General features: G+C 40.3%; 1 protein-coding gene across 1 annotated transcript; it reads right to left on the reverse strand.

Annotated features, from left to right (window-relative positions):
* Nucleotides 1-21834: 21834 nt before the first annotated feature.
* FBXL7 (F-box and leucine rich repeat protein 7) lies at nucleotides 21835-192894 on the reverse strand. The gene is made up of 4 exons (XM_059854488.1): nucleotides 192658-192894; nucleotides 153785-153874; nucleotides 29466-30077; nucleotides 21835-24888 (listed from the first exon to the last, which is right to left on the reverse strand). Exons 1-4 carry the CDS (start codon nucleotides 192692-192694, stop codon nucleotides 24152-24154), a joined length of 1476 nt encoding a protein of 491 aa, XP_059710471.1. The 5' UTR covers nucleotides 192695-192894; the 3' UTR covers nucleotides 21835-24151.
* Nucleotides 192895-283320: the final 90426 nt, after the last annotated feature.

Consider the following 283320-nt stretch of genomic DNA (forward strand, 5'->3'; position numbering starts at 1 on the left):
GGATATCAATAAGAAGTCTGATAGAAACCAAAAAAATATGCATCTTAAAGTGTTTTTTGACAACACAAAGCTAATATGATGGGAGCTCTGCAAAATATCTTCTCAAATAGACAGCTGAACAGATCCTCATATCTGTCCTTTGGAACTGTGTTTAAAATTCAATTTATTGTTAAAACAAATAATGCAATATTTAAAGCAAAACTTTCCACATATTCTCCTCTTGCAGCTGGGCATCATCAGTATTAACCTGCTCTGGTGTGTAAATCAAATTCAGTAATTCAAACAGCACTGCAAAGATATAGGCAGGCCATTTACTGAGCTCTGCCTGTCTGATTATACTCCAGACAAAGCCACAGTGGTTTGACAGGAATTTTTTGACTCCATTCATATGGTACCATGGAACACATCCTGAATGCAAAGCAAACTGCTGGTGGCTCCTCAGGAATTAATTTGCAACTTGGACTCCACTGCAACAGAAACTTGGAAGAAAGGGTATATTTTATTTTGTGGTTGACTTTTCATACTGGTTGCTTCATAATATTTGGGTGCTTTTTAACTACAGAATGTCTTAGTTTATTGCATTTCTATCCTGTAAATGACACAACAATGGAATGATTACCAGTACTGAAATCTAACTGCAGTCTGTGTTCAGCAGAGTTCAGGACAATACAAGTGGATGCTATACTGTAAAGCATAGCTCTCCCTCTGAAAACTTAACCAGTGTTTTCAAAAGAACTGAAGATTTCTAGTGGATTGAATTTGATCATTTATTTTATGTCAGATTTGCAAATCTGTAAATTATGCACCAAGTAACATGCACATTTTCTAATGATTGAAAAATATGAACCGTTAGCAGGTTTTGTGAAAAGAAATGAAGGCACTCTTTAAAACATTTCATCTTTCTGGTTTGCCTTAAGTAAGAAAAAAAAATTAATAAGCCTCACAACACTTTCAAAAAACCCTAGTGAGTTATCAATTCCTAGAAATCCCTCTTGTATAAGAGGAGATAAAATAGTGCTGAGGACTGAATTGACTACCTTAAAAAAGACACCAAAAATACATTTAAAAACCAGTAATGTTTGGATTTTATGTATCAAAATTAGCAAAGAAGTTTTGGTTGTTTACACATTCAGAAATTTGTCAGGTGGGTAATAACATTCTCCCTAGATTTAAGGAGAGATTTTTATAATGCACAGTAGAGTGCAACCACAGTCTGTGTTAAAGGTGATGCATACATTAAAAGCAGTCACATGGCAAAAAAATAAAAAGGAAACACTAGGAAACAGGGCCCTGAGAAGCATAACACCTTTCAAAGGTCACCTACAGATAACAGGAAAAAAGGAATCATTAGCATAATTTCCTCCTGCTGTGGCCAGCCAGCTCTCCTGCAGGCTTGTAGAAACCCATGAACATCCTCCTGCTTAATGAGTTCCCTCCTGACAGACCAAAGCTGTCCTTTCCCCTGGAGCCTCCTCGTGTACAAACTCCAGCTGAATCTGACCCTGACAAGTCACTATTTGCTCCCTTACTTTAGAAGCAGTGGGCTTCAGGGCGTGTCCTCTGAACAACAGAAGACTTCTCAGCTGGCCAAAAATTCATAAAAGCCTCATAAAATGACATTTTCAGCAGGAAGCAGCTAGCTGGAGCCAACCACAGAGCTTGTTTTAACCCCAGACCAAGCAAACTGTACTGACCTAGATCCATGTTTGCAAGTCTGTCCGAATGCCAGAATTTGGGATCAGTCATGGGCAGAGACCAGAAATGGCACCAAGGTCACCAGAGGAGGAAGAGCTAAGGTGAATGAAAGGGACTTGGACAATGGTGGCATACTGACCCAAAAGGCTTTCTTCAGTGTCCCCTGCCCCTTCCTAGCCCAAAACCTCGCTTTGTCTTACACATGAAGCTGGAAAAGGATCGGCCAAACTTCTGAAAGAAAAAAATTATGTTGAATAATTTATCCAAAGGTCCTGTTTTTCAGGCCTGATCAGCACTAATTCTTGAGGAAAGAGTCCTTCTCCCCTGTTACAACCTGCCACCAGAAGAACTCAAGTTCTTGTTAATGGATCTCTTGGGACAGATTAGTGCGACGTGACACTGAGTGCTCAGTGTTTTTAACTAACTAACTAACTAATTAACTAACTAACTAACTATAAATAAATAAATACACACACACACACACACACACACACATATATATATATATATATAGCTTTTTTAGAGCAATTTGGTTGCAATGGAAAAAGGTATTTAGCCCTTTTGGTTGTTATTATCTGTAGTAATATAGCATATAAAAGCCCAGACACCACACAGAAACCCGAGCAAGAAAGACAGTTTTACCATTGGGCACAAATGTACAAACTCCTCTGTGTAGGTGCACAGACACACTTGGATTTGTTTTTCTAATGCAACTGGTCAAAAAAAATAGTAGCTTGAGTCTGGTTCAAGGACAAAAAACTCAGTGCCAGCTGCATTTCTCCTGTCCAGAAGCATCCCTGAATAAAACTCTTCCATGTCTCCAATAAAGAAGGCAATTAAATCCAGAAAAGGCACGAATAATTTTAGTATAATATGTTTTATGCCCCTGATCTACTGGACAAGGACATCTATCATCCAGGCACAGACTGGCTCCAGCTGGGTTGTGTAATTTGTTAGACTTTGCTATCTCTTGTCCCAGGCAGATTCAGCTCGTATTCATGAACTTCAGAAAGAGCTTTTACACTTGAAATGGAAGATCTTCAATACCTGGGCTGACATTAGCAATACATTTCAAGCTAAATTCAGTGCACACTGTGGTGGGACATTTGTTCCCACTGAACACATCTGGGCTATTACTCACTCCCAGACATTAAGGTAATTTATCCACATCCCACTTTGCCACTGATGACAGCTTGGCATTTGTCCATGAAACAAGAGCATCTGAGAGGCCTGTTCAACATTTACCCTCACATCAAGTGTTTATCACATTTGTAGGATATTAATTTGGGTATTACATATTTAATAAACCCCCATTTACACCAGCAGGAAAAAGAGTACTTCATTTTATTTATCAATTAAAACACTTCTTAAAAAATGCAAACAGTCTCTGTAAGTAACAGCCCCTAATGACCTATCCAGCATTTCTAGTCAATCATAAGGATAAATTAGTTTTCCTGTTCTCTTCCCAAATTCTCATGCTTTCTGCCACAGTTTCTAACCTGTCACTGAAGCAAAGCCCTGGACACCTCATGCCTCACACACTGCAAGGTGCCTTCTCCACATGACAGGACAGCCCTAAACTCACCCTTTAGGTCAAACTAGCATTCAGCTCTGCTCTGTCCCCCTGCCAGGGGAAATGGTAGGAGTCAGTCTCTTCCCAAGCACGCCCTGGATTAGATGCTGTGGTTAGGGAGCTGTGTGTCACCATTTGCCTGCTTCCCCAGCTGACATGACTCAGCTCATGCCACAGCAACCTGAGAGCTGAGACACATCATGCTCTACAAAAGCCATCAGAGGCCAGCAGCTGTCCCCTCATGTGCCCTGAAAGCACAGACACTCACTGCACAGTTCAGCTGGCTGGCCTCATTCTTTTGCTACATCTCTGTTCTGTGTTTACCTTCTGATCAGCACACCTTGCTCATCCTGGCCCAGGCGTGGACAAACGTAGCGTCTCCACCGGAAGGGAAAAGGGAAGTTACCTGTGACCAGATTTGCTGGAGACAGGAGCTGCACTCTCCTTTGCCCAGGCCCCTTGCCTTGTGGGAGCTGCGATGGCTGCAGGGCTGCATCCTCTCACTGCTGCTCTCTGCGAACTCAAAGCCAGCCCTCCCTCCCCTCGCGAGAGGCACTGCATGCAAAGCCCAGTCCTCTGGGTGCTGCTGGATCTGACTGAACCCCAGCCACCAGCCAGGGACAGGCACACTCTGCAAGGAAGGACAGACTGAGCTCCTGGCAGTGGGCAGACAGATTTCTTACCCCATGAGAGACTTCCAGCCTAAGGATGCCCAAATATTCCCTCACTCCCTCCTTGCTCAGGCCAACAAGCCGACAGTGTGAATCAGCTGGCTGAAAAATCCCAGGTAAAGGCCAAAGGCTCTTCAGTCGAGTTGGTAAGTGGCCAAGGTAGTGGAGAGAAAACAAAGTTATTGATGGAAGGGGACAGAGACAGGAACTTCAGCTTTCACCCTGGCGCTAGTGAGGACTTTTCACTCACTTTGCTCCTCTGTGCCTGGATTCCCCTCACTCTTTATTTAGTTAGATTAGACTTTAGACTCTTAGATCTTTTTATTTTTATATTCATCTGCCTCTTTCTGCATACAGAGCATATGACAAGGAGCCTCTGCTCTTCAGCAGGGCCTTTTAAAGCCTACCTAAAAAGGACATAATGTAACATGGCAGCATCCTCACTCAAAACCATCTGGATAATACAAAACTTGTACTAAATATGAATCCAGAATTTTATGCTGGCCTGAATACAACTAATTTGATAAATAAAGTTATGGTGTAGAAAAAATATGTGCAGTTTCAGTAATACAGATTTTCAGTAATACAGATTTACAGTTTGAAGGGAAATATATACAGTAACACATGCATCTTTTGAAGCTCTGGTTCTAATGCATGGATTCAACTGCTATCATTTTGATTGAAAGGGAATTTAAAAAGAAAATATAAAGCCAGTGATTGAGATTTTGGGGATTGATTTAGTAAGGAGAAAACCCCAACTATTTCTTTAGAGCCTTTCTTTATAAGAGTAAGGCATTTTTCTGAAAAAAAAGGTCATCCAGGTCTTACAAAGAAACTTTAGACCCTGTAGCATTTTAGCTTAGACTAGCTTGGGCCTCTTTGCTTATAGGAAGTCTTTTTCAAACTGAGCTGCCATTAGCTCTTTCTGATTTTTGTTTTTTCCTTTTGTCCAGTTCAATGCCAATTCTCAAGTGGTTTCACCATGACGGAACAGTTCTGCTCAGCCAAAGTGGAAGACAGCCAAAATACCCAGATGAAGAGATTTTCAGATGAGCTGGGGGAAAGTCATTATGCTGAAGGTACATCATTATTTTCAGTAGCATTTGGTAAAGTGGAAGAGGCAGTAGGTAATTATTAATCATAGAAACATTTGTCTCTTCTATGCAACCTTTCTTGCTCTGCTCTGGTTTCTCTGAAGTCACACTTGCTCTGGGCTATAAGTCTTGGACTAATGTTGTACCTGGTGTCTCAGCATCTGCAGTGATGGAGGAGTTTCCTCTGCAAAGTTAAAGCCAGAGATGCTGCTGTTATACAAAAGCAATCAATAATGCTATTTAACCCAGAACACTGAGACTGCTACAGCACCCACAGCAAAAGCATGCCATGAGTACATTTTTTTTCCCACTCATATTAAAAAAAATTATAGACTAGCTTAGGAAGGGGCTAATATATAGACTGTAGGGTTGGAAGGGACCTTAAAGGTCATCTAGTTCTAATCCCACTGCCACAGACAGGGACACCCTTCATTAGGTTGCTCAGAGCCCCATCCAACCTGGCCTTGAATGCTCCTGGGGACAGGGCGTCCACAGTTTTTCTGGGAATCCATTGACACTTGCAGTCCAACTTTCCTTGGTCTCATCTGCAAGTTAGATAAGTCAGCCTTGATGGCAGCTGGAAAAATAAATACAGAAGCCCAGCTCCAGGACCCTGAGGTCAGAGCCAGAGCCTGATTATGAGAAAAGAAGAGCAAAAGCGTGTAGTGAAAATTTCCCTATGTGCATACTGCAGATCCACCAGCTGGCTGTTGTTTTGAAGGAAGCTGAAAGATTGACAAACCTAAATGGTGGCATGTACCAAAAAGGCAAAAAGTGAATTTCAGTAGTGACAGACAGGGCACAACTCAGGCTTATTTAACCCAGATAAGGATCCTGAGAGGCTTACTTAGAAAAAAAAAACAAACGTGTAAATGTCAGAGAGGGCATCAGTTGAACTTGCTGCAATGAGCTTGGATCTTAACAACATTTACCAAGCATTTAATAGCTGCAAAAAATCCAATCACCCATATACCAGATACTTTAGGACAGTGAAATACTTGTGCTACATCAACTATGCTATGCTTTTCAGGTTGTTTGAACTTACCTACATTCAGTCTATAGAAGTCAACACGACTAGACATAGATTGTAATTGATGTTCTGTTACTGAAATTCTATTCTTTTTTCATGCACAGTGGTCAGAGACTGATTCATCCTGATGGAGCTCACATTTCAGTAGAGGGAGAGACAAACTATCAGGCAGCAATGGATGACAATGTGATAAGAGATGTGCTGTGGCCTTCCTTCCCTGTTGCTGTAAACTGTTTCATACAGACCTGTGAACTCCAGGTGGTGCAGGGAGGAGTTTTGCTGCAGATGACAGGAGAATGACAGGAGCAAACAGGAGCTCCATTCAGTAATGTTGTTGCTGAATCAAAGCTCAAGTTTTGCAGTCTGCAAGCAGATCAAGTTACCTGATGACTAAGGGGCTCCTCATGAAATCTGGACTGGGTTCCCAGTGTACATGCCCTCATCTGTTTATTCCTGAAATCTGAAAAAGGAGCTAATCTCAATAAACCACAGTACTGAGACATATGCCACAGCCATTGTGTCTGAAAAGAAGAATTCTCTCATTGTTGGCAGTGACAAAAACCATAGAAGCAGCATAGAGAAGCAGCACCAGGTGAGGTGGTTCACAAAGTAAAGGAAAGCATATGTGTGCCAAGCTGCTGCACAATACAAGGGCTGGAACTGAATGTAGATTTAGACTCTGTCAAATCACAGCAGGATTGTCTCAGTTAAATCATAGAATTAATTCCCCATAATCAAGAGGAGAGCAGGATAAGTCTTATATTTTTCCCAGGCAATGCTTCTGGATGGCAGCAGTGTCTGCTCTCTTCACTGTAAGAATGAAGCAATAAATAATGATGCAAAGGCAGCTCCCCTCTCCCCTGCATTCCCAATTTCTGTTGCAGTTCAGTAGTAGGCAACACGATATCCAATTTGTCCAATAGTTGTTTTCTCCTATAGAGCTGTCCAATAGTTGTTTTCTCCTATAGAGCTTCTATATTTCTCCTATAAATGAATTTGGATGCATAAGAAGGCCCACTGTCTAAATTGCACACAGTTTGTTCTTTAAAAAAAAAAAGAAATTGAATTATGATGTTGTGCAATGCCCTCTTCAGATTAGGTTAATTAAGCCAGTACCATTAGTCGCATGGGGATGAGATATTTTGTGCCCTGAATTAGCAGGGCTGGAAGACTTGGGCCTTGTATCTTCTTGGGATGATCAGTTAGAGATGAAAAATGAAAAAGCACCAAGGCAGTGAGTGCTTGTCTGCTGTGACTGAGCTCAGCTTGACAGCTGGCCAGCCTAATGCTAAATGTGCTAATCACGATAAAAGCAGGGTAATTAATCAGAGCACAGCAAGGACATGCCCCTTAACAGAGCTGAAAGCAAGCAGAGGAAACCTTCCCACGTTACAATACATACTTTTCTTCCCTAGAGAGCTTTTGGGATACCTATTATGGAAATGTTTACCTCAGTAAGGCTGAGGGGGAAATGGTGCAGTGACGCTGCTGATGGTGATAGCCTTGAGGTTTTACAAGGGAAGCCAGCAGTTATCTCTGCAGAGGGACACCAGCAAAAGGATTTCCTACCTTCTCTGTGATGGGGCTCATAAGCAAACTTACACCAGAAAAGAATACACAGTATAATTCAGAAACTGACCTGCTCTAGCAGGGGAAGACCTTCTCCTGTTACAGTCAGAGTGAATTGCATGTGATTAATAATTAGGAGACACCTTTTGGTCAGATGCAATAATCCATGGAGTTAAAAAGAATTGCTCTTAAGGCACAAGAGATTCCAGCTAATATTTCAGGTAAAAAGCTACCACATTTTTACATCGACCAAGGCTGCTTGCCAGGACTTCATTTTTATTTTTGGTAGAAATACAGTATCTACTTTAAGGAATAAAAAACCTGTTGAAACAAAGGCCTGGAAATCCTCTCTTCAGCATCCATCTCTTGAGTAAGTCACCAAATGCGCTCAGAGGAATATCTGGGTGAAAACTGAAGGTGTGCTGCAGCCCTTCACACAGCCCCCAGAGCAAACCCTGCCTTGGTCCCTCCATGGATGTGTGGAGCTCTGCCCCAAGCACTGGATGAGTAGGAGGACAGCATGGCTTTCTAGAAAAGGGACAGGGAGTCTGTCTGAGTGTGGAGGGCTGGCTCAACTCAGCTGGCACAGCACTGGCTAGGAGAGGCGTGGTTTGAAAACCGGACGCTCCGTGTGCAAACAGTTGTGCTGGCTCTGGGTTTTGCTGCCCGGGGCTGTGTGGACTCCAACATGATAGGTAGGTTTGTTGTTTTTCTGACAAAAAAGTTACACGACTGAGACAGAGGAAATGACAGGACTGTTTCATGTTCCACCCAGAGCCAGTACACCTTGGGCTCCTACTAAACCATTTGCCAAGCTATAGGAGGATTTCCATGTGAAGAATCACTGGATTCATAGTCTCTAAGGTCCAAAGGAATCATTTTCACAAGCCAGGTGGGTATCCTGTAAAGCCTAGACTGCAAAATGCAGGACATGTGTGGGGACCTTGAACAAAATGTTCTCTCTTTTATCAATAAGGAACTGAGCTTGGATCTTCTACAGAAAAAATAAATCCCATTAAGACCATGCAACAATGATGGTAATGGATGGGATGTTCATTAGCTGATGAGAGAAATAGCAGGTAACAGCTATGGAATGGAAGTCTCTGTCCCCAGAAATAAAACAACATTGTTTGCATATTGGCAGAAGATACCCCAGCTACCAGTGAGCTGAATTTCTCCTTTTCTGAACAGAGGGTTTGCACTTAGCCATATGTTAACTCAGAAGATGACAACTCACAGAAAAATTGCATGAGGTAGTAAAAAAAAAAACAGTAACAGGGAACTGCCTGCTGAATTGTTATGGAGAATTGCAGTGAGAAAATGTTCATTCTGCTAGGCATTTCCAAGAGCATCAGCATTCAGCTGCTCTCCCATTGGAAAACTCTCTAGGAATGGCAGCTGCCACCTTTGCTGAGTGGTGTTGGAACAGATTCAGCCATGGCAGGGGTCATGCACAGAAAGCATGTTCCTTCTCTCAGGTACGACCCCAAATGCCTGTGATTTGCATATATGGCAACAGCAAACTTAAAAAAAAAAATAGAAAAGTGGGAATGCAGTTGGAAAGGAAGAGCAGAATCATTCTGATGCATCATACTTAGGCAGGTTATCTGAGTATTTCACACATGAAATGCTCAGATAACCTGCATAAGTACTGGCCCCAGGCAAGCCCTAAAGATGTAGTTACTTAACATCGTGGAAAAGAAAATCCTTACCCCAGCAGCCTCACTGCTGCTGTCAGGCTGGCTCTGCTCACCACTGGAGCATGCACTCAGAGTTTTCCTGGGTGGGATTTGTAGGCAATACGTCTTAGCCCAATAGTAATTCGCAGCGCGTTTGGAGAGGAGAAGCCTTGAGGGCTTTCCTCTTTGCTCCAGAAGGGAAGATGCCCTGGGCAGGGATGGATGCGGGTCCTTTCCCGCAGATGGAGCCCTTGCCCCAGTGAGCAGCCGCTCCTTGGCTGAGCCCCAGTCCGGGGAATTCCGGGCTGCAGCACAGGCGGGTTTCAGCTGCTCCTTCTCTCGGTTTTATCAGACTCAGATTTTATGTTCACTCCGGGATATTTGCATCAAATGAGCTGGTTTTATTAGCCAGCTCCAGGAGAAGCCAGGGTGGTGGGGAACTGTAGAGAGGGCAGCTCAGTACCAGGCTAACAGGGGATCAGGATCACAGGGGGAGTTGAAAAGAAGTATGAAAGCAGAGTTGTCAAGTAACTCTGTTTGTTGGGGCTTTTTGTTTGTTTTTTTCCCCCAGAAAAAAAGTTCCATTCTGCAGGAATTGTAAAATCTGACGGTGGTTTGATCCCTTTTCCTACCGTTGCCTGTAATTAGCCCCTAACCATCCTGCAAGACTCATTCATGGATAACGCTGTACTTGCCCAGGTCAGAGGAGCGGGGTGTGTATGCCATTCATGCAAGAGGGAAAACTGAGTGCTTGAGCCCAGCAAGCCACGATTCCTGGAAAAACCCAACACAAATCTGTGAATCAATTTTTCCCTAAAACACTTAAGGTTTCAAATTTTGTTTTACCCTCAATTAGGAAAAAACAATTTTTAAAAGTGCTCACAGAGTAGAGCTATACATCCAAATGAATCACACTAAAGCCAGTAAAGTGATTCATGCTGATGAACTCCAAATGTTTTATTTGGAAGCTGATATCATTTCACTGAATTGTTTTTAAGTGGTTTTGTCCAAAGAGTGAATGGAGACATTTTTTGGAGGGAAGTTGGTCAGGCTGGTCAGGAGACAGGTCAGACTTGGAAGGAAGGGAACATAATACAGGTTTTATCCAAGCCAAAATAAAAGCTTCAGCATTTAAAAAAAAGTTTTAAAATAAATTTGAAAATATTTGGGTTCTGTGTCAGTGACACTGATCTAATTTCACAATTCACAGGGAATTAAATAGCTTCATCTGAAAAAAATTTTTTTCAAGAACAAACCCAGCAATATTTTTGATCCCAAAACACCACATTTCTTAGCTGCCAGTGCAGCAGAGAGCTAGATTATAGTACTGAGACAGATGTTATCAATAATAGTAGGCCAAGAAGGAACTACATGTCTCAGTACAGGAGAGTCCTCAGTATCCTGAATCTCGTCAGGCCATGAGGAAATGCAAGAACATTCCAGGGATATCCAGAGCGGTGACATTAGGTAATGTCACTACTCAGAGAACATGATGAAGTTAAATGCATGTACTGAATGCACCGGTTTCACACTGGGTGAGCAATGAGCCCCCACCACTGTAAAACTTTGTATGATGCATTAAAAATGTTTGTTTGTGTTATAGAGCTACAAACTTCATCAGTTTGGAACTGAGCATCTCAGATTCTCACCCAAACCTTGTCTTGAGCGAATCTGACAAAACCCAGGCACTCCTTTCCTTGAAAAGCCAAAGAGTTCCAGCCAACCACTGTATGCCCTCTGCAGCAGAGTAAAGTTGTTCAGACTGCAAGGATCTGCTCAGGGCCCACTGTCTCCAGACAGCAGGTCTTTGGAAGAAGTCTTCCTTGACCGCAGAGGCACTGCTTTTCTCAGGAAGACACAGCTGGCAGAAGGTCCTCAAACCAATTTTGCAAGATAAAAGAAATATGAAGAGTCTAATTGTCAAAATTGCTGTAAACACTTAGGTGCCATGCAACCAGAATAGTTCTAATATCTATTACATTTGCTATTTGGCACTTGTATAAATCAGTATTTTAAATATAAAGAATCTTTTCATGGCTGATATTTTTTTTTCCCTAGTGATTTATGAGAATGGACTCTTATATGCACCACAGCTTTTACCTAACACTGTTGGGACAATATGTGGCTTTATTTAGGGTAATATCTACTACTTAAGTGAAATATAAATTTAATCATATTGTTCATTGAGATAATTTAATCTTATTAGAAAGGATGAAGAAGGAAAGATGGGGAATTTGCTCTGCAGAGCAAATAAACCCATTAACACCTTATTCTTACAAAATACTTCAGGATAATCTTTCAGCATGGTATGAAGATGGAAAAGGCATTCCTAACCTCTTATTTTAATAGGCAGTGTTGTTAGCAATGAGAGCTGATACTGCCTTCAATGAGTATCCCAAACACTGCAAGTCAGCAGAAACATTTATCATTTTCACATGACTCGTTCAACTTGGGTAATGATCCAGGATGACTCTTCTGCAGTAAAACATTCATGCACAAAAGTAAATTAAGTTAATGCTGTCATCAGCTGCCAGATTTCTTCACACAAACTAGCCTTTACTTGCAAAGGATCTATCAACTGTTTTAGCTACCAGGAAAAAAAAAAAATCATTTGGGAGATAACATTTTGGGGATAGCTTTCAGCATTTACTAGTCTGAAATCATGGAAAGCAAGCTCCTCTTTTATATATGCAATTAATACTTTATAGTAAAATCTTCCTAGTTAGGCATTTTGAGTCAAAAATAAAATTTAAAAAATTTTTAAAAGGGACAAGAAAAAAGGAAGGATTACTGAGAGACCTTCAGGGTATCTCAGATTTTAAATCAAAATGAAGCAGGTAGGGTGTAAAAGCCACCACAGAAGCAGGGAAAATGAGGTAGGAAAAAGCCCAACAAAGCAAAAATATCTAGGGAACAAACAACAGACAGAACAAAGAAACCATTTAATGGCAAATTCTTTAGGACAGAAAAACAGGCAGCAGTGTAAATTGCCATTACCTTGTAAAACATCATGCAGGAATAGAAACCCAGCATAACACTTGCAACCCCTTAAAGGTAAGCTTATGTCAGAGTGAGCTGCAAACAGATGTTATGCAGCTGCTGGAACCTGCACTGCAGTCCCTAGTTCAAGAACTCAGCTGGGCTTCAGGTTTTCATCCCTCCCTCCCTCTGGTTGCCACTCACCTGGGATGTGCAGAAAAAGAAAGAGAGGAAGGAGGGGACACAAAGACCTCCCGCATTTTGCCATGTGGATGTCCCCAGCTATGGGACCAGTTGGGGCTGTCCCACAGCAGGCTCTGGGACAAGCCCTGCAGGTGTTCCCTGACTCCCCTCGCTCCCAGCACCTGTGGCAAGGCTCACCAAGCTGTACACCATCCCCTGCACGGGGCTGGGGAGGAGCCTGGCTGTAACCACCAAGTGCGGCTGGTTCCCTGCTGCTTCCTGCAGCCCTCGGGCCCAACATCAGGGGCTGTTTCTTCAGCAGCTAAAGGGCAGAACCAAAAGAAGTGCAGGGTTATATCCTCCCAACTATTTCAGGTATTAGGATGTTCTCAGTGATTTCTAGACTGTGACTCTACATCTGTGCTCCTTCAGCTGGGGATGAAACAAGTGCCACAGCTTGAGATGACTTCACCTTTCAAATCCCAGACACCTTCAGCAAAGCCCAGGCAGTAAGAGCTAAGATGTCTCAATTTTTTCCTTTTTTTTATTTTCCTTTTAAACATCAGAAACATTTTGGTTTTGAAAAGGAAGCCCAAACTGTCCTTTCTTCAAGAATAAATATTTGCACAAAAATTGTGGCAGGCAGCAATACAAAATGATCATATCCTCACATGACAGTCATTTCTACGCTTGCCTGCATAGTCAATCATTTGTGGTTCCTTTTTTGTGTGTTTGTGGCCCAGCCACTGTCTGGCCTTAACCACAGACATTTTCCCCATAAGTTTTGGAAGCATCTTTGCTCAAGGAAGGGCAACTAAAGGCATTTGAGATGCCTGATGGCATTGCCTGGCCTCCCTCTGCCAGTGCAAACAGGCACAAATCTTCCTCAGGGATCATCATCCCAACCAGCCTTCCATGGACATCTCAGACACCCTTGTGCATCTCTAATGGCATCCAGCACCTCTGTTTTGTCAAGCAAATTGAGCCTTCGGTGTAAAACTCATCCCAAAACTCTGGTCTTCATTAATGTAAATAAGGAATGAATGTAAACCTGCAAATGTGTCACGGATCCAAAAATGTGTAGATTGCTTCACGGCAACAAGTCTCCCTGCAAACAGCTGCTCTGCACGGATATGGTTTTCCCCAATATAAGTCTAAATTTACATTAATCTTAAGGGTATTACTGGCAGAACACGTAATTAAAAAAAGAAAGGCAGGCTGAGATTACACAACAAGAAGTAACTATCAATGACCCTAGAGAAGAATCAGAATATAGCTAAATGTTACTGGTATTTTTTCTACCTTTTCTTCATGCACTAAATGGGCAAATTAAACAAAGTTCCTAAACACATGAAATATTGCCACCCTGTAGGCAAATTCTGTGGAGAAAATTAAGTGAAGCCCAGGAGTGTTTCAAATAGTGTCTCAGTACTCCAAAGTCAGTACAGTAATTCTGTATGCACTTTTTTAATTTTCTTGGTATACCATGGGTGACTTCAGTCCTTGTTCAAAGCAAGGACTTGATCATCTCATACTGCCATAATTTCCTATTTTTCTCCATGTTTCCCTAAAAAAAGCTATTAAGGAAAGGGTTAAGTTCTTCCACACTCAGGTCTTGGTTCAGTTGTGCATTTACATGGGCACATTTGGGGCATTTGTCTGAAAACCTGAGTGTACCTTGACATTCAGCCATGAGGAGAACGGACTAATTTTTTCCAATCTTGGCAAGACGAGCACACTTAAATCAAAACAACTTAGTCATATTATGAAAGCTGAGACCCTTGCAAATTTATATTCCTCGCTATGTTTGGGTATTTGTGTGGGCCCAGGGCCAGAAGGAGGCAAAGGGCTTGAATGAGCAGAGAAGGGACTGTGTGTTGCTGATTTGGAGATAATTTCTGCCTCCTCCAGATGAGTCTGGGAAACATATGAGCTGGCACTTGGGGACAGCACAGTTTCTGTCAAGTGTGTATTCACTGGTTGTGTCCTGCCTTCTAGGCATCTAAGGGAGACTTAACTCTGGTGCCAAACATCACAGCCAGTATGACCTGACGGAGTGGTCAACTGTGCTGATACAGCTGCTTGTGTCTGACACATGGCAGGCCTTGCTAAAATTAATAAAGGGAAGCAGAGATGCTTAAACTTCTTAGATTGAGCAGAGGCTCTGGGCAAATTCTGGTCTTAATTACAAAGATGCAGTCTTACAGAAATCAAGAGGCATCTTGATTTCCAGAATTCTCCCTGAAGATGAGAGGAGTGAGAGAGACCTGGAATATCAGTGTCTCTGTGACCAGCTTCCTAAATTACAGAGGTGGAAAGAGCATGAGATGCTCTTCTTCCCCTGCTCTCTTCAAAATACAGACATGCTCTCGCTGCAGCCTGCAGCAAAAGAGTTTAAATATGCAGAGTACCAAGCCCTCAGCAAAATATCAAGTGCCTACTTCCACGAGAATCAATAGATGAGAATCTTAGCTCCTGAGTGGATCGGGTTTTCCAGTCTGAAGCAAAAGGATTTCAGAAAAGAGGGTGACGAAAATATTTTATTTGGAGAACCTTGAGCAACTCTGAATAAGGGCATTGCAAACAACAAATGAATATGTGTTCTGTGTCATGGATCTGCTGAGACAGCTGCTGACAAAAAGGTCCATGTAGCTGCACAGTCTGGCTGACTGTAGCCAAAAACCGATGCCTAGAGAAGCACAAGAACAGAGCAAGCGTATTTTCCCGGCACAGCCTGCCAGGCTCCAAGACTTGGTGCCTCAGGCATTTCCTGAGCCAGAGGTTGTCTGTTGTATTTAATAGCTGCACACACACTTTTCCGCCACTAACTCGTCCAGCCTCTTCTTAAATGACATGAACATTTAGCACCCACAGTACCCCACGGCAGGGGTCTAAGGCTTTAACAAATGGCAAACAAACAACTACTCTAATTTGCTATGGATCTCTTACCTATGCTTTCACTGGATGCCCCAAACTTCTTTTTTCTCCCACTATTACTCATGGTAAACATTCGGTCCCTTCATCCATTCAGCCATCCATGATTACATGACCTTTGTCACGTGTGTCTCTTCTTGCCATAGTTAACTCTTTTCCAGACAAAGCACCCTAGCCCACACTGGGATGCCAGACACAGAAACCATTCCCAAAACTTTTTTGGTGCCCCTAGCTCCACAGCCTGACAGGTCCCCCTTGTATTTATTAACCCTTTGGATTTCTTGTAGAAAAGCTATGTTGGTTCTTCCCTACAGCCTCATTTATCCATGTGCTCACTTCATGTAATCTTCATGATAATTTCAATTTACCCTTCAGCTTCACCGGACCACATTTGACTCCTACAGGAGAAAATTTCTTATAAGCAAGAGATTACACACTACCACTTGCAATTCAGCTTTCAGCCCTGAATTCCTTTGCTCTCGTTATTGGGGATTTTGATGCAATTTTTCTTCTTTTTTTTCTTTTTTTGGCAAGGAAAGGGGCTGCTTTGTCATGCTCTCAAATCTAACCTGCCAGAGATTTATGAACTCCAAAGTTCAGACTGAAAGGCCATCTTGTGTCTTTGTCAATTTGTCTTACAAAAAAAGTAGACCAGTTCTAAGAAATCAGACACCCCTCAGACATGAAGATAAGCCAGTCTCAGTGATTTTGGATGAGGTTCCCCTACAAAGGGTAAATACCAAGCAACGTTAAAGGCCACTACTTAAAAAAACCCAAACCAACAAAAACCACCCTTCCCTTCTCATTTTACAAAAGTAAATTTAAGAGCTTGGAGTCTCACTTAACACGTCTCCGTGTTGCATCTTCAACAACCTCTCCTTAGCTTATCAGAACGTGGTCACCTTGGCCTTGTCACTGCTCCCTTTGCTGCTTCTGAGCAGTCCCTGCTCTGTGCAAACTCTTTGGAGAAAAATCTGTCCAGGTTGGATGCCAGGAAAGCTCCTTCTGCAAAATGCACATTTCTAGAAGGAGCTCCTGACCCCTTTGCCCTGTTTCTGTCCTGGGTTTATGACAGGGCTCCAACAGTCCCTGCAGTATGGATGCTCCACCAAGGAGACTTTCCTGTTGTAACTCCAGCATCTAAGGAATGGCATTGGAGTGACCCATGTGCCAAACCCCTGACATAAGCCTGGCACGCCCTAGTGCACTCCAGAGTCCCTCCTGACTGACCAGAGCTTCCCTACATCTCCAGCTTGGATCCACAGGGAAGGATGGCATTTCTTTGTCCTTTCCACGTGTGGGATCTTGACAGTGGTGTTACTGCTTTAAAACTGCAGGTTCCCCTGCACACACGACCGTGCAAGTGCTGAGAATGCCCCAGCAGCAAGAATGTACTGCTGCTAAACATTTGCCAGTTTTCCATTGCATGGCAGGCTGTTTCAAGCAGATATATTTCTGGGATATTCTTCTCTGTCCTGAGAGATCAAGTGACCCTGTGTGGCTCTGTGATTACTGCCATTTTCCAGGCACTTGCTTGTTTGAACTTTCCTTCTGGTTCTCTGGAAAATGCAGCAGGTCCCACCACGGTGGCACCACAGCTCTCCTGCCTGCATGAAGGGAGAGCTATTTGTGGTGAGCAAATCTCAAGGAATTGAAAAGGGAGAAGCAACCACATCTCAGAGGGAACAACAGCAGGGATTCAGGTTTCAGCACTGAGAGAAGCTGTCAGCCCAGCTGGGGAGGTGGCAGCACCAGAGATGATGCTCTTGGCCAGTTCCCACTAAGATGTAGCTGTTGGGATGGATCTCCAGCATACCAGCTGCTGAGAGAGAGAGGGAAGACAGGAAGTTGTTGGAGATTAAAAAGCAAAACACCAGAAGTTCACAGTCACTTGAGGCACAGATACAGAAAGCCTGGATAATTTCTCTGCTGTTCAGGTACAGGAATACAATGCCAGAGAGAAAAAAACCTCAAAGGTGCTGCCCCAGCAGTATCCCCGAGGTATGACCTGACCATACACATCATGGTAGATGTATACCTAATTTTCTACTACACTAGTTTAACAAAGCAGATTTTAATGGCTTGATTATGCAGATCACTTTCCCCCAGATGATTCACCTTGTAGTTCCACATTATGTCCTTAAGAAAAAGCATCAGAAAGCATCATATTTACTGGCATTTGTGCATGGACTTCCCACCTCCACTGAGAAACATTAGTAAGATTTGGCCACTGAGTAACTTGTAGTCAATCCCCTCAGTTAATCACCTGGATTGCCTGCCAAGTAAATGGCCTTACTCATCCTATTAATACTGAGACATCCATCATTTGAACTACCCAGGACTGTGGAGATGGAACACCTCACTGTCACAGGAACCTATGCAACTCTATGAGGGCAGAAGAAAAAAGGAAAGGACAGCATGGAGGGAAGGTCTTGACTCTATTACCTTGCCCAAAGCTGGTGTCATAGTGCCACTTTGGTCCTGTCATTGATGCCAAATAAAACAGAAGGTGCTTCATGTAGTCAAGGAATAAGTCACTACAAAAGCACCGACACTGCTATGGGATGGGTATTTTAAGACCCACAGCAGCCACCACCCATGAAAATGCAGGCTCTGACAACTGCCATGTCACATACTCCGTGTGTTAGTCCATTCTATTCCCAAGCTGAAATGCAGGTAGTCACTCTGCAGGGCCATGCCACAAAAGACCCATCAACAATTGTGATACCACATGAGATACATGATCATAGAGCAATCAAATAGAATGTAACTCAAGTCCAGAAATAAGCCCTGTTCTTGAAAGTATTTTCACAGCATACAACTAACCAGGAACAGAGAAATAGGGCAAAATTGGGGTGTCAGAAAAATAGAATTAGTTCTAAATATTTAGAAATATTTTTTGTAGTTGTCCTGATAAAGGCTTGGGATATATCCTTTATAGGACAAGTGATTAGGATGTAAAAAAACTTGATAAGGCTTAAATTAAATTAAATTATAAAGTGTACATTAGCTACACTTATTTTTCATAGCTAGAATTTCAATTTTTCCAAAGCTCTGATGTGCGTCTGCTGAGGCAACTGTGTGAATGGAGCATATTGAAGAAGTAACAAAACATCTAAATAATGGCCATTACTTGTTTAAAAAAAACTATTTTAAGACCCATCAAAGATAGACAATGAAACACAAAACTGTTAAAATATTGATTCCTTTTGGCACAGATCCCTCTCAGCATTCTTTCTGCACTTTGCAAGATGACTTTTTCCATTTCTACCATTTGTGTGAGCTTGAGGCTACAGCATGCAATGTTTCCTTAAAAAACCAAAGGAAAACGAATCTATTCTAACCCAAAGAACACAGTAGCTTTAGTGCTAGAAGGAATGGCTCAGATTTCTGTTCTGCATTGGAAGTACCAGAGTAATTTATAAAAGCCTGGGGGGGTTATTTGTTTTAAAAGATCCATCCTTCTGGTTCCTCTGGTTTTTCCTCCAATGCCTGTTTAGTAACTTTTATATCAGCTTACTATGACATATCTATGGCAAACTGGATTGTTGCATTAATATTATTTTTAAATTTTGCATTAGCAGACCCTACTTGGAAAAGATTTCTATTGACTAGTTTAAATCTCAGTTGTGCCCCTGTGATCATCCAGAGGACAAGGGAATAATGACCTGATGCTTCTATCCAGTTTTCACAGAAGACAAAGACAGAGGAAAAACCTGCTCTGAATCTGTGCAGCAGCGTGCATGAAAATAAACATCCCTCAGCTATTTCATGGAGAAAATTGATTTAATCTGTTTAATAGCATGCAGTAATGCTGTTCAGTCAAATGTCTGTTTGTTAGGCTAAGGTTGAATTGTGATGTCTGCTGCCTGGCAGTAACTTGAACCCATGATTATTATGCCCTGTAACAGTCTGCAGAAATGGCATGAGTCTGGGTTCACCTTAGCAAAGCTGAGCAGCTGGTGCTGCTGAAATGCAGCTCCACGGAAGAACAGACCTCCCAAACCTGCCTTCCTTGTTCCTCTCACCAAGCTACTTCACACAAAGGTGTAAAGGCAGGAAAAAGACACTGATGCTGGCAATCTCCCAAACCTTCATATACTGGTAAAAGCTATATACTTCTGCTGGTAAAGACTTTCTGGCCTCACAGTATATACATATGTAAATAAAGGTAAGTATTGGATGCAGTAGATGCAAAATTACTACTTTATTTTTGGTTTCAAACTTGAGGCACCCTCACTGAAACAGTCTGTAAGCTTTCATCAGAGCCTGTGCAGAGGGAGTGTACTGTATTTAAATGAAGTTCAGTTAGTTTTCTTCATGTTTCTCTTCCTACCCCAAACTTTATTCTTCATTATTTACTTCCTCTGGCCCAACCCTCCCTGCTCAACCAGTCATACAAACCCACTTCTCTTAACCCCAGTCCCAGTTTCTCTGCTGCAAAGCATTCAGTCTCTTGTCATCTCAGTCCCAGTCCCTCTTGCCCAGGAAATCTCCTTCATCCTCCTTATCCCAGTTCTCAAAACCCAATCTCCAACCCTGTCCTGACTTTCCAGGCAGCTTCCATATAATTCAGGTCATTTCCTCCTTCACACTGCCAGAGTGAAAAATGCCTCTTAGCTTTGCCAAAACTCGGCCTTGCCAGACTACAAGCTCCTAAAGATCTGAGCATGTCCCTCTTCTCCCTGGTTACAGAGTTGGAGAAGCTCAAAGACATGCAATGCAGCTAAATTTAGGTGAAACTTACTGGGACATCAGGAAGACACATCCTTATCCCAAAGTTGACCCCCTGGCAAGGCTCACACTTTCACTCTGAAGGCCTTAGAGGAGATGCAGAGCAATGGACCATTTTCAAAGGAAAGGTCACCTGGAGTTTAACATGAGCAAAATGACATTTCCTCCAGCTTTATTTACAGAACCAGATGAACCATTTCAACTAACATTTTCAAAGCCCAGCATGGGAAGTTTCAGCATGAATAGCTAAAATGACAAAATTACAAAAAACTGAGGGTAGGTTACTTTCCTGGGGAACCCTGGGGGAAGAGGAGCCATGCACCGCCAGAGAACTTTTCCCCTCTAAACTAACACTGGCAGCTGAGGGGCAGCCAGCCTGCAGTCCAAATAATCACCGTGTTTCTTTTTAATAAGAGTTTGGACCTGCTTCAAGCCTAGTGCTAAAATTAGATATTTTACTAGCTTTTTAATTTTTCAGTTCAAAGTCCAGAAATTTTGAGAAACCACATAAACCACTACTGAAGGTTTCCGTCTGGACCACGGTTCTGAGTTCAAGACATCCAACAGAAGCTGTTTTGCATTCTGCAGGAAGCCAGATGAGCACAGCTCAAAGAGGCAAAAGTGTTGCACTTCCCATCAGTTTCAAGCTGCTAATATGAAAAATACAGTTCTACTTTTTACAAAAGCCAAGGGAAGGATGAATACCTAGACACAGAGTTTTGGCTATAATCACAGTGCATGGTAGTTTAGATGTGCCTTTTCTAAGACACCCCTCTCCAGAGGACAAAAATGATTCCAAAGACATAAACAACATGCCAGCCTGACTGATGTGATTCATTGCTGCCTTTCTTTGATGAGATCACCATATGCTGTTGCAGAGCAGAAGAAGCCTCGGTGCCTGAGCCTGAATTTTATGGTTCAAGAATCACCTCTGTTTTCACTCAGGAAATTTATAGTCTTTGCTAACCCTAAACTAGAAGACACATCAGTCACACATTGCAACTTTTCCAGCAAACTCAGCTCCACATGCACTACTTCAGTCTTTTCCAGTGCAGTTTTTTTCCAGTATTTTCTGGTTCTGTCATTTTGGAAGTAGACATAGGAAAAAGGTTAAAAGTCAAATCAGGCAAGCTGCATCAGTAAGTTAAGTTCAAATTTTCTTGAAATAAGTAGCAGTCCCAGAGTACCAACTGAGATCCTGTAAGACTATGTACTTAAAAACATTTGGCTTAGAAAATGTACCTTTATTAACTTTCCACCAGTGCCCCCCGAGAAGGGTTTCTAGAGCATGCAAAAGGCAACACTGCTCCAGTAAGTGCTCTACCCTTTCAGTCATTCCATTTTACTTTTCTCATCAAATATGTTAACATGCCTTTAAACCAATGCAGAGGCCCTCCTGAAATTTTTATACATTTTATTAATATTGTTGTTTTTTTTATTTTACTTATACTTCCAGTTTCTGATTATGTTTCAGGGTTGAGAAGAACCACATGAGGAAAATCAAATTTTAAAGAGAGAGACAGGCGAGGTCATAATCCATAATAATTTTTTTCCTCTTTTAATAGTCATTTACCTACCTGATGGGTTGATATGCTCAATCACTCACTTACTTTTTAAGGTTTATAAGTATTAAATCTTTTCTTTTTCACTAGCAATTAATCACTTAGTGCAAATGACATTGCATGCTCATCAGTTACCAATATATTGTTTTATTTCTTGGTAGCAAATTAAGGCTTTATAGTGAGATTTGTACAGTACAGGCCAAATTTAAACATTAGAAACTTTAAAAACCATGTAGCACTATTCACTCAATTCAACATAGCCAGAAAAGTAGCCCCTTTTTTTTTTTTAATAAACAATTAAATGTTACTTGTGAGGCCTTATATTTCATGAGTGCAAATGGCTCAAAATCCCACCATGCTCAGGGCTCAACATTTAAATTCCTTGAGGCCATTTTTAGATAAAGGATAAACAGAGAGTATAGCTGGCTCAGATAAAATATACTGTATTGCTTGCTGGAGAAGAATCTCTTATTTTAGAAATATGGAAAGGAAAACCAAAATGAAATTAACTGTCCAAGGGATGGGATCACCTCATATTTGTCACTGACCAGTAACAGTAGCAATGACAAATTCATTTTCCATCGCCTTCTTTGCCTTAGTACAACTTAATTTATAATTCAGAGCTGATGCCATCCTGTATATTAAAAAATCCAAAATTGGAGGAACATACATAAGTTACAGGATTTTTTTGCAGCAGTAGGACAAGTTCCCTCTCCAGGGACATGTCCAAACCATTGCCTTTTTTTTTTTTTTTTTTTTTTTTTTTTTTGGAGAGCATTGTTATAATTCTTTCCTCAGCAGTTATGTGTTTTTCTTGGGCATATTGACTTTCACTTCATAGCACTGATTTTATTAGTGTTGTCTGGAGATGATGGAACTACTGCTTATGAAAACCAGACACAGCGCTTCCCTTCTTATGAGACACTTACAGTGTTTGAGCTGAACATATGAATTCACCTGTCAGTCAGGCACAGGGGGCCTGCCTGAAAATATCATCACCCTTCACGTGTCTGGCTTTCAGATCTGAGCATTACATGTGAAAATGCAGAGGAACAGCTGCCCAAAAACTGTGAAGAAAATAACCATGAATCAACCACACGCTCTGGGGAAGGAGCCAATGAGATGGGGGACTTCCAAAACACTCCTGCTCATGCAAGAGCAAGAGTGACCATGAGAGTACCAGGAGCTCCCAGTGTCACAGGGCAACTCTGCTGTTTAATTCTTAGTTGAATGCAGCTGTTTCTCCAGCCTAAGGGAACACACAGAGCCAAAGTCTCAAAGAATCTAAATCTAATGTGAATAACACTTCAAGCCCCTCTGTCCCCAGGGGTGTTATCTAACATCAGACTCATGTCTTTGAAGTCTTGAGATCAGCCATCTATCCTTTGAACTGGAAGGCCACAGAAAAGGGTCAGGTTTCCAAGTGCATTAAGGCACATACTAACTTGACCTAAACACAAGTCCCTGGTTTGCTCAGGGAACATCCACTGCAGTGGTGCCACAACTGCTGAAAAAATACAGCAAAGGGACAACGCCAGACTTTCTGGTGACTGCCCCGCAGCACAGCAATTGGGACAGGCCCATCAAGCTGCTCCACAATGCCTCAGAGCCTCTCTGCTGTCCTACAGCACTGTTTCAGCTTGTTGCAGAATTACAGCAGCTTGTCAGGCTGGTTTGCTGGCTTTTCCTTTAGCCAGGCCAGCAGTGCCTCATTTATTCTCCTTCACTCAGGTGAATTCATCATTGCTTATCAGAGCCAGAAGTCCCTATCTACTACCAGAGGATGGTACTACACACGCTGGAGAGGACAAATTTAGAAATGAAGGCAAGTAGCGATAATGCACGAGTGACCTGGAGGTGGGCTTCCCAAGAGAATCCATGCATGGGCACAATCTCCAGGTTCACTGCACAGAAGTGCTCAGCAATGGCCAGCAGGTCTTACTCTGCTTTGAATAAGTATGTTTAAGAACACTACCCAGTATTTCCTGAGGGATTACAATGGATGGCTATCAGCCATATTGGAAAAAGTTGGGGAACACAGACACAGTATTGCATAGTCAGCTTCATAAGCACAGCTAGACTTCAGATGTATTTGACACAGCTTAGTAGCATTTCCGAAGGAGGGATTATGTGCTATTTCCTTTGGAGGCAGCTACTGTAGCCTGGGACAAGGTCATGGCTCTTATGGAAATGACGCCCCACCAGGGACGCTGAGCTCTCACTGCTTTTGCATTAAGGCAACCTCTCCGCAGAGACCCACGGCACCTTAAAAAGTGATCATACAAAAAGCAAACAAAATAGTCTTCTAGAAAACCCCTCACCCATTAAGTAGAAGAAAAACTGACTCCCGTGAGCGACAGAAAAGACAGCATTACTGAATATGGGAGCGTGTGTTTATACATCAGTGTTTTTAATACTGCATTGCAACGACAGGTGTGGGGTGTCCCTTCAGAAGAAAGCAGGGTTGGTGTGCTCTATAATACAGCGCTTGCAATGTCGTTTAACGAATCGCAGAGCATCCACAGAGACTTCGCAGTCCTGCACGTTCAACATCTGCAGGTCAAAACAGTTGGCAGCTACAATCTGCAGGCCCTGCCCAGTGATGCTCTCGCAGGATTTCAGGCTCAGGCGCTTTAGGTTGAAGCAGTTGAGGGCTAGAAACTCCAGGCCGGTGTCTGAGACCAGAGGGCACTTGCCGATGTCTAGCGATTTGAGTTTTGTGCAATTTTTGGCGAGGTACTCCACGCCGTGGTCCGTGATGCCCTCGCAGCCCCGCGCGTTGAGGTAGCGCAGCTTGCTGCAGTACTTGGCTATGTATCGGATGCCCACGTCCGTGATGCGGCCGCAGTGAGCGATGCTCAGGTAGCGGAGACGCGACTCCAGCTTGGCGATCTCGCGCATGCCGAAGTCGCTGACGAAGCGGCAGTCGCTCACGCTCAGTTCCTTGATGGATGTGCAGTAAATCATCAGGTAGCGCAGACCCTCGTCGGTGATGCGCACGCAGCGGCGCAGGTACAGGTGGGTCAGCTGAGTGCAGTGGGCGGCAATGGTGTGCAGTCCTTCGTCCTCCAGGACGAAGCAGTCTGTCATGTCCAAGTAGCGGATGGAGATTTGCTTCCCGTGCAAGGGAGACAGCTTGATGGAGGCTTCGCGAGTCAGACTGATGCACGTTACTTTGGAGCAGCCTAGGTGGAAAAACACAGTGAGTTTAAGCAAGCAGTAAAACAAAGCGCACAGCAGGACCAGAAAGGCGGGTGTGGAGTGTTGCACTGGACATGATGAAAGTATCCTCATGTTGCAAGAGCAGAATCACCCTGACCAACTGCTCTGATTTGTTGGGCTGAGTCCCCACACCAGAGGAAACAGTAAACTCCACCAGAGACAGTGAGGTTACTTTGAGATTGTGAGCCCTGGAAAGCAGCTGACTGACTTTGTCCATATCCCACATGTAAAATGGTGCTCCTGGATCTATCTGGGGACAGCCTATGATCTGTTAGTGCAATATAAACCCAGTGACAGTTAGAGAAAAGGATACTACGTGACAACCAATGCAGTTTTTTGATCAGTCTCATTGCTGACTGGCTGAATTTGCAAACCAACATCAGAGGCTCTTTCACCATCCAAACTCATTATAGAAAACACAACCCCACTCCCTTTCCCCTCCTTTCCTGCCCCAAGCATTTGGAGAACAGATGTGAATCCAGCCCCAAGCCTGCAATGCGGGAAGGATGCAAACTATGGCTCAACCGTATGCTTGCAGAAGGGTGGAGATTTGGATAACCTAAGGAGAATGGAGAGAACTGGTAGGAGCCAGCAGACTAATAAGGGCATGCGAGGACACGGACAGACAAAGAAAAGCATTGTGTCCAATGAGAAAGTCTGGCCATGAATGGAGGTAACTAGACTGGAGGAGAAACACCAGACCTTGCAAGGAAAGACAAAGAACTAGATTAAAAGGAAAAATACACACAGACTTTCCCCATTTTTAGCCTCCACTCATTGCATGGTGGAGAGTGAAAGCTTTTTTTGGAAAGTGTGGCTTCTACTGCACTGCAAACTGGCAGTCTTAGGCTTCTTAGGGAAATTCTTAAACTGTGCCAAGTTCAGCTGGGCACTTTGCATTAGCATAGCTAGAAACAGCTGCAAGAACTGAGAGTCTACTCATTAGTGATTAAGGCCCAACAGTTTAAGCCATAAATGGCTACTCAGAATTTCTGCAGGTTATGCTCAAAGAGGTGCCCCCAGATAGAAATAAAAAGACCTTTTCTGTATTGCTGGAACACTGGCCAAGCAGTATGTAGTGACTCATAAAAAGTGATGACCTTAGAGCTCCATGCATCAGAAACTCTGCAAAAATACTGTAGTGTGGAATTAAGGAGCATGATGATGTATGGAGACTGCCTCAAAAACTTACATGACCCAAAGCTATACCACTTGCTATTAGAGGTTGTCATTCGAAGGCTTAGTGGAAGGTATGAGTATACTTTAGTTCTTAAAAGCAAAAGGGAAAAATATGACTTGAGATAGCTGCATGGACTCACACAAATGCTGTAAGAAATGTGGGATATGGACTTGAAACACTTTGTCACCTTCAACTAGATTTCTACATTCGTCATTTAAATTTATGCTGGATCTTTACATTGGATTTCAAATTTACTTGAAGAGATACAGTTTACCCTAGGCCTCACACAATTAAATGGGCAAATTGCCCAGAGATCATGAAGAAGAAAGACCTTGAAGTAGAACACTCTGTTCAACAAACATCTTAAAATTGGTTGATATTTTCCCTTTAGACTGTTTCAGATCCGTCTATGCTCTGGAGCAATCTCTGGAAATACTTTTGCCTTCAGGTAAGTACTATATACACACACTCAGTAACACAAAGGACTTTTTCAAAGAGAAGCAGAACAATACTAATGGTGTAAAAAATTCACCTCTAGTATATTATTCGAAGTAGATGACACAAAATGGATAAAAGGAGTTTCACAGAAGAAGCTGGCACTTAGGCAGAGTTCTGCTGCACCTGATGTATCTGCTGCTGTTGGATTTGGCTCAAGAGGTTGCTGGATTAAGAAGTCAGTCTGGATATTTTATATTCTGACCAGAATTCAAATTTAAATCCAGCTTAATGAGAATGATGCATCCACAAGGCCAAGGAGAACAGTCTGTCTGCTGAGAGTCCAAGAAGGTTTAATGACCGCAATTAGGAAGCGAATGGCTCGGAAGTCTCTCAGCAAGGCTGGAGTCACACGCATCAGTTGTGCGATCACGGTTTTGTCAAGCTCAGCACTGCCATGTCTAGTTACTTGGGCTACGCTGTAAAACATGTCATGGGAAGGATATTCAAAATGGTTTCCCTAGAAAAATGAGTCCATGCTGATGCAGAACTGACTGATTTTTAGGCAAAATGACAGGTTCCTGGGTCCGCAACAATTTTTCTGTCCTAAATAACACAAACTGTAAAAATAAAGCTCTTGTGACAGGATTTTCCATAAAGTACAACTGATTTCTAAAAGGGAGCAGAAACGTCCAAACAGACTGAAAAACATATTGGCTAGAGTGTTAAATAATAACTTGCAGTCAAGGTCAACCAACTTCTAGCAATATCTCAGACCTGCCCACAAAGCGGATGCTGACAGTGACAGAACTTACACTGAGGAAAGCTCCTAAAGTTAATACAAACATCTGGTTTTGACATTAAAGATTTTGGTAAGTTTTTGCTGTCAAGTAGCCAACCAAAGGGGAAAAGGATTCAACTAGATGTACAACTGTGAACTGGGATTTAACTAACTAGCAGCTAGCATCACTCCCCAACACACACCCCCACGTCCTCTTGCTCAGTATGGAACCAAACCAGTGAAACACTTCTGTCCTGAGAATTTCTTGAGGATGTAGGTGCAAGCCTTGTCCTCGTAACTACAGAGAGAAGAACTGGAAAATGGAATCCTCTTTCCGAAACATCCTCCAAAATGACCCACATCAGAATGAAAAAAGTGTACTCAAAACAAGAACTTGGAGACCGATTATCCTCAATTCATAATGTACATACAGCAACAGCTATATCCAAACCCCAACATCCTGACTTCTGAGCATGTTCAAAGGTAGCATTTCTCCCTCACATGCTCCAAATGGAAAGAACAACTTAGGAGAAAAAGAAATTAAAATTACTTTCCTATCTCATTGATGAGACAAAATTGAAGGAAGACAGGAATTTATTTGACCCCTCCACGCTTTATACCAAACTGATGAGCTCTAGGGACAGACTCTACCTTCTGGGTGTGAGAGTAAGACAGTTGGGAAAACCACAAATGAAGACAGACCCCAAAAAAACCTATTTCAAGCCCTGATATCATCTTTCCCTTTTCCCTGTCTTTGTTCTATAGCACATCCATAAATAAGAGCTGTGGACCAAAGCATTTTCAACCGCCTACAAGCCCCCAGGTACACTCAGGCTGTGAGCTTCAAAGCTCTAGGTCTAAATCACACAGTTGCATACATTTTTTCTTGGCACTAGAGATGCTTCAACCTGAATGTGTCATTAGCAATCCAGAACTAATGTCAGGGTGTACCAACAACAAGTAATTCATATTCAAGGTCACTGTGAATAGACTCCTGTGGAGTTCCATGGATTCCTTATTGCCTTGTGGTTTCAGAAAGCAATCACAAAAAGGGCATAATTCTGATTTATTGATATTTGTTTTGATTCCTTCCTGTCATCCTAGGAATGGGGTGAGAGAGTTGAGTAAATCAGCTTAAAAAAAAAAAAAAAGGCAGAGAAAGGAATACAAATCAGTGTACACCAGATAGGTAGCCTTGGAAAAAGCATCTGGTACCAATGACTCGATAGCATCACTTTCTATCCTCTGCTGTTTAATCCTGCCTTCATCTTTCTTGTTGCCACTGGTAGCTCTGCAATGGCAAATCTGGTTCAGCTCATTTATGATGGCATTAGACTGATAACAGATGAGATCACAAAGTAAATGTTGAGCAGCAAATTTACTTCAGTGCTCTGCTTGGCTGCATCCTTTCCATTAAGTGCCAACCTATTTGCAGAGAGGAAATTCTGTGCAGCTGACCTTGGGAAAAAAACATCTTGTTTCCCCAGAGCAGGCTTAAAGAAAATAGTCTAAAACATTTCTGCTGATCTAAACAGCTGCAATGACAGATTTAAAAACAAAACAAGAAAAAAAAAACAAAAAAAAAAAGGGAAGAAAAGAGAAAAAAAGTTCAAGCTGGCTAAGTCTTGTTAAAATAGCAGTGGAAACAAGGGGACCTTGAAGTTTAGCTAGAGATGACAACAGATAGTAATACTCAGAAAAAAAGCTTAGCACTTATTCTGAGCTCTTCCTCAAGTCACTTACCAGATTACAGATGTATTCATTACCTATATATAATCTACATATACATGTGTAGGAAAAAGATAAAACAAATTTTGCTGAAGTGACTAGGCTTCACAACATGACATAGCACTGACCCTTCTATGGGTGGGCCCTTCTATGGATGCTTTGTGCAAAAATCTGTAAGAACTCCTCATGCCATTGGAACAGGCCATCTCTGCTAGCTCACTTCCTTTGGAAGAGGCCTGGCCACTCCAGAGGTGTGGCTGGCATTAGGGGGACTGAGATTTTAGTGCTGCTTTTCTCACAGGTGCTCTGTTAGGAGACAGGCATTCCTACTTTGAAAGGCAACACAGAAAGGATAAGCGTGCAGTTATGGAGTTTGACAAACATCAAAAAACCTGTATTGGAACATTCCCTGTTACCTGACACATCCAGGTGTTCCAGGTTTGGGCACAGTGACACGACATCAAAGACTGCCTCATTGGAGATGTTGTAACAGCCAGACACCTCCAGCCTCCGCAGTTCAGGACAGCACTGGGCAATGGTGTAGAGTCCTCTGTCTGTGAGCCGCCTGCAGCCACTAACAATTACCGTCTCCAACATGAGACAGACGTTGGGAGTATCCTGACAAAGCCTCCGGGTCAGCACTTTGAGAGCCCTGTCTACGTTGATTGTCTCGCCAGTGAGGCGAATTGTCCTCCAGAGCCGCGGGTCCCAGGCCAGGTTGTACCAGCGGCGGCACACGCGGGCGCAGCGGCACAGCTGGTTGGTGGGCAGGAAGGAGAAGATCTGGATCATGGCGTGGTCGGGCAGCCGGTCTATGTTGGCCTGCTCCTTCTGGTGCTTGGATGCCAGCCGGATGAGAGGATGGGTGAGGCGGGTGGGAGGCGGTGAATGGACCATGGCAACGGTTTCCCCAGTGACTGAGGACGAGGACGTCGACGAGCCTCTGCCATTTTGGAACCCAGGGGAATTCGGCGGAAATATCAATGCTGGACTGGGTGTGCTGAGCGTTCGCATGCTCAGGTCGGAATCTGGAAGACAGAACACAAAATTTCAATGAGCACTGGACAAAGACAGAGCTCTCTGCGCAGCACAGCACCCTGCCAGCCCATTTGCTACTGGAGTACAATGGACTTTGGGGTTTGTTGGGGATTAAGCAGCCACTTCTACCAGTCAGAGTGAGAAAAGGTATTTCAAAAGCCATGTGAGCAAAGGAGATGATGCAATTCTGAGTCCTGATGAGGAGACAGCAGTGGAAGGATTTTTTTAAAATCTAAGGATTTTTATTCTTTATACTCTTAATTAGACACTGAATTGAATTATTGTATTTGAGTCACATTTTTTTTTTTTTTGGCAGAAAGTAACTGTCCATAACCTTGACACAGCTGTGAGCTCTTAGGGGCAGAGAATGCTGTGGTCCTTCATCTCTCAGCTCCTTCAGCCATTCAGCAGGAGGCCAAAAAAGAGCTCACGAGGCAAATGCTGCTTCCTTCCCCAGATCTGGGAAAATGGGAAAAGCTCAACTCCATACACTTATTTTCACTGTGTCATCAGAGAAGTTAATTTCTCAGTCGTGCAAACTGAAACTCAGAAGTTCATCCAAAAGCCCAGTGACTAGTTCTTCATGTGCACACAGAAAACACTTCTTTCCAATGGACTAAAGTGAACTTCAATCGGGGAAAAAAAAAAATGTAACTGATAAAGAAACAGCATGCCTGGAAACTTGTTGGAGAATTGTTATACAATATTTACATACTTAGTGCTAGGGCAATACACACTGGAAGCAGTCAACTCAACTCCCCAAAACAATTTGCTATTTCTTTACCTTCTTTAGTCCATTTTAGTTGCCAAAATCAGGCACAAAAATTGAGATTTTTTACTACTAAGAAAGGTTACTTTTGCTGTAAGTTTATTTCTGTGTGCTGACATTGCCTACAAGTGATTTCCACTCCTGCTCCCAGTTTCTCCAAGCAAATCAAGTAAGGGACTGCAAGACAACTAAGATATAACCTTGATAGTCAAGCAAATGCCATGGGCAATACATTTAGAGACTCTGAGGATATTTTAGCCCTATGCTACACATGAGAGATGTGGATGAGAGATGTATGCTGCTGCTGAGCACACTGTCTCCACTTCGGTGCTGATCTCAACAGAAATTCTTTATAAAGGAAAGCACCAGCCAGAAATGAACACAGTAACCACAATTTAGTGACCAGCAGAATAACAAGTTTTAAAGACAGACAATGTTTTTAGAGGTCCAAGCTTTTCTCCACATCACATCTCCTGCTGCCTCATCAATGTTCAGGCCTTTCAGGGAACTGTACAAAGGCAGCCCCTTAAGTAACACTGACTCTGCCGCTGTGTGGCTGTGACAGCACAGATAAGCTTAAGCAAGATATAGCCAGAAATGCATTCAACAAACACATCCACACCTGGATTTGGGCAGGGTTTTTAAATTAAGTACATTTTTGGTGAATTTGATCATTACACATAACCTTCCCCATGAAGCTTTTACTTAGCCCAGCACAGACCTGCTCTGGTCTCACTACCTACAACAACAGTAACCACAGGCCTGTATTTCCACAGTGTGTCTGCAAGGGAAAGAGGCACAAATATTTAGCTGAGGAATCCAAGACACAAAGTCCAATGGCTTGCTCAAGATCACCTAGTTGAGTTACAGAGAGATCAAAATCATCTTCTCACACCGTGGAGGAAAAACCTGTACTACCCAGCTCCTTCCCTCTTCCTCTTACACATCTTGTTTTACTTAGAAATTCACTGTTTCAGCAAATGAAAGAACATTTTCCCCAAGGCTTCTGAGTCCGTGCTATGGCTATGTGGTCCTAACAGGGATTTGTGTATTTATGAGCAAGAACAGTATCTTCATGCTGAGTGGGTTTTGCAGACACCCTGCTCCCTTTGAGACCTCCTAAAACCCCCCTGGCAGCTTTTGCAAATAATTGCATCGAAGAGTGTTATTTGGTAAGCATCTGGTATATGCTGGTATTTTAAAAATGGGATTTACAGCTGGAGAGAAAAATCCAACCAGCAGCAGCCAGGCTCCTGCAGACAAGCACTGACTCCACAGGCCTCTTAGGCAACAGTCCCTGAGATTAATTTTTTCAAGGACTCACCATATGTTTGACCTCCCTCACATTATCACCAAAACCAGTGACAGTGCCTGAAGCTAAACATGTGCAGAATATGTGGCAAAGCCTTTACTTTTTGCTCCTTTTTTGAGATTTTAATACAAGAATGTTTCTAATATAAAAGAATATCCACTTTTTTCCAAGTGCTGGATGTATCTTCCACTATTACATGTATTTGATATGTCAATTCCTCTCATTTTACTTTTTTATTTGCTTTGGGCCTTCTCCTTGGTTGACTGTTGGTTGCTCTTTTTACACAAACCAGAATGAAAAGGAAAACAAAATTATATAAATAAAAAAACACAGAAGAAACACTTGTTTCTATTCCTCAAAATAGTACTAAAATTAAAAGCAAAAAGTTGAAATTATTAACATCTGCTTTAAACAATTTTTAGTCCTCTGGGAATGAGTACCTTCTGTAAGATACAGCGTATTTGGAAAACGTACATTTTTTTGTCAGTTATCACTAAAAACACCTTAAAATTTCCGTAGGGTCTTCGTTAGTTTTACAGTGTTCATTAGTTTCCATTTCTACTTAAGCACAAAAAAGCTTTTCATAGTCTACGATTCTCCCCCCCTTCCCCTGGTGAGCAATGCTCCAAGCTAATACGGCTAATCTCCACTGCTTTTGGATCAGAAGTGGCATTCCTTCATCACTCCTGGGCACCGTGAATAATCAATACCTTAGACATTCTGGGTGTGTAATGAATTACTAATATGTGGTTTTTAACTTAGACTTTGAGCTAAAAAAGGCCTGACCTTCTGTTTTATGTGTATGCTCTGTACTTTGTGCTCTCTTAATTCTCTCATTAGTATAGCAGTTCCAGATGTGCATCCTGTATTTCCTTTTCCTTCAGTCCTGAAGGTGCATCATGTAAAACTTGCTCCCTTCATCCTCAGGGCACGGAGGGACAGACAGACAGACACACACACATGCACCTTGTCTCCCCAACATAAAGCATTGTGGAAAAAGACCATAGTGTTGTCAATGTGTTTAAAAAAGGGAGTTGTGAGCACATTCCTGCTCTGCTGAGCCCATAATGCAATATGCTCTCAGACAGGAATTTTGCTGGTAGCTCAGCTGAACTCCACACAGAGGTATTCCTGCTTACTGTTCACTGTACACCCCTAAGGGGAAACGAAAAATAAAAAAAATAGCAGGTGAGTCCAGGAGCCTTATTGCCAGGAAAAACTTGGAAAGCTTTTTGCTAGCATTTAAAACTTCAGCAAAACACTTGGTCTACTGCACATTTTCCAGACTTTTCTAATGTTGTTGGGAGGGGCTTCCTGTAGCACTATCTCAACCTCTAGGAGTTTCCTTAGAATTTTGTTCTTTACCATTTACTGAGTGCTAGCCAACAGGCCGGGGCAGTCTGAGAAAGGACAAATTAATGACCATGTAACATTAATAAACACAACCCTGCAAGGGCAAATGAAGTTGCTGATTACAGTTCTCAATACATGTCTTTATACACACACATACCCTATACAAGCATTTCTTTTGTAAACTCAATTGTTTACAAGCCTGAAATGTGACTTTAATTTTGATCTTAGAAAGTAAAAGCGAATTAGAAAGCAGCCTTGCACTTCCCTCCCCAAAACCTCTTTAGCCCCTTTGCCTCCAATCTTCTGCGAAGATACCTTTTATTAAAGCCTTGATCAAGCTCTGAAAGTTGTTTGTTGATGTAAGTCAAAATTTCTTAACAATCTTTAAAGAAATCTCAAAAGATGCATTCCAGAAACAGAACCATAAAAGCTGACACAGAGGGAGAAAATGCACTAGAGGGAGTTTTCTTATTCCACTAGGAATCTGGTTTATTTCAAAGGATTTTTTCCCCCCAGTTTGTTTCCCAATTAATAGATACATATGGGAACAAAACCCCTTTAAATATATAAGAATTAAGCCAAGATCTAACCTCCTCAACTCCTTCTGGCATCGACAATAATATGCAGTCTGATTTCAGAACCAGAGAGAGAAAACAGCGTTGTATTTCCATTACTCCAGCAACACACACTAACACGGGACACTCGATGTCCAGATCCCAGCATGGACTCCTTAAGACTGAACATTTTCCACACTTAAGGCATGACTCCATTCATTCTCACCTTTCACTACAGTATTGGGAATGAGTCTTTTTTGAAATGAATACTATACTGAGTTCTTCAAGCTAACAAAATTAAAATGAAAATTTTGCAACTCTCAAACAAACTTGAGATTCTTATCTGAGGTCCTCTGTGTTGATCTCCTGTCCCCACTGATGTTTTTAGCAAAACTAAGGCAAGAAATAAATAAAATTGTGTTCAAGTTCTGAAAAAGTCAGTATAGCTGAGAAAAATAAAAAGCAATTGTCATTTTTGTAAACACTAGCTGCAGAGTAATGTGCACAAGAAGCATTTACACAGCTTGCCAAAACCTCACTGACTTAGCATCTCTTCAATAAGTGTTGTGTAGATATTACATAGTTTATTAAGTGCAGTGTGGGTACAGACTTCACATTTTTACCACAATACCATCAACCTCAGACATGCCAAGTAAGTACTCCTTTTACAGAGACTGGGGAAAACGGGAACTTAATGGTTGTAGCAGCTACAATCAACAGTGCAAAGGGGAACAGAGACTTCTACATGGGATATGAGGGCTGATTCAAGGAGAGACGTGAATTTGACAGACAGATTTCAAATATGGCTGTGTGCCCTTGGATTAGAGTAGGAAAAGGAGTTAGCTAGGACAGCAGGCTACAACCCAGCCATTTTCTTTCCAAGGCCCTGGGTATGGACAAAGTTCCAGAAAAAGTGCTACCTGCAAAAAATAAAGAGCGTCTTCCACATCGCAAACATCCTCAGGCATTTCTCTCAGGATAAGTTACCCTACTGACCTTGGTTCCTCCCAGTCCCAGGAGGCTGGGAGGAACTGGAGACTCTGAGATAGCAAAGAGGCAGCTGGAACAAAACTCACATGCAAACTTGTGTGGGGCTGCAGCAGTCAAGAATGCCAGAAGGAAAGGGTTGCCCAGTGGAGATAGCCACATGATTTTGCAGTATTTTACAATGAAGAACATGCAGAATAAGTTGGATGAGCTCTCTCATCTCTCTCCAAGAACACTAAGTACACCTAAACCATCTCTGATGTGCATGTCTGCCCTGGTTTTAACTGCTAGGGGCAGTTATTACTCAGCTCACTGGGGCGCCTGTTCCAGTGTTGTCACTGTATCAAGTTTCTAAGTTTTTCCCCTTATTTGGCTCTATAAGAAGCTGTTTCTTGCCCCTCTCCTTGTGCTTGTGAAGATTGAGAGGTCTTCACTCTTCCTGTAAGGATTTCTTACATGCATTTGCTTTTCTTTTTATTAGTCATGTTACTAATATTCCCACTTTCCTCAGTCTTTTCCTTTACATTTTCTCCCATCTGTGTGTTTTTCTCTTAAAACGCAATGCTCTGAACTAAGCACTATGCACCACCAACCTCACCAGCATTGGTGAAAGTGGAGTCCTTTGCACCCATATTCCATGGAAACCACATTTTCAACCTTCCAGATTTCAACAGTCCCAAAAGGCTGATGTATTTTCACTATGTGACTCAAGATATTGCTGGGATTCCCATGTGCCATACAGCACCTAGATATTTATTTTCCTCATCTGCGTTTATAGAATCCATTCATCTTCCCTACACATGTCTCCTTGGAGAATACTATGTTTTCTCTCTCCTTAATCTACTTTTTCAAGAGTATTTTGAGCATTGAGCAACCTTCTCAGAGTGTGTTAATTTTCAGTTTTCCAAATACTTTGCTGCTCCAGGGCCATAAATTTTAACCCCTTTCTCTAGATATTGGAAATTTTGTGTCTCAATTTAATTGAAAAAGATGGTTCCTAGAGAGAAATGGAAGGTCTGGCAACCTGCTCACAAATACAGTAAGCCATTGCAGATGAGACCAGCTCAGCTGGTCAGAGCATGGTGCTGGTAACACCAAGGTTGTGGGTTTAATCCCTCTATGGGCCATTCACTCAAGAGCTGGACTCAATGGTCCCTTCCAAATCAGCATATTCTGTGATTTCTAAAGGGTTCTTCCTGAAACATCATCACAGCTGACAAATACTCAGAGTGATACTCCCCTTCAGTGCCCACCTTATCACAATTTTGTTTGTATTTCACCAAGTTTGTTTCCAATACACACATGCAAAAGTCTGAATAACCCTGAGATGGCTTACAGCTACTGCTTCCCTCTCATCAGACAATTTATTTTTGCTAAAACAGAAAATTACATGGAAAACTGAGATCAAAGGTACAACAACGCTTTGGCAAAGGTAAAAACTAATTTTTATCCTGTGAGATCTTGTCAGTCATGCAGTTCTCATTTTAAGAGCAAAGACCTGCAGCAGAGCTTGATTTGTCAGTGTAAGAATAAGCAACCTTGGAGCTCACAAAGTAATCACATCCACATGGTGTTGGAAGGAAGAGTTCCACAGAACTTGAAATAACCTTTTATGGTTTTTAAAAACCTCCTTTAGAATGTAATAAGAAACTGTACCTATTGTACAAGACTGGAGGCATTGTGGAAGAAGGGTATGTTAACTAAAATCTGTAGCCATTTCACAGTAGCTTCTGTGTGACACTTTACACCTTGGATTGCAGTGGTGTAGCTTCCCTGTGATGCTGAGCTCCAGTTTTCTTTAGCCAATAAACTCCTCTACACACATTTGGAGACCTGATCTTGCATTCCTGGCATACTCACAATAGATGCTTAAAGTCAAAGAGCATTGCAAGTGAAGTAATCATTATCGTTTTATTAAGCAAATAATTCTTCCTTACAATGTATTTATGGAAAACTGGAACTAATTTCCCCCCTACTGACTTTGTCCCCTGCCACTTGGCAGGAATTAATTTTATCCCTGTATTTTTGAACAAAGCTAAAACTACAAAGACTGAGGTGGAGGAAAAGTAAAAAAGTAATTCACCATAAGTTTAGGTAGTCAAAGCATCATAACTTAGTTTTCAATACCACTGACGATACCAGCACATCAGCTCTGAGAAAAGGGTTTCACAGTGCAGCATTGTGGGGAATTACATAGAGATGGATTGGAAGGTGCATTTTTTCCATGTTCTGTAAATATGTATCCCAAAATGAATTCCACACATGCTTAAGTAAAAGCTCTGCTTAAATCCTTCAGTCAGATGCTCTCCCAACTCTTTTTGGTATGCCAGGGAGCTTCTCCAGCTGAGCTAGTTTATATTTACATTAGTGAGGAGTGCAGCCCAGAAAGAGGAGATCTGTGGAGCAAAACTAATATTGCTGAAAGCCCAACATCCACAGGCCTGGGAAGTGGGTGTTATTTTTTTGCCAATATTTAATTTAATCCCCAACCCTGAATGCTCAGTAGGGGTTGCCTTTGGTGCTTTAGGTGTACTGCCAGAACATATTTTTTGGCTTTAGTTTTGCCTGAGTGTAACTGGGTTCATATCCTTGTGGTGGTTACTAAAACAGAGTTAGAAGGAGAGGCATTTCAAAAGCAAGCTTTGGACTGGAACAAAAATGCTAACCTAGATAAACCCACTGGTCAGAAGAAGCCCCTGTCTACCTCCTCCAAGCCATGAGTTATCATCTCCCATCCTACTCCATACCACTCTGAGGAGAGGCATCCTGTGCCCTGCTGGATTTTCAAGGCTGGATTATCAATGGACCAGACACACTGAACTTCACCAGCCCCCATTTCCAGTATTATCACATCTATGAGGATCCATGCTGCTCAATGCATTGCTCTGAAATGTGCAAACCAAATGTAGTTAAAAAAAAATAATAATTTTATGAGATGCTTATAAATAAGCACCTTCAACATACTTCAATATAAAAGTTTAAATATGACAACAAAAAGATAGCAAGTTCTCTTAATTTTAAATTTTACTAAAAATCCTGCCATCATCTCTCTCTCACAGTTTGACAGCCTTAATTAACCCAGAAATCCCATCCTGGTGCATACAAAAAAACTTCCCAATTTACCCAGAGAATGACTTGCTTCAGTGAAACAGGCTTATAACTATAACCTGCCTTTTCATTGAGTTACTCTAACATGCTCCAAGGTCAAAATTTTGACAGGTAAAACATTTTTAAGCCTGACTAGACAACATCTACATTACTGTGTTCCACTTTTTAAATCCCCTGTTCTTTATTTTTCATTTAACACCAAGTTTAAATAAATGTAGAGAGGATGAGTGCACACTGCTTGACAGTGGTTCTCAAGCTACACACACAGGGCCAGAATCAGTCACTTAGAATAATACTGAGATGGGACAAACAGATCCTACTCTATCCTTGAATGATAAACACTCAATTTGTGTTGATGCAAATGTATCTTTGCAATTTATATAGAAAACTGGAACAACTGCTTAATGGCTCCCAGCTTCGAAATGCAGAAATCCAATCAGCTGCTCCAGACAATTTTAGCTGTCCTACTATTTTACCTTCCAAAAATGGGAGAATTTGGAATAAAATATGTATCAGTTTATATTATTACAAAACTTCAAGACAAGTTGCAGGAATATATTTAGAGAATAATATAAGAGAAATATTTTCAAAATCCCCAGTTCACATAGATAAAAACCATGGGGACCTACAGAACTCTGAAACATAGGTCTGGTAGATGTGCGTGACTCTAAGTGGAAAATAATATACAAAGCAGAGGAATGTTTACCGCTGGGAAAAGCTGACAATATAATCACTTTGTTGTGTAATCAAGAGGACTTGGATCCAGTTGGTAGCAAATGCTGCAGTAGACAAATAATTCCCCCAAGAACGGCTGTTTCCAGCATATTCACCATAAACAAATTATTTGTGTAAAAGAACATCGTCTCATAATCAACTGTTGGCATTTTAAAAGCACGCAGCTCTCAGAAATTACTGACTTTCAAATTAACAGGGGATCCAGGATTTGACCTTCAAAATTGGAGAAACAAATGGTAAGCAGTAGGCTAAACAGAAGAATAAACGGTAATGAGAGATTTAAAGCCATAAAATTGGGCTTCTCTCCTATCATCAAGTTTAGAACACAGAGTCATAGAAGGTTGATGGGTTGAAAGAGACTTTAAAGATTGTCTAGATCCAATCCTCTGGCTGTGGGAGTGACAACTTCTACTAGAATAAATTGCTCAGAGCTCCATCCAACCTGTCTTTGAACACTTCCAGGGATGGGACATCTACAACTTCTCTGGGTAACCTGTATCATTGCCTCACTACACTGACAGCAAGAATTTCTTCCATATATGTAATCTAAACTACTCTTTTTTCACTTTGAAGCCATTTCCCCCTGACCTGTCTCTACACACTCTTGTAAATAGTCTCTTCTCCAGATGCTAATGATGCATTAAATCAATGTAATTTAGAATAGTACAAATATGTATCCTAAAATAAATTCAGGCTTTGAAAATATAGTCTTTGCTGATAACTTGGAACAGATAAACCTGCAAATTATGGGACAGAGTTATACGCAGCACAGGAAAAGTCCTCTAGATTAAAAATGAGAAAACAAACTCAAAACCCAATTGGTAAAGCCAATCCTAACTCAGCTTGGTTCAGCCCAGCTTGTTATGGATTGTCCATGAGAGACCTGCAAGTGCCCACTTGGTGTCCTAGCTGATGAGTGATGTGCCAGAGCAGTAGACACACCCCTCTGCCAGCTAAACTACCAGAAAGGGAGTGATAATGAAACAGCAACAAAAAACTCTGCCAACAGACAAGAGAACATAACCTTCATCTTAAAAAACTGCATAAGTTACCATGTTACTGCTCACTCCAGGGTGACTGGGGTGAGCTCTTTTCAGTCCCCTAGGAGAATTACACCGAGGCAGCAACAGTTTTCCTGACTTTAGAAAGGAGATGTGTTTACTTCCAGACTAATGCTTTTGCAGACTAGGAGCCCTGCCTGCATCCATCTGTAGGATGCCCACAAATTACAGAAATTCAGTGGAACTGTGCAAAGTGTAACTAAAGGCTGACCTGCAACACCTGCTCCTGGATCAGCTCAGATCCATTTACACCTCAGTTCTGAAAGTTTATTTTCTTTTCCAGGAATGAGATTCCTTCAAAAGCACCTGCTAGTATCCTAGCAAGCGCTCTCATGTTTTGAGGGCAAATACCTTGTTTCTAGGGCTGCATCCCCCTCCCTTCTGACACATGGCCAAATGGAGAAAAACAAAGCTGGTCTCCAGGGCTTTTTGAAGGAATGGTAGAAAACGTCCCTTAATCCACATTTTTGCATTTCTTACAAACCCACAGTGTTGCCACTACATGTACAGACAAAGAAATGCATTCAGCAAAGAGCTGGCCAAAACTAATTCCCCAACAAATCCCCTCTGGGACCTGGGCGAGAGGAACGCTCTGAAGAGGATGAAAGCAAAGAAACTTGGGCCTCCAAAGCAGAAACCCACCACACCAGCTCAATGTAACTTATCCAGCATCTCTTCAACAAAGATACATAAACCGAGGCTTTCTCATAATAAACACGTCACGTTATGAGAGCCTGGAGTGACAGTGAGCCGTCCCCTCTTGTTACAAACACACACAATACACACACACAACAACGTACTGAGCAAGCACTCAGTGCTTACTCAGAACCACAAGGATTAAAATTTTGTTTATGGGAAATTTGGGAGTTAAGCTGGGAAAGAGACATGGCCATTGGCAGCTTTCTTCTACTAGAAAAATGTAACTGGCTCAAGCCCAACTGCACTAAGTTACATGGATTCCTGACCACCAGTGTGAAGCAGCCCCAGACTGTGTCAAAACAGATGGCACTTATGACTGCAGAAGCATTCAGAGGGCATTAGCCACCCTCTGAAACCCAGCCCTGCCTTCTGAGGTCCCAATTGCTGTGTCTGTGACTCGTGCTGTATAAATTGCAGATCGCTATTTATATGCAACTGCATATGGTACTCTGACATTTGAGGAGTATCAGATTTACATACATGCAAGTAAATCAAGAATTCAGCACTCAGTATTGATGGCAACTTCAATAACTTCCCAGCCTACTGAACACCACAATAAATAACTGCTTTAATGTGCAGAAAATATGAACTGACTGTAATTATTCTTTTTCAATTCATTGTGATTTCAATTTACTGAAATGAGATAAACAAAATTATTCACTGACTCTTTCAATGTCACTTTGATTTCATTACCTCAAAATCAATGTGTAAAAAGGAAAATGTGATATTTATGTCTACACAATTGCTGAGGTATTATTTAAAGCAAGAACTCTGGCACTATCTAAATCTTTAAGTCTGTTTCGTGCTAACCTAAGCCAAATATTTAAAACATCATCACAAGCTCTATATTGAATTTTATATTTATCCTCAGATTTATTATCACCAGCTTATGGCAGTACCTCAGGCAGTAGACTTAAATACAGGACAGCAGCAAAAGCAGCATTTGGAATCAAGAAATACTAGACATCTTGACAAAGTAAGAGGAAGGTGAAGAGAAAGGCCCTTATCTTCACAAAGTCCAAGGAAAATGGGAACCTGACAGGGGGTCTAATGAATATGTATATACACCTGACAGGAAAGTGTACACGAGTCCCTTCTCTATATAATTATTCTGTGTTTACCAATTCAGTTCAACTTAACAATGATCCTCTTTTTGAGGCCTTGCACAGAATAACAAAACTCGCCTAATTAAAGCAAATCAAACCCTTGTGAAGATGTCATAATAAATGTTCTACTTCCCAAACTCTCAGTGGAGAAGTTAAGTGATCTTGACCTATACAGCTGAAGATCAAAAAGGATATGCTAATATGTGCCATGACCTCCAATGTATGCAGTTAGAGGAGGGAGGTGATGGGAAGGTCACTGTACTCGCAGAGCCACCCAAGAAGGAGCAGTAGCCCAGTTTGACTAAGAGACTACATAGTAGCTGAGGGTTAAAAATTTTGACACAGTACACAAATAGATGGAAGGCATAGGCTGAGTGGATTAGGCCTGACATCTAGAGTTTACTAGGAAACAGCAAAATTTTTAAAAAACCAAAACACAACAACAGAGGAATTAATCTATGAAAAAAAAATGTGTTTTAAGCTGTTGTTTACACAGGATGGCCCAAGAGCTTCCCCATGCTTTATCATGAACAAGCCCTGATTTGTTAGCCATCCTGATCTTTCTAAAACAGAGAAGCAAAACTCTTACTGAAAGAATTTGTAAGGGAGGTGAAAAATAAAGGAGTAACTGATGCTTATTTTCATCATTGGCATGGATATACATTTGGGGCTGAGAAGCAATGCCCTTGCTACAGCACACACTTTTACAGATTTTTTACTCTGTTCATAAAATACAGACCATTCTCCATTTTGAGAGGAAAGAGGATGAAGTTCACTGCAGTGCACAAGATCTACAGGAGCATATTAATCCCTACGCATTCAGACTCTGACAAGTGTCCTGAACTTCAGTGAAATTCCTCAAGATTTGCTTTTCTCTCACAATACAGTAAATATACCAAAGATCCTTGTAACTTACAACTTGAGTTTGAGACTCAAAATTCACTGGCCTCAGTTCTGAGACTCCTGAGCAGCACACTCCACTGCTAGTCTTCCTCCTTGCTGTAGAAAAATTAGCATGTCCTCTTCTTTTGATAGAGTGGAGGCTACAGATTTCTTGGTGGGATGCACTAAGCTTGGAGACAAGGACTACCAGAACTACTAAATTGGTACTGAAATCCTAGTGAATCCACCCGCAGACCACCTCCAGTTGAAATGATCTTTATCCTTTTAAGAGCTGCTTCAGAAGTGAAGCTGATGTACACAAAGCACAGGGGAAAGTTATAATCTTTAAGAGAGAGAAAAGCACTGTCCAACTGCTGTACTACCATTATTTTTAAGGAGTGATGACAACATTGTGTTTACAGGATGTGTGATGTAAATTAAGGTAGATGTAATGAGGCTCTGGTTCTAGAAAAGACATTTAACACTCTGCTATAGTTCCACTAGGTACTGAGGCTTCAGGTGGAGAAATTATAGTAATCACTTTATCATCTCCCTCCTAATTGCACATAACTTCAAGCAGAACACTACTGCAAACAAAAAAAAAAAATTATAAAAATGTATTCCTAGCATTCTTTAGTATAATTTGGAAACATGGGACACGGCCAATAAAGAGAGATCACAAAGTTGCACTTAGAAGCTTTTAATGAGAAGGTAAGAAGAATTTTTATTAGGAAACATTTAGAAGCACATAGTGACTTCACATTTTCCAGCTCACTGAACTTACAAGCAAAGAGGCTGATGCTGTAGTACCTGGATCTAGTTCCTAGGATGTGCAGAGTACCAGAGGCTACTGTAAGCTCAGATCAGCCATCATCTCACAGGATCACAACTCCCCTCACTACACACCAAAACTGAAACGCTGCCAAGTTAGTTCACTCTCTCCTCTTCTATTTGGGGCAAAGAGACGTTTATAACATCAGTAACTGGCTGGAAAGCATTGCCCTCATTTCATCATACAAAGTTATACTCCACTCCTGCCGTATTCATGACTATTTACAGCATGAACCAAGTATAGGAACATGACACTGCAAAAGTGTCACTATGAGAAATGCTAAAGTAAGAAGTGAGATGAGATTACAAACCCTGGGCCACTAATCTCCTATAATCCAGTTATGCATTTACTTGCTTCATCATTTTAATTCCATTTACAGAACACATGAACCATATGCAAGGCACTGATACTACTGGTATTACACACAGTTCAGAAAAATACTTCTGTAGCCCTAAGGGTAATTAAAAAACTAGTAAAAAATGTTACAGTTTTCACTATTAAAATATTATCCAGCCTGGGAGACAAAAATCTGTTGCCAATTCCTGATCACCCTGTAGTCTGTGTCTATCAAAAGACATCCCTCTTGTTCAGTTTGGACTGACTGTTCTGACATGACATAGGGAAGGAAACAGAGGTGGCAAAAGCACTGAAGTAGAACATTTTCAATGACATAAGTGCATGTGGCTGCTTATGTCTACAGAGGTATCCCTGTACAAGGGCACTGAAGTCCTTCTATTTCAATCTCAGGAATCAAAATCCTCCCTAGGACCATCTCCATAACACATGATACGGGTCTTTTGTTCACTACCTGCCAAAATGGGGTGTCTGTACATCAACCTGGAGATGGAAAACAAACTCTCCACCAACCTGCTTCTCAGGTGACTTTTGCAGCACTTGAATTCTGCCACTGCAGAGTCAGGCTGTGATGTAACTCATCAAATCCTGGCACAAAAGTATACCTGGCACATACCTTTCAGAAAGCTGTCTGTTCACAAGGGCCAAAGAGCAGAGCACAAGGACAGACTGTACAGCTCACACAGAGCATCACCTCTTATTGAACAAACCCCCTTCACCATCCCCCCTTTTTAAGGAAAGCCCTTACAAAGCTTTGAGTTTACTGAAATGGTGTAACAAAAACAGATGCTGCTGAAGTGATATTTGACTCGCAAGGCTTTTATGTTGAATGGCCTCTGTTGATTCAGCAATTTCTATTTCATAAGTTTTGGAAGGCAACAATACATTCCCAAGTAATCTGCTATGTTATAAACCATTTGAACACCACAAGAAGAAAAGGCTTCAGAGAGGCCACAATGCCTCCAGCCACAAGGGGTGACCATTAGGCATGGACATCCAGCTCTTCCTTGCTCCAAAACACAGGCAGGATGCCTGCCTTGGGACTGAGCCATGGCTCCTGCACACCTCAGTGAAGCAGTCACTTCATTACCTTCTATATCTACAGCACTCACCAGTGATGTTACTGAGATGCTAATGAAACTCATTATAGAGTTTCAGGCAAGTGAAGCCATAGCTGGAGAACAATTCAGGCAGAATAAGTTATTTTAGCCAAGACTACCACTGGCAGAGCCTGCCCCTAAGGCAAATTGCCTTGTAACACAACAAAGCTTCATCTTGCTTCATTGCAGCAAGCTTGCAAGCCTTTCTCTGAACAGATATTTGCTCTTTGAAGGGATTTCAGATTCTTGTTTATAGAAAAACTCCAAACTCTAAAGAGCAAAAAGCAATCTCATCACACTCAAACTGCATTTAGCAGCCTTTCTGTACACAAAGGTATGGGTGCAGGGTGTGCTTCTATGCCCTGCCAATGCAGCAGAAGATTACTGAGGATAACAAAGTGAGATGCAGGAACAGATGGTGATGGCATGGCCTAACCTTGGCAAATGGTCTGGGGCACAAGCTTTTAAGACAGAAATGTGAGTGAATCATTGGTGGTGTGCAGGTGTAAAAAACACATAAAATCAGCGTGTGCTTCCCAACACTGATCATGTTAAAATACACAAACTTGTCATCTCTAACCGGACACCTTAAGAATGAAGAAAATCTTCATCACCACACAGAGCAGCTTCCTAGTCAGAGGCCAGGAGCTGCTTTCAGGCAGGCTGCTGCAGGCAAAGACCCACAGCTCATGGGGTGCAGCCGAGCTCATGGGTGCTGCCTCACCAGCTGCAGGGAGCAGCACTGGCTCCCAGGAGGTGGGAGCACCCACTTCTCCTGCAGGATATGGGTGCACTTCAGATGGGGAAAGGGGGGAGACTGTAACCCACACGTGCTGGCAGAGTATGTGAGTGTACTTGTGAAAGAGAGTCTATAACTTTTGGGGATTAGTTAATTCTGTTTTCTGTAAGTGCTTATTAACATCAATTCAGTGTTCAGGGTTGTAATTTATCTGTGGCATTACTGGTACTGATCCCAAATGAGCAGTTCATTGACTGCTGATTAAATTCATACCAGTATTAAACTGCTTTGATCCTAATTTTAGTTTAGGCTATCTGAACTGAATAGCACTCCACTGCAGCACATGTGATTCATCACTCGCTGCTGTTTGTTTCTGTTATGCTTTTAAGGATGAGAAAACTGATTTATATCAGGCGTTGACAAGAATTTCAAAATAAAGCTAGGGATTAAAGAGTGTTGTTTAACCAGCTGCAACAAGCCATTGCTTAGAAAAGGTGTGGACAAACTCCAAAAGCAACCTAGGTATCACTGTGGATTTGTGGAGCACTGTAGCCCTACATAGTGAAGCAACAGGGAGATGCTAAACACCTGCACTGAGGGATCATGTTCTGCCTTGGCAAGGACTGCAGCTGATTCAGACTCTGGTTTCTCCTGCAGGGAATCACAACCTTGGTATAATCTAATTATCTCTCCATACATATATGTGCATTATTTCCATTCAGAGCTACATTTGGCTGTACCTATAGGCAGTTTACAATAATTACAGATGGCCAGAAATGAAACAGCGGCTTTGAATTTTCTTACTAAGTATGGAAAGTAATGGAAACCACAGAGGTGCTACAACTGAATAAAAAGCTCACCTTTCATTTATAAAAGTGTGTGCCAGGGAAAACTTAATAATATACACCTAATATAATTAGGAAACCAAATTAAAGGCAATTAAAAAATTTAAAACATTTTTTCTAGGAAAAGGTATCAAATTCCTTATGAGCAATATTCTAATCACACAATTAAACCATAATGATTTTACCCTGTTAACTTTCTCTCTTTTCTTCTTTTTTTTCTTGAAGTATGTAAGATCAGCAAGTGGCACATTACAATGGAGGAGTATGAAAAAAGCCAAGCACTCAGTGGCCCAGTGGTAAGGACTATTTTTAAGCTGGGTTGAATTTAGCTTATTATGTTAAAAATAATTAAAAATTAATCAGGCAAGCCACAGAATATAGCTTTAAAATAAGGGGAATAAGGGGCACTTGCAGAGGCTTCATCTGCTTTGTTTAAAATGGAGACACTTCATGATGGCACTGCTCAGAAAACAGATGGACACGAGCTGTAAACTTTAAGATAAGCTACCAAGATATTGTAGCTTCAAGTCAAGTTTACACTGCAAGGAAAACAGCTTTTAGTGTGTGTCCAGCACATCCTTGGAACTCAACCACAAAATGGCCCTTCTCACTTCCCTGGGAGTAATGCTACCTTGAACTGCAGTAACTTATGAGAGACAAAACTGCAGTACTATAGCATTTTTCAGACTTGTACCTATTTTTTAATCAAATTCTCCCTTATTAAATGCTCTCCTCTTTCAGCAGAGTGGCAAAAGAACAGACACGATAAACCGTGAGAATGACTTTGGGCTGCACCAGGCCTTCAGGTGAGCTCCAGTGCAGCCCATGAGATGATGCATCCTGGGGATGCACCAATGCTGGAGCAGATGTCCTGACTGTGGGAAACATGGAGCATGGCCCAGAGCTGGGGACAGCTGCAGCTGTGGGATTAATGCTGGGGAAATGGGACCCTTTCCCAAATCATGGGAAGCACCATGGTTTCAGAGGATATGAGCACTGAGCTGTTGTCAGCTAAGATGGTGTAAAAAGTGCTGCTGTTTCACTCTTTTCCCTTTTTTGCACCCTCTGTTAAAACCCATAATTCCACTGCACAACACAATGTCAAAAATGTCATACAGATAATGATGAGTGGAGCCAGAGGATGAAGCCAAACGTTTATTCTTATGTTATAACCAATATAAACTGGATTAGGAAATTCAGTTTATATTTAATTGCATCTTTTAAAATAAGCCATAATAACCATTGCACTAACATACAAGGAATTCAGAAGCTGTTGGATGTTTTGGCAGCCTTGATGTGAATTCATAGTCTGCTTCTTTTAAAAGACTGTATCCAAAAGAAACACTGCATCAAATGTATTGTTGAGACTTTCCTCAGCACATGTTTTGACATCTAGGCAAATTTTATGAGTCAGGGTGGTTGAGAAGCTCAAGGAACAGACCTGATGCTGCTGCATCCGACAGGTTCACCACTGGGGGAAAGTAAAGTGCCTGTCTTCTTTTGACAGCTGCACAGGAGATCTCAGCCACGTGGCTTCATGCTCCCCATCAGTCCCCTCCAAGCTCTCCAGCTTCAGCATGTGGCCAGCCAGGCATGCAGCAGGGCTGAGCACCTACTCTGCAGCTGGCACTGTGGTATTCCTGGTGACATGGACAGAGCTCCGAAGGAGCTTCAGGGCACTTTGAGACACTCATCATTTCAAAGCAGCTGACAGGCACCTAAAGTTCCTCAGTCAACTGTGAGCACGCCACAGTATTACCTGCTCCCTGTGCTCCTCAACAAAGCACTGGCAGCTTACTTCTGTCACATCTAATTAGTCACCAGGAGCCTGAGAGCAAGCCCAGCCTGGTCACAGAACAGGTCTGCTTCCTTGCAACTGCCCATTTTGGTACCCGAGCATTAAAGGCAAGTGAGGTTCGCAGAAAGGCAGAAAAATTTCTTTTTTCACAGGAATATTTCACACTGCCATGACCACAAGGTGCCACCAACCTGTGCTAGGTGTCCCATGAGGATCACGCAGAATACGACATACTGCAACACATCTAATATTTGTGCCCACCCAGCCATGCATCTTTCTTTGCTCTGAGATCCCTCTACTACTCTGAGCATTCAGATACAGTTGCTGAAATGCAACTGCTGTTGTTTGTTTCCCAGTACCAGTAGTAAAGCCCATGCAGCCAGTGCCAGGTGTAACTTCTTCACCATCACAGGCAGCAGTTGCAGCAGACAAAATCTGAATACACAGATACAAAGTGCTCTAGTTTAATGGGGAAAAAAGAGAAGCAAAAGCAAGCAGACTACAGGTGCTCGTGAAAGAAGCTAATGTATCATACAACAAAAACTTTATTAACACCTCAAGTTAGAGGTGGTAGCAGACTTGAAATACAGCCCTCTGGACACACCACCATGCACAGTGTGGAATCACCAGATTCCTGCATGCAAGCATGAGAAACCTGGGAATCCTAAGGTTCATTATTTGAAACGGTTTAGATTGTCAGTTCAAGTTTTGTTTACCTAGAACTGAATTACAGAATATACCCAAGCTGAGACATGCTGTGAGGATTCTCCTAGCAAGCCAATAACCACAACAAAAGTCTGTTTAACAGGAATACTGTTTCACATTCATTCATTAACTGTTTTGAAATCTTATTTAAAGATGGAAAAAAAAAAAATAAAAAAAAGAGAGAGAGAAATCAAAGCAGGTAAATTAATCAGCCTTCCTTAAGCCATGGAGTCAACTACTGTTAGAGGCTGTGGTGAGGTTAAAGCCTTTATCATTGGTTTCAACCACCTGACAAATACATGACACATTTAAATTTCCTACATACTGTACTGTAAACAGACTCTAGATTTAGGCTTTTTAGATGAACCTTCTACCTGCCAACCCCACAATATCATGTTGCCCACCACAACAGAGAGCTGCCATCTGCAGGATGGTTTGGTTTTGCCTCTAACTGCTCCCAGTCACGGCACCCTCCCACTCCCAGGACAGAGCAGAGGAACTCCCAGAGCTTGCTCCTCTGTGCACATATCAGCACTCAGCACAGCCCTGCTAGCAAGAAAACTTGGCAGAGGCTCACAAAATACGCAACTTAACAATCAAGGGCCTTGTTGAGTTGGACCTTTATTGAACACAACTCTGGCCCTTGTCTCCTCTCTCTGTTTATAAGGCTTACCAAGTATATAAACTATTGCTCTTAAATTATGAGGACCCACATTTATGAGAGCAATTATCCTTTGTTTGTTTAGAAAGGCTATTTGTCTTTCTCCTGTCTTTTACATGCCTCCCTGCCTCCTTTTCCCAAAATAAAGCAAAATGTTTGGATTTTTATTTGAGGGTGGGCTCCATCTGAAGTTGACTTAATGAGAGGAAATCTCTGCTATAACTATTGGATGGAGGAAGGAGCTGGAGGAGGAGATCAAGCCTTGCTTCAATTCAAATGAAAGGCAAGGGAATTGTCTGGAGGAATAGATAAAGTTCCTGCTTTTATACATCTATAAAACCATTCATGAAGTTGAGGTGGCTTGGCTTTAAAAAAATAATTTAAGAATCACAATCCACCTCAGGTAGTGGACTGTGACTTGCTGTCAGTGTGCACTCTAGAGCCAGGTCAGGTTTGAACATTGGACTGGCCCTTCTGCAGTCTGTTCAGATGTGATGGAAAGCAAAATCCCACTGCTGGGGCTTTAAGAAGACCATGCCATATCTGGGAAATGGATTAAACTATATCTTCCAAAAGACTAAAATGTCTTTGTAAGACTGCTGTATTCAGAATCAATACTGCCAACATAAGACACATCAGAGCTCTGCAAGCGAGCACACTTGGCTGTCTGACAGTGCTTCCCAGAGAGGTGTCAAGTACCAAGCATAGATGGACTTCCTTTACAGTTTCAGAAAAATGATCCCCCATATCAGCTCTGTCATTCCTGTAACTCCAACAAGAATCTAAGACCTGAACTGTCCTGGGGCCTGCAGCCAGGCAGCTATTACCCTGAGGACCTTCCTCTCCAGATTTTGCAACACATGCCCTCTGCTACCAAAGGCAACACCCAGACTGAGCCTTTGAAATCATGGAAAATAAACCTTTCTTGCCTGGAACACCACAGCAGCACTAGGGAAAGGAAACAGGCACCTCCTCCTTTCCTCAGGCACACACCTCCTCACTGTGAGAAACACTGTTGTAAGAAATGTCCCAGGTAGGGAAAATCCTCCAGGGTCCTTTCAAGTGTGAAACCACACAGGTCCTACAGGAGGGGACAGTTCTAGAGTAGCTGAGCTTCATCTTGGAAAATAATTTAAAAAAAAATTGAAAAAGAAAACATTTTTGAAAGAAGTGCTGAAGAACTGTCAACAGAAGGCAGGGCTGGCAGGTGCAAGGAAGGATGCAGGTGGGCACAGTCTTTGCACAGCCAATCAACCACTACAGAAGACAAGTGCAGCACAGAAAAACCTTCCAGGAAAGTGGTTGTTGTTTTGTCCAACAGATGTGATCAGAAGATGCCTCAGAAATGAAGTGCATTTTCTAAATTAGGGATTCTTAACTCTCTGACAGGAAAAGCACTTTGACTAAAGTTCAGTGGTTGTTCTGCTCTCCAGGTACAAGGCACCCATTCCCTTAGGTAATTGAAATTCAACGTTTAAGTGCAGAAAGCAGAAACACCAGACACCTGCAGGCTGAAAATACATTTTCCTGTTTATAAGCCAAAGTCACTAACACTCCCTAACACAGCTTCCATATCCAGATATGATGAGAAGGGATCTTTTAATGGGACTCATTGACACTTACAAAGTGATAATAGGAGTTTATCTTTCATGTTGCAGGATGTATTACACTCTCAACAATGCAGCCCTGAAATAAAATCAGCAGCCCTGAAATAAAATCACAAGTTTCCCTTCCTGTAGAACCTGATTTCATGCTTAAATGAACACAGTTATCTTTAGGCAGAAATATGAAGTACCTATAGAATCACAGAACTATTTAGGTTGGAAAAGACCTCCAGGGTCATCAAGTTCAAGCACAAACCTAACACTGTCGAGTCCACTCCTAAACCATGTCTCAAAGTACCACATCTACATGTCTTTTAAATCCTCCAGGGATGGGGACTCCACTTCCCTGCTCAGCCTGTTCCAGTGCCTGACAACCCTTTTGATGAAGAAATTTTTTCTAAGCCTCCTCTGGTGCAACTTCAGACCATTTCCTTTTGTCCATTCACTGGTTGCCTGAGAGAAAGAGACTGATCCCCACCTGGCTACAACCTCCTTTCAGGCAGCTGTAGAGAGCAATAAGAGAGCAATAAGACTCCCTTTCTCCAGGCTAAACACCCTCAGCTCCCTCAGCCACTCCTAAGTCTCATTCTCTTAATTAATTATAAAAGGCATAAATATGAGCTCGTGCAAGGGTGAAATGCCATTCTACATTCCAGAAGCAGATTTTTTTCTCTCAAAATTTTTTTAAAATTTTTATTGTTGTTGTTTCAAACCATCAACAGCCATTCTTAGTACGTTTACGCCATGTCCTAAATATGAATTTTACAGAAAGCTTTTTCTGTAAAAGAGTTGTCTGGTTTGATTAATAGTTATCTTGAACAGGAAATATTTGCATAATGTGAATACATCTTGGATACAGATCTGGCTCACAGTAGGCCTTTTGTGCTGCAGACTAACCTGGAACTGTTCCCACTGATACTGCTTTAAACAATCCTGCTGGACTGCAAAGTGTGGATACCAGAATCTCCTTCTGCAGGTTTTAAGCTATCCAGCTGGAGAGGGGAATTTACCCAAGTTCCACCAGCTACAGATGAAGAGGAGAAACCACCTGATTTCTGAGCTGTATAACTTGCCCTTTCAGTCAGAAAGCCTCTAAATCCTATTAGATGGCTCAGACTGCACACTTAGAGAGCTCAGAATAGAGGGCCAAAATATGGAAAAAACTAAGGTTACTTGTTAGCTGGCAAACAAAGCCACTGCAAGCAGCAGTCTCAACCAAAGAGAAAAGTACCAAAGGACAGAGGAGGATCTGGTGGCTATAGTTCACTCATGTTTCCAAAAGATACTCAGTTAATGTCTACACTGAAGGTCTTGAAAGAAACCCTGCAGCCAGAACAAGTGGGAAAGTCTCAAAGATGAACTCCTTATTTTTCAGAACAGGAAACAAAGTAGGAGTTATCAGTCACTTGTCATCCAGGGAAGGATCCAGACAGTCTGATAGGCTCACACATAATCTAGACAATGTGTTTAGTAGGAAAACAATAAGTATGATGGTTGATAGATAAAATTACTCAAGGAGGTGAAGATGAGGGCTTGCTCTGGAGAACTGCGGAAAAGTCTTAATTACACTCTGCTATTGGACATTACATTGTCAAATAATTTAATGTAGGTACAAATAAAACTCATTTGGATAAACTTTTCACAAAGATAGGCATTTTTCCACATAAAGAGAAAGAGTTTAAGCTGAACATTGACAAGTAAGATCTTGGGATTGCAACAGACAGTTACACACCATAGTTCCAAGTATACATAGTCTCAAACAAACAAACAAAGAAGGGCAAAATCAAAACTCTCACGAAGGAATAAAGAACAGGAAAAGAGCAATCATCACCACAGAGGAAAAAAACCAACTCAAGTTCTGCATGCACTCCTGGTCTTCTCCTCTCAAAACACTTTAGTATAAGCAGAAGCAATTCAGTGGAGTATGTTGAGGACAAGCAAAAATAAGAAACAGCTTTTAAATCACAAACATTCTTCAGTCAAAAGAAGAGACAATTGAAAAAGAATATGATGGAGACCTGTACAGTCACTAGAGGCATTAAAAAAAGCTATACCTCACTTATTTTCTTGCACTAGAGAACAGATGATAGAAATTAAACTAACCATTGACAGGCTCAAACCAAACAGACACAAGAGGGCAATGATCTCTAGCTGGAGGACAGCAGCATTTGCAGAAATCACCTCCTATCATATTCATAATACTTATAGTTCTTATCCAGCTCCATCAGCATTTAAAATCGCACTCCTTCCTCTCCCATGTGGATTTTTAAATCCTGTAAGAATGCCGTATAAGCACTTCCAATAAATAGAGGGCTGAAAACACATTATACTGCAAAGCGTTAAGAGCCGCCGTCTCTTCCATATAGAGCATTGCAAACATGATTGAAACTGATGAGTGTTTTCAAGCCCTAAGGCTGACTGGAAGGTGAAATTAAATGCCTCCTTTTATAAGAACAGCTGGAGCCAAATGGTGGTTAAAAACTGGTGAGGGCCAGAAGTCAAGAAAGTAAGCTGTGAACCAGGTCAAGAAAAGGTTAAGTTGCAAACAGGCAATCTGGCACTAAGAGCTAAAAAAATTAATGTGCGGCCAATTGCTGGAGCATGTAAATATTAGGCTTCCAAATAAACATGTCTGAATATATGGGAAGGAAAAACATAGCAGGAGATGAGCATTTTCTGTCAACAGCCTTGCACAGGTAAGATAGACCTAGGTAACTCACATGGAAGCAGCAATTTAACTCAAAAGACTGGTAGGTGCAGTGCCTAAGCAAGCCCCTCAGCTTGCTAATACCATAACACCCTGCAAGTCTCTCTACAACTCCCCAGTAAGACCTGAGATCATTCTAAGTGATTCTGTGATAACTGCCTTCTTGAAGTTCAGAGAACCGTGAAAATAATTCTTAGATTTTTGAAATTTCGAAAACAACCTTCCCAGCTCCCATACAATGGACAATGGCTCAAGCTAGCATTACTGCAAGTAAATTTTGACTTTTGCAAAGCTTGACAGCGTTTTCTCATCAGTTTTTTTTTTATATTTCAGTCAAATACCACCTGTAAAAACTCATAAGAGAAGAGCTGTGATCAACATCTGACCACCTGCAGTATTATTCGTGAATTCTGGTTATAAAAAGAAAAAATTTATTTCTCCAGAAGGTCCTGCAGGACAAAAACATCCAGAAAATGGTTGGTATTTGGCAATACTTCTAGTAAAATCTAGTCAAGGAAGAAAGGAGAAGACTTTCCCAGCTATCTAAATCTCAAGATGAGTAAACAGAACCATAGTAGGTATATGGCAAGAAAAGATGTTTAATACTATCAGGATTTAAAAGTTATTGCTTGTTTTTTTCAGAGATAAAAAAAGTAGTACACAAGAAATAGCTCCCCTCTTCAGGGAGCTATTTTTGCCTCTCATCCCCTCTCTCAGGGCATTAGAGACAACAGAAGCTGAGGAACAGGCTCACACAAGTAGCTCATTTACAGAAATCCCACCCTGGGGATGACTGATGTGGATAAAGCAGTTCATTTCCAGTGGATGAAGCAGCAAAAGCTGCTGTTGTCTCCTAAAGGAAAGGGAACAGGGTACCAGTGTGGGAAGGAAGAGTGATCCTCAGTGTTTTGGCGCAATTTACAGATAACCATGCAGTGGCATTTTCCCAAATATATTTTTCCCCCTTCAGCATCTCTCCCCTCATGCACACACCTGAGCTTCTGCAGTAATTAGAGACACCCCTGCAGGGCCCAGAATACCACGGAAAGGCTCCCAGGCCATTCTGTGGCTTGAAGAGATCTGAATTACACACACCAAACAGCGTCCAGCCAAAGCATGATTAATCTTCCTCGAGTATTCTTCTGCCACTGGGTCCTTTATTCACACGCAGTTGTGACATCAAGCAGCCCTAAGCAGGGCCCAAGTGCAGCAGCAAGCAGCTTTTTCTGCTTCACAGCTGTGAGTGCTGCTTTGGATCAGAGCTGGGTTGCTAAAAAAGCAGCATAAGCAGCTGAGGGTGTGCCGAGAGCCAGGGGAGTGCACGCCTGCACAAATGCTTTCATGCTTCCTGGAAGGAAGAAGTCAACTTCAAGTGGAGCTTCAGTGAATTGTTCCTGCTGACCTTCCAGACTGCCCTAATTTTGCCAGTGCAGAAAGGTCACCTTTGCAACAACGAGCAACTCTATCAAAAGCTTTCTTTTAACAGCAGTGCTGAGAACACAGCGGGGCTGTAATTAATAAAACAAGGAAACTCCACCAAGGTGTTTTTAAAGGGTTTGGTTAGAGGAAGAAGGTAAGAAAGCAACTTAATGAAAAAGCAGCAAAACAAAAGACATAATGCAGAGAGTTCACTGGAGTTCAGTTTTCATATATTGAATATATTTTTTTCAACACTATTGCTGTTTCTAAAATAGTCTGCTGCACTTCAGGAACAATGAAAGGGCATATAAATAAGCTAAGAGCTAGGTTCTCTTGGGATATTTGAAAAGGAACAGGTATCATCTGACAACTTTATTACAGGTTTTTAAGTGTAATAAACACCTGTAGGGAGCAGCAACAGCATTAAGAAACAGGGAAGTGAACTAAGCAGGAACAAAGACATTCATGTCAGTATCAGGACAGGAATTAAAAATGTATTTCAATGCTCAGTCTGAATTACTAGATACCCAGTATCTGTAGTAAGGGGGCACTTTGCCACAACATGGAAAAAATATCACCTTCAAGCACCAAATCCCTTCAATGATTTCTATAATAAATTATCAGTGAGGCAAATCACCATGGTTGGGCTGACAATTGCAGTATTACCAACACTCAAAGAACAGCTGTACATTGAAGAAAGACCCAGGCTGCTGTCAGGGGAGGTATATTGAGCATGAAAATATTAATCAAATTTGCTGCAGTAAAAAATAAAAGTAGCTTTACTGAATCTTCATTTTTTCTAATGCAAACCTGCTGAAGAAAAGGTTCTGCACCATGATTTTAAGAGCTGCCAGCTATGATTTTAGGTGGTGGCCAGCCTGCAGAGGCATTCAGCTGCCTAGGAGAGCAGGCAGAACCTGGCCAGCCCCATCCTGTAGGTCGGCCCTTCTCAGTTTCAAGGGTGGATATACCCCTGCAGTCCTACATGGGATAGCAAAGATCACTGCCAACACACCAGGAGCATAAGCACAGATGGATGATCTAGGATATATCTTTATCTACCTCAGGGAAGAATGTCACAAGTTTACCTGCCATTAATTAATTACAGAAAAAAAATCAATGCTGAGAAGTTTCCTCTCATCTCTGAGTCACTCTTTTCCTTTAGCCTCATCCCTTCAGTTTAAGGCACTGGTCATCTTTATTCTGTATAGCTATTTATAAACAGTTCCCCATTTAGTCTGTTCATCATGGCTTGCTTCATTGGACTAGTTTCATCTTTGGAGCTTCATGTTGCTTCTTCTGGCAGTTCTGAAAGACTGCTGGCCACTTGACCATCCAGTTTAAATTCCTGTGCAAGAGAGTGCCCTAATGGTGTGTTTATTAATAAAACTCTGGTCAGTACTATTTGATTTCCATCCCTGCTTCTCCATGATGATCCCTTCTTCTTCAGTACATCTTTTGAAAGATCTCACACAAAGCACTTCTTGCCTATTGTCTTAAACTTCTGTAGTGTTTTCCCCAATATTCCTCACTTTTCAGAGCACCACTAAGACCTCTGCTTCAGAACATTTATGTGAGATTCTTACCATACCCTTAGGTCCTGGCTGGGAGTGGATTATGGAATAGTAAACAACACTGTCTAATTTCTTTTGAGGGTTACAGATGCTGAATGCCATTGTTACTGCTGTAGTCTTATCACTGACACATCTGTTTTTTTTTCTCTGCAGCAGGTAAGTCATCAAGCTTCTCTCACGGCCTCCCCCAATTTCTGAGGTAGTTTCTCATACCTCATGCAAAATCCTGTCATCTCTTTTATAATTTTGATTCTTCTCTGAACCCAGACCTCCTAGCTCACAGAGACTAACCAATTCACAATTCAGGGTAACATGTTACTCTCCATCCTTAGCAATCCCTCAGATCAAAAGGAGATCTGTACTGCTGCTTTATATTCCCCCTTCTTTACACCTTAATAGGCTTGTTATAGCCTCCATCACCTTTGCACGTTCAGGAAGGAAACAGTACATAACAGATTGGAGAAACAAAATTAGTGAAGAAAAAAGCAGATGTTTCCCCAACTTACGTAGTAAACATTTTTAACAGCTCTATGAACCCTGGAATGGCTTGAGTGAAATTATGAACCAGTTTTAAATGAATGAAAAATGAAAAAAATTATAAAAAAAGCCACCCTAAAACATTCTCAGTCTGGAAAGCATTTTCCTTGTCAGACAAAAAAAGAAGGAAAACAAAGACAAAAGGTGTGTGACTGAAGTGCTGGATTCAAAATCAAAAGCTGTATTTAACCAAGACACTGCACACAATGCCATGGCAGCTCTTGGAGTCTAACTCTTCTGCATACCTCTTAGCAGTAAGGATGGTGGCATACAGCAGTTCTGGTCAGCTCTATTCTTATTAAAATAATGTCTGTAAAGAGGCATGCTTAGAGTTTTAGTTGCCAGCATCACAAGATTTTTTTTAACAAGCCATATTATATTAAAGAAGGAAAATATGGAAGAATCAAGAGTTTGAGGTTGAGAAGAGCTAATTTTTTTTTTTTTTTTTAAGAACAAAACTCAGGAACTTAGAAGCTCACAAACTTATCAACAGCTCAAATTTAGACATTGTCTTGCTTTATGTGATGTATCTTCAAATAATTCAGACTCAAGCTTTATGTAATAAACTAAAAGAAGTATTTATATAGAAATATTTAATAAGTTTTTAAAATTTTTATATATTTGCACAAGAGCCACCCAATGCAAATGCAAACATGTTTAATCTGGATCTCAATATTTATATTTGCAAATTCTTCAAATTCTGTAATTTACATTCATACTGCAGATCATTCTGAAAGCATTGCTTGTACTAAAGAGTGGCAAAACTATCCCATTTTCACTCTGTTTTGATGTGACTATGACGTTTTCCTGAACTTAGGCCTTTGCTCCAATACAGGAACTTTTCATCTTCATAAAAACGCAATTGAGGAGAGGAAAGGACTCTAACACATAACTGCCTTAATCCAGCCAGACCAGCATTTAACATCTTATATATTTTACTTAAGCAAAATGTAAGTGACTCTAGGGAAAGCAACATTAATAAACATGATCATATAAACTTTGCAGTGAAAATTCAATTTTACCTTTAATAGCGTCTCTCAAACAGTAAACTTTATTATAAGACCAACAACTTAATCAGATCCTAGCACCACAATCAGGTGTTTCATTTTCAATTTTTAATGTTTGTTCAATTGCTTCTTGGAATATTTTATGCCCTAAATAAGATAGAAAATGCCAATGAAAATGTCAGATTCTGCTGGAAACTGGACTTATGCCTTCACTCTTCTCAGTTCCAGGAAAATTCTTCTTGACCAAGGAAAGCATTCCTCTTTGGTTACTGCAAGATTCCATATCTGAATGTAAGAGATGAAATACTAAAATTTGTCCAGAATGCTGTTCTAAAACTTGGGTTAGTGGCAATTTCAGAGTCACACTGCTCTGAGATGATGGCGCAAACTACATCCAATGGCGAAAAGAAGACAACTGTGATACAACCTGATGATAGATCTTTACATTTCTTTGGTTGCTTTAAATCTCCAGAATGCTCTACACTTTTCTCCTACACACTATCACACTCAGCACTTATTCCTAGTATTTCCATTGATATTTCCAGAAATGCTCTGAGGCATTTTCCTCCCTGCCCTCATCACAGAATTTGCAGCACACAAATAAGCACAGCCTGGCTTGTCCCTTAAGTATACTTTCTTTTTAAAGACACCATTGTTCTTTACATGCAAACATATAATTTGCCAGACACTAATTTCTTTCTCAAGCCATAATGTCTTTAGCATATTTAAAGGCAACTCCACAAACTTTATATGCGAGGCTAGCGCATCATTAACTTTTTCAGGGATGCTATTTACATCCCTTTCCCAAGAACACATGGAAGAGCTTTTGCCCATTTGGAAATTCTGTGTGAAGCCAAGCTTTCCACACTTAGTGGAAGCTCTCAGGTTTCTGGGAGCCTCCAGTTCTGCATGCTCAGTTTGAGTGATTACACCCAGACTTGCCATAAACAGTTGCTTCAGCTTCTGCAGTGGGGCACGGGGAAGAGAATGACGGTGCATCCAAAACCCGCTCTGACATTGTAACGTTTCCACCAACGCGTGAAAAATAAGAAATCTAGACTTTCAACTGCAACTTTGTGTGGCTGAAGAGTGTAATGAAAGACAACTTTGCTGCAAAAGCAAAAAGAAATCCCCTGCCCCTGCAGAGTCCAGGCTGATCACGAGCACTCTGTATAAAGGACAAGAAAGAAGAGGTGCTCCTGTTCTGCATGGTTAAGATTTTGCCAAAATCCATAAATATTGGGAGGGAAGTAAAAGCTGATGTTTATACGCAAGGTTAATCTTCACAGTTCTATGGACTGTCATTAAATAACGGTGGATAGAAATTCACAGGAAACATAATTTTGTTACTGAATCTTTTGTCGCACTATTTGTTCTAAAAGTGTTGAAAAAGAGTCTTACAGACTGACATCGGTGCAGCTGCACCCATCAGCCTGCCCTAAACTCCATACCTATCCTATGGAAAATCTAATTTATGTGCAAAGATGCATGGTGGCTATAAAATATGTACATTTTTGTAATGCTATAAAATTATCCTTTCATGTACATTTCACCCAAGCACAACTGTTGAAAATTTTTAATGACTACAATGAATTTTGTACTTATAAAGGGGAAAAATGCAAATCAACAGCATCCTCCTTCTCTAAAAGCTAAACAGCTCTAAAAGCAGACAAAACTTGTGCACAAAGCATTGTATTGATGGGCTGATCTTGCAAGTATACTGCACAGGCACAAACCAACTCTGTGCACATCCTCTGGAAAGAAAAACATGAAATTCCTCCACTCCATTACCTGGGTTTTTGGATGACTCAGACATATGTTTCCAGTGCTTCCAATAACTTGACAGGCTTGCATTCTTTTAAGATTAGGGAAACCATATGACAAGTTGAAGGAACTGCAACAGCATTGCTTTGGCACACATGGGGACAGAAAGGCTCTCCAGAAACAGGAGCATTAAGGAACGGAAAGACATTACTCTTAGAGAAAGCAACTCTGCAGGATTCAACACAAGCTCCAAGGGACAGACGAGGTAAAACATTCCAGGGGATTTCTCGCTATTTGCAGAACACTTAATTGCTTCAAGGACAGCTTGTTTTTGCTCTTCTGGATGCCGCAAACCTGCCACACCACAGCTCAGATTTACAAGACCTATTTCCTTCAGTGCCCAGCCGGATGCAGGAGGTTCCACCCTGTCAGCTGGGTTCATTTGCCTCCACATGTGAGCCCACCTTCCCCTGGATTGCTGAAATGCTGTGGTTGCTGGAGCCTCCCACTGTGTCCCAGCGCTGCACGGCTCGCACAGCTGCGCCCGGGCTCTGCGCAGCCTGGCTCTGCTCACGCCTGGGGAAGGCAGGCAGCGCCACAGCCCCTGCTCTTGCGTGCCAGAAGAAATGGATCAGGGAACCCCAGGTGGGATGTGCTGTGCAGCAGCCAAAATGAGGCCAGCTTTAAGAGGCCAAAAGCAGCCCTTTGAAGCGTCAAGAGATGTAATGCTCTGCATCATGTCACAGTTTTCTGCCACGGATCACAAGGAAACCCAAGGTTTGCTGCAGAAAGATGCAATCCATAACTCTGCTGTCACGAGCTCAAGCAAGCTATGACAGCCATTGTGCCTTCCTCACTAGTGAGACACGCTGCAGTTGGGATATATGAAGGAAGAACAAGGCAGGACACAAGACACAAATCAAGTACCTAAAGAGACCTTTGGAAAGCCAACTTATGACAATGAAACTGTTAACATGAGGGTACTTACGGACATCTGGCAAAGGATTTCCAGTGCTTAACCTCTGCTTTCAAAAACAGAATATGCAGACACTGGGAAAGAGATGAAGGTATAGGTTTTGAACCACTCAGCCTCTGCAGGCCTGTTAGATATATGAAATAATATATTTTGCTCCCCAGCAAATGTCTTTTAAATGAATAGTGTAGAACCACTGCAAACTATCCACAGGGAGAAATACCTAAGTAGTCATTCTGTTGCCATGTATCTACTCCAGACTCCTTGCTACTCACAGAAAAATTCAATTGTTTAGTGAGTTTAGATGACTGTTAGAAGGAATAATTTCTGCCATCTTTTTCTTAATCTTAATAAAGTCTTTTCCCTCTTGCCTCCTTCTCATTTTAGCATAAAATATGCTCCCATGTGAAATGTGACTGCAAAGAAAATTACATGATTTACAACAGAATTCAAGTTACACTCATAATCTTTAAATTCTGTTTCTTGAAACTTGGTACATAAAATCCCAATTGCTTCTGAGAATTAAGAGAAAATGTACATAAAAAAGCTTAGTACAAAATGCTTAAATCCAACCTTATTTAGCAAGCACATGTTCCACACTGTTGAATGGGTTCCAGAATGAAGCTTCACATTATTTCCAAATAATCTTTACTGTCCTATAAAGCAGTCCATTGTATGAACTTTTTGGATTGGACACGTAAGCAGACAACACAGACACATTTATTTAATGCTGTAACTGAAACCAGGCCTATACTCAGTATAAAACTTACCCCAAGGATCAAGGATTGACAAATGCCTAGGTCAATGAAATGAGAAAATGGGGCAAAATATTGGGAAGGCTGGGTAAACTAGACCTAAAGGCTCCCACCCCACAAGGCACGGGATGTACCAAACTATAACTCTGTAACTCTTCCAACTCTGAGTGGAGCTTCAAGACATGAAATCATATTTTGTCCTGCTACTGACAGGTCAATCTCATCAGCCTTTCCTAAAGAAGCTGCAGAATAACACAGGACCTGTTCCAAACAGTTCTCCATGTTTGACGCTGTGAAGAAGGCTCTGTTGCACACATTGTCTTTCTCTTGATCAATAGGATCCACTAACTTTATGTACAGCATCATCAGGTCAAAAAGAAGAAAGCAAAGAAAAAAGTGGATGTGCCACCCTCAAGTCCATCAAACAACTGAACTACTTGTGTGCAAAAATGGGGGCTATGACCCTGTCATCCAAGTGCTCAATCAGTCTTGTGCCTAGAGCGTGGTGCGAGGCACAACCCTCCTGGCTCAGATCAGTTCCCATTTTTTATGAGAGGTAGGTCACATGCTTGATCACTGCTAAGGGGTACCTGAAATGGTACTTCATAAATCAAAGTACCTAGCTTGCTTATTTATCACAGAGTGACACTTTACCTTCCTGTTCCACAGAAGAAGACAGAAAAGCACCTATGTGTGTTGTATTGCTAAAAAATGGCTTAAATTTGCTCATCAAAGCACTGGCACAGTCCCTGCAACCCAAAGGAGGTGGTGGCCAAGCAGAAGCAGATTGGACATTTGACCCCTGACTGGCAAACTAGTGATGTACCACCAGTTCACTTCAGCTAAGTCCAACCACAACAAACAATCCTGGCCTCAGGCCTTTCCCCATCTCTAACAACACTTTGAATCAAGCCTTTGGTTTGCTACATTCATACAACATCAGAAATGTATTAATGCTTTTAAACTCCACGTGTCAAAAAGGAACTAAGCACCTCTTGGGCTAACATTTTTTCTGAAACACTTTCACAACCATGACAGTAAATCCCACTTGCAACACAATCAGAAACACGACAGGAGCAGAGCCTTGCACCTCCCAATAAGCAGTACATGTCATCTGGTAGGCAAAATGCCCTCTGGGAAACTGGGGTAGGAAACCCCAGCCAGTAGATGCCTGAATGAACACATAGTTGAAAAAGGACAAAAATATCCAGTTACCAGAGGGGAAGAAAACCCAAACAACCTAGTGATTGCTTAGTCTGGAGAAAAGCTGGAAAAAAAAAAATCATATATGTTCTACTGGACACCAAAACAAAAAGCAAAAATAAACCCTACAGACTGAACAGGAATAATGATCTTAAGGTGTTTCCAACTCCTCCTCCCTCTCCCAGAAAGCCTCTCCACAATCCACAGGCAGTATAAATTTCAGGTCATGCTGTTTTCCAAACAGCCCTGAATTTGTCCACCTCTCCTCCTACTTTAGTCACTCATCACTCCTGCTGTCAGGTGGCTGGACCAACAAGCTCTATCTACACTCCACACAGTTGCTAAACTGTTAATGAACTGTGAAGATTGCTACAGGCTATTTTGGATCTACAGAACAGCTTGTACATCTAGAAACATGTATTCCTCCCACCCATTAATATTATTTGCTCCAAAAAATAAAATACCTCTCCTCACAAATCCCTCCTGTGAAGCTTCAAGCACACTGCCCACAGAAATGTGGGTGCTGCAAAGCTGCATCAGGAAGACACTGCTCAGTGTTGCCCTCCAAGCCAGCAGCAGCCTCACCTCCATTTGCTGGCAGTGACTTCTAATTGTTTTCCATCCCTGACTACTTAATGCTGCCAGGCAGGCTCTCCTCAACTCCGTGTAATTTACTTAAGCACTGCTATGATTCATCCTGCACAAGGTCTTTAGGCAATGTGGGTTATTTTCCATGCTTGTATTGACATAAAAAATTTCTCAATTGTTCTTCCTTTCGCAGACCTCAGACTGTTTATTAAGGCATCAGGTATCATCAGTGTCCTCCAGGCTGGTGGTGCTCTTGGCTAACCATACTGGTCAGACCATAGCCAAATGTGACTGAACTGTCAAATAAGTCAGTGGTAAGAAAGATTATAAATCCTGTTGGGAGATACGGCTTATCCAGAAAATGCAATAAATATGGGTTTTATTTTTATTTTTTAAAAATATATTATGTGGTTGCTTAGTTTCACTTAAACTTTTAAAAAAACTATTTGGTGGTTTAAGGAAAGAAAACCTGATGTATTCTGCCAATTCTCTCTCATTCATCTATTTCCTTGCTCTTTTGTGCTCCAAGTGTCTGTTTCACTTGTTAACAAGTCAGCTCAGAATTTCTATGTTTTTGGATGCCTATGCACTGAGGTAGCATTCACATACACCAGGAGAGAGTGATTTGTACTGTGACAGCAACTGAGGCAGTTCCCACGTGGCAAAGCTCACAGAGGCCATTTCTCAGATGCTGCAAATCCTTCAAGGCCCAAATGAGGTAAAGCTGAGGTGCTGCCCCTGATCCAGCTCAGGAACTTGTGATCTGATCTTTCCTCACCTCTGTCCTGGAGTCTGTGCAGTGCAGATGCAACTGAGTGCAACTGTCTGTTCCAGCTGGTCAAAACCAAAAGTGTTTCTAAAAGGTGTAAATGAAATTAAGTGCTGCCTGCAGTTGCCCTCACATGGAATAGGAAAACATGACATACAGCATACTCTCGGATGTGTAGGAAAAACCACTGATTTTAATTCTGAAAGTTCCCTGTCTCAGTCATCACACAAGGTAGCAGGTGTTGGAAGCAGCCTCATAAGGATTCAAGATCCATTACCTCTCATATGTTGTAACACTCTTCTGGGGATGCCCATGGAATATAATCCAGTAAGGAAGCCCTACAAATACCCTTACATGACACAGACAAGACAAGCATCTCTTACATACACAAATTCAGAGTATGTGTTGTTCAACCAGAAGGCAATTGCAAAGGTACTAGGTTTTTATCCCTGTTTCATGGGGGGAAAAGTATATAGCCCAATATTATCATCTTCCATGAATAACTGCAACAGAGCTGTGGTTTGGTATGTGGATAAGGAAACACCAGGCAGGAAGAAAACACTGTCTCTATTGGCACTAACATAAGTTCAGCTAGCACACCACTCTGTTCTGCAGTGCACAACACAAAACTGGAGAGAAATCAATAACAGCCACAAGAATGACTAAAACATATTTCAGCAGACTAGGAAATTCAAGCAGCTGAGGATATTTATCTTACAGAGGAGGTCCAGGATAGCTGTTTGTAAGTGCCAGTAGGAAAAGATAGATTTGATAGAGGACCACTCAACTTTGGATATAAAACATATAATTATGTATAACATTTGGAAATTGCAGTAGACATTCTTATTGGAAAAAAAAATTATTTTTATAAAAAAACCCATAAAATCCAATGACGCTCTGGAACAATTTATGAGATTGATTCCCTCTACTCATTTCTTTTAGCTGATTTTGAGAGTTCTAAAAAGTGTTAGAACTCTAAAACTGTTTAGAACTCTAAAACAGTCATATGCTGTTACATAAGGAAGTAAAGGTGTGTGCTTCCTGTCCATGCAACAGGTAATATGCACTCATTACAGACCCTTCTGCAGTGAGAAATTACTAAATTCGTAGAAATTTGAAAGATATTTTGCAACCTCTTCAAAGAGTTATTCTTCTTTTAGAATTACTACCAGTTAGCCCTGGAAGTAATTAACATTACACTGATATTTTGTTTCAACTTTTTAAGAAAAATTATTCTGCCACCATCTTTCCGACCACTTAAGCAATGTCCCTGAGTAACTACAAAGAATGAAAGAGGAATGACAGAGAGGGGAAAAGAAAACAGTATATTACCTTATTATTCAACTGCCAAATGCAAGAGCTAGCATACAATGAGGGCATCTCCCATTTAAGCATTTCATTTGCTAGCTTTTAAAGAGAAAGGAATGAGTGCTATTTAATTTGCATTGCAGTTCAGCAATTTGGTTGCAGGAACCAAAACGTTCTCAAAAGAGATCACAGACTCATAGAATCATTTAGGTGGGAAAAGTTCTCCAAGATCATCAAAAGTCCAACCTTTGACCTGATACCACCCTGCCCACTAAACCATATCATGGAATGCAATGTCTGTCTGCTTTTTGAACACTTCCAGGGATGGTGACTTCATGACTTCCTGGGCAGCTTGTTCCACTGCTTAACCACACTTTCAGTGAAGGAATTTTTCAGAATACTCAATCTAAACCTCCCCTGGCACAGTCTGAGGCCATTTCCCCTTGTCCTATTACTTAGCTGCTTGGGAGAAGAGACTGACCCTCACCTCACCACAGCATCTATTCAGGTGCTTGTGGAGGGCAATAATGCCTCCCCTGAGCCTCCTTTCTGCAGACAGAACAACCCTACTACCTTCAAATGCTCCCCATAGGACTTATGTTCCAGACCCTTCCCCTGCTCTGTTGCCCTTCTCTGGACAGGCTCCAGCACCTCAAGGTCTGTCTTGTAGTGAGGAGCCCAGAAATGAGCAGAGGATTTGAGGTGTGACTTCACCAGTGCCAAGTACAGAGGGACAATCATTGCTGGTCCAGGCCAGGATGCCACTGGCCTTCTTGGCCACCTGGGCACACTCTGGCTCATGTTCAGCTGCTGCCAACCAGCACCCCCAGGTCCTTTGCCACTGGGCCACTTTCCAGCCACTCATCTCCCAGCCTGAAGTGCTGCCTGGGGTTGCTGCAACAGAAACCAAATTAGCTTGTTCAACCTCATACTACTGGCCTCTGCCCATCACTCCAGCCTGTTCAGAACTCCCTGCAGGGCCTTCCTGCCTTCCAGCCGATCAACACTCCCATCCAACTTGGTGTTGTCTATGAACTTACTGAAGGTGCAACTCGATCCCCTTGTCCAGATCATGGATAAAGGTATTAGACAGGACGGGCACCAACAGTGGAAAACACCCTGACCACCAACTGGATATAATTCCATTAACCCCAACTCTCTGAGCTCAGCCATCCAGCCAGTTTTTTACCCAGCAAAGAATATGCCAGATGCTCTTCAGCCAACATGCATCCTCTCACCTCATGGTGCAGAGCTCTGCCTTCCCCTCTGTGAGTGCAGGGCTGCCATTCTGGAGTATCTGAAGAGCTGTGGCTGCTCACACACCCTGCACTCGCCCAGGGCCATAACTCCCGCACAGAAAAGGAGGCTGCACTTCTGGACTGTCCTCCTTCAACCACACCACAGCCTGCCAAGGGGCCTCCTTCATCCATGGCTGAGATGTCACTGCGTGTGTGGCACAGAAGCCAGCTCACCACAGCCTCCGGCAGGGAGGGGAATCACACCATTGCTAAAAGAGGTTTCCTAGGGGCTGGGGGGCTGTGAGCCAGCCCCTCCCAACAGGCAGCCTGCTGCCCCTGCCACAGCACAAATGCCTGAGCAAATGCAGCAACTGCAGCCCCTACAGCTAGTGACCGCCGAAAGGAAGCTGTTGTCATATGGCACCTCATCAGCCTCGTGTCAGAGCTCAACAGAATATCCTGGCAAAACCCAGAGGGGTCACCAACAGCCCAGAGAGCTGATCTTCATTATATTTATTTATATGTATTTATATTGTTAAACTATTAATTATATAAATACATTACTACATAACTGTAAAACACATTTCATTAATTGTTGTCACAAAAGTTACTGAAATGGAATAGACAAATACCTAATTACCTCCTAGTTCCTGAACTAGTTGGCCTTTAAATCTAGTTTGCATGAGGATTTGCTGGCTTTTTAATCAAGAGTGAAGTTTGATTATAAATTATATTTATAACATATAATGCATAATAAAATTATCTATAATAAACATACTAAATATTATAGTTACAGTATTATATAAATATTCCTTATAAAAAATAAAAATAATATCCATGGGACTTCCTTTACAGCAACAAATTTATTAATTACAGTACCCAAGATACCAAATTAACCTAATGAAAATTTTGAAATTTAATTATGACAGAAAGGAGTATGGGGAAGAAAAGTGAAAATGCTCTGCACTATGCACATTCCCTGACAGGCTGCAGCTGCTACCTCCATTCTTCCCAACACCTGGGGCAAGCACCCAGCTTGGGACCCCTTTCCACCCTGGGGAGCTTTGCTGAGGCACAAGAAAGGACAGCATCACTCAGCAAGGCTGGGCTGTGTCTGAAGGCACTCACAGTTCTAGGAACTAAAAGGAGACTCCACTCACGCCGTGCAAAGCCAGAAGGAACCATGTGGAGCCAGCTCCCTGCCAGCACAACGTGGAGCACAACCCAGCACCACTGACTGAGCAAAGCAGGAGTCTGGAAGAGACTAGAGAGGCTGAGCATACTGCTGGCTAGTCACTGGCTTATAGTTCCACTTGTTAATTTGCTTGTAGGAATCCAGAGGGGAAAAGCAGGCTCATGTATAAAGGCATGAACCATCTGCATGTGGAAATTACTTCACCTATTCAGAATCCAGCGGACACATTGAAGAATCCAAACTTTAAAAAAAAGAAAAAAAAAAAAAGACTATGAAATAATCTGGCAACTTTATTTTCAGGAAAGAGCTGAGGGAAACATATTCCTGCTGATTATGTGTCTAATAGTTCCAAAAGCTGTGTTCTGTATCAAACAAATCTGTACAGCACAATCCTGTTTGCAAAAGGGAGGGCAGGTCTTTAATTGACCGCTTTCAGAATGATGTAAGAGTTTGACAAAGGAGCAAGAAAAAAGAAAAAAACACACAGCCCGATTCATGAAATTAAGACATTGCAGCTCAATAATATAAATATATACATGCTGTTAGAGCCTAGGCCTGTTCCTGTACCACAGAACCTACATGTGCCAAAGTCTGAGACAGTATGTGATACTGTGGAGCCAAGTAAGGAAAAAAAAATGGTGCCACCAAACCCAAAAATATGACAAGAACAATGGATGTTTCCCTATTACTGCCCAAGAGACTGCTGCATTAAGGAAATTACTGACCAAGGTTAAAGGCATCAGAATTTACTTTGATAGGATAATCAGCAAAAAGCCAGAAACATTTATTCTAATCCCAAATCTGACAGAGCCCACTTTATAACTTGGCTTGACATTTAAATGGCTTGTCTAGCATTACACCATCTAAAGCCTGGGTGATGAATCTATTATATATATGTATATCTAGATTTGCCTTAGAAGTCAGGCAGAAACACCTAGCCTTTGAAGATATAAGAGGTTAATTTTTTTCCCACTGCCTTTTAAAATACTATAAAATACAGAAAATCAACATCTCTAAGAAGCATGCGGTGCAAGAAAGACAAGTTTTTACGAGTTTAAACTTCCCCTTTTTTCATATTTTAACAAGATGTAAAAATATTCTCTAAATATTGTGGTCTGAAAAGAGTTTTTTATATTTTCTAATTCGGATAATGTATTAGAGCAGAGAGCAACAAAAGCCATATAGATTTTTCAGAAGAAAGCAAATTTTGTGTGCTGTAAGTATTGTTAAAATTTTTTCTCTAGTGTGGTTAGAAACTTATTTACATTTGCTTCCCAAGTTGAAGTGAGACGTGGGGAAGCATCAGCACTTTGTGCTGCCCCTCGGTTCAAAAGGAGCAGCATTTTCCAACAGAGAAGGGGTCTATCGGTGGGGGCAGAACTTTAGAGGAACATGTGCTTTGCTCCTGGGCAGGATAAGGAGGCCTCAGGGCTCATGAAGAAGAAGAAAAAGGCAAAGAAGATGAAGCAGTCCTGCTCACCTCAGTGGGTTGCTCACACTCACACCACACTGACAGTGATTTGCACATCAGCAGTGCAAATATACCTGACTAGGCATATTTTTTATAGGGGAGAAGCAACTGGGCCGTTTGCACACAAAGGCACACCCAAAATCCTTTAAAATCAATAAACAGTTGTCTCCTACAGCCCCTGCAGTATCAGTAAGTTGCCAAAGTCAGTCGATCAACAGACCTGCAGTTCTGCTCCAGGCGGATTCTGGTCAGCTGAAACAAGATGGAAGATTTTCATCTGGAGCCCTAAATCAGCTGGCAGGGAAGCACAACCCAAAGTGTTAAACTGAGGTGATATTCTTTCCTTGGTGCTGCTATTGAGTTGAAAAAAAAGAAAAATCCAAAAATAGAAGGAAAAGCTGTATTTTTGTGCCCTGCTGCTGATGTGCACTTTTTGGGGTTGGTAACTACAGACTTGACCCAGGGGCTGTCCAAGCCTCATGGTGTAATGGTGCATTTGGTACAGAGCAGCAGTATTGCCAAGCAGGTAAGAGGAGTAAATGTCTACTCCCGGCTCCCCTCACCTCTGTGGGTCCCACCAGTTTTGGGTGTGTTGTGAGAGACCAGGTACTTCAAACAAATGTCAGAATCAGTCTGTGAGGAGCAGACAGCAGCTGGATCAAATGTAACCATCTACCTGTGTGTGAGCACTGCTGCAGAGAAAGGCTGCTCTGATGGAACGAAACAAAGGAGCTTCAGCAGGAAGGCTCCAGACTAAAACTGAAATAATGAGCAGCCCTAAGAAATATTTGTATGTCTGTTCATCATCAGATCTTTGATGAATGAGGACCAAGATCTCCATGTTTTCAATATTTCCACAATCAAGCCTGCAGTTAAACTATGCTAAATGAAGTGACCCCAGTAAAGAGTTCTATTAAATATTTTTTGTCTACTGTATTTTAAGCAAGTCCTGAAGACAACAGGAAAGATCCTGTTCTTTTCATACTTAACATTAAATACATTTTAAATGGCATCCAGAAAAAAAGTTAAAAGCCTTGTAACAACCAGCACAACTTTTCATTTAACAACTTTCTGTAGTCTTGGGGACAACTGTTTCTAAAAGCAGATGAACAAAGGGGGATTAATCCTTTATTTTAAGAACAAAGGCAGTGTAATCTGGTCATTAAATATCTGATGATGTAGTTTAATGACATGTGAAGAAGTGCCTTGGCACAGGCTGGGGAACATGTGCTAGCAAGAGCACAGATTCCCATGTTGCTGTGATAGAAATAAAAGCCGTGCCAGGCCACTAAGGCACTTGAAAAAATTAAGCCTTCAGCAACAGATCAGATAGCTGGAGATCAGATAGCTGGATATCCTAAATTACAAAATCTGCTTTAGCAATAATAACATTTGTGATAAGTTTCTAGAGAGAAAAAAGAAAAAACAAGGCAAAGATACATCATAAATGCACAGCAATCTCATAGATTTTTCCCTCCAATTTAGGGTTATCTGAAGTTAATTAAAATGGGGGATTTATGGGAAAAAAAAAGTTATTGTCAGTCTAATGCACAGAGTGGTACCTAGAGGCTCAATTTTGCATCAATGTATTATGTATCACTTGAAATGCTAGTATTTGGATAGTAAAAAATGTGAGCAAGAAAACAAAGAAAGTAGGTAATGGCCACTGAACCAGAGGTGAAGCTTCTATTTCATTAAAAAAATCTGAAGAAAATCTTTTAATCACTGACCATGAGGTTGTACTTTCTGTTACAGTTGAGTGGGTGTGGAAGAAAAAATTTTGGTGAGGTACTAAAAACATGATCAGAAATGTAAGCAGCTGCCTTGAATAACTCTGTACATGTGTGAACACAGAGATTTTTATGTTTAGTAAATGTAAAAACACTGAAATGCCGAAATATTTTGATGATGAAGCAGGGGCAAGAACTATTTACTTGCTAAAAGCCAGCATTCCCCAGAAGACTAATTTCCTGCATTGAAACCTACTAAGCACAAATGACGGCCTGTACCTGAAATAACCTGTTACTGTCTAATTGCAGTCTTTTATTTTATTCTGCTTCCCTTCTCCGTGTTAAATATTTAAAGGACATCCAAAGGAAGCACTTAGAAAGGTTTTAGATACAGAAAAATCACTGCATTTGACAGGCATTTAAACATGACAGTAAAATTAACCCCCAATACTAGAACTATCACTGATGTAGCTTTTACTTTGTTTTTTTAAGTTAGCCACAAGAGGGAGTCAATAGTACTCGAATGCCAACACCACACCCTCCCCCACAACAGAACCAAGACATGGTGTTTAAAAAAAGAGTTTAAATAAAACACATTCTAAAGAGCCCAGTGAGATATTTGGTATGCACTTCAGGGAAATTAGGAGCACTAGCTCGAGGGTAAATGGGAAGCCTCAGTTTCTTTGTATGTGAACTCATATTCACTTATTTGTACATGGATTTGAGGGGGAAAAGGATGTCTACAATGCATAACACAATGATCCAGACAGCACTTGATGGGATGTTTCAGGCACTTCACAGCACCATCCCACTCACAGCCTTCAGCAGGGTACCAATGGTTTGAATTACCCCGCTCTGAGCCCTCGTGGCCTTTTCCACTGACTCCCAGGACCTGTGCAACACCGAGAACCTGGCACAGAGAAATGCACTTTTGCTCAGCCCCTGAGATGCAAAAGCTGTGTGTGCTTGTCTGGGCATGACCAGGCAGGCAGGCCCAAGCAGAAAATTCTGCTTTTTGAATTGTATAAAGAGCAGGGGGCCTCTCTAAAAGGCAGGCTGATACGCCTCAAAAAACTCCACAGTTCAATCTCTCCACACCTTCACAGCCAGAGCAACCTGGAAACTGACTACAAGCTGTAGATCCAGTATCCACCTCTATAAAATAGCAATATGTTGGAAGAAATGAAAATAAAATTAATTGAAGAGTCTGAATGAAAATCAGATCTGTTCCTTTTTTGCAGGTAAGGTCAGGACAGAAGTACTTGACATTTTAGCCTCTTTGTCACATCTTTTTGTTGTATTTCGCCTTACAAATCATTCCTAGTTAGTTGCAATTGGCCTTATTAAAACAATTTTAATCCTCACTAAAAAGAATTTAATTCTGTGGATAGCTGCTTTAAGCTGGAAAACCACACTCAAACAAAGCTCAAAGATATAGCATATTCTTCTCTTCCTAATTTGCATACATAAACAAAGATTTGTTCTGTCCATTCCTACATTTACTTAGGAGCTCATAAAAGAGAGAACTAAATTAGAAATACCAGTCTTTGTTTCAGCATCCATTCATTTCCTACACTTTGCTTTTCCTATGTCCCATCTCCCCCACTACATTTGTGAGACAGGTAAAAAAACCCCACCACTCTTATTATGAAGTGGATTTCTATCCATTTGATAAAAAGCACTACTTTCTCAGGATGTCTTGTAATCTCACTTCATGTTCATGTTCTGCATTTCTATTCAGATGTTCATTTTGTCCTATGAGTATGCAAATGACTACTACTGGCACAAGCACTGAAGATGAGTTTGCTTTAAATGTACCAAAAAAAAAACCCCAAATGGAGAAACTAAACCTCTCTCTCATGCACACAAAATAAACAAAAAACCTGTTGAGAGTTTCTGCTGGCTGAAGCAACAGAGGAATTTCATCACTATTACTGTTCACAGTACCCAAAATATTCTGGACATAATTGGTACTTTGAATTGTCTACTAGCCTGGTGATTTATGATATTGGATGCTTTTAAGTCCAGATCCCAGCCTTCCAGATTGAAGGACTGCTTTCATAATCATGATTTTTGTTGTGAAACTTCCTAAGTTCTCCCAGCTACAATGAGGCTACAATAGAAGCCTTGAAAAAGTAAAGATTTATCATCACTGAGAAATTGCCACAGAAGATCATCTCTCTTCACAGAAGGCCACACGACAAAGCCTTCAACAAGCCTTTGGAGGCCAGTGAAGAGAGAAGAGCTGGATACCCACACTGGAGCATCCACTGTATGTAGAAAGTCAGTGACATCCTATTCAAACAGGAGAGGACCATACAGGTATGAGGCAAGGTGCAGGTAGCACCCTTTCCACCTACATTTTTCCCACTAGGCTTGGTTCAGATCTGATCAGCATTTGAACTAGGAAACGAGCTACCAGCACTAAAGGGGCTCTCAATCACCACAGTTTAACCCTTCTGGGAACGAACTTACCTACCCATTATTGCATTCCTAACACTTAAAGATGAAGACTACAAGAAATACTACCAAGTCTTACGCTTGATGACATCAAATGTTCCACTACCTCAGCTAGGAACAGCTTTTGCCCCAGATCACAGCCAGGTATACACACTGGGCACATTCTCCTTCTCTTCCTCAGAGCCACTGGAACACCTCAAGGCTGGGGATAAACAAGCATTCCTTGCCGGGAACAGAAAATCCTTTCACTCATGTGCCTGGAAAGTGCTCTCTGCTCATACAGTCATTACGGCTCAAAGACAATTCCAGTTCCCTATCCTGTGATCCTGGAGAGTACATACTGCAACACACAGCACAACCAGTGGAGAGTCAACTCACTGACCTCTCCTGGAAAATCTGCCCTTACTTCTCTCTCCTATTTTCCCTGTTATCTGAAATAATGCCCCAAAAGACTACAACTACAGATGTCTTTGTGTGCCATATAGAAGAAAAGTGATGAGCATTGTCCTCTTCTTCAGGGACCCATTGCAAGGCAGTAGAACCTAAATCAACTTAGACAAGGGGTAAGACCATGAAGGCACAATGCAGAAAGCAGGCCGCTCATTTTAGCTACCCAGCTCCCTTGGAGCCCAATGCAACTTTGAATTTTTGCATGGCTAAGAAGCTGAAACCACATAAACCCATCAAGTTTTACATGTTTCCATCCACAAAGAAAAAACTGACCTAGATTCTCTCATTCTTAGATTCCCTCACAGTTCTGGCCAGGTTTTCAGAGGGTTACTAACCTTGGCTGAGTTAAGGGTTTATAATGAAACACTAAAACACAAGTACATTTGAGTTGGTTTGGATTTTCTTATGGATGTTTTGGATGGCTGTAATGCTAGAGTCAACTCAGACATTCTGGGCACTTTTCATCCAAAAATTGCTGTAAAATCCCATGATTACAATAAATTAAAATCAATCATTATTTTGGGCTCGATTCTCTACTTCACCATTCCAGCACAGCATCTGGTTTAAAACCAGGCTCCTGACCTTGCAGTGGATGCACCTTGGTTTTATATCCTCTTACTACAATAGTGAAAATAAACCATTTGTGAAAAAATTGACTTGCAACTTCAAAAGAAGCAAAAATATAAGGTGACCGATGTGACGATGAGTAAATAAGTAAAACAGTAAGAGAAAAGTCAGAAAAAATAAAGCCAGAAATTCAAAATACATCAAAAGTAGTGAAACAAGACTCTAACAGTATGAAAGGCAGCATCTTTGAGCTTGTGAGACAATCCATTGCCTTGAGACACATTTGAAGATACACCATTAAGGTGAGGCTCGATGACTTCCTAATTAATTTGGTAGTTTAGCTAAGAACTTCATCCTCAAAAAGTGTAAGCAGTGACCTCCACTGCCAATCCACAGCTCTGGCAGAAGTGGGAACACTTACCTGAGGTACTGACAATGCAAAGCAGCACCTTTACCATGCTGCTGAAGCAGTACAGGCCCTTCCCAGAGGCTCAGAATTATTGACATTGAGAGTAGGGAGGCAAATGGAAACTGCCATGGAGACACTGTGCCGCAGGCTAAGTAACGACGGAAGTATTTTGAACACTTCAAGTTTTTTCATACTTCCTTTGATGGGCTGTCAGTTCTGTCAGCATGTAGCAGAGACTGATTTTTGCCCTTCAGCCAGAAGGATGCAGTAGGACAGAGGGAGAGAAAAAATAAGGGGTGAATGATGCTGACGAAACACTTTAACTCTGGAGTTCTTCAGAAATCAGACTGATGTCTGATACTATCTTCAAAGTCTTTTTGCACTTACTTTAATTCTTCTTAAGAAAGCAATATTCTTTCTCCTAAAAAACCCTAAACCCAGTTTTCCACTTTAATCTCCCCCAGAATGAGGTTGCAAAAAGTAGCTCTACAACAGGAAAATAATATTCTATACTATGCAAATACTGTGCATACCTTAACAATAGAGAGTTCAGAGATGCCTGTTTTCACTTACAAACAGGGACAGGGTGATTCTTTGTTAATTTTGTCTGCACTTTATTGAAATAGTTATGAAAGGAGGAAGAAGAAACATGCCTCAAGCTTTGCCAATATCCAAACAAAACAAACAGCAGCAGGGTTTGTTTTCACTTAAATTTCATTATAGCTCATATATAGAGAATTAGTGCAACTTAAAACTGGTTTGTATTTAAACCCATGTGTATGGCAAGACTAGCCAACATGCTCATTTTCTAGTGGAAAAGTTTTATTCCTGCCATTGTTTCCTCGTGTAACGTGTTTTCATATATTCTGGGAATCTTTTTCCTAAAGCAAAAGTATATCTTAACAAATTAGCAGAGCTGAACCAAAAGCCCAGTCAAGAAATCTGAACTTCCAGGAGCTTGCAACAGCCTTTACAATTCTATGGCTAATTCCTGCACTTTGATAACTGAACATGGATAAGGGTGGCAAGAGAACATCAGCCACCCAATGACCAAGCAAAACAACCTTGGCAAGGCTTTGGCAACACTGAGAGCCAAAGACACAGCCAGGAGGGAGCTATTTTCCCCCAAGTTTTCCCCAAGTCAGTAGAGGTGACTCAACTGACAGCTCTTGCTATTCCTCATGCTTCTTGTGCAGTTTGGCAGCTGAGCAATTTCCTTAATTCGTGTTAAGGCTCACAGCAGACCACCAACATACACAACCCTAATGACAACCAGCAAGAGAAAATCTTTAAATTCAGCAAAAGACACTAAATGTAGGTTTCTCAGATGCAAACAACTCCCAGCCAATACATGACTGGTGCATTATGTAACACACCTTTGTGAGCTTCGAAAATATCTAGGAAACACACCCAGGCAGAGAGATAAACTTTGTAACTCTTAGTCCTACGTGAGGATTCAAGGTGTTCAGTCATTTAGGGGTGGTGTTCTGCACTTTAAAAAAGCAGCTTGGAAAGAAATAGCATTACATCTAGCAGCTAATTAACATATTTCAGACAATTCATGATGGAAAATGCATGCTCAAACACTATGTTTCAACTCTTTGTTACCTGCTCTAGTCGCATGATCATTCCAGTTTTACTTTATCCAGAGGAAAAATGCTACGGTGTATGGAAGGGCAATTAGGCTTCCAATTAGCAGAGGGAGTGACAGATTTTCTTAGAGAAGTGGAAAATAGAAGAGAGCTCTCCTGAGTCAGTTTTCTATGTGCATATGTTGTGGTTTAGGAATGATAATCCCCAATTTAGTGTTCCCACTGAAACACTCTGAAGCACTTGCTGTTTGCTTGTTTCTTGCTTCCCTTCCCACTCCTACTATGGCAGGATGGAGAGGAGAATTGGAGGCACAAAAGGTGAAGATCATGGGTTGAGATAAGAACAATTTTCTGGAAACAGCAGTGAGATAAGAAATGTACACTAACAGCAACAACTTTAATAACAGAGAAGACAAGAGAAAAAAAGACAGTATATTCAAATTACTCAAGAACTTTTAACACCAAATCAGTCAAGAAGCCTCTATAAATCAACCATTACCTCAGGTAATCTGACTTAGCAATGAGTCAGAGAACAGCTCACAACAGTTTAACTTAAAAATGTTCAATGGTATTTATACTATAAATTCATTATTGAGCCATCCAACAAATATTAGATCTCTGTCCCCATGGCTTTCATGCCAATTTTCAAAGCAAGCAAAATATTCCCCCATCTTTTTCAAGACTCTGGTCATCTTTCCACCAGAAACCAGACAGGAGACAGCACAGCCAACTAATAGAGTAGGCAACATGTGACATTAATTGTCACCTGCTGGTTGTGATGAAAGTTGTGACTCCCGGCCTAAAATGCAAAAGGCTCCATGGTTCAACAGTATTCCTACAGCAGTTTCTTCCTGCCTGACTGATGAGCTTGAAAAGAGAAACAGCAGCAATCTGGGAAGGACCTTCCATTGCAGAGTTGACCATGAAATTTCCACCACACACATGCTTCAAAAAGAGGCCTTCCAGTTGGGAAGCAACAGATATGCTATGAAGTGGATGGATATCAGAACAGACATGAAAGTGGCAAAGTGTAAACACGAAAGAATCTATCAAAATTGCCAGAATGCAATGCTTTCACAATGCTTTTCAGAGATGGGATATTAAAAAAAAGAAAATTAGAAGGAGTCTTAAGGACAACTGGAAGCAAAACACTGTGAAAAACATTGCTTAGAGCCCTGACACTTAAAACATTAAAAACAAAACAATCAGTTTCAAGATACTAATAAACCCTTAAGAGAAAGCAAACTCCAATTAAAGAAACATGCAGGTGATATTCTCTAGATCAGCATGTGCCATTACAGCCTGTAAACATTTGGGAAAAGCAATTTGGTCAAATTTGTTCCAGCTCATTTAATCTCTAAACAGAGAACCTTATCTTTTCAAGACAAGACTAATGAAAAAAGAATGTCTTCAACCTAATAGGTCAAATGTAAACAGGTTTAAAATTCAACCACTTCTAAGGTATTAGAAATTACACTATCCACATGACTCCTCACACTGCTCTTCCTCATCTGGAAGAGGAAGTCCAGACCTGCCTCTAAGTCTCCTGCCCTAGTTTTGTTCCTACCCAAAGCAACCACTGCTTAACTGAGTACATGGAATCAATTTACTTGGCAGGGTTAATAACACTCAGTGCTATCACTGTGACTGAAAAAAAAGCTGAGGACTGTGTGTTGTTTGGAGAGCCTTAGACAGCAAGATTCTTTCTTGGGAACTGAATGATCAGTCTGCTGCTAATACTGTATCCAGCCCTACTCCAGCTGCTCCTTTAACATTCAATTCTTCTCTACAAGTTTCTGCAGTTTTACTAATGTCTGGATAAAAAGCTGTCCTGCTTGAAGTTCCTCCAAATATTTGAATTTATATGTTGTTTCTTGCCCCCGTCTCCTTCATTAAAATCTAGAAAACCCCCACCCCAGTCCACCCCAAACCCTAAACCAAACAAATACAACCCCTCCAACCAAAAATCTCACAAGCCCTTCCCTCTCTCCTGCCACCTGCTCAGACAGTTACTGCAATAAATACTGAATGAGAATCAAAGCACATAAGCTATTGTGCTTTTGAACTAAAAAAATATTTCACAACAAAATTTACTGATCTGAATGACAGCAGAGACAAGCTAGTTTTTGGATTAAATTTTAGGCAGAAGCTTTCTCTCTGTAATTTTGTACAGCCTGATATACAAATACTTGGGTCATACTATTGCTCCCAGAGATTCAAGGCCTGCAATTTCATGGCCACTGAGCTCATTGAACAGCACAAGCCTTGAGATGCCAAATCCCTTCTGTAAAGCAATGAAGGATCTCAGATTTTTCCTGAATGGTCACTGTACCCTCAGTGTATTGCTGGATAAGACCTTCTATTCCCCCTTCATTAACAAATGGTTAACCTGGCATCCCAGCAAATCTGCTGGCTTCAGCTGAGCTACAAGAATGCAAGCTGTATGCAAATAGCCCAATTATTTCCCTCTATCCATTAAATCTAACCTAACCTGAATAAGGACTGATCAATTACAATTTATTTCAGTGTTCTCTGAAAATTTTGTTTCAGAGGACTCCTTCTGTTTCCAATCAAGGTTTTACGTTAGAGCTATCCTTTCATTCCACAAATACAGACGTGTAAAACTTTTTCTCACTTATCTTCAAAGAGTCGAAAGCTTACTAGGAATTCTCTAGACCATCAACTGAATCTGCAAACATCCATTTGAATTGTGGGAAAATATCAGATGATGTTAAACTGCTTCTATTTTTATGACTATCACTGAATGCGCCTTTTGGCGGAGCTCAAAGCCCTTCTGGAGTAGTCAGTACTACACAAGTATTGGAAATAGTGATGGAAAGTTGGGCAGTAGGACTTCACTTCTGCTACTGAGGAAGCAGTAGCAGGGCCCAGCATGCTCATCAAACAGCCAGTTCAAAGGCACAAACTGAGGTTAACCCACCTCACTCAGTATGGCCAGAAGAATCCATCTCTATCTCATCCCTGCCCTTCCATTAAAGCAGCTGTAGGCAGCAGACTGTTCCACAAGCAAAACAAGCCCTGTGCTCTCAGCCTTTGCTTGGAGTCCTCGACCTTCTTTGAGGATGTTTCATTGGACTGACTTCATTAGGCCAATGTGTTTCATGCTCTGGAGAGCTCAAACCGAACACAGTAGAGCGGGTGTGGCTTCCCAGATGCCAAAAGAAAAAGGACTACTTCCCTCAGTGTATTGACTAATACAGCCCAGCCTCAGGCCATTTTTTCCAGCCAGCTGATATTCGCCCTACCATCAAGTAGATCAGTCATTTCATTTAGTTTGGTATTATCCATAAAGTTGCTGAGAACACACTCCATACCATCCACCTGCGTTATTAATTTGGATTTTAAACAGTGTTGGCCCAGTATCAGTGCCCGAGGGATACCAGTGGTAATTGGCTGCTAGGTGAAATTTGTGCAGCTGTTAACCTGCTGATTCATATTGTGACCAATAATCTCACTTCTGAAATGCATTTTATAGTGTGAAAAAATAATTTTTAAAAAGTTAATTAAAAACCTTCTTTATGAAAACGCTTCCCAGCCTTTATCCTCAGAGGCTTGTTTCCTTGAAGTACAAGTCCATGTGGCACAAGTTCAGGACTTCATGTTGCTGTACCAGGAAGCACCCTATCCTCTTAGTGATGCCACAGTTCAAGGAAATATTTACACCAAGAGCGGCTTGGAGCTGCTTTGCCAGAAGTGCAAGCTTAGGATTGTGTGTCAAGCTTTCCACAGAGAGATGGACAGCTTGCCCTAGCTTCAGCTGGGATAGAATTCATTTTTTTCCAGGTAGCTGATAAAATGATGTTTTTTGGATTAAGGATGAGAAAAATCTGATAACACACTGATGTTTCAGTTGTTGCTGAGTTCTCCTTACCCCATTTCAAAGACTTCTCAGTGTCAGGCCCTGCCAGCAAGAAGGTGCACATGAACCTAGGAGGGAGCGAGGCCAGAACAGCTGAACTGAACTGGTCAAAGGGATATTCATACCATAGAACATTGTGGCCTGCGTATAAACTGGGGGAATTTGGCCTGCTATGGGATGATGGGAATATGTCATTGGGTGGTGAGCACAGTATTCTGCATTACTTGTCTTTCTTTGGTTTTACTACTTTCTTCTTCTTTTTTTTTTTTTTTTTTTACTTCAGTTATTAAACTGTTCTTAACCCACAGGTTTTATCTTTTCCCAATTCTCCTCCCCAGTCCACCAGGGAGGAGGGGGAGCATTGAGAAGAGCTGTGTGGTACTTAGCTCCAGTCTGGAGTTAAACCAGACAATGGCTTCACAGTCATCCCTCAAATTCATGGCAGCACATAAGATGGGATCCTGACTGTCCAGATTGCCAGCTGAAGCTTGCTTTTTCTCCACAAGAAGAATGCTGCATATGCAGAATTTCTGCTCTCAGTTCCATTTGTCATGGAACATTGCTTGGGAGACCTGTAAGTGATGTCAAGTATGAGAGTTCTTCCTGAGAATAAACTGATTTAATAATGCTTGAGTTTTTAATCTTCAAAAATTGACAGACCAGGCCTGAAGGGAGTGGAAAGAGCTTATGAATTTCCTGGTTAGAATGCAAAGCCATTCCACTTCAGCATTAAATTAAATTTCCTAATCTAACCCCTCATATACTTATCCTGCTTGAGAGCTTCTTGACAGGATCAAAAGCTATTAACTTTGATTATTATTTGTAGTGGATGTTTCTACAGAGATATGCTTCTACCATGTACAAACCACTTCAGTTTCAGAATTTGTGCTATTAGCAAACACCACCTCAAAGGGCAAAGAACAACTTCTTTGCAGGCCTTCTTTAAGAAGCTAGTGCCTCTAGCAGCAGGAGAACATGAAATGTGTTTGTCTTCGTGGTTCTGAGGGCTATGAAACAGCAGAAGGAAGCTGCAAGGAAGACAGCTGTCCCTGGAGAGTCTGTCACCTTTCAGCAGTCAGCAACCATGGTTCTGATCTGTAAAATGGATGTGGGTATCACCAAAGCTCATGGTGGCACTGAAACAGCTCGAGGCCCAGCTTTGCTGAGCAGTGCTGCAGCTCCTGGGCACTGCAGAGCATGATGGCTCAGCTCCACTGTGGCTCTGTGTCTGCAGCCCCACTGCAGCCCCCTGAATGTCAAACACACACATGCCCCTGCTGAGGCACTTAGAGGTGTCTTTCCTGCAAACTGCTCCTTCTGTTCTGGATACTCAATGGTCACAGAAAACTTGTTTAATCAGCAGAATATTCTTCTTCTTTACACTGGGAGAAAAACATCTCTTCAAAGAAGTTTTCCTGAAAACCGAGACTGGCCTTACTCCAGGAGAGACTGGATTTGGGTTCATGTCTCCCATGTCTCAGTCAAACTTTAGGAACTGAACTTCTGGCCATGTCAAAAACAGATGCTCTGCTGTACCTCTGCTTCCCCAGACACACACATACCTGTTAAAAGTTTTGTTTCCAACAAGTCAGCATTTTCAAAGAAAAAAAGCTCTGATCAGAAAGATGCTCAGTTTCAACAGACAGAATAGTGCCTTTGACATCCATCTCTGAAAATATTAGGCTGTTAAGTGCACTATCATCCCTCATGAAACTTCAAGTGATTAAAGGGAATGGAAAAACTAGAACCTGGTCCAGCTTGCTGACATGTCTCTCCAGACATCCTCTCTGGAATCAAGATGCTCAGCTTTATCTTCATCCATGCCTTTGAGTTAAGCCCTAGGATCAAGTACCATAACTTTGCATCCAAATCTTGTAATGTTAATGCCCAGACGGCAAGTGTCATTTCAGTGTGAACCACCTGCTCTCTCTCATCTCCAGTTGCACAGTATATCACTGACAAGTCTTACTGATGAAATTTCATTGCATAGGCAATGAACATATAAAACCTGTGTGCACGTAGTATTTCCTTTAAACGAACATACATGTTTGCACACAGTTTAAAAAAATCACTGCAGGAACAGGAAGAGAGGAAAACATAATACACAACATTTTTAAAGGTCATGGACACAAGCAGTGTGAGACTGGATTATCCAGAAGACTTTGAATTCATTACCTTTGTCAGTCTGTGCCATGTCAGTTGTGGAGATGGACTGTGGCAACCACCTGACTTCCATGAAAATAGTGCTTGACAGAAAAATAGAACTTAGAAAAAAATTAAAACAAAGTTAAAAATAAAAAAGCCCAACACCTCTGAAGCACTATAGGAAGACCTGGGCCAAGCAGAAGCACCAGCCCAAACCTCCCAGAGAACTCAAGCAAACTGGAAACCTTCATCTGCTTCTGTAGGAGCAGATGCATTACATGCTTTGTGAAGCCAGAGGGAACACAGAGCAATACATGCTTCTCACCAGCAGTGCCCAAAATGCTTAATGCAAGCACTAAGGATCAGTTTTAGATATAGTCCTACTTTCTCTTCTCACTCCTGACTATCTTATAGGCAAGTGCTCTTACACTCACCTAACACTACACTAAGTTCATATCTTTCACCACAAACAATTTTTATTTGTTCCTTTTTTTTCACCCTACCTGCTGGTAGCTGACACTTAAAATACACTAAGCTGATAAACCTATTTACTGCACTTTTAGCTAACAGAAGCTTGCAAGCTCTCAAGGAGATATGACCGTATTTCTGCACTCACAGGAAAATACAGAATCTGTAATATGTCATCAACTGCTTCTATGGCCTCAACTGTCCCTTTCACTGTATGGGAGATTTAACTACCAGACTTATTTAATTAATAAGTCACACTAACAGCACATCTTGCTGCTTCTCAATGGAAGAACCTTAGCTCCCTTGTGTACCAGATTTCTAATTAAAGCGAATCAATTTTCTGCTTTGCTTAAAATATGCATTTAGCGTGCAACAGTCACACTGTTACATGTTAACACTGTTAACTGACTTAATAAGCACACCAGTGCCTCATTCCCTCATCTCCTCAGATCCTTATTGTCTCCTGCAAGCAAGCAACACCTGCCACAACTCCCCACGACTTCCACGGCAATGCACAGCATCAGACATCACACAGACTCGAGCCTCTTAAAGAGCTTAACAAGGTTTTATATAATGAGGTTATTGAGGAATGCTCTTTCCATGGAGAGAAGTCATTCCTCATCTGAAAACAGCTTTGTGTTGTTAATTAATGTTTTCTTGCCTCTGAGGGTCATCTCATGTTCTTTTCTATTCATTCACATGAGAGAAGGAGCTGCAGTAGTTCTGAATGCCAAGATGTCTAGACCTGAGGTGGGGAAAAGACCCTGTGAGGATCCAAGAATGGAAAGGGCACTTCCAGCACCAGTAGCAGAAGGACACTGCAGTGAGAAACTACATGTGGCTTTTCTACATGTCTGCACATGGGTGCAAATTATGGCCACACAGAACACACACCCCTATGTGCTACCTAAGATCAGTCATCCAGTAAAGAAGATGATGACACCACAGGCAAATTCAGAGGTGACTGCACCCCAGGGAATGCAGCATAGGAACAGCACACCATGCCCACAAAATTAAGAGACATGGCAAGCAAGGGGTCAGGGTGCCTTGCTTTCATTTCGGGATGTTGAAGATTTTTCTTAGAAGCTATTGACAGAAGTTGCAGAAGAGAAGCAGGATCCTGTAACAGACTTTACAGAAGATTAGAAGGAAAGAACAATAGCTTAGGGAGAACAGAAGAACTGTTTTGTCTGATGCTGTGCCAAGCTTGTGTTAAATAACATAACAGTGTCCTAAAAGAATTTGTTAATATGGCAATGAGTCTCTCCTGGACTGATGAAAGATAAGGCTATGCACAGCATTGCTAATCTATTTGAGCACCAGTTTCTGCTACTCGAGTTAAAGCTATAGATCTTGGCTGTTGCAAGACCTGCTCGTTTGCTAGTGAGCTGGCAGTAGTCCTTGCTATGCTGTAAGTTCAGCCAAGCAACTTTCATATCTTTTCAGAGGACCAGATCTTTCTAAAATCACAAATAATTATTTCCAGTAGTTTCAGCCTCCCAAACAAAGAAACAAAAAAATTACTTGTTACCTACAGAAGTCAAGATATATCTTATTAAGATCACACATTTTTTTCAGAAGAACTCTCAACTTCTAATCTCACTAAATCCCAAGTAAGCAATTAAAACACATTTCTTTATTGAAGTTCCCTTTGTCCCATAAGTCATCCATCCATTCCTACCCTTCAGGTATTTATGTTACTTTATGGCACCTCTTAGTGCAATAGATTAACGCGGACTCTGGCCCAGAGAATTTATCCTCTTATTTTATCCAAGACACAATGAAGGGAGAGGGGGAAGAATAACTGGGAATGTGAAAATGAAGCTATATGATTATGAAAAGCAGTAAGGTCATGAATGGTAGAAGACTGCCAAAGAATTTGAAGAAGAATGCTGCTTTACACAGCTTATTGTGGTATTCCAGATTGAAAAGATGAACACCATTTGGGTATGCCACAGATGAGAAATAGGCATGGATTACTTAGCTGGATTACAGTGACTTCACTTTACGGATAAAAACAAAGAGAAAATCCTAGCTTGAGTGAAGATATACAGTTAAATCAGTGCCATGCAAAGATGCATTCTAAGTTTCCACGAACTGTCAAGAAAATGGATTAAATACAACTTCAGAACAGTGCCTAATGAAAGATTTTTGCATGCTATTGCTTTCCATGATCTTCAACATATGGTTATTGAAAATCAGATTGCTTTGTTCCTCTCCTATAACACAGATTTATGATTATGTTTGTTTTCCTTTTTCTTCTAGAGCAAAACTTTCAATGCAAAAAGTCATGAAAAAAGAATCTTGCCATTAGAGTGTTACATGGTCCAAGCAGCAACTCCCTCCTCTCCTGCAAGCATCCCAGGACAGCTTGTACTTATCTCAATCACCAGTGTACATATGCAGCTCAAACCAAGGCTGTGAGGAACTTGGCAGCATTTACCTTCACAGACTTGTCACTCCCAGAATTTTGTTGCTTTCTGACCTGCATTACAACATAAAAGAAGCAGCCAGAAATGCCTAATTTTGACTTAAGTGTCACAAAGATGTGAAAATCACAAGTTTGTATGGTTAAGGTGGAGCCCAGAACCTGACTGAAGCACAGATCCTGCAAAATCATTTTGGAGAAATAGGGATCTTCTGTTCCTAGGCCAAGTTTCAGGTTAGGATTGGATACCAGACTGAAGTTTGTATTTAGTCCCCTGACTGCAGCTCCTTTCCAGTGCAAGTAGAGACAAAAACCCAGTAGTATCACATTTAAGTAAGCTTAGCAGACTTTGGGTCTTTAGTGTTTATAGCTTATGAAATAAAGCTAGAAACTAAAAGTTTTTTTATTTTTATTCTTTTTTCCCCCATCACATTTAATTTTCTGATTTCACAGAACTGTTTAGTCTTTCACAGAGTATTCTGAGTTGGAATAGACTCAGGACAAAGATAAATATAGGATTTCAGTTCTTACACTTGTAAACTTTCAGTGCTGTTGCATGACCTTCAAAACTTTACCAAACCAAAGAAATTAAATAAAGAAAAAGGAATATAAAATTGCAGTCAGCATTTTACAGAACCACTCCTATCACAGGTCACTAAATGCTCTTAAAACTTTCCAAGAAATGAGAGATTCTGGGAAAACATTAAGAAATAACAAACCTGGCCCGCACATAAAAACAATAGTACTTGATTAAGATTAATCAGAGCAGATAACTCAATGTTTGTCATCTGCATGCAAAGGAACAGGGAACTATAAACAGGGCTAGGAAGGGAATACGATAGGATGAAAAGAACCATTAAACCAAGGAGCTCCTATCCTAAACTGTCCCTCTATGAAAAGAGAGAAAGTGCTTTCAGGCAGAAGTGAGTGTATGAGAATTCTTGCTACATCTGCTGCTGTGTGCTGCAGTGTACAGACACTTGGGGATCTGCCATCAAAAATAAAATGAGCAGTTTGCCAGCAACATACCGAACATTAGTGGTCTTTGACATAGCTACAGGTTTTGCTCACAACAGCGCTGCCAAATGACAGCAGGGTTTTGTTCAAACACTTGCTTCACTTTCACATTGCAGAACAACTGCCTGCTGAGCTATTGAAAATCACTCTGATAAATATCTGATAAATACGTCTGTTATAGGCACACAGAAAACCCACAGGCTTTCAGTCATCAGTATGTCACTCACTATAGGGCCTTTAATCGCACACTCACTTGTCAAAACCTTTACTGTGTCAAAAGTAGAAAGAAAACGCAATGGTTTCATGCAGCCTAATACTTACCAACCCAGAACTGGAGTAAAGAGTTCCACAGTAACGCTCAAAGTGTGCTAAAAAAGGAAACTTCCAATCTAGAAGGTCATCACCTTCATTGCCTTGCTTTGGTTTTCATTTTACAAGCCACGAACTCTCAGATTAAGTGCGGTCTGTTTGTTTCCGTGTGGTTGAGCTTTACAGGATCACTTGAAAATACTAAAAATTGGAAAAGTAAAATGCCTGGAGCTACTGCTAGCTTAAGAGGAACAAAATATCACCCCTCACCTATCCATGACTGTATCACAGTTCAAGTGAAAGCAGATGAACTTTTCTATCAATATACACAAAGCAGAACAACAGGTGCCTTCTGCAGCCAGCTAAACAACACTAGAACCTTGTTAAATTGGTGATTAGGAGCACGATATGGTCAGAAGAGGGGAAAGAAGATCAGCACCCATGTGCAATGACCATTCAATCAAAAAATGTTAATGGTCTTCTGAAAATCACTAACAAAGAAAACTCAAGGCCAGTTCAGCCTACAGACAAGGTTCATTAGTTCACATCCAAACTAAAAGAAGTTGGCAGGACAAAATATCAGCATCTTGCCCTTGTCATTTTTAAGACAGTTAGAAGTAAAACCTTTGCCATATAGCAATGTAAAATGATCCAAAAAACTATACTTTCCAAGTACTGCTCAGACTAGTCAGTTGTCAAAAACTGAACCAAATAAAATCAGCAACAAAGCCCCTCCCAAGAAACTCAGCTGTAGGAGATTCTCTTTCAGAACTACTAGAAAGTGTACAAAGTGTTTGCTTGTGTTATAACAACTTTTTTCTCTTACCTAAACAAGGCTGCAACTGCTTATCACATCTGAATTTCAGTAGGTAACATAACTTCTGATGAGTCACCAAATTTTGCTATCCTTGAAAAGAAATTTAACTGTGGCTGGAGAAGAAAATGATCAAAAAGTGGAAGTTAAAAGAAAAATAACAACTTTGAAAACTTGGAAACAAATAGCAGTGATATTTGAGAGTTGGTTCACTGCTCTTTGACTAGGTTGGGTTTTTTGGACTGTGTCCTGAGGACCATTCTCTTCTCTCTCTGTGCATCTCTTGTAGACATCTGGATCTCTCATGAAAAGGACAATGCTTGTCTGTGCTGGAGTTGAATTCACGTGGGCCTATGACCACCCTGTCAAGTCTCAGTCACTTCCCTTGCTTTTGCCAAAACAGCAGCCACTTACATGGCACAGCTGAGGGAGCTGTTCAGAGCATCACTTTTCCCACCAGCCACTTCAGGAGAACATACACATGGTGCAGCACTGGCCTCGTCTCCCATTGCACAGTCCATGCCGGAGGTGTTTCTGGACCAGATTAAAATATTAATGTTGGAAAACCTTGATCCCTCCTGGCCAACCTCCCAGTTTATATACTGGGCATAATGTTCTGTGGTATGGAATGTCTGTTCAGCCAGTTTGGGTCAGCTGTCCTGGCCAAGCTCTCTCACAGCTTTTTGTCTGCTCAAGGGTAGAGCCTGAGACACTGACACGTCCTTGATTTAGAGTAAAAACTGCTCAGCAACAACTAAAACATCAGCAATCTTAGTGATAACATTGATCTTATCACTGATAAGATCAGTGTTATCAACATATTTCTCATTCTAAATCTGAAACACAACACTGTACCAGCTACTAAGAAAAAATGGACTCTACCCCAGCCGAAACTAGGACAATGTCAAATTAAGTCACCTAAATTCACATTCCTGTTTCAATCAGGAATTCAGCGTTGCTGAAGGGTTGCCCAGTCTCCCCGGACAGTAACAGAGCCAGACAAGGGGAGGACTGTCCTGTTGTCTCCTCCAGTCTCTAGGGAACTGCCAAGAACTCTAACCACAAAGTGACTTTGCCTCTCTTGAACAGTCGGCAGGGCCGATGGCATGGACCAGCCACTCTTAAGCTAACAGGGGAAGTGACATCAGACCTTTCTATTTAGCTGCATCTCCAGCAGTCCAGCAAAGCAACAGCTGGCACATGAAGATATCAGACAACTGGGCTTCCCGCTTTTGAAGGGAAGTTAATCGATACCTCATGACTTCTGCTTCCAGAAAACAGCACCAAACAGGTATATCCATCATCTCTGGCTCATCACAACCCAGGAGGGACTGACAAGGACTCTCTGGCAGTCTGGGCAAAAGCCAGCCACATAAGCCCCTTCAGTTGCCTCTACAGTGGTTGCTGCTTGCCAGCTGGGCTGCAGATTACATCTCAGCAGGATGAGAAGCCATCCTTCTTCCTACTCTTCCTTCTGATATATGTTTTAGGTCAGAAGACCTTTTCTTTTCTCACTCCACTATCCCAAGGATAGATTTGTGAATCTCCACCTCAAATTCCTTTTGGGGGAAAAAAAAAAAATCCTTTTGTGTTTTCAGACTACTTCCTAGAAGGGGTCCAACTCTTCTGTTTACAGATTTACAGTGTTTAAATATAAATTTCATCATAAATTTTCTTCCTGTCTTGGCTACCTTTTCTCCTTCTGAAGCCTGCCATCAGTTACCTAAAAAGACTCCCAGCTTTATTGCATTTGCCAGAAATATTCAGGTAAGGCAGCATGTGAAGATTAGGGAGTCCAAGCTCACTTCTCCAAAACCTAGGAAGAAGAGTTTACCTAAATTCATAGTGGGAGGGAGGAAAGAGAAAATTGAATTCAGGGGAATTGCAACATTGGAAAAATTGTTCTGAAAGGTTTCACATTTAAAAAAGATAATTTTTTTTAATGCAGCAGGCATGTCAAGCAATGCAACTCTATTTCAAGGCATAGCACTGATCAGCTGCAGCTTCTATAAAATACAGTGCTGCCAAAAGTCATTCTCTAGTTACTGTTTCAATTTCCAAAGACCTTCTCCCTCTGCAATGGTAGGAACTGTTTGTGACACTAGAACGGGTAAAACTTTTTTACATAAAATGGGCTAAGTTATTGATGCTCTCAGTAAAGTTCTTCTTTGAATACTTCTTTGATGAGGTACAGCATCATTGGGTGCAATGAGGCATATCCTTTCGGCCGGTTTTTCTCTGGAAATTCAAATGTCTCCATTATCATGCCATTATAACATTGACTCTACTATGTCCATTATGCCCATTTCTGGGTCTTGTGGATATAATTCTCATTTAACCACCATCAAAATGAATATTTTCTGTTTTCACTGTTAGAGAAACCAACAAGGGAAAACAACCATGTTTCTAGCTTGGCAATGCAAAACCACTTGCAATATTCAGTATGTTTGATAATATTTACAAGGAAAAAAAGTCCCCCCTATTTCCTAAACCTATTAAAGCAATATTTTCTATCTGGTAATTAAATATTCCTCATTTTTCTCACTGTAGAAGTGGTAAAGTCCAGTTTCACTAAGAAAAAACTGATGACTGCAGGCTGCCCATAAAGTTGTTATCATTCCCCATGAAATAATATTTTTCTTATGCTTTCAGTGTAGTACATCTCCAGGAACAAGACACCTCTTACCAAGCTATGCAAACCATTCAATAAAATCTAGTTTGTGTCAGAAGGCAGACTCCTAACAGCCTTGAAACACAGGCTCTGCTGAAGATCGTATTACCTGCTGGGCAGTGGATTAAAGCCACCAGTGATCTCATCTAGAAGGGGAAGTGTCTATATGCAAATAATACAAGTGTTTGCACAAGAAACTGCAGAACAATTCTTTCATCATTTATATCATATGATATATATTTGTGTGCATGTACCTATCAATATGCATATTAAGAGTAATATAGATTTACATTTTGCTAATACAAGCTCTGGCTCAATACCAGGCAATGCTACTGACAGCAGAATAAGGCACAGTAAGAGTCCAAACTGGTAATGGTAGAAGGTAGTCTCTGTAAATGCTTCCTCCAACACGTAGGTCAATACTGAAGTTGCAGCCTCACTGCCTGGAGGTGATCCTAGAAGTCACCATAACACAAATTACCTCTCTCCACACACAGCACTGCTCAAGCCTGCTACAGAGCCCTTTAAACAGAGATGGGGTAAGGAGCATATGCTAACTCTGATATGAAGTGGAGGGGGAGAAAAAAAAAAAAAAAAAAAGGTGTCTAGCCACTCCTTTTCTGAGTTGTGCTGACCCAATAAAACTAGATTTGACATTTGAGGTATTTTGTTCCATCAATACCTTTCAAGAGTGGATCTTCCAAGAAAAGGCTTCATAACTTAATTTACCTAAGCAGAGCCTGCCTCCCAGAAAGGACAACCGTGTATTATTTAGTCTACTTTGGCAAGTCATTAAGTATTTTCCAACAATGTATTCTGTTCCTAACAAGTGACTAAAGGGCTCTCAGTCTGCCAGAGGAATGTCCACACACAAAGACATGGTTCCTCCTCTGCTAGGATTTAATGGTTCTAAAAACTGAACTGTAACACAGCCTGAAAAAAACAAAGCAGTTTACAGTGCTAGATTACTCTATCATCAGCTTCCAGTCGGATGTCTACACCAACTGATTTTGCAGCTTTAGCATAAGTATCTTTTCCAACCATCAGTAAAACAAGATGAAACAAAAATGCAAACTGTAGAAGCCATTTCCAGCAAATAAACTCCTTGCTAGCTCTCTCCTGCCTGCTGCTAAGTCAGCCTTCTATCTAGAGGAAAGACCTTTGTGATTTTTTCCTGCCTGAGTATTATGCTGGAAACAATGGCCTTTTTGTTCTACGGCAAGACGACAGGAGCCGAAGCTCCGTGCACAATTGTGTGATCATCGCGCAGCCCCGTGTCCCAACCTTTGCGAAACACGGCAGGCACAAAGCTATCCAGCTGACTAATGAGAGGATCCAAGGGAAACAATGAGCAAGACTGTCACTTCCAACAATGCAGAAGGCCACTTCAGTATTCCCACAACCTCTTGCCAATTTCTCTTTCCTTGTACGATTTCCTACATCAAATAACTACTGTCAGTTTTGACCGCTTAAATGATTAATTATTCTGATAAATATTCTTAAGAGAAATGAGAACAGTGACCTAGACCTGGAACATTTATTTGCCATAAAAATCATAACTTTATGTCCCTGAACATGAAGGAGGGTCTGAGACACTGAGTAGTTTATTCCCAAGGCTCCAAAACCCAGATGCTGCCCTGCTTGGCATCTCTGAGGTAGGTCCAACATACAAAAGCCCAGCTCCTGGTCATGTAGTCCCCATGGAGGACACCTGTGTAACAAAGCTAATCTACAAGCCAGGGCAGAAGTATAATTCCAGAAGTAGAAACACTTTTCTGGAAGTCTTTTTGCCTGGTTAAATTACAACTAGAGCCTTCTGGGTGCACAGCAGTAGAGGCTGTGCAGATTTTCAAGTGGTTTACAGCTGTGCCTCTTGTCTGCAGCATCAAAGAACTTCAGTTCGCTGTCTCACTCCGCCACACCAGCAGATATAATGGTTATGTGCTGTGCTTGTGTTTTGTGTTTTCAGTGGGTCAGAGACACACAAGCAAGTAGGAAATTTTCATTGTGCTCATTCATAAGAGTGAATTGTTCCACTTGGAAAACAGGGAGGAGCAGATGATGCCCACCCTTAGACAGCTTTTCACTATCTCCGCAATTCTGCAGTTAACTGAGCAAATGTAGGAGCAGGGCAGCAAAGAGCTGCTAGGAGCCCTACTCCTTCACTTTGCAAGAGTAACCTCCTCACCACACTTAGTGGTAAAACTCTTCACCACAATTACAAGCCTTATCCAAAAAGTGCATCTGTTACTTAGAGATAATTCCATTATCTAGTCATGGTCTGTTTTGCACATTGCTACCAATCATGCTAAACCCTGCATATTGCATTCAGCAAAGCCATACATTTCTCATTAAATGGCCAATGAGAAACCCAAATATACTATGAATAGAAGTGGCTTGCTTCAACTCACCCTGCTCAGATTTGATGGCTCAGGTCATTAGGATTCAAAGTAGTCTCTATATTGAATGCTGGGAAAGAGAAGATTCATCCTAAACTGAGTGCAGCTGTCACCCAACCTCAGTCTCACTGTCCTTTGAACTCCACACTGTATTCATCATTTCTGGGGGGGCTGAGGGTGGTTGGCATGTCTCTTCTATCATTCTTGGGGAAAAAAAAAAAAAAAAAAAAAGGAAGCAGCTAGTATTCTAAGTATTTCCTTCAGTACTCCTGCCCTGCAAGACATTGGCAGAATTTTTTGAGGTAATAAAAACTCATACCATATTCAGGAGGAGTTCCTTAATTTTCCTCAAATTATAATAAAATAATAGTAGGTGTCCTGTTATGCATTTACTCAGCTAAAATTATACTTTGACCCATCTGGCAAAACTAACAAACAACAAACGGAAAAAACACGCCCAAATATTGTTAAAGAAAAAATGGTAATAGAATATATTCCAAGTTATTCTAGAATACTACACAATATTTTTTAATGAGTTAGAATAATAGATATTGTGATAATATGGTGATATATCATGATGATAACGAAATTGTAAAATACTTTGGTTTTAAAATTTAACATCCAGTTATTCTGCAGAGCCCCATCCAACCTGACCTTTAATGTTTCCAGGGATGGGGAATCCACCACCTCTTTGGGAAACCTATGACAGTGTTTCACCACCCTCACAGTAAACAACTTCTTCCTTCTACCTAGTCAAAATCTACCCACCTTTAGTTTGAAACCATTACCCCTTGTCCTAAGAGAACAGGCCCCTCTAAAAAGTCTGTTCCCATCAGAGAGAAGATGCACACGTGGATGTAGAGATGGATGTGACACGAAGCAGGAGGCGGCCGCATGAACTGAATCCTGAGTCTAAGGATGCTGGTTTGCAGTCCTTCACCCACCATGCAGGTATCACATCTTTCTTTTGTGTCAGTATTTTAATGAAGTCTAAACACAGCACATGACTGTCGGAGTTGGCAGTGGAAGCTGCAGTGTCCTTTGTACAAGGACTATTAAGTCAGTTTAACTGCTGTCTGCTACAGAAAAAAATTAGATTCTTTATATCTTCCCATGTAAGTCAAATGTCAACATGTCAAAAAAAGCTAGAAAGGCTTTCCAGTTTCTCCAAAACTTCATGTTCCACACTCGCATGCAAGGACGACCGAAAGGTTTACCAAAACCCAAAAGTTGTATGGTTAGAGAAGGAACAGATGAAAAAAAAAAAAAATGGAGCATACTAAACATGATCTTTCACTTCAGGGTCTTCTCCCCATCTGACTACCCCTGGGTTACAGCATTCATTTTATGAGGCTGTGACTGTTAGAGATGTGCTGCAAAGTATTTGTAGTGCTGGTGAAGTCAGCCTGTACTGATACCAAGGGATACACCATCATCTTCCAAACAGCATAAAGCAGTTCTGACAACTCATGAGATATTTTCATTTGTACTGTCCAATTGCAAGGGTTTCTCTCAGGCTTATCAGCCTAAAAGTTAGTGGTTTAACTATTCTGCATTGGATCCCTGAGCACACCAGCTGTAGCACTTAACCACTGCAGTCTAATAGACAAAGCAATGGAAGGGAGTTGGCAGGCAAAAACAAAAATGTGATTTTATGGGCTAGCATATACCCACAAAAACAGTGGTGGAACACAAGCCCAATCAATATAGGACCATGGGGACCCCTGTTTATGTAACGTGAAGCCAGAACACATTAAACTCTTAAGTTCTTTCCAGTGTTAGAGGTTTGCAGCATGCTTTGCACAGACTTTGGAACAGTATCTCATCTACTTTGCCAGCAAAAACATTACAGATGGAACTGTCAGATCTTCTTGTTTAGTGGCGCCTGCTTTTCTAACACGTGACTTTTTTAAATAACAACTGTCACTCATCAGATAAGCTCAATGTGTTTTCCAGCACCTGCAAAAATGCTTTGAGGACAAAGAATAGATTTCAACAACTGACAAACTACAAAGTGCCCTTCAAAAAGCCGTTCAAGGCTGTTTTAAACTTCATGTTTTTCGCTACTATAATTCTGGTTTATTGTATATTTGTAGGATCTGCCACTGCAAAGATCTGTTGTAGATTTGCTGATGACTTAGACCTATTTTGCTATTTCTTCTTTTTCATATTTTTACAGTTGAGCAAACAGTGGGCATGTAGGTAAGCTCATCCTAGAGTAAAATTTGGTAGGTACATGGTGTAAAAATGGCTAACAGCAAGCTTAAGACTCCTGTCCTACAAGTCTCATTCATATTTTATTTCCTCCTACCAATCAGGATTCAGAGACGGCTTAAGGATACTTTCAGTCTTGTCAGTGGGAATAGAAGAAAGCCAGCAGCACAAGGTGTATTTGAAAGGCAGCCTTGGAAGCAGGACAACATGAATTTTCACTGGGATCAAATCCCAAAACCAAATGCTGAAAAAGAGTTCAAACTCAGAGTCTGGCTCCTGCTACTTTTCTCACTTGTCCTTCGGAGTGATGACTAAAAATCATTACTACAGAGTATTGCATAAAGCAATAATAATACTTTGTTTAAGTACAATGTTATTTTAAAAACCCCCAAAACAAAAAAAAAAAAAAAAAACCAACTAATTTCATCAAAAAGAACACTTTATTATTTCATAATAAAGAAACCATAAAAGAACGCTGCAGCCACACATGCAGAGAAGGAGTTAATAAATGCAGCACAACCAAGTTTTTGGGGGTCTCCCAAAATTGCCTGGGAAGTTGCAGAAAATCACTGCTACCAAATAAAATCAGCTAACAATTAATTTTAGATCATAAAGTTTCCATTACAAAAACATCAGTAACAAATGCTATAAAAAAATTCCTCTCAAGAAAACTTAGCAAAGCTGTAGTTAATCAGAATACCAGGAAGGAAAAAAGCAAACTTGGAAGACTGACACTGGCACAACCCTTGCTGATAAAAAGGAAGAAGCAGGAAGCAGACAGCTCATGTGATATGGCTTAAGCCACATATACAAAGACTTAAAGATCTACAAGCAGAAAAGTTAGTATGAAGAAGATACATCACACAAGCAAAAGAGTAGCATTTATAGAAGGGCTTGGTCATAACAAGAATTTTGGGGGTTTTGTGATTTAGTTGGTTGTTCCTGTGGAAGGCATGCTTTTTGCTAATTTTGTCTGGTTGAACTACAAGAAAGTATTTCACAGCTCCTGCTTCACTACAGGTGCAGAATCAAGATGGGAAACTGTATTTTTCTTGTAAACCTAGAAGCCTTTAAAGAAGGCCATTTAAAAAGCTAAGTATTACAAGGTAATTATTTCAAAAAGCTTTTCTAATGCCAAGCTACATTGACTGTCCATACTAAATTTAGGGACGGATATTAAAAAGATGATGTTACTTGCCCAGGCATTTCAATCTCTCCATGCTCAGTCTAGACTTTGATGCATTAGGAAAAATATTACCATTTGCCAAAACCCCCAATGGCAATCACTACAGCCATAATTAGAAGCAACTAAAACAAGTTCAATGTCTTCCACTTCTCTCAAAAGAGGGAGTGCTTAGCAACATAGACCTGAATGTAGTTTTCCTACATCTATTCTAATTCTAGTATTGAAAGAAAACTATATCAACATGTTTCTGTAACAGATAATGATTTAATAGGAAGCAACTGCTGACAGGGTTCATTAGATGCTTACATCTAATTAACTACACACACTAGTCAACACTTTGCTCAAGCACTCAGTATTAATCTGAGTTGCTGGCTAATAAGGTCCTATATGCATATATATCCACATTTACATAAACATGTGGTGTTAAATATGATACTGTCATTCTCCTTTAAGAGAAGAGTTTAAGTTTGTCAGTTCACTCCATGTTTCTTGCAGATGTCTTTGAATAAGAGGTTTTTACCATATTGTTGGGGGGACCTTCTTTCCTAGGGGTGGTTGTTGGTTTTGTTTAAGACTGTTCATTCCATCAAGATAATGTTGAGATACTTTGTTCTGTGGAAAATACGCATGACAACCTAAACAGAAAGAGACTGCTCTCCCCTCTACTCTACAGCAAAAAGGCAGCAACAGCTAATTCACAAATCACCTGTTACTCACCCTGAATGATGGTTTTCTATCCTAATCTTTAACCAGCAACACAAAAGTATTTGCTTTCTTGCAATAGTGCATTGTATGAACTCTTAGAGCATCCTTGCTTCCCCTGAGATTAAATGTAACATGTACCTGGTTGGCAAAAGATATTCAGAGGGGATTCCCATAAGATTTCCAGTTCAACTAATGAATTTAAAATGTTAAACTATGCTGCCTTTACTTTTTGAAATGGAGGTTGGAAAGTTTTAGTAACCCACAAAGCATTTCCTGAAGGCTCAAAACACTGAAGCTTTATCAATTATGAGATCTGTCAGATCTAAAATGTTCATGAACACTGCAGTTTGACAGTGTGGCAAGTGAGTGATTACATGTCCAAGAAGGCACTAAAGCAGCTGCTCTGCCAAGTCCTAAGGTCCTAAAAGTATTATTCACAATGCCATGGCAAAGTGATGCTCTTAGGCAACCAAGTGCCCATTTTGCTCCAAGGACACAAACACAGGGCCAGGTCACAGAAGAGGAAGGAAGGACAGCACAAACCCATTCCTTCAGCTGCACAAAAGGCAGCAGAGGCAGTGAAAATGGGGAAAACACTCAAAGCCTTGGCTGAAATCTGTCAACCAAGAGACTCAGAGTTATCTTGCTGACGATCAGAGCAGGAATTACCCATGAATGTTGGCTGGCTTCTGCAATTGCCTTTCTTAAAGAACACTAGATTTCTAACCTGCTCCTGTGCCAATGTTTCTCTGATAAAAGTATGGGTTTGAGGGTGGGCTTTATTGTGGGTTTTTTGCTCATTTGGATTGGGGATTTTTCAGGGAGAGGGGGACTTTTTGTTTGTTTTCAGCTCATTTAGTAGGTTTAGTGGGGATTTCTTTGTTGTTGTTTTGAGTCTTGGAAGACAGATTTATAGCCAGGAAGTAAAGTAAGGAGTCTTAGGGTCAGTCTAGATAATACTTCATAAAAAAAATACTGAGAAAGCCCCATTCTTTTGTGAGAAAACAGAAATTAAAGTGTGTTTGCAAATTGTCATCACAGCACACATTTCTGTGGGTATGAACAAAGCCTAACATCCTATGACAGATTTAATTTTTCATCCTCTTTCCTGTGTGAAAGGCAGTAGCAAAGTTATCCCTTTAAGTACAGAGGTTAAGGGGTATGGGTATGTTTTCCTATATGCAAATAACATATTTTTCACCTGTGAAAAAGGACACATGTAAAATTCAATTTTTGCTTCATTAGTTTTTCCTTCTTTTCTCCTGTTCTCATATGAATCAGTTCCTGACTGCCTCCACTCAGTCAAAGGAAGACAAGCAGATATGTTAATCATCTGACTACCAGAAAACTAACTCAGTGGAATGTTTGGTTTTGGTTTTTTTTTTCCTTTATAAATGGTTTGAGAATCATTGAATCACTGATACCTGGGTTACCTGTTCTGTGTCAAAGGAAGGACAGAAAATTGTCTTTTCAGCACGTGTGTTTACATGAGACATTGGCAAGACAGAGATGCTCTAATTCCTCTCCCCTCCCTTTCTGGTCTCAAGTCTTGCCCACTGCCTGATAAAAAACATATGAAAGAAGCAATGCAACAAGAAAAAAAAAAAATCACATTCCAAGCATTAACATCACATATGCTCAGCACCAGACTCAATTATAGTTTTAAAATTCATTACAGATGTAGCTTAAACCAAATGGGTGTAAGATGTACAGTCAGATAGGAATTTACAGACAAGTGTTAGGAAATAGCTGGCAGAGGACAGGCAATGTTGCTTGCATTTTGCCAACCCAAATCTTCTCCCCTTTCTCTCCACCCCTCTCTCCCTTTAGGAGTTTTGGCAGCTGTGTCTCAATTTCTCCAAATTACTCTTCGAATTGGGTGTTTCCATGGAAACAGACTAGAAGACACAGTACCTCTCCATTAAAGAACTATAAAAACAATAGGTGTACCATGAAAAAACAAAAAGGATGAAGAAGAATAATATAATGGAAAAAGTTCTTACCAACAATAAGGAACAGTACAGCCTTTAAACAGTTTAACAGCCCAAGGCAAACCAGGACCACACTGATGCTGCCAAGTTACCACACAACCAGCCGTGACTGTGCGAGGATGGCTTTTGTCTGGAGCAGCAAGCATTGCGCTGCTTTTCTCATAAAATCTCTCCAGGCCTCAAGTGCCTGTGCCAGTGGCCTGATATAGTCTGTGTCTGATCATATTTCTCTATAACCCAAGATCAAATTCTCTTGCAACTTCATCCTCTGCAACCACATAGTTTGACAGCCAGTGCGTTTAGCATGATCTCAGAAGGGAGATTTCCTGATACAGTAGAGCATTGCAAGGGGAGGAGCAGAGAATGCCAGTGCACCTAGACTGTGCACCATTCCTCAATAGATTAGCTCTCTGATTGGCATATTTTGTACACTCATGTGGGTTTTGTAAATTGTTGGGAAAGCTGAATTCAGCCCCCAACCAGAACTGGCTGAATACACTCTGGTGACAACCAAGAAGCTGCAGCACCACCCCAAGAAAACAGGAGGTGGTGATACCCAACAAGGGAGTAAAAGATGGACCATTTGTGCTCCACCCTATGCCTGCCTTCTGCAGGGCAAGACCTGGCATTGTTCAACCTCTTAAGGAATGCAGTGAGTTGACCCTGGCTGTGTGCCAGGTGCTCACTAAAGCCACTCCATCACTTGTCCTTAACAGGGCAAGGGAGAGAAAATCTAATCAAAGGCTCATGGATTGAGATAAGGGCAGGGAGAAGAGCTCACTCACCAACTACTGTCATGGGCAAAACAGACTTGACTAGGAGAAACTAGTTTAAGTAATTACCAATCAGAGTAGGATAATGAGATATGAGATCAAATCTTAAAAAACACCTTCCTCCCAAGCTCCTGGGCCCAACTTCACCCCTGATTTTTCTGCCTCTAGATCTCCAGCAGCACAGGGGGATGGGTAATGTGGATTTCAGTCATTTCATCATCCATTGTCTCTGTCATTGTTTTCTCCTCAGGGAGAGGACTCCTCACACTCCTCTGCTTCACTATGGGCTCCCTTCCATGGGAAACATCCTCCACAAACTTTTGGAACACCTTCTCCCTTTCCTTTACTGGTGTCTGCAGGGCTGTTTCTCTCTCATCTTCTCATTCCTCTCTCCTGGCTGATGTTGTGCTGTAACTTTTTCCTCTTTGTAAAGATGTTATCCCAGAGGTGCTTCCACTGCCACTGATGGCCAGTGGTGGGTCTGTTTTGAAGCTGGCTGGCACTGGCTCTGTTGGACATGGGGAAAGCTTCTGGGGGTTCTCAAAGAAGCCACCCCAATAGCCACTGGCTACCAAAACCTGACACAAAAACCCAGTACAGGGAGTAATCTCTTCACAGAATTTAGAATTAATTTAGTACTATCCTGTCCTTGATATTGAAAAAAAAAAATTAAGTCTATTACAAAAGCCTACATCTCAGCAATGTCAGGTCACTGAGTCTGATCACTCAGCCCACCCCTTTAGCCCATGATGAGTGGGGGAAATCAGCGACATCACTTCAGATGCTGAGTCTATTGTGAAGCAGTTAAAAGGTACTGCCTACTAGTAAAGGAATTTCATAGCAGCCTCAACTGCAAAAGAAAGTACATTGAAGATTTTATTAATATAAAGTTAGCTGTAGACTAACTTTTTCACAAGTACTGCTAGAAACAGGGGGCAGCACCAGCAGCTGCTACTCAGCTGTGTGAGGCAACAGAACCCTGAAACTGCACTGGAGCAACAAAGCAGAATTTGTCAATTTATTTAGGGAGGGTTGATGAAGAATTCCTCTTGTATTGGAAGCAAGTGATTTATGGTACCTTCTTAAAAAGGAACATATTTATTTCCAGCAATCAACAAATAAAGATAGAATGTACTAAATCCTTGACATTAACAAGTGGTGCTTAGCACTAATCAGAGATTTTTAACCTCGAAACATAAATCTGAAATCCAGTGATAGTTTTATGCTATGGTAGCAGTGAGGAGTGAAACAATGAAGTACTTTTGTTCAAGATCATGTTTCAGGTTGGTTTTTGGTAAAAAATCTTGTTAGATTTGACTAATTGAAGACTGCTGTACTTATCAGTCTACTGGTTTTTAAACAATATAATAGTTAACCTAATCTGATCTCTCTGTTGCCAGGGCCTAAGAGCTGAAACACAGGTCAGGGCAGACAACAATAGGTCATGAAGGAAATAAAACATTAAAAAAGGCGGCCAGCTGCCAACTGTTCCTTGGCATGAGGAGTTTATTCTTCACCCCCATGCTACTCCACCTTTCCCAAATAATTCCCTTAAAGAGGATAGTGAAATTTGACATGTGATCAGTTGATAAGCTACCCCATAATTACACTGCTGTCCACACCACTTTTCCTCTAAACCATAAACTACACCTCCTTCCACCCCACAAAGTTTCTCTACTAGATTCAAAAATATAGCAACAGGGGTATTTGGTAGTTTTTCTGGGATCCCCATACTTAGATGAGCACCAGTTTGTCTCCCTGAAGGGACACTTATCCTTGTCTGCCTGAGATATAGAGTATTGTGAGAGTTGCCCTGGCAGCAGAAAGCAGCATCCTTTAGATGCATCTGGCAAGCAGAAATCCAACATGAGAGGTATGTGACCCTAGGAAGATGGGAAAGAACAACAATTTTTTTTTTTAATCTCCTTTTGGAGCACATATGATCATAAATCCATGCATAAACAGAGGTATTTATAAGAACACTAACTTGACACCTCAGCCCTTCAGCCACTCTTGCTTGGGAAGAGGCTTACTTATATGATAGCCTTTTGATGAAGAAACGCAGAGAGTGATTAAGGGAACAAAAATAACTTAAGTGATCTTTTACAGAGGCCTGCATACTCACCAGTCATGTTAAGGAAAAGATTCACCAAATTTCAAGACAGAGAGAACTTTCAAAATTAGGAAAGACTTCTTTTATTCCCCAAGTAAATACATTATGTGTGCCTAGACAAGTTCATCTTCCATTACAGTGCTACAAGGAGCTCTTATTTTCATCAGTTTCTTGATCACTCGTCCTAATTTCCCCAGTGTACTGAGAACTCAAGTTCCTAACATCTGGAGTTCTTGCCTTCATACAGCAATCTATTTGGAAAGAAAAAAGCTGAAAACAAAACCCCAAATAACACATCTAATTATTTGTTTTTAAAGTAACTATATTATTCCTTTAGGTCTGATAATATTCTCCTTCAATGCTCAGGAAAATCAGTGGCAAAAAAACAGTATGTATCAAGGAAAAATCTTCTGGTTCTCATTAACACGAGGGAAAACACCTGGAATTTCAATAGAATTAAGAAAAATATCCATTTCCTTTAAACAGATATGAAAAAAACATGTTACTTGAGAAGAGGAGAGTGATGCAGACTGATTCCTTACTTGAACTGACTTTTAATAGCCTGTAAGCTTTCTGTTGAGTAGGGCAACATGATTTCATGGAGCTTTGTGCAGCCTCACTAAGATGAGAGAAACAACAGGAGCTCACAATGCTCAGAGCACACATAAAGTGAAGCCTTCCAGGACTCCCACTCAGGCAGAGGGCCAGAGTCATACCTAGATACAACACTGAGTAGGCTACTGATTTACTACAAAGTCAACTGGGTTCACTGTCTAGAAAAATGAATGTTTGCATGCACGTTCCAGAAAATATGAGCTATTTCCAATGTAGAAAACAGTTCCCTTTATTACCCAAGTCTCATTTACACACAATAGAAGTAATTTTTGCTGCCCCCATGCTGGACAGCTGCAGTATATCATTGCCATTTTCCATCTCAACCCTAGACAGAAAGCAGAAATACTTCTCATGTGCGCCCTGTTACAATTATTTTAAAAGGAGAGAAAAGAAAATTACCTACATAATAAATTAATGCTGCACACTACTCAGCAGCACACTGGAACAAAGGAGAGGAAATTGAAGAATCATGTTCCTTCCAACACTGCTGCAAAATGCTACCTGTCATAACATTCCCTCCATGTGCACCTTCTGCTGTTCCTGCCCAGAACAATATAGGACAGTTTTCAATTCCATAATTTTGAAGGAGATCTATAGCTACACACAGACTGACTTTATTTCCCTGCTTACATAATTTGCGGTTATGGACTTTACATTTTCTTGACACCTTTGCACATCTTCTCACTTCCTTGGAAAAAAAAATGAATGGGGGAACAAGTAAAAGAATGGAAAAAGTTCCATTTGTCCAGGTTACTTCTCATTAAGCCAACAATAGGCAGCCCCTTGGACAATGCCAAATCTGGAATAGGATTTGAGACCACTTGGTGCATCTTCATAATATTCCCAAACAAGGAATTAATTCTGGTCTATTGTTTAAGACACAGTTAATATTCTTAGACATCTTGCAACAGGTGAGATGTTTTTTAGCAAATATTTAACAAGTTAACAGGGAAATCAAATGAATACATGCAAATTTTAAACACTGAACTTTACTGTGTATTGAAGATTGTTTGATTCATCAGGTCTAGCAAATCATCAGGGCTGCTTTTAAACTGCAACAAAATTTGACAGCCCCTGCCTTGCTAAGTGCCAGAAGTCATTTGCTTAACAGCTCTTGTGCACTGAGTTTTATTATATTTATGCAAGAGGATTGAAGAGTACTGGATGTGCTACACAGTACATGTATTTGTTCCTAAAATGCATTGATGACATACTGTGTGCATTCCAAGCCCTGTATAATTATCATTCAGAGCAGTGTGATAATCCAGCCAGGCTAAAATCAAAAGAATTTGGGCTTTATAGTAAGGTGTGGCCATTGCTGAGACAATGCAAATGAAGAAAAATTAATACCATGTGATACCAACTCAGATTTCAGGTCCCATATGTACCATTGCATTTCTTTTACACCAATTGATGTAATTATCAATAACAAACTTTTAAGTAAGCTTTTTTTAATCACGTAAAATTGCAGCTAAGGTGGTATTAAAAAATAGTAAAAATCTCACTGTAATTGTTCCATGGGTTTATTATGCCTGGAAGTATTGTGGACTCATCAAACCAGACAGAGTACCTTCCATGGACAGTTTTTCCATCACTACAAATGCAGGCATATTCTCACTGAGATATGGCAATCTACACTCCTGAAATCACATACCTGAGCAATCCTGGATACATGCAAGTAAAATCTACCTACAGTTCTACTCATTTAGTATTTCCCTCTGGATAAAAGAATCCTTTGCTCTCCTAAACTGTATAGGAATTGCTTTTCATATTTTGATAATCTCAGGAGCAGAATGATAAAAAACAAGGTATTGGTGAAGAAGTAAACAAAACCCATTGTTACCTCCAGGATTTCTATCAACTCCTTTGCTTTTTGTTATTTCCTTTCATTGCTGATCATTTGATTCCTTCCTTTCTGGCCAGCCCATGACAGTTTAAGCCATACACTTATCCCACTCTTCTGTTAAGCTAAAAATACAAATTAGTACTTCATCACAGTGCCAAGAATAGGGAACAAAACAAAACACCTGTACATAAGCAGGTTAAGCAGAGTCTGCCATTTAAAAATTAACTCCCAGTTTCATTTACATTTCCTTTGCTGGTGGCAAAACTCGCCCACAAGAATGGGTGAACAGTTGGGCAGTTATTTTATCTTGGGCTCCAATAGGCATGACCACCAGTGCTGGCAATGCTACAAAGTTTACTCAGCACAGGGTTGTTTGGTGGCATTTAATAATTATTTGCTTTACAGGAAGAAAACAATGCCCCATCACCAGGGGACAACATACCAAAACCTTAGATAGGCCACAAACGCTCACTGAACTCATCTAGTTTATCCTAAATCACAACAAAATTGCTTAGATTTCACTAGGATTTTTACATTTTGTAGGCAGAATGGGCATTGAGGTTGGACAGGGCTTAACCAGCAGCATCCCCGGGGGAAAGGTTGTGAGAACAGCTGCAGCTGCATTCGTGTCCAAAGCTAAATATCAAGCTTGAAGCTTGAAGTATAAATAATTGATGGAAATGGGTGGAGGGATTTCCTATTAGGGAATTTTACGGAGAACCAGGGTATTTTCTTAAAACAATTGCACTTTTAAAACCTGCAATTATTGTGTGTGTTTAGAACAGTGTCATTTCAATCCTCTAAGCAACTTTGAATGACTCAGCCTGGTACCTTATGCAAGAAGTTGCTGCCAAACATCTGAAAGGACTATGTGCTTTCCAAGAGAAAGAAAAATGGCTGGGCAGGGTGGGGATGAACAGAGTCCTTCATTTCCCCAGAAGGAACTGAAGAACAACCTCAAGCACATGGTGCCTTATCAAATCCAATTTCACGTTTCTCTAGTAAGGAAGGTGTCCATTCATCTGACATAACAGCAAATATAAAACAGCACCAGCCATACTTTGATTCCTCTAAGCCTTGCTTAGGCAGAAGAATATTTTATTCACTCCTTATAAAAAATCCAATTATTTTTGTAATGTCACAGAAAATGTCATATTTTGGAAGCCAGTTGGCTCTGACTGATGACATCATAGTTTAGTTGCTGAATTTATATTTATCTCATGTTTCATCTTTTCTTACTTACTTACAATCAATTTCTCATATTAAACCAGCTACAGAATTTCAGATTAAAACTCTCAAGGGCTAATACTAAGAGCAATACTGTTCAACATCTTCACTAAGGACTTGGGTGATGGGAGTGAGTCTGCCTGATGGTAGTGCTGGTCAAGGCCCAACTTTAGCCAAGTCTGGAAGAACTGAACATCTGTAAATATGACTATAATTCAGTCACCTTTCTCCATAAATACTGGACACCCTCTGGCCAGCTGAGCTTGAAACTCATGGCCAGTCTATGTATGGTAAGACTCTGCTGAAAACCCCAGTGAATCTGCACGTGCTCACAAAGCTCTCTGGCAGTATAGACACTTTTAAGCTCTTCAGCTGTATTAAAAATAAAAAGGAAAAAATAGCATCACAAGTAAGTAGTAGAGGCATTATCCAGAAATAAAGGTAGATGAAGATCATTTGGGAGTGACAGAGTATTGCTGAAGAACAAATAGGCATTTTGGCCTCGAATACTTTCAGGCTTCAACTGAAAGAAATATTCTGCATCCTTAGAGAAATAAAGCTTCGAAATTATTTCCCACAGAAATGAGGGGAAGGGGACAAAGTGCTTACAAAAGGGCTCAGCAAGTTAATGAAAAGGATTGCATGAGGCACTTGCTCCCAGAGCAGAGCAGCTGGTCCCAGTATCCTGAGACATCCCTTCAATTCTTTTGCTGTCCTTCAGGAAAAGTCAGTCAAATCCTTGGCCATCTTTATTACAAGAGTCAGTATAACAGTTACACACTGTAATAATTTGCAAACCTTTTAAGTGTCATTTCATCACTAAGTGAAAAAAAAAAATCCAGCTGAAGAAATCAGTGTTGGTCCTAAAGAACAAAAGCCTTACAGCATTGTTCTACAAAGACTTTTCTCTTCCAAATATAGTTAATCCATCTCCAAAAATGGACTGAGCTGTATGGGAATAAATCTAGGTTCTAAAATCCCAAATTACTATACAAGAGAAGAGACACTGAAAGCATTTCCTCCATCCCAAATGACTTTGGTTCCAGTTCTGAGATGTGATCAGGGCACACTTTGTTCAAGTGTATCAATGTTAAGACAGTTTTAGAGAAAAATGGCTGGAAAAGCTTCAGTGTAAGTACTTTATCAATTAAAATGAGTGTCTTTGAGATAACTGTATAGTGGCCAATCATTTGCCCAGTTTTAGAAGTCAGCACAATAGTTGAGGATTTTCAGAAATACATGTCACTTTTTTTCACTGCGAAATGAATGCTTTCTCTTGCATCATATATTAGGAAAACAGTATTAAAAGTGAAAACAAAGTTTCAAATCACAGGAAACAACTGAAAATTCTGACTAGCAAATGAAAATATTTTCCTGTTTGGAGTAGTCTTATAATGTAAACTATCTTTTTATTTACAGCAAATGTTGATCTCTGTCTTACTTTATCATCCATATTTCCAGACTTAATAAAATCCCACATGTTTCTAAACTTGTATTATGCCTCATCTCCTTGCAAAAAAGTTAAAAGTTTGCTTTTATAAAAAAGCTTATTAGATGTATTAGAATGGGAATATAAGCCAAACAAAGGGAAGATCTCTCCTCTCAGTTAAAGAACAAATTTGAGCGTTAGTCAGTTAGACACAGACTTAAATTAGTAAACTCAATATAGAATTTAGAAAAAAAAAGCAGAAATTGAGTAAGTCTTCAGGAATGTATCACTTTTTCTATGCTACAGGGTATATGTAGTATGATGCAAGTTTAGGGGCAGGAAAAGCCAGGTTTAGGGATTTGCAGCATATATGTACAGGGTTTTCTTTTCAACTGCTGGGGTGTCAAGTAACCAAAACGGAACAATGTAACTGAAGCCTCCATAAATTAAACACTATTCTAAACTGCAATTAAATTGTTCCCTGCTACCAGTTTAACAGTCCCTCCTTGGTTTCATCTTCAGCTTTCTGTGGCTTACATTCCTTGCAGGAATACGTCAATCTGTATAAACCACAGCAAGAATTGTTAAAGCTGTGGTGTCTAGGCAGCTGCATATACCCAGCCAACAGTAATCAAAAGCATAGAAAAAACAATTAAATTTTCTTCTGCATGTATGTTCTAAAAGAACAACAGACTTTACAAGTCCTGAAGAGGAGTCAAATTAAGTAAATCAGTCTGCTGGAACTATTAAGTCTGACTTTGGGCACATGAGCACTGTGGTATAAACTGCCATCAGCCTTGAGTTCTGATCGACCGAGCAGATGGGAAAGAAGCAGGAACACTGTTGTGTTCCTCCTGGGACATTGGCATCGGGGGAGGGTAAAGCTCTTGAAGAGCTGCCAGGTGCCACAGCTGAATGGGGATGGCACCCCACGATGGCACAAAGTTAATGCACAGGCAACTGGGGAGAAGGGCTGTGAGGGATGAGCTTCTGAGCAGCCAAAATCTATTGCTTCCAGGACCTTGTGCTGCTTTTAAAATGCAAGGATAGCAACTGCAGGGTGAATACTGCCCCCTTTTAACTGCTGCTGGGGCAAAACCATAGGAGACTGTTGAGAGAGGTCTTTGGCAGAAGCTGCAGTGAGCCTGGATGCCTTTGCAGAAAAGCAGGCAAGCGTTGGGGTTAGGCCTAGAAGGGGTCAACAAAGCTGACAAAGCCAAGCACTGACTTTCAGTAATATGAACGGAGTGATTGCTGAGGAAATTCTTCATGCTTCCTAAACTACAGGAGAAGCATGTCCCCCAGATATTTAACACCTACGTACCTGCTAGGGAAGCACAAGGCAATGCAATGTTTGTTGTGAAAGTTCATCAAAAGATCATTTCCTGAGCCACACAAAGCATCTTCTTGTGGGAGGAGACCCTAGGGACAGTGGGGTGGAGATGCCTTGGGAGGGCACTCCCCTGTAGGTGTCCGTCAACTATGGCTCCCTCCCAAAGAGCTAGAAAGTTCTGTGATTCCCCCTTCCCCATTGGCCTGTATGTTGGTGCCACCCTCTTCCCCTCATTTCATTCGTACACCCCCAGTCACCCCACTCCTGCTCCTCCCCTGGTCCCCTATCCCATTGGTTCCTTGTACCCTAGCCCCTCCTACTTGTTACAATGTTATAAACCCTGTTCCCGCCCAGCTCTTTGCTTCTTGCCACCTGCTCTCCTTCGGCCTGGTTGTGTCCCTGCTTCTCTCCTACCCACCCTGCCTAAGATCCTCCACTGCTCCTTCAATAAACCCGGTTGGACCCTTCGCAGAGTGTGCAGAGTCCTCCTTCTTCGTCTGGTTGGACCTTCTTGAGCTATCTGGGATTGTGTGCGTGTGAGGTGAATCGAGGAGACAGCTCCCCTGGGAGTTGGACCACCTGCCCAGGATTCCCTCCAGCGGGAGAAACCTGAGACGGTCATCTCATCCCCTCTACAGCAGCCACAGATCCCGCATCTTCTCATGTGTCACTCCACTGAACTCCTCCATCAGCCCGGGGTCTGGTACTGGAAGGATGCTTTGTGTCAAAACCAATTGCCTGTTCACTATTCAGTCCTACTGTGCTGTTAATCTGTATTAGCTATGGGAAGCAGGAAAATTCATGGAGTTTTCAGCCCTGTTGATGCATATGAAAGTCGACATGGCAAAGTCCTTCGTATGAGAAACTGTAGCAGAATAATTATCCTGTAATTAACAACTTCTTGAACTGGGCTCATTCAAATCCTATTGAAGCTACCTCTACCATCTGAAACATGACTCAGGTTTCAGAGTTCATGTGGGTCCAGTCTTGGAACCCATTTCTGGCCACACATGAGAATGAGATTTAAATCAGCAAAGCTTAACCAAGAGGAAATAATGCCTGACTCATCTGATGGCCTTCAGTGATTCAGTGACATTGACTTTTTTAAGCCTTTTTTGCTATCTTCAATATTTTTGCAACCAAATTGGTATGCCATGGTCTGGATGACTGGAAAACCAAAGTGGCAAAAAAACGTTGGATGGTTTGTCCATTCCTAAAGTGTGGTGATTGCTCTGTAGTACTCTACCCAGGCTAGAAACAAGCACCAGAAGGGTCAGTCCTGGAGATTCATGTGACCACATCTCCCTCACTTCCAAGTTCTGGACTCCCTGATACCAGACTGACATTGAAAAATTGGAATAAGTCCATCAGGAAGGTCCCAAGTTCATCAGGTTACTGGAGCACTGACCCGTGAGCATAGGCTGAGGGACCTGGACTTCATCCTGGACAAGAAACAACTGAGGAAGAGGCAGGAGAAAAGGGCTAACAGCAGTTTCCCAATCCTACAAGAAGGTTATCAAGAAAAGAGAAGTAGGTTCTTCACAGCAGTGAAGATGTGAGGACAAGAAGCAATGAATGCACGTTGAAATGAGGCATCCAGATGCTATGAAAGGGAAGGTCTTCTTTACTCTAAGGAAAGTCAGTGGAAGAGGATTCTCAGCCACTGGCCTTGGTTTACAAAACTCAACTGGATAAAGACCTGGGAATCTGGTGTGATACAGCAGGCAGCTGGACTTCTCCACCAAAGTTGTCTTCCAACCTGAATTATTCTATTGTTTTGGAAAATACTATTTATTTTCTTTTACAGGAAAACAACACTGTAGGACTTTATATTCATTGATGCAACAGATTTGCTAGTAGACCTTCATTATCATATACACACCAACTTTTCCAAAGCAGCCCTTCCTAGCATGGTAAACTGTATCAAACTCAATGAAAAAAACACCATCTAAATTTCCCAGAAGGAACTAGAAAGAAAACTCAAGCATGCCTCATGACATTAAATCATTCATACTATTACCCCATATAAAAAAAAGTTATTTCATTTGAAGAAAGCATCCCAATCATGCTGTGGGATCAAAAAAAAACATGACTAGGCCTGCATGACCCACTGGATTCTACTATTTATGCTGCATTAGTTAATTAATCCAAAAGCTTCTTATCAGCAGAGGTATTAATGAGAATATCACTCTCATCTGCTTTTATTAATAAGGTTAGGGAACTACCACCTCATGCATGCAGCACTAGACTCCACTTCTGCCCCTACTCACTACTGAGGTCCACAAGATATTCCCTGTAACAAACTTCATACTGCAAGGGATAAAGCATCCATTAATGAAACGTGCACACAAGATTTAGGTACAAAGTCATTAAGGACAAGTCTACACTCTGGACTTTAACAAGGAACACAAAGTGTTGACCAAATGCATCTGGATTCATTCTTACTGTCACAATGAAAATGTTGTCTTTTGGGGACAGAACAATATTTTACTGCATATGAGGGAGGGAAGAAGATTCAAACCAAAGACTTTTAAAAGATTGCTAAATCCACAGATTTTCCATTTCCATCATTTGCAATGTTTGAGTAGCCACTGCAGTTTGGGAGCTATCTAGATAAATTACTCACTTCTGGAGTATTCCAGCTGTCACTGATCTCCCAGAAAGATGTCTGAACAAATGAAAATGCTTTAGCAAGTTTATCTGAGGCCAGAAAATCTTACACTAGTAATTCAACTTTATTGTAAGTGTCAAGATACTGCTAATGTAAATGGACTTTGTTCCTTGGCTCAAAGAATGAATATATCTTAATTTTTGAGAAGACTTCAACTTACCATACCTAAAAATATGAATTAATAGAAATTCAAACAGCTGTCATGGCCCAACATTACAGTGAGCACATTCCCACTGGTACTTTCTAGAACCCCAACAGCACTTTTGGAATCAGCGTTCTGAAAACCAGTATCCAGATTTTTATTTTGCAAAAGGACTGGAATTGCACTTCCAAGTGCAGATCTGAGTGGCAGAAACTTTTTCTGCCATGACTGCATTTGTGGAGTTTGATACTCTACTGCTGAAGGTCTAAAGTAACATTTAGCTATTTTGTAAGGTGACAACATGTCTTTATTTCAGAGCTGCCTACTCTATGCACAAAAACATTCAAAAAGCATTACTTCCATCACATGGGAGGGAGAAGGAAGCTTTCAATCATTTGCAGATTCAAGTTACTGCAGATAGTTAAATACCTGATTTATGTGTACAGGCGCTGTTTGCCCGTACACATTACAGTAGAAGGACTTCACATTTGTTTTTTGTGGCTCCAATTTTGCTTCAACAAGTCAATTGTGGGTGGAAGTAACCAAATAGCATGTAAGATGCCAAGTAGAGGCCTCTGCAAACTTGGCCCACAGTGTGCATACTTGCTAGTCTTAAGTTTGCTGTGCTCATTTTAATCTTCTGTGCTTCTCACATCTGCAAAGTGTTTAGCAAATTTAAGTTCTTCGTTTATCCACTTACAACCCAGTCTGCTTTCCTACAATATTTTATCATCAGATTTGTGGAGCTGCTGTTGTTTCATTTCAAATTTAAATTAAGTCAGATAGTAAATGATGCTGATCTTTAAGCAGTGGCCACCACGAAGGTGCAGGTATCAGTAGCAGCATGCTGCTCATTTAAAATACTGCTGCCAGAAGTGAGAGGGCAAATTTGAAAGTGAATTAAACGCAGATAGATATTTTAATTCCACCATATCTCAAGTCATACTATTTTATTATTTTATCCCTGCAGGTTACATCATGATGGGCACATCTTATGTGCTAGTGAGAAGTTAATTACCCAAATGATTTATGATACTAAATTTTCAGTTTTCTTTTCTAAAACAAAATTCATTACTTGGTATGTTTTGTACCAAATTTCCTGGGACACACAAGGTGTCTTTCTTTTCTTATGATTGTTTGACTGGCCCATTAGTAGATGGAATTACTAACACTTTGAAACACTAACAATACTTTTTTCCCCTGCAGAAAGGAGCAAAGGATAAGGGTATCACTTCACTAGAATATAGACAATCTTATTTTTCTGGAAAAAATAATAGAAAACTATGTAGTAAAAAGCCACAAAAAACATTAATTAAATTAAAGAGAAAAGTTTAGAAGCACCTCCCAACTTTACCTACCAAAACAGAAGATAAATAAAAAAAAAAATACAAAGGGTCTGATATGCAATGAAACAAAGAGAATCGTACCTCACTTCATATTTCAGCAAGTTGCACACTTCCAGACAGCTGTTCTGTTTCAAACAAACAGACAAGGGCTGCCTCAGGATATGAAAGCTTTCTATCAGTATTTTTTGACTAGATAGGGGTAATCTGGCATGGAGTACCTACATCTGTATATCCTAATGAACTGGGATTGTGTCTCCTATTATACTAGGGAAAAAAAAAAAAAAAAAAAGAAAAAAAGAGAAAAAAAAATCACCAAATCTACCAAAAAAACTTCCACCCCACAACAAATAAAAATAACCCTAACAACAAAGGAACTCCACACACAAAGGAACCAAAAAATGCCAAGTCACCAACCCTCAAACTTTTAGGAAATAAATTAATCTTTTAAATTAAAAAATGCTACAGGTAAATTTATTGGCACAGCATAGCATTGTTCTTAGAGAGTCTTGCCTTGCAATGGAAGTTTCTCTTGCCTTGCAGATTTGATTTCCAGCTCCTAGATGAATTTGGAAAATTTAGTCCCATGAGGTTCTGGGTAATTCACTTGGCTCCCACTGCGCTTCCAACCCTTCCAGGACTGCAGCCCATCCAAGGCAAGCAAAAAAACCCAAGCATATTTGCCATTTGATGTGCTATGTAAGCAAATAACATGCTTTTCTTCTGGAAAGAGATGCAAGTCTGACAACTTATTTCATGCTGCTTAATTTATTTCAGACCTGAACAGCTAAATGACTTAATCGGTCTCAGCAGCTGACCACTGTGATTTGATGGCCACATATGGTCAAACCCTCAGGGAAAAAGAATGCTGGAGTTAGCAGGGCAGCCACAACTTTTAAATGCACAAACAACAGGTGAGAACACAAAATCATCTGGTTACCCAAGACAGGCAGCTGCAGACACAGAAAACGTGGGACAGCTGTTTCCAGTTGGTACTGTTGACTGTTACAAAACTAGTTATCCTTAAAAATTTAACATATTTGCAATATATATCCCCAGGAATACATCTGGAAAGGCACAGAGGGATCTTAATTTCCCTTAGAAACCAAATTCCATCATAATTCAGCTTATCTGTAACAGATGCTCATTCTGGGAAAAAAAAAAAACCAAAAACAACAACAACAACAACAAAAAAAAAACCTAAAGCAGTCCACCATGGGATTCCCCATCAAAATTCAATTATAAGCTTTGAATAAAAAAGTGATAGTCATGTGTAATTCATAGCATCTTGGGACTAGATATTGGCCACTCAAACAATACAGAAGAACATGCTGCTCAACGCAGATGCCAGCTGAGCACTGCCACCAGACAAGGAACCTGGGAATTGGAATTCAGATTAAAAATCTGTGCTTTAAGGCTTAAATTCTGCATTTGTTTTGGACAACAGAGAACTCCTCTCTTTCCATGAAAAACACATGCTACTCATCAGAAAAATGTTCATATCTAACAAAAGGAACAGTAGCTGACTAGTGGAAGAGTTTGTAATTGATGTCTGAGAATGAGAAAGAAGTTTAGGTACAGAAACAAAATTGCTGCAAATTTACTATAAGACTTCTTATTCTATATTTGCTCAAACTAACTCTCCAATACTGAATTATAGATCTGTTTTTTTCTCCTGAAGAGTAAAAGAAAATACGAAACTGGAAAAAGATTTTAAAAGATTCACCAGCAGGGTTTAAAATAACCAATAATAGCAGAGAGTGAACAAATGGCTTAAATATGGCAACATGATGGAGAGATAATTTTTTGTCAACCGTGAAGTGTAGTTTGACATGAATGTTATTGCTGGCAATAGGCACCCATAAATAGGATCATCAAGAGCATGCTAGTGTGCCAGAAGGAGTCATTGCCAATTAAACAAATTCAGCCCTTGTTTCTTCCCCAGTTCTCTCACTACATTCAACAGCTCTGCAAGAAGAAGGACAGCCCTGAATTCCAGCTACAATGCACTTGGAGAGCACCTTCCTGCAACCTCCTCAAGCAGAAAGCAAGTAAAAAAGCTGATATCTGTCTTTTCAGCATGGAATTTATTTCAATTTCACCCATCCAGCTCCACAGTTCCATCCCTCATCAAGTACTGCATCATTAATATGGAACTTGGGATTTTATTTCAACTACAGCGCTGTGAAAGAGCAGTGTTTACCAGCTGCACACACCAGCCTCACCTGAGCTACATTTAAAATTACAGGCAACAGAACAGAACCAGAAAACCTCAAACAGAAATCAGACAAGCTCCCTTAAAGGCCATGAGGGTCAAAAACATGAGCGGGAATCCTTCCTTCCAGTTTCCGTCCTCTATTTCTATGATGTTCTGCTTGGATGTGCCAAATAGATTTAGCTTTTGATGGGTCAAAACAGAGGGAGTTTCTTCTAGGATAAATAAAAACAGGGGTACTGGGAGTTGGAACAAATCTGAGAACAGTAGGTGCTTTTTAAACCATGAGTTAATTCTGTACAGAAGCAACACAATTAGATAAGAATTTCCAAAGCAATCTAAAGTCATTAAACAACCAAATCCTGCAATGAAACAAGGCCTCAGGTGAATTACTGTCATCATCTGACCTTTAAGGAGACTAATTGCAAGCTTAACACTTGTAAAGATGTTTTTATAGCATTTAATAAGCAGGGGAAAAATTTGAAGTGATGCTTGAGTTTACAAATATATGTCGAGGACTGAACTTTTGGCACAGATAAGTGAACCAAGTACTTTGAAACTCAATGTCAAGACTAACAGCTGACCAATTTAGCTGTAAAGGCACTTTGGATTTCATTCACCTGAACTTATGGCTGAGTAGCTAATACTGAAGAGAAATATCTCAGCATAAGGAAACCATTGATCATAAAAATATTTCCTAGGTCATAAAAATATGATTATACTGACACAAGTCTGTTCTAAATCATCTCTAAGTGTTGGGGTTTAATACTATTTATGCAGCAAATACACTCACAGAGAATGATACAATTATGATCTACTTTGTTTATGCTCATTTTGAATGCTTTTCTCCTCAAATGATTTACAGTTTCATTTTTTTTCTTCTAAGGCTCAGTTCCTAGAATTCTCAAACTGCTCCAACTCAGCCACTTCAAGATCATCCATTAGTTGTTTCAATAAAGTTGTGGATTTACAATGCCCACTCAGCATTCCTATCACTGACTCACGTTCTCATTGGCAAGCAAGTTCTGACCAGTACCAATTTCACCCCAAAACTGAGCCCTGCCTTATCTGTACAAGGCACCTTGCCATCATGCACACCAGCACCAACTGGGCATCCAATTTTAACCCCCTTCCAGGAGCCCCTTGAAGACTTTTTTGGAGATTCCAACATTTGCACTCCTCAAGCGCCCAATCTCCTTGAAATCTCACATCAGTTGGACAATACCAGGAATGCAGGTAATACATCTGCCTTCCCACACATTTCCTCCTGCCTTACACAAAATATCTCCCACCTTAAGGCAGCTTTGCAAATTCCATTTCTCCTAGAGCCAGGAAGAACTGGGAAACACAAAATACACTCAATCTGAGAGAGATTAAATTAGGAAATGTTGGTTGCATCCATGTTAACTCTGGGAAACCATCCATTTTTCCCAATATAGAGCCAAGGCATACAGAAGGCTCCAGAACGCTGAGTATTGCTCTGCAGATCTTTGAATCTCCACAAACCAGAAAGACTGCTAACACTGATAAACAAACACAATCTGAAATATTGCCACCTTTAAATAGCACTGAAAAGGGACTCCATGGTACTGCTGTCTTGAGTGGCTAGCACAATGGAGCAGATTGAAACACCTAAACGTTGGTGTGTACATCACAGGTTCTATAGGGAACAAAAAAAAAAAAAACCCAAAAAACAACAACAACCCCACCAAAAACAACCCTGACAGAATCACTACTCTTTTTCATCCAATCTTTTTATGCTGTTTCCTATGGAGTTCTTCACTAATGTGTGCAGAATATCCAACTATTGCTATAAATTCAGGTGTTAGTTTGCTACCACTTAGTTTGCTAAAGACATGCTGCAGTTGGAATAATTGCTTTTAAATAAACTTTTGTAATTTACAATAATTTCTATTGCCTGTTTTCTTACATTTAAGCTTTATATCTAGTGTATGTATGTTATAGTAATATAAGAAATACTTAGGCTTGCACATAGGCTCCATCAGTTGAAGATGAGATTGGTGGATTTGAGCTATAACTACAAAAGTTCACTGATCACCCAATATTTCAAAGAGGGATCCCTCTTAAATCTTACATGGTTGGAATGATCACAAAATGTAAAGAAACACCAGGAAATAAAAATAGGAAAGTGTAGATTGGTGCCATTGCTCCCAGACATGAGCAAGCTATGCTGTTAACATATCCATTTAATTTGCTTGAATGTCTAAATCCCAATACAATCCTCCTCCAAGCACAGTGTGTGGTTAGCTTTTAAATGGACCAGTCTTTGCTTCTCATCTACATATCACTCATCTGATCATACATCTTAAATGTGAATTGGGCCATTTTTTTCCAAACAATTCCCTTGAGATTCATGCCATTCACATTACTAATAGGCATACTTATTTTACTCCTCAGTTTCTTTCTAGTATGTTAGGCCTAGTAGCTTCTAAAAAGTTAACTATAACAATACTTTCCAAAATTAAACTACTTCCAGTTCAGTCAATATTCGAGTCTTGAAAACAAACACTATCCAAAACCAAAAATAAAAAAGCAAACAAAAAAGGAGGGTCTTTTCCATTATTTTACTACCTCAGTGTGACTAAAGCAAGTATCCTCCATCATTATGTTTTATCCACTTTGTATAAATGCAAACAAGTTCCATTAGATAAAAGGCTTGTGTGTGTGTGAATGAAATCAGGCCCATCAGTCCCTACACAGCTTACACACACAGAAATATGCCGGCAATGCACTGCTCAGCCACTTCAAAACACAGCAAAACAAACTGCATCAGCTGCTAAACACAGACTGGTATCAGGGAAATTCCTGAGTTAAGAAAGCAATGCACAGAGTCTCCTCCTGCCTGTAATGCCTCTGAGAATAAGTTGTATATCATTGTTCAGTAAATCACAGCTCATTACCAAGTCAAATAATTTGCCTTCATGAGAAACAACAAAAATGTCATGTACTAGTAAGAATAATTCTCTGCCTAGCATTACCTTTCTTCTTACTTCTAGAGGTTCCCCTCTAATACTTATTTCATACACTCCTAGCAAATGCTCAGATACATCACATTTCATTACATTCCTAGCAAATGCTCAGATACATCTTAATTCCTGCAGAGTGAGTGCCACTCTCGGTGTAAAGGTCAAATTTTGCTGTCTCATCAAAGCAATGCCTTGGAAGCCCAGAGTTAAACTGAGATAAAATGAACAAAACTGAACCAAAGGGCATAATATATTGGTAATCAGCTAGTCTGCCAGCTGTGCTACTGGAGCAAATTAAGTTATCTGCCAATCCTTGAGAAAGTATGTGCTCTCCACATGAAGAACCAAGGCTCTTGAAGCCAGAGGATTATGCTTAGATAGCTTCTATACTCCTTACACTACAGAACATTTTCTCAGGCAGACTGTATATGGTCAGGGAGCACTATCTGGCTGATGCACATTTAGTAATGTAGGTCCCCACATTAAGACAAAAAGAGTTTTTTTTAGAAGCAGCACTAAGCAAAACTAATGAATTTAGGGGCACATTTCATTCCAAGCAGGACTGAACCCTACATCACAGGTTTTTGTGAGGTTAGTGCCTGATACAACAGTTTCTGCAAAACACTGAACATTGCTCTGCAGAGGGTGAGATAGGATTTCACAACTTCAGCTGATCTTAGAGAAAAAACAATAGCAAGGTTCACTGAACTTTTTGTTGTTTCCAGCTAACTCTGCCAAATCTATCCCAATTGTTTAAGATTGTTTTCTTCTTTATCCAAAATAAAACTTTATCTTATTAATACACAAAATCTTGAACTATTTAGTCTGCTCAAAGCACATGCAGATTTCATTTCTTAAAGACCTGTCACTGCTGTCATGTTCAGAAAACCCATCCATTGTGTTGTGCACCACAGGAGAGTGCATCAATGATAACAATCCAAACAGCATTTTTCCTACACACAAGTTGCTGCACACTTTTAGAAAACACATCCTGGTAACTTCCCACCAGAAAGGATAAAGATAGGTTCAAAGCTAAGCCACACAGGAAAAAATTTATATTAAGTCTTTTATCTACTAGAACAATATTGTTCATTTAAATAATTTACTAGTTGTACAACTAAGACTTCAAAACTTGTGCATAAACCCTGAGTCAGTTGAGAGCTTTCATCTACAAGGCCTGTTTTGAAATCTGGTATGAGATGAGTGCTGATGAATAAAATTTGTCACAAGGCTTTTTTGCCGTGTAGTTTTGCATGACTGAACTAATTTTTTCACCCTGCACTCACTGACAGTTGTGTTAAATCTGATGGACATGACCATTTCCACTACACTGTCAGATCCTAGCGAAACGTGAGTTTTCAGTGGTTCAAGAACTGCAGCTGTCAAAAATAATTTAAAACTGCACCCAAATAATGACACAACATTACTTCAGTATTTCAAAGATATCTTAAAAGACTCCTTAATAAAATATCCCCTCTTTGCATTTGCAAAGTCCCGTTAGAAACCCCCACTAATTAATAACTTATAATCTTAAAAGAATTTTAAAGAAGTTTCAGATTTCAGACTCTGAATTGAGCTAAAGCCCCAGAGGCAAACTGCAGGTTTAATTTAGTGTAAGAGATTCTCATAACTTTCATTAAGTATGTTATCTGGAGAGAGAACTGATGACTTACACACTACAAAGCCCTTGACTTCCAAGAACCTACTGTTTTGTCAAGTCTCTTGCTATCACCTAAGAAAAAGGCAAGAGCAGAATAGCTTATTGTTCCACGTCAAAGCTGCTCAAAATTTTTACTTCTCCTGCCGTGCATGTTTCCTCCTTACTGAATCTATTCTGGATAGGAAGCACAATTCATGTGGACAATGTAATTGCTTAATTATTGCAGCCTGCTTACCTTCCAAAGCAAACTAATCCAAAAGAAATCAGAGGAAAACAGAAAACAATTGATTGCATCTCATGAGCCAGAGCATTGAAAACAGTGGAAAAAACTAAATAGGATAACGATCAGAAGATGTTTTTCTAGTACCAGTGCCACAGAATTCATAAAATGTTTAAAGGAAACTTTCAGATTAGCATTTGGTAGTTTGTGCTCATGTCTTCTGCTCCCCTTCCTCCCCCGTCTTACTCTGTGGCAATGTCTGTCTGGTAAAACCTTGGCAAGCACAGATGTATAATCTTTAAAACTAACACTATGAATGAAAGTTTATCCCAGGCAACCTGAGTATGGCAATTATAGTCACTACTGGTCTTCTACAAGACTTTGACCACAGCAGGACATATTAGCATCTTTAGATCTTTAGTTGCATCCTCAAAGAGAATCTCCATTTGACCAATACTGGCCACTGAGGGCCGAATAGGAATACAATTCTTTTTTTCAAGGTGCTTCAGGGAGACCACACTCTACCCACACAGCATTTTTTGCCAGTAGCAGTCTGAACTGCTGTTTTAAAGACAGAGCTAAAACCACCCAAAATACAGATGAGTTTCCTTTTTCTTCAGTTCATGTTAAACAAGAAAGGTAGGCCCTGAACTCTGTGCTTTAATGTGCAGCATTACTCTGCACGTGTCACATTACTCTGCACGTGTGTCATGCTTGTACCTCCTCTCAGGATTTAGACAGAATTACTTACAGTAATATTCTTTACAAGTCCATCTGTTTGCAGACTCGTTGTCATTTAACAGCTAATCAAAGTTTCTAAAAAGAAGCAGCATGCTGAGTAATTCTCCATTCTCTTATCACACACACACAGGTTTAAGCATTTCAAAGAGTCAACTCTTCAAACTGAACTAGTCTGAACATGAAGCTCCATTTGCTTTTTATTGTACAACCTTCAGAAAAGGCTGAGTAAGTTAACATTATTCTCCAAGCAGTACTTGTGCAATTCCTTTGAAAGCCATTATCAGTGGCTGCCAATTAAATATATTTCTGCCAAAAATTCATTATTTCACTAGTATAATAAAAAAAATTGGTAGGACATGTCATATTAATACATCTTTCACACAATACTTTAACTCAGTGATACTTCAGCATGAGAATTAAATAACTTCTGAAAAACACTCTCCTCCCTCTTTAAAGCAGTGCTACCACCAACATGTGCATGGCATGATACCTACCTGTTCTGTGTTCTGTTTCAAAGCAGCCCCTACATCAAGACATTTCCATCTTTGCTACCTGAAAAAATTACAACAATGTAGCTCTGGACCTTCTCACTCCAAACTCCTTCCCCAAAATGGGACAAAGGAATTCCCCTCTTCAGTGTGAGGGACCACCAGGTAATACTGGTTTTGGAGCAAGGCTCTCAGTGGAAGTCTCAGTCTGAAATGGACCCACTTCTGTGAAGAGTGGGAGGATTTGAAGAAACCAGGCAAATGGTATTTGACCTTTGCTCTTAAAACAAGCAGAAAAAACCCAAACTCAGAAAAAAGCCTGAAACTCACTGGGTGGCACATGTAGACCCTTTATGCAAAGCTTTGTTTTTCTCCTTAATTAATGCTTGATCAGTCAGAGAAAGTAACATGCAAAAAGGAAGTTTTATTGTCCAGCTATCCGACACTGCATGCTCCCTGGAGGCTTCCTCTCAGATCATCTTGTTGTGCTTAGCTGGGTCACAGTATGTTTCTGTAAAATATTTCTCTATACTTGGAAAAAAAGCCTTAACAGCAGCCTCAGAGAAAATGACCATGAACAACTGTCAGGCTGCTTTTCCTAAAAAGTGGCAGATATGAACTTGATTGGCAGTGTTTGAAATACCCCATCCCCTGCTAGACTGGCAGCTCTTGAGTCAAACACAGCAAGTGCCTCCAAGCACTCTGCAGTTATCCAGCCCTGAGATAATTAGCACTGCTAGATTATGTCAGTGCAACCAATAAAATAAGTTTATTGGAAGCTTCTGTTTCCATACAACCCCTAAGGTACTCTCATTTTGAAAAGGCTGCTCAAAAATGGTGTCAGCACAGCTTCAGCATTAAGAGATACATCTTCAAGCAGGGCTTCTCTGACCTGACCCAATAAAATAACTTATCCACAAATGCAAGCAAATCTTTGTAGAATCCCTATGCGATCTTAAAACAAGAGTCATGATTTTTCCATACTTGCAAAAGAGAATTGATATTTATTTTAAATACTTAAATGCATCCTCCCTCTTTTTCTCTGCAGGAAAAGCCCATTATTTTCACAGCTGAAAGCAATAATTTCTAAATGGGAAAACATTTCCAAACAAGAAACTTCTGATTATCACCAAGCTGCTCAATTTTGTTTGGGTTTTTTTTGTTCCCTGCCTCCACAAACAACCATCTGCAAAAAGGGTGGAATTTAGGTGTGTGTAAGAACACACATTTACAGGCAATAAGCTCTTCAAGGCATGTAGAGTTCCTCCAAAAAGCACCAATGATAAAGTTCACATTTGGCACAAGTGTGCTTAGGACAGGAAAAGTCCTTTTCTCCTAGCATTTGGGAGAGGAATGTGAACATCTTTCAAAGTCTTACCTATTGGGTCATAGCAATGATCATATTCTTCTTCATCAAAGCACAAATCAGGGGCTAGTTTCTGCAAGAACCATCTTTCCCCTAAAAGCTCTAAAAGGCTGAATTCTGCTAACTGAAAATATTAGTGCTGTTTTCATACAGGCTCTTCTCCTCTGCCAGTCCCAAGGCTGCTCTTACAAGAACCACCAAGCAGTAATCATGCAGCCAAAGATAACCTAGAATAAGTCAAATCTCTTCTCACAATCTTGTGCCTACACAGATGTACATATTTGGAACCCCATTCATATCAGAGCAATAGCAAACAATTCCTGCACTAGTCTATTACCAAAATGCTTGAGAACTTGGACAAGATGTATCAGAGGCAAAGGCCTGAAGGATGGAAGCAAATTTGATATAACACAGAATGTCATAAAATATAGATCCATTAGCATCATGGCAAAACCAGAATACATGCAGCTGTCCAAAAAATTATCAGGAAGTTACACTAATTACAGCCCTTTTCTCTGCTTGACATTTCACCACAATACAATGACTACTTTTTCAGCTGCTGGTAAGACTTATAGCAGATTTTCCCAATTGGAACAGAATGATAGCAAAGTGAATTAAGAGACTTGTTTTTCCACCAGGTGTCAGAGAAGAACACAACTCCATTTTCACAAAAGACATTCCAGGCAGATTACAGATGTTTACAGATGCAGCCAGCTAGAAAAACAGAATGGGCTGGGCTGTAACCTCTTCATTTCCAGAAGGAAGAGATGAAAATAGTGGAAAGATTTCCCCCCCACCACCACCCCAAAAACATCATATCAAGTTGGTGGACTAGGTCCTTGTATTTTAAGTCCTAGAGGACATAATGTTCTCAAAAGTGGCAGAATTGACTGAGAAAAAATGCAGTAGCTGAATATGCAATTCACTATTTTTCTGTCAGCTCAATTTTATGACTAACACGAACACCTACAAGTCATGCCTGGTTGAAGTCTTTCAGTGTTTTTATCCCTTTTCCCTCACTGTCATAAAATGATTCTTATACAAGAGTAATTTTATATTAACAGTAGGAAAAGTGATGTCTCTGGACTAATATCTACAATACATTCCTTATCAGATAAGAAGTCCTTTCCTACAAATACAACTTTCACAGAGGAAACTGTCCAAAGAGAGTAGACAATAACTCAAGAGTTGCTATTATGGAGAAAGTCTCATTTCTCAGTTTTATGCAAAAAAAAAAAAAAAAAAAAAAAAATCCACCCAGAATGAAATTTCACAAACTGGATTCTCAAGACATCAGCACACACTTCCAGACCACATTAACTAGGTACATGGCTTCAATTCTACAGACAAAAGAAGGTATTTCAAAAGCTAAACCACAAGCAATTCTCAATACCTCTAACTACTAGTAAGAAAAGCCTGGTGACCTTCCATTCTTGAAGTACACCCATTTAAAATTCATATTCATGACAAGCTGTCACAAAGAAAAGAAACAGATTCACAGTGGATGTGAATTCTCTCTGCAGCTGGCACAAGGACACATCACCACTGGAGAGAGAACATTCCATTCTTCAACATCTACAGACATCTGGGGTTTCACTGTGGCCAGGAAAGTGCAAGTTTATGTGGAGTATGCTTAGATCTACCAGAAAAAATAAGAAAATAAACAAGAAAATAAAGTTATACTGTAGCACTTGGACAACTGAGACAATAGTTTAACCCAGAGATACCCCACAGAATTGGTACCTCCAAAAGAATCCAAGTAAAACCATGGTGTGAGGTAATGCTATGCTTGTGATTTCACCAAGAAATTTGGCTCTACATAGTTTCACAAACTCCTGCACAAAGAAAGATGGGTGAAGAAGGAGAGGCAAGGAGCAGGAACATCACAGAGGAAAGACTGGCTCTGATCCAGCAGTCTTGACTTTAAAAGTTAAAAAGTAATCTTTGTCCTAGAATGTTAGACCACAGTTTACTGTCTGCTCAAGGTGGCTGTTTTTCAGGGGTAGAGGGGGTTGGGTGATGGAGACTAACACAGGGATTAAAGCCCCTCTCTTTCATAAATTTTCTCAAACCTCACAACACAGGGTAATGAAAAAGAGCATAAACTTGCAGACTGGAGGCAGGAAAAATCATGGATGAGTTGAGTATGCACAAGAAATGAAATTAATTTCTGTAGGTCTAAGACGGAATGCAGACAAGAACAAATAAAGTTTGGAGTTTTAAGGATCCAAAAGGGTACAACTGAGTACAGTAAACATGTAAGATTTATGGGAGAGGAAAAACAGAGGCATGAAGATAGAAATAATAATGTTACATTCTAATTCTCAACCGAACCTAAATACCTGAAAGCAGGGATTTGCTTGCCAGAGAGAATGTTTAGTGGTGATGTGAATGGCAAGGGGAAGGCAATTCAACATGTGGAGCCAGCCACTCAATAGTTTTTACACAGTTACTGTCTCTCCCACCCTCAGTGCTCTGTGCAGAGCCCAGCAGAATTTATTTCAGCCCATTTACAAGCAGGTTACTAGCCAGAGGACACATCCCAACTGGGTTAGGATAAAAGATAGACTCTGGGAAAATTACATGTAAATGTCCTCCAGTACACCCTATAACAAATTCTCTGTAGGGTTTTGGAGCTCAGCAGAAGCAGCTCCATTCTCTTCAGCTTCATATTCCTGAGTCCTGAAGGTGATCATCACCCCTTTACTTTCCCTGCATACTAAGCAGGCAAAGAGGTTTTCCAGTGGGTACCTAGATATATCTTTTGTGGCACAATTATAGTGTACACTTACACACCAGCAAAGAAGCACCCTTCTGCAGACGAGGCTGCTGATGCACAACAGCCCACCCTGAGACATAACCATCAAATGGGATGCTCCCACACAAGGGTTGACCCATCAGCTGAGCAGGTTTGATTAAACCTATGACAGCAATTCCATACTTTAACTGAGCCAAGAGACCTGCACCTATCATAGAACCATAGAATATGCTGAGTTGGAAGGGACCATCAAAATCATTGAATTCAATTCCTGGCCCTGCACAGGACACCCCAAGAATCACACCATGTGCCTAACAGCATTGTCCAAATGCTTCTTGAACTCTGTGAACTCTGCCAGGCTTGGTGTTGTGACCATTTCCCTGGGAAGCCTGTCCCAGTGCTCAATCATCCGGTGGGTGAAATTTCTTTTCTAAGCCTCCCCTGACTCAGTTTCAGGCTATTTCTTTGAGTCCTCTCACTGGTCATCACAGAAGAGATCAATGTCTCCCCCTCCCCTTCCCTTTGTGAGAAGACCACAGTGAGTTCTCCCCTCAGCCTCCTTTTCTCCAGGCTAAACACACCAAGTGACCTCAACTGCTCCCTCTCCAGACCTTCCACCATCCTCATGATCCTCCTTTGGATGCTCCCTAATGGCTTTATACCCTTCTTATTGACTGCATTTCTCTCAACAGACAGCCCTGAAAATAAAAATGCAGAGAGCTAACTCACAGCAACAGATTTGAAGTACAAGTGTTAAGCTTTTAATTCCTTAGCAGTTTTTCATTTGAGGAGTGGAGGGCAGGAATTAAGGCAAGATGATTTTAATCATAGTTCGGGAATTGCATTTTCTGTTTTGCACCTTTACATACTCCCAGATTTGGACAAGACAACAGTGGTTTTGGCAGCTACATCCTTAGTCTCAAGTCTGACCTAATCCTACCTAAGGTTTGTCACTTGACAAAAGAAAGAAATTACTGTAAAGTAATTAACACTGGAGAAAAAGTTTTCACATTCCAGCTAGGAAATGAGAAACCAGAAGAAGAACACAGCAGACCAAACTCATGGTTTTACACAAGACACCCACAGCATAGTGAGAAGTAACTTAGTGTAACACACTGTGACTGCATGACCATCTTTTTCAAAGTAATTCTGAAGCACTGGAACAGGTTTCCCAGGAAAGTGGTGGAATCATCATCCCTGGAGGTACTTTAAAAGACTTAGGTGCCTAGGGACACAGTTTAGTGGTGGACTTGGCAGTGCTGGGTTAAATGGTTGGACTCAATGATTTTAAAAGTCTTTTTCAAACTAAACAATTCCATGATTTAAAGGTAAAATGAATAGTAGAGTTTTCCCACCACAACTTAATGACTGGGAGGGGAAAGGGGATGGACTTCAAAACCCAAACATAAAGGCACAGTTGTGCATTCCTCTCCCTAAGCCAATGTGTTGTTTGAAGTGAATGCACCTTCATTTAAGATCTGCAAACAAAAGGCCCAATACAGCACACAGGATATAGAGTGAGATTTCAGCCAACATACATCAACAGTGCACACACAGATGCTGGCAGGGTTAATCCCATCATATACAGCCATGGGATCCGAGATCTGCTTTGGATGTATCTTCAATTATGGATGTATGCAGCAACAAGTTTTGTTTTCAGTTTCCAAGAATCAATTTCCTCAATGGTTATCTAGCTGATCACATGCAAAAGCCAGTAATTAAACTCAGTCATCAATTAGTTAAGTCTTCAGTGTTAGTACAACTATTCAAATTTTTAATCTTTTTCTGCTTCTGGAATACCAAGAAAAACCAATTGCCTTGAAAATTTAACCTATTAAATACTCCTTTGAGACTGAGTGCACTGAATTCAATCACAATTTTTTTCTTGGTTAAAACCAGAATTGTATTCAGAGCCTACACAAAACAGCTTTTTCACGTTTAATAATTAACAACCAATTTTGTGTCTTTAGACTTAATTTTAAGTTTTGAAACCTCAAATTTCTAACAAGTAAATAATATGGGGAGGAAGGCTTTCTTTGTATTTCACTAAAGAAAACACATTCCAAATTCAACTCTGCATTCTGCATCTGTACCATAAACCTGATGTAAGCATATTTAGACACCAATAAAACTGTTACAGTGCAACAGTTCCTCACTGTATCATGGTACTAATGAACAACACATTATCTTCAGTGAAGAAAAAGAGAAACTAACTTTTCCTTGAGAGATTTTTAGCAATAATTTCTCACAAAGAGATTTTTATATTAATTGTAATATCAGAGAATATAAAAATTTTGCCTGTATGGATCCTCTCAGTTATTCTCTTAAATTAAGGAAATTTATTACTTAGCAGTTTGAAACTGTTGCTTATTGATCCATGAGTGAAAATACATAGAAAAGTAAGTTTTAAACCATTTTTTAAAGTTTATTGAGAAAATACCATTCAAGTCAAATTAATAGACAGTGTAATGTCATATTCAAGGTCTCTGCATTTATTTTTTGAACTTGTTAAAATAATGTTATTTTTGAAACATTTAGATGTCATGGAGAGTGACTTTGATTTGAAAAAAAACAAAAACAGTATCTTAAGATACCCAAGTTTATAGGTAGCTACACATTCTGTTATACTGGTGTCCCACAATCTTTGAGTTGCTTTCCAATTTAATGTAAAGAAAATAACTGGCATTAATAATTTAAGGTTTTTTAAGTATTCATTCTTAAGAGTTGTTTGTGAACTAACTGAAGTGGCAGTAGTACTATCATAATGCATTTAAACCAAAGGAAGGTGTCTTACATTTGCCTAATTCAGAGTTATAGATAATCCCAACATTTACTTTAATCTTAAATCATATGGTGCTATGCAAATAAGTCTCCCTTTCTTCTGCCTTTGACTGAGTCCTTCAAAAGAAACATCTGGCCTCAGATTTTAACAAGAACAGCTAAATCTTCACAGTCAACTTGATACTTCATTTTTCAGAAAGAAATTCCCATACCCTCTCTTCCACTTGCCTCCAGTGGAATCTTCACAAGGAATGACACTAGGCACCCAGAGATGCTACTGTGCTCCCCTTCCTCTGCTCCCCAAACTCTACTTGCCATGTTTGCTGACAAGTCATTTGCTCATAACCTTCTTGTTTAGAAAATTTAAACTCTGAGCTGCCATCCCTCCAGGGCTGGAAGCTAGGGAATAGTAAAGTGGGGAAAGGCTTTTGCCATCCACAAGTATGAATCTTTACAGGAATGACCACTGGAGCTTAAAGCTGACCAGTTTACCTTCCTGAGTAAAGCAGTAATATGCAGGTAGGGAAAGACCACAAAGGTTATATAACAAAACAGAATACTGGAATTAAGGAAAGGCATTAATCTTCTATCTACCTCGATGTCCTTAGGCAGCTTACTGTAAAAGCCTAGGTCCCCTCCAATCATCTAAAGGAACAATTATAAGGATAAATGTTGCTTAATTTTAGAGACCTCATGATGGATGGGCAAAGAACCAAAATTTAACATGTTCAGGTAACATGTAAAAATAATCCACATTCTCTCTTGAAAGATGTAATGTTTTCCAAACTAACTTGTATTCGCAGAACTCTAAGAGCAGGCATCCACGTTCTGCATGAAACAGCGCTGTTGCCGATGCTTAAACTCTTGTTAAATCTCTCCCATTTTATAGCTAATCACATTTTTATAGCAGGCATGAAGCACTCTACAAGGCCCTTGCTGAGCTGTTCTTGTAAATCAAAACCTTATTCCATCTTTCTGCTTGCTGGCAGCAGAGCAAGGTTACTTTTACCATTTATGGTTATAAAACACATCCAACTTTTCCCCCCCTTCAGTTGCTGCCTTTTTTCCACTATTCTTTCCTTCTCTGTCTCACTCCCAGAAAGATATTCCAAGTTCAGCTAAACAACTTCAGAACTCATCTATAACCTTTTCCTTGTCTCCCAGCACACTTACAACCTCATGAAAACATCTAATGAGAAGACAGTGAAACATTAGTACAGTATTTAGGTCAAGAGCCCGCTTCTGACCTCAAGTCACATGAAACAAACAAAAACCACACAAGAACAGCAGGAGCTCAGAAGCTCTTTATGATAAGTTATCACTATATGGCCCATACATATATCAGCTCTCAAAATAAGGTCCAGATCAGACTGGGGGTACTCAGAATGAGACTTTAACACTCTGATAGCAACATTCAGTTCAAGAGCTGAGAGCAAGAAGAACGAAGAAATAGAGTTAAATCTTACTATTTGACCCACCTATAAGCAGCCACCACATTCAGCAATAAAGCAAACTTGAGAATGGGAGAGGAAAATTCCTAGATTTAGATATGCTGTCCAATAACACCCACCCCTCCTGGCACATAGGGTATTAAACTGAAACAGCCTCTATTTACAATGACCACAGGCTGAAACACCAGATTCAGTTTCATGTCAGGTCTGGTTCCATTTTTTCCCCCTCCAACTTGGAGCCAGAGCATCCTGCCACAGAAATAGGACACTCTGCCCTTTCACACGCCTCCGCAGGGCACATTATCAACACAGCTCTGCAAGAAGCTATATTACATGGAAGAACAAGGATGTACATTGGAAACTCCTGAATTTTCAGCTAGAAAGGACTCCAGCCCACACTACATAGGGGAGCAGTCAGCACACATGAAAATCATTACAGGGATGTTATTACAGAACACATGTCCAGTTACAAAAGCAAAGCAACTCTGCTGCTTAGAAATGCTGTTTTTTCCAACGGACATGAAATCTACAATGCTTCAGAAAGATATAGATATGTTTATGGACTAAATGAGATTTATGTGAACATCAAGAACAGCCTCTGTTTGGTCTCAGATCACCCTTTAAGAGTGTCAGCCTATTGTTTAAAATTTTATGTTCAAAAGAAATTTAAGCATAGCACATTCTCACATATAATTCCTACAATCATCTAAACCAGGGATTTGCCACCACAGAGAAATCAGAACTGAAAAATGACTGACCTTTAAACTTAACATTTCCTGAATCTTATAGATGAAATGAACGAACTACAGAATTGGTGATGTGCATGTGAACAGACAAAGGCTTCCTAAAGAGATTATTCCCACATTAACTGGGTGGCTCATGACAACAAGCTGGTTTGTGGACCCACACAATTCTTTTTGTTCCATTCTGCCTCAAGCAGAAATCTGCAAGCAATCAGTAAAAATGATGCAACTACCTGCTTATCAAGGGGGTTTGGTTCTTCTGATTTCTGGAAGTATGCCTTAAATAATGCTGCTCACTTAAAAGATGTTTGATTTTGTGCATAATTTATGGTACATATTCTATGCAGATGTGAGCATAAACTGTTGTTACAATTTTCCACCTGGATATTCACAGTGACTGTACTGATTAATGGTTCCATAACTATTACATCATTCTTGACTTCATCCCTTGTAGTTAAGCATATTTCACGAACAATGGAACAGAGTGTAATCAAAGGAAATCAATTTTCAAGGTCCTAAGTTTTTGACACACAGACCACCTGCATGAGGTGCTCAAAATACCTTTGCATCCTGAACTCAAGGGCAGGATGAGGCAACGGAAGCGTTTGGAGTAAGAGCAGGTTGCTGGGCATTGGGGAAATGGAAGCACCTAACGAGAGCAAGGGAGGGAGAGGAGCCATGCAAAACCTTGCATTGCCTGCACAAGTTGCCTCCCATTTCCCTGAGCTGGCCGAGGCACCAAGAAGTGAGGCCTCCTTTCACCCAGAGAGGGAGTCCCTGGGGGAGAGCTGCAAAGAACAAAGCTTGTGAAGGCACCTTCATGATTGTATTCCCCTCTTCATTATTTTCTTGCAGAACTTCACACTACTATTAAAACTAAAGTCACTACAACCATCTCCTTCCTGTTCACTGGCTGTCCCACACTGAGGTCCTCACAGGTGCTACTTTTACCTTCCTGCCAGGGACAAAAGGTAAAACACCCACTGAATCACAAGAACTCTAGAAATTAGGTTGCCTGCAAGTATTTTCTGATAAGAAACTTGAACAGAGCCATCCTCTCTCATACTTAACATAATTAACTGCAGATGAATGCCTTTTAGAGCTCATCAACAAAGGCAGAGAAGAAACTTGCTATAACCTTTCAGCTCCTTTCAGTTCCCCTATCCCAAATCAAACATGGGTTGTTTATTCTTCAAAAACAAAGGTCTGATTACAATTTCATGGTAATATGAATAAATATCTGCAGTAACACTAAGTCAATGGAGATCCCCTGGATTTGCACAAAAAATCTGACTCATTGTATTCCAAATTGCTAAAAATGTGGTTGACATCATAACACAGTAGCAGAAAGATTTGAAGAAAACTACTTGCATGCATTTTTCTGTGCAAAAAGAGCAGAAAGTTAGATTCAAATCCTACTGTCAACATAGCAAGGGTCAACATTAATATTTTCTTCTTATGTAATGAATTGTCAGATCTCAGCTACGCTGCTGTCCTATTATCTCCTGGGAGGAAGGATAAATTGGTTAATATAGTTCTTTCCAAAAAAAGCCTTCAAAAGCAGAAACATCTGGTATGTTCATTAGTCACTATTTGGCCTGAGTTCAGTAGTAAGGCAAACTACAAACCCCGTTCCCTTCCTCTTACCTAGGGAGGTCACAGTAAATGGGAGCCTAGGTTTACGGAAATCATCACTAACTGGAAGGAAGATGGCTGTGAAGCTTACAGATACACTTTGTTTCCTGTTCTCAGCAGCAAAAAAATGCATTCACACACACTATCATCTAATGGCCATAGTAAGTCATATGATTTACAGGAGACTCAGAGATTCAGGTAGTCAAAATATTTTTAAATGTGGCATTAAGGAAATCCAGAATATATCTATATATTTAAATTTAAAGTAAATTTAAAGGCTAAGAGTTAGCTCAAAAATCTAAGCCTACAGCCACATGAAAACTGGAAAGAGTTGCAGAAATTAAGCAGTGTGAATTAGTCTGAAACAAAGCCAGGAGCTGAATGCAGATACCAGAAGTTTGGGTTTAACTCTTCTGGTCAGTTGCCTATGCAGCTGGATTGAGCAATATTGGAACCACACCCTTGTTTTAACATTTAACAATATGTATAGTTCAACCCTTATTCCAGCCTGTCGGAGCTGGAAAATAGACATCAGAGCCTTATCAGTCTTTCTCCCAGGCTGGACTATACTAAACAGCAGCCATGTGCAAGACAAAACACTGGTTTTTAACTCATCATTCAAGAGAGAAAAGTAAAAATAACATGCATGAGGCCCACTGTCCAAAGAGAGCTGTGTGATGAGATGATATTATTAATGGGATGGTTTAATCATAGCAAAATCCACAATAGGAGTTTGCTGTTGTGATGCTCAGTATTCTTATACCAGGAGTGTCTATAGACATCCCCTACCAAAGTCCCTAAAACTTGCAGGAGGATTTGCATGCACATGATGTGTTTTCACACCTGATTTAAGGTAACACTTACAGTTAAATGTAGGACACCCGACAATGTCATAATTACATAGCTTTTACGTCATCACTTCACCTCCAGCAACCCTTAGGCAGCTGAAAAGTTTTTACATGCAACCTGTCCCAAAGCTGTCTTGACACATCAGAAAGGCAGGGAAATGCCACTCTATCCATAATATGCTGTGAGCACTACATCTGAAATATTGATACCACAATTAGGGTGACCACAGGAAATAAAAAGTAAGTCTTTGAAGAAGCATTGTTTGGTCTTAATATCAACTGAGACAGAAAAGGTCCAAAAAGTTTATTTTTTTCAATTCATAAACATGACAAAGGCAAGCTAAAGTTTTACAGACTTTCCTAATTATATAATGCTTGGACTCAAAACCATGACTACTGTTTCAGCTTAGGTCATATACCACTTCTAAGTTTATTTAAAAGAAATTCAACTTAAAACATATTTCAGACTATGGTCTTGCATTGAAACCTGTTTGTTTTAATAATTCAACAATTATTGGCCACCTTCTGATCCACTACACACACCTCTGCTGTTCAAGCAAGCAGAGAATGAAAAAACAGCAGTGGAGGGCGCAGACTGGAAGGAGGGGTTACCGCTGGGTTTCACAGGCATTTACAAACAGAAGGCACTAGCCATGTATCTGGGAGATCTCCTACCCTGTCCCACCTTTCCTGACCAAGCAAGGTCTTTCACCACTCAGACTTTTATCTTCCCCCTTCAGATACCTGTCAGGCTTCCTTTTCATTCTTAGGCATGGTTCAAGAACGAACATTTCCTCATCCAGTGTCTGCTTCTAACTTTTTAACATTTGAAGGTTTGGCATATCAATGTGGAAAGTGTGGAATTTTTGTGTTGGTTTTTTTTTTTCCTTCTTCACAGGTTGTTCATCCTCGCTTGCCTATTTTCTCCCCTTTTTCAGTCCAAACCACAGCATCTGTGCAAGCAGTAGAGGGATGGCACTGGGAAAACCAAGAAACAGTTTCTTGGTCAGCTCTAGTACTCCTGAAAATGATCTTAGGTTGTGTTCATGGTGACACTGAAGGTTTTAAAGACAAAACTGTCATTAAACACAGATGAGGTGAAAGTTCCAGGGTTTACAACTCAGCATAATTTGGGTCAGGCACTGCAAGGGTACAGGATTCTGACAAAAATTAGCCTAACTCAAACCAGGGACTCTGTATTCCACAGCTAGAAAAATAAACAATACAACTTCAGTCAAAATTATAGTATAACTACAAAATAATTTTCACGTTCTTAACAGAAATCATTAATATGCTGCAATAGAAAAGGCAAAAAAAATTAAATATCAGCAGCATTCTTAGTGATTAAATATCACTAAGAATTTATGTCGTTAAACTTTTGTTATCCTTTTGTACAGGTATTGTGAAGGTTATTTTTATGGTTGAGCAGCTTCAATCCATACATTGAAGAGCACTGCTTCAGACTATAAGACACTCATCTATGCCTCTTAGAAAGTCTAAAATGATATTTTATACTATTATAATATCACCACATATTTAATGGCAGGGGGCAGAGTGGGATGAACAAGCAGAATCTCTTTTTATACCTGAATTATTTCAAAAGTACTTAGCTTTTTCCATAAGAAAATGAAGTTTAATTTCATCTCATTACTTTTTCATATCTAGCCTCTTCTTGGTTTCTAGTAGCCCTAGTAATTTTAAAGCTACATACCAGCTATACTTTTTTCAGGCAGTAATCTTAATAAAATTGTTAAATAATTCTGTAGACTGAAAAATGGAAGGACATTTCCTTGTGGTTTTCATCATCTCTTTTTTCTTCAAAATAAGCTTGTTCTACCTTCAGGGATCATCAATATTTACTATGCATAATCTGCATTACTGACCAAGTTCACTTAGAGGAAATGAAATTTACAGCTTTTGCTGTTGCCATTTGGTTTTATTCTTCCTGGCTAATTCACTATTACTTGCCTATAGCATCAGTGCAAAAACGGAGAAACCACATCTGGAAAATACCCTATGCCTACAGTCTTTGTAGTTCACTAAGAAAACTGAGATGTTTTGAAAATGTCATTCAGCATTTAGAATTTGGAAGTTAATTCTAACTCTATCAAACTTCACACTGAGGTTAACATCCCAAAACATACAGTATTTTAGTCAGAGCAACTAAGCACATTTTATTAACTGAGGTGGAGACTCTAACAGGATATCTCCTGACCTTCACATCTATAGCAAATAGTGACCCCTTTTATGTACAGATATTTGCTCTAGCAAAATAGTTTATTCATTTACTATGGATCACTCTTTCAACAAAATCCCTGAACAAGTTTCATATGCTTCACCTCCTTCTCAAATACAGGAGAATATCTAAGCTCTGTTTTATCTCACGTGTTCCTACAAAGGATACTCTACATGTCACCCCATGTGCCCTTTTGCTCGATTTTCCTATTGTTTTAATGTCTATAAAAGTTGATTCTAAAACAGAACAGGCAGATTAAAAGAAAGTTTCCTGAAGACACTTTACAAAAACTCTTGGACATTTCAAAAATCTACCTTGGCAATTGCATCGATGGAGATGCTTTTCCAGCCTGTGCAGCAATTCAAATCCTGATTTTCTTTAGGCTACTGTTCTCCAAAGGGAAAATCCAGTACTTTGTAATAAAACTGGAAACATTTTATCTTTCACATCAGCAAGCAGAGAGTCCTGCTCTGTGTGAATACACTCAATTCCTAAATGACAATCCATTTCCAATTTACAGATTAAACCAGCATTAGGAAAAATACTTATTTGTGGACAAGTCCAACGTGAGAGCAGACAAGGAATAGAGTCTGCAAAAGGTCGTAAATAGTCCCTTTTCATTTTTAGTTTTTCTATTTCACAGCAGTGTTAGCTGTCAGTTAAAAGTGTATGTACAAGACTTAATTATCAGTCTTAATTATCAGTCCTACACATATCTAGGCCAATCTTTGTTTCCTTCATGACTCAGCAGAGACACCAAAACTTAGCAGAGGCTAGTTCAATGCTCATAGTAAAATCTAATCTATTATTAAAATCTAATTCTCTCATCTGCACCAAGCACGGAGAGGACCTTAATCCTTTCTCTTTGTTCCGTATTCCAAGACACACTTAGGCCCTCCTCCTTTCCCAACCTTATGAAATAAGATGTTTCAGAGATTTCCTTTATAGGTCAGATTTTCTGAACGCAGGTTCAATCTTGTATTGCCTTGAAATTACTCAAATCATTACACTTGTAATGAAATACATTCACAAACCCTCAAAACAGCTACCAAGATGCTTCTTAAAGATAAACACAGCTTAAAATCCAAAGTACTTGAAATTCGATCTAGCAAGGAGCTTGTATTATTGTACTTCAACGCTTTGCAAACTGAAGGAAGGCATTTGAAATGCCAATGTGAAAGAACTCTGAAATAGCTTCATTTATATGAAGCTGCCTTTTTAAGACACTAGAGTACTTCTTGCCACCTCTATACAAAACAGCAGCTTTTACTTTAAATACCACAAGTTTTATGGTGTCAGCCAGGATGGCTGCGCCGAGCTGGGTCCCTTCTTGGTGACCAGGATGACTGAAATGTCACCTAAGAGCTGCAGGACACAGACTTCATGGATCACAAAGGCACTTGCCTCTTGTGATACCCGATAGACCACATACATCTGAGAACGGAAATACCTTTAGAAAGCCCCATGGTGTTAGAAAGTGCAGCACCAGACAAACGAAGCTATTTCCCTCAAGTTTGTTTTGGCAGGTTTTCAGCTCTCTAGTCTATCCTTGCCTTGTATTCACACACAGGACTTGGAACAATTCCATTTATCAAGTCTACCTAGGTGAAGCATTAAGGTGGCCTCTAAAATAAGACAAGGACGAAAGGGAAAAGTAACAGAATTCAATACTGTTAACAATTTTCTCACTCTAGTTTTATGTAGGCTAATGTAGGGTAGAAGGGGTGGGGGGAAATTGCATGAAATCTGAAGATACAAAAAGCTGAGCTACTTGGCATAAGGCAATGTTGGCCAAATACGAAAACCTACTCTTGTAAAAAATGTCATCATAATATCTCAGAATAATTTTCAATTAAGGTAGAAAAGGGATATATACTTATTTCCTTAGTCTAAATCAGACAGTTGCTAGTGCTTCATGTAAGACTGACGCGCTTCTGGTTACGCATGTTATAATTTTATATATTAACAAAACGGTTATAATTACACACATATCATATATCCAGCATGCATCTGCTAATGGAAAAATGAAATTACTCTGTGTTTCAAGTAAAAGCCACACTTCACTTTACACTGTCTTTCAAGGGAAGCTACGTTTTTACAATACCAATATCCACATTAGATACTACCTGAAAAGAGTTACTAAATACGTACACACTTGGGCATCTACTCACATAAGAAAAGCTTCCCAATTGCTGAACTTCTATAGCAACTTAAAGAAAAACAAAAAAGTTTTAGCTAGCCACTATCAAGTATTGAACTTGAATAATGAAAGCGACATCCTTACTCTGTTTTAGAATTTAACTTGGACAAGATTCAGTTTCCATTTTATTGTCAGGTGTTTCAGTAACCCATAACCAAGTTATGATCGGTTTTAATTAAGTTAATAGATTATGAAAAACAACTACCTAAAATCATGCAAATCCTTTTTATTAGGGCCTGCATTTGGCTTCTAAAATCTGGTTTCGTTTGGCAGACACTTATACCTACCAAATGGCAAAAGCAAGAATAAAAAAAGCAATGAGAAAACATTGCCACTGGAATGACATCTAATATCTTAAAAACTGTGTCCACTTATAAATTTATCTTGCAATAATTTCAGTGGTGTATTTACCAACCTTTAAGGAAGAAATTGTATTCTTATGATCATGAAATTCCCAAAGCAACTTTGTTGAGCATTTTGAAGTATGCCATCCTTCCTGCTCTATTTTCTGTGTGTTTCATATCAAATTCTATCAAATAGAGCCCATGCTCTAAGCCAGTCTTGAGCTCCAAGCTTTTGAAGACTAATACAATTTAAGTCAGAGCCTTGATTCAGAGTATCAAACTGATGGATACTTATTTATAATTTGAATAAACAAATTTTTTACATATAGAATAAACCAAACTATAGATAAATGAGTCATTAATAACACAACTTAACATACACCATTTAAACAAACAAAAAAAGCCCTCACTATTTTACATCTTGTTACAGTTTGCCTTCATGGCAAGCAGCCATCCTGCATCATTCGTGGGTGAGGAAATGGACTGAAATGATAAATGACAGGAGTGGTTTCTAAGAGTTACAAGTTCCTTGATTCTCCCCAGAACAGTGCCTTTTTTTCAGTGGGGATGTCATTACATCAGAAGTTTATACCTAAGAGTTCAGAACTTTTACTATCAATATTCAAAAAAACCCAAAAAACCCCAAAACAAACCTAATATCAGCAAGCTTAAGTTCATGACTGCACTCTGTACTTCATGGAAAAGTTTCAAGATCTGTAGATCAACGAGTTGACATTCACAGTACATTACTTCAGCCCTGTTAACCACTTTGGCAAGGAGTCAGTCCTTGAGCAGTCATCAAGAAGCACAGAAAATAATTCTTACCCATTCCCTTCTAGGTCCACACTACGTGCTTGATTAATGACTGACAAGTTCCTCCAGTAACACAAATTGACATATTTAGCAGGGAAGCCATAGAAAATTGTTTGCTTATCAGAAATTAAACATGGGATTTGTACAAAGACTAAGCTTACGAAAGATGGGACAGATAATTTGCAGCAAGACAACACACCAGTAACTTCCCACCGCAGGAGGTCTTCTGTAAAAAGCCTTACTAACTCCAAAAGTCTCATCTTGGACAACAGGGGGTAAGTAGTAGCAAAGTCTCAGTAACAGATAGCATTGCAAGACTGAAAGCAGATGCTTTTCCCTTTGTTAGCAGGATAAAAAGAGCACATTTTCAACACCTGAACTTGTCTACTTCTGGTGTAGTCAAAGTTTTTCACCCAGAACAAGTCAAGATTAAGCTACTCAGTTACAGCTTTACTTCTCAAAACAATTCAAACAGACATTTAAATTATCCAAGACAAAAGTTTATTTGCTCCTAATAATTTAAAAGCTTCAGAGCAAGCAGAAGGTAGATCAAGATGATCACTGATGGCATCCTACATTAGATTTATGATGCTGAAGCCCTTTTATGCCTATAGGAAAAACAGACGAGGTTTCTATTTCCTTCTTCTTGTGCACAATATTTGGTGAAGAATAGTTATGATTGTTACTCCAGCAATCAAGCCTATTTTTCTGCTTGTGGAAGTAGATTAATTTATGACTACCATTGCTCGCTGAGGAATTTCTTTCTGAATAACCGTACAATATGGGATACCATTTAATTTCAGGTGAGGCTACCAAAATACAAAGGCTACAGCTCCAGAAAAAAAAAAAAAAACAAACAGACAAACATAAAACAAACAAACAAACACCCAAATGAAAAACCCAAAACCTAGAAAAGGAAAAAAACTACCACTTTTTTTTTTTTTTAATGAAATAGCATTCAAGTCGACTTTGCAGATGCTTAAAGTTCTGCCGAGCAATTCAATTTCATTTTCATGTCCTGCAGGCAGTACTCCTTTCATCCATGTTTTCCATTTGAAAATGGACTAGGTATAGCCAGAAGGCTTTCGAGAAAGCCATCAGCCACTAGTTTACACCTCCAACCCTCACAACATCTGAGAGAGCTGGCATCAAATCCTTCAAGATTACTGATGATTTCTCCTGCTGGCCAGCTGAAACCCAGCAGTACAACAGAACTGAGCATTGTCCTAAACCACTCCTCTCACCCGAGCTCAACAGACAGTAATCTCCAAACCCAACCTTCACGCTGTCCAAAGTTGAAGACTCCAGAGCTCTGCTTGGTCTCAACAAAGAAGTTTTGACTACATTAAATGAAGCACATGCACAGCTATGAGGGCTCCAGAGAAATTAGTGACTCGTTTGCCTTTAGTCCTATGAATGCAAACTGCCATGAGTGCCCTATGGTTCTACAGTCAACCATGGCTTAGCAAAGCCATTTGTCAAACTACCAGGAAAAAAACTAATGTCTTCACACTAAACAACTCCAGCCCAGACAAGCAATGCAACAGAACAGGTCTGCGAATACCAAGTGGCTTCTGCCTCCCACATGACCAAGAGTCCCTCTCAAACTCAACATGTAAACCTTAGTGCAGCCATACTTTACACATCCTTGGAGAGGATTAATTTAATTTTGATTTCCTCTCGGTGTTTGCTTTGGAAGTTTGCAGCTTGAGCGATATATATACGACCAAAGTTTGGCAGCAAGAAGCCCGTAACTATGATGTATATCATTTCAGCCTGGCGAGCATATTCAGAAAACTAAGCTGGCAGTGAGGACAGCTTCATCTCACATTCAGAAATAGAGTTGGAATAAGACATTTCCAGGAGGAAATTTAAGATCTATGGAGTCTGATATAATCCAACACTGAAGGAACACAGTGTTCAGCAAAACAAGCTTTGGTCATGACAGAGGAGGTGGCAGACATACAGATCTTTAAAGGCTGTTCCATCAAGGTTTCTAGTGTGTTGGTTACTGGTACCTTCCAAAGCTTGCCAGAGCAGTGGCGAAACCAGGGCCGTGCAAAGAGGTATTATTGACACAGGCTAGCACACAGAAAACTAAGAGTTTTGCTGGTCCAGTATGCATGTTTGAGCATAATGCTAGATTGATGAAAACAGAAAGTATTTTCTAAAATACTTTCCAATGAGAGGAATAGTAATGAACTCTGAGCCGTACTATTTCCATCTTAAGTGTCAGTTAAACATTACAAATTTCAGCCTCAACTTTTATTTCAACAGCTGTCCACCACAAAGGTTAAAAGCATGTATAAGATGCCATTCTAGATACATATTCTGTTCCCAGTAATCATAAAATCATGCTTTTATGATAATACTTCCCAACCTATAACACATTTGGTGCACAATAGAAAACAGCTTCTACTGCATTCCAACTAAATACAATGACTTTGTTTTTAGCTTATTCATGCTGTTGCTACATAGCTGAAATGCATTTGCCCAGCTGAGTTCTCTGGTACCTCCCTGCACTCATAAGCTCCGATTTATGAGTGAAGAAGGCATTATTGCCTGGAGCTAAAGAACCCATCCGTCCTGACACAGACCTTGTTTCAAGGATTTTCTAGCACACAAGGGTTCTTCACTGCGTACAAACTCAAAATTATCCAACATCACAACCTATTACAGTTTCAATAGTCTTGTAGTATTTAGGTTTCCATGCACCTAGAATTGATAGGGTTCCTTTTATTAGACCTCTCTATGAGTCTGTCAAGATTATGTTGTTGCTTCCACCAGAAGCTTTCTGTAAAGAGACACAAGTGCTGGAATGCAATGGCCTACACTTTCCTTAATGTCTTGTTATCACTGCTTAGCAATGTGTTATCCCTACAGATGAAACCTAAACCTACCTTTTTAATATTATACCTCACAGAAGCTTTATTTTAAACTTTGGCTTTACTACCTTTGTTATCTTTTAACATCACTGCTCCCATTTCCCAATCTAAATTCAGGGCCTTTAGTTTGAGCAGTCCCTTCCTTCCCCAAAATTCAGTTTTGTGTTTCTGTGATAGGGAACCAAAATAACTTGTTTAGCAGAAATTGCAAAAAAAATAAAACATAGTCTATTCAGACTCAGGCACAAGCTCAATGTCACAGCTAATTACGACTGTTCCATTCAAACTAAAAAATTAGACAGATGAATAGGAGTTATCAGGTCCAACTCCACAGTCAAAAGTTCACAAAAGAAAAGGAAAAAAAAAAGGGGGGGGGGGGGGGGAGGGGGAATAAAACCTTTTTAAAATGAGTGTCAGTTTCCTACAAGGTATTTCACCCAGGCCCAAGATTCAGCATGCAATGTTCGAATACCAAGAATAAGACCATGTATTTCAACACCTATATATAAACGTCTTTTTTTTCTTTTAAGCCTTTGCCATCAAGTGATTCATGGTTTGACTGCAGCTATCTGAAGACTATCATATTTTGGATGTGTAAGACAACATCATTTACAAGATGGTGCAACATAGTTAAACACCTGGTTTTCCCTGGCCTTCTTCTGTCAGCCTACAATTCTTTCCTCGAGGAAAAAGAGAAAATTATGATTTTCTTTTCAACTACTTCCAGATGTTAAACGGTAATGGCTCTGACCAGGATACCTGAAGCTTCAAAAGCTCCAGCTACATTCTACATCCACATTAAGCAGAATCAAATTAAGTGCATCTGGCATGGTAAGGCATCAAGTCACACTTCCAGAGCTCTGCACAGGATGCCCTGACAAACTGGGGCAGGAGTGTCCTTCATTTGGATCAAATTAACACAGACATGATGTACAAATGAGGACTTAAAGCCAGCATGTCAATAAAACAGCACAGGAGCCTAAACACTTCCAAGCCCATTAGAAGACCTAATTCTGAGCTGAACACACTATTACCAGACCACAAAGCTTGCCCACAAAACTGGGTCAGAATTGAAAAGAGCACAGTCCAAGGAGAAGAAAATTTTTTCCATTGATATTTGAACCACATTAGCATTAAAAAATACTCAAAGCCAGAACAAAATTGATGTTACTTGTTTAATTTTCAAGAAGCAACCAAGGCAACAAAACCTTTCCAGCTTTTGAGTAAACATGCACACACCACAAACTACTGCAGTACAGTGTTAATGAGGTGAGGACTGACGGATGTGTTCACGGTTTAGCATCCTCCCATGCCAAATTTCTTGAAAATTCCAATACACACACAGATGGGAAGAGCTGAAGCTCATCCAAATTTTGAATTTAGTTTCCTGGACACTAGTAAATGAAACAAACAGAAGTAAATAACCCTCCAACACATAAATAGCACCCTAACACCTAAAACACACACACTTTTCTTGCAACAGAGAAATGGGTCAAGACATAAATGGAGACCAGCACCATTGACAGCCATACATTTCATTCCAAACATGATCTTGTCCTCAGGTTAGAAGGAGCTGACAAACATGCCTCAGATTTTCATTTAAGTTTCAACTATTTTCTTTTCATATAGGCTTTGCGTAATGACTGATCACCAGCTCCAGGTTATCTCACTATTCCAGAGTGAGTCTTTTTAAGAACAGCTCAAGCTGTTTTTGATGGGCAACTTCTTGATGGTTATCCACAGGTTCAATGAAGCTCAGACATCAGCTGAACTCCTTCAAAGCTTGAAGAAATATGGCCTCTTTTAGGACTTGAAATTAGAGACATTTACTCTTGAATTTAGTGTAAAAGTATAATTAAATTCAAGACAATAAGCAACATTTTCAGAATGGTATGTCAACTATTTTTTAGAACCACACTCACAATCCCAAGATAAATATGATTAAATTTTACATAGAGTTTATGATTAATCTTTTGGATTAAGGAAGTCTTATCTGGTTACACAAGTAGCATCAGATTCCAAAGATTCACCGTGATTACATTAGCTGTTAACTAAACCATCTACTACAAAATGCTTGTTTCTCTGGCATGCACTGGCTAACCATTCAAGCAGAAAGTCACAATTTCCACAAAGGGGTCCAAAGGAAACACTTTATCTTTTCTGCAGTATCTGAGCCTGCTAACTTTATAAACATATCGTATTGAGCAATAGACAGTAGAATACAAAGATTTGGTCACTCATACTATGTATTTTTTTATGATTTTGCAGATACTGTTTTTCAGTTTCTTTTACCTAGTTTTACGCTTTGCAGTTCCAGCTACATTCCTTTTTTCTCCGATTAGGCAAATAGGTAAGGTTTTGTTTAGTTAGGGTTTTATTATTCTTCCTTCAAAACCAGTACAGAATATGACATATTTAAACATAGTTGCTTCAATTTAGAATCAGGAAATGTTTAACAGTAAAAGTCCATCACATATAGTGCTTCGACACTTATCTTATTTCCAAGATACACGAGGAAAGATCTTTCTCTCAGACAAAGATATAAGGAACTGATCTAATATTTCATGTTCTGATTTCTGTGAATTTGCAGGTTTGAAATTCAAGCAGCATTGAAGCAACTACAATTCGGAGTTAAAGCACAAATGAAGGATAATAAGTTACTCTAATAGTCTGGGCATTAACTTGATATCAAATCCAAGAGGCTACCCCAGTCTTTGCTTTAGGGCTCTGTTCGCATTAAAACTGGAATAACCAATAACAAAAATCGGGACATGAGATAAATTACATCAGTTCTGAGCCTTGTTTTATCTCTTCACAGCATTTGCCAGCTGTCTAACTGAAAATGGACATCTATCAATAATCACATAGTTTCTCACAACCAAATTTGATGCTTGCTTCAGAATCTTCACAGTCTTCTCCTTATGAACAATATTTTAAAAACAACTAGTAGTGTTTCAGAAACAAAAAAAAAAAAAAACATAGTAGGTGGGGATATTTTGTGGATCATTTTGAGTTTTGGTTTTTTTTGTTGTTTTTTTTTTTTTTGCCATATACAAGCACACATTCTAAACAGAATTTAAAATATGTGAAAGCATTAACACATCAAGGTGAGAAGATACTAATTCTCCTTGATTCCACATAGCTATTTAATATGATTGGTAAAATCTGAACCCAGTGACTGAATGGCAGTGCTGCTATTTTGAATTGGATACACTTTCACTGGGAGTGACATTCTCAGCATACATTCACCGTCCAGCAAACGTTCACATTTCACTAAATGCTATAGGATTAATTAGACAGTGACAGAAATGTTCTTTACAAAACATTGATGGATAGAAGGAGGTTTATCATCCCTCTAATGCCATTTCAGAAGAAAGAAAAACAAATATTCCTTGATAGCTTTTTCTTTTCCAAAACCAAATTTGTTAAATAGTCTGCCAAATTAACAGTGCCAACTGACATCAACTGAAGTCAGATTTTTTTACTGGAACACAACAAAGCATATTCAGAATATTGCAATTTTCAGCCAGGTCCAGACTACTCTCCCATTAAACCCAGGCACACCAGCTTCTTCATCAGCTTCACATGTTTTACATGGCAAAAGCTTTCAAAAGACAAACTCAAGGCTGGACAGAAATCCATAATATAACTGAATCTGAGGTACAAGGGCATTAAAAGAAATTTGAGAAAGTTAACTCTACAGGAACAGCAAAGGGAAAATACACTCACAGCTAAAATCAGATTGAGCTGCAGTTTTGCCTCAGATTACAAGAAGTTGCTAAAGTCTTGTTTTTAAAGTGAGGAAAAAAAGCAGGAGTTAGAGAGCATTTTCAGAAAGCAAGAGCTCAAAGTAATGGTTTATTCCAGCCCACAATAAAGAAGGGTCAATAGTTTTACAAGATTGAGCTCACAAAATACAGTCCAATTATAATTTTATCATTTAGACTCACATTTTATCATTCAGACTCACATTTAGACACACATTTTATCATTTATGTGTGCCTTTTCTCTAAGGAAAACTACCACAGATGTCTTTCCTGGACCAAGGTAAATGACTGCTCTGAACAGTGAACAGTTACTGAACTTCTGGGTGCCACAGTAAGTTTTTATTGCTCAAATGGAAGCTAAAACCCTACTTGACAAGGCTTACAGGTGTTTATCTTATGTGGTGGAGGTGGGAAATGTGGGTGTATTAAATAAACAAAGAAATTATCAATGCTTACACATGCCCACACGGACAGATAAATATTCATGTTAAGCAAACATCACAGCTGGAAAAAAGAATTTGTTCCTACTGCCCACATCCTTGGGATTGATTACTGTTTGTCTTTCAGAGATTCCCACACAGTATAATATTACCTACAATGAACAAGGTAAAAAACTTCCCACAAACAATGAATACCTCACAGTGCTGTAAAATTTCACTCTTTGATATACTGGATGGAAATGAGAAACTATACAAGATGTTACAGAAAACAAAAAGCACTATAGATTAGATTAGGCACTGGTAAACCCCAAAATATAGTTATGATAACTGTGATAAAAATTCATAGTTGAGATATATGATGCATCCAAGTCACTGCAAGCGGCATGCCAGATTAAGAAGAAGCCATGAAGCTTCTCCCCACCCACACATTCACATGTCCAAGGCAGCACAAACATGCCACAAGCAGGTGACAAGCCGATGAAAAGTCTCCATACTTCACTTGTGGGAGGGTAACTCAAACTAGCTGATCCAAATTGACTACAGGATGATGCAAACAAGCATTTATAATGCATGCCTAAAGAGACCCTGCCTGCCTTCTGGCAAACCTGTGTATACCCAAGAGGACAGAAGGACAAAGTAAGGAAGTAAAACCTCCTAGCCCAGTATAGATGACAGGCTGCTATGGGCACTTGTTTTCTCTATCCAAAAAAAAAAAAAAAAAAAAAAAAAAAAGCAAAAAACCTCCTTTTATTTGAACTGTTACTACAACAATTTTACTTTGAGGTTCAAGAGTCACAAACTCCTAAATCAATCATCACATCTCAAGATGAAAACTATCCCTAAACAGGAAAGAAGTATCACAATGGTCAGTCAGTGACCAGGCACACCACCACACCACAAATTCTGTGTTCAGACATGCTCACAACTTCTCCTTATACTTCCAGCCTAGTGTGAGGTAATTGCCTGAACCAAAGATGATTCAGCAGTCAGAATTAACAGAATTATCATTGTCCACTCTTGAACTGCCATTTTCATCAGCCCATACTTCTCAAGGACAGAATCGAGGAGATGCCAACCTTGAGAAAGACACAGTAGCAGGAACTATGGTACAACAGGCAGAAGAGAAATACAGAATGCCTCAGCAACTCCAAGCAGATATTTCTCAAGCATGCTGCTAGTTTTGGCACGGTTGGTGGCATTGGTCTTAAAAATTACACAGTCATTCGAGAAACTGACATTAAAAGATAAGATATAGGAACATAAGGCAGGAGATTTTGTGCAATAAATTTAAACTACCTCATTTTAACAGGGATTGTGAAGTTAGAGTCAAAAAATTTGCTGTTCCAATTTTATTTCATTATTTCAATCAAGAACTAGAACTAATCTGAAGCAAGTTGCTCGTCTCAGTTCATAAATTCTGAAAAATGGATAAACCTGACATATTTAAATATGCATTATCAGGTTGTATATATTCTTCAAGAAGTCTTAGGAGACAGTCTAGCATTCAAGAAGGATGACTAACTAGGGGTTTTGACTAACAAATGCTGGACATTCTTCATATCCATTGAGATGACTTCATTTTTCAGTGAAGGAAACTACTTTAGACAGCTATCATAGGTAATAACAGGATGAACAGTTAGGTGTCAGAATCTCCCTGTGATAACAGTATTTAAGTAGTTTGGTACAGTACTTTACCTAAAGAATTATATTTGGTATCTTGGATTCCTTAAAATCTGATTTACATGTAATTGAATAAACTGCAATCATTCCTACCAAGCATCAGACCTCACTTGGAAAAGCTAATGCCAGGATTTTAAATTGGGATAATTTCTCTTTAACTGTACTGTAAGTGCATTTGCTCTGGTGGGTCTCACATTTCAGGCAGCAGATCAAATAAGACTGCAGTTTCATGTACCTTTCCAATTTGTTCTTGGTATTGTTTGGGCAAGTTTTAAACATTTGGCTATAGCATTTCAGTACAAATTAGCCAGAATAACGTAAGGTTTCAATTTGCAGGTTTAACCTTGCCAATGTCTCAGCTACTTTTGCCTTGTATATGAACTCAAATTTAAATGCTGATTGTAATGGTATTGTTGTAATTAGCAGAACAGTTCTGCAGGAATACTGCCTATTAGATAGCAAAACCATATCAAGATGTGGTTAAGTACAAAAAACCAGAGCTTAAGAACAAGCTCTATATTACTTTGTACCTTCACACACTGCTTAAGGTGATTAAATTTGTGTATGCATTCATATATGTTGGTTAAAGGAATTTAAATAGTAAGCTCTGTTTATTCAGCCAAACTGTTTAGAGTTTTGGATTTATAAGCTGTCACGCCTCTCAGCCCCCTCTTACTCCTCCTCAATCTTTTTGGCTTGAAATGATTCTGTTTTGGCAGATTCTGCAATGCAACATTTTGCTTTTCTAGAAAACTCCCCTGCTAGAAAAGTAACACAAAACCCCAGGAAACTTACCTAGTCTCCAGTTTCACTACCAACTCAAAACAGCCACAGCTCACCCAAAGCCAACTGAATCTCTGCCCAGTTCCAAGCAAGCAGGGGCAAATTCAGGCATTGATATCAACACTGTGGTGTACAGAAAGCCTGCTTTGACAGAACTTCAGTAGTAGACCCAAGAGCCCAAATACCCACCAAGAGGCTGCAAAAACATGAGGATAGATATGAAAAGGAAGAGAACTGCCATCAAAAGAATAGGAATTATGCATCTAGTCACATTCATCCAGAATGAACACTTAAAGGTTGTCATTTCTGATACTGGGTTAATAAACTTCTTACATTAAAGAGAAAATGAAAAGAAAAATGGTAAAGCACCAAAGTGGGGAAAGATTTCTTAACAGGTAAAGAGCTCTTTCTCCCAAAGGGATCATCAAGAAAACCTGGGTAAAAAACTGCATCTCTTTTCAGCAATAGTCTTTTGCCACAACACCTAGCTCAGTGTCTCAAAAAGTTACACAAACAACTCAAAAGCTTCAGTGGAAGTCTGATATACCAAACACAGCTACCTACCTATTTATGAAAACCTTAATTCACAGCAAGGATGTCTGTTGGCAAACTGGTTCTCTGAGGTTTCGTCTCCCCTTCAAAAAAGATCAGATGGCACTCACCTAAATCTCAGTTCGAGCTGATTCTCTATCAGGAACTGTTTAAAATACAAAAAGCATTCCATAGCAATGAACCTGCTCCATCTTCCTAAATTTTTTTATACTCCATCGCAGTCCACAATGCAAGAACTTCTCCTCTTAAATTCATTAAATAGATTAATAACTACTCAGAGATCCAAAAGATACATGTTTTAAAAGAATGTGGTTATGTAGCCAAAAGAAATTAAACTAATTACATCCTCCCAGAAAGTATCCTATAACAAGTACTTTGTTCCCTCACTTGTAAGGTGAAATGAGAGGCACACAACCCAAATAAATTTGTGTTCAAGAAATGTCACTTTATATATTCCCATGTAGAGCAGTGACAAATGTTTTCTGATACTGAGGTCAATTTTCTTCTGGAAAAGTAAAGTTTTCTATATAAAAGCTTCAGTGGCCAGGTCCCACAAAAAAAGGATGGCCAATTGCCCGAAACATAGCCTGATCAACTGAGCCATCATCTTGCACAGGGCACAGCAGAACTTTTACATGAGTAATTAAAGCATTACATGTTTGCAAAGGGCTACATTTTCACACAGTTGCCCCCTCAAGAAGGTTTAATGGAGGGAATGACTTCTAATGAATGCAATTGTTCCCACCAGGCTATAAGGCCCTGCTGCCCTGAGAGTCATTGAATCATTCAGGCTAGAAAGGACCCTCGAGATCATTAAGTCCGACTGTAAACCCAGCACTGTCAAGTCCAGCAGAAAACACTACAAAACCCAAATAAAACAGGAAGGAGGATACAGCCATGAAAGGGAGGGCTCTGCTTGTACACACTTAAACTGCAGAAGAAATACCTCTTGTGTTGAGATGCATATAAACAGCTACTGCCAAAACAAATTCATTTGGTCTCCACAATAAACACACATTGCAGTGTACTCTAGAATTGTCAGAGTACTGCAAAAGGAGAAACTAAGTAAAATAGTCTTTGAAAGTCCCTAGAGTCAACTAAAAGCAGGTAACATTTGAACGTCTTCAAAATACAGCATCTGGCTTCACCATGTTTTTGCAAAACTCAAAATACTACGATTTAATGGGATATATTCAGAGGTACTTCAGCACTGAGCCCTTCTGCTAAAATAGTGTTCTACTTCAGGCCTAATCCTTCAGTTTGATTTTACAGAAACTGAGAAATAAATTAGAACTTCTACATTGAGCTCATACATACTCAATTTAAAGCTGCCTCTGGATTACATCTTAATGGTGCTATACATGAAGTGCAAACAGAATTGATTTTTTTATTCGAAAAACAGTCAGTCAAGTTAATACAAAGTGTGCAGCCTGGACATAACATTCCACGCTTTGCAGGTAAGTTGGAAGAAAACTCCCTGATCAAGGTAAGCCCATACAAAAACAGTCATTCAGCCTAATCTTCTAAATCTAGTTTCAGACAATAATATTCCAGCTGAGACTATGTCTAGCAAATTGCATTTAAATGGCCCACAAAAATCCATTTAGTCTTTCACTTGCCAGAGAGCAATGGGGGGTAGTAAAAACTCATGCATTCTCACGTTTCCAACTGTAATTGATTGATAGGGTAAAGAATTGCAGACAATGTCTGAGACTGAAAAGGAAGTTAAAGGCAGTGTATATTCAAGGCTGAGGAAAGCTGTATCCTCAGGAGACAGTGTGGAGGCATCAGTGTGCATGCACACCCACAGGCTACCAGGCTTCCTTCTGAGCCAAGCTGTAGCCAAACCAACAGGTCTCTCCAGCCTGTGATTTACACAGAGGACCAGACATCTGGGTTTTGCCACCTTCCCTTCACTGAAGTACACAAAATGAGAGCCACTGGACTCCAGTTTCAGCACCTCTGCATTCCTCTCAAGTGAATCACTGGTATGTCAAAGCCTGAATTTAGGAAGCTGCACAGTCTGCCAGGTACTGTCTGCTTTCCTCTATGCAACAACCACAGAATAATGGTTACCTCTCTGATGCATCACTGAGTGAAGCTTATCTAATGATAGTGTGGCACGCAGTGTCCTTGTCTGGGGAAGATGTGCCCTTCATCCAGACACACTCAACAGCATGGCCAACATTTTACCTCTTTGAGACATAAAATATTCCACAACATATGCCTTACAGATGCTCTAAATCCACAATGTGTGGGAGGGTACTATTATTTTGTCCCTAACTGCACCACCCATGCTCATCAAGAGAGTTAAATGATGTTGCCTTAATAGGATATCTAGGACTGGAACAACAAAAGCCATTTCAAGCATCTTGTTACCTATTTCTGGTACCCATTCTGTAGAGAAACATCAGAGCTCTGAAACCTGACAGATAATGTGGTTGCAGTCATCAGGATGAAGAGTGTGGTTTGATTGCTTAAACTGAGGGAAAGATGACATCTGTTGTCAGCTACCTCCTGAGGCGGTCTGCTCTTCCAAGCAACAGTCCTGCTTGACATCCTTTTGCAGTTCTTGGGAATAAGTAGCTGCCTAAGAAGTATTTTACATGACTGCTTCTCTGCTGTACAGTACCAGAGATAAGATGGATCATTCCCACAAATGTCCTTTCTAGTTATTTTAAGGCATTCATTCCATTGATTCAGCTTCAACAAGTGTTGTCACAAGCCTTACAGAAACAGAAGACAAGCTGTGCAGAACAGGAAAGAATTAGGTCTGTTTAAAATGCTGGAAAGCAGAAGCCGTGAAAGGCCTTCAGCCCCAAACAAGTATTATGTTCTTCACAGAGCTGGGCACTCAGGAATGCAGCTGGCAATAGAAATTCAGAGGATGCAAAGAAGGCCTCTGCCACTTGCTCAATCAGGATCATTTCCCGTGGCAATGAAGGTGAAGAAGAGTTCACCTGCAATGTTTCCTAGCCCTTCCCACACCAAACCTGGCTGCATACAGCTCACCACACAACAAATGGCTCCTTCATAGAGCAACACACCGTTGTGCTGTGAATTTACAATACAGGCAGAATTGGAGCATTCTGTCCCTGCAGTAAACAGCCTCCAGTGAAAATAAAGATACACATACAACCCTCTGTGCTGGGCAGATACTATTGTACCATGGCAAGCAAATACTACAGTGGACAAGGTAAATTTAACTAAAATTATAAAAAATGTTATGCAACCACTCCAAAGCATGTAAGTGCCACTGCTTGTACAGCATCTAACACAATCAGAATCTTGTTCTTAGCTGGCCCCTAGGCATCACTCTGGAACTGAATGGCGCAAAAACATTCATCATTCTGTAAGAGCAGAACTCAAGTCATCTTGTGGAAGGCATGAGTCTTTATTACCAGCTGAATCCTCCTCCAGTATATGCCTACTGTTCATGGAGAAAAGAAGCAGCATTAGTAAAAACTCCAGGCACAGAAGTTGATAAATGTGCCTTCAGTAGCAGCACCAGTTCCAACAGCGCCTGTTTTGCTCCAGCTACTTCCACATCTCTAGTCTCACTTGTCTTCACAGAATTCTTATGTTCTCTGGTTATGACATTCAAAATATCTGCCAGATCATTCAGCAATCCACATTAAGGTAATTTCTATTCAACTGGTCCACATTAGTAATTCTTCAGGAGAAAGAAATGGTAAGAAAATAGTAATAGCACAGGCTGAGGAAGAAGCTACTTCTGAAGCTGCTGTCAAAATAAGTATTTGTCAAATCACACTATTCCAGGGCACAGAAAAATTAGGCTAACAACTGAATTTGCCTCCAAGTATACAATACACAATTACACTGCTCTGAACTCTTATTCTGCATGTGAGCTCATAAAAACATAATTTTATAACAGCAACTACGGGCCTGCATTTAAGCCTCCCTCGCTAATGAATTAATCAGCTGCAAACTAGTGGTGAAGATTTCAAGGTCGACATTTGTATTCACTGGCTCAATAAAGGGCTAAATTAAGAACATAAATCATAGAGATTAGTACAGGATTATTTTGCATTATCTTATTTGAGTCTAAGGAAAAAAAATGCTTTACAGACTGAAGTAGAAAAGACATTCAGAGCAATTATGAAGTACTGACTTCAGAGTTTCCACAATTCTTTTGTGGTTTCTTTTCTTTTTCATTCATGGCTCTCATAAAGAGAATACATTTCCTAATTTTTTTTGTGTCCTGGTAATTCACCTCTTTCAGATGTCTCAAAACATTTGAATGTAAGGTTTAGAGAAACATGAAGTCTACTATTCAACTTATAATTAGCCACTTATTTGTTTGTTGTTAAATTTATTGGCTGGACTAAAAAACACAGATTCTAAACCAGTATTTCTTACGATTCATAAGCGCCAGATATTCATTCCTGGTATGGGATTATGCATGCCCAACAACAGAACTCTTGTGATTTATGAGGTCATTTATTACTTAGATGAACTGCTTTTACTGAACAGATTCTACAGTCATAGTCAGACTTGCCACAGTAGAACTATTCAAAAGACCGATTTCCTTTAAACATAAGAAATAAAACTAAACTGAGAGCAATCAGAGCTTGTAACTTAATTTGTAGTGACAGAAATGTAAGAAATCAGAATTATAACTCAATTACTACCAAGTAAAACCAAATCATTATGACAGTTAAACAGAAAAACTAGTTAAGGCATACAAATATACAATTTTTACAAATCCTTATGGCTTACGTCATTAAATTATATATAGTTATTTCCTCTCCGCCTTATAAAAGACACAATTATAAAAACTAGGGCAAATAGACTTCCATTTAACAGAGCACACCTACTCATATGTAAAAAGTCAGAAAGGAAGAATCAGGATTTCTCTGTTCATAGACCAGTTAGCACAACATTGTACTGATACTGAGAGATACGAAATCTCCTTCCCCTGGACATCAAAAATCTAGTCCTTGGTGATGGCATACTCCAGTAATTGAGGTGAGGTGTATTGACCTAATTAAATCTGTCAGGTCAGCATGTCCACAGCTACACTTTTGAAAAACTTGTCTCAAACAACTCACATTTTCATGGTGTTCACAGTATGAAAAGAATTTTGACTGATATTTGACCTAAATTGTAAGTCAAAAAGCTTCCATCAAGTATATCCTTCAAATAAAACTGAAAAATAATATCACATAAAAACCTTAAGTAGAAAAGCCTTTGCTGAAAAAGTGGCATACAGAATTACTCCTAACTCTCTACATTAGGGTTCTGCAGAAGTACTTAAATCCAAATTCAAATCAGAAACTACCACAGGCAGAAGTGAAAATTGTTTAAAGGAAGAATGGCTTTTGTATTTCTAGCAGACCAGTGCTACTCTACACAGAAGGAATGAGGAGGAGAGTTTCTTCTTCTGAAAACTGCTAGGATTGTGCTGGGGGGCCTGACCTGGGTAATGAGTACCAGCTGCCTACCTTCACTGGTAGCTGCATTCTTCTGGGCTTTGGTGGGTGTGTGATCCGTACTTGAACTCACGTCGGATGAGATGCTTGAGCTGCCCTTGCCTGCAAAAGGAGAAAGAGGTGGAAAGGGAGGGAGGGAGGGAGAGGGAGGGGAGAGAGAACAAACATGAGTTCAAACTTTGAAATAGAAAGACCTTCAATGTCTGAACCTGGAACAATTCCAGGGAGCTTTAAACTAGGTTTAAAGCAGCTGATGTTCATTTTGTACACACCAGAATAGGAATTCACTGCACAGCAACTTCTAGCATGTGCATCTTCACATGTATTAAGGCTGCAAATAGTCTCCCATGCCACAGGGCCTCTCAGTACATATTTGCTAAGCTCTGTTGAAAATTAAATGTTTGTGATTAAAAACATTAGGGGAATTTAAATGTTCAGTTTACTCATTCAAATACCTCTAACACAGATCAAGAAAAATGGTTACTTTCAAAATATGTTCAATGAGTTTAGATTTCTGTCTAATGTGTTCACATCATGTATTCAAGTCATTTGGTGAATGAACGTGAAAATGAAAGTAAGGTTTCTGTTTTCTCCTTCACCGTACTCACTGCATGATGTAATACACCATTTCAAAATTGACTTCTCACTAATGGGGGAGAGGTTTTAACTGTAAATCATAACCTATGGATGTTTCTTCTCTTATTTTCTTTCTTAAAAGCTTTTCCTGAATTTCCTACATTACTGTCTTCAGACATATATGCAGGATGTCAAATTCTAGATACGAGTTACAAACAAAAGAAATCCAAATAGATATTAAAAATTAACCTATATAGAAACTACAGAAAAACAGAGTTGACTAAATCAAAGCTGTCTTTTTGTTTTCCTCTGAGGATCTAAGAAGGAGTGACCTCTGTTTCCCTTCACTCATTCTACTCAATCTCAGTAATTACTAGCAGGGAATAATGTTCTACTCTGCAGCAGGAACCAGATCAGCCACCCAATGGGCAACAAGTGGGATAATTCTAGAGAGAGGAAATGCAGTGAATACTGTTACATTTTAAGAAGTTACCTATCCCCTCAAACACTGCATCACTGAAGCCTTTAAGACCAATTTATTATTTGGAGCAAAATTAATCTGTATGCAGAAAGCCAGCTGACACCAAGTTTCTGTCACTTGAGTAAACCCATAATCACAGGAATGTTAGCAAGAGACTTTTCTGATCTGTTATTTCAATCAAGCATTCCTTGGGGTTCTGGGTTACAGTATGCCTGGTTTTCATAACATTTAGATGTAAGAGAGAGGTCTGCTTTTTAAAGGTGCCACAACAGAACAAGGATTTAAGTTTTAATGGGAAACAACTGGAGAATGTGCAAATGTAGGTTGTTTCACAACCAAGTTACTGCCACTTAATCTGTCAGCCAGCCCTAGAGAATCATCCTCCACAGAAAGTTGCTTCAATTAACAGGCTTAGATTTGAGAGATGATTATGAATTTAACTGGAGTGAAAGGATATTAAAATGGCCAGAAGAAAATGAAAAAATAAATGGCTAAAGCTAGTAGTTGGGCAGGGTGAAGAGAGTTCAAGAAAAAAGTGTCTTTTTAGTGATTCACTAACTGCTTTTTACATTCTTTTAAGAAGGTAAGCAAAACCAAGAAGCAGCACTTCCACAATATCTTCAATTGCTCTCAAGCTGTGACATGAGCTGAGCAATAGACTGTGGTCTTTACAGAAATTACTGCCCCAAAATAACTCTACAGCTAAGGCAATGAGGTTTGTGGTAGAAGAAAGGCAGAAGGTAAAAGGGAAGGGTAGATGTTAAATGCTCTGTCCCAAGAAGAGGCCAAAGAACAAGAAACATCTGCAGCAGCTGGTAACCAAATCACTGCTGACAGGTAATGAAAGGTATTTAGATGGTATTGCCACTACCAGCAACTCCTCATGCATCAAAAACTGTAACTGCAGAGGTAGAAAATAGAATTCTAAGGGGTATCAGCACTCCTTAACAGATTAATAGAAAGAAAACAAAACTAAACAGACTAACTGGAAAAATTAGTTCCTCAAAGCAAATAAACAGGATTTCCTCTAAAAAATAATTTATCTTTTTGAGGGGGGAGGGAAGAGGGAAAGGAAGTCAGTTATACCAAATAACAGCAGAGTTGCAAGATGGTCATATCTGCAATGGGTTGTTTTCACAAAGTGAATTCTTCCCAGGCTCCATACCTCCCCATTAATAATAGCAGTTCTATTTACCCCAAATATAAGCCCACCTCAAAGAGCATAACCAAAATATTTTACCCACTGTAAGCTACTAATTGTCAGTACATATAGTAGCAACATATTTACAATTGCACACATCTGTAGAAATTGTGAAATGCCTGATGTAGATTTAAATGATAAATATCTACACTCACTTGAACTTTAACACATTTTAATGCCTTTCAAGAATTTAAAACTAGAAATTAAAGGAAAAGCCCCCCATAGTTGCTGCTTTGGTTTGATACAGTTCTGCCTGTAATTATATTTTCATGTGGAGTTTTCTCTGGCTACATACAGCCCCAAAACTTGCCTTTTTCCTTATTGCCAACACTGAAACTCTCCACTCAGATAAGGGAAAGCAGGAGGTACTTTCTAGTAATTTTCAATGTGTTTAAAATAGACTAGCTGACACTATATATCTTTTCTTTTGGGGTTTTTTTCTCCAGTGCAAAACAAAGCTTTGAGTAGGCTAGATTTGGCTACTGCAGACTCATGTTCACATGCCAAAGCTAAAACATAACAGCATTTAAGTATTCTCCAAAGAGGAAAGGCTAGGAGAGCAGCAGCTGTTCAGTCTGGAGATCATAGTTGGCCTCTTCTCCCAAGTAAGAAGTGACAGACAAGAGGAAACAGCATCAAGTTGTGCCAGGGGAGGTTTGGGTTCAATACTAGGAAAAAATTTCTGCACTAAAAGGGTGTTCAGGCATTGGAACAGGCTGCTCAGAGAAGTGGTGTAGTCACCATCCCTGGTGGTATTTAAAAGACATGTAGAGGTGGTGTTTGGGGACATGGTTTAGTGATGGACTTGGCAGCGCTGGGTTCGCAGTTGGACTCGACTGTAAGGGTCTTTTCCAACCTAAACGATTACATGGAATATTAGAATCACAGAAATTCAAAGACTGCTGATTTCCCTAATGCCACAGGGAAAAGTTAAAGCACAGCATAACACTGGTTTCCAGAGACCAGTTCCTCTCCAATTTAAAAAGTGCACTGAGAAAGTCATTGCACATAAATATACCCTGACAAGGGTTCTAATGCAATGACAACCAGAAGGATCAAACAGAGGGCAATATTGCAAAGACTACAGCAGTAATGACTGTATTTGATCCTCTGCTTAAACAAATTAAAGGCCTGCCAAAAGCTTCCCTAACATGACTTGCAATCATCTAGAGTTTCCTTCATACAGTCAACAGTTCTTTATTTCTAAACCAGAAGCTGCAACCCAAAAGAAAAGAAACTGCACTATGGTAGTATGTAGATATGATAGAAGAAATCTATTTTCCTAGAATACAACATATTTTACACTGGGAGTGAAGGTAGCATGAACTTCACAACACCTGCAAAGAATCACACAGCCACACAGTTGCAATTCAAATCATGTCTCTGACCTGCTTCTGAGGAAGCAAAAGTAGGGATTTTTTCCATCTACTAGTGCCAAAATCTTACAATAGTCGTAGGAACAAGACTCCAGCTATCTAACCTAGTACTCTATTTCCTGCAGATTACATTTTGATCCTGCTGGAAAGAGAGCTAGAATCAGCTAAGCATATTATATAACAGATACTTCTCCTGAACATTGTCTTCAGGCCTTTGTAAGCCACAGAAGTTTTTCATCCATAGACATCTTTCCACTCAGTAGCCCTACAGCCTTATTAAATTTACCTTGTCTCTTTTTGAATCATGACTATTAAAATCATGTGTTTAATTTTCCTTTTATCATGCAGATGCCTATACTGACTACAACATTATGTTTGTTTTATAAAAGTGCTTGCTATCTTCAGTTTTGAAAACTTTGGATTCTGCCAGCCACACTCACTGCTAACAAGTGTCAAAGACATCCCAAGTCAGTTAGGACAGAATCAACGCCAGTTAGACTTCCATGGGAAAGCACAGTCTATAACTTCATGACACTGAAAAACTATTTCTGGAACCACATATGCAAAGCCTGTCCTAGTCTGAACAGCAGTGAGTCCCTTTCACTTGCTCTGGAACAATTTTACTAGGTTTTTATGCAGCATGTTTGCATTGGATTCTGGTGTGCGAGCATTTGCAAGCCATACACATCCTTTTAAGATCTCATAAAGACAGGCTGACCTGACCATTGTTTCTAATGAGTCACCCTGGAAAGTACCAGCAGTACTTCTCTTGACATCAAGTTTTATGTGATGACATCTTTCTTCAGCAGGCAGTGACAGGTAGCTCAGGAATTAAATGGATAGTAGGTTCAAATCCACTGCTTGCCATGCTCAAGTGAAACATTACACAAATGCCAAAACAGAAAAACAAAATAATCATCTAGGAAAAGAGAGCAGAAAACAATTAGGTCCAGAATATCAATTAATCTTTTTAACTGTCCAAAAGTGTTATATTACAATGACTTTGATGTAAAAAAGTCTGAAAATTTTGTTTACTTAAGCCACCAATTCTTATCCAAATGACATTATTCAAATTAAAATTCTCAACATGAAAGTGCATATGTGCATGGTTTTCCTACCAGATGATCATTACTTTCTCTTTTTTTATCTTCAGAGAAGTTCTTTTAAAATCAAATACATGCCAACCACATCAAGAAGAGATCCAAAAAAAAAAAAAAAAAAATCAATCCAAACCTCAAAGCATCAGGGATCATTCAAGAGGAAAGAAAAATCTCTTTTCCTTCTCTTATTTCCATGACACACATTATACTGGTCCAAGTCACCAAAACCTCAAGTGTATCTCTTTACAATCTGCCCCTCCAAAGACTGAAGACTCCCAGTATGTTTCCAAGTATTCCCATGGAAATCAGCAGCTTAGTGCAGTACTTAGGCTTTGCGGATATAAAACGTCCTTTAAAGATGCAATATATCAATCCATTTATCCCAAGTACAAGAAAAGTTGGACTACACACTTTGGACAATCATTCTCCTTGAACTTTACATTTGGACCAATGGAAATTATAAGTCATAAAACTGGTTTCCATCTATTAATTCTTAAGTGCTGACCAAACTACCACTGTTTCAACACTGAAGTTACCTACCTACAAGCATTATTACTCACTAAACTGCTTTCAGGATGAAGAATGCTCATTTACAGATGCACCTTGACCATTCACAGTTGACCTTCTACCCTAAAATCTTAGAAGTATGGCTCTTACACTTGCTCTTCCTTTTTTCTAAATTAAAACACGTGCCAATATAACAAGCAGGCTCCAAACTTCATTCTACCCAACATGTGTCAGGATACGATTAAACAACTTGTGCAGCAATCTGCACAAACTCCAATCCCAAGGAGATGAAATAAACTGAATGTTTCCAGGAAGCACACTGAAGTTTGAAGAGTTTGCAGATATGTGCTAGCAGTGGTACTTTGGGACAATATTTCTTAAAACTTTCACAAGTGGAATCTCCACAAGCATTTTTACATTACTTTTTTTTATTTTTAAACCACAATTCCAGTTTCCAGGATTGTGAAATTTGGCTGTTAAATCTGGCATAACTTAGCTATGAAATAGTACACTTAGTTCTGCGGCATTTCTGTAAGTTTTAAGCTAAATTTCAACTCGGGTCCCACAGGCCAATTTGGCCAGTTTTGTTCTTTCAGTCAGTGCCTGCCTCACCTTCTCAAGTACCACAGCACACGACAAAACCTCCTGCAAATGCCAACAGGCTGAACCAATATATGTCTGGTAGGGAGCAAGTCACCTCATGTTTTTTATTTCTTTCAGGAACCTTTTCCAGGTGCAGGTACCAGCCAGCTCCACTGGCCCCACCTCAGGGCATGGCTGAGCCCCTCAGAGCAGGCAAGCCCTGAGGCTCAGCCCCTTAGTGTCACCTTTTTGAGGCAGTGTTACAACCAGATACAAGAAGCCACTTGAAGGCAATAGGCATTACTTAATTTTGATGTAAATATGGCTGTGGAAGTTCTGCAGCGAGCAAGACACAATAGTTTACCCACTATACTGCAAAAGGTTTGAGAACATTAAAGTGCAGGTGGGGGATTGAATGTTTCAGAACTGTTTAGCAGAATGATGTTTGTTACCACCAAGGAAAGCCTTCAGAACATCTGGATTAAAATCATGATGCTTAAATAAGATTGTTCACATAGTCATAGATTCTAATTGCTGTACTAGAAGTCTGCTGGGTTTGTAGTCAGGACATCTTTAACTCTCAGGTGCTAAACTCTCCAGGTGCTAAATAACTCACTATGAGTTTAGAATACTAAAGGCTTAATTTAATGAAGTCTTCAAGCGGACTCATCTAATCCAATGAGTAAACAGAGGCAGGGCATGTATTGCCACCACAATGTAACAGATGAAAATACCTTTTCTAGCTGTTATCCCTTTTCGAGAGAACTTCAGCACTCACTGATGAGGTTTGTAAACCAAGAACCCTTATATGGGACTATGAAGGTCATTCTAATTTTGAAGACAGAACATGTCTGCTTTATCAAGGGATTTCATCATTTAGAGGGACAAACAACACACAAGACTGCTAGGTTTATAAAGAATCAATAATGCATCAAACTACTTTGAGGCCTTTCTTCACACCTGCTAAGCAGCCTGCATGCCAGAAGGTAATATTTCTTTGCAGCTAAACTTTGCACCCACTCCAAGTGTTGAGCTCTACTTTTCAAACACACAATGATAGAACCCCATAAACTGTTTAGTCTAGGCTGCCTGGGAAAGAAAGAAAGAAAGTACTTTGCTTATTTGATCTCTTGAGAAAACAAAATGAGAAATCTTTAACATCCTTTTTTCTTATTTAGCAGGACTAACATGTCTCCCAACTAAGTATTAAAATGTTATCTTCCACTGAAATGGCTCAGCCTATTTCAAAAATGGTTCCCACTCTGTAAACTTCTACTTTGCCAAGGAAACAGAGAATTAAAGCTTTGGCCTTCCTACCAATCACAGAATTTTCTTAGAAAACGTTCATTCATTCAATATAGAACTTTCCATTACAAGTTGTCATCCAATCACCACCATGTTGTAACATGGGCATTTACTCAAGATACAATGTTCTCAAATTTATTACCGAATGTTAACTTGTTAACTCTAGTATTTTAATCCAACAGCCAAAAAAATTATTAAACCAACACAAGAAATTAATAAACACAATTAAGTCAAAACAAAACCCTTTTTCTCGTTTTATACTTTCTCTGAGAAAGACACTTCATTGACAAATTCACCACTAATGGTTACTTCGATTTTGGGTTTTTTCCCAGCTCTATTGTAATTTAAGCAAAATGCTAATCCTTTCCATTCAGAAAAGGCAATGACTATACAGTTCAATACCAAATATAAATTGGTAGAGACTTAATTTGCACTTTATTGCATGAGACATGCCAAAGAGTGGAGGTAGCCTGAGAGGATCAACTCCAGTACAGATTCTGAAGTGGCTGCAACCTGTTACTGCATTGGAACACACCTGACATTTGGTGTGGGTCTGAACTTCATAATACAGTTCAGTAGTACAAAATCAAACCCACCAAATACATGTTTGTCTTCCACAATAATACCATTAACACTTAAGATCTGTATTTAGGTTTTCACGAACAACTAGTTCTAAGATCGAAACAAAGAATGTTAATATTAAACTTAACACTATCAATTTCACTGCTCAGTCAGCTACAGTGGAAGCAGAAGAAACCCCCAGGTGGAAGTGGCTGCTGTGGCAGTGCTGGGGAAGCAGCTATTTTGGTGCAGTACATAGTAACACCACAAAAATCAACCTCACAAGATCAGCCAAATTTTCAAACTCACTATTGACAGCTGTTTAAGCCAGAATTAATGGTAAAGAGTTGAGGAAGTGAAAAACCTTTACCAAGACATCATACCCAGTACTCTGGTATCAGTGTACACTGTGAAAAGTAATACAAAAATCTTCCACGTGAGAATACGGATCTGACAGCCTAAGATTACTTCTTCACTTAAAGAACAAAAGAACCTGACAGCTAAGGAAAAGCAGACAAGGATCACTCTACTCTTTTAGATAAGCACAGTCACTTCCAGCTTTTCTTTACTGATGGATACAGGGAGGGGAGGAGGGGTAAAGGGAAGTGGTTGACTCAAGGATGCAAGCAGAAGGAGACTTTGAAAAATAGTGGGATTACAAAGACTTAATGAAGCTGATTGGTGAAAAAGGCATAGAGTAATCTTAAAGGCAACTAACAGGAGAAAACCTACAAACTAGAGAAACATCCCTACTTTTTTAACTGACAATCAAGTTTGGCAAAAGGACAAGCCTCATACTAGCAAGTTCAGAAATGAAACTCATCAGTACATAACTGAGTTAAAAACAATTAGGAGAATGAAAAAAGCCATACTTAAAAAAGAAATCAAAATAAGGCTTCACACAATACATTTGGCAATCAGTTTTAGAGTTCTTCCTTTTTGTCTGATTTCTATGAAATGCAAAGTTCTAATGTCGCACTAACCACAGATGTCTGGCCATGATAGCACTGAAAAGTAAAAAAAAAAAAAAAAAAAACAAACAAAAACCAACCAAACCACAAAACAGAAAAAAAAAGAGCCAGTACCTGTCTGATTTTTTTAAAACACAGTTTTAACAGATCATTTTAATATAATAGAAAATTCCATTATTCCTATTGAAAACTCTCTGTAGTTTCAATGATATAAATTAATCCTCTAGTCTCAAGTCTGTACAGAGACTGTACACACTACCATAATTTGCCACTGCAGTCACTGCTCAAACACTGAGAGTAAAATTTATCCAAAACAATACAGAGGCTCATCTATCCCCAGAATGTGAGTAGGATAGTAATTCTCCATAGAGGTACTCCGCTTTCAGTGCCAATTCAACATTTTTATTCCTTCTGCACCACTATCTATATTTCATCTCTTTTTCACAAAAAAACATTCCTGCCAGCAAACACAAACACATGGCATGAAAACTCTGAGAAGAGTTAAATATAAATGTATCTCCCTCAAGACATTACAATTTCTTCATCTGTTTTAATCACAGAGTATGTTCCAAGGTATCCCAACAAACCAGCAACAAAAAGACAAAGGACAATTTTTTAGTTTGCCCTGCAACCTTCACCAGGGCATGTTATTTACAACTCACACAGGTTTCCAGTTGGAGAAGGACACAATTAAGGAAAAAATCAAATGTAACTAATATCCACCCTGCTAATAATTCAGTATTTAATTTTTAAATTCTTTTCTTTCTCACTATTTAGTAGTATGCATGCCACTGTCATAAAGATTGTTTGGTTACAGTTTGAGAATTATAAAATTTCTTCTGACATTTATCCATAAAGCTCTAACTCAACTGAGTAATCCTGAAAAAAGAAGTAAAAAAAATAAAGAGGCACTTCTTTCAAAAGTGTTTTATCTAATATCTTTGTGAAAACACATGCTTCATCCCCCTTTCTTCCCAGCAGAACCAACAATAAGTAGTTCTGCTCTTTGGTATTACTCATTCTCGTAGTATTTAGTATTAGCATCTCATCACAGGAAAAATGAATACTGAAATTAGAGTGCATCTCCAGCAGAAGAAAAGAGAGCAAAATCAACAGAAACAGAGTGGGTATGTCAGTGACCACTACACATGACAGTTCAAAAAAATCTCTTGCTCATGATGTTCTTGTCTGGATGGTTTCTGGGAACCAGCCATGGTGCAGCAGGGCTAGTCTCCAGCTCCCATTCATCCTGCCCAGCATCACACTGACTCTTTAATTCAATGTTCGTTAATTCATCCTAAGTTTCTTTCCCTGAGCCAACTCCCTACTTGAACAGAAAAGAGGAGAGAGGACATGCTGCTTGCATTAATATTCTGTCATTTGACACCAAATCTTCACCACTACAATTTCATGTGAGCACTCTTAAAACGCTCAGGGAATCATCTCTGCTTCTTGATCACATTTTTGCACATATTTTTTAATTAATCAGTATTGCCAAGAAACTAACAGAAGCCACACCAAAGAAACATGAATCATTTTAGAGAATTTTTCCCAACCAAAAAGAAAAGAAAACAAACACCACAGAAAAAACCCCAAGCAAAAACCTCAAGCCAAGCAAGCAACACAAACCCCAAAAATAAAAAAAACCCAACCAAACAAAAAAGCACCAAAAAATCCACAACCAAACAACCATTCAACCATTATTAAGATTTGTAATAACTGAGGTGACTGAACTTAAAAGATGAGAGAAAGCACATAAAGTGGTACAATGCAATGGTAATTATTACAGAAGAAACAGCTTATTATACAAAAATTGCTGTCAGTAATCAGGCTGGTAACATAAGAAGGAAACTAGAAATCCAAATGGGGGTGTCAGACAGGCTGAGGCTAATGGCAAACACAGACCAGGCTCTGAGGTCAACAGGATAAGGTCCAAGCACACTATCTACGAGATACTCTGGTTCTCTCCTTGCATAAACTTCCACTCAATTACACGTGTTAATGGCTTTTTTATCATCCTGAAACCAGCTAAGCTACCTGTACAGTGTAATGTGAAGATGGCCCAACTGGCTCTCCCCAAGGCTCAGCCCCTAACTCCTCTTTGCTCTGAAAGATGGGCCTGATGGACCAAACCGAACTGAGCAACACTCAGGACAGCCTTTGTTGGCAGACCTGCTAGGCAAGAGTAGCCAAACCTTTGCACTGAACAACACAACTCAACTCTTCCCAGTTCTTTCAGTCTCTCTGGTTAGCTTCATTTTGCTGAAAGCAGTCACCATCACTAACTCATTTCTGTGAAAACTGTTCCAACTCCTTGACCACAATCTGTCTGACAAGAAACATTCTCAAAGCATCTTTCTAGTGTGGAGTAGAGATGTTCAACAATTTTTGGGATTTAGTTTGCATCTTCCTGCATTTGCTCCAATCTGTCTGATGATTTCTAGCAAGTAATTCTAATAAAACTTACAATCCCATTAGTACCTTTTTGCTAGCAGACAGAGCAAGTCTGGACTTTTACACACAAAGTAGAGCATGGAGCAGAGTAGTTGTGTCCTGGGAACTGACAACAGTTGTGCATTTCCTCCCACTCCCTCCTCTTTGAAAATCTCTGTCTGGTGCCATTTGGCACCTTTCATACCCAAGCACTTCCTTAACTACTAAGCATCTACTTTTGTAGTTGTAGGCATAGCAAGCTGCATTTTACTTCCAGGGAAGCATATAGCTTACATGAGCCAGAGGGAAACACCTGCTCTTCCCTGATCTTGGCATGCCCATGGCTGCATATCAGATCAAAACACAGTTGATGTCAAAGAGCCACAGGTGCAGGAAGCTTGCTCCAGTGCTCATTTCCACAATATCCTCTTAAAGGACAGCTTATCCTTGGCTAACTACACTTAAGAGAGCTGCTAACGACTCATATGATTCTTTTTCAGACATAAGTTTTAACCAAATGCCACTGTAAAACTACAGTTTGAGAAACAGACCATGCCATGCCAAGAACCTGATTTTCTCATCTTTAAATTTAGTCTTCAGAAACTATCTGTACCACAACAACAGGAGCAAAACTGCCTGACCAAGCCAGCTAGAAGTTTTGCTGATTTAACTCATTCTCCACTACGCTATTCAGGGTAAAGTCTATGAGCTAAACCATTGTTCTTACACAGAAAGGGCCTTCAGAAAGTTGAGATACTCTTGTATCAGTTCATTAGTACATAGTGCAAAATGTAATTGAAATGCAAAAGTAATGCCATGTTTCCGGGAATTTTTGCAAATTAATACTGAAACCAAATCACTCTGCTGAAATCACTCAGACTTCTCCAAAACTAAACAACAAACTGAAACTAATACTGAAGCAGTGATTTCTCACGTGATTAAGTATGACATGTTATTTCCCTGGGTACTCCTTACCTTCATTAAAGGAAATCTAAGGCTAGCATTTTTTAAAACATAGGTACAAACCCTACAGCAGCAGAAGGCCACTGCAGTCCTACCCCAGTCTGGAACAAGCAAGCCCACTAACTCTGTCCAGGGAGCACACAGAGGCATTTTAAACCAAACAGGCTGATTTTTTCCCCTTGTGCCAATAAGTGCACGTTTATCCCACTACCAGAGGGTGTGAGAGAATGCAGGAATGCTCAAAATCATCCTCTGTTTTTCCACTGCTTGTCACACCCTCTGTCAAAGGAAGTCATTAGAAGGTACTCGCTCAAAACATAAGCAGAGACAGCGTGTACAGGATGGAAAGACAAAAGGACACAAGCGAAAAACACAAGTGAAACTTGTCCCATATCTATGTCAGAAAACAAGTAGGAATATATCTGAAATGCTGGGTAGCAGAGGTGAGATTGTATAAATATTTCCTAAAATACCTCCTACATGTCCGAAATAAAAATCAATAGCTACCAAAACAAAGTTGCCATAGGAAAGTAAGAGTTTTAGACAGATTCCTGCTGTGATTCCAGCATAGCACAACTACTAATTCATAATTTAACAAAAAGAATAAATGCTATTTGAACATCCATGCTGTCTTGAAAACTCAGAGGGGTACCTGATTTCTGCACATAAATGCACACACAGAGATGTGTACAGTCAAGAAATGCAAGAGTGTGTCCATTTTTAACATCACGTCAGAAATCCAAGTTGAACAATGCAATGAGTGCACCAGTATTACAACTATTTTGAAATTCATAATCTGGGTTTCAGATGTCAGCAAACCACTGAAGGCAAGATTTCTCAATGGCTACTATCTGCAGTGCTCTGACTTTTTCTTTTGCAATACAGCAGACTTTTCTTTGAAGTAAAAAACACTCTTATTTGAGCTGAAACCCAACTTCAGAAAGCATCACTACAAAATCTGAAGCTGTAGACAGAAGCATCCATTAATGACAAGTATCTTGACTAAGTCAGTCCACTCACAAATAAAATACATTTTGAATCTTATATCTAAAGCATTTTAAAATATACATAACTATGGAAGAAAGTTTGCCAAAGTGGTTTTGGCACACAAAGGAAGAGATGGATACTGAGCATTTGTCCACTGCTCTAGGTCAGACAGAAAGGTTGATCTACCTCAGAGCTCCGCTGACAGTGCCCAACAGCAGATGCCTTTTTGGCACAGTTACCACATCTGACTCTGAAGAAAAGCACACTTCTCAAAAAGGATTACTATCACACCCTTTTCATTTTCTCTTGCCTTTAATAGCATGTATTAACCATTAGTAAATACCTGTTTGAAAAGGAACTTTTTTCTTTGAGGAAACAATCACATAAAGCTTGATCTGACCCCATGGCAATCTTTCACTGTGTTGGACTATCTCTATTTCAAAGGGATAAATCTCAGCCTCAGTTGTCATTATCCCACTCCACTAGCTTGCACAGTGCAGAATAACCTTTCTTAAGCACTTGCACAGACGATCTTTTCAGAACAGGCACCACTGATAAACAACACCTTCAAAACTTACAACAATGAAAACAACCCACAGGCAGTACCTGACATAAGGGAGGTACTGTTGCCTTGAGATTTATTCCCTATTTACCATATCCCTTCCTGCCAACCAAAAGCAAAACAGCCAAACAGGTCTTCCTTCACAGCCTACCATTCCAGCTACTCTCTAGCAACATCCACAGGTACTTTCCCCAAGGTACTCTTCAAGCTCATGAAATCCCTAAGCATACTGCCCTCTTTTAGTCTCTCAGATGAAGCTCTCCATGATTTAAGCAGTCTACGGGTAGGTAGGCAAATATCTATCAAGACAACTAGTTTTAAATACTAGTTGTTTCCTCAAATCTGCTTTTCTACATCTGACTCTTTCAATAAAGCAGATAAGCTCTGGAAGACTGGAATTTTATTCTATTGCTGCAATTCAGCAGCATGAACAACCAGTATTTCAATTCTGGAAGTCTGCAGGGAAAGCTGTTTCTCCTATTCCTGGCAAGAGCAAGCAGTTAATATTCTAATTTTCACTGAAAAAACCAGCAGAGAATAAAAACTCTTCAACTTGATCAAGTACCCACCACAGTGGGTAAAACAAACTGCCAAGTGACACATAACAGGATCCCTGCAAAGGAATGCAGGGTCATGACACACACGATCTTCCACAATGATTAATTCTTTTTAAAAAGTTGTAAAAATCAGGGGATGAAGTAGGTGGTCATGTCACTCTTCATCCAACAAGTCTGCACTGATACAGTGCACTGAATTAGACAAACTTTCATAACATTGTAAAAACCCACAAGTATCAGTAACTGATGGATGACTGAGCTGTGCTTGAAAGTGGCTACTTGCTCCTTCTGCACAGGCAGGAGGAAAAGAAGGTTTCAGCTCACTGAAAACCTTACAGTTCTGCAGATGAGCTTTTTTCCTCCCCATCTGTTCATCCCCTTTTGGTCTCTGTTCAAACTGGAAGAATACCCTCCGGAGAGTGTGATCCCCAGGGTGCATCAGGTTTCTGATCCACACTGAATGCTGGGTCAGAGCTTGCCTGTGGAGAATGTTTTAATTACATCATGCTGGAATTTGGCAAGAGTCCTGGCATTTAATTAAACAGCCGTTTTTTGGAGCAAAGCTCACAGCAGAGCAGACAAAGAGACACAGAGGCCTGACAATGTGCTTCATAGCAGCACTTCCCCTATGGCCCAGTGCCTACTCTGTGAGCACTCCCAACCTACCAGGAATACAACATTTCACAGCACCAGATGCCTAAAATCAGGCTAAATGGGGTGGTCTACACCCAGGAGCAAGAAAACCACTCACATTTTCCAAGAACTGTGAAAACCATAGCAGACTGAATTCAGGCACATAAAAACTGTATAGCCAATATTAGGAAAAGATGATTGGGGTTCTTCCTAATTGCTTTCTCCCATGAAGAAATGTCCACAGAGTAGCCATGCCACCATATTTCCCCAGACACTCACAAACATAAGGCCTAACAGGAAGATAAAAAAATAGCAAGCATGATGGTCATTTTTACCTAGAAAGTAACTTTTTCCTGATGTTACTGAAAAAGGCCAGCACCATTTTAACAGTTTGAAGAACTCTTACTTTAAAATAGAATCCCCTCCTCTGCTGCCAGGTCCAAAAGATAATTTTAAAGCTATATTCCTGGGATCAAGCATTCTAACTTCTGGTGTGAGTCGTTTTTCATTTTTTTTTTAATCTGTCAGGGATTTATAGCAATCTGAACATTTGAAAAGGAACCAAGGACCACTCCTCAGAAGCATGTAGCAAGCACATCCACCCAGAACATCTGTTCTACCTCTGGGAAACAAGACCCATTCTGAGTTTCACAGTCCTGAACACAACAGCCTTAAAGGTAGCCTAATGTGTAGGATACCATTCCCAATACCTCCAAGCACTCTGGTGGCAATTTCCTATAGGTTTTCTGGTTTAGATATTTCTGGTTTAATATTGCCATTCTGGCCATCTAAATAGGATCTTTTATGCAGGTTCTAGTATTCTCTCATTGCAAATACATTCCCTGATGTACAGTAGACTTTCCCATCTCCATGCTATGCCACGCTGACAATCCATGGCCAATTTAGCAATACACTCTTGATCCCTTCTCCTCAGCTGCCTCCAATGAATGGGATGCTTAATAAAAGTTTTACTGTTACAGTCTCTTCCCTGCATTACTCAGTATTTTGCACCAGTGAGTTCATGCCATTTCTACTTTTACCACCTCACAAAGTTCTGTCAACATACTCTGTTATGGTCCTTTTGCAGTAAGAATGTTTCCCATCATTACACACATTGCTGGCTCATCTAGTTCAAAGTCAGCAATGAAAATGTTAGACAAGACAGGTCTCCAAGGAAACACCACCAGTAACCATCACCATTGTTGCAATTCCTTCTTGAAAACACCTTACTATGTTTTCTTCACATCAACCAAAGTTTTGTTCACCCAAAGACATCTCATTTCAGGAGACAGGTTTGCCAGGACTACTGGCAGTGGGGAAAAAGGAGGTGAGGCAGCCAAGAGCTGCAGTGAGCCTGTCCAGTACTGTCCAGTAGAAGACATTGCCTTTTGGAAGAAGTAATTGCTTTCTGAAGCATTAAAAAAAACAATACAAGGCAGAGTTGCCTTTTAATAAGGAACTAAAACTGACTTATGCTTGGTTTTGATGCAGTTTTACACTAAAATTCAGCTTGAGAAAGTTTTAAAACCTAACCCAGCAGCATCATGTTCAACATAATGACAACTATTACCACAAGCATCACAAAACCTTACAGCTTCCTCTCTGTGAACTGTCCAACATTAAACTTTCTTTGATAGTATTTGAAGAGAAAAGTAAGACACCAAACATGTGACAAATCCATTTTCAAAGGTCTCCTCTCCCTTTAAAAATTTATTAAAGAAAAAATAGAACAGTTGCTATCAAGATCAAGAACACAAGGAGTGATTTATTGTCCAACCCCATAAAAATGGACTTGAAGTTGGCCAACTAAGATTTATATTTGCACATGTAAAAATTGAAAGCTAATCACCCCAAAAAAACCCCAAAAACAAAAACCCAAACAAATCCCAACAACTAAAAGAAAGCCCACAAACCAATAATAGCAATAACACCTGCAGCTAAAATAATTGAAATGCTATGAAATTCAAGCTACTTGTCTTAAAGTTAACCCGCATTTTTACTAATACCTGATCATAGTGTACAAGCCCTGTAGAGCCTCAAATATACCAAAAACTTTGTAAGCTTGGCCACGAGAACCGATTAAATTGAGCAGTTTCCAAAGCACCTTACAGGGAATATATGAGGTTGGACTGTCAAGCACACTTCATGCTCAAACAAAAATTTATGGGAATTTGGAAGATTTTAAAAGTTTCTCTACTGTACACAATATCTGCAGCATGAGTTGTTCTCATTACAAGGATTTATTTTTCTAAAACATGGTAGCAAACACTAAATTTCAGATCGAATCTGATGTGACACACCAGATTTTAAATTCTTATATGTGTAGTCATTTTAACTCTGAAGAAACTCTGAAGAGACAGACATTTTTAACAAGTAGATGCTAAAATTCTCCACAAAAATCCTACTACCTCCAGGCTGCCAAATTCATATGACTGTAATGATTTCAAAACACAGCTGAACTGAAGACACCTTGGAAGCTGGTATGCATTATGAATGCAATTACTCCTGTCAGAATTAATATATTCCTGGGTCATCAGGCCAGTAATTTCCATTCTACCTAAGCAAGAGGCAAAGGGTGCCCTGATGACCTTCAGCAAACACTTGTTTCTGTACACCACATTTTGGATGAGGCTTCTGGAAACTGTTTTCACCAAAGACCACTGCTAACCTGCTACACGGAGAGCTACACGTAGACCTTTTTAATTGAGTTACTATATGCAAATTATTGTGAGAATTATTATTACTAACACTTCACAGTCTACATATCCCTAGGAGCCCAGAAACAGTATTTGCATCTAAAGCTACCCAAGGACACTCTCACAGAAATGAAAAGTGTTACAATTAATGCTGTGTGTTCTCTGAAACTGTTCTGACTGCCTTTAGAAAAACATACTCCTAAGATGCAGCTCTTCATTGTATTTGTACATACTGGGGTCTAGGTAATTATCCATATCACCACAAAAACGACCAATCATTTAGAAATTGGAAAAGACCTTTAAGATCATCAGCACTAACCAAGAACCTCACACTGCCAAGCCTGGTACTCACATATCCCCAAGTGAGACATGTACACGTCTTTTAAATACCTGCAGGGATGGAGACTCAACCACTTCCCTGGGTAGCCTATTCCAGGGCTTGACAATTCTTTCTGTGAAGAAATTTTGCTTAATATCCAATCTAAACCTCTTCTGGCACAGCTTGAGGTTATTTGCTCTCATCCTATCACTTGTTGCCTGGGAGAAGAGACCAACACTCACCTTAGTCCACCCTCCTTCCAGGCAGTTGTAGAGAGTGGTAAGGTCCCCCCCGAGCCTGCTTTTCTTGAGACTAAACAACCCCAGCTCCCACAGCTGCTCCTCCTAAGACATGTGCTCCTTTCACCAGCTGTTTCCCCTCTCTGGACCCTCTCCAATGTCTTTCTTGTTGTGAGGGACCCAAAACTCAACACAGGATTCAAGGTGTGCCCTCACCAGTGCCGGGAGGGGGACGATCACTGCCCTGTCCTTGCCCTGTCCTGCTGGTCACTCTATTGATGATACAGGCCAGGGTGCCATTGGCCTTCCTGGCCACCTTGAGGAAAAACCATATTTTAAAAAGAAGCAACCTCAATAACTAGATAACATTTGATGTGTTGGTTACCTGAATAAGCTTATTCACAACTGAATAAGCAAATCCCTAGGAATGACAACAAATTACTATCAGGACTTCACACAGACTGCTGTCAACTTGACTAGCAGAAGTCTTAAAATGCCTAGAAAGAATGCTTAAGTTTCTGGGTCCTGTGCCTGCTACAGATGACTCGGACAAGAACATCAACAGAAACCTCATAACAAAAGCAAGTCTCCAAGCAAGGACCCTCTAACAGAAGCCATAACTAAGCAGATAACCAAACAAAAAAAATATGCTTTGCTTTTAAAACTAGCAGAATATTTACCTTGTTTTTCTCATGGCAGGAAGTCTGAATGCATGCTTGAAAAAAGTTCTGAACAGCTAGCCACACTGCTACATCTACTTTAGGCTGTCATTTTCCATGTTCTATAGAATCACAGAATATCCTGGTTTGAAAGCCACGCATAAGGATCATCAGTCTGTCTCCTGGCCCTGCACAATATCCCCCAAGAATCTCACCATGTGCTGGTATTGTCCAAATGCTTCTTGGACTCTGTCAGGCTGGTGCTGTAACCACTTCCTTGGGGAACTGCTCCAGTGCCCAAACACCCTCTGGGTGAAGAACCTTTTTCTAACATCCAACCTAAACCTCCCCTGGCACAACTTCAAGCCAGTCCCTTGGATCCTGTCACTGGTCAGCACAGAGAAGAGATCAGTGTCTGCCCATCCTCTTTCCCTCATGAGGAAGTTGTAACTGCAATGAGATCTCCCCTTAACCTCCTCCAGGGTGAACAAACCAAGTGACCTCAGTCACTCCTCTAATTGTTTCTTAACAATTTTGTATTTGTATATGAAGCGAGAACCACATCTCACTATTACTTTTTGGAACTAACCCTGGTAATTCTCATAACAGCTTTTAATAAAACTTTATTTTCTATATGAATCAATCAGTGACTGGTAAGTCATGCAAGTACTTCAGCTTTTATTAAAGACATGGCATTTAATTAAAAAGTAGTTGGATTGCTTCTGTATTTCCAGAATGACAAAATCAATAGCATACCTAAAATTCACTGCATGTAGATTACAAGCTTCTCAGGCTTAAGTTTCCTCTCTGCTTACCCTGAACAAGTTTCTCCCCATTTGAATCACCTTTTAGAGTTGTTTGCCAATTTGAGATGAACAATCAGTGCTTCCAAGTGCAAGTTGCTCCATTTAATCCAGAGCATCCAGCAGATTCCCTGACATGGGAAGCAGAGCCATATTGCCTGTGGGTATCTGACATGCAGCTATCAGAAGCTGTTCATGCCAGAGACACAAACACGAACAAACAGGCTGATAACAAGAATTCTTCTTGAGAAAGAGCAGCAGATGCTGTCACTATTCAGCTTTAAGAAACTAAAATATTTAGAGTACTTAGCGTTCTTCTTTTAGGAGCATAGACCAGAAGACAGCAACAGTCCTGATTAGGCCTAAAGAGAAATATGACCTAAAGAACAAGTCAGAGGAAATCAAGACATTAATACCAGATATTTGTTTAGACTTGGAGCATCCTACCTTGTAAAGGGAAAGGCCCTCAGTCTGTATTAGTCCTCTACTGCAGGAAATGCTCACCATACAAAAAACAGCATTCAGGGAAAAAAAAGCCTAAGCAGGATTAGATAATTACAAACAGAGACAAGCAAGTTAGGCAGCTTTGAGTCACAGCTGTTGTCAAGCTACAAAATCTGCTTTTTGCAGGATTCTGCCAATAATCACAGACAGTAAATGTGTCCATTTGCCTGTCTTCTATCCTTACGAAGGAGGAAACAGACACCACAATTCTATTCTTTATTTAAACCCCTGGAATGGCTTCAAGTCCATAAAGGAATTCTGCACAAGTTATTTGAAATTCACAGACCAGACCAACTTTAGAAATTTGCTGAAGAAGCAATGTCCATTAGCAATGGAATTTCTTCCTGTGCAAAGCTTCTACATGGATGAGTATCACAGTTTAGACAATTATACCAGCAACAAAAGGATTCTCCAATGGTACCTTACCTGATCAAGGGAACTATTACAGACTAAATTTGAAAATGCCCTTTCCTCTGGAGAACTAAAACTACAGGAGCTTACAGCTATACTCAGCAGGTAGATTGGCTTTCCTTCTAGGTTCACCCTCAGTCTAAAAGGTGGTCTCATTGTTCTGAAATAGAGACTTCCAGAAGAACAAAGGTACTTTCTAAAAGCAAACAGATGCTTAGACTCACCATCATTCTCAGTGAGAGTTGCCCCAGTTGGACCCACCAAATCCAAGTCGGGGCTTGGAGCTACAACACAGGGTGATACAAACAAAGTATTTCAGAGTAAGCTATTTCAGGGTAAGATGAACTCAAACAATGATATGCTTCAAAGCTTTTACTGTAAATATAAAACCCATCCCTTATTGAGAGCTATTAAAAACAGATGAACAATAAAAATGCTTATGCAGGAAAAATAAAAAGCTTGGAAAAAATGCAGCTTTATTTCTTATGGTCTGTAAATCCAATAGCTAGAGATGTACTATACATAAGACAAAAACTCCATTTCCAGAAGCCTAGAATTGTTCACTGCAAATTCAGTTCACTTTCATAGTTCACTGCAAATTCATGGAGCTTCGATTAATTTTGTCATTATGAGAGGAGTAGATCACACAAGTAGGTTAAAACACTGTCACTCAGCAAGGCTGCACTACTGGAACAGGGCTAGAAAAGCAGCTCTATCTTTCTAACAGCCCACCCATCAAATCAGAAGGCTAAGAGAATAGGGTTTGTTGGGAATTTGGACCCAGACTGGGAAAGAGAAGGCTTTGGGGTGACTTAAGCGTGGCCTTTTAGTGCCTGAAGGGAGCTCCCAAGAAAGATGGAGAGGGATTTTTACAAAGGCATGTAGTAACAGGACAGGGGTGAATGATTTCAGACTGAGAGCAAGTTTAGGTCAGATATCAGCAAGAAATTCTTTCTTGTGTGAGTGGTGAGGCTGCCCAGAGAAGCTGTGGATGCCCCATATCTGGAAGTGTTCAAGGACAGGTTGGATGGAGCTGTGAGCAATCTGGTGAGCAAAAGGTGTCCCTGCCCATGGCAGTGGGGTTGGGACTAGATGATCTTTAAGGTCACTTCCAATCCAGGCCATTCTGTGACTAAGCACAGAAAAAAATGCTCTCTTAATGAAACTTCTCATATTGCTGCTGCTCTGAGGCTCAACCACAAGGTGTCAGAAACAAATGTTTTTAGCTAAACTGTAGTGATGAATGATCACAATTTGCAGGATTTCATTTCTAAACACAAAATATGACTGCAGCTTTTCACTTCTACTGACAACTGTAGTCAAGAGAATTGTAGTATTTCAAATAAGGAGCAATGAAGACCTAACAAGAAAAGAGAACACACTTATCTCTCATTCTTGCTTCAGATACCAGTCACACTTCTAGACTGTACAATTCTAGCTTACAGGTTCTATCTATTAACTCTTGACATGATTCCATTAAACTATTCTTTGCTCATAAGTCATGACGGGTCACCAGGCTACAGGGGTTTCGTTTCAGCCCAGTTCATGCAATTTAGGTTCTACACAAAGGTACTCCCAGGACCGTCTTCAGAGAAAGCAGTCTTGGCCATACAGACCTTTTCTTCTGATTCCTACTTCTGCCACTCCTGATAACCACCACAGAGATTTTCATTTAAAGCGTGGGAGACACACAGAAAAACTGTGCAAACCCTGAGCTGTCAGCCTGGACAGATGATCATCACCTACACAAACAATGCACAACATTTCTTAAGATAAAAGCAAAGGATTAGGATTTAACTCCATGACAAATACAACAGCACAATATGAAGAGTCCCTTTCCAATGAGAACCCATACCAAAAAGTACTGCTCTGAAGGACAAAACTCTAAATTGCCATGGTACAGAGGAAGGCAAGCAGCCCCACAGCAGCACATTCTCACAGGTCAAGGACATGTCCTGGGTTAGCAGAAAGCATGACAATGAATCCCAAGGAATCAATCAGCATTTAAGTTTAGATCAACCAAAAATAAAGATGTTCAAGTCTAAATAGCATTTTTATATTACACGTGTACAAACAGTATTTTAAAATAAAGGTAGTACTTTGCTATGAAGGAGGCATAAAGTACTTTGGAACAATTAACCTTATTGTAATTAAACATTCAAAGAAATAGCAATTCTCATTTGTTTACTATGGCCTAATGCCCAGATTTAATTTTTTTTCACAAATCTGTTTAAGCTTAAGATTGGACAGTTTAAGCTGCAAGAAAACAGAAGGCTGAAAATGCAAACATCTTTGCCCTGAAGTGAGAGGACTTACAGACTTGGTAGGTTACTGATCTTTACAGCAATGCAGGAGAACTTTTGCCAAGATTGTAGATCCCCAATTAGTTGGGACAGTACGGGATTATCCAGCATTTTACAGCAATTTCCTCTCTTAGACAGAATATCTGTCATTAGCATCCTCCACTTTCATCTGCAACTCTAACTAGCAAAAGAAAATAATGACCATTTATTCTAAGTGAAAGTGGGAGAAAATTCTGCCTGCAAGCTTTCCTGCAGGTCTGGTACCTTCTTGAGAACTCACCTACAGATTATGGAGATTTGGGGTGAGAGAAGTAAATGTTTCTCCCTTTTCTAGTTGATAAACTAGCACTGAAACTCTAACTTTGTTTCCCCTCTGTTGTTCTAGAATGAAGGAGCCTTGATCCAGTTCTGTCACTGGATTTATGAGGAATGTGCAACACAGACCCAGTGGGCAGCGAGGCCCAGTTCTGTCACTCCTAAATTTTCCTTTGCTTCAGAGGAGTTTGCTGGCTGCTATAATTTAGTTGGCCTTTCCTATTTCCTGTGCCTCTCACAGACAATAAACAGAAATATTCCAGACATTACTTTTTGTCTGGATCCCAAGAAGCATTTTCAAAATAACACAAGCACTTGCAGTGCCCACTCTCCCATACTTCTCCTCAAAACCACACAGCAGAACAGAAATACTCAAGAGACAGCTGTGCCATTAAGCAAAGGAAGAATAACCTCTTAGCCACTTCATAATTTACTCAGAAGTGATTAGGGGGTGTAATGGAAAATTCTTCAGGATGCTAAAAAATTCTGGCCAGTCTAAATGACACCAAAGCAGAAAAAAGTACTACCTGAGCTGCACAGAGTCAAGCAGCTGCTGCCACCAACCAACCATCTGCACATGGGAGCACACCCAAGGCTTTACTGGCTTTGCACAGAGTTACTGAACTATAAGAAACTGTTGTCAGATTTTACAAGAAGGCAGCAGGCAACTGGATTTACTGACTCTAAGGATCTAAGGATCAGTGAATCAGAGACAACTGATGCTCATCTCTCAGAACACATTAAGGTGAGTCCAGACTAATCTTGGACTGGAGTTTGCTTTCAGCTGCAGAGAAACAATTGGAGAGGCAGCTCCTGAAGGAGCAATACCAGATTTGACTCAAAATTACAAACAAATTCCTTTGGCAGCTTCTAGATCGATTCCTTACCTGTTCTGTTTATAACTTCATTCAAACATTCAAAGCCCTACCTGGAACAATGGTAGCATCTTTCTTACTAACCCTTAATTGCTTCCAACATGGTCACAGAGCTTACATAGTAGTTTAGACAGCAAGATATCACAGGAAGTAATTCAAGTGGCAAACTCTCTTTAAAATACTTTTGAAAACCTTTGTACCACTTATCTAAATGGTGTTATCTATCCATACAGTGTTACCAAATGATAAATCTATTACCCTTCAGAATAAATCCTTGTTTAAGTGGCAAATCAATGACAAAACATAAGGTAGGGAAAATTGTCCATTTACTCCTCACAACTGATGCAATCTCTTCAGAAAAGTTTTCTTATGTCTAATGTAAAGAGTCAATCTTCAAGGGAAAAAAACCCAAAAACCCAGTGATACTCTTTCCAACTTCCTTGGCAAGCACTGAAGCATCATCTGATATGCCAGGCCCCTGAGATGCCTTGGACTATTGCCAAACAGGAGAGATAACATTAAGCTACTGCACTTCTTTTTACCTATTGCACAAGAGAAAGATCCAAGTCAGTCCTTTATTGAATGGTCGACAGCAACAAATCTGTTAAAGTTCATCAAATCTGTGATTGCACAGCTCCTCTTTAGAGCAGTTACTCTGCTGCTGCTCAGATGCAGCATCCCTGTCTCCTCCACCACAGAACATTCCACAAAAATCCTAGGGGAATACCCAGCTTATTGCAGCTGGTACTCAGCAAACTAAGAAGACACTACACCAATAAAAGAATTTTAATTCACCAGCATTCCAGAGGGCATAGCCCTACTGCAGGGTAGGGTTGTCACATTTCACTGGGTCAGGTCAATTCACTACATTAATATCTATTGACACCAAGCATTAGTGTTATGGTAAATTGTTTATAAAATATGCAATTAGTTGATTTCTGGTCTGCTGGCAACCAGAATTATCAGGGCTCAGCTGACACATTTCAGAAGATAGCCAGGATTTAATGACTTTCCTGGCTAACTAATGTGGATAGACAGTCTCAAGGAATATACAGTGGTCTACTTTCCAATCTCCTTAACACACTTCATTCTTGCATTACTTGTGCTTGGTTTTTTTGCATCTTTTTCTAAAAGCACAACAGTACATCATCCTTATCTGAATATTGCATTTTAAATTTAAGAAATAACAAAAATACAGTTCAATTCCTCAAATGAAATATTTCAGAAATAAGCTATCCTTTTTTAGATCACAAAAATCAGTGCTGGTTACACAACACTGAAAATCATATTCTTAGCCTTGACTCTTCAAAGCCATTTTACTAGAACTAGATTGAAAAACTCTTTGAGGGTTCTTATTGGAATTCTAGAGCTTACAATTTTAGAAATTCCATCAACCTAGTACATACACTAAGAAGAGCTAGAAGCTCTGAGAAAGTTGTAGATACCATTTTTTTAAAAGACACACTAGACAGGTAAACAAAAAGGTCAAAGTATTAACAACACTGTGTGATATTAATATACAACATTTCCAGTATATGGTCAGAAATTAAAATTAAGGCCAGTTCCCTCAAGACTATTTTTGCTCAGTTATTTCTGTTCTCATTTTTGTTTTCTGCAAAGCTGTATTATTACTTGTGTGCAGTCCAGGTATCACTAACACAGGACTTCAGCCCTCTGGCAGACAAATGCAAAGCCAATATACAAGAATTAACATATAAAGTTTGGTTTTTTTAACTTTTGATTGCTTCATCATGAAGGAGAACTTAAAAAAATGCTAAGTCCTTATTTAAAAATCCCTTTTTAAAAAGCAGTAGCTCTTGTTCCAAAGGACAGAGGCTCAGGTACACCACAAGATCAGGTTCTTTTCTCAAACCTGAAGTAAACTCAATTTTGATATTGCTTTAGAAGAGAATAGCAGAGAACATTTCATGTAATTCACTATTCCTCCACCATTCTCTATCATCCAAAACCACACCACTAGGAACATCTAGTTCACCAGATGACTCACTAGTGAAACAGATTTGCTGATTATCCCTAGAGTATCCATTCTTTTTTGTTTAATTTAAGCCAAGTTTCTACTGGGTATCTGATGAATATCTCTTGTATGACCCAGGAAAAAACACACACCTTTCCACTGCAGCTCCACCTTTGAGTTTACATGGGGTTTTTTGGGGTTTTTTTTTTTTTTTTCTGTAACCACCTGTGGTCAAGCCTACAAAAAAGAAAGTTTTACACGAGTTCTACTGATTTTACAGGGATTTTGTTCACACTTCACACCCACTAGCTGGCATCTACAGAGTTAAAGCAAGATTGTGTGACAATCCTTTTTCCCCCCATGTGCATAGTTAAAGACCTGACCTTGGTTTGAAAATACATCCTGAATCAACAGAATCCTTCACAATTTGTCTTATATTTTCTCAAAACCATGGATGACTAGCATGAGCAACAAGGCTGTTATCAGTATGACCCAATTAACAAAAAGCCTGGCTCTGTATCCTACCTACCACACTCCTTTCAGTCAAATGCTGATACCTCAGTTAGGAAGAAAATTGAGGAAAAGATGGGTAGGATTAATTGGTGCTTAAAAGGCACAAACCACACAACCACTGACAGCCAACTGCTGTGTGAAAGGCTCTTGTGTCTGACTAGACTTGCTCTGGTTTAGACTCTAATCCTGGGGAAGCTAAACTTCACTTTCTAGGAATGTTTTTGCTCAAGTTGGGACTTAATGAAGAAACCTTACACTTCAGTGACAGACATGGCAAGGCAAAGGGCAGCAGGAGATCTTATCCACAGAAGGGCAAGAACTTGTTTTCCGCAGAAAATGAGGCCTGGCAAAATGAAAGCAGGAAACCCAGAATGGAACACATCTGCAACATTTCTACTTCTGCTTCAGAAGCAGTACTTATGCTGCCAAATCCTGTGCTCAAAGAAAAAAAAGGTAAGTGATAAGGATGTTCTATTCCACTTCATTACCTGACACAAGCTATGGAAACATGTACCATTATAAAGATGCTGGGCAGTCATCACAGTTCAGCTCTTGCAGAGATAAATACAACTTGTCATACTTCATACTTTCATGATGAGAAGCAAACTGCACCATTATCAAAGACCTACATCAAAACTATATTTGAATCAATAAATTCCTGGACAACAAAACAGAAACTAGCCCTTCCCCTTATTCACAGTTTCTGTGTAACCTCTCGATAAACTGTAAGCCAATTCACAGTTGGATTATTTCTTAGATACAAGAAAGGCTCTCACATGGAGCCTTTTAAAACCAGAGTTAAAGCAGGAAAAATTTGTAATTGTTTGAGGGAGAGGAAGTCTCACATTCACCTTTGTTCCACTAGTTCCTGGCAAGAGAAATAAATACTCACCACAAGCACTTGTGTTTTTCCATGAAGACAACCACGCAGGGTAAGAAAAGGTACACCCACAGGGGAGTAAAGAGCAATCATTTCCCTAGAGAAATGAAGACATAAGCAAAATATTCTGCTCCTGCCTGAGTGCCAAAGAAAACTTTAGACTGAACTATGCTGTCTAGTCTATACATACAAATGGAAAGAAAAACAGTTTTAAAAAGTCACCCCTAAAATCTCATGTTGGAACATTTTGATTCATGCACTGTGACTCTAGTTCTGATACCACAGAACCTTCTACCTTTCTAGAAAGTTACCCCCTCTCCCACGCAGAACAAATGTTCAAGGAATAGATAACATTAAGAGGTGAATTACCTAGAGGTAGCTTTCTGGTACTAAAATCAAAATGCAAATTCAACTGCCAAGTAGCTTCACACATAGCAATACCCAAAACCCATTGTAATGTACATAACTTTAGCTTTAAATAGAAGACTCTTAACTGAGAAGCATCCACTAGCACTTTAGAGGATTAAAATCACCCATGTTGTCTGGTAGTGATTGCTTTCAGAAGGAAATTTAAGACAACCATATTTCATCATTTCACATATGAAAAGTAAGGCATTTCTTCTAAACTTGAATATTAACCTTCTATAACTTGAATGGGGGATTTAACTCATCTTTGATTCAACCCTAGAATACATGAAAAGAAGCAAACCTTTACAGCAGTAGAATAGTAATTTTACCAGTCATGGCTACATCAATTTGAACATGGCAGAAGCGATTTCTTATTATTATTACTACTACAACTTTATTAATTAAAGTAACAATCTTAATTGTCTAGGAGAGAAAAAAATGTTATCCTGGGCTAGCTGTTCCTCCTGAAGCAAGCAAAACTCCACGGAAGAAGCTTTTATGAAAAGCACAGACCATTGCTGCTGCCAGAAACAGCAACAAAAAACCACAGAGCCAGATTCTACCACCACAGCTCTTGGGAGTATTCTTCTTATTTCATCTGTTCTCTGCCAAGAGAAAGTGTAGTCATTGAGAAAGTGTGAGTTTCTTTATCCAGTAGAAATGAAGACTTTTAGCATTAATAATATAAGGTAAAAATAAATTATAGCTGAAAAACTCCAAACCAGCTGTAGACACAAGTTTACAGAGTACTGTTTAGAGATACTCAACTACTGCAACCCAGCATTCACACTTGCCAGAACTTGCTACAGCTGAACTCTACTGCTTCTGAAAGCCCAGTGGTAGCTTTTCTAAACATAAGTAACCACTAGAAGTACAGGAAGGTGGAGCTAGGGAACATTTAACCAAACTGGACAGACACAAATCCCTGAGATCCAATGGAGTGCACTGGTAATGGCTGTGTGATCAAAGTCACGGCAAGGTCACTCAATTACTGCAGGAAGGTCACGGTGATCAGGAGATGTTCCTGACAATGGGACAAAAGCAAAAGACGCCCCTGTCTCTGGAACAGCTTGGAGGACAATCTAGGGAGCCACACGCTAGTCAGCCTCACCTCAATCCAGGACAAAAAACAGAGATTCCTGGAAAATATTTCCAAGCCAAGAAGGCGGTGGGAAGACATTATCAGGGATTTATAAGTGGAAATAATCCTTGCCCAACTCAACAGACATCAATAAGGAAACAACTGGCACTAGGGGAGTACACAAGTGGTTTATCCTGACTTCAGCAAAGCTTCCCAACTTTTGGTCTCCATACCACCTTCACAGACAAATGGATGAGGCACAGTCTAGCCAAGTGGACAGTGAGACAAAACTGAAAGCTAACTAACCTGCAGAAAGATAGGCCAGGCAGAAAGATACTCAGAGAGCTAGAACACTCTACTCTGGAGAAGTAGGGACTCAGACAAAATCTTATCTTTGTGTATAAATACCTGGAGAAGAGTGGAGTAAAGACAGAATCTTCCCTGTGAGAGACAGTGAACAGACACGAGGCAATGGTCACAAATTCATAAATGAGCATTTCCATTTAAATATTAAAATATTAAAGCATTTCTTCTTCTTTTAAAAGCTGCAGGTGACTGAGCACAGGAACAGACTGCTTAGGAGCATAAATAATATCCTCAGGGGATATTATCCTTAGGAGCATTAGTAATATCTTCAGGGGCATTGTAACATCTTTGTCTTTGGAGGTGCTAAGAAATCCGATGGCACAATATTCTGTGCAACCTGCTCTACTTGGCTTCATTTTGAGCAGCAGGTTGGATTAGAGATCTCCAGAGGTGACACTTCCAATCTTAGGATTTGTGTACTTCAGGCTCTACAGACATTAAAATATGGCCAAGAGTTGATTGGAAAAGGCTGAAATGTAATTTTACTGTCTGTACAGAACCTCACCGGCAGTTTAGTATAACAAAACCATAAAAATTCCACGGCAAGAGGCTCTGGAGTAAGATCACCCATGTTCTGAAACCATGCTAAAAAAATAGATGAGGACCTTCAGGCTTGTTGGCTACAAAAGAGGACAGCCATACATGAACCTGAGGAATAAGGTTAGCTACTAGATATTCTTGACACAGAAGAGCATACAGTTAGCTTCAACTTGATGCTGGCATGGCTATCTGGAATTGAAATCCTGCTGCTACAAGGCCTTTCTTACACCTCTTTTAGGATATCCTGAAGTTTCAAAAACTCAAAGCTCAAGTTGTAATAGTACCTCAACAATTTTCACCACATAATAAAGCAGTAGCTCATCCTTTCCATAACTTTATTAAAAAAAAAATTATGCATGACCGCACTTGGAGTACTGCATCCAGTTCAGGAGACCATAGCACAGGAAAGACATGGACCTGTTGGAGCAAGTCCAAAGGAGAACCACAAGAGTGATCAGGGTGCTGGAGCACATCTTCTGTGAGGACAGGCTGAGAAAGTCAGGGCTGTTCAGCCTGGAGAGAAGAGTCCTCTAAGACCTCACTGCAACCTATCAATACTTAAAGAGAGCTTACAAGATGGGGACAGACTTTCTAGTGTGATAGCACAAGGGGTATTTGTTCCAAACCAAAAGATTTAGACTAGATATAAGGAAAAATGATTTTACAGTGGCAGTTGTGAAACGCTAGAACAGGTTGGTGGATACCCCATTCCTGGAAACATAAATGGTCAGGTTGGAAGGTGCTGTGAGCAACCTGAAGCTCATTGCAGGGGGATTAAGCTAGATGACATTAAAAAGGTCCCTTCCAATCCGAACTACTCTATGATTCCCTGTTGATGCCGCAAGCAGCTTCCTTATAAAGTGTCAAAAAAAAGGCAAATGAAAAAGTGGAACAGAAATACATTTTACTGGGTACTACAGAAAAACCCCACAAACATCTGTTGAGTACATCTGTTGGTACAGCTGTTGACCTTGCTGTCTTGCACTCCAATGATGAACAAGATCAAGTACTGCCATCATTTCACCAGAAACAAAATAATACAAGAGCCACAAGTACCATAAGAAACTCTCAAAGAAGTGCACTTTGTCTTTATCTGTTTGCACAATAGCATTATTATCTCTCAAGGACAGGATTGAAACAAAATTTAAACTCACTGAGTAATTTTTACACAATTTAATAAAAATTTCCAAGTTTCTCTTCTCTGTGCAGCCACTTACACAGAAAGAGGATTTTGTGCAATCTGGCAACAAAAGAGTATCTGAGCCTTAAATAGAAGGCATGGTTCTCCACTATGCATGCAGCCATACAAGCAAGAAAAGTCTGGACTCCCCATGAACTGACAAGACTACACTTGTCATGTGACAACTAGACTTGATACAAATTCTGTTTTTACTGTGAAACGAGGTTGTGTGACTCTTGATCAAAAGAGGTTCTTCCTAGTTAACCATCATTGATGTTATGCCAGTGGTTTTGGAGTCCTCTTTCTTTCTTTAAAAAATACAACCTAACAAAAAGACAGCCAACCTCATAATTGCTCCTTTTATAATAGCATCTGACAATTTCATTTGGTTTTCTTTTTATAGGAGCAAAGAAGGAAATTGAGGAAGATAATTTTTAAAATAGATTCACTGAAAAGAGTATTAAAACACCTTCCTCCAAGCTAATGATGCTTGAAAAGACTTCAATATAGCATTACTACAGCTATTATGCACATTTGTACACAAATCACTGAGAAAGAAAAGTGCCACGTGATTTCAGATGTTGATTTGACAAATTTATGCATTGCAGACAGGAATTTCCTGATCCAAAATGTGGCCATGAAAAAGAGCTTCCTGTTACTCACTTTACTCCAAGGGTAAAAAAGGGTAAAAAATCCCCAAAATACAACTATTTTTTCCCCCATTTACTTAAGGCAGAGATCACAAAAGTATATAGGGTGAAGAGATCTATTTTGCCAACAAATTACTTTTGTTGAGTTTGGATACTGGCACAGAGTTGGAACCTTCTCCTTTAATACCTGCTTGGACACAGCCAACTCAAGCACAACATCAAGATGACAACACCTCCTTTATGCTTCAACACCTTTAAGGAGGTCTCACACAAACCTGCTCTCAATGCCATGCTGGTGCTAGGAGACACAAGTAGATTTGGAACTAAAATGAGAGGTATGATCAGACAGGACTAACAGCTTTTTCCCCCTCAAGGCCAGGTACAAGACTATGAGTTCTCAACCTAAATGGTACTTGAATAACAAAGTCCTGCAGCTCACCTATCCCATCACAACCTGCACATCTATACACATAGAAAGTCTTGCATATTTCTTCTTCTCACCAACAAGGAACAGATTTTACTGGGAGCCCACCACCTGTTTTTCAGCTTTTGAAGGTCGCTACTCCTTAATGAAATAGTTGTCCTAATTTAGCAAAGCACATGTCCTGTATTAAAAAATAGGGCATAGCTAACTATGAAACGAAGAGCAGAAATAAACCACTAGTGCATTTCAGCCTTCAAATGTCATCCACTGCCTTCTGCCAATCACTTTCCTAACACAAACAAGACACACAAAGGAGCAAACCAATTCCTAGTTAGGAATCGTTCACAGAAGTAAGGAATCCAGAAGTGGCCAAAGGACTGAAACTGCCAGAAAATGAAGTTTTCCAAGGAGTCTTCTGGGGTTAGCAGTGTAGACTTAAAACTGCTCTCCCAATTCTGAATACATGTTGATTTTTATTTTATTCCCCCCTCACAAGGAATGATATATCATCCACTTCAGTTTGGATTTGATGAAGTTCAGCTTGGTAGAAGGATGTTCAAATTCAGTTTACAAAAGTTACCAAAGCAGTGTTGTCACCTTTGGGGAGTGGGCAAAAGAAGGATGAATATATGCAAGTCCTGGACTCCTACTACCTTAGCTGAGACAGGTCTGCTGGAAAGCCTTCCATGTCATGCATCCCCAGCTTCAAAGTTTATTCAGGCCTCTGACTGGCACCCAGTTAACAATTTTTTCTTTTAATGAAACAGAAGAGCATCCAGTTAATCTTGCACCATGCAAAGCTACCAACCAAGTCAAAGACAACTCCCTAGAGTACAGTTAGTTAGCTAATATCTATTAAAAAGAAAAAAAAAAAGACACCCTCCCTTGTCCCAGAAGCATTTTATAAAAGAATAACATTTTTTGAAATAACAAGGATGTTATTCACTAAGTTACTTTCTAAAAACCTATTGATAAAATTAGCAACTTTCACAAGCCTAGCTCTCCCACAAATCTGTAGCTGTGTGCATGTATATAAACACACATTTGCATTACACACAGGCTGGTCATTTTTTTAGAAAAGAAAATTCTGTTTTATGAAAAACTGACAGCAGCAGAGCAGCTCACTTAAGTGCTGTGTCCGACCCTCCTCCTGCCCCTGCCATGCGATCTAGACAACAACATGCAACATAAGCACTGAGCTTAGAGCAAATTTACTTTTTGGAGACAAACTGAGTAAACACACAATCATTTTGCATTGCTCGGTTGACAGTTACATAAAAAATGAACATCATAAGCAGCATTTTTGAAGATTACTTTTGGTTAAGAGCAGTTGGCCACTGTCAGACTGCAAATTCCCTTTAAAAAAACAACAGTACTTGAAGGACTGACATTTGGAATACTGCTATACTTCCAGTCCCAACTTTGTTGTTAAGAGGCAAGTCTCATCTCTCTGAAGGTAGCTGAGTGAGATTCAGCCACAGGTAAAATGCAAGAAGCAGCACTGGACAAGTACCAAAAAGCAGAATACAATCACATAAGTAAGTGCAACACCAAAAGCACTATTAAGCAGCACCCTAATGTTTACAGTAGTCACATGGATGTTAAGGTTAAAGAAAAACAAACAAAAAAACCCCACCAGAACAGTAAAGTAAGACAGCAGTAAGTGTGATATACTAAACTTCATGTTTAATAGGTCAAATAGTAATGTGTAAATGCAACTCAGCCATCAAAACAAGCTGAGAAAGAAAATGCACAGCCTAGGAGCCTTTTAGCACCCAACTTGATGAGACTCTTCACTTGACTCTGGGTTCCTCATGGAGTAGAAAATAATAAATACCAGAAAGAAAAACTGCCCTTGCTTCTGAAGATTCAGTACACAGGGAAGATATCTCAGAGGGGTATCACAATTTTGTAATTAAATAATATAGTAAAAGCTACTTTATTGCCTTTCCTACCCCCTTACCCTCATTAAAATTTCCCATGAGGCTTCCCAGATTCTAACCACCAATAGAAATAATTGGTAAATTATTATGACTCAACTCTTCAAACAAAAGAGTGCAAGACTACCATGGTATATTGTTTTTCACAGCTGACATAAGCACTGCATGTGAAGTAAATCCAGCAACACTTTGTGAAGAAACAAATCCCAGCATATGGCAAAATCTATAGGCCATGCATGCCAGAGCTTTTGGATGAAAAAAGACTTCCATACACAATCTCAGGTGTGCCAGAACACCTGCCATCACTGAATGAGCAGAGATCTACCTTGAAATGAAAGGCAGCATTCCCAATGAGTTAGTGTCCAACAGCATCTCCAAGAAAAAGGACAGGTCTGAAAGCCTGGCTCTTTAATGCAGACCTTGACCACTTTTCTCAGCTGAAGGGAGAGATTTGAGAGGGTAGCCTACTCCAAAATGAACACAGACTGACCCATTTCTTCACAGTGCTACATGCTGGCAATTCCTGGGATGTTTTTGCTGCTGTATACCAGGTCACACATCATAATTAACACCATCTTTGTGAAACCATGTTGTGCTTTCTAGCAGGTGTATCTCACGACAAAGGCAGGTTTCTGTGCTGGGGCTTACTTGAGCAGAACTCAAGTTCCCTCATATTCTGGGATATACACAGGAATTCTCCCTCCTAGTGGTTTGTGAATAGAAAACACCACAAATAAAAGTCTGAAGAAGGAACATCTTCAAACTAAGAACAGAGTGAAAGTTATTCTTAAAGAGTTTACATTAAAATCTTTCCACATTAAATATTCAGATTCAAAAAGAAAAAGTTTGTCAACAAAGCCTATGATTCAGAAAGGATGGTGATTTCCTTGTTTAAGGTGCTGTTTCACCTATTTCTCCCACACTTTCATCTATTTTTCCCCTGACATCCTCTGTTCTCTACAGAACCAGGCTCCTGTGTTACATCAAGACTTCCATGATACATTTTAATTCATCAAGTGGAGCTGCTGCTCATTGTCGCCAATACTCTCTAGACCAGTTTCTTGATAGAGAAAGCCCAAAGAAAGTTTTGTCCACAACTGCAGGATTCTGAACAGTTGACTTATTAAAAAGACATTCCTTCATCTGGTCTGAAAATCAGTATTGTCAAAATTTTGTACCATTATTTAGCTCCTCTCAAATTTGACTGGTTCTCAGGACTCAGTTTAATGAAGAAGCCCCTTGTGAAGAAGACATGTTGAAAAGTTATTTTGCAAAGAAGCAATTTCATCTCAATGCCACGGCTTGCTTTCCTACATAATAACACAGTTTGTTCCTCCAACTCCTATCACAAAGCCAGTCCCTTGTACTACAGAAGCAGTTTTAAAGTCCTTTCCTTGAGGATGAGAAACTGCCTCAGGCGGCAAGAGAGACAGCATCCAGTTAACTTTTCCCCAAAGGTTCCATGCCAACATCTGGCACTACTGTCAGCACCCACCCAGCCTCGTGCCCAGCACAGAAGGTTTTTCTGGGCAGAAGCATTACAGAAACACTGCCAAGGTGTCTGATCAACTTGGCAATAGTTAAAGGGCAACATCCTTCAATTCAGTCCCTCATCTGTTATGATGAGTAGTGTCTTGTTTGGTCAGCTGCAACAGCATTGCATTTTAAGGCAGGTCCTTAAACAGAACACCTGACCTTTGACAGCTTATACAACAAAAGGCTGCTCTGTCCACTATCAGACACAAGGCCTCCTCTTATTTACAAACTGAGCAAGGAGCTGAATAAGTGACAGAAAATAGAATGATTTATCCCCATGGCAAGAAAGTGAAAGACAGCAGTAAGACTCTTGCTAAGGTCACTGATGATCTCCATCAGTTTATCTGCGTAGGCAAAAGCCCTACAAGTTCTGCTCCATGATAAAGTGGATTTCTTGCTCCAGTGATCTATCAGCATCACTAGCACTGTCCAAACACAGCTACTGGAACACATTCAGAGAGATTCACCTCAAGCTTTAACACTTCAGTCTGAATCTACTGCATACTACAACAAGCCTGAAATCTCAAGCTCCACATGTTTTTCAGGTAAACAGATTTCCAGGAATAATCTGCCTTAAAACAATTATTGTAAAAGTTCAAATGAAAACTAGGAAAGTAAACTTGTATTTAATATTTTACATTTAAAACAAAGTAAATTCCTGTAAACAAAGTTTTGTTTATATATAATTTATCATCATTTCTTAAATGAGTGTTGTGTTCATATCCCAAAAATCATGACATGATTTTTCAGGTAAGAAATTTTATTTACATCTAAGCTTCACTCAGAACAAGTTTTAGCCTTAGAAAGTTAAATTAATGAAAAACAAACACATTTAAAGGCACTGCCAATTATACAACAGACTCTATATACTGATTTAGACTGCTCAAACATGTAACTGTCCAGTGCATCTTCACATGACAGTTGTAGCTTCCAATAAAATCACATTCCATAAAGCCCTGGCCAACCAAATAAATAAAGGCAGTCCAGTGTAGTTTATGTGATCAGTAACAAACACTTAGCTGCCTGAGATTATTGCATACACAGCACAGATGTGACTTTCAATAAAAGTTTGTAACTGGTAGTGTAACAATGTAGCAATCCATGTAACACCCAATTTCCTGGTCATAAAAGCTCTCTATTTTAGAAGTGGTGTCTTGAGCAAGAGCTATCCTTGCCCTAATGCATCTGTCCAACATGAGATGAGAACCAGTTTGGGCAAATTAATGAAGCTCTGCAGTTCCACAGCAGATAGGAAGGAAAGCTGTGTGGAAAGAACCCAACCATTTTGAAAATCATTTGCCATTGTCCTCCTGAAATCCCACCTAAGATATCAGCAAGCAGTAAATGGCAAAATGGCCTTCAAGAAGATCAGCTAACAAAGGTACTTTTCTCCACCCCTAAAACGACATACCATAGTGCAGCGTCAGCCTAGAAAGCCCAATAGGCTAAAAACTGAGTACCACAGATGCCACACAATGAACTTCCACATGGATAGTCAGGCTGCTTTTAAAGCACACAGAAAATGTTGTTACCTCACCACCTGGGAGCATAATCACATCCTACTAAAAAGTAACTTTTTACAGCAATTAAGTGCTTCATTTGCCAAAGGCACCAAAAGCCCCAGTAGTTTATGGGGGGCAAAAAACCCACAAAACCTCCCTTTATCAGGTTTAGATTTGGTCTCCTCTGTATCACTCAGGAAACAAAACTAGTATGAGAGCTTCTCCAAGCTTCTCAGTAACTGATGATGCATAGATGTTACCAGGAAACATGATCTATGACGCACATCAATGATGAAGTTTAGGTCATGGGGCTTGGGGATTTTTTAAGACTATTTTAACTTTAAACCACTATTCTACCTAATTTGCAAGACAGGTAATAGACTGCACTGCAAAGATTAATTTGCCACATGTAGTGGGCACTCCCAGGATCCCATCCCCAGTCTGAATGGAGGAGAGAGGTGAACTAAGAACACCCTGGTAGTACCAATCCTCCTCTTCCTCACAGTGCCTATCTGACACTTCTGGAACAGGTGATCTCCCCTTCACCGAGGGCTGCAAAAGACTCTGTGTCAGTCACATCCCTCCCCAAAAACTGTACATTTATTGAAGCACTCAGTCCTCTGAATTCACAAGAAAGATCAGGCATACATCCATCTTCTGGATTGAGGTAAACATTGAGGTAAACACCATCCAGCAGCATGACCAGAACTATCAACGATGACCCTTTCAACTCTGGTGAAAAACTAAGATATCCTCTTTCAGGAGGAATCCAAAGAGGCTTTGATTGCAACTTCCAGGCTCACCTCATTTATGCAGGAGTTTTTCTAGTGATGGTATCAATTGACTGAAACCCCACGACAGGAAGAATATCTTCAGCATAAAGCATCTGACTTCATCAACTCTTCAAAAAGCAGAGCTCATTTGGCAATAAATGAAAGGAACGGCAGAATCTGCTCTAGAAGGGGCGTCTTTCCCCTTTCCTTTACACAATCTTCATGCATATTTTGGACACAAGAGGTGTATTCTTTGGCAGTTCCTGTCTGAACTCCCAAAGAATGGAGCCGACCACAAGATCATCTCCCTCGCTCCACCTACAAATCCTCAACAACAAAAAAAGGGGCCGGCGGTGATCCTATGCGGTCGCCCAACACGCCAAGGGGAAGGCATACATCCAACAGAGTTGCCTAAATACCTGGAGGGCAAGTCATATAGAAATCAGCTAGAAGTTAAAGAAAGCTGAAGACTAGCTGGCAGGAAGACAAACTTTCTGTACTTGCCATTGGTTTGCCTGACACCAGCTGACTGTTCCAGTAGTCCTTCACACCAGAAGCAAAGCAGCTGAAATTCATCCCTGATGCAGCTCCAGCGAGACTAATAGGTTTCCACAAGAACGAATCAGGCCCTGTATATCTAAAACCAAGCCCACTAAAGTTTCACTGAAGCGAAATTGCAGGAGTACAATCTATGGATAACAGCTGGAGAACATTAACTCTCCCCCCAACCCTTGCCGGCGTTAATTTTTTTCTTTCTGTTCAGACAGGAAGCAGTCATATAGCATACTGCATAATATAAGGATCCTGGGATATAAAGACGAGTAAAAAAGGATTACAAAGAGCGCTCTACAACTTTTTAGCCAAGTTAACACTGCCGTAACCCCCGAGCTGCCTTCGAACAGCAAGCCGCGCCTCTGCCTCGACATCATGAGCTGAGACAGCATTTAAACTCCTTAGTTTAAACTTACTGGGGAAAAAAAAAAAAAACAAAGCCAACAACAACAAACCCTAAAAATAAAAATTAAGGGTGTTTTTAAGAGGCGCAGCGGGAGATTGTGTGGCTGATCCGGGCGGGAGTGTTCCCGGCCGGGGAGAGGAGGACCCCACCGCGGCGCCCCCCGCCCAGTCACCCCTCCCGGCCGGCACGACCCCCGCCGCTGCTCCAGCGCCCCTCTTGCCGCCCCCCAGCTCAGCTCACCCTCGCTGCCGTACTGCTTGCCATTGTTCGCGCCCATCCTGCCGCCTTCATGCTCGTCGCCGCTTTCCCACGCCGCCGCTCAGCATCTCTACCGCGGGGCGCCGAGCGGCTGACGGACGGCAGCCCTGGGGCAGCGCCGGGGGAAGAGCCTCCAAAAGTGTTCACGGCGACATGTCCAAAGCAGCCTTGCAATTTCCTCCGCTTCTTCTGGGGTGGCCGACACCCTCCCTTCCCCACCTCACAAAAAAAAAAAAAAAAAAAACCAAAAAACCAACCAAACAAATTAAAAAAAACCCCAACAACAACAACAACAAAACTTTAAAAGAGAAAGAATCAAAAATGGGATGTATCGGTGCGCCCACCCCGGTTTCCAGCCGGGGTGTCCGGGCCAGGAAGGCGGCTCCAGTTATAATCCACAAGCAGGACGGGCGGGACGGCCTCCGGGCGCTGGCTCCGCCGCCCCGCGGCTGGCGCTCGGCTCCTCCGATGCTTCAGCGCCGCTCCGCCTTCCTCCTCCTCCTCCTCGCAGCACTGCCGCTGCCGCCGCCTCCCCCGGGAGGCCGCCGCCAGCCACTTGTTGCCCGGGGCGGGAGGGAAGGGAGCCTCGGCCGCAGACTTTTGTTAGCGGCAGGCGCCTCCTCCCGGCGCCCAGCGCCGCCGGGCCGGGGAGGGAGGGGATGGCGATGGAGGGAGGATGGAGCCCGGAGCCGGCCCCGGCCCTTAAAGACACAGCGCCCGGCACGGGGGCTCCCCTGGCCGCTGTCCCAAGAGAGAGGCCCGGCGGGGATGGCTGCGGGGGCTGCTCGCTGAGACCCGCCCAGGGGGGCCCTGCCCGGGTGTCCTTCCCAGGGCAGGACAGGGTCTCTGCGTTCAGCACCTTCGCGGCACCCCCGACCCCGTCCAACTCAGCCGGGGGCTGACAGAAAGTCTCCGTGTATAGGAGGAAGCCGCGCAGCCGGGACGCTTACTTCTCGTTCTCTCCGGCTGCTCCGGAGTTTGAGCTGTTTTCTCCTTGCAAATGGTATTCCCGCAGCCACACAGTTCCAGGGAATCACTGCCGGCCTTTGCCGCCGCATCGAAGAAAAAATACCGAACTATTGAACATCCCCCAGATTTGTTCTTCAGGTTTCCTATAGGGATTTATCTCATCCCTTGGGATGAGATGCTTCTATTTAATTCAGCTGTCTTAAAAACCAGTTTCTGCTTCTTTCACTTCAAAAGACAGACTCTTACACCACTGGGATTGTCAGGGATGGTGGACATCGTTACCCGGGTAAGTGCCTTTCCCGAGTGCAACCCACCCAAGCAATGGCATTGGGAAGCAAGGATTTCACTGCTGCATGAGGGCCCACACCACCTCTGCCTGGCAAAAGGGGCTGGATAACAAGAGGTGGTGTCAAACAGCAGCGAGGATATACTGCGTGTGACCAGGTTAATACAAAAACTGCCAGCCCCCAGTGGGCTAGCTAAGAACATCAATTAAGTTTGCTCCGCTGTAACAACTGTTACCCAGATTAAGTGGTAATCGGGTGTTACCAAAAGCTTTTTGGGAAAGAATCAGGTTTAAAAGAAGTGAGAAAGAAGGATGAAAGCTTGTAATAGTTGGAGAGAGACCTTAGAGCACCACTAGTCCTGATTTGGTGCTGGTATCTCACCTGTGCCTTGGCCTGTTGGTGCTGGCTCTGTGTGGTGGCAGGTCGGGATGTAACAAGCAGGGATCCCCAGCCCGGGTGTGCAGGGGGGTTGTGGCATCTGTTAGCACAGGGAGCAGCACAGGTACACGGAACTGTACCTGAAACGTGGTTACACAGGCACCTGCAGGGCATGTGGGGCAACAGAGGGACCCACTCCAGGAGAGGAGTGTCAGCTTGCAGCCCACACAGCCTGGGGAGTGGCATGCCCAAAGCAATGCATGTTTGAGACTAAGAATTTTTAGGATTAGTTTCAAAGTTCTTTACTAACAATTTTGCAAGTATCTGTGGTTGGTGTTTATGTGCTGTACTGCTCATACTGGCCCTAGCACAGAGCTCACTGATTGCTAGGTCAACATGTCTCTGTTAAAAAGATAAAACCACTTTAATGCTGATTTGATTAAAACCATGAGTTGAGCAGTTTTCCCTGCACCACACTATGATGCTATGTATGAAAAAGCCTGTCTTTCTAAATATATCACAACACCCACAAGACAATTACTGCACATACAGATAATTCTGAGCTAATTATATCTTTGTCAACTTATACAAATGGCATATGAAATTGCAGAGGCAAAAGTATCACCACTGTCAGGACTACAAAAAAGGTGTCTAAAACCTGAAGTTTTAGGGATGGGTGTGTTGTTGGTTTTTTTTTTAAAGTGCATTTTCATTAAGAAGTGGGCTAACTACCTGAAGCTGAAGGTGCCAGCAGCACATATGACTGACAAATAATCAGGCAATGTTTTTGAGGCTCTATCCCCATCAGATACCCACCGTTAACTTTCTCCTTGTAAAAAAGTTTTGATCCTGATTCAGTACTGAACACTACAATACAATGCTACACACACCCTTCAATTCTTAAAAACCAGGGAAGGTCTGAGAAAACAGAGTGCCTTCTGGGGTCAGACTCATCAAGTGACCAGCCTTGGTCCTCTGGAACAAAATATGAATCAGTCAAAAAATACAGGTTTCTGTAATCAAAGGTTAATTTCTAAGCACTAATATGAAACAAACTTAGTACTGTGCCAAAGCAGGTAGGCCTTGACACAAGTGTGTGCTTTTAGCATCCTCTACTTTCTTTTTGAGAGTTACCTGTCCAGGGGCAGGGCAGGGGACAGGGGGAGAAATCTGCCTTCTGTGAAAGGTTGTGGGGCAAGGTTAATATCTGCTCACAAATGAGCCCACAGGCTGCCAACAAACACATCCATCCAAGTACTTTTTTTCCCTGCTGTATGGCTTATGGGGTTTGACAAACATACCCCAAACACTTGTTAGGAACTCACCTAGGCAGAGTCGGATGGTAAAGAAAAAATATAGGGCTTTCTACAGCAAGCAGCCTACCTTTGTCACTCAAACCCTCACACCCAGCTCGGCTGTGGGCCAGCACACCCAGCCATACCATCCTCCCCACCAGTGCTGCAGGGCAGTGCTAGACCCCAGCTGTGGGACAGCACATGCAGGCTGAAAACAACACATGTCCCTGCTCCATGTGCAGCACAGCTGTGCTTAATTCCAGCCTGAAATACAGCTATGGTGGGAGCACCCACTGCAAATGACTCCTGAGGCAGCCTCAGCTCCTCATGTCACGCCGTGTGCTCTGCATCCTGTGGCAGTATGGTCACAGGACCAGGAAGGCCAATGATCCCACTTCTAACTCCTAGAAAGCTGTGCAACCTTTATGGCATATAAGAGAGAAATTTCTCAGCCTGGTTGGAGACATCACTTCATGTAGACCCAGGCACAGAGCTGTATGTAAATAATTTTACATCATTCAGAAATCATGAGTTCACTCCTTGAGAACAAATACAGCAGTTTCCCTCCAAATTCAACATCTGATGCACCACAACTGAAATGACTCCCTTTGCCATGGGTTAACTTTGGTTATCACAACCAGCATAGGCTGGTGCTTTGTGAGACAGGAAGCTCCCTCAGCTGTTGAGGGAGCCCTGAAAAGAATAAAGATATTAGACAGACATGTTACCACTCTGTCAAGTTTATGATATAAATCCCAGGAATACTTCACCATGACCAGAACCAAAAGAGAAGAAAAACAAAAATAATAAAACAAAAAAAAACACCCCAAAACCAAAATAAAACCAAACCCAAACAAACAGACAAAACCAAAACAAAATACACAAGCAAACAAACAAAAAACACCCAGGGAAAAAAAGTCTAGCGAGGAAAGAAGGTCTTGGTCTAGGAAATTTGAACAGTTTTCTGATGAAGGACTGAATATTGCTGCTGCACGTGGTGTTACACTCTTTCTGTTGGAGAATGAGGTGGAGGATACAGGGACAAACAGTAAAGTACCAAACTAATTTTGTTTAAAAGACATAAAACTCTCACCATAAATGCATCTATCACAGATGATACTGCTGTCAGTGGACAACTATTTCATGCAAGGCATGTAGGACACTCAAACTTGGAGCTTCATCAGCCCAAAAACATCAACATGAGCAGAGAAGCTGGGAAATGCTAGTTTGAAGAGGCTCTGCAAATTCCAACTAGGACTGAGTCATCTTATAGCCCTTCAGTATTTACCAAACACTGGGTTCATTGTGGGATTCACTGTGGCACCCTGGGAGGCCTATTATGTTCAGACATATGGTTTGGGACTTAGTCCCTTACGGTGCCTGCACATGAGACTGAAGAAAACACTTTCTTTCAACAATTTCGGAGATGTTTCACTCATTCTTGGCAAAATTTGGTAGTAGGTTTTTTTCTTTTTTTTTTCTCCTTGTCTTCCATACCTTTTTTTTCCTCCTTGTCTTCGATACTTACACATTGTGGTTATTCAGCTTGAACTACATAGTTTATTTATATATAAATACAACGGACAGGTAGGAGTCTCTTGGCTGTGCCTGAGCTAAGCTGTCTGAACCATATCACATAGCTCCCATGTGAAGCTGTTTACAATAACCCTTTAAGACACTTCCACCTTCAAAATGGTGCCAAGAATCTGAAAGCACATCAGTTCTGCCATCTTTTCAATGATCCAAAGGAGATACAGTGCTTTCTGAAAGGACAAGGACAACTTTTGGTGGTTTTGCCTCTTAATCCAAGCAGTATACACCCACTTCAGAGGGGATGAGATGGAGCACTAACAAATGCTGGTTTTGCAAGACAGAAAGATTTGTTGTTCCACATAAGATGTGCCTTCCTATGCTTTCCTTGCTCATAAGGAGATATCAATGCATTTTTCTTAGACTTGCATCCTACCCCAGCAAGAGGAACTTGGAAATTATTGGAGCTGAAGTAAAATAAGAAAGCTATGGGCCAAAGTGTTTCTATTTGGATGTGTTGCTACAATCATTTCTCAGAATGTTTGTATTACATCTGTATTCATTATGGGCCTCCCTCTGTGCTACATTACATGTCTCATGATGCACCGTTTTTCTATTTCATGAACAAAACCACAGCAATTTTTGAAGAAGTAGCCAAATAAAAGGTTCTGGATAAAGAAAATAAAATTTTAAAAATTGAATGCAGCAGAACTATTTCCATAAGGTATCATCACAGCAATTCCAGGCCTAGATAATTTGGCTTTGACATTTTTGCCACAGTTGTTTCAGTACAGTTTTTCCCCTCCAGTTTTCGTCAAAGCTTTCCTTTTTGAAAGAAAAAATGAACAAATATCAAAAACTTCCAGCTACTTCCAAGTGGCCTTATGTCAAAGTTCAATTTAAAAGCCATTTGTATTTCAGGTCTTAAAATTCCAGCAGCAAATCCAAGATTAGTTTCCTATTTGGTGAAAGAAGCTTTGATTTTTCCTACCTTCCTTTCCTTTCCTTCCTTGAACATTTTAAGCATTTCATTTCACAATCTGAATTTTAATAAAATGTTAAAAAATTCAGTGTCCTTTTAATGACAGCAGAAGCCAAGTGATATTTTTTAAATTAAGTCTACTTTTACATCACCATGTTCATAGGGCTGCATATATTTTGTGATTGCTTCATGATAATATCTGTGTTGACTGCTTTTGGGCATTGTAAAGGGAAAAAGAATCCAAAAGAAATTTGACTAATACGTTGCTGGCAACTTAAAACCATTATCAAAAGCATATTGTTTCATTAACTAGAAAATGATCCATTAATGCTGTGTCCCTCCTAAAGAAAGAAAGAAAAAGTCTAGATTATCTTCATCATTACAAGCAAAAGCTATGGCCTCATTTCCCTGTGACCTGAAAGTATGTGCCATTTCCTCATTATTATCCTTATGAGTGACTTGATTTACATGGCTAAAAAGCTGCAGGGTCTAAGGATAGTTCAGATTGCATTTGACGGGGCAGCTTTTAGTTCCTGGCTGAGAACTCTCTTAGCATCCACTTGCATGAGGTCAGGCTGCTCCAGCCAAGCAAAGGCTCTGGTCCCACAATGACTTCAATAGGTCCGGTTGAAATGCACTAAATTAAGGGGGTGCTCAAGCTCTAGGACATTTTGGGTAATACGAGTTTATGTTCTGAAAGGTTTGTCTGATGGGATTGCAGACCAGATGAAGTAAAGGCAATTCTATCAAATAAAGATCCAGCTTTATATTAAACTTCTTTCAGAACTTCAACTAATTCATGTCTTTAAAAGTTTTTAACCAACCTGAAATTTTAAGACATTTTTGCTGATTTTTTTCAGTTTTACAGGAGAAACTCCTCACTCATATGTGGTTATTCCTTCTTCCAACAACAAAAGCAATAAATAAATTTCAGACTGTGTTGAAACATGTTTTACATTACATGTAAAATCTGTTGAAAATAATAGTGAGTTTGAAAAGCCAAGTTCCTAAGTCTCAAGTGTTAGAAAACACAGGAATGAAGACTGTGCAGAGCTCCAGAACCACCATCCTGAATTCCCCTGCCTTGTCCACAGTACACCTTCCACCACGGACAAACCTGAGGACTTCAGCCAACACTGCAAAACCACTTCAGCCCCTGGAGCTCTCTGCAATTATGTAAATTGTGGCATTTTAATGCATAGGCACAAGGAGACATAGTAGGACTGTAGAAGCAAAATTAATTCTGGCATTTCACAACTAATGTCTGACCTTGCAATTTTAAAGTAGAGGTTTTCCTTGGATTTAAAAAACAGTGTTGGCTGGTGCATTCTCCAAAAACTGAACAAAGAGTGAACTTAAGATACATTGCCTCATTGCATTGACATCTCTAGCAATGATTTTCAGGGTTGGAAGCCTGAACTCTGCTAAATAGGATGCTGTTAGTTGGACTAAGAGAAGTAATGATGGAAACATAAGACTTTCCAAGCACCATGGCTGTGTCTATGCTTCTCCTCAGAAAGAAGTCGTGGTCTTCTTTCCTGTTGTGGCCAGGTTTCCTTCCAGTCACAGAGCAGGGTGAGGGGTGTGCCCGGGTTGTTCATAGTAGACCTTCACACTGTGGACACTCCCTGCACAGGGATGTGGACAAACTCTGGAAACCCCCATCCAGAAACAGCCTGCAGGAATCAACACTGGGGAAAGACAAGGCATTTTTTCAATGCTGTTTATCTTCTCAAGAGCCAGCAGATGTTGCAGGATCACAGGGTGCTGGACAAAGGATGCTGCATTAGACCGAGCTTCTTCTGAGCATTGCATCTCCATAAATGCTATTTCTTCCCCTTTGACCACTACCCCACAAACAGTGCCGCTCCACACACACACCAAATCCTCATTTCACATCCTTTCTTCCTGTCTGTCTAGCTGTAGTCTCGGCTTCTCGTGCCCCATGTATGCCACAAAGCTCCCTCTCACCCTTTGGCCTTCCCTCCCTTCCTCCTGCCTCTACTGTCTTACCTCCCAAGCTGGTAACCAGTATACTCTTGCATTTACACAGAATTTTTCTCCCCAGCACTTATCTCCACTAACTTCTTTCTACATTCAAGTTTTTGTTGAATTCCCAGAACCAATTTTCTTCTGGTCTCTCACCACTGCTGCTGCCATTCCATTCTTCTGCCTCAGTTCCATTCTTCTGCCTCAGACTGATGTTAATGCAAAACATTCTAAGAAAATCCAAAGTGCGTCTTGAATTGTTCAGCCCTGATGAGCTCCCTCCCAGTTCTTTCTTCTTTTCATAAGAAGAGGCAGTGAAATGTAGCCATGTGAAAGGGAGTTTCACCAAGTTTCAATCAGAAGGTTTTATTGTGTTTCAGACATCACACCTGAGTTGTCCAGCCTGCCGCCAAAATGCCTCATTTTCCCTTGGTGGTGTCATTCCCTGCACAGCAAGCCTGGATTTCCTTCCAAGCTTGGACTGACTTTCAGTGAAGAATTCACAGACAGATCTGTACAAGATTTAGTGAGCAAAAAAAAGTCTCTCTGCTGACCCTAGATCTCCTCACAGGCCTGGCAGAATCATATCTTGCCCAGTCACTGGGTCTCTCAACTCACAGATGGAGCTGATCTAGGCTTCTTCTGAGGCAGCTTGCACCCACTGAGAGCAAGTTGTATGTGTCTTCTCCTAAAGGCAAAGCCGACAAATGGTGACTCTGTTGTCACTAACACTAATCCCACTGTCAGCACATTCTGCGCTCTTAACCAAGAACCAGAACTTGGTTTGTAAACAGCAGTGTGCTCTGCTGAAAAAACAGGAGAATGAAGAAGCATGCACAAGAAGCTCTTTCAGTGCTGCAGGCTGGACTACTGTGCCATGGTGAAGGAAAAGTGCATATCTCTACAGAGCTAAGGCGTGAACATCAGCCGTGAACTTGCAGAGGACACTGATGGCAGCTGTCTGGATGCAAAGAAACAGTTCAAGCATCAGCCTTAGAAGCATGTGTACTTCCCCTTGCACAGCAGGACAGTCTTGTTTGTGTGCTCTGCTAGGAGGGTTTTCACATAAGAGACCAAGATTCTCTGCCTATGGCAAATTCTCCATTGGATGGCAAATGTCCCAGCAGAGTGATTCGAGCATGCAGTGCATCATGTTCAGTGAAAAGGTCCCTTGCATTCCCCAGTTTTCATCCCCCCCCAGACAGCTTGCCTTGTCCCATATTGTCGTGGTTTAGGAATGATATTCCCCAGTGCAGCGTTCCCACTAGAAGACTCCAAACCATGCACTGCTCGCTCACTCTCTCTTCTCCCTCCCCTGGAGGGCTGGAGAGGAGAACTGGAGACACAAAAGGTAAAGATCATGGGCTGAGATGAGAACAGTTTACTGGAAACAGCAATGAGATAAGAAACCAGCAATAACAGCAACTGTATTAATGACAGTGAACAAGAGGTGAGTGATTCACACCAGAGCTCACCATGAGGAACACAAATCTACCCCCACAACTCACCTCCCTCTCTGTGACCAGGAGGGACCCCTTCCCCCTGGTCACATAGACCCCTTCAGGGACAGCCCCTGAAAGTGACATGAGGCAGTATAGAATAACCTCGGGGTCCTGGCCACGTACCCCCTGGCTAGTGCCAGGAAAAATTGACCCTTACCTAGCCAGAACCAAGACACTTAATCATTGCCTATGACTAATTTGGGAATTTGCTGTAAGGACAGTGTCCACATGTAAAGCCAGCACAATTAGCATGCATTTAATATTAGCACAAATTTTATGAGACATCATCTAGCTGACTAATTTCTGGCTCAATTAAATCAGTGAACTACTTCTGAAAAACAAAGTACCATTGCTTCCTTTTTAACATTCAGATCTACTATTCTAAAGATTTTTGCTCATACATATTAAATCTCTCATGCATGTCCTTTGTAGTGAGGAGAATATCATAGAGGTCTTACTACAAATTGAGCCAAGAGCTGAAACATTACTTTTCAATTTGACTTTCATTGATACTTCCATTTTATTAGACTCTGTCCTTCACCACACTCTCCACTCCCTAATGGCTCCAGGAGGGATCTGGAATCTTTTCATTATCACAAAACTTTTCTCAGAGGAACACCTGCTGATAATGCAAAGAATGCAACCCATCTAAGCTTTAGCTTCAGCATATCACAGCCGCAAAAGAGATTTATGTTCTTGGTTTTTACATCAGGGAGACATCATATTCAGGGAAACACTTTTCCAAAGTGATGGAGCTCATCTGAGGTTTTCCTAAATGTAGGAAAGTGGACAGCAAAGTTTCCAGTTCTCCTTGCAGTAAGCTCTAAGAAGGACCAGGCACATCTGGTTTTACCCCAAGTAGATCAGTGGTTGACAATATATCCATGCCTTTCTTAAATTCCTCTTCAAAGTTACTATCAGTCTTCAACACAAAGACAGCTTTATATCTATACTTATGTCATTTTCTGCATGGTTTCTACATTTGGTTTAGGGCAGAGATTTTTCAATATTTCCTCACCTGGACCATCTTTCAGTATGGATTGGCTGTTATCTCCTATGCCTTTGAAGCAGCTAAAGCAACTCCTGAATCAAAAGTAAACAGCCAACAGTGGTAGCTTTCTGCAAGGATACTTTCCCTTTTACTACACTAAAACCTGGTAAGAAGCACATGCTGTGTGTGGTACAAGCCAGGGCACGAGGCCATGGCCTGACCTTCCTCTCTGAAGGTCTCAGTGGTCTGTGCAGTTCTCCCTGTGAGGGCTTCACACTTCATTCTTTGCCCAACCAGGCATATTTAGGCTGATGGCCGGAATTCAACTTGGTAAGGCAAGTGTCTAGTGCACAGTGACCTCACTCAAATGCTGGTGAATGACCTGGATCAACAAAAACCATTAAGACACAATTTTTCTGGAGGATTTCTACCATCAACAAGGCTAAACAGAATACAAAGTTGCTTTCTTAAAGAGGCTTTCGTGACTTTTGTCCTGTTGCTTACCCTTTCATTGGCAGGGATCAAGCTAAAGAGTCCAAGAACTTAAGGCATTTCTAAATCCATTTCTTGGCACTTATGAACTCTGGTGACCGGGTTCAAAATGGCAGTAATAAATTAATGAATAATTCAAAACCACTTATGGAAGTCACCCTCAGCAATTTCCCTTCACATCCCATGTACTGAACAGTGAAGACAGCTACAATGGTTGGCTTTATCAGGACATTAAAGCTGTTACAAGGGTTTAAAAGATAAGAATAGCAGCACACACAATTTCAAGTAGAAGTTACATTATACATGGTGATATCAAGCCAGTGTTCTCATGAAAGCATTCATTTAGCAAGTTTAATGAGAGCAATTTGTCAACAATTTCACACACCATTTGCCTAGAATTCTCCAAAGCAGGATTTCACTGCAGGCTCCTCCCCCCCAAATAAAGTGCACGTTGTATACAGTTCTGCCCATCATTAATCATCTTTTCAGCGCTCCAAGTTCAATGCTGCTTTCCCAGTAGGAATCCAAGGGAGCAACATAGCCAAAAGAGGGAAAAGTCATGGGAAAAGAAGAGTATAAATGTTCACTTCACCAAAACAAAAGTAAAAAACAAAATACAAGAGCAAAACTCCCAAACCCTAGTAGGACTATCCTTGTCTGTCCACAGTAGCTGCTTCTAACAGCAACTTCTGAAGCTCTACTTTTTCCTTGAGCTGAGTGTAAAACTATCAAATCCAAATTGTGCTTCTTTCACCTTAAAAGTTGAAAGCAGAGGTTAAGAGTATCAGTTAATTTAAAATACAAAAAAGTATTTACAAAAATTACAAAAAATGTCAAACCACTTCCTGCTCTCATACTGTCATCAGCTTCTGGAATTTTTGCATTTTGTTTTTCAACTATGTCCAATTCAAAGATAACTCTTTCTAAAAAAAAAAAAAAAAAAACCCAACAAACCATGTATTTATTGAAACTTTATCTGCAAAAAGCTTGACTTAATAAATAACAACTGAAGAAGTCATTAATGTTAATTGTCATGCATTTTTCTCCTAACCAAGATGACTGAAGGAAAAGCATATGGAAACTAATTAAAAAGACCAGGAGTGAGGTTTGCTGGAAGTAACTGATACTGTTGGTAAATCTGGGACTTATAAATTATTCTCTTCCATGAAGGAAGAGAGGCAGATGTTTCTGCTATTTCAGCAAGGAGCTAGGGGAAAGCAAATAAAAATGAAAAAAAAATCAATAGAAGAACATGAACCTGTAAATACACAATCCAACCGGTATTACACACTTCCTTCTTTTTTCTGATGCTCATAGTAAGTTTGAAGGCTTTGAGAAGTGGAGAACAAATGTCCTGACATGATCTTGTCAAAAAAATCCACGACACCAACAACTATAGCTTACTTCATCTTATGTGGACTTGTGCAGTAGGAATATGGGAAAAAGAAAGCACTAAGTTTACTTTTAAATATCTGAACTTTTAAAGACGTGTAGGAAGAATTGCCAGCTCTGCAATATGTTTTATGTAATGCTTAAACAATACTGAAAACCTGAAACGAAATAAAAGAAAAAGGGAAATAGGTGGGGCTGTAAGTTTACACTCAACATAGGATCCCTCCTTCTTGCAGGAAAGGCATTTTAGCAAGGTTGTGAGAAAACAGTGGAGGACAGGGGGAGCTGTACTGAACATGTCTAAAGGAGCAAGACATGGCTCAAACTACAAAGCATTTCCACGGAGACAAACTGCTGCTATCATCTACACTGGCAGCATTTTCAACCCAGCAGTGCTCTCTCTTGCCAGAGGCACCTGAAAGGAGAAAGTTGTTTTCTGAATTGCAGCACGTATTTTGGCCTTCAGCAATTATCAATAAAAGGTTAAATGAAACGTGGGCCTGCATATATGCATACCGGTGTGTATATGACAAACAGAAAACCACTCCTTTCAAATTTTTTCTGTATCTTTTTAAAGCTGTGTGTGTTCTTCTGAATACTTATCCACCTACCCATCTTTCAGCATTTAAAAAAAAAACTTTAAAAAATTTCCACAAATATCTGATACTGCATCTGAAGTAATTAAGATGTTCCATCTCAGCTGCTGTTATCCTACAGGCTTTCGAGAGATTGTCCTTCATGAAGGAAAAAAGATAAATTCATACAGAAAGGTCAGGGATATATATTTTTTTAAATTAACATTCTAAACATTCTAATTTTTTTCCTTCCTGGAAGCTGTTGAAGGGTTGTCAATGGCTGGTAACAATTAAAAAAAATTAAAAAACCAACCAAACAACAACAACAACAAAACCAGACAAAAAACCTGCTTCCCTGACCCCAGGTGTCCAGGTATGAAGCTGTCCAGATTAGTCAAAAAGAAGCTATTGCAGAAAATACACATGTTGAGGGGTTTTCCTATGTCTGTCTACTGTCTAGATTTAATCTTTTTACTGGCTGCAGTAATACATGGTAAGCTACCATCAGCAGTCTCAAATTTAGGAAAGTAATTACTTAGAAACTTCAGAACTGAGCTTTGAAAATGCACCTCTGGTCATAGTTTACATTATGGTTACAGTCAGAAAGATCCTGTAAAAATGACATGAAGATGATGTAATGTTGTCAGCCACAGAAAATTCTATTTGTTTAATTAGCAAGGTCAGGCTTAAAGGCTTTTTCTTTTTCTTTTACTCCCATGCCACAAAATTCAATGTTGCTGAAGAGCTCCAGGGTGCATTTCTATGTCATAGAATCATTTAGGTTGGAAAAGACCTCTAAGATCATCGAGTCCAGCTGTTAACTCAGCACTGCAAAGTCCATCACTAAACCACATTCCCAAGAACCACATGCCTCTTAATGCCTTTTAAATATTTCCAGGGATGATGACTACACAACTTCCCTGGGCAGCCTGTTCTGATGCTGGACAACTCTTTCTGTGAAGAATTTTTTCTGCTATCCAATCTAAATCTCTCCTGGAACAACTTGAGGCCATTTTATCTTGTCCTGTCACTTGTTACCTGAGAGAAGAGACCAGTGCTTACCCCACTCCACCATCCCTTCAGGCAGTGATAAGGTCTCCCCTCAGCTTCCTCTTTGCAGGCTAAACATCCCCATCTCCCCCAGCTGCTCCTCAATGGACTTGTGTACCAAACCCTTCACCAGCTCTACTGCTCTTCTCTGGACACACGCCAGCACCTCAGTGTCCTTCCTGGACTGAGGGGCCAGTTCCTGGACACAGAAGTCCAAGTGTGCCCTCACCAGTGCCGGATACAGGGGGACAATCCCTGCCCTGGTCCTGCTGGCCGCACTGTTGCTGATCCAGTCCAGGATGCCACTGGCCTTCTTGGCCACCTGAGCACATGCTGGATCGTGTTCAGCCAACTGCTGACCAGCATCCCCAGGTGCTGTTCCAATGGGCAGCTTTCCAGCTACCCAAGTGCAGGACTCAGCACTTTGCCTTGTTGAAGCTCATACAATTGTCCTTGGTCCATCAATCCAGGCTGTCCAGACCCCTTTGCAAAGCAATAGGCACTACAGGAGAAGAAAGACTGACTTATCATTTTGCATGTAAAGACATCCTGTGGACACTCAAGAGCCACCTGAAAAATGCTGGAAGCCTTGGGCCATACGGGTCTTTTATCAACAGAAACTTCTGCATTATCAAGCCCTTCTCAAAGCAGAATCTGTGAAAGCCTCAGGAAGTTCCAGTGGCTGTCTCAGCAACAGGTTCTCCTGCACACAGGCTGTGGACACTCAGGGGAGTAGAGGCAGGATCTCCATAGAACTGGCTTCACCCCTAGGTAAAAATGCATGTCCTCCAAGGGTATGCCTATGGAGGATAATTCTCAACCCTTATTGTGAACACTGGATCAAATAATTCCTCTCTGAGAAATACAGATTTTATATATATATATATATATATATATATATATATATATATATATATACGTTATATATAGCAGGAGTACTCATTCATCGTGGCTTCTTCCCTGTTACATAGTTACTCCTACACCACACATCTTTCTGCCAAAGGATGTGATCCTGACCTGAATTAGCTAAAGGCATGTGTAAAACTTGTTGCTTAAATACTAAACTTTAGACAACCCAAGATGAGAGTGTATCTGTTTACTTGAACTAATATTTCTGTTACCACACGGTGAAATATAGAGACCATCTCAAGGATACATCACATGGAAGAAAGTGGATAAAAGGCTATTAGGATGCTTTTAACTCCATGCAGTCCCACAGGTAGACAGCCAAAAGTCTATAGGGAGGCACAAGAAAATTACATCCCCAGCCCAATGTGGTTCAAAGCTACTTTTTTGAAAGTGATCATGGTGCAGGAACAAAAACCCTCTAGAAAGAAAATCAGAAAGGCAGGCTCATTATTCCATCTGATGTAAAATCATACTATATCTCATGCCATCTTTGTGGAACTTGCTGACACAGAAGATTGTGCAGACAGAAAGCATTGTCAGATTCAGAAATTATCACACAAATTTATGGACAGTAGGTCCATAAACAGAGAGACAACAGGAAAGAATGCACCCTGTAACATCCCTAATCCAACTGTGGATCCAGTGCAATCTATTGGGAATGGACCAGGCAAAATGATGAAGGTTGCACAATCTCTTTAAAGGGCAACTATAACTATCCTTGCTGCTGGAGATGAAGTGTACAGGGAAACACAGCTGGTCTGATTTTGTGGAGCATTTCAAGAATCTATGTCCTTCTTCACAGGCACTTAAAATCTCTGATGCTTGCACCTACGTCAGGAATCTGTGTGACATTCCGCAGACATGCCTCAAAACTACTGAAGTCTGTGATCATGTTTTCTGTACTGGATGGAGCTGTGTTAACACTGATATAACGGGCAGCCCTAGAGTTACTTCATTATTTCAAAAGTCTGAAGAAAATTAGCATTGTAGCTTTGTGTTCTTTTATCCAGCTCCTGTCTGCGATGGTGGTGGAGTCAGGCACCAGTCTACTGCTTAAATCTAGCATCTCAGCCCCGTCCACCCCCACATTGCTGTTCCCTAAGGCATATTTGTGACAAACTTGGAACAACATCTGACCTTCAAGGCCTCCATCCACTTCCCTGCTGCCTGCCAACAAATTCTGGCTAACACTTAAAGAAGATATCCCACCACTGACCTGGCACTGTGAGTTATCAGCCCCTGCAGTTTAGTAAAACAGTGCCCCAATACCCCAGGATTCCTAACCCTGCACTCATATACCCCATTTTTGTCAGAATAGTGCAACTGAGCTTTATTATTGCATCATTATTAATTTGAAGTACTTGTGCTCTTTTGCCTTAAAAAATAAAAGAAAAAGTCTGAATTCCAACAGAAAAGGGTAAGGGAATACAAATAATCAGGGATAACAGTCAAGAGCTTTCTGTAAGTGCTTTATCCTTCCAGATGAGTTGATGGAGGCAAAGTGACTGGCCTTACAAGTCATCTTAGGACTTGCTACACCTACACCTAGATACATATACTTTTTTATATTCAAGATAGCTGTCCCCTCTTCAAGCTTTTCTGAAGATGTTGCTAAAACTTTGGAAACTGTATAAATATCTTTACATAAAGTATTTATTAAGTTCTTGTAAAATTTAGAAGCTCTCACAAGAAAAAAGCCCTGGCATGTTTAACAAATTACAGTAGGACTGGATGGTTAAGTAGATACCATTGCTTTTAGGCTATGTCACTGCAAGGTTTGGAAAGAAGAAACTTTATTTTCCTACAGAAGTCTCAAGGTTAGTGAGAGTCTCAGAGGATCACTTGGGAAAGGCAAGGATCATGTGAACTCTGCTGGACTCATGTTTATTTAATCCTGTTACAAGACTTATGGTGATGAAGACAATTTCTCCAGTTTGCCCTGAGAGGCTTTTTCATAATATCAAACTTGAATCTTCCTTGCTGCACCTGACCAGATTTTGCTCTACTCACCATGAACACAAAGTGCTCACATATATGACCACAGGCATCCTACCTCCTCCCTCCTCCATCTCTTGAGATAAAAGAAGCCACTTCATTATGTCCTTCATTGAGATAAATACTGTTAAGAGCACTGATCATCCTCGTAAGTGGTCTCAGATTTCCTCTCCCTTAGCTGCAAGTGTCTCTAAGCCCAGCACCCATAGTGAGGCACAATATCCAAGTTAAAACCTTTCCAGAACGGACGGTCCTGAGCAGTGCTGGGGCTCCTTCGCACACAGCCACTGCTCCATTCTCCCTTGGATTGGGAGCTTTGCTGTTTGGGCAGCAGCTCTACATTGTTGATTTATGTCCAGCTTTTGACCCATCTACAGGCTCTGCGTACAGGCACAGGCAGCTGCATTCTCTTGCCTGTTTGAGTTGCTGCAGCCTCGGTGGAACTGATAAATAGACTGCTGCAGATTTATAGTCAGTGAGCAGATGACTCAAAATTGCACAGACTTTGCTTTTATTTCTTCTTTACTTTATCAACAGACTCAAACTCTACAGGGTGTATAAATTCCACAAACTTTTCTTTCCTTTTTGGACTTCAGAAAAGTGCAGATCAGGCAGTGGGGGTCCTTTGTACAGGACATTGCTTATCCCTACATGTGCTTGTGCTCAAAAAACCAGTTTCCATTCCATCAGGAATACACACTTTATGCATAAATACCTCCTTCTTATTTGGAAATGCTCCTCAGCCTAGGATTTCAAGAGGTGTTCAGCTACTCAAGACTAAACGTGGGTCTTGGTTATGAAGATAATTGGCCACACAAAACAATGTGCAGTAGGAGACTCAGGACTGGGAAGAAAAGCTGGTCTGCCTTATACTGAGTAACTTCAGATTTACACATCTGGAGCTTAAATTCCCAAACCCAGCAATTAGCACAGGAAAAGCATTGGGGCAACAAATTTTCTAGGAAACTACTGACAGTTTTTCAGCAGATAGGAACAAGCATGGAAGAAATGATTTTAGGAAAGTCAAAAAACCCTCTTATAGCAAAAACTACCAAAGAAAATAAAGGAAAAAAATAGGTGTATCTGAAAAAAAGTGATATTACAAAAAATGTAAGGCCTGATTTTTACGTTATTTTTTTAATAATTGAAAAATATTTTTGTAATATATAAATTGGGAAAAAAATGAACTATTTCCAATATTCTACACTCTTTGAAAACAAGAAAAGAAAAAAGTAAAAATATTCTAGACTAGACATCAGACATTGATTCACTGGGCTATACTGTTTCATTGATGGAAGTGTCAGCAATACATCTCAGAAAAGGAGCCAAAAGCAAAAGGGATGGTTCAGCTTATGGGGTGTAGCTGTTAGAAAACTAAGAATTTATGTAAATCAACCCCGGACTTCCCTGTGTGGGGAGAGAGGGGACCTTGAACACCACCAGGTGAACTGATGTGGTCCTACCGCATACTCGAGCTTGTTGGGTTCACTGTAATACCCAATCTGCCAATATTAATTCCTTAAGGAAAAATTTACATCTGGGAAACTACATCACCATCAAAGTGACAAAAACCACATCCTGCTTAAATTTCATTCACTTGAATGACATATCCATGGAAAATCACTGCAAAGCAAGTCAGAGTTACAAGAGAAGCAGACAAGAAAAAAGCACCATGTTTATTAAAATTAATAGCATGTCTTTTTTTCCAAACAAGCCAGGCAAGTATATTTGTTACAACCTACTCAATTAGAAAAAAAGCCAAAACCCAAAAATAAAAGCACACACACAAAAACCCCCAAACAACCAACAAATAAACAAACCCCCAAACAAAACAAAACAAATAACAAAACTAAACCAACCAAAACCAAAAACAAAACAAAAAAGACCCTAAACACCCAACAAAAAACACCAAAAGAAAAAAAAAAAACACCTAACAAAATATAAAACCAAGCCCCCTGTAACAGAATCACAGATTCACTGAGGTTTTTTGTTGAAACTAGAAATCACATTCTATTGAATACCTCTGATAAAGAAACAGGCCTTTCTGTAGAGGTGAAAGAGTTAATTTCTAGATACCCTAAATACTCCCACCTTTCCCTGCTGCTGGAGCTGTCTGCACATAATTTGAGAAAGTTGAATTAAAGGAAAAGAATACTGTATACATAACATGTTAAACGATGAGTATGAAAAGAATGTATGCGAAAATCCTTCATATTTTCTGCTTGCCTTTAATTAGAGATGGATTCCTGATCTTGATTATCCTAAGCAGAAAATCAAGACCAGTCTCTGAAACCAGTCTTCCCTTTGTGGGCCTCCTCTTGATTTATGTAGGGCTTTAAACAACACAAAAACCCCCAGAGCTGGGGTTACTGTTCTTTCACATGAGTTGCTTTTTTTGAGGCTGTAGATGGGCCTATGCTTTAGGATATTTATTTCTTGTTACGCCTTGCATTACAAGAAAGGAGAGAGCTGGGAAAAACCACTACAGAAAGTGATACACTTTCAAAATCATATTTTGTTAACCATTTTATTACCTTTTGATTCGGAGTCCTCCCATTTTAAGATGCTCCTCCTGACAACCCATCTGTTTTTGTTTGGATGCTACTCTGCCACTTTTAAGACAATTCAATCTGTTGCAGAATATTTTCTGATAACTGCTCTTGGCTCATTCAAAGCAGCACCCAGATACCTTGAATACCTCATTTGACCTAATGAGGCTTCAGCCACTTTGCCACAGGAACTAAGGCAATGATATTTTGGGACAAGCTACATTTTCAGGTGTGACAAAATAATATGACAAAGTCAAAATTCTGAAGTGGTTGCTTGTGTGGTTCGCAGCTTGCAGGGGGAGAGATAAAAATTGGGTAAAAGGAGAAAGGGAAAATCATAATGCTACGAACAAAAGGCATTAACACTGTGAATTAAAGGGTTTACCATCACACATTTTAGCTGCATGTACAGAGAAAGATTTGAGGCCAACAGCTCCCCCACAGAACCTTGAAAGATTTAGAATCCTCCTTCTGCCCCAGGGCAACATAGAGGAAGACAGGGAGGCTGAAACCACTCTCTGTTTCTTACCCTCTTAGGCAAAGCAGCCCTTGTCCCTACATTTAGGAGGAAGGAGAGACTGGCTGATCTCAGGAGAGACCAACTGACCAAATTTCACTGTCATCCAGCCCACTGGAGGGAATATGGAAAATGTTGACACCAGGGCAGAGGGAATATGGTATGTCCAAAGCAGAAAACTCAGCCCAAATCAAGACAGAGCAGAGCCTGCTCCAGTGCGAAGCAGGGACTACATTGCCATGACAGATGCAATAGTCCAGCAGGTTGCCAAATTAGATGTATGTGTTGGGTTACGAAGCTGTTACACAAAATATCCAAGTCTCAAGTGTTTTCCAAAATGAGTGAAGGTAGCGGGTCAGTAACATGAAATGCTTACACCCTGGTCAAGTTCTCATTAGCTGAATAGAGAGAAAAAGAAAAACCTGATTTGCATTTATGTTTTCTCCTAAAGCCACAGGCTACACATCACTGTACAGCACTGACAATTTCTGAAGTTATAATGAGATCAGCCATTATACCTCATCTTTGTTTTACAGCTTTTTCATCAGTTTCACATTTCTTGGCTCTTTTACACGGTACTTTTAACAGAAATCTGACCACCATGACTTCAGTACTATAGTGTACAATCAGCTTGGGGGATATGGATGGCTCATCAGCAAGAACCTGTGAGGAACACAACTCCCAGCAGACTGATAGAGTCTTTGTCATGGCAGATTTCACTCTGCACAGCAAGAACAAGTGCACAGACATGACATATGAGAGGTCTGTACCACCTGCAGAGCATGCAGCTCTCCTTGACTCACCTCTCCAAGGTGGCCACACAGCCCACATTTGCCACTCTGAGGAGTCAGCAGGAGTGGTTTCTTCTGGAGCTCCACACACATATGCAGCTCAGCACTCACATGTAGTTACTGCACTACCAAAACTTTTATGAAGTTGTTCCCTTAATTTAATTTCAAAGCCCTGCAGGACTAATTACTTGACCAGTATAGAAACAATCAAATAATTTTGCATACAGATAAACACTCATATATATTTTTATTTTCATTTGAAAGCGACTTGCTCTTGAAGTTTCTTTAATTTAGACTGTACTTCTGTAGATCTTGAAAACTGTAACATCAGATTCTCCCTCAATTACCTTTAATAAGATAACTAGCACCGTTAATCACATCTAGGTAAATTCAGTAACCTTGCATAGGCAAGTGACTGAATGCTTACACTGTCACTCCCTGACATGCATATTACTTAGCCAATTTACAATTTAGCTGTGTGAAAAAGCTTGTATATGGTTAACATTGGTCCCCAGGGATAGAAGAACAATGTTTTACATAATGACTGACAAAAATAAAGGGGAAAGATTTATTTGGAAAGTTGTACTGGGCAAAGGGAAAATAACAAAAGTACATTGGAAAAGGGAAGGCACCAGTCACAATCTTATTTCAAAGTAAAGTTACTATAATCATTATGAAATCTATGCATGGAAAGGGCAGACTATGCCTGACTGGTCATGGCCTACAGAAACACACCACATAACAGAAGAAACAGGGGAGTGAAGAAACACTGAAGAACTGCATCTCAACTTTTGTCACCCTGCAAACACTCAAGGTCAGGCTGGACAGGGCTCTGAACAACCTGATCCAGTTGAAGATGTCCCTGCTCACTGCAGGGGATTTGGACTAGATGACCTTTACAGGTCCCTTCCAACCCAAAAAAATCTATGATTCTGCTGCAGGTCTCAAGGACATGACATGATCTCAGTGATGGATAGATCTGATTACTCCAATTGTATTTTAGGTGTTTCTCTTACATGAATAGAAAAAAAGATATCTCTAAGAAATGCCAATTTCATAGATCCTTCTTAAGGCAGAGTTTAAATTATTAAGTGGTATTCTATACTATTGAAGCATTTGTGAAGTGATTGGTCTTAAACTCAAACCATCTTTTTTGAATGATTTCTATAATGCACATACTTGCTTATCTGCTTTTGAAATCACATTGAAATGAGCTGCATTCACTGGGCTTTAACAAATGCCAGAAAAAAAGCTAAACACTAAATTGCAGAGGCTTCATTCTTAGGAGCATGTTTCCATTTAACATCCTGTATTAATATGATTTTTTTTTTTTTTTTTGCTTAGATGCTTTACTTTGGAGCAGCAGCACAAGAGATCAAAAGAAACATTAAGAGAAATTCTCATCAGAGGCTGTTTGTGATCATCTCCGTTTGCTTTGCCTTTAATTACTGAGGAAAAATAGATTATTTTAGTAAGTTTTTGTCATGCTGTTTGAAGTAACAGCCTGTCACTAAGATCCATAGGAGTGCAACAGAGTACAGCAAAATCAATACCACACTTTCATTCAGGGAATCTGGTGTGTATTTACATTGCTGTGGATCCTGATGCTGTAAAAGTCTGCTGACTGTAATAGCAGTGGAGTTGGCACACTGGTACAGATCTTGGCATTTCACCATGGGGCCCTAGCATATATTCGTGGCTCTTGTGCACAATTTCTCTGAAGGAAGCTTGTCTCTTGACAGGATCGCTTTTTCCTGTGAAAAGGGAAGAGAAGAGCATGGTGAGGTTTTACATGTAGACATGTAGTCTCCTCACTGATTCCAATCAAATGCAAAATATTTTCAACTTGGAAACAAAAACAACCCCCTCTTTGATCCCTGCATGATAGGTCTGATACAAGTCAACTGCACTGAGAACATTCTCAGAACATTATAAAATTAGGAAGGCAAAGGCATAATTTCTTGATTCCAGAGAGTGATCCTTATGTAGGAGCTGTCCTGACACTTAGAGTTGAGGTGCTTGTGGTCAGTGCCAAAATGAAAACAGGGTGGGAAATAGAGCACTTAAACACAGAGGTTAGGGACATGCTGAGCTGGGCTCCTATGGATTGATCCCCATTTTCCAACTTGAGTAGAGTGTAGGGGCACATTCTGTTAGAGTTGTTGATGGGGTAACACTGTAACACAAATTAACCTCAGTTACATCTAGACAAATAACCAGAGCATCAGATTAGATAATGACAAGTCCACATAATAGCCTGGGAATATATACTGTTCAGTAGCTGCTTGGCATGACCTCCAACAATTCCGCAGAAGGAAAAAGCTTACCTCAAATCCTAAGCAGATTTCAAATTTAATTTAAATTTTCTTTAGGTGAGGAAAACATATTTCTACTTCATACAGTTCAGCAACTATTTAGAGTTAAGCATCTGACTCTACATAAAATAAACTAGTTGATAATTACCAGAGAAAACCAATGGGTACACCTGTGAAAACCTTCTCAGCTATAAGAAAAACAGGGCAAGGTATATTATTAATGATATATATTTTAAGAGTTCCCAGGATGAGGCAACTTAGCAGACTTTGCAAGTGAAAGTAAAGGTCAGGAATCTGACTCAAGCATGCATTGATGACCTGCTGGCAATATACAGAACATGCTCTTTTAATGAATTCCAATGCTGGAACAAAAACTTGGTACAACCAAACAAATGTATTTGTTTAGCACAGTTGTGGGCTTTTTCCTAAGCTATTTAACAGGGCAAGTGAAAAAGAGGTCAAAGCATACAGTACAGAAGCATAATTACGTTGCCTGATTGATCTAGTTCTGAATGTGGGAAGGCAATACCTAAATTTATTTACTATGGGTTTCTTAACATTTTAATTGGCCCCAGAACTCTTTTCTTTTTTTTTTTTCTTTTTCCAAAATAATGCTTTCACAATATCCCTTGAATACAAATCCTTAAAACTCAGAAAAAGCTTTTCAACAACCTTGTTTAACCCACTAGCAGTGCAAGAGCTATGCAGTGTTTAAAAACTGACAGTGTGTTGTGCAATTCAAGCCTGAGGTTCTGGACATGTCATCGACATATTCCAGAGTTACTCAGAATTTTTGTCAATTGGGTCACACAGATGTAAATTTCCAATGGCCAGAGCTTCTCTAATGGTGCAATGATAAACCCCAGACACACAAGGCTTGTGTTCAAAGGCCTGATTAGCTAAGATTTCCCACTGTTGCTACCACTGTCCAAAAGTAAACATGAAAATTATGGGAACAAGCCCATACTTACAGTCATGATCAAGCTACTGCATAAAGCAAAAGACTTACATGAACTAGAGCTGGCATAGTGATTGGTAGCAGACAGACAGAACAAATCTGATAGACCCAGAAACCTATATTACTTCAGTTGAATTATTTATTTCTCATTTAAAATATTGATGTTGGAAGTAAGAAGTGAAGAAACTGTGTTGTTTCCATAGTCACTTTGAATATTGGGAATGTATTTCAAAAACAGGATATTTCTCACCTTCAACGTGCAAAACAGCCAAATTAAGATAAGGTCATGATGATCCCAATCAGTTAACTGGTTTGGATAGTCATCTATTTTCATCTTATTAAAAGAGAACCCCCTACAGGTGTTCTCAGTTCTTGATAATTACAGACGCAGTCATAGTGGTCTGCGGGTGTTAAAGTTTGTTTTCCTGATGAGTATGTTAGAAGGTAATTTCAGTTATTTCAGCAGATAAGGGATCTGTCTTCTATAAGAGATAAATCTGGACCAGCACAACACAGATGTTATGTGCTCTCTTTAAAGTACCAAAGTAGTGCTGTGCTCTAGAAAGCAAGATGAACTTGCTGCATTGCTTGCTATTTTAATCATTATGAACTCCTGATGTTACAGGTCAAGGAGTCTAGGGAAATTGCTAGAAGCAATTACAGTTCTAATTTGCAGGAAAAAATGAGAGTTTCCATTGATTTTTTTAACCTACAATAATAGTACTGGCACACATGGATAGCTGTCAGCAGAAGTTCTGGGTGGCATATAGGACAGGGCTGCCCTTATCACTCTGCATCCAACAACCTTGACTCATCTCCCTGCTTCAGTTTTCTCACCTTCTAGGTTTTGCAGCCCTTTCATTTCTTAGTAGCATAACTAAAACTAAGTTCACCACATGCAGCCTGCCACCGTTGTTCAGTTACCTCTTACATGAATATCTTACTATATTTATTGAAGTAGTTAACAATGAGGAAAACTTTAAAGCCTATTAAAAGAGCCAAGAACTGATTAAGTACATACAGCTACATGGGAATTTTGATTTTGGGTGCTAACTGAGTGCCAGGGTAGATGAAAGAGATAAAAAAAAGGAGGAGAGTACAAAGAGAGGGTGGAATGACACATAAAGTAAGAAGCATCTTCAAGGGAAGAAAAATCAGTAATTAAGTTACAAAGCAGCAAGAAAAAAAAGGCAAACAATACTGTCAAGGTTTAATTATCTCTCAAAGGTAAATTTCCTCAGATTCTAAAGAAAACATGAATGCTCTCTGCAATTAGATGGGAAAACTGAAGTCCTTGTTACAGGTAGCTTCTCGCAGTCCTGTGTCTTGGGGAGAGATTCTCCTCTTTTTCAGAAACAGGAGGAAGTAGTGTCTATCCTAAAGAAAAAAGGTGACCTGAAATACTGAAGGGACCACAATGAAGGAATATGCAGGAAAAACCTTATAGTAAAACAGCAATTAAGAAAGTTATGACAGTACTTGAGATGGAGCTCCAAGGTGGTCAGTGCTCGTTAATGAGGCCAAACACTTATCCATGGCCGACAGCTCCTGCACTCATCCAAAGAGCTGAAGATTTTGGTGAGGAGACATTCCCTCTTCAGCAGGCACTTGAAAGTGTACACAATTGTTGCCAACAGCCCATACACCACAGAACTCCTCATTACTGAGAAAACAATAACTGGATGAACATGCCAAGAGAAAAAGGAAGTGTTCTCACTGATGGGCAGGAGACTCCAATGCCTATGATCAGAAAGGGGATCCATAGAGTAGTGTCCTCATGGACTCAGCATCAGCTACCCATGCAGGAGAGAACTGGAACATGCTGGGGTAACCTAGTTTCTCCAGAGCAGCCTTTCCCTTAGGGTAGACAGCAGATGTAATTATTAATAGACAGGCCAATCCCACAAAACTGAAGATGAAGATAAGCATTACATTTTTCAGGTAGAGAATTAACACAAATGAGTTAACAAAAGCCTGGGTTTTTTTTAATGGGGAAGAGAAGAAATATATTTTTCTACCCTTTTATAACTGTGAGGACAACCAGAAAATGCTTCCAAAATTGATACCATACGTGCAGATTAAAACCAGGCTGCGAGCCAAATCCTCCTCTTCAGTTTCACTGGCGGAGCCCAGCAGACTGCCACAGAGCTACGCTGGAGGAAGCAGGGAAAAGAATTTGACCCTTTGACTGCTGCATCAAAAGCAGCTAACTTCCCACTCTATTTGGTGGCCTCAGTATTAAAAGTTACAAATGGCTTTGTGCTCAGAAACATCAATTTTCTGCTAGAATAGTTATGTGCTCATGTCCTTCTGCCCTGCTCTCTCCGAAATTACATTCCCTCTCCCCTGAGGCAGTGTAACTGGCATTCCTACTGTTGTCCCTGTCTAGCTGGGGATGTATTGGATTGATGGGTTGTTGATGAAGGAAGTTTCTCCACTCCCTAATCAATCTCCCAACAAAGATAATCTGTGAAAATAGCAAACAATGATTTTTAAACTGGGCTATCATTTAACTTCATTATTCCACTGGTCCATACCTATAGACTCAAGTACAAAATGTGCTCTCCCATCATTTGCAAAGTCAGGCAATTCAAATGTCAGGGTTTATCTCATGATCACAGCTGGTAAAGATTTATTTTTATGTAACAGAGGCCACACATTGTATACATGAACAAGAATGTAGACTCCAGAAAGAAGAATATACAGTACTCTAAAGTTGAACCTGCAAATGCAAACCTTAAGATAGCAATACCCCTTTGTACATGAAATTCTGGATTCTCTTGATAAGGACTGAAGATGAGAATATCTTACTCATATGATAGATATAAAAGATATCCTGACTGAAAAAAAGAAGTACTCTCAGCATGAAAACAGCTGTTTTGCTACTCTGCACTAAAATACCTTCCAAGTAAACCTGCTAAAGCAAAGGAATGGAAAGTTTTGTTGCTGCTGTTGAAGAAGCTCACACCAAGACCAACTTTCATATATCATTCCTCCTCCTCAGTGCTCCCTACCATCCAGCCCCTATCTTTGCTTCAGCTGTAGCCCATGTTTTTACCAGATCCCTTCCAACATGCCTGACTCCCCATCATGTGTATTGGGTTTTGTGTATTGGGTTTGCACAGCAAGGTTTTGGTACTGGGGACAGGGGCTGCAGGAGTGGCTTCTGTGGGAAGCTGCTAAAAGCTTCCCTGTGTCCAACAGAGCCAATGCCAGCTGGCTCCAAGATGGACCTGCTGCTGGCCAAGGCCAAGCCCAGTGGCTACCTTGGTAGCACCTCTGGGATAATGTATTTATGAAGGGGTAAAAAATAAACACTGCACAACAGCAGCCAGAGAGAGGAGTGAGAACATGCAAGGGGAGCAGCCCTGCAGACACCCAGGTCAGTGCAGAAGGAGGGGAGGAGGTGCTCCAGTCGCTGCAGCAGAGATTCCCCTGCAGCCCATGGTGCTGACCATGGTGAGGCAGCTGTGCCCTGCAGCCCATGGGGGTCCCTGGGGGAGCAGTGACACCAACCTGCAGCCCCTGGAGGGCCCCGTGCCAGAGGAAGTGGGTGCCCAAGGAAGGGTCTGACCCTCTGGGACGCCTGGGCTGGAGCAGGCTCCTGGCAGGACATGTGGACCCACAGAGTAAGGATGCTGAAGTATTTTGCTGGCAGGACTTGTGACACATGCTGGAGCAGCCTTTTCCTGAAGGACTGCACCCCTGGAAGAGACCACAGTGCTGGTGCTGTTTGTGAAGAGCTGCAGCCTGTGGGAAGGACCCACCTTGAGGAGCTCACGCAGGATTGCACCCCATGGGAGGGACCCCACACTGGAGCAGGGGAAGACTGTGATGAGTCCCCCTTCTGAGTAGGAAGGAGTGGCCCAGACAGCATGGGATGAACTGATCACAGCCCCCATTCCCTGTCCCTTTGTACTCTTGAGCAGAGGAGGCACTGAAAACCAGAAGTAAAGTAGAGCCCAGGAGGAAGGGAGGGGTGAGGGGAAGGTGTTTTAGGATTTGGTTTTATTTTTCATTATCATACACTAATTTGATTGGTACTAAATTAAAATAATTTCCCAAAGTCAAGCCTGTTTTGCCCATGACAATAATTGGAAAATTATCTCTCCCTGCCCTTATTTTGATCCATGAGCCTTTTCTTGTATTTCCTCTCCTCTGTCCAGTTGAGGAGAGGAGATGTAGAATGGCTTTGGTAGGTACCTGGTGCTCAGCCAGGGTCAAACCACCACACTGAACTGACCTCTTCCCTTCTCTGGCACCAGGAATTTCTTTGCATTCCCTGTGTCTCCTCACTAGCAGCATTCAAGGCAGTGCTGCTTGGATGCTCAGTAAGAGAGAGGAAAAATTTGCTGTTTTCCACACAACATCCAAGATCCACACAGTCCAAAAAGGCAGCACAGAGCAAGTCCAGCCTCCACAAAGAGCATGCAGTCAATTTTCTCTAAGGCTCAAGCCTGGTATATACTTTTCCAGAAATGGCTACCTGTAAAAAAATAAACCACAAAATCAAACTCAACATAATTTTCTTGTACTACAATGTCTATTCTTCATAAGTTCTATTTTAAGATGTGAATAAAGTTTTGGCTAATCCTGAAACAATGCAGCAGAAAGCCACAAGACAAAAAGTTTCAGATAAATTTTTCTCTTTTTGACAGGGGCAAAACTACACACAACATCTCAAAGATGAAACTCAAGCAAACACCAAAGACTGCAATGCCTGACCTGCTTAATGTGGCACAGAGGATACAAGAGAAAGAACAGTCTGGTAAAGGATAACCATCAGTAACTTTTAGAATGGATGGTTATATTCATGTGATTGAGGGAAAGAGTAGATATGTTGCATCTTAAGCAGCCAAGCACTGCAATGGGCACTGCAGTTAATCAGCATTTTTGCTGGTTATCTGTTCCCTAACAATTCCAGGAGCCTCCTGTCACATGGGAGGCCACTACAAAATTAAGAAGTCCATCTCTGGACTGTTTCTGTACAAGATAAGGTAATACACTCTCATTAGATCCTAATATAGCCAAAATAGTTTTATAAATTTAGTTTATCATGTGTTTCCAAAAAAAGTCACTTAGAGAACATCAATTAAGATGACAGCAAGGCAAAAGAAAGCTTATGGAGGGTGCCTGTAGCTACACAAATATAGCTTGAATGAGGTGACAGCAATGCTTACAATTGATGATTTAGCATTAGCATCTGGTGATCAAGACTTCCATAGAAGGTATTGAAAATAGTCAGGTCTGAGAGCACCTTCCCAGTCTCTTCTGTTTTCCTAGTTGGGGTACTTCAGCATCCTTAGCAAGTGCTCTTCCATCCTCAGAGGGAGAGGGCCTAAGCTGGGCTGGCATGCCCTGTTATACCCACAGCAGCTACAGATTTTTATGTAGTGGTTGAAGGGATCCAGAGAAAGGCAAAGAGGTTGATCAAGCAGTTAGAAAATAGGACCTAATAGGAAAAAAATTGAAGGCATGAGATTGTTTAGACAGGAAGAAAGAGATATAACCATTTTCAAAATGTAAAGGATAAGTTTGACCAAGACAGGCAACGACACTGGATGCTTATGTATTATTAAAATGCAATTGAAAGATTTAAAGAGTGAGGAGGTTATTTATCCAAAATAACTCAGAAAAGCCAAGAACAAAGTTCAAGGTCTTTCATGATCAGTCCCATGCTCTCACCTGTATCCATTATTTTCTAGATACTGTTTAGGTGACAGGCTTTTTCTGAATGGAAGATATTGAATATTGAATTTTGGTATAAAATACTGTCATTTTTTACCAAAGCAAACTTTCTGCTGTGGAAGTCTTACCTCAGACTGGTTTATCTTTACCCTTATCAGTTGTTTTTATCCTCATTTCTATTAGGTGCATCCAGCTGTCTTTATAATCTCATTTCTTTCCCACCCAAACAACAGTATGAATAGCCAGAAAACCTATTTGTAAAAGGCCAGGGAGGTAAGGGATAAATAGAATGATCTAGCAGTCAGGTTTACTGTAATCTCTTGACAAGCAGCCTTCCTGCTTTCAATTCCTTGGACAGCATGAACAATGCTCAAAAATCATGGTGGTGCATCTGATGCAAATGGTACTTTTCTCACTGTATTTTTGCTACCAGGTCTAAGTTGATAGTATTGCAGTGTGAAACTACAAAATAAGCACATGGGGATCTTCACTATACTGATGGCTGCTCTGTAGTTTTTGAAAGCAAGCTGTCCATAGCCCTTCTGCTGCTCCCCAGGTACAAATTTGTAGCTGCAAGTTTGGGGCTGGGCAGAGATGATGCCTGAAAGCCTGTGCAATTTGCTACTGGCTTGGACTTTGCTAGAACTTAAGCGAGTCCCAGTAACTCAAATGTTTGAAGAACAATCTCCAGCTCTATAGCCATGGGATGACAGAAGCCCACCCTGTCGAAGCACAGTCCCACTCTCAGGCACATCACAGATGCAGCACTTCCTGCCTTCTCCCACTACTCTGGAAGTGATCACTGCACTGTTTGCAGTAATGGTCCTTGGAACAGTTCAGGCACCAGAGCCATACTCTGAGCAAAACTCTGCTATTCAGCTACATCTGGCTTCTACAATGGGTAGTGATTTTTTAAATTAAATCAGCATGCTGAGGGTGTGCCAGCTGGACACAGTAAAACACGGACAGCATTCTGTTGAACAAAGAAAGAAAAGAAAGATAGATATTCAATTAAGTACATTTGACCCTCAGTTTAACCCGCCCCCACCCCCCCCCCACCCCCACAAAAGCAGTTGTTTGCAAGGACATCTCAGAAAGAGACACTCTAAAGGCTTAAACATCTGAATGTTCTGGTTGCCCATGTGGCCAGATACCAATCTCAACATGTGGTACATAATCTGAGTGTAGGTAATGCATTCTAAATTAAGTTGGCTATCCAAGAAGCAAGTTGCTTTTAGTTAGGTACCAAACAACATCAAATCCATTGGGAGTTAGAATGCTCAAGCATTTTGAGAACATACTCAGAAAGGAGAACAGTTATAAACTAGTCAGGACTTCCCATTATTGTACTTTTTTCATTTCAGGAACCAAGATTTTAGGAGTTGAAGCAAAAGACTCTGATTTACTAATGATTCTATTTAGAGCATCATTTCTCCAACCGATCTCTTGTTAGGCACTGTGTAAAAAAGGCCAGAATGAAGTCAGTGCAGTAAGTCATGAATCGTCATGACCACAGTATTTGTTGGCTTTCTGGGAATTTTCTTAGACTACACATAAGTAGTGTAGTGATACACTAAAAAGTTAATGATATATTTAATTGCTTTGTAAATCAGTAGTGTGGTTTTTTGGGGGGTTTTTTTGTCTTTTTTTTTTTTTTTTTTTTTTTTTTTTTTTTTTTTTTGGTAGAGAATAACCTTCTCTTTGACACTGGGAACAGTAAGAGAAAATAACAATTTTGTGTCTTAAATCTTTACAGTTGCCTCTGAAAATAACTATATTCCTTTGTTTTGCATGTAAAGCCATTACCAGTTTGATATCCAATGTCTTTAAACAAACATATCAGGTTGTAGGCAAAGGTGAGAGTTAGAATGCTCTTTGGTTTTGTAGGTAGCTGATTCCTAATTTTTAATGCTTTCATGGAATTCACAAAATGGAGAGGTCATCTTTGTTCCAGTACAAAGACTTCTGACAAAAGACTTGAATTTTCAAGATTTACACACTTGGGTGAGAGCTCTCTCCTTATGTAGGACAGTTATGGGATCAGATTGAGACATGTGAGCCTACTTCAGGCACAGAGCATTTAACAGAAGGCATCATTAAGGTCAAACCTAATAATCAGAAAGGATTTTCATATAGCAGCAGGTGACTGTGAGACAGGCATGAAACTCAAGTGGAGAAAAAAAAAAATAGATCACAGGAATACCTGAGACTTTTCTCAAAGATGTTGCACCCTCTGGCAAATTTGCCAGACATCTCACCTAAGTGTGTGCACAGAATGCCACATCGTATTTGAGATTAATACTCTGTTGAAAGTATAACAAAAGAATGAATAGAAGAAACCCACCAGAACAATTTGCAATATTTTTTCTTAATAGGAATCACATATAAGACAATGTAAATATCTCAAAGTTCAAGTTCTGTAGAAACAAAACAAAATAACTCTTCCCTCTCTGTAACATCACATTTTGTTTCTTTCCAAAAATCCTGATATAAACACTTTTCTCAGCAAGCAAGCAACAAGCCAACCAAGCATTGGAAAAGTTTTGAACCATGACAGTGAACTGATGTCAGCCAGAAAACAGAATTCATCGTGAATTAATAAAGAAGGAGGGAGAGGAGGTATTGTCAGTTGGTTTTAATCACTTAAAATGAAGCAAAAGGGAAAAAAAAAAAAAACAGCATGAGAATAGGAACTCTAGATATTTTCATTCAATACTGAGAGTTATGTAGATGTACCCTATAGGTCTGATGTTCAGAAAGATTTAGCATCCAAAATTTAAGTGTACTAGGAATTTTCTGGGAAACTAAGCACTTCTAAAGCCAGGCCATTCTTCTCCTTTCACTGTCCAAACTCATTCACCTCCTGTAATATCCTAAAAATGAATAGCTGAGATTGATATGTCCCATACTCTCTCTGCTTTTTTTTTTCTTCTGTATTGTGGAAGACACTGTTGAGGGATTGAAACTTAAATCAGTGTCCAGGTTAAATTTAATCAATCTTAGCATCAATCTCAAAGTTAACATGATCACTTTCTAGGAAAAAAAAAAAAATTATCTCTAATACTGGGTCCCAAATAAAATAACCTCTCTGGCTAGAACACCAACATTAGAGTTGAGAGACAAAACTAATGTGCTTTGCTTGGCTGATTATCTAAGTCTTTCCACTGGCACCTTCTCAAACTGACAGCAGTGGAGGAAGGCAGAGGCAGCAACTCAGTACTGTGGGGTTTGCTGTCAAGATGGGAGACAAGAAAACAGCATGCAGTGCTATGGAAAAGTTGAAAGTGGTTGGGAATCACTGGTGTATAACTGGTCCTGACTGAAATGTTTCATAAACATACTTAACTCAAGAAATATTTTGCAATTTCCTCAAATACGCCCCCCACTCTGCACACACACGTCTCTCATTATGGACTTAATGTGCAGTACAAGCATCTCCCTTTCACTTGTGCAGCAAGAGGGTTTTGACATGTAAAATCTTTGGACACTATTGCAAAGTTACATGTGTGTGTGGCCCTCCTGCTAGCAACAAGGATATAGTTTACATTTAAAGAAGTTTTTAAAAGAATACTGCCTTGACCCTCCTCTGGGGAAGGAGGAAGTCCCTGAAGTATAGCACTAATGACAATTTACATTGTTGTTTGGAGTTTTTTCTGCTGAAGAGAAATGCTAAAGCCTCCTAGTTTTCATTTTGGACAAATAGCAAGGTCCAGAGTCACCTCAGAGGATCTGTAGTCATGATGTTTTCCAACAGTGGGCCCCGCTGCCTGCCATGAACTGTTCTTCCCTCAGCCAGTCAGGCATCAATCCACCCCTCTTTCTAAAAACAGTGATAATTTCCCTGCCACTCTGCTCAGTTTGTTATTTCAGCATTTCAGAAAGTGTGGATAATGCAGAGAGCTAAATGCATTCCACCAGGAATCTCCCTTAAAGGTGATTCTTTGGCAGCTGCATCTGTTTTTCAGCTCCCAGGAAACCCGTAGGAAATCTTTTCTGTGCCAGAGGTTGCCAAACACTTGCAGAAGACTATCTCTTTCTCTTCTCCCCTGTCCACCTTAATCTTTCCACTCCAGCCCTTGAAACAACTCAAGAACACAAGGAAATAAGTTTATCCCAGGCACATTTAGGGTTAATTTGCCTGAAACTCTGCTCCCTTTTCAGTAGAAAGTCCTCTCAAATTTATTCATGCATTTAAACCTAAGATATTTGAGGTTCACCCATTGGCCCTCCTTGTTTTCCCTACACCCCTGAGATGTAAACAGAACACTCATAATTTTTTAGGTTTCTCTGCCATCTGCTATTTGGGCAAAGTGGGTAAGTGCAATGCAGGGAGTTAATTTTCACTTTAGGCCTCAACCAACAGGCTCCTACATACATTTTACAACTTGCAGGTTTCCCCAGTGAGAATAACCTGATGTAAATAACATTTTCTGCAGTCATCTGGGTCCTCTACAGCAGTGTTCAGCCCAAGAACCTGAGAAAATATGGAAAATGCCTCTAGAGAAGAGAGGAAGAGATGGGTCTTTGACGACAAGCTACAAAAGAATATAGGAGAGAAAGTGGGAAGGGGACATACATAAATCACATAATTTCGGGCAGCAGGATGTTGGGCAGCAGAAACAGTGAGAACTTGTACATTTTCTTTTCCTGGAGAAAGTAAGGAGTTCCAGCAAAGTGCTGAGAAAGCCTATTCACAATGCACTAGCAAGGAAGACTGAAGAAACTTGGATAATTGGATGGGAGGAATCAAAGCTAGACTGAAGTTTGGAAGAGCTGAGCTCTCGGCACTTTTTTCCCCAGGAAAGTGATGCATTGGATGTGGTTCTTGCACAGCTGTCTCAGCATGGCATTTGTAACAGCCCTGTATCTGGAGAGTCACAGCACCAACACACAGAGCTTGATCTCCTGCCATCCTGGCTCTGCTGCTTCTGCCTACACCCCTTCACCATTCCCTGCCCCAGTGCCTGCCCCTCCCACCTGCAGCAAAGTGTTCTCAACCTCTTTTGCTCAGGCTAATAAAGGAGGCAGTGCTGAATGGATCCATGGCTTCTCATTTGCATGACAGAGTACTGCAAGCACAAAAACTTCCCGGAAGAGGCAGGGGTGGAGGCAGGTGAGGCCATGTCTGTAGTTTCAGCTCCATTTGCTAAGAGTCCCTGGTGTCCCAGGGAGATAGGAGGTGTCAACCAAAGCAATGGGATGGAGCTGCACAGATATGCAGACCCAGACTCTGTCACTATTTGTGCATTAAAAAGGAAAAGGAGAGAGGATGCTAAACTCCGTATTTTCTCTGTCACTTTATGAACCCCAGGGCTGGCAAAGATGAGTGTTAGGTGCATTTGGTGTGGTGGTATAAGCAGAGAAACACACAGCACCATCCCCAGTGAGTAATCTACCCTGATTAATTACCACTAAAAGGGAGAGAGATGAGGAGGAATGGAAAAGGAGAGGAAGAGTACATAAAAATGACAAGCTCTCTTTTCCTGGCCAAATTTATGCCAGTCAAATACTTTCTGCATCCCCAGAGCTTCTGAGGCGGTCAACTTGAGTTGTTGTTTTCTTCTTAAGTGGCCTATCCACAGTGAATGCTAGAAGCTGTTTTATAGCGTTGCTCCTGAAGATAATTTTGTAGCTTTTTTAAAATTTATGTACCCGCATGAGAGAATTATGCAGCCTGTCCACTGATCACAACCTGAAATTTCCTGAGTGGATCTACAATGTCAAGTGAATTGACCCACTGCTCTGTGCATCACCTTAGGATGATCAACAATTCCATGTTACAAAAAGGTTCAGAAACCAGAACTATTTCTTCTTCCTCAACATTTTCTGCAGTGCTTCACTTTGAAACTTTCAAAATAAATAGAGGTACAGTATCTCTTCAGAGAAACTATTCCCAGCTTGGTATATTCCCAGTATATACCAAAACAATTTTCTTCTACCATCTCTTCTGCTTCCCTACATCACTTTCATCCCTTAAAAAAGAATGTCAGACATTGCCTAATTTCTGAGAGGGTATTTTGTATCCTCTCCATGCACTAGAAACTGACACTGAAGCCCAGGTTAAAGACCAGGCAGAGGTACCACATATTGCCACATAAATAAGCTGAATCAGTCACCTCAGAAAGTCTACGCAGCTTATAGCACCTCTAACTGACTGCAGTGAGTTTCCAAACAAGAAACCTGAATCCACATCTCTCACCCACTGAGAAAAAACATTTAAAAGTTGATACACATCTGGATTATTTCTTCCAAGTCTGATTAAACAAATATAAAACAAACTGAGTCTGCTTCTAGGTCCAGCTGACACCCAAGTGAAGATGTTGGCAGGAGTGTCTGTCATGAGATCCTGGCAAGCCCAGCTCCAACTCCCAGTCCTGCCCTAGCTAGTTTTCTGGGATCCATTTTGTTCCTAAAAAATTACCTTCTTCTGGTGACTTCCACTTTGGAGGCCAGTGTTATTCCTCTCCCTGCAGCCTTTCCCAGGACTGGAAGGAGAGGAAACAATGACATGACAGTGTAGGAAATAAATGCAGCTATGTTCTCAAACCCATGCAGCTCAGAAAGGGACCGGTAAGTGCTGCTCACTGTCCCTGCCTCTTGCAGAAATCAAAGGAAGGAGAAGGAGGGAAGCTCCAAGGAGGAAGGCTCTAGGGCCACAGCATAGAGTGGGAGCATGGACAGAAATGTCTTGGGAATGACACGGGCTTGCTTGGCACATAGCAGTGGCTGTGCTGCTCAGACTCCAGGATGACCGTTCTCACACTGTGTCAAGGCAAAATAAAATTTCTGTCTGACTCCTCCTCTGCCTGACTGATTGATACAGAAATAACCTTAGAGCTGTCAGACTCCGCTGTCAATAATCAGATCCTGACAGAGGAGAACGTTTCCCCACATTCCTTTCCAAGGGTGCAGCTACCAACCAGTGGAACTCCAAACCTCCCAGCCTCATCATTAGCAATAATGGAGGCACTACCAAAATCTTAGGCAATATGTTTAAGATTAATTTCAATCCTCTCTGCTCTTGGTTCAATCACTTATTTCTTCCCTTCTACCACAGTCCCTCTTTCACTTGCTTCTACACACACACAGCCCTGACATATGGTGTGAATTACACCTTCCCTTCTTTGCAGGATTGAAATCATCTCACCTGCCCATCAGCTTGTCATGGACCAGCCACCAGAATGAATCACCTGCTAAGATGACACCTGAGCATGCCACCCTCTGCTCTAGGGATGGCAGGGCCAAGCAGACCCAACAGCTGCAACCCTCTGGTAACTACAAAAGGAAGTCAGAAGGTAAATGATGACTTTATCCACTGCCCTACCAGATTCAAACTGCTTGAGAGAGTCACCTAGGTTTGTTGCCCCCACCTTTTATGTTTTTTTTGTTTTAGTTCAAAAGATTTCTTTTGGAAGATTTGCAACCAAAATAAAGTACTATAAAACCCAAAAACTATTATAATTTTTTTCAAGTTATTTTTGTCCTACACCTGTTTCTGTGGCTGGGAGGGGCAAACAGAGCAATTACATGCATAGGCATGAGCTAGAGCAACGTGCAAGAACTCAGGGAGCCAAGCATCCCTTTAGAAAACCATATTAGACACAGAGAATAATTGCTTAAATGTGGAACAGTCTGGTTCCCTATCTGAGGTAACCAGTCACAAATATTTTGGAGATGCACTGAGTAAAAAGGAAGGCAATATAATGACCTGAAAAATAAGGGTTGTTGGCTTTACCAATAACTAATTCCTTGTAAACTTGGTTTACTTGCAAAATGTGTCTTATGTCACCAGATTCCTACAACCTGTGGATGTAAAACAGTGCAAAATCTACTTTCAGGATTTGAGATTTGCTACACCAGACTCAGATTCAGTCATTTATTTATAAATTCTGAAATGTTTGTGGCTAGTCTCATTTTAACAGCCACTTAATTAGGCATGCTCAGTCTTCTATAGAGCGTAGAGCTGTGATCCAGGCTCCTAAGATCCATTTTGAGAAGACTGGAATAGTCTTGTGCATGCAAAGATGAGAAGATGGCAGTCCAACCAAGTGACTCAAGTACTGTGTAAACAGTTGACTGTTTGGACTCATTTTCAAGAGTTTCTGTCCCTTATCCTTAGCAATATTCGAATTAAGGCAAAACACTGCTGTTGCATTTGTCTCAGACTAAATAGATTTCAATCATTGCTCTACCGGGAACAAAACTAAACATTAAACAAGTTAATCTTCATCTAAATGGGCTGTAAAGCAGCTTTTCTCCATAAAAAATGTAAGCTACTTAAGAAATAAAGTGTTCAGGTTAATGCCCTGTCTGCATGTCTACATATGTCTCCCACCAAAATCTATAGAATTGTTTGTGGCTTTATAAGATTTGTCAATGATACATTACATATGTAATAAGAGGAAAATACCATCACATGTCATCATTTCTCTAATGTAAATTCTTATGCACCACAAGAGGAAATTCTACTCACAATATGAGGGTATGAGCTAGGTGTACAGTTTCCAGTGAAGTGTTCTCTCTGAATCACAACCATCTTCTCTGGCCTTAAAAATTGATTAAGAGATCAAGTGTGCTTAATAGCATATAACAAAGAGAGGCTTTCATGACAGGGAGTGGCAACCAGACAGATGTGACATATAAATAATTTTTTTTTTTTGTTCTCGAGGAATTAAGCAAAACAGCTTGGGTCAGCTAGACTACATAAGCTCAGCAGAATGGAAAAGATGTGCCCAGGAGATACTCAACAAATGGGATGCTTTTGTGGTTGTGATATCCACTCCTCCTGTATGAAGTCACCATAGTAACTCAACTTCTTTTGCTCCAGGGATTGCCTACAAGAAAACAGACGGAAACCTTGGCCTAGAGATTGTGCTGCCATCTGGGAGCATGCTGTGGGGCAGCAGTCTGCTACTTTAATTATATCTATTAAAAAAAAAGAAGATGCTGCTGATCATTAAACAGATCAAATCCCTCCAGTTTATCCATCATGTAAGGCTACTTACATGGCTAAGACTGGCCCAGACCTAGACTGTAAGTTAATGCTGCCCTAATTTTCTGCTGACTTAAGGCTGCCTTACCTCCCACTATCCTGATAGTGCCAATATTTCTTACTGTCCTCAGTCTCTCAGCAGCACAGCTCCCAACTGTAAACAGGCTGTAAGAGCACAGCTGGCTCAGCAGAACTGGGATCCAGGAATTGCTATCTGCTGTGCAAAAGCCAAAAAAAGCTTTGGGGAACATAACAGAAATGACGAGAGTGGCTCTCAGACTGTATCACTAGTCTGTTGCACTATTGAAATCCCGAGATCCAGTGAGGAATTGCTTCTAAGAAAAACTAAGGGAGCGGGGAGGCGGCGGGGGGTGGGAGATGAGGGGTGGAGAAGGGGAAATAATCTTATGTTTGCAGGCTCACATGCCTTAGGGCTTTTTTTCCCAGCCTGAAAGAAAATCTTCTGTTTTGATTTCTGCATGTCAGGTACTGAAGTAAGAACAGAGCACTCCAGTGCAGCACAGGGTTCTTTTCATGCACATACTAGCAGCACCCTTCTGTGCAACTTTCTTTTTATGGGACCTGTGCCAAAGTTGTCATTCAAATAGTCTGAGGAAAAGCATGATTAGATAAGGTGTGATTGTATCCTTTCACAGGCAATTAATGTCCATAAGCGCTAATAATTCAGTGCACACCTAAAGATTTTCTTTCTTTCCTGACTCAGTAGTGCAGCTGATTCATCCCACACAGAGTTTGTTTTGCCTTTCTCTAACCCCACGATCTACTTCAAAGGTTGGGCATTTTTTTGTACAGGTGTTACAGACACATAAACCCTCACCAAATCAATCCTGCCCATTTTTAATTTAAAAAAAAAAAAAATAACCCAAACAACTCAAAACGAACCAAACTTATTTAAGGCCGCCTGTAGTCGCTCTAGAGGCAGAACCTTTACAGTGCCTCTGTTGCTTCGGGCAGCGTTTCCATCTCATCCTAGGAAGTAGTTTAAGACACAACAGCACCATCTACCGAGATGAGCTTCTGTAAACCCGAGCATTCCTTGCTAAGCGTGTTAGATAAACGGTATAATTAATTACCTTGTTGTCAGCTACAAGTAGGAAACTTATTTCATCTTGCAATGAAAACCGTTTAACTTCACCTATGATTGCTGCTTTTTGGCCTGTTTATCCTGGAGAAGAGAAGAGTGAGAGGGGATCTCATCAATACATACAAATATCTCAAAGGCAGGGGTTGAGAAGATGGTGTCAGATTCTTTATTGTGGTGCCCAGAAACAGGATGAGGAACAATGGTCATAAACCAAAACACAAGAAGTTTCACCTCAACACGAGGAAAAACTTCTTTGCACTGAGGGTGACAGAGCACTGGAACAGGCTGCCAGGGTAGGTCATGAATTTTCCCTCGTTGAAGACATTCAAACCCCAACCGGACATGTCCCGGTGTAACCTGCTCTAGGTGAACCCTGCCTTGGCAGGAGGGTTAGATGAGATGCTCTCCAGAGGTCCCTTCCAACCCTAATGGTTCTGTGGTTCTCAAAGCTGAGGAAAACTCTGTTCCCATGTCAGCACCAAGGTTAAGAACAAAATGGGTTATTCATCGCATAGATGATATTTTGTGGGGTGAGATGCTTAATTTGTACTGCTGAATATATTTTTAAAAAAGGAGGAAGTCAAAATAGCTGTTTCAACCTGGTAATATTAAAAAATCTCCTACCAAAATACACAATCATTTAAGCAAGTTTTCCACACAAGTAAACAATTAAGATAGCTCTTTTTTTTTTTTTTTTTTTTTTTTTCTGGGAAGGTGGTCAAACCCAGAAAACTGGTTTGAACCAGCTATTTAATTGACTACACTCAGGCAATTCATAGTGAAGTGTCTGAGAAGTAGCAATCAGGTGGCATTCAGCCTTTGATACTATATTAGCTTAATATTCCAAAGCATTTTTCATCACCCTTTTATGACTTACGATGCAATTTCTTTTCCGCCTGTATCAAATAATCAACCACAATTGTGGCAAGATGATCTTCCGGTATTCTTTTTTTTTTTAATCTCACATATATTATTTCTAGACATCCAGCTTAATATGACTTGACATTGCCTTTGAGCCAGTGCCTAAAAATGCATTCTGCCTGGCTGGCTGCCTGGCTGATTTGCTTAAATCTGCTTTTAAGAAACACTGAAGACATTGAGATTCTGTCTCACTTAAACAAATAAATACAGTCTGCTTTGTAGAAAGCAGATACTGTGTACTTCCTCTTCCTCTTTTTGTTCCTGTTTAATAGGGTCTGGAGACTGATTAAAGCAGGAAAAAAAACCACCAAAAAACAAAAAGTCAAAGAAAAATTCTTGTAAGAGGTTTTCAAGGAGAAAAAGCTAGATTCACATCTACAGCAGGTTTTACAGAAATTCACCATCTTTGCCCATTGCTCCTCTGTGGTTTGACACACCTGAGGCTACAGTATTTAACTGACAGATACTGATGTATGATGTTCAGAGACATCCTCTTCAATCAAACACCTGAAAATGCATGAGGAAGAAGTGAACCTGGGCCAAGAATGCAATCCCACCTGCTTTAGCATTTTCAGATATATTGCTTGCATTTGTCTGGACCTTGGGTACAGTCAACTGCAAATATGATTCTGCATTTCAAAATTCAATCTCACCTTACTACAATCTCACTTTCCCACCTCCTACTTGGTTTTTTTTAAGATTTGGATCTGATTTTTTAGCTTTTAAGGACTCATCAGTGTTACTTACATAGCACAACAAAGTGCTGTTTAAGTAGGGTGACTAGTTATGTAAGTAGCAAAACCATTTAAGTACTTTGACACCTTAACATCTCTGGAGCTTCATATATAGCAGGGACAGCCAACAGTGTCCTGGGCTCTGTCAACAGGGTCACAGCCAGCACATGGAGGGGAGGAATTCTACCTGTTCAGCACTTGTGAGATTTCATTTTCAATTGTCTGTGTCTAATTTTGGACCCTTGAGGCAGGATGGATATCAATAAACTGAAGGGAGTTCAGTGTTTGGGGGCTGGAACATTGTCCTCTGAGGAGGGCTGAGGGACAGGGAGAGCCAAAGGCACTGGAGACACCTCATGGCAGTTTTCTAATACATCCAAGGAGATCATTGAGAAGATGGAGATAAGTGCATCTTAAGGTATCGTTACAGTGATGCACAGTGGGAGGATGGAAAGCAAAGAGCATAAACTGAAACACTGTGTATGGCAGCAGTGGAGGAGTGGTAGAGATTCCCTACGGAGGCTGTGAAGACACCAGTCTCACCACTTCAGAGCAGTAAGTTACTGTCCCTGTATGCACCTTCCCTCTTTCCTTAACTTCAGTACTCCACAGATTGCCATTGTGCCTCTTCACCCCTCGTTTTCACTTTAAATATGAACAGCAACACCTTTTAGCTCCATATGCTCTCCTGTAACAAATTTGAGCTTCGTGAACCTTCCAAGCTTAAGCTCTAACAATCTAATAACAATGGGAAAACAAATTCTCTCCTTACTTCATTCCACACTATTGCACATGTTAACACAAATGACAGCAACACCACTTAGCCATCTACCACAGCTGGAATTTTCCTGAATGTTCTCTTGATGGTGGGGATTAAAATATTATGAAAGACTTTTATTAATAAGATCAAAGTTTGCAGTTACAATATGAGGAAGCCCTCTTTAACACTGTATTGTCATCAATGTAAAGTGACAGCATTATATTTTGCTAATGTTTGAGGGAAAAAACCTCCCAAATCTGAGGTGCAGCTGAGAAAAAAAAAATCCTATCAGGCATCCAAACAGGTCATGGAGGGTTACCTTTGGGAGCAGGGAACACCAAGTTGTCCTTCATTTGTGCAGAGCCTACCACAATAAATTCCTCACCCATGACAAGGGCTCACAAGCACTGCAGCACCATAAATCCAAGGGTAAGCTTAGTAGACTTATACTGGTGTGTATTACCAATAATGGAATGTGTCCCTTGGCAATAAAACCTGGTTCTGATAACCATCAGGCCCTGTATGTATATAATTATGCAGACAAAACTGGATCCAAGTTGAATACCTGCTTTAAAAATATCCTTCAAGCTACATTTTCTAAGCTCTTAGTTTAACATGGTAAAAGCACATAAATAAAAAAATCTTTGCAACTGTGTGGTTATCCAAGTCACTCCTGTGTACAACTGTTTCTTCTCCTAGCAGCATCTTGTCTGTGCTAGGGGCTCATTAAAACACTGAAAGATAACCATCAGGAAGGCATACATGAACATCATATGCAGGAGTGAGTTTAAGGCCCTTTCAAATTTTGGCTCAAAGATTAATAAGAGTAGAAATTTTGAGACATTTCTATGCTGGTTAATGTTAAGGTATGTTTTCCATTCCTGAAGGATCCTGCCAAATCTAAGAGAGGGGAGAAGGGGGGAAGATATAAAGTGTTCATTGTTCCTGCTGAGTTTCCTTCTTGGGTTTTTTCATTTTATCATTTAAAAAGAGTATTGTTTTACTTCAAAACTATTATGCAATAGGGAAGAGAACTTGGACCCTTAATTCAGCAAGTGAACTTAAGCCAAGTTTTGTGCATATGAACAGTTCCCATAACTCCTGTGTAACTTATTACAGGTGTAAATTGAGACATGATAAGACATTTTGTGAACTCAGATGTGTTTACATAATGCTCTTTGATTTTTCTTTGATCACTTCTGCAAAATATTCGCCCCACTCACTTGAGGATATTGAAAGAGAGGTGCCAGCATTACTCAGAGACTTATTCTGTTTGGATCATAGTTATTACTATGGCTATTTCTTCTTCTCTTTCCTTCCTGTGTGCTTGGCATGCTGCACAGGAAAGGTTGGGGGGAGGAGGGGGTGGAACCCATAAAAACAGCAGTATGTTTGTGGTGGGTGAGCAGTGGAAGTAATGAAACAGCAACAGAAAGAAGTAATCTGGACTGAGAACAGCCACTTTTTCTGCCTTTTGTTGTTATTTTAATTTTTAAAAAATACGCCTTTATTTTTGAAAAAAAAAGATGAGACCGAGTCAATTTTACCTACGTGAGGCTCATGGTTAGGAGCTGAAAGAGAACTGGACAAAGGTCTGACATTGGAGATAGGGCTAGAGAGAAGGACAGTATCTGAGTCTGAACAATGGGACAATAGGGCCAAAATTAACTGGCAGGAGGAAAGAGACAGGAAGGTATAAGCACAGGCAAAAGCATCAGTGTTTTAATGAAGTGAAGGAAATGGCAAAAAACCATTCAATCTTCCCAACAGAAAGGATTCAGCAGAGCCTACAGATTATTCAGAGGATTCAGAGACTACAGGTTATATAGTCACACAATACTCCTGTCAGAGCTGCAGGATCAGCGTCCTGTCCCCACAACACCAGGAAGAAGACCCCTGAAAAAAGGTCACCAGATTCCATGAGATATAAAACAGGTATTGCAAAGATATTGTCTTGTTTGTAGTCCCACACTATTACATCTGAATAAACATAGCTATCAGCAAAAATTATTGATAGTGAGACAAGCATAAAATTGCATCTCTCTCACAGCCAAGGTCACAAAACAAAAGATGAGGAAAAGCTATCTACAAAGGGATTTACTTGGGGAAAATAAAGAATGTATCTTTCACTAGTAGGGAAAAAAAAAAAGCCAAAACAATTGGAGGGAGTAATTTCTCATTTAATCTTTGACTTTCACCATGAAATAGATTTACCTCTACTTTACCCAGCTACTGATATTTTTTGACTGTAGCAGCTGGATTGGACATGAACTGACTATAAATGTTCTTTGCCTTGAGCAAAAAGCAATGCAGGACATGAATTTTAGCCCATGAATGGGATGCAGTTTTTCTCAGGCCTCAAATCAGGGTATGAATCATGTGGAGTGAAATCAACCTCTACTACTAGATTACACCTACCTTACTGCTTGAGTGAGCCTGTCAAGGTGTGTGAGACATGACACAAAAACACCAACCCTGTGCCAAGGACTTCACACATCCACTTCACCCCCAAGCAAAGGAGGTTGGAAATAGACTGATTTGAAAGTATTTATTGTCTTCAGCATTGTATGCAGATTCACGCTTTTGAAACTAAGCAGTTTATGTCAGCTCACTGAGTCTGTGTGGGTGGGGAGCAGGTGTGGCTATTGCAGTTCAAAATGCAGGGCAGAAGGCTTGTGATGTTTACACAGACTTCTTGTCATGAATCCTGCACTGATGCACAGAGAGAGCTGGCTGGACCTGCAAGAACTACATTAAGTAGGTCTCAAGCTAGGAAGGGTTTGTTTGTTCAGACATGTCCAGCACTCAGGGGACTAGGACCCCAACCATTTGATGCAGAAGTCATATATATAAGCATTCCCAAAACCAGGAAAAGAAATAACTTTTTTTTGGTAAAAATTATTCTTTACCTGTTGCATTTCATGCCAAAAAACACAGTGCATACATTCTCTTTAGCTCCTCAAAGACACAGGCTGAGTGCAGCTGATGAGGCCACCAGCCAACTTTGTCTGCAAGATTTGCAGCAGGAGAAAAATGGCACAGTGCCCAGGAGCCAACCAGGGTGTGCTTCTCCTGACTGCAGCTCCATGCCACAGCCAGCTGGAGAAAGAGAGCTGCTCCCACATCACAGTCATGCTGAGCAGCCTCAGCTCAGTTCACATGTTCAGAGTTCAGAAGAGGGAATGCTGAAAAAAATATTGTTGTCACAATGACTTCAGTGAAAAATGCCCAATTAAATCACAGAAATGCAGCCCTCTGAAACCAATGATTTTCTTCACAGAGCTTTGGCAGTAATCACTATCTTTTCTTTAATCTGTAATAGTTAAAGGTGATGAGGGAGTGAAAATACGTGTTAAAAAAACCAACCAAACTCATGTTTTTGTCTCTTTTCCCCTGGCAGAACACAAATTATGCTGATGATTTCCTCACAACTGTGCTTGGTCTAGAGTTTGCCCAAAGTGTTTTCTAAAATTGATACTCTTCTTAAAAAAAAATAAAATTGAAACATTTCCATGCTTATTAGGCTTCTTCCAGATATTGTCTGACTGTATGAAGGATAGAATTCAGATGTCTAGGTACCCTTAGTAAGGAAAAACAAAACAGCATTTGGGCTAACCTACTCTGCCAGAAACATATCTTGGGACCAAAATTAGCATTCACATTCTCTATATTTAAACAAAAAGCCCTTTGTCCTCCACATGTTACCTGTTACCATTGTTTTCAGTTTTCAGCGAATTTCTCAGGAAAGGCAAAGAATCAACAGCATGATATCAATGTAAACAGCCATCATTAAAACAACAGTGAGGAATGGTGTGGTTGGCCTGATCAGCCATCATGGAAATCACTGACGTTCCTATGCATTTCTGCACAGGAATGTAGGCCACAGGGCAAGCCTGGGAATTCCTGTCCCCAGCTATTCAAGCGGCACAGCTCACTCCTGAGCTGCTCTATTTAGGCTCAATATTCCATTTTCTAGACAAAATAGCCATAGAAGAAAGAAACCACTGCTGCAGAGTTCACATCTAAGGAGATCCTAGGCCTTATACAGAGCTGAAAAAGAAGTTAATTCTTTCTTCCATTTCACCAAATACAGACAGAAACAAGTGGCGGGGAGCAGCACTCTCTCCAGGCCGCAGGGCCATCCCAGCCCGGCCGGGCTCTCTCCCGGAGGCCGCAGGGCCATCCCAGCCCGGCCGGGCTCTCTCCAGGCCGCAGGGCCATCCCTGCCGGGTCTCTCCCGGCCCGTCCCTGCTCCCGCTGTCCCCTCGGGGCTCCCAGCGCTGTTTCCCCGTCGCTTCCCCTGGCTCAGCCCTGGCTGCCGGGCAGCGTTTTGCCCTCCCTTGCCCAGGCTTTCCCCAGGCCTCAGGGGCTCAGCCGTGCCCCGTGGCAAATGCTGGTTGTCTTTAAAATTAGTGCTGCCCATCACTGCTGTTAAAAGTTGCAGTAAAGCTGTAACCAGGCAAAGCTGTCTCATGAATCCAGGCTGAAATACCAAAGTGGAAGCTTTGTCTTTACCATCCAGGCACCTTCACTGCAGGGCTTTGAATGTGAGAGCTCTGTGCTTAACCTGGATGCCGGTGGATACGCTGGTGCCTTTCCCGTTTGAACACAACCTAGGGCATTGGGAATGGGGGAAGGAGGGAGAGAGGAAATGGGCACCAGGAGAACACTGACTGTGCTCAAGTGGGAAAGTGCCCAGATACTGGCTAGAAAGCAATGTATTAACCCTGCAAAGCTATTTATGCATCAAGTCAGTCACAATTAAGCAACAAATGCTCAACTGGAAAAAATGAGCAATAGGAAAGATTATCATATTTGTGTTTTAGTTGTGATGTTAATTTAACTTGACTGCCAGGTTCAAATCTACAGTTACTTTCAGTTGGTAGCTCATATTTCATGAACAGTTTTCCCTCCAAAGGATACCAGTAGGGGTTTAAACTTCTCATTAAAATTTTGAAAGATGTCAAAAGCTTGGCAACAGCATGACAGCTTTCTCTTGGCATGTAGGATAACCTGGAAAAGGAAGACCTTTTCCACTGTTTGACCAGCCCTATCTCAATAGTTTAACTGATTTTCTTCTTTCTTTGTATGAACAGTTTTGTAAAGGTATTCTTTCTGTGAATGATTTTACTAAACTGTACAAGCAAACACCCTACATGTGAAGCAATTCACCTGTCAAAGAAGAAAAGGTGAAGAGAATAAGTAATCACTGTTGATGAGATTAAAGAAAGGCCTTTGAAGAAAGATGGAGGCAATTAAGGAAAATACTTATAGAGCCAAGTAGTGAAAATCTAGAATAGCCCTTACTCCTTTACCCAGAGGCTGAGTGCATGCAGCAGCAAACACCAATTGATGGCAATACAGGCCTTGTATGGGACATAGGGAGAAAATATTTCAGAAGTGGATGACACTTCTCAAAATGGGTTAAATCTTCCCAGTGATTGGAAGTGAAATTAAAAATCCTTCTCTTAGGGTCTAAGATTTCCCTCTGAAAACATCTTCATCAGCAGAAAAGGCCTGAGAAACATTGGCAGGAGATGGCTCTGAATTTCCTATGGGAAGTGCTGGCTTTATGGGCCACAAAGGCAGTCAAAAACCTTTGACAAGACACAGGTTGATGGTAGGTGAGGGAAGAAACAGAACTGAAGTGATTCAGAGTGTGGGGAAGTGCATGGATGCTATGCAGCCTTAGACTCACACCCTGAATCAATTAAAACCTTAGGGTGCATCACAGTGTCTGCTTAGAGAATAACTGAGGCCAGGATAAATATGCTCCATGCTTCTGCAGGAGCTCTCATGGGCAGTGGCACCCAAGCAAACCAGGCTGGCAACTCCTAGGGGGAAATCCAAAAGCTGTAACCATTTTGGGGAATAAAAATGCTGAACAGTGCAAAATTCTGTCCCATAGTAAGAAATCCCTCACATTTATTGTAAGGACTAGCAAAACAAAACAAGGGATCAGAGCAAGCACAAATTATATTTGCCTTAGGTTCTCCTTCAGAGGTAGTATCTAAATACTAACTTTTTATATTACAAATGTACCAAAAATGCAGTAACACAGCAGGATATCAGAGTTAGCTTTCTGCAGTCAATTTATGAGATATAGTTTGTATCTTCTATTACACCAAAATGCTTATGCCAAAAACTCGACAAGAATGCAGAGGAAGTACAGAAAGACAAATAACAGCTTTTTCAGGCTTTCTACCATATTGCTATATATATCTTGCACTGACTATTTATATTATGCCATGCTACATATTCTGGCCATACAATTCAACTAGCAAATCACAATCCAAGGAAGCTATCTGCTTTGTGACAATTTGAATAGTTAAAGCAACCAGCCTCCATAGGCATAAACACCAAAAGCAATGTAAATAAATGGGGAATGTAAAGCATGTGAAAAGTTGCAGATAAAGCAATAGACTTATTAGAGCAAAGACATTCTCAAGTATTCTCAAGCTGTAACCCTAACAAAAATGTGTCTTGGAGACTGTTCTCATAATTTCACTCCATGCCTTCTTCCTCCCTTCCCCAAAACAACAGGGACGACGGGAAGAATGACATCATACATTCTGCATGCTGGAGTCCCATGGGCAGCTAAAATATTACATGGTAGTTTTTCCTAACTATTGCTAAAGCCACAACAACACATTCCAAAATAGTCCCAACCACTTTTACTGCTGGAATAGATTTTCCTTTCTCTGAGCTCATTTAAAAGGACTTTTGTGTTCACTTAGCACTGTGTGCAATCTAGCCAACATAAAAAGCCCAAACAGTAAGTTTTCATCTACCAGCATGGGGACATGAGAGAAAATAGCCATTTAACACTAATACCAGATAATAGGGCTGTTACATAAAATTCAATAAGCTCAGCAGGGAGTTTTTCATGCACAGTTCCTTCAAACCTCTAATTAGCAGAAGAAACACACAGAATGTGCATGCCCCCTATGTTCTTTCTTTTATTGGAAGGAAGCAGTAGGGTTGATTTACTTTTTAATATACTGAGGTCAGCATCATTTAGGACAAGTACCAAAACTCATTTGTTGAAAACCTATTGAACCCTTGTGCCGATTCTTGTGTCCATCTTTGATGTTTGTGGAGAATTGCAGAACACAGAATAAAGAAAACTATAATGATTTTGCCACTATTGAGTACCTCTGAATAATTTTCATGGGACAGGTATGTATTAATACACGCAATACTGACTCTGTGTTTTGTTGCACAGAAGAAATTCATAATTGATCTAAATATAGCAGATTTGGTTCAATTAAAACTGTTATCAGAAAAAAAAAAACCCTCAACCAAATCTTCATCAAAAGCATGAAACCTGTAACTGAAGTTAAGCATTTACTCTGTCCTCAGCCCATAGCTATCTTTTTTTCTTCAGCGTATCTTATTGTCAGTCTAGCTTTTCACTTTTTAGTATTAAATTATGTACAGCAGAGCAGTGGCAGAAAGCTATATTCAAGGCAGATAATAGTTTTTTGATTGAAACTTTTCTTAATCTTCCCTTTTTCATTCAAATATTGACCATATTCCCAGAAGATACCAAATAATATTAATTTCTCATCACTGTTTATAAGGTTTGTAAGAAGACTTGAAAGAGGTCTGTCAAAGTATATTAAAATTGCAGCATTAAAAAAAAAATTGCAACTGGAAACTATGCATTAACAACCTATTTATTGAATTTTAAACTCTTAAAATGTAATTTTTCCTGGACTGTTAAAATAAAAAAAAAATCAGAAGGAAAAGGTAAGGATGGGATTCTGCAAAACTCTTTATCTAGTGCAGACTCAGATCTGTGATGTGCAGTTTTTTAACTTGACTTACTCTGTTGTGAATTTTTAGCGTACCCTTTAGTTAAGGTCTGTGGACATCTGGAACCAGAAACTCTTCCTTCACAGAATCCCATGACAAGGTTATACATGGGAATCTCAGGCTCTCAGCACTTAAATGGAAGAGAAAAATGCTCCTGACAGGTAAGAAACAGAGACACATCAATTCCAGCCAGCTGCTGTGTAGAATAAAACAACCCTTTTGTGATTACAGGGTTTGTGACTATAAGGCTGCAGGTGCTTAGCTATCGTGGTACTACACCAAACAGACATTAGTGACAACAGTAGAAAAGTAGAAAATATCACAGATAAGAAACATTCCAGCACACTGGGGGAAGATGAAGGGACAGCATTTTAATAGGAGAAAAACCTATAGGCATAATATCAGGAGCACTGCAATGAGGGCACTGACCTCCACTGCTGACACTGGAGGCACTGGGGTAAAGCCCTAAGGAAGGTCCTGAGGGAGCAGAGAGTAGTGCTAAGGCAAAAGCAAGATAAACATATTCTCTTTCTGTGTTGTTTTAGTTGCTCTCTACCTTTTGCACCTTTGCCTCTGTGTGTCCACACACCCAATCCCCATACTTTTCACTGCCAATCTGGTTTTTAACTGAGCATTGCCACCTAAGGTAAGGTTCTACACACTTCCATTTACCCACTCCATGAGGCTTTTGCCAGACTCTTGGAGATGCACCTCCCCAAATCTCCCTTTTCCAGCTAAACCCTGCAAGCCCCAGCAATGGACAATTCCATGTTCTCATCCACTTAGTTGGCAGTTGATGGCACACCTTCATTAGTTTTGGACACACCACATCCTGGTACTTTTAAAGATAAACCCATTTGATATCCAGAGCTCCACTTAAAACTGAGTTCAGGAACCAGGAAATCCCAACTGAAACCAAATTCTGGGCATGAGCAGCAGAACAGACAAAGGTATCATTCATTTTGTTTGTATTCATAGGATGAGATTAGTCAAGCTATTTTTTGCCATGACTTTACAAAAATAAAAAAAAAAGACACTGTCTGTTCAAACAATGCACCAGCAATGGAAGCACACTTTGAATCCTTCCATTTTATCATACGAATCAAAGAAGACCAGGTACTTACTGACAAGAATTCCAAATCTATTAAGCAATAGAACTCATGCTTCCTTACTCATCATAGGCCCTGAAAAGGATTACTGAGGGTTTTTTTTACCATCATATTTTCTTAAGCCAAGAAAAGCACCAGAGCAGTATCTTACTGTGCATATCAGGAGTCATCTGATCAAGGGTTGTAAGGATAACCTGGCTGGAAAACTGGTGGTCTTGTCAAGATAGGCACAGTTGCTTAACAGGAGATATTCATATCAATCACTGATTTATTTGGGTAACTCCTTCACTTGTTAACAAAAAAAAAATAGATCCTATAGATTACAATACATAAAAATTGACTTTTAATTTCTCTTTGAAGAGGCTGTATGAAATACAATCTACATTAGACAAAGACAGTCAATGAAAAGCAAGAAAAAATACTTAAGAAAATTCATATTCATTAAATGAACATGCACTATTGTATCTAAGATTATAATATTTTATAATTTATTTTACTCACTAAAAATAACTCCATCAAAAGATCAAACCAACACTAACAAATGTCTATCAATTTAAATTGAACCTACACGATAAAACTAAAATTTCTAGATGAGTTATTAGCAGTGTAAATAAAACCAACACTTTTCCATCTAATAATGTTTCTTTCTCAAAAATAGAAAGGACTCAGGTGTTCCCAAGCCTTACCATATCATGAACTTCATGTTCCAGCCACAAGAGAAAAACAAAGATCAGTAATGCAAAGAGTAACAGAAGCTTTCTTCCAGTACAAACATTGTAAAGACTACAGCTCTAAGGTCTGACATGCTCTTGGTTAGTGTTATCAGTTTGAATGTTACACTAAAATGAGATTAAAAAAAAAAAAAAAAAAAAAAAAAAGGAAAAAGGACGCCAAATTTAGGCTTGGAATGATTCCTGAGCAGAAGAGAAACCATAGGAATAGCAGCTCAGGTCTCTTACAGCCAAAGCAGAGCCCTGTTTCTAACACAGACTGCTGGTGAATGTTGACAGCCAGCACACAGGCATGACAAGGTAAAGCAGTGGGAATGTTTTGAACACTGCTTGTCTGCTAAGGGCACACGTGTCTGTTAATGTAGCAATCACTTCACTGTTATCAGAGCATCTGTCCTAGAATTAGTTGGCAATTAATGGAAATTCAAATTCAAATTCAAACCCTACCGGAAGTTACACAAGTGGTTCATGTTTTATTTCCACAACAAAATAAACCTGCAGTTGACTTTTGTTACAAGTTTAATGCAGTAATTTTAGAGACAAATGTAAACAACATTAATATTGCTTAAAAATATACATTTTATCCTTGAAACAAAATGTGCCTACCTTTCTGCTGTAAATAGGCATAGGCAAAAATACTTCCATTTGGCAAAATGGTTGAAAAGTTGATCTTAATTTGCCTTTCCCTGTCTTTCTACAAACACACATATATATGTATATATGATACTGCATTGCATTATGTCCTCTGACTATTTTCCACAGGATGTTCATCAGACCAGCCATGGGTGAACAGAGATCCTTTACAAAACATTTATTCAACATTTTGCCTTTTTCTGACTGCTCTATGTACTGCCTTGGGCATATTTCCTGCAGGGTAAGGTTATTTAAATTTTTTTTAAATAACAGGATAAAATACTGTTACTAAAAAAGAGAACGAGAACTAAAACTAATACCATTACTAGAATATAAGTGGCTCATGAAAACGAATTTGTATCCATACCCTACTGTGGAATTATTCCCACCTTCCAGAGGTAAAGACAAGGTACAACCATATCAACACTGTAAGCACCAGTTAACTCTCAGGGCTCATGTTCTCACCATTGGACTTTGTACAGTGTAGTAATTCAAAACCCAGGGAACCATGTTGTGAATATATGAAATATGATCATTCCAATTTTGCAAGTCTCTGCTCTTGACTCTGACTCCATGTCCATAACACTCCTAAAGCTCTTATATCTTAGCCAAGTTGGAATTTTTTTACCCTCCCTAGATGAGCAGAAGCATACTCAGCATGAAGGTAGCCTCCTATTAAATATCAAATACTTTCTGCACAGTAAGAAGATGCTTAGCTTTAAGAAAAGAGAGGATATAGTTGTTTAGTCTTCATCAAAGAAGTTTTAGCTCATTTCCCCATTTCCAGGTCTGCTTGAGACAGATATCAAAAATGGAAACTTGTAGTTCAAACCCTTAAAGCTTAGCAAAAATAGCACATAAAACTTATAGAAAAAAACTTACAATGAGAAATACTGAGCATTATGGATTATGTTATCACCTAGGCTAATGACATGTCTATAACATAACTTTCAAACACTCAAAGTAACACATGTAAATGATTTAAAACCTTGCCAATGAATTACAAGGCTTTTTCATGGTTTTGATGAGCAGAGTATACAGCTGCCAGAAGGCTGGAAAGTAACCTGAAAAAAAGGAGTTTGCTGCCAAATTGTTTCAGCAGTACTGATGAGATCCAGTTTTGGGATGGGTTGGGGATTTTTACCATCTCCATCTTAGGCCTTTTGAGTGCAACGCCACAATCTTTTTAGAAAATTGTAGATTTGGGGCATCTTTTTCCCTTACCATACAACAGAATTTCTGGCTAAAAGAATGAAGTAACTATGAATTCCAAATGTACCAGTTTACAGAAGAGCCCATCCTGATGGGACTGATACACATTCATATGAAACAGAAAACTATGTAATTCAAACCACATTTTTAACTGTTAAGGATTTCTTCACCAAAATATTCATTATTCTCCATGTGTGTGTTTGTATGTGCATATAAAAAAACCCAGGTTTTGGCCCAGCTCCTGCAGCTGAGCTCTCCAAATGAGTGCATGAATGTGTGGGTGGGCACTGCAGACCAGGAGAAAACTTTGCAGTGAAAGGTAAAAGAACAAATTTCAGGACAATTTACAATTAATGTAGGTATTGCCTGGTGTTAACCTGTAACTAAGGGCTGATGCTAAATATTTACATGAATGGGAGTAAGTTTTAAATGTCTTATACCAGCAGTAAATTAATTATTAATAAAATCATCTTTATGAGATGTACATAAAATATCAGGTGCCTTCCAGACAAAGAGAAATTGTCCATGTTTAGTGAGTTTCCAGCTGAGAGACCTTTGCTTTAGTCTTTCATGGTGTGATTTGGAATATATAGAGAATATCTCCAAAAGAATATTACATATTTCCTTGAAAGAGAAAAGCACATTTTCTGGATATGAGGCAAGGTATATGCTAGAATAGTGTGCCAGTATAGTCAGTTCTAAGATTTAAAATAGAGGGAGGGACTCATCATGCCTCTGAAGCAACAGATTCCCAGAGCAGAAAAACAGTCATGCCTCACATGCCTTGGAAAGAAATTCACAGGAAAAAAGCACATGGCCAGGGAAGTCAAGGGATTGCTCAGCATGCTTCACATTTTTAATTGACTGCTTTACATGCAAAATCTCTTGTTACCCCAAATCATGTGCTTGAATATGCTGTATGTCCATACATCCTAAACCATCTCTGTGCCAAAGACCTGCAACGGCAGGTTAAGTCCCTTCCCTTGCAATATGGCCCCAAAAGCAGACACCTCCATCAAAAATGAGGAGGGGAATAAGGCACCCACCATCAGATGGAGGACTTGAGCTCACTGCACTCAAAAAAGGCAACTTCAACACCTGTTCTCACAAAAAAGAGGTTCACACCACCAGGCCCTAGATCAAACTTCATATATCCTCTTATGACTGTGCCACCACACCTTAGAAAATCTAAGACACTCAGAATCAGAGTGCCTGAAAGCGAGACAGAGCCTGAGTATGAAAGAACAATGTTGGATTTAGGTGGAGGACACGGCCAGGAGGAGGCACGATTCTGGGATCTCTGTAAAGACTGAACACCACCCCTGCCTAATGTGTACCCAGAGGAGTCTGTACTCTGTCTACACCCAGTGTTCTTTCAGGATGTAGATGTTTTTAAAGGTTGACACAAAAATCTGGGCTAAGAGTTTTAGTGCAGACATCCCATTGTGTTAAGCTAGGAATTCAACACTATCTGCCAAGAAGTGAAGGCTCATCACGATGGCTTTTTGCCAAGGTTGGGTAGTCACAGAATCACAAAAGAGCTTTAACAGGAATGAAATAATCACAGTAAAAAGAAGACAGAAACATATCAATCTGGTCTTTAAACTGTTGGGGCAATACCCTCTTCAAACACAGATGCAACTGGGTATGCAGCTCCCAGTCTGTTTTCTTTTGTTTTCTTTCTTTTTTTGCTGGATTTAGTGAGACTTGCTGCAGCCTTGAAAGACTCTTCTCACCGTGTCTGTGAAGCTGCGTTATGCAGCTACTGAAATAAACAGGGTGCATTTCATCAAGCAAGTTCCGACTGTTTTTAAAAGCATCGTATTTCAGGGACAGAGCACAAAACAATGAAATAGAACTTCATAATGAAGAAAAGCAACTTGCAACTTTAGGCTGACTACTAGTATCCATAATGTACTCGATATCCATAATGTACTAATATCCAATGATGCATTCTAAAAGCATTAAAGCATACTGCAATGCATTAAATCATACACTTGAGAGGTAGCAGGCCACTACATATAAAATGCCATATGCCAAATTATGTCAAAGGAAATAAAGTCCATTATTTCACATTTTTGCTAGAGAAAAGAGTGTTTTGGGTATAGTAGAAGGCAACAGAACCCCCTTCTAAGGCAGGCAGAAGTATGAAACCCTGACTTTAGACTTCACTGCCAATGAGTTATCTTTCCAGTTATCTTCAGCAGAATGGTGGTGGATATAGATATAGAGATATATATATATATCTATACTCAGACTTGAGCGAACTCAGCCTGTTAGCATGCACTGAGTAGTTATCAGCAAACTTTTAAAAGTATTAATAATGCCTTCTGCCAACAGTCATTAAATCAGTACTAGGGCCTTCCTCATGAGCACCCTGATCCCCAGTAACTGCCAAGTAGGGAGCTTTTCATTGTATATCACACTGAGGGTATCTAATGCAAAAGCATGGGATTGTGGACCTGAATCCTTTATAATGGTACAGCTGAGCTTTTTTACAGACTAGGGGATGAACAAAGTCCATATGCATAAACTAAAAAATCCCTTCCATTCTTTTTTACAATCAGGTTGAATTTCACAGCTTTATTTAGATTTATGAATAGTCATTTCTATATTTATAACGATTGTAAAAACTGAGCAGCTTATTGTTTTTCTGAAAACTTAACCTCTAACTTAAGCCAGGAAAATAAAAGTTTTCTAAAAAAGGAATATTGTTCTTACACTGACAGAAAAGAGAGAAAAATAAAAACTTCTAAAATGAGTTGGGCTTTCCTGGTCAAGGGGAAGTATTGTCATGAAAAGACAAAGCATGGTTCATATCAAGTTTGCCACCTGACCTTCTCTGAGGCTTCTAAGCTCTCAGGTCCTTCTTTCTACTTAGCTCACTCTAAGGGTCATAACCATAGCACAGAAGTAATTATGTTCACCTCCTCCCTCCCATGTCCTTATGGGAAAGATAATTTATCACTAGTAACTCTGACAAATTCAAGAACTTACCACCCTGACAAACAGTCTATTTGTGGTTACTTGCAAGACTTAGGAAAAGGGGAAAATGGATACTCTTGGTATGCAAGTGCTAGACTGAACAGAAGGCTTGGTTGAAAGACAGCAAACAGCTTAATACACATAATTTGTTCAGTACAGCACACACCCCATTTCCAAGACAGAAAAAATTCTCTTCCTTTCCCAGGAGCTAGTACAGTGAGACCATCACAATAAACACTTCCTATCTTTAATTGACAAGAGCTCCACCTGCTAAGCTGTCTAGTATTCCAAAAGTTAAAAAAAATAAGAGCCTTAAAAGTATGTCAGTCCTACAATTAAAATAGGATCCTGTTATGCTGAAAACAGCTCTAATAGCTTGTCCTATGAATCATAAAATTACTGCTCTGAAGCTTACTCAGAATTCTTCGATAGCCATGAGAAAACACAGCAGTCTGGTTCAGACAGCAATTATTTGCAGTAGCATAGGGATAGAAAAGTTCCCTGAAAAGGCATCACATTGGTTTTCTCAGTAAACCCAGCCACTAAAACATAAAATATACTATGCAAACTGAAACTACAATGTTAAATCTCCGAATTTTAGGGAAGGAATTTATAAACTTTTCTAAACCCCTGCAATTGAAAACTTAACTTGAAAGGCTTCCAAGACCTTCATCCTTTCAGGGTACCTCTCTCTACTAAAACCATACATCATATATTCTAAACACTGCTGTTGCATTGCAATGAAGCTACTGCTCACTAGTGGCCTGAAGGGACATCGCCACATTTCAGTCATTCTACTTTTCTCAGAAGAGATGGGGCTTACCTCCAGTATGGTCATACCACTTCCTAGAACCAGAGCTAGCAATAGCTAGACTCTTCTGACAGTGTCCGACGGTCAGGATTCTGCCAGGACAAGCCAGAAGAGGCTGGAATTCAAAACTGAAAGTTAAATGTTCAGGCAGGGCATAAGACTAAGCAAAAAAAGCAAATATTTAGGAAACAAAAGCAAAGAGAAAAAATAAAAAATCCCAGTCAAAGCAGTGAGTACACGCAAAATAGAAAGGAAGAGAAGGGGAAAGCAAGGAAGAAATGAAAATGCTGGAATATTTGAACTACTGGTGACAGTTTTAGTGGGGGAGAGCAAATAGACATTATCTCTTTCTCCTAAAATTCAGATTCTACTTACAGCCCCCCATGTGTGTGCTGAAAAAAAATGATTAGGAAAATGCAAAGAAGGTTCCAGTGCATGTGCCACCTCCCGAGGACTTTTAAAAAACCAAACCTAACCAAATTTGAAACTGCAGGTCATCAGTCTAGACCTTTCAAGAGTCAGAAGTCACTCAAGCTTTTTTTTTTTAAGTGGTACTGGTTTTCTTAACAGCAACAGAGGAGCATTTTCAACATGAAATAACAGCAGAGGCCTCTTAACTACACTATGCAATCAACTCACCAGGGTGTTTCCATCTCCCAACACAGTTCATGTCAGAACCCTGCAATATCCCCAGCTGCAAACTGTAATAGTGATGAATGAGTTATGCAGCTGATACAGAAAATCAGAGTGCAGTTTGCCCCACTTCATCATTCCTCAGATATTTAGCATAGCTTTCACCTCCTTCCCTTACAATCCACAGAAAGGCAGATGGATATGTTTTTCCATCCTTTGATGGAAGAAAAGGACTGTTAGCTGTTTGCCTTTATTTAATAGTTGTTTCAATAGCTTTTCAACAAAGACAGAAAAAAAATTACAAAAAGCAAAAGGAAACTATCTCCCCAAAAGGCAATATTTCCAAGTCAGAGGCACAATATGATCAGGCCACTTAAATTATGGTATGGGTTTCACTCTCACCTATGGATTCTTTGACATATAGGTCAGTCTTCTAGTAACGAGGTGATTGGCATTAGTATTTACGTATCAAAAATTTGGACACTAATTTTTCAACACTAGTAGGTTTTCTTGTGGTTTTGCTGTGTTAGAAAGATCACTTCATTGCTTCTTTTGGCATTACTAAACGTGGTTTTGGAATGAGGAATGCAAAATGGACATTTTTTAATCAGAAACATCCTTCAATAACTACATTAGTATTTGGTATTTTAAAGCAGTCTGCTTAGTGACAAAGCAATACCTATCAGCTGTCCATCTGCCTTGGAGCTCAGTGGAGCTCTGGGGTGAGGGCTGTCCCCTGTTGCAGAAAGCAACATACAGCAGGAGCAGAAAAGCCAGAGGCTTCACATCTTTCATAATGCAAGACCCCAGGGGATTGAGATCTATTCTTCTCCTTAAGGGATGAATGTACATATAAATCCCAGTGTTTCCATAAAACATTTATAGCTTGAGAACAACAGAGCAAACATAGGGCAGTTGCAGGGATTTGATTGTGTTTGCCTTCTGTAGAAATGTGAAATCCCAATATTTTTTCTTTTACAAGAGCTTTTGCAACATGCACATGTGCCCTGCTGAATTCACAGTGGTACTGCCTGGAAAACATATGCAATTCAATTGATGTAGAAAAAGAAGAAAGACAGTCCATTCTTTATTGTTCCTAAAAAATAAATACTTACATATCCAAATAATAGGAGCCAACTGATGCAGCTCTTATTAAACCAAAGGGACAGGATAAAAGGGAGCATCCTCCCATCTTGTGCTGCCAGAGCAGGCCAGGGGGCACTGTGAAAACATCACAGAAGAAGTCCTTGAGGAGCTAGTGGAATTACTTGATGGTGGCTGAGGGGGAGGTTCTGGAGGGGGCTGCTGGAGGTTGTCCACTGCAAAGCCAGCTCCTGGAGGGGCCATTTCAAGGCCCATCTGGTGGATGAAAATCCTGCTTCAGCCTTACAGAACAGATGCAAGCCCCTCCAGAGATGAGAACCACCAACCCCTGGATGTGCTGGGGGCTGGGGTGCCTTTTCAGCTGGGCAGCAATGGCAAGGCCAAGGGAATGCCTTCTTGAATGTCCCTTCTTGAATGCTCCTTCCTGAGGAGCACTGCAGAACATATTGCCCTCATCCCCCGTGGAGCCACAGGCAGCAGCCATAAGAAATGGGATCCAGAAATGTTTTCCAGGCGTCCCAGCACTTTGTAGCACCCACTATGCTTGGAAAGGATTCTTGCCCCCAAGGCTGATCAGGACTGTGGCATTTGGCCTCTCTTGGAAGGCCCTGAGATGGCTTCAGGATGAGAGAGAATAGGGCTTGGGCATTTCCTGGGAGGCATGACCAGAAGGCTTTTGGATGAGGAGGCAGGTCTTGCTCACTTGCTAAGGGAATAGCTGATCACCAGTCCTGGGGTCAGGAAGGAATTTTCCCCTGAGGCAGATTGGCACTGGGCTCCAGAGCTTTTGTGCTTTCCTCTGCAGCATGGAGCATGACCACTTGTCAGGGCTCCTCTGATCCATTTTGGCTACATTTCTGCCTGATGCTCATGTAGCACAAAGACACCTCTTGTGCCCTGCAGCTACAGGAGGGAAGGCTTCTTTATGCACATGGTGGACCAGAAAATGCCTCAGGGTGGTTGTGCCTTCCTCTGCTGCCTGGAGCATGGCCCCTTGCCAGGGCTCCTTTTGACCATTCTATAGGCAGATCCAGGATCTCTAGTATAGTAATGTAATAGGTTCACATTATCCAGGAATTAATCATAAACCAATTTATCAGCAGACCTGTTCATCCATTTTATCCCAAATATACAGCCCACTTAATTTTCTTAAGCTTAAAAGACCTAAACAATCAGCATTTAAGTGTAAACAAAGCTGAGTGGTCCTTTTGAAATGCAATACAAGTTAGCTTTCATTTCTGAAAATTTGTACAAAGTGATTTGTACAAAAAGAAGAAAGCTACTCAAATCTCTAAAGGCAAACCAAACATTTCAGCTGACTGCAGTGAAAATTCAAACTAACTTTCCAAGAACGCTGTTTTATTTTACTGCACAGGTGCAGCCTACACCATCTGTGTTAAGAAAGGATGAACAACAGGATTGAAAGTTGGGCTGCCTGATTTTTAATCAAACTGAATCAAACAAAAAATAACTGTGTGTGTGAGGATGAAAGTTGTATCACAAAACCTAACAGTCATACGTGTGAATTCTAGTCCTTGAAGACATTTTTTTCCACCAGTCCACCACCTCCAGGTCCTTTAAGTGCTGCAAAATTTCCTGAGCTCTCTAATGCCTGGAGGATCATATATGGCAGTCTTTGAATCTTGCATTTCAAAAGAATAAATACGACCCTTTACTATCCAAGCAAAATTTTCATTGCTTTAGTTACTGTCTGGGTTTTGACTGATGCCAGGAACAAGTTTTTAGCTAAAGTGGTGGTCAGCCCAGCCAAAAAATCCTGATGCTGAACAGCAATGTCTGCTCAGAGCCTCAGTTCTTGGGGAAAATTGGTTGCACAGAAAAAGAAGTCTGGTACACAGTCAAGGAGAGCCTTTAGTTTCTGTGAGCTAACTGTAGGGACCTGGGATATATTTGAAGGGTTTCTGGTTTTGGGGAGTTTTAGCAGAGATGAATGGATTAGCTCTTGATTGCTCTTTCAGAAGAGAACATTTTTGTCTGTTGCCAGAGAAGAACAGAATTATTTGAACAGAAATCGTTTGAAAAAGAAACACACCAAGAATGAAAAGACTGCATTTTGTTTAAAGTAATATTTCTTTCAGTTGTTTAGCTTTGTCTAAGTCTTGAACAACAGTAAGAAAAAATAAAACAGGAATATCTGTATTCTCCAATGCATTCTATTCTACCTGATAGATTTTTAACTGCTCAGTTCTCTAAAAATAAAAAATAAATCACACAGAGCAAGGAAAACTTCTAAAACTCAAACAAAATTTATTTTGAAAGCAAATGTGTAAAAATGCCACAAACTTCTGAGACACACATTGGTTGGAGTATTCTCCTTGCCCCAAATTCGTGCAGATTAGGAACATATCTCAATTTTATATGTTTTCAGAAAATCATTACATTGCTTTTACAGAGGTAATGTACACATCAGTCCAGTGTTCTGTGTTCCACAGGGGAATGCCACCCTCATTTTTTAGTTCAATCCCAGCATGATGATGGGTTGTAAACATTACACAGGACAGGCTGTCCAGGGTCCCCAAACCAAAAGCTGGTGTGCCCCTTCACTTCAGGTACAGAGCTGAACTGGACAAGGACTTTTAGGCTTGTCCTATCTGGATCACCAGAAAACTGTTCTCCCAAAATCAGGATTCATCACCTAGTGTGCAGTAAGATACCAGGTAATTACTTATTTCATATTTGCACATGGATGATTACCAGGTGATAAATCCACAAAGCTGGCACCCTAAGCAGAGAAAACAATCATTATTTGTACACTGTTAATCTAATATATTCCACCCATCTAATAAAAATTCAATATTTATTGATCTATTATTGGTTAATCATAAAAAATCTGATTGTACAAGATATTATTTAATTCATCATTAGCTACTGTGCATGATCAGGATCTTTCATTTGAGTCAGAGGTCATTTGGTTGTGATTTCCCCCTGTGAGAATTACCCTTTACCCAGCTGGAACGGATTTTGACACAGTTGCTGAATTAGTTTAGTTAGTACGTTCTTATCTTGGGTGTTCTTGCCAAGTTCTAAGTTCTGCATTCTTTGTGTTCATTATCAGTAGCTCTCTTCTTCCTGAGCTTTGTTAACCTCCCCTTGGGCCTGGGATCTTTGGAGCATGCCAAGCCCTAAGCTTTAAATAAGGCAATTCTCCTGACAAGTAATTCATCTTAGGATAATCAATACTGCTCCTCAAGTCCTGTCCCCAGAGCTCTCCTACTGCTTTGCCCCAAGCAGGACTCTGCCTGCACCACTCCCAGTTCCTGCAAACTCTGGGCTCAGCCTCTTGTTGTGAGCAGCAGTTAGGCACCACAGCCCTGCTGGTGGGAACTTGTGGCTCCTACTGCCAGGGCTGCAGTTAAGAACAAGGTGGGATCACAGGGATCACATCCAGGGAACTATCTCTGGGCCTCACCATCTCTGAGCTGGCCATGAACCTCAGTCACCACCCATCCCAGAGGGGAAGCATCCCTAAGACCTACTGCTCATTATAACTCACCCAGAGTGAGTGAGTTATAATGAGCTCTGCACACTTAGACTAACAGGAACAGAAGTCAGAGTACGTGGCTGATGAACAGGACAATCTTGGAGAAATCCAGTTTCTTCAACCTCCAAATTCCTGTCAGCCATCTGTGATACACAGACAGGCAGCACAGTAACCCTAATTAAAGTCAGACTACTGCCTCACAAGCTTCTTTTTATAACCCTTCTTTCAAAATACAGCAAATGGACTCTAGTATTAAACAGCTTCTCACTTCCCTTACAACAGATGAATCTTAAAGAAACTCTTATACGTTTTTCCATATCAGCTAATAAAACTTTGAAGAAGTAATTTTCTTCTCTTCTATTACTAAAGCCAGCTCCTTCCAGGTTAGTATTATCTCTGAGGCATACTTGAAGGGAAAGGCTGAATAATGAAGTCAGCACCATTACCATTTCATCCATGGATTACTTTTACCCAGAGGCTGCATCTCTGGGATGTAATGATTTTTCATGCTAGCTCCAGCACATGAGATGGCATGTTGGACTGACATGAAACAGAGAAAGTATATTTTCCCACTCAAGTGTTTCAATATGGCAGTTAGGTTTGCCAAATCCAATGTTTCCCTGTTGAATGAATCATGAGACTGAACAACAGTCAGTCTCATTTTGGGTATTCTGCACACTAATTTTTGTGGTAAGAGTGACAAAGTTTGCAACTTCATAATTTCTAAGCCTTCAGAAAAACAAGATACCTCTTAAAAAAAGAAAAAAAAACAAACAAAAAACTCAACAAAACAACAAAGAATGCAAACCCACTGACAGCTATTTGAAGATTAGAAGCATCTCATTGACAAAAATTTTAACAGTGAATAAAGTTCTCTACCCGCTGTGTCATGACCTCCTAGACATTAAGATAGAGGTCATAAACCACTGTCTTCAAATTCAAAGGTCCTACTTATCCTGGAATTCTGCCCACAACTATAGGATTTTAAAAATTGCCACAGATGTCATGGATTTGTTCAGTCAGTATCAAGATTTTCTGTTCTGATTTTGAGTATATTGAGTTAGCAAAGAAAATTCCCTTCTGCAAGATATTTCAAAGTAACAAAGACCAGCAGAACAGATTAACGAATGTTTAAAAGGGCCAACTGGAAAGATGATGTTATTTCCATTACAAAGTATACTGCTATGGGTGATTCTAAACTCTCATGTACTTTAATACAGGTCAAGTATAAATCAACAACCCTTCTGTACTCAGCCTCTCAAGTAAGTAAAATGAAGCATCTGTTTCATCCTAGTACTTTACCCACACTTTATCCCAGTTTAGAAAACAACTAATAAACAACACTTCTGGAACTGGAGCAGCCATTGCAATATTAACTAAAAAAACCCAAACAACTTTCCACTACTGGTTTCTGCAGAGATATATTGGCATCCAGTGTCCAGTTCAGTAAATCTTTAGCAGCTGCATTCTGCAGAGATGGCTTGTCTTTATAAAGGACATGAGAAGATGCATCTACAATCTCAAATCAAATAAAGGACTTTAATTCAGTTCAGTTTTTTATAACTGCCTATTGACTCAAATCTTTGATGATCAAAGCAAGCTCTCAACCAGTTTAAAGAAAACTATTACACTGAGCCATACATTTTTTGCGTGTTGTACAATCACAAGAGAAAATTTCCAGACTTTTGAACACCATAGGGGTTACTTTGTGCTTTGGGGCCTTTCTGGTTTTACATCTTTACATTTGTCACTCCATCCAACAGTGACTCTTTCAACAGATGGTGGCTAGCATTACACTTTCAACACTTTTCGCACCCTCTAACCGAAACAAAATTAGGCTGTATCCCAACAGCATTGCATGGTGTGGAACCCACACCACCTCAGTTTTCATTAGCCATCATGAGACTGTAAAACCCAACAGAATGTTCTAGTTGTGTGATTTAGGTACTTTAAATTTGGAAATCACCAGTTGGCCAAGCATCAATTGTTTTGTGAGGCAACACCATGGAAACAGAGAGCTCCAGTGACCAGATATTCCTTGTCAACTCTCCCTGGAAGCTGCCCAGTCAAAACTGGTGCTCTGCAAAGCCAGTTCGAGCTCCTACAGGCTCATCAGCTGAGTAACAGCTCACGTGTGAGCAGCCACCCAAATCCAAAGGTCAGCTCATAACTAATCTTTATAGCTGAAGCTATCCAAATAATTTTGGTAGCTGAGGTTCCACTAGCACTGAGGCAGCCTTCTTGGAAGATAACGTTAGCTTCCCTGCCATAGGAGCAGGAAGGATTGCAACACAAGGATAATGCAAGTGAAGCTGTGCCTTAGGTAAAGCTGATGATCCCAGATGGCCCAGCCCCTCCAAAAACAGGCACACAACATTATCCCATTCTAGTGCTCTGTAAGCAGGAGGCTGAGTGGAGACCTCACCTACAACTTCCCCATGGGGAGAAGAGGGGAGGCAGGCACTGATCTCTTCTCTTTGGTGTCCAATGACAGCACCTGAGGGAATGGCCTGATATTGTGTCAGGAGAGGTTTAAGCTGGATGTAAGAAAAAGGTTTTCACCCAGAGGGTGGCTGGGCACTAGAATTCTCCCCAGGGAAGTGTTCACAGCACTGACAGAGTTCAAGAAGGATTGGACAATTCTCTCAGGCACGTGGTATGACTCTTCTGTGCAGGGCCAGCGGTTGGACTCCATGATCCTTGTGGGTCCCTTCCAACTCAGAATACTCTGTGATCATATTGGTTGCTGCTAGGTACTGGTGCCCTCATTTGTCCTCTGGCTGATTTTGCATTCAACCTGTGAGACAGCTCAGCATCTCCTGGACTGAAAGGCCATGGTCTTTGGCTTGTTCTGCAGATTTCAGAACAGATGCAGCCAGGCCTACCAGCCCCTGACAACACGTACACTTCTGTGCTGCGACACCTGGGCTTTTCCTCACTGTGAGAGTTTCCAGCATCACACAGTCTTTGGCAACCAGGGTAAATGATAATTTTGGAAAAACCCTTGACCATATGAAAGCAGTACCAAATTAAGAAGTAAACTCAGGACAGGCCACACTTTATGGGACTATGTCAGGAGCCAAACATAAGGAAAAATTCTTGACAAACTCTAGGCTAGGGCATGCCCAATGAACATAAACTTCTGGATTTAACGAAGATTACAGGAATGCCCACAAAACGTAGGAATGGCAAGTCACATCTCCATCACAGGGACAGTCTCCCTTGGCAGCTCCATAGAATGTTTTTGAAACAAAAGCCTAAAAAAACGGAATAATATTCATTTTTATGTTTATTCATTTGCATAATTCATAAACAAAAAAGTTAATTAATAAAAAATTAATAAAAACATTAATGAACAAATAAATGAATTCTGCAAATTAGTTAAGTTAATTTGCAGAATTTCACTTTTCCCCCATGCCCCACCAAAGTTTAATGACAGAAGGTGTTTCAAAACATATTAAAGAAAATTGATGCAAGAAGGCTTGTGATGTCTTTTCACACATAATTGCTATATAATTGCTAGATACAGCACAATGGATTTAAGGATTTATCTACTTTCTGACCCAAAAACCAGTCAGAGTTATGTATCTCCCTACAGAAGATGCAAGCATAAAAACACTGGTAACAGCAATATCCTTAGTGAATTCAATAGAATTCACAATCAGAGAATTGCCAGTTGGAAGGCACCATAAGGATCTTCATAGTCCAACTCCCTGCACCTCCCATGACTGCCTAAAACTTAACTCTATGCATAGCAGCATTGTTCATCTTCTTTGATGGCATCAATGCAAGTCAAGATGACTTCACAGCAGAAGTTAGGCCTTCTCAAAAACAAGAGAGAGTTCAGCCAACAAGGCTGAGCAGTTTCTCCAAGAGCACAGTACGTGTATGTTTCAGAAGTAAAACAGCACAGTAACTTAAGTACTCCTGACATATCTGAAAGAAAAATGCCTTAGGCCTTCCCTAGGAAGGCAAATAAAAACATTAGAAATATGTGCTATACCTAATGGTTAGACTAATGGCTCCAGGAGTCTCTAATGGCTAATGGCTCTTAAGAGTCTTATGCCAGCTCCTCTTGTCCTTGAATAGCAAGAACAATGTTCTAGCACAGCTCTGTGTTACTTGCATTAACTGGCTGGCCCACGACCTCTGCCAATACTTGAGCCAAGGAAACAACTCCAAAATAACAATAAACAGAGGCAGGAGATTGGATTCACTGCTGTTACCTGCATGAAAGGAACAGAAGCTCTGTGAGGTTTTCTATGGCAGTGACAAGGGCCATGCCAGACCTCACTACAAATGCGCAGCCACTTGGCTCTATTCAAGATAAGCACATCTCTAACGTTTTTGCCCCAGCCTTGAAGAGAATAAGCACCTCATTACATATCTAATCCTTACAGAGAGTCTTTCCAGCATGTGCTTTGTAAGCAGCAGTTTTGTAGCTTTGCTTCCCTGTAAATTTTGCTTTTGGCACAAGGCACCTAGATCCCATGCTGTAACACGATATACACCTTGGCTAAATGATCTTATTATTGGTCAACGAACCATGCACAGCTCCTGCTGGCCTAAATTTATCAGCAGACTGACATCAGATTTTCAACCCATTATAATGTCATGGTATGTTGATTTAATCTGCTCTGTGCCACATTTTTAGCTTATCTTTTCTCTCAGGAGTTAAAAATCGAAGAGATGGACTGGATCACTTGTAGCAAATCAGGATAGAATCATTCCCCATATTCACATATCCAAGGACAGTTTGTTTTGGTTGTTGCTTAAAAAAAAAAAACAAACCAACAAAACAAACAGAATATTTTAAGCTGATCGGTAAAGTGCCTATAAACTTGTTATTTGTTCTAACTCAATGCATCTTCACAAATGCCAGTGGAATGGCCAGCTGGTGTAGTTCAGACACTTCCCTTCTGAGGAAGGATTTTAGTAAGCCACAGTGAAACAGCCTGGAATAAAAACTTGCCTGTGTTTTTCCTTGAAGTGTTGGATCCCCCATATTTTTGTAGTATCTTGCAGAACCAAATCTCTCTGCAAGCCTTTTCAGTTCTCAGACTTGAATGGAAACATAATATGGCAGCCTCTTGTAAAGTCAACTAGAGTAAAATGCACTTAGATATTAACAATGACTTGTTCTGTCCTCACAACATCTCTATAGCATGGTTCAAGCATCATTTGCAAAACAACTGCTCAAAAACTTAACATTACAATACGTACAGAGTTAAGTCTCTTTGTATGTGTTCTGAATTCAAAGGCAGAGAGAATTACAACTAGTATATGCTACTGAAACTTAATGGCATATCAAATTGCATCAGACACCCTTCTAAGCCAAACCAAGCTAAGCCACACTCACACACTGGGAATGTGCAGTTCCTACAGTAGTTGAAAAGCTCCACATGCTCTTTTTCCAGACAGGACAGTGTAGGACATTTTCCCAAAGCAAATTCTCCAAAAACTACCCAGAATCTTTGACAGTTCCAGCCATACCATGCAGAGGAATACAGAGAAGTGTCCTACACATTCTTTGGCTCCTTCACACTTGCAAAGAACCAAAACAGCTTTTAAGTGCTTGGTCAATTATTTAAACATTCAGTGCGACTACTGAGGGGCTTATAAACAAATAAAAAAAACCAAACCAAAACCACAAAAAACCCCACAAAAAAATCCACCAAACCAAGAACTTCATCAGCCTGCAATGTTTTCATCTTCTTTGTTCATAGGCATGCACACACAGTGTTTTAACTGCCCATGACACCAGAGCTAGGCTGCTAGGCTTTTCTGCTCTGGTATTTCCACCCAGAAAGCCCTTCAGAATTCTCCTTTTCTACTTCTGCCAGGCATCTTTTCCTGACTGAAACAGCAACCCAATAATAGTTGCTGCATCTTTTGTTGCCCCTCAGCAGTGTAACAGTGACAGAAGCTGATTTATATTTCTGCGGACAAGGAGGACCCTAAAACCTTTGTATTGATGCAATTGTTCCTTATAGACACTCAAAGAAATGTCATGGTGATCAGAGGATATTCCCAATATAAAAAGACAAATTATGTATTCCCCTTAAAGAAGGGTATCAAAAGACTCTCGAGAGCCATGGGCCAGTCAAACTCCGGTCCATGACAGAGTCCAAATGGGCAGCCACATAGCAGGGCTATCCCTCAAAGAATTATGGCACAGTCAGTAGTGCTTGACGTCCTTATTAATGACCAGGATGAAGGCAGACTTCACTCTCAGCAAATAAGATACCAGATTGGAGTCACTCAGTACATTGCAGCAAGTTGCTACTCAGGAGCCTGTTAAAACTTAAAAAATGGGCTGGCAAGAAAGCTTGAGAAGTTCCACAGATGCATATATCATGTATCCCTGCACATGGGATGAAATAACCCTACACAACAGTACAGGCCAAAGGCTAATAAGCTAGACAGTATCTAGAGAAAGTCTGGGTGGGTTGGCAAGTTAAAAACAGTCAGCAGTGTGCCCTTTCCTGCTGTGAAGAAAATCACCTACATACTTACAATGCACGCTAGCAGGGTAATGGAATTGTTTATTCCCTTCTATTTTCTATTTGCAAGACCATATCTAGAATTCTGTGTCCAGTTCTGCAGTAGGAAAACAAACAAACCAACCCCCTCCCAGACCAAAGAAAACCCAAACCAAACAAACAAACAGACAAACAACCCCCACAAAAATACAAACTTTAATATCCAGTTACAAGGAATTTATCCTGATTCTCTGTTCATTTCTGCTTTTCAGATTTCATTGATTTCTGATATTCACTTTGTCATACTTAAAGAGATTTATCAAAGGGAAAGGAAATGCTTTCTACACCCTAAAGTATACAAAATAAATGAGGAAAGAAAAATCTTCATTTTCCTGGGAGTCTCATACCTGCCATGTAGTTGAGGACCTCTCTAAATACTGTGATGAATTAGGAGCTTCCATTCCCCAGATACATCAGCACAGAACCATCACAAGTGTAGATTATATAAAATACATGTTAAAAATCTGATGCATTTATGAAGTGAAAACAAACCTTGCCATTCCATCTGGATAACTGTCTGCATATATTGCCCCCTGCTTTCTAGCTATGCTTCTCCAGTTGCATTTTACAACAGGAAAGTCATTCATTATACAGGAACATTCAAATAAGATAGTTTGAATTTTTATAAAAGGGTTGGTAGCTTCAAGACTTGTTTCTTAAAGTCCCTGCTTTAAATTAGTGTAATGTTTTACTTTTATTAAAATGTATTTTTCAACAATCATTAACAGCCCGCTCAGTTCCCTTTTGCAGATAAAAAACAATTTGTTAAACTATTTATGGTGAAAATGAATGGCAATAACTGCCTTGAAAAAAAAAATACCAAGAACTGAAAACCCTTTTTTTAACAAAACAGGAACATTTCAATTTCGCCCCCTCACTTCCCACAGTAATTTTAAAGCACCTGCACTGGACAACAATCAGTAAACAACTTTTTAATTAGTTTCTCATAATACTGTCTATTTCTCTATGCTAGAACATTGTCCAATATTCACAATAAAGATTTACAGTGAATACAGAGCTCTCTATAACTTTCTCCCCAGTCTCCCAGTAACAGATTGTGTGAAATAAACACTACAGAGTTACATCAGGGTTTTATGTTCAGCCTCTTTGCTCCAATCACTTGAGCTCATTAAGTGATACAGATGTTTAATCTCTGGGAATAATTTAATCAGCTCTACACTGAAATGTCAAACTTTTTTAGCAGAGAAGAGGAAGTTCAGAGAGGAAAAGAAATGTTCCTGTGCTGCCCTCCACTTTCTTCTCCTTTCCCCTCAATGAGCTCTATCCCAACAGATGAATGGATTGAACCAAGTGCAGAAAATATCCTCTCCAGATGTTGTAAATAGCAATTTTGGCTTCATGTGCTTTTCCAAAAAACATAAATTAACATTTGAATTTCATGCAAGTCAGTTGGTGGAATATGATCTCAGTCCTAAAAGGCTTGTTCTGATAGACCAACCAATTTCTGTCATTGCACCATCATAAAACACTGTAAGCAAATTTCTACCAGAACAAACACACCTTTGAGCTGCTGAGAAGTCAGAATCTATATCCTCCAAAATAACACCATTTTAATTTTACTGCTATGAGAAACTTCTCTATTTCGACGTATTTTAAAGTTCACTTTTCAGAATAAGAGATTAGAAACATCAAGCCAAGCCTGAAATACATAGCAACATCACATTCCCAAATGCTTATTTAAGGTCTACTACTTAAGTGAGATCCTACTTTGCAGAATCCTTCTTTCCTTTCTCAACTTCAGCAAAGATTTTGTAATAGCCAATATCCACTAGCCCTATACATAGCCACCATGTACTCTCTGACTGTGACCTCATTGTTGAAAGGAAGCTCTGACAGTGGACAGGATACTCCTGCCCTGTTCTTGTCTTTCCATGAGCTTTCCCTAAAGAGTCCTGACAATTCTCTGGCTCCAGTAGTTGAGGTCACAGTAACAAACACAGGGTCTGCATTTACTGTTTGCAGTTCAAATTTTATAATCTACAATCCTGACACATTCCAATTCCAGTACAAGGGGTGAGTTTGAAGTAATCCCTTCCATCAAGACTTCTCACACCAGCACACCAAAAAGCAATTTTCACTATATTCCTAAAACTTTGCACCAATTTACTTAAAAGGATACTGCGGCCTAAGCTTTATAACGGCAGAACATGGCAAGCAAAAATAAATGGTCTGCCTCAAACAAGTTGCTTCCTTTACCAAAGATCAATGTAACTATGGCTGGTTGCATCATCTATGTTGTTTAGGTCTCTCAGTCTTCATCCCAAGACTGAGAGACCTAAACAAAAAAGACAGCAAGGATCATTAGCCCAAACATAAAGGCAGGTTCACTCTCGGCTTGCTGTCACTACAGAAGGAATTTGCAAGTGTTGCACAAAAATAAAAGAGCAGCTCGACATTCTGGACCATTCCAACAGCCTGTACTGTTCCACAAGTTGCAGCACTTCTAGCAAACCACAATTTGTTCTGCCTTTCACATTATTAGACTAAAAGAGGAACTCATATGTAATACCCATATTATTGAAATGAACAGCTTTCAAAATGCCACCAGGATGCACAGCAGCAAAAGAAATCAGACTACTCGCTCTCAGTGCCACCACCTCCCACAAGAGAATTTTAATTTTACCTTTCTGGAATATGGTCTCCTTTTACCAACATAAGAAATATCGCGTTACAAGTCCAGCTATGTAAAGCATACTCAGCCATATAAACTATGAAGCACCATAGCACAGTTTCTCCTTAAATAAATGACCTCAACTGGTGACTGGGCCTGCAATTAATTTTTTTGCCTTCCAACAGTTTGAAAAATGTATCCAGTGTCAGGCTCCTTCTGTGTAGACTCAGACATAATTAGTGGAACTCTTACTTCAATGAAACAATTTCCTAAGCCTGCCTTTTGTTTTGTTTTTCTGATTTTTTTGAATTTACCACACCCCGCCATCGACTTGACATAGTGAAAAGCAGCTTTACAGATATTGGCAGGGTCTCCCCTTTTTCAGGACACAAGACTTAGTGGCAGAGGCATGCCTTTCCAAACTCACAATAAGACCCCATACTGAGGAAGGAAAAAACCCCAAAAGCTTTCCAACATAAGGCTTGCAATATTTTCCATATACTGGCTTCAGAAAGAGCTTGAAAATAGTTCATCACATTCAGTAGGGGCATAGATTTTGTCCAAGAGAGCTCTGCCAGTAAGGTGCTGCCACACAGTGTTTTACTTAAACCTGTACGTTGTGTCGCCTCAGGGAAAGCACATGCTCATGGAACCAAAGCAAGAGTATTTTCTAGGGCTTTTGTTTCAGTATTTTATATTTAAATATTACCTGTAACTTAGTAAAGCTATTAAAGCAGCCACTTGCTGCTAGTGCTCAGTGACTACTTTAGCATGCTGTCACTAAAGCAGCTCAGACCTGGAAACCCAAAATTTCTGGTCACGGAGTGGTAGCTAAATAATACCTTTTCATGGTGTGCTGGTAGCCTCATTTAGCTCAGTTGGTTAGTGTATAGTGCTAATAACACCAGGGTTTGGGATTTAATTCCTGTACAGGCCATTCACTTAAGAGCTGGATGTGGTGATCCTTGTGGGTCCCTTCCAGTTTAGAGTATCATACAATTCCATGAGTTCACCCTGCTCTGGGCAGGAGATTGGGCCGGTTGACCTACAGAGATCTTTCTCAGGCAACTAATTCTGTGATTCTCTGTGGGAAAGAAGCCAGATGTTATTGGTTACTTGGTTAAATGTTAATTTTCTAATAAATTTTGTAGCAAAAAAATAATAATGGATACATAATAATAATTTCTAACTTGTGGGTGGGAAAGTGACTGCTTTCTTCTAAACTTCTCTGGCATAGTATCTGCTGTAGACTGAAGCTTTCAAGAACACAGTTTAAGTCCATACACAGCAGCAAGTGCAAGAGATACTTGAGAGGTTTAAAACATGCTTACTTCCTCTATATTTTATTAGAAAGCTGCAGTGATACCGAGTTGAGTGTGGACTACATCAGCTCTTGTTGGATGGCAGACTACAGCAATGAACACGAGCAGAGATACCACTGTCCACCTGTGAAATCTAGTGAACTCTGCAGAGAGCAAATAGATTACATTTCTGTTTAAAGATAGGTTTTGATTTTCCAGTTTAGCTTTTCACAGTATTGCATGTCCCATCAAGTCTTCCACAAAAACACAGATTTCTCTACACACACTTGTTGCCAGCTCTCCTGCCTATGGAGTTGCACAGTTCTGCTGGATGCATGTTGTAGGTAAACCACTAAACTGGAAAAGAATTATAGCAAGAAGTCATGGGAAGACAGAAAGCTTATAGTTCTAAGTGGTTTCAGTGTTTTTCCATGCAAGTCAAAATGTTTGCTCTCTTTCACTACCTTTTTCTTTTCCTCTTTCCCGAACAGAGAAGACAAAAAACCCCCTGTATTTCTTACTGCTTATTTGACCAAAATAATATTCTAACAATTAAAAGCTGTCAAGGTCTCAAAACCCTGTTTTTTACTGATCAAATTATGACAGGAAAAATAACCAGTTTTTTGTTCACTTGTTCCTGATACCAACAGGAGGACTTTCTGTTCTGCTTCAGCAGTTCTGAAGCATCTTCCATAGCTGCCTCAGAGGCCAAGAGCTACCTCTAGAAAGCCTTCACTGGGCAAGGCTGACCTTCAAGGCATCCTCTTAGCAGAGGCTCTTCCTGCAGCAGTTCAAGACCTCTAGAGGTAGGATCCATTTGAGGATAATTAAGAGCAGGAACCTTGCAATTATTCTATCAAGATTTGCTCTCTGAGAAATGTTTTTAAGCCTAATTTAACCCCAGGGGGTAACCTACATCCTACTGTGCTCCCATAGCTTACACTCATGTCCTAGCACAAACACCACTCCACTGGCAGCAATGCTAACTTTCATTCCTACTTAAAGCAAGGTACATACACTTAATGACAATAACACTAAAATGGACCAAAATGGACCCACACAAATCTATTCCCCAGCAGAGTTCCCACACTTGGAAATACACTGCAGCTGATAGGGAATTACCTTCCACCTGGAAGGTTCAGGTTTCCACACAGGCTCCCTACACTGTCTTGCACAACCAGTTTTAGCACTACTGCACCTGAGCCAGCCCAACCATGCTAAGATATGAGGTCAAACACAGCATTGACAGCTTCAGCCCCTCTAATCCCACTTGTTCTTGGTTCTCCACTGGTGCAAGTCCAGTGGGGAGTGCAAGCATGGAGAGAGTGTTGCCGAAGTTGCAAGCAATCACTGCCCTCAAGCTTTACGATTCATAACAGACCAAGATCAACAATGTTTTTTCAGCCATGTCTTTGCAGCTGACCAGCTGTTCCACAGATTATCTTTTACTTCTCAGGATAGGTGGAATGCCTTGCTGATGGAACTGTCATGGCAGTGGCTGGTCCTCTTGGCGTTAGCAAATTAGGAATGTTTGTTTAATTCACACTCCATTTGGTTGCTAAACAAAAGACTCCTGTAACTGAGCTGTGTGGTAGTGACAAGAACAAGCCATTGATCCTCATGTTACCTTGCTAAGCACTCAAACCAACACCTCTGATACGGCAAAAATTACTTCTGAGGTTCAAGTTAGATGCAAACTTGTCCTGGCAGCAGAAGTTCAGTTTAGAGCATTTAACAAATTCTAATCTGGGAGGTTTATTTCTATGAAGATTTTTTTCCCCTTTAAATGCAAGATTTAAAGTAATAGCAAAGATGGCAGTCCTATGACTCATCATATACAGCAGTGTTGTCAAAAATAGGAAACATCACCCTCCTAAGAGCCAAGCCTACTATAGAATTTATTAAAAGACTAAAGCAAGGAGAGATTAATGAATTACATGAGCACTTCAGATCTTCTTTTGATAAGGCTGACATAGTATAGAGGAGCATAATAAATGCAAAATGTGTATAAGGAACATTTAGCTACTATAAAAGTAGTGTATTATCAGGTGAACAAAGAAAGAAAGGAAAGAAGGAGGAGATTCATATTTAAAAATGAAACAAAGCTACATTTCAGACACATTTAGGCACTGCCTGGTGGGACATCTCAAGTACCCACAGAATGCTGCACTAAATAAATATCACTAGAACATTCAATTAGCTCTCTTTAAATCATTATTGTTCTGAAAAAGTAGAGAAAAGTATAGAAATGACAATACTAGAAAAGACATCAGTCACACATAGGTTTTTCAACTTTGAGGTTTCCATTTGAAATTTCACTCAGCCTAGTGACTAAGTGCTACAGAATAAGATGGCCTGAATCCATTCCTTAGATTTGTGTCTGACCAAGGCACTTTTTACAGAGTTAATCCCACTCAGACATGTGCTCATTAATCAGATGCCCTGTGTAAACAGCATCTGATCAGATACAGTGTTTGAACCACCCACACTGCACTTTCCACAGGAGGCTCAGTCACAAAAAATGATATAAGCAGAACAAAAGCTTCTTTGGAAGAACAGCAAAGATCTGAACGAGACATCAGAGTCTTGCCACACCAATATCCAGCTTATGTTACATTAGCAAGACTACCACAAAGGTAATGCAGGGGGAAAAAAATTAAACATTTCTACAGGATGTAAAAACACTTGTCTAACATCAAATTCAGCTAAAGCAAGTTCATCAGCCAATTTCAGTTGTCAATAGTTTAAAACTATTCTGTGTGGTCTAACCCCACAAATAGAGAATGAAAAAATTCCAGGGAGATCAGACCTAATTTTTTGGCAAGAAAAATTACCTTTTCCTAAACGTCCTGTGTTAGAGTTCCACTTCTCAAACTACCTCTACAGTCAGAAATCAGATCATATATTTAGAAACACATATATACTTGAATAATTAAAAAGTATCATATCACTCTGGAAGAGATTTTACTAGTCTTATAGGTCTGAGATTATTAGGGCAATTAATTACATGATGCTCCTGAGAGCAGAGATAAGACCTCAACCTGCTAACCCCTATGTTTATTGTGTAGAGCCATTTTTCAGCATCAGAACACACTTCATCTGCAATATGGAATCCTACAGAAAAAATTATTTTAGAAAAATGAATTGACTGATATGTGAGATGGTGCTTTAACCTCAACAAGGATCTTAGCTCCTTTTTTGTCCTTAGCTCCTGTTTTGCTATCTGAAAAATATTTTTTTTTCAGAATCAAATTAACTCTTTCATAGCCATGCCTTTTTTTTTTTTTTTCCTAATAGGGCTAGTTCTTTGGCCAGCAGTAGCCTTTAATCATTGGCACATTGGAAAGGAGAAAAAAATTGTTAACGAGGTTCAGAAGTAGGCATCTGTAGCATAAAACAAACTAAGATTTGTGGCCAGGAACCCTTGGCAGCAAAACTGCTGAGACTATTAATTATAACTTATGTTTTCATTGGCAGAAGCTACTAAGAAGTTAAAATATATGGTGCACTTTGATATCACGGGGAGCACAGGGAATGATGCCAACTTCAACTGGGTCCAGTCTAAAATTATGTTTCAGAAGAAAGAAAAGCACTTACCCACAGATAACGCAAAGGTTCCATTTAGTTTAAAACTGATCATTAAAAAAATCACTAGTATTACAAATTTAGGCTAGCCAAACTGGAAGGTTAATCTTGATTTCCATGAGTTCTGTTTTCAACTTTTAATATTTTTCAAGGCTAAACCACTTCTAGGTTTTCAGCCAAAAGTGTCACAACCCAGTAGTTTCAAGAAAACTGCTTCTACTTTTCTACTTTTTATAATTTTTGAGAAATACTGGAGGCTAGAGAAGACAATTATTGTCACTTGTACACAAAAAATTCCCATTTTAAAAATGTAGTTTCTTAAATATTCTCATGCATCATTATCATAACAGGGATGTCTGTTGTAGTAGAGAAGGACTGAAAAGAGTCTTCAAAAATGCGAATGACAGCAGCCATACCTTCAGCTACCTTCTGCAAGAAGTGCTTTTGTGCAGTATTACACAGACTGTCTACTGGATAAATAACAGTAAAACCAAGCAAAGGTGTGAGTCGTAAGAGTGGGAGGGAAATGGAAAAGAAGCTGATATCTCCAGCTGGGACAAGGAAACCATCCGGTCAGCTGGAAAAACCCAATGCTGACCCCTTGTATAAGTCTTTCTTTTTACCAGAGATAGTTTGTTTTAAATCACTGCTCTTGCTAAAAATATTCTTTCACCATCCAAGCTTTTTCCTTTTAGACCATTTTTACCATTTTACTAATTAGAGGTCTTTAGAAAACATGGTATCCTAATCCCAGTCCCTAAGACTGTCATCGTTTTCCTCATCAAAAATACAAGAAAGCATTTGCTTCAGTAGTTTGCCTCCAATTATGTTTGAAGCCAACAAATATAGAATCTATGTTGTAGGAAAAAAAAGCGCACTTTTCCAAATTTCACTTTGGGAATGTCAAGTGCCAGTTCAAAATTCAACCAGTACCATAAATTTTAGAAATGGTAGGCCAATTTTCTCCATCAGCACCATGCTCAGGGGCCATGAGCAACATTAACAGAATCAAAAGCAGAACTGAAGCTGATGTACAGAGCAGAGACTTGAGACATTAGTGTTCATGCATTAAGCCCAGAGAAGGCCAGTCCAACAAAATGTCTAAACATGGGCCATAAGGCTTATTCTTGAAAATCAGAAAAATCCTGTCTGAAAGGCGAGCAGCCTTGAATGAGCAGCTCTGTTGGTACAGAAGTCACCAGTACCCTTTCATCCCTTTTTCCAAAGGTTAAATTCTTCCACCACTGAAGAGAGTCTTTCCAGTCTGCAGTAGTATGGCTCTAGTTTCCAGTTGCTGCACCATACCATATCCTTTCTCTACAACGTATGTGTACTAACTTTTTGGCTAAAAAGTCACCTTTCATTGATCTTGGGAGCCTAAAAGTAACAGAAGCTCCTCAGGACCTCCACTGAATCACCATGTCTGTTTGGACTGACTCCCAGCACAGTAGGATGCAGCATCCCACCAGGCATTTGTACAAGCCAACAAGAACATCTGTTCTCTGTTCTGTTTGAGGGCTTTAAGCAGATCCTCACCAGCTAATAATTATCAGGATCAGACTCATTCCCTCATTAAAGATCTAGCAAACTCTTGTTAAAGGTCACTTGTGCCAGCCACTTTGCTGCTTCAAACACAACTGGCTACCAGCCAGTAATTACTTGGGGTGGTCTACCTTAGAAGATTCAGAAACTTCAGAGGCTCTTTTCTAAATCTAGGAGCTGTATATGAGACATTTATGGTCCAATTCTCTTGGACAAGGGAAGTTTCCAGACTGCTGGGGAAGGGGGTGTTTAGGAGAAGAGAAGCAGGAAGTAAGACTTCACCACAGGAGCCTGTCTTATAGTCAAAAGTAAGGAATATTCAAACCACATCTGAGAGTCACCAAAAGGCTTCCATGGACCTGGGCAGGATAATGTAAAGTTTGCTGTAGTCCAGAAGGCCACAGCATTGCTGTCCCAAACGAACAGGCAGGTGTCTAAGCAAGAAGTTACACAGCTCTGCTCACAGCAGTGTCTCATCAGACTATGGTGTTGGGTTTTTGGGATTTTCCTAGCAGTGGGTTGGGTTATTTGGGGCAGGGGGTAGGAAATTGAGAATTTTTAAATACTAGGGCAAAAGACTCCATGCCCAAGTTGCACCAATAAGCTCTCTGCACAGCCCACCAAGGTTCTCATTTTTTCATTTCAAGAGAAAAATAGGAAATTGCCAGCTTCTAGAGAATGTACTTCTCTCCTTTTCAAACACATTGAGTGCTTCTGTCATTCCTACTGTATTAGCAGTGTTACAGCTTTTACCACTGCTAGTTTCTTCAACTTTTAGGTCAGATAGAAAAGATTTTGGACAGAGCACGAGTAGTGCCTTTCTCAGAGTACTTTCCTTCCTTAACTTTTCTACAATGGGACTTGGCAGATATTTTGGGAGATACCATACCAGATTCCATTTGCTACAATGTACTTTTTTTAATTTTTAGGCAAGTAAAATTCTCTTCCCAATGAAGACGCCATCACATAATTGGCAGGAACTTCAGCATAGCATTCATTATCCTTCTTTCCCTTTCTTCTGCAAAGTCACTCCCACACCACACTGGAGAAAGCATAGCTGGAAACAGTCAAAGAGCATGGCAATCTCTCAAAACTGCTTGCACATACAAATTTTTAGCTAACTGCTGCTTTCATAACAGTTTTTCTCTTCTTATTTTCCAGGATAAATGAGAAAGACTTGAAGAGAGCAAAAAGAAGTGAGAGGATTTTTGTACTAGCCCAAGTGAAGAGTTTCCTATATGCACACTTTCATGCCAATAGTAATTCTCTGTAATTCAATAGTAAAGCTCTGAAAGATTGACAAATTCTGTTCAACATGCAGTACACACACAATACCTCAGAATGATATACCGAGGAAACTACACTGCTAAGGGTAGAGGTATGAGTTGGGGGAAAAAATAGTTTAAATGCTATTTTATTTAAAAGAATGCATTCAAACATGTATTCTATACCTTCTAGAGCATGACTCCAGGGAATGCTCTAGGAAGGTGCAAGGATGACTTCAAATACAATTGAGTTTCTCCAGTCTGGTCAAAGAAACTGGTGCTTTGGAAAGGTCATAGGTGGCATGTTAAGAGATGAAGCAGAACTATCAAAATTTAGTCTGAAATTGGACTGGGGTGGAGGGGTGTGGGCACTTCTCAGTAGGACAAGACAGTAAGCACCTGCTGACCACTGTAACATATCCACTAATCATCTTTCAGTCATTCCTTGGGAGTAGTGTTTTGTTTACACTGCAGATACAGGCAGAGTTTCAGAGGTTCTGATCCTTGTAGCACATATAAAACAAAACACTTCATCAACCATTTGGCCCTCTTTCTACTTTCATGCAACAATGACATTTTAGTGCCAGTAGCTACTGACAAACAACCTGCATGCTAATACATCACACTTTGAATAACTGGGAGTAAACCAGCTATTTTTAAATGAGAGAATAATGAAGTTAATCAAAATGTTCATCTGTTTGAACAAGAATGTACTGCACTTGCACTCAGGGTTGAAAATCCACTTGCCCAAGGCAATCTTTCATACATTTTTGTTTTGATTTCAAATTTTTCAACACTGCAGCTTTTAAGAGAGGCCTTAACAAAGAAACCATGCAGCAAAACTGACTTACGTGGGGATTTATGTGGTGATGAGACCACACTTGCTGGGTTTCCTTGAGTATTTGACAATAATTTTCCTCCCCCTCTAGGTTTGGCACTCATGGGGTCCCTGTGGTGGGTCCAAAGAAATGGTCTCACACTGAGACCTCTAGTAGTTTACAATGAAAAAACATCTTCAGCCTGGAGACTGTCCAAAGATAACTGCATAGCCAGTAATATTTTAGTTCCTTTATTCACTCTTGGAACTTCTGCATTAGTCTTTGGCAAGGTGACATCGCAGTTAATTTTGCAACATGCAGTCAAAAAACTGCACCATTAAAAAAAATTATGAACAGTTCACAGGTTATGACTCTTGCACCCTGCGACATAAAAATTCTTAGAAGTCACACTCCAGTGTTGAGTGCCAACCCGACAACCAGACAAATGCTTAGACTGAGGGTAGAAGAAATGGATATTTAATTCAAAACTGAAGTTACATTTGTGAAATGTGGACTGAACTGTGCAGAGTTGTAGCAGCCACAGAGTGGTTTGGTTTTTCATTAATTGGGCACATGCCTTATATTATTATAAATGTACCATATTACTATAGAAAGGATACCAAAGGAACCCAAACTGGTCATGGTATCACCCGACACCATATATTTGATTTCAACATCAAAATCAGTTAAAACATTATTCCAGGATTATTTTAAAATTTAAATTTAATTGCTCTAATAAGATATGTGAGCCAAAGACATACCAGCCTCTACCAAGAAGGAAGTCAATTCCATCAGCCATTCCTTAAATACAAGGCTGATACTTTGCTAAAGATCAATTCCTGCCTCATTAAGCACAGAAACAACACTGCTATCTGGTGGTAGTCTCTGGGCAATACACAATTTGGCAGCTTTCCATCACTTAAACGTTCAAAAGGAGCATTTCACTGAGGACCAGAAAAAAAAAATCCCAAACCAAACCCCTCAATAATAACAACAATACACTGCAAACCAAATCCAACCTCAAAAAGAAAGTTTTATTTCAGGGACATTGTGATAGACTTTAGTCCTCAGATATCAGAAAGTTCAGATTTATTGAACACAGTAGAAGATATTTGAAAAGCCTCATATTTCTCCACCCATGAGGTTTCTCTCTCTCCCATCTCCCCCTCACCTCCCAGACAGAGGAGACTGCACCTTAATCATTGCTGCTCTCCACCTTAACTGCTTACTATTTAAGTTGGTGTCCTTAAAAGCACCAGCTCGAATTTCCTCTAAGTGTTCCTTCCTGAGATAAAAATTGGCTGCCCCACTTAAGTCTTCTGGTGCTTCAGTAGCCTCATTTCAGAGTCCACAGGACAAAAAATAACTCAGCTTCCCCACACTGACTCTTTACCTCCACCAGGAAGAATCTGTTGGTTCTATCAGGTTTCATAAATCCAAAGAGACAGAAAAAAACTGTGGATGTTTGGCTCCCTTAGCCCCTCAGTGCCTTGGTAAACAAGCTTCGTACAAGTCCACCTCTGAACAAGCATTCAGGAAAATAAACTAAACAGTAAATCACATTACAGCGTGGTCTGGATTATCAACTACAGTCATGTACATAATAGTACATATGCCTAAAATTACGATTGTACATATAAAGTCAACTATACATATTTACCACCGATTTTCATGCCCTCTAAAATAAAATGCAAGCTCCAGTTGTGGTGATAATGGAAGTTATAGAAATATGCAATGTAAATTACAGAGTTGCCAAGTATGCATACAGTCAAGGGTGCAGATTTGTTTATAGTTTGCTGAAGTTCTGTTTAAGGCAAATAATGAATGACAGTCATATGGCAGCAATTGTGGTCTGCAGTTTTTAAATTACTTTATCATTACTGTAAGGAAACAATCTTCAGTTTTACAATGCTTTTAGCTCTTTACTGTTAGACCAGTAAAACTTTGGCATTGTTGTTTAGCAGTCTTTTCTCACATGTTTTGTGGGAGAATTGTCTTAGGATATACTTGGAATCATATTTGTGCCTTTTAAGAAGTAGACTTACAAGGCTTGTGACTTACAGAGAAAGTAAATTTCTTGACTTTTTCTTCATACCAAAATGTTTCAGAAAAAAATAAAAGGAGAAAGCTCTTGAAAAATTTTTCTTGCTAGTCTTTCACTGGTTAAATAAATTTCTGTGAAAGTAACAATCTAAAAAACAAAAAGAGACAAAAAGTAATTTGCTTATTTTCTAAAATAGCTGTAAGTTTTGTCTAACTACCCTCTATTTGCTTTGTGGAATAAAGTAGTCCCTCCACTGATAACTTTTTCAACACATACACACAAGTATTAATTCAACAATTTTGATTCCAGCACAAATATGCAAGGTAAACCATCCTTCCACCTTCCAGAAGACTGCAGTTTTTCTCCTGAAGAAGCAATATCAAAGACACAAAAGAAAAATTCCTGGTTAGAATACCTTTAAAAATAGAGACTTAATTAGCAGGGCAAGATCTTATTAATCAACTAGACTTTCAAGCCCTCATTCAGTTATAAAATTCCTGCCAATTTTGTTCATTTAGAAAGCAATTCAGAATTTTTTCTTTGTTTTTTACAACATATTTTTGTAATAGGATATGAAATTTGAGTGCAACTCCAAAGCTAAATAAGCATAAACACGTTGGAATTATACATCAGCAAGTCAGGAAGCAAAGAGATCTTTAAAACTCTTAGCCACAGTGGCTGTAGAAGCCAATTTATGTTATACAATGTTAAAGCTTTTTTGTACTTCAAGATTAATTTTCTTTGAATACAAAATACTCCAAAGGCAAGACCAACATACACAGCCACCTATAAAAGCAGAAAAGCATTCTAGCAAATAGCACAGTAAAAGCTGATGCTTTTCTCATGTTTTTACTGTTTATAAAACTTACTAATTTTCCAGTCTAGCAGACCATGCAAGTAACTGAACTTATTCAGAGATATTTTCACCTCGACTTTGGTGGCAGGGCCATAGCAAATTGGGGTTTTTTAAAAGAATTCCTTAGAAAAGCCCTCAGCATCCTGTACCAGAGTCATCCATTACAGGTTTTTCCCAGAAAAAAATACCCCAGTGCTTGATTTCTCCTACCTATAGTAGTAAGCTGCGGTCCTTTAAAAGCAAGTGAGACTGAAGAAAGACTGAATAGTTGGTCCCATTTCTACAACAAACCTCAGCTGAGAAAGACATGAAAATCTTGTCCTAATAGGCATTCTGATTTCAGCTGTCAGAGACTTGAGCAGGTGTTAAGTAAACTGAAATACATATTTACTAGTTACTAGAGATTTTCTTTACATTTTTACCTTTTGATTTAATGTCTGCACCTGCTAGACACATTTTTATAATATTCCAGAAAGGAAGGTATAACATAAACTACAAAACATTCTGCAAATATCCTTTCTGCTTGGAAATTTCCTCCTTTTTCCAGAAGGAGTGGGGAAAAAAGCTAATGTGAAGCAGGATGGCTTTTTGGCACTATGACCTCTATTCATTAAGAGCCAGCTGTACTTTACCAGCACCAGCTCACGAAGCAGATTCACCTATAGTTACTCTGTAGGAATGAAAAGAGGGGAAGTAACCAAGAGACTTCTGATCCCATTTCAACTCCTACACCGACTTGGCAACTGGATTCTGCTGCATTAACACTTTTCTGCTTTGCAAAGAGACACAATCAAGAAGGTGTGAAATCAGAATGTATCTATTTTAGATAACCCACAAGAAGTATTGCTGACAACAGCACTTCAATCCCAAACCTACAGCTGGATTCTCCTCACGACACTTCAGAGAGCCAGACATGGGCAAAATGTAAATGGAAAGTACAACACAGTTAAGGACCTGAATGTGGCACCTGAGGCATGTGAGGTTCTTTGTTTTCATAAGCGACTGTGTTATTGCTGTGGTCTACAAGCCTCACTGCCATTATTACGTTTGGCAGTTAAAGCAACTAGTTATTAGCAAAGGATAAAAACTTGTCTGGTTCTCATCCTGAAGGGTCAGAACCCAATGGCAGTCAGGTACAAATCTGTGTCCCAGACTGCCACGTCTTTCACCCAAAATCTCACAAATGGTTTTTGGGGCACTCCTTCCCTTCCAAGCCACTCTCCCCAGACAGCCTGTAGGCAGTCACACCATCTGTTCCACAGTGTCTCAGTCACCCCAGACTCATCACAGCCCTGCACCAACACACCGAGCTCCTGCCCTTCCTTTGTTGCTGCACTTTGCATACACTCCTGCAAGTGCTTGGGGCTGGCCTCTTGTGAACATTCTCACTTTTCCTGGGGGCTCTCTTCAGTCACTTTGTTCCATTATTTGCCACCCTAACTTCTGATCCTTCTCTGTTGTTAAATTGCTGTCACCCCATGTCTGGTTTAAGCCCTTTACATTATGTAGTCAAGTCCATAGCTAAGGGTGGTTTAATCTCATTTTGTCAGAGGAACCCCATCTGCCATTCCTTGCAAAGGGAAATACAGTCACAAAAGCCAAAGCACCTTGTGCAATTCCAGCCATACCAGCACTTGGTAGTTTATAAGAGGTATCCATTCCTACACCAGTTTTCCCTTTCACACTTGAGGCTGAGGACAAGACAACCTGAGCTCTCACATCCTTCACCTTTGCCTTCAGAGCTTCCCAGTCCCTCTTAATTTGCTCTAGGTGTCACTTGGTGGTGTCATTAATGCCCTGCAGGCAATCAGTCAAGGGTAGCACTCCAAAGGACAAATAAATTCTAGCAGTCATCTGAAACACCCTAGATCCAGGCCCCAGCAAGTTACAAACTTCTTTTAACAGCATGTCTCACTGGCAGCTTAGTGCTTCTATCCAATGTAAAACTGAATCTCCAACCACTAATGCCCACCCTTTCCTCTAGGTACCAGTGCTCTGTTCCTGCCCAGCTGGCTCTGGTCTCTGACTCAATGCAGCTTGTTCTCATGCATTGGCTATTGCAGCACAGCACCCATTTTGTAGATGCAGATCAAAGAAAGGAAAGAGCTTTCTCCTGCTGCTGAGCCAGAAGCTTCCAGCCTCCCCCTTCTTGGCAGTCACTTACCACCACTATCCTTCAAGCCTGGTGTCTACCTGAGTCACCTTCTTTATATTGTGTGTTTGGGCCTCACCTCTGCAAACACTCTGCGGAAACCCTGTCTCTGTGTCTCCCCTGCTCATCTCCTCCCTCAGCTAGCAACTCAGTGCTTCAAACACAGCACATGCCCCACAAGTCAACCACTATCACAAGCAGGTGTGGCCCCAGAACTCCGTCCAGTCCTAGGCTGGAAACTGGCATCCAACATGGTCAGGGGTGAGTAACTATAGGAAGAAATAAATTGATCCTATAGAAGAGAAACTGTCTAAATGAAACCCCACAAATATGGAGATATCCTTCCTAGTGGTGTAGAAGAGCTGAGAGCTAATATAGGCCTCCTCCTACTGCTCTTCATAGCTATTCACTTTTGTAAACAATGGCCCTGGGCTGAATGTGAGACCATCTGCAGTACAAAACTACCAACAGAGGCTTAGGTATTTCAGACAGGACAGAAGGGTTGGTGTTGAATGACTTTAATGGAAACCTCAGAAGAACATGCAGATTGTGATATAAGAGCAGAGAAGAAAATATGGTTTATGAAGTGGAGTCACTCCCTACTGGTGTTTGGGGTTGGATTATAATTTAAATACCATAGGGTATAGGAATAACTTGTCTCTGTGGTGTCAACCTTGTTGAACTTCATACAACTGGCCTCAGTACATTGATCCAGCCTGTCCAGATCTTTGTGCAGAGCCTTCCTGTTCTCTAACAAAAAAACATTCCTGCCCACCTTGGTGCTGTCTGCAAATTTACTGAGGATGCAACTCTACTATCTCATCCAGATCAGCAATAAACACATTGAGCAGCGCTGGCCACAATACTGATCCCTGGGGAACACCACTGGTGACTGGCCACCGATGGGATGTAACTCTGTTCCCTGTCACTCTCTGGGCCCAGCCATTCAACCAGTTCTTACCCCAGTGAAGAATGCATCTGTCCAAGCCACGGGTTCTCCAGGAGAATGCTGTGGGAAGCAGTATTGAAGCCTTTGCTGATGTCCAGATAAGCACCGTCCACAGCCTTTTCCTCATCTACTGGGTGGGTCACTGGTCACAAAAGAAGATCATCTGGTCTAGCAGGACCTGCCTTTCCTAAACTTGCGCTGGCTGGATCTGATCCCCTGGTAACAGGTACCGTACTATGGACTGAGTTAATTTATCCAAATTGAATGATGCTATCACTCTGCCAAAATGCAGAAACCTACAAGAGGCTGTAGACACTTTTTTCTTCCAAATATATTCTCTAGGAAAAGATACCACATATCTCAGTAGTATCTTAGAGTGTGCAGGAAAGCAGTTTTACACCTTCGTATTTGATTCTTTTGCCAGGGGCATTGCAGTCATAGAATCACAGAATCGTGGAATATACTGAGTTGAAAGGGACCCATCAGAATGATCAAGTCCAATTCTCCAACTCCTGACCCTGCACAGGACACCCCAAGAGTCACACCATGTGCCTGAGAGTGTTGTCCAAACACTTCTTAAACTCAGACAGGCTTGGTTATATGGCCACATCTCCTCTATTAAGTATTTAATTCAAAAAGAAGATACAGTTCCTGTAGGGATAGGAGAATGTCAGTTCTTCTGCAAATCACATCCTCATTAAGACACTCAAGTCAAATATTTCTGTCTAGAAACATAGAGAACCCCTCCATTTAATTAAATTTCAACTCAGGAGATTCCAATAGGATATCTAGATAATCACTAGCAATTAACCAAACAGCTTTCTCACAACTACATTAGGAAACTGCATGGGTTGCTGTGATAGTCTAATTATGTGTTAAAAGAGCCTTAAAATAAGCTTTCCTAAAGGAAATACTTGGCACGCTTTGTTTTTATTTATTGGCCTGCTTGCACATTCTGTAATTTTCCCACCAAGTATCACAGCAAAATGCACAGCTTCCCACAGTAACAGCATTCAGGGTGCAGATTTTTATCTGGATGGTTCAGATGTTGGGTATTGTAGCTCAAAAAAGAACTAGCTGGAAAGAGAGTATTCAGGAAACTAAAGCAACTTGTACTTATGAGAAAACTGAACACACTAGTGAAGCTGCAAGTATCAGGCAGAGAATGAGTTGTAAGAGTTACCTTCATACATAACTACTAAAGGTAGGTCAGGAAATAAGACTAGGTTTCCTCAGTAAATTAATTTGATTAAGAAAATGTATTTCTCTCATAGCCCATGGGGAACCGCACGCTGCAGCAGGTGGGTTCCCAAATGAGGCCATGACCCTGTGAGAAGCCCTTGCTGGACCAAGTTTGTTGGCAAGACTCGTGATCCCATGGGGGACCCTCACTGGAGCAGCCTGTTCCTGAAGGGTTGCACCACACAGAAGGGACCCTATGCTGGAGCAGTGGGGTGTGAGGAGTTCTCCTCCTTCCCTGAGGAGAAAGGAGCAGTAGAGACATGTAATGATGACTGCAGCCCCCTTCCCTGTTCCATCGCACCACTGTGGGGATGGAGGTAGAGAAATTAGGAGTGAAGTCCAGAAACAATCGAGGGATGCAGGGAAGGTATTCTAAGATTTGGTTTTATTTCTCATTATCCTGATCTGACTTGATTGGTAATAAATTAAGTCCATTTCCCAAAGTCAAGTCTGTTTTGATGATGGTAACTCGTGAGTGATCCCTCCTTGTCCTTACCTCAATCCGTGAGCCATTCATTATATCTTTTTCCCCCCTGCTCAGCCGAGGAGGGGAATGATGGAGTGGCTTGGTGAGCACCTGGCAATTTGTTGAGTCAGCCCACCATATCAGTGTGTATAAATACCTGAAGAGGAGGGAAAAAGAAAATAAATGGATTCTCTTCAGAGGTATGCAGTAAATGAAGAAGACACAATGGGAACAAAACTAAATACCAGAAGATCCATTAAAAATTAAAATAAACAAGAACTTCTTTGGTGGTGGTCAAGCACTGGAGTAGGCTACCAAGAGAGGTTGTAGAGCCTCTATTTTAGGTTGTATTTAAAATCCAGTTGGACAGTGTCTTGATAAACCTGATCTTATTGACCTGCTTTAAGCAAGGAGGTTAGACTAGATGTCTCCAGACATCCCTTCCAACCTCAACTATTCCTTGATTCTGTGAAGCTATATGAGACACTGATGTCTAAGCTTGTAATTAACTTACAGTAGCTTTGTTTTTAAAAATTTTCCCAACACCTAGGCAGAGAAAAACAGGGCTATAATTAAAGAAAGAATGCTAGCACAAGCCTCCTTCAGAAACCATTCTTTTAATTAAACAGCTGAGAGCTAAAACTGGGATTGAAGCCTGTAAATCTGTTTTGCACAAGACTATATATAACACTGTATATATGTAGTATAAGCAGTCTAAAAAGTTATATATTTTTCTATCTTTCAATGACAGAGGCTTGTCTTACTCCAAAATACTCTAATTTTGTCCTCTTCAGGCATAGAAGTTTCCAATGAAAAAACCTTTCCAATATTGCAAACATACATAGTTATGAATATATGGAAAGAATTTTCATCACACCTTTAAATTCTTTAGCCTGCAGGGATTTTTTGTGTCCAAAAAAATCATCAGTTTATCACATAAACCAGAAGGACATCAAATTCAGCTGCAATTAATTTTTACTCTACCTCCCTAAGATTAGCCATTCAGATAGTTGGCTAGCCTCAGGCAACTTAAGCACCTAATCACAATTCACAGGAACTATTTGTACACGTTGGTTTTCCAAAGATCTGCTTTGTGCCTGGCAGATGAGGGATCTACACATGGAAAATTGTGGGGTCACCGTGTAGGCTAAGATCATGAACTTTTTGCCTTCAGTTTCATAGACATAAATTATTGTATGATTCTACTTTCCCCATTCTATCAAGTCTTAGCCAAGAGATAATCCTAAGCAAAGCACTTCATATCCTCATAATTGCCAGTTCTAATAAACAACAGGCATTTTCATAACAAAAAACCCCTGGTGCCTTTCTAATCACTCCCATATCTTTAACTGCTGCTTAGCCTGGCACTAGCATTTTATTGTCAGCAGTTTACCTAGCACTACAGGTTACCTTAGGTATTATCTTAAACCATCTGCAATGTTTGGGATGCCTGCAAACGTGGGGCTCTGTCCCTAGAAGGGATTCCCTTGTCTCTTTTGTCTTCATTGAAAATGAAAGTAATCTTTACCATATCAAAATATCAACAATATCAAATTCATTCTGTCATGGACTTTGTAATACAAAGGTTTTGATGAAGGGCCAAGGAGAGACCCATTACTTTTGCCAAAGAAAGTCAAATGACCATTAAAATGTTAGAGGGCAACAAGAGGATTGGAGACTAGTTGTGTTCTTTGAACACTCCTATGTCTATAAACATGAGGGGAACAAAATAATGACATTTACTGCTTCATTCTACATACAACTGAACTTGTCTTTTTCCTTCCTTTGTTGAAAAGTACAGATGAAAGTCAACCAGGGCCACAACAAATGGTCTAGAAAACAATATTCAGCAAGACTTTTTTTTTTTTTTTTTTTTTTTTGGAACATTTGGATAAGTTCAAGAAACATTTTGGAAAGAGATTAGTGAGTGTCTGCCAAGGCTGTGCAGTAACATACAATATATCAGATGGTGCTTGAAGTGTTTTCTATCCATCATATGGACAAAGCCATGCGTTAGTGCTATGGCACTGACTTTGAAAAGCAGACCAAAAGAACAGACCAGTTACCACAGCAGGAGGAAGAAAACTAATTTGACAACCTAGCTATTGGAAACAACTGAACATTCCCACAGAAAAAAAATTCACAGGAATCATCTAGACTTAAGGTGTCAAGATAAGTCCCAGCCACCTCTTGTGAGTGAATGTAGGGAATTCCTGTCAGCACAATACACCATTGATACCTTCTGCAATTGGTATCACCATGTCACTATTGCATTAATACCCTTTTACCTTTAAATTACATATCCAGATGCAAAAATATGCAACCAGCCTTCATATTTAAAGCTAGCAAGTTTTTTTTCAGTTCAGCCTCTTTCCAACCTACCTCTGTACCTTATGTATGAACCAATGCCTCACATCCTGGAGCAGGCTTGTGAAACACATACAGGATTCCACATTAGCAGCAGGCTGCTCCCTCAAACCAGCCGGGTTTCTCAGCAACACCGAGAACACTACATGCTTCCAAATTAGCATTTATTGTGTTTCTATTTGGATTAATGTTTTTAACCTTTGTAATAGCTTCTCCTACTAGCTGGGATGAGCACACAGGCCTTCCAGTCAGCTGTTCCCTTACTGGACTACTTTTTACACAAAAAAAAGTAGTCCAGTAAGGGAACAGTAAGTAGTCCAGATTCTGCATCTTGCAGAATCTAAGCTCTTTAAAATGGCACCAGGGCACACGAGATTCTAAAAAACCCACCATCACAAAAGAGGTAGCCTGGCCAGCCAGTCATTTCTATCCAGGACTTCCTTCCCCCTCCTCCAGCTGCAGCATTACCTTAAACTAGACACGACCAGAAGAGGCAGCCTGGATCTCCCCTTCCAAACACCACTGCAATTTAGAGCCATAGAATAGTTTGAGTTGGAAGTTGAGCCATCTAGCTCAACCCTTGCTGCAATGAACAGGGACATCTTCAACTAGATCAGGCTTCTCAGAGCCCTGTCCAGCATGACCTTGTGTGTCAGGCAGAGGGTGAGGCACCCACCACT

Source organism: Haemorhous mexicanus, chromosome 1 (genome assembly GCF_027477595.1).
Source record: "Haemorhous mexicanus isolate bHaeMex1 chromosome 1, bHaeMex1.pri, whole genome shotgun sequence".
Lineage (NCBI taxonomy): Eukaryota > Metazoa > Chordata > Aves > Passeriformes > Fringillidae > Haemorhous > Haemorhous mexicanus.

Coding starts and splice junctions, on each gene's coding strand:
- FBXL7 (XM_059854488.1), bottom strand. CDS start 192,694: ATGGGCGCGAACAATGGCAAGCAGTACGGCAGCGAGG. Junction 153,875..192,657: donor CAAGCAGTACGGCAGCGAGG/GTGAGCTGAGCT, acceptor CTCCTTTTGCAG/GCAAGGGCAGCTCAAGCATC. Junction 30,078..153,784: donor GAATGCAGCTACCAGTGAAG/GTAGGCAGCTGG, acceptor TCTGTCTTCCAG/ATTCCGACCTGAGCATGCGA.